General features: G+C 40.7%; 11 protein-coding genes across 13 annotated transcripts; 5 read left to right on the top strand and 6 right to left on the bottom strand.

Annotated features, from left to right (window-relative positions):
* Nucleotides 1-3969: 3969 nt before the first annotated feature.
* Nucleotides 3970-5289, top strand: LOC109406559 (uncharacterized). Its single transcript, XM_019679655.3, has 2 exons — nt 3970-4080; nt 4139-5289. Exons 1-2 carry the CDS (start codon nt 4030-4032, stop codon nt 5171-5173), a joined length of 1086 nt encoding a protein of 361 aa, XP_019535200.2. The 5' UTR covers nt 3970-4029; the 3' UTR covers nt 5174-5289.
* Nucleotides 5290-16559: 11270 nt separating this feature from the next.
* On the bottom strand, nt 16560-17877 carry LOC109398505 (uncharacterized). The gene is made up of 2 exons (XM_019670888.3): nt 17574-17877; nt 16560-17521 (listed from the first exon to the last, which is right to left on the bottom strand). Exons 1-2 carry the CDS (start codon nt 17622-17624, stop codon nt 16652-16654), a joined length of 921 nt encoding a protein of 306 aa, XP_019526433.2. The 5' UTR covers nt 17625-17877; the 3' UTR covers nt 16560-16651.
* An 11356-nt stretch (nt 17878-29233) lies between these two features.
* On the bottom strand, nt 29234-32138 carry LOC134291453 (uncharacterized). Its single transcript, XM_062859211.1, has 2 exons — nt 29358-32138; nt 29234-29304 (listed from the first exon to the last, which is right to left on the bottom strand). The coding sequence occupies exon 1, from the start codon at nt 32119-32121 to the stop codon at nt 29482-29484; it is 2640 nt and encodes an 879-aa protein (XP_062715195.1). The 5' UTR covers nt 32122-32138; the 3' UTR covers nt 29234-29304; nt 29358-29481.
* Nucleotides 32139-34742: 2604 nt separating this feature from the next.
* On the top strand, nt 34743-36206 carry LOC109406550 (uncharacterized). The gene is made up of 3 exons (XM_062859210.1): nt 34743-34786; nt 34848-35261; nt 35329-36206. The coding sequence occupies exons 2-3, from the start codon at nt 35076-35078 to the stop codon at nt 36145-36147; spliced, it is 1005 nt and encodes a 334-aa protein (XP_062715194.1). The 5' UTR covers nt 34743-34786; nt 34848-35075; the 3' UTR covers nt 36148-36206.
* A 1297-nt stretch (nt 36207-37503) lies between these two features.
* LOC109406552 (uncharacterized) lies at nt 37504-38163 on the top strand. The gene has a single exon (XM_019679647.3). The coding sequence runs from the start codon at nt 37504-37506 to the stop codon at nt 38161-38163; it is 660 nt and encodes a 219-aa protein (XP_019535192.3).
* A 12-nt stretch (nt 38164-38175) lies between these two features.
* LOC134290802 (uncharacterized protein K02A2.6-like) lies at nt 38176-47966 on the top strand. Its single transcript, XM_062858004.1, has 6 exons — nt 38176-38827; nt 39113-39311; nt 39517-39591; nt 39655-40823; nt 40877-43242; nt 47951-47966. The coding sequence occupies exons 4-6, from the start codon at nt 39672-39674 to the stop codon at nt 47964-47966; spliced, it is 3534 nt and encodes a 1177-aa protein (XP_062713988.1). The 5' UTR covers nt 38176-38827; nt 39113-39311; nt 39517-39591; nt 39655-39671.
* A 296-nt stretch (nt 47967-48262) lies between these two features.
* On the bottom strand, nt 48263-49342 carry LOC109398494 (uncharacterized). Its single transcript, XM_019670878.3, has 2 exons — nt 48818-49342; nt 48263-48755 (listed from the first exon to the last, which is right to left on the bottom strand). The coding sequence occupies exons 1-2, from the start codon at nt 49209-49211 to the stop codon at nt 48295-48297; spliced, it is 855 nt and encodes a 284-aa protein (XP_019526423.2). The 5' UTR covers nt 49212-49342; the 3' UTR covers nt 48263-48294.
* A 621-nt stretch (nt 49343-49963) lies between these two features.
* Nucleotides 49964-51005, bottom strand: LOC109406551 (uncharacterized). The gene has a single exon (XM_019679646.3). The coding sequence runs from the start codon at nt 50973-50975 to the stop codon at nt 50091-50093; it is 885 nt and encodes a 294-aa protein (XP_019535191.2). The 5' UTR covers nt 50976-51005; the 3' UTR covers nt 49964-50090.
* A 14143-nt stretch (nt 51006-65148) lies between these two features.
* On the bottom strand, nt 65149-66522 carry LOC109406555 (uncharacterized). Its single transcript, XM_019679651.3, has 2 exons — nt 66071-66522; nt 65149-66010 (listed from the first exon to the last, which is right to left on the bottom strand). The coding sequence occupies exons 1-2, from the start codon at nt 66119-66121 to the stop codon at nt 65201-65203; spliced, it is 861 nt and encodes a 286-aa protein (XP_019535196.2). The 5' UTR covers nt 66122-66522; the 3' UTR covers nt 65149-65200.
* A 16094-nt stretch (nt 66523-82616) lies between these two features.
* On the bottom strand, nt 82617-281420 carry LOC109406561 (protein gooseberry-neuro). Of its 3 annotated transcripts, none has more exons than XM_029857015.2 (7): nt 280392-281420; nt 271420-272070; nt 246421-246734; nt 220795-220872; nt 189761-189881; nt 83388-83846; nt 82617-83321 (listed from the first exon to the last, which is right to left on the bottom strand). In XM_029857015.2, exons 2-7 carry the CDS (start codon nt 271493-271495, stop codon nt 82987-82989), a joined length of 1383 nt encoding a protein of 460 aa, XP_029712875.1. In that variant the 5' UTR covers nt 271496-272070; nt 280392-281420; the 3' UTR covers nt 82617-82986. The 3 variants fall into 3 exon arrangements, with proteins under 3 accessions (XP_029712875.1, XP_029712876.1, XP_029712877.1); XM_029857016.2 differs by having other exon boundaries at nt 280406-281420; XM_029857017.2 differs by lacking the exon at nt 220795-220872 and having other exon boundaries at nt 280392-281418.
* Nucleotides 218997-220781, top strand: LOC109398512 (uncharacterized). The gene is given in 3 exon segments (XM_019670896.3): nt 218997-219632; nt 219634-219752; nt 219755-220781. Coding segments are annotated over 3 exon segments (789 nt in total). The 5' UTR covers nt 218997-219420; the 3' UTR covers nt 220213-220781.
* Nucleotides 281421-288358: the final 6938 nt, after the last annotated feature.

The following is a 288358-nucleotide window of genomic DNA, read 5'->3' as shown; positions in this document are numbered from 1 at the left end:
ATATACCGTGCATTGTAAAGTACATTAATGGTTTCAAACAATAACATGTACCGTAAATAAAGTGTTTCTCTTTTGTTATGTTGTATTGTTTTACATTAAATAAACCATATATTGTTATATTATCTTGTCATTTTGCTCCTGTTAATGGCACCTTAGGCTGCGCTTTGGGAATTCTCCAGAGCGTTTTGGATAACCCTTCATAGGATACAATCGCCCACGTCTAAGTCTGAGTAGTCTCTGATTGCATTAACAGTTGAAGCTTAGACTCCCATGCCCCACCTTTGCAAACTAAGCATTATTTGTGGAAACACTTTGAACGGCATGATGGAACTATGCCGAGCGCGCTAAGTGTTATTAGACCACTAATGTAGTTGCATGAAGTGGGTGACGAGGTACATAAGTAGCATTACAGCGTGCTTAACCGTTATTGCAATATTGAGGCACCAGCTTGACTAAAGTTTGAAATACATAACAACTCATGAGAAAACTGTCAAGTTCGATTCAAATATAAGTTAGGTTAAAAACCGAACCCGCAGACGAACCTATATTAGAAGTCATTTCAGTGTTCAGTCCAGTCCAGTCTTGTTAGAGATCACAGTCATTTACACCTTTTCGTCGATATTCGGCTGCCTTTGTCTCCGACATTCGCAACACAAGCAATCAAACTACCGTACGAAACAAAAATGTCAAACGAATGCGCTTGACCACGATTGCGTCTTCGGGAGACGGTTCGGCTTTTGTTATTCCTGTCTTCTACCACAATGAGAGCTGTGATGGCCATATGTGTGTCGTATTCAATTCAACAAACAAAAATAAACTAATATTAACCTTCATAATCGGAATTGGCTGCAATCCATGCGAAAAGCTAGAATTAGAGAAATGTCATCGTGTCAGACGACATTGATTTGGCCCTTTTCTATGTTTATTGGTCTTCGTCCTACCGCTCGTGTTGTGTATAAGAGGTAACGGTAGCGCATGAATGTAACAGAGCAAGCTGATACCCGACTGCGGCATCGAAATGAAGGTAGTAAAAAATGTCGAATGTTTACAAGACTGGTCCTGTCCATATGTTAAAGATGACTCTACGTCAAAGATAAAGTTTGTCAATCGCATTTGATTCGATTGTGGTCGAAGGCAAGTTCACATGAGAGAAGAGGAGAAAACTCCCCTCAATGCAAATACCGAAAGAATAGTGTTGAACTCATCAACTGATTTACGGTATTGCTGACTGCACCCCAAATTGGACTGACACAATAGTGTGCACAGACCTTCAAAGTGTGATTGCAGCGTAGGACCACGTCGGATCGAGTTGAGGTCTTCGGTGCACTTATTCCTTGTAAATAGAGGAATAAGTGCACCGAAGACGTCGAGACGATCCGAGGCAAATGTGCACTTTTATCACACTTTTTAGGCGTATCAAAAAAAGTGTGATAGTCCAATTTGGGATGTATTCAGCAATAATCTAACCTGCATCTTTCCGGGTTGGCCTACATTCGTATTTCTCTCATCGCACTCTACACACCTAGCCCGCCATATCTCTTGGACCGCTGCTTGGACCTGCAGTTCTTAGGACATCTGGTTTACCTCTGATTTAAACATGTTATTGACTTTAAATTGATGTTTCAACTTATTCATTTTTTTCTCTTTCCTTTCCTTTGCATCAAAAAAGTCACAAACATCAACAAAACAAAGCACGGAAGAAAATCTTAAACTGAATAAATAATTAAAAATTCACGGAAAATAATGTTTCGGAAAAGTGAATGGTTCAAACGCAAGAAAAACAGTATGATATATTGTTACATAAAAATCCAATGTAAATGTATAGTATAGCGAACCATTTCATTACAATACACTTTATTGTAGCTGGTACACTGTATGGTGCAGGAATGGTTTTCACCAAACACCCTATGGTTAGTTTTTATCCGGGATTTGTATGGGAAGTCTGTGACCCAAATGTTGAACACTTCCTTAAGCTAGCTCATCTTAATGTTGGACGATTCTCGCTAATTGTTGAACGGTTCAAGCTTTGTTCGTAATTGACGTATAACCCGACATAAACCTATCATTGACCTGTTTTATTGTGGCTACCATACCCAACATAAACCCTACGGTTATCCGAAGTGGGTCAAACATTTGATAAAACTTGACCCAACATTCGATAATTTTTCACTCTGGCGATTTTTTCCGGGGTTTTCGTGTTTTGTGGCCAGTTAGTCATTTGAGTGACAATTAATTCAAATGACAGGAAATCGCTTCAGATTTGAAGAGAGCTCTAGTGGACTGAAATCGTTTTGAACATGGCTAGATACAAAAAAGGACCGAAAAAATTTGAATAGAAGCGATAACAATTGAAGAAAAGAACGCCTTTGAAAGCCCTTGAAGCACTCCTGGATACCCATGGGACCCACTCAACCGCCTAGAACACCCATACCTCTGAAACTTCCTTGAAATCCATTGAAAACCCCTGGAACCTTCCTGAAGTTCTCTGCAACGCCCCGGGAACATCCCTGGAACGCCCTTGAAACCCCATGACATGCACGATTATGTAAAGTGGATAAAAATCAGACAGTCATGCTAACATCGTAGGTTATGCCAATGTTCAGCAATTGGAGCCTAGATGCATAATGAAATAACAGTGAAAATGTGATTTTAAACAATGTAAAACTGTTAAGGACATCCTTTCAGTTCTTGTAGCTATTGTTTGGCTTTGATATTTGTGGTCGATTTGTCAGCAAAGCCTATTTTGTAACAGCAATTTCTTAGAATAAATCTTTAAAATTGTGCAGTTTTCGTATCATCAGCGGGACAAAATATGCAATCAATATTTTTGACGTACAATATTTATTTATAAATGATTTATTTATCACGTGTTATTTTGTTAATACTTGTGAATTGATCGCGTTCAGCATTGTCTCGCGCGGAAACGCAAACTACAGATGCGTCGGTGTTTAGCATTGTGTTCTCCTTAGTTGCGAATGAACAACTTATGTAGGGTGAGTTTTGAGGCACAAAAGATCGCGTTCGTCGTCCAAGGTTTAGAAGGGTATTTCTTCGCGAGCGCATTATTAATCGCGAATCAAAACATTACACTCGTTTACCACGACAAAATCCTCAACACATCTCCATTTCCCCTGTCCAAACTCCTAGTGATTTCTCGTAGTAACGCAGAGAATTCCTCGGTTATTGGCCTAAGCGAGAATCACGTCATCACTTCCTTCCCTATCCTCAATTGACCTGCATTCGGACGCGGCCGGCGCTGGTATTGTTTATTGAAAAGTATTGGGATTCCAGCATTTACACAATGAAGAGAAAGCTAATCCCAAGCATCATCTGTTGGTTCTTTGTGTAAATGCAGTTGTCCTTGCAATAACAGAGGAGCAACCGCGGGCGGTCAATCATGCTCATGCTCATGCTCATGCTCATGCTCATGCTCAATCAATATTTTTGACGTAAAATATGTATAAGTTTGTAACTTAATTGGAGCAATATCGTGACATACATGTATACTTAGGCATCTACATCATACGTTTACGCTGAGCGAAAATTCCTTAAGTTAGATTAATAATAAAACTTTCAGAAACTATTCAACAATCAGCGAATTACCCTATATTTATTAATCAATCTCTTTTCCATTCATTGTAACATTCCATCAGTGCCATCATTCATAGTTGAAAGAGAAATTCAAGCCATCATCATCAAAACGACTCACAGCCAGCGATTGTTGTTAATTGGAAAAGCACATAAACTTACCGCGCATCATTTTAAGTCTTGTTGACCAAAAGTCAACACCGGCCAATCATCGTTCAACCAGTACCTACTGTACCTACCAATTTCCGTCACGGCATCCAACTATTCGCAAACTACATACATATTTAGGAAGAATTTTGGCGAACTTTAATCATATCGGTCAACAATCCGTCAACGAGACCGATCACTTTCATTTTTTTTTTCGATTTGAAGTTGACACACTTTTCACAGCGGTATAAAGGACAAACAATTGTCGATTGCTGATTTAGTTTGACCGGCACCATGACTCGATTAGTATCGCTTTTCACCGTTCTGGCATTTGTTCTTTGCTGGGTAAGGTTTTGCTGATTTGTAACACATTCGATTTTAATTGAAATCATTTCTTTCACAGATCTCAGCAGCAAAAGCTGATAACGCGGAATTCACCGCTGGAGTGCTTCGACCTGCCGATCCCCAAGAGTACGTCCCGGAGACCTGCAATGGAACGAAGCCTACCGTCTGCCAGTCGTGTAACGCCATCCAGGTCTGTGTAGAGGGTTCCAGTACTTTGAACCTTACTCGGACCTGCCCATCTTCGACTCCGTATTGCGTTCAATCGAGCTCGGGATCCACATGCCAATCGTCTCCGGATGCCCAGTGTACCGCGGATGCGGCAAATGGATTCGTCTGCACTAGTACCGGTTTCTTCCCGGATCCCACGTCTTGTCAGGTCTACCATTACTGCGAAAAGGAAGGCGATGTTGGTGATACCTACGACTGTCCCAGCGGATATCGTTACAACAGCCAAAGAAAGACCTGTCAGCTGTGGGGTTGGAACCGACGTTGCGAAACCGTGAAGTGCGATCCAACGAGTCAGAACGTGTTTGCGGCGTATCCCTATGACGATGAATATTACATCTACTGTCAGTACGACTACACTACCGACACCCCAACGTACCAGAAGACATACGTCCTGTCGTGCGGTAAAGGATCCAAGTTCGATGCCAAGAACCAGGTGTGCAAGTTCCAGTGCCGAAAGGTTGGGCTTTTCGTGAACACAGTGAACCCCAGCCAGTATTACTCGTGCTATCGCAATCGGTTCCAGTGGGAAGCTAAGGTGAACACCTGCTCCAAACCAAACTACATCTTCGATGAAGAGCTTATGCGGTGCAAGGAAGATCCCAATGCCACGGCAACCATGACTGAAGGAGAAGTTATGGATCAATATCAAGTGGCATCTTTATCGGATTCCTACAGTACCAATAGCGCAGAAAAGACGACTCCTGCAAGCTCAAGCTCATCGATAAGTACGGATAAACCAACGAAGGTTGAGGCTTCAAGTGGTAATCCGGTAGTGTCGGTTGTGCTTGCTGATACCGTCCCCGTAAGAAGAGATTGTCTGCAGTTTCTGAAGGATTTGATGCAAAAGAATAACATTCTTAAGTAAGGGTTTCCACGTTTGGATGAATAGTTAAATGCCTTTAGTGTATTATTTATTTATTTATTTATTCACTTATTAAATTTATTATCAACTGCCAATAAATTCAAGTCTGAATCCATCATACGAAACATCATCTCTTTTTTGTCAATCAGCGCTTTTTAAAATCCCCAACTAGTAAACTTAGATATTCACCCTCATTCTTGTTTACGAACATATCCACTGTCAGATTTTGATGGGATTCGTTCGAAAACAAAATCGAGGGTGATTGTATAACTTGAGCATAAGTCGGATTGACCGTTATTTGTTGCAAGATATTGATAACCGTTGAGGGGAGTTAAGGATGCCATCCACCAGCCCAAAACCAAAAAATAAGCTGGTAAGGATGGTATCACAGCTGAACTCATCAAGATGGGCCCAGAAAAGTTGGTCACCTGTCTGCACCAGTTAGTTGTCAGTATCTGAGAAACCGAACAGGTACCGGATGAGTGGAAGGAAGAGGTAATCTGCGCCATCCACAAGTCAGAGCGTTCACCATTTTGAATGATGCCTACAAAGTGCTATTTCAGATCATCTTCCGTCGTCTGTCACCTAAAACGAATGAGTTCGTGGGAAGTTATCAAGCCGGCTTCATCGACAGCCGGTCGACAATGGACCAGATCTTCACCGTACACCGTACATCAAGAACTGATGCCTACGAGTAACCAGATCTGACCCGCTGAAGGCAAGGGTATCATTACCGTCCAGACCCTATCATCTGTACCAGAAGGTTGCTGACAGCAGGGTCTCCACCTGTCCCGACCCTTACTGGGGACCTCTTTCCAACCGCGGGCTCGGATCCAATCCAGTAGACTGACGCCACGGCAGCAACGCTACCAGGACTTACTCTCGTCGATTTCGACCGCAGGGAACGGGTTTGACCAACGTAGCCGACTCCGAACCCTCTGGCCATCTCTTGTGCCGCATCAGAAGTAGTCATTCTCCGAATCCACGTGCCACCTCCTCTGCAGCTCCCAGACAATATGGGTAATAGCCGTTGAACGGCATTTCTGCCAAGCCAATCCCCACACATCCTCTGGACAAGGTTGTCCGGAGTTGTGTCCTCTCCATTTGTGGCAACTAAACCAGCACAAACAAAGCATTCGGTAGAACCCGCGTACCCGAAACGGTGTAGATACTGTCGGAAGCGATCATGGCCTGAAAGGACCTGTGTCAAGTGAAATGTTACTTCCCTATGGCGCCTATTAATCCAACTATCTACCCACGGTATCAACCTTAAGGTCCACCTTCATTTGGTGGAACTGTCTCACGCGCGTTGCCATTTGACCATAGATGCCGTCCTGGAAGTCCTGCGTATGCTTCTTGTGCCGCGCATTTCGAAGCACTCTATGTCCTCCCTGATAAAGATGCCGATAGGCACCATACCAGTGATGACGCAGAGCGTGTCGTGTGACACGGTACGGTACACGCTCGCAACCATCAGGCACATCAGCCGGAAAATACTTTCCAACTTTCTACGGTAGCTTTTGGTACTTAGCCGGGCTGCCAAACCTTAGTATGAACGTAGCGACACTAGCCAGAAGCTTGCGCTTACTGGCGTATACCGCAGAGCTATTGGACAGCACCCGGGACAGTGCCACAATAGCTGTCGAAGCTCTTTTACAGGCGTAATGAACGTGGCTACCGAAGGCGAGCTTATCGTCGATCACCACGCCCAAGTGTTTGACGGAGCACTTCGATGTGGTAGTGCAATCGCATACACTGATCACCGCCTGCTGCTCCGACTTCCGGTTGTTCACAATCATCACCTAAGTTTTGAAGTGAGCCAACTCCAGTTTCCTGAACCTCATTCACGCCTCCACAACTCTAATCAAGTGGTTTGTAGTCAACTCCATTTTTTCGATCGTCTAACCGTAGACTTCGAGCGTATTGTTGTCGTACGTGACATTTCATAACACTGGATCCAGGATGAAGCCTTGCGGGACTCCTGAGGTTATGTGAAAGCACTTCCGACCCACCTCTGTGTCGTAAACTAGTACTAGTTTCTGGAAGTAACTTCCAAGAATCTTGTAACAGGTACCCGGGTATTCCCAGACGCAAGAGCGCAACGGCAATAGCTGGCTAGCTGGCGTTATTAAACGTATTCCTTACATCCAGAGTCACTACTCCACAATAGTGAATCCTCCTTCTCTTACGCTCAAGTAAGAGTACGGCGGTGTATGTAACCGACAGGATAGCGTCTACGGTCGAACTCCCCCCGGAAGCTTTACTGGCAACTCGAAAGACCATTTTCACCCGCGTTTTGAGGTACAATTTCAGGTATTCACTTTCCCCGCCGCGTCGATCACGCATATCCATACTTCTGGGAAAACCCTCATCCAGGCATTTCTGCATAGCAGACCTGGGCATCTCGGGAGCCTCTGCAATAGCTACTTTTAAGGCCAGGTTCGGAATTCCGTCCGGACCTGGGGCCTTACCTACGCTAAGGGAGTTTGCTATCCCCGCAAGTTCCACATCGGTGACCCTCTCCTCTTCGCCAGCACCGGCTGTCCTACGAAAGGAGGCCAAAGACTAGGATCATGGCAAAAGCCCTTCGATGATCCACTTCAACATCTCTGGAGATTGCTCTGTAAGAGCCATTACACCTCTTGTCTTAGCCATCACAATCCTGTAGGCATCACCTCACGGGTTCGCATTGGCACTCCGACAGATACCCTCAAAACAGGCCTTTTTGCTTGTTCTTCTGCACCGCTACCAGCTCGTCGCCGTGTAAACCAAGTAAGTTTCGCTCACGGCGGAGCGCCTCCCTAAATACCCCTTCGTCGAAGTATGATGTCTTCCACTTGCTAGGGCTTTGCCTGGCCCTAGCCGCCTCTTCTTCTACCCGCTGCCTGCTGTTGTTGTAGTCGATACTGTAGCGAACCGCCAGGTGGTCGCTGTGAGTGTAGCTATCGTCTACTCTCCAGTTCGAACTACTTGTTAAGCCAGGACTACAGAAGGTCACGTCAATAATTGACTCCGCTCCGTTTCGACTATAGGTACTCTTGGTACCGACATTAGCCAAGTAGACATCTAAGATGACAAGTGTTTCTAGCAGGATCTGACCCCGCCGGTTCGTGAAACTGCTTTCCCATTCCACAGCCCAGGCATTAAAGTCACCCGCTATTACCACCGGCCTTCGCCCTGTTAGCACGGTCGTTATGCAGTCCAGCATTTGCGTGAACTGCTCGATTGGCCACCGCGGAGGCGCATAACAGCTACAGAAGAACACCCCGTTTACTTTGGCGACCACGAAGCCCTCATAGGTAGTAGACCCCAACTACTGGACGGGGTATCTACCCGTCATCCATATCGCCGCCATTTTTCTGGACCCATCCGCGACCCAGTTGCCGTTGCCGGCGGGTACTCGGTATGGGTCCGTTATGATGGCAATATCCGTCTCCCACTCAGAAACCGCCTGACAAAGCAGTTGCTGAGCCGCGTCACAGTGGTTCAGGTTCAGCTGCGTTACCTGCACTGTGATTTGTTGTTCACTGTGGGTTTCTTGAAGGCCGGGCACCTTGGACCACCCATCGGATGTCTGTTGTTCGCGGATTTCCCGGTACAGATCATGCAGATGGGCGGACTCGTGCAGCTTTGGGCCTTATGACCTTCAGCACCGTATCACCTGCACAGTTTGCGCCTGTCAGGGCCTTTGCAAAGCTCGCACCTTTGGTGGCTCGTGGAACGTCAGGTGACATACGCATCAACCCACCTTTATATTCCCTATCTTAACGGACTTTTTAACGTCCGCCACAGGTAGCTGAACCAAAGCTATCTGTGCCCCTGCTAGCCTAGCGGCTTCGGCGGCCACCCGCACATCGCACTGTTGCCGCAGTGCCGTGACGAGCTCTTCCACTTCGGTGATCTCGTCAATGTCCTTGACCTTCGCCTCATGTGTCAGAACCCTCACCTCTACACCCTCACCAAGGCCCTCTTCGGCCAGCCTCTTGTAGGCGGCGCCCTTGTGTTCCTTTTCGCGCTTCAGCTCCAGGATCATCTCGCCCGTACGAGTACGTCTAATACTGCGTACGTCGGCTTCAAGACCCTCAAGCTTGGCGTCACTTCGCATCGCCTTCAAGACGTCCGAGTACTTGGACTGTTCCGTATTGATGACGATCGCGTCGCCTTTCTCACGCTTGGCACGTACCCTCCTACACCTTGGCTTGGCGTCCTGTACTTCTATCGGCGGATTTTTCTTCTTCTTCTTCCGCTCTACCTTCGTCCAAGGAGGGTCCTCCCCTTGGTTCGCCCTACTCTGTGGCTGCTGAGGACCCACCAACGGTTGCAACCCCTTGTTCCCATCATTCCGGGACGGGCCAGCCTTTTCAGGCCCACCCTTTTCAGCTTTCCGGGAACCCTGGCTGGGGTCCGACCTTTCGGCATTGTTACCGATCCTCTCCTCTTCTTTGCGTAACGTCCTCACTGGGACAAAGCCTGCTTCTCAGCTTAGTGTTCAATGAGCACTTCCACAGTTTTTAACTGAGAGCTTCACAGTTAAAATAAAAGTGTAAATTTAAGTTTATTTTGATGCACATATTTGGAGCATCAAAATAAACGCAAAATTCCATCGCGTTTTAAATTTACACGAGTTGAGCCTGCCAATGACCATTTTGCATGTGTATATCGTGTGGCACGCACGAAGATACTCTATGCCCAAGGAAGTCAAGGAAATTTCCTTTACGAAAAGATCCTGGACCGACCGGGAATCGAACCCATCACCCTCAGCATGGCCATGCTGAATACCCGTGCGTTTACCGCCTCGGCTATATGGGCCCTTATTGTTACCGATCTTCGGGGCTAGTCTTCGGGGTAATTATGCGCCTGGCTTTGCGTGCTCCGCCAGACATCTCCTCGCCTGACGCCTGCCTCGCCCGCTTCTGCGAGTGCTTGTCCCGTTTGTCGCGAGCAGTCGCTTCCGAGTGGAGCGGACCTGCTGTGATGGTTAGAACACTTGACTATCACGCCGAGGACCTGGGATCGAATCCCACTCCCGACAAACTCACAAAATGTGGGTTTTTCTTTCGGAAGGGAAGTAAAGCGTGGGTCCCGAGATGAACTAGCCTAGGGCTAAAAATCTCGTTAATACAGATAAAAAAAAAAGTCGCGTCCCGCTTTTTTTCGGACTTCCTGCGAAGGAGAAGGCCTCCGTTTGTGTAAACTTCGGCACTTTCTCCTTTGCCGGCTCCGCCGCTGCAGCAGTCAGCAACGCGAGTACCGCGTGCTCCTGCTTGGCATTATCGATCGACACCCTAAATCAAAGCAAGGCCGTTTTCAGGTCCTTGCTTATGTGGTGGTGGACGCAAAGTCGATGATTTTGCCAAGCTGCTGCCCAGCCACCTCTATTGCGGACCGTCCTTTATTTCCTTGGCTAACGGCCCTCAGCAGCCACTCTCCGTCCACTATCTCCATCGGCTGGCTTGCCAGGAAGTGGCAGGAGCTCCTACGCTCGAGCTGCGTACGCAGATCCCAGAGCCTATCTCCTCGCTCCTCCTTGTCGGAGACCTCGTCAACCCGCTTCTTGCGAAGGGGTTGATCCCACCACTACTTCCACCTAGATTTTGATTTTATAATTTTTGCTCATTTTTTCATCCCACGAGTCGCACGGGAAATAAGGTCCATCACGCCGGAGCCCTGCATTAACGCGGTAAGGGACAGCTTACTGTGGGGGTGCCCAGGTACCCCACAGGCTCCGTTAAAGATCGATCATCTTTTTTCACCCCCTCGATCACTCATTCCTTGGTACGGGTCGCTTGACACCTTGAATTGGGGTTAGTAGTCCTATTCTTAGCCGGCGACTACGCGGCTAACTCGCAAGCGGGGGCTTCGTCAGGCCCCAGGAATATATTCCCTGCTGCCCCCGCTGCGATGTCCTGGTGGGTTCCAATCTAACACTTGTTTGCAGATTTCGTTTCCACCCCTGCGTAGAGTGTGGCCGACCCACCTCCATTTTCGCCCCCGAGTTTCTGTCGCTATCGGTTTTTGATGACATCGACGATGGAGCTCCACGTTGGAGATCCAATTGTGAGGCCACCCTGCACGAATTACATATCGCAAACATCTATTGATGAAAACCTGCAGCCGTTGCGTGTTCTCCACTGATACACACCAGGTTTCACTAGCGTATAGCAGCACAGATTTCACATTCGAGTTAAAAATTCGGATTTTCGAGCGTCGACTGATCTGGTTATTTTTCCATACATTCCTTAAACTCGCAAAAGCAGCCCTCACCTTCTTGATCCGTGCACCTATGTCGATCTTGGTGCCGCCATCGGCCGCCATTTGGCTACCAAGATATTGGAAGCTTAACACCGGAGGCACGGCAAGGGAAAACTATATCCAGCAGAGAACCAGGAAGGGGTCGTCGGCTTCGTTGGCTTTTTGCGATTGCCCCAGCACCGAGAACAGTAGTGGAGTGGTGCCGATTGCTTCATTCGCTATAGACTCACCGCTACGAGTTGCAGCCCATCAAGCATCACGTTAGTAAGCCTACCAACATTCACCCGTAAACACCCGGGACGATCTACTTTTGGTAGAAATGCAATATCTTCTTTGTTTTAAAACATTTTACCCCGGATTTTTTTTTATAGTCAAGGGGAATAGTTGTGCTAAGAAGTGCATGGTACCTCCCCCCTTTGCACCCACCCCCCTTTTGTGGGGAGGCGAAAATACGTGGTTTTTTTTGTATTTTTTATAAATTCTACATGTTTTTCTTCAAATTTCATCGTTTTGCTTATCATCAATAATTTTCACTGATCCTAGACATGCAGTGTATTACTACCCATCATAGTCTGTTGAAGTTTTGATCCCAGAGCTATTCTAAGGCCTCCAAAGTACTCCGAGGTTTGAGACACAAATCTAACATTCTCAACCAAATTTTATATATGATGAATGATTACAGAACATTGTCTACGGTACTCAAAAAGCCTCAAAGCACCCCTAGAAAATTTATGGTACATGAATTGGGTGATCTAGGTCATCCAAACTACTCTGGAAATCATTTTCTTAAGATCTAAAACATCTACCATCGTTTGTGTTTACTCTGTTCAAGAAATTTAGTCACGTTGATGTCCATTAGACCTCACAATGCTATGAGCAACTCGATATTGTGGTAGTTGGACATTCCGTGAAATGCAAAGGGCCTCCAATACACTTTGAAGTTACGATATCTATGGGTTACGATAGCTACATGCTGTATCATGCTTTAGTTTTGAAAAATTTGGAAAGTAGTCTATACTGCTGATGGAACCTCAGTGCATATCTATGATGCTTTGTTACGTTCATGGGATATTCCAGGCTTTCCAAACTATTCTGGAATTAGGAACTTCAAGATCTACAGGCTCTACTCTTGTTTTTCTTCACTCTATCGGCATAATTCTTTCACGATCGTGTCTGTTGCACCCCATTATATTACGAGTATCTGTATTTGTTGCTATTTGGGTGTCCACTGGCATACAAATGGACCACATGTATTTTGAAGTATGGGTCGCAACATCTGTAAATCTTAGGATATTTCTATTGTAGCGAATGCTTGCGGAATATAATCTACGCTACTCTTAGAATCTCAGAGTGCAATTCTGATAACTTAGCAACATTCACTTGGTGATCTAGGTCATCCAAACTATTCTGGAATTAAGACCTTCAAGCTCTACAAGCTCTACTCTTGTATATCTTCATTTTATCGATGTACTTCTTCCACGATTACCTCTGTTGTATCTCATAATTTGTTGAGTATTTGTGTTACTTGTGCATCCACTGACATACAAATGTTCTTTATGGTATTTGGAAGTGTCGGAAATTATCCAGGAATTCCTCTAGGCGTTCCTCGGTAATTTCTCCAGGAGTCCCTCAGGAATTCATCGTGTGATGCTGGAATTCCTTCAGGAGCACCTCAACAACTTTTCGAAAAATCCTGCAGGAGTTCCTCGGGAAATTTCTTCTGGGATTCCTCCAGGAAATTTTCCAGGGATTCCTCCAAGAACTTTCCTAAGAATTTCTCCAGGGATTCCTTCAGCGGTTTCTCCAGAAGTTCTTCCAGGGATTCCTGTATGGATTCCTCCATGGATTTATCCAGGAATTCATTCAGGTATTCCTCCAGGAATTCCTCCGGAGCTCCCTCAGAAGTTCTTCCAAGATTTCCTCCAGCAACTAACCCAGGGATTTCTTCAGGATTCAAGGGATTCTTCCAGAAATTTCTCCAGGGATTCCTCCAGAGTTTCCTCCAGCAATTTCCCAAGAAATTTATCCGAAAATTCCTTCAGAAGGAATTTCTCCAAGAATTCATCCAGGAATTCCTTCAAGACATCTGTCTAGAATTCTTCCAAGAATCCCTCCAGGAATTCCAAAAACTCCTACTGTACCTTCCCCAAAAATTTTACCAGAGAACCCTCTAAGATATCTATCAAGAATCACTTCAGGAATTTCGCCAGAAATTCCTCCTGGGATTTTTCAAGAAATTCCTTCAAAAATTCATTTAAAAAATCCTCCAGAAATTCCTTAATGAATACCTCCTAGATCCTTCAGGAAATCTTCAGAAATTCCTCAAGAAAATACTCCCAGGACAATTCCAGGGATTCCACCGAGAATTCTTTCAAGGAATTCTTTCAGAATTTTTTTCAAGAAGTCCAACATGAACTATAATAAGAATTTCTCCAATACCTGCTCCAATATTTATGTCAAAATTCCTCCTAGAATCCGTCCTGGAATTTGACCAGGGATTCCTTTATAAATTTCACGAGGAAGACCTCCAGAGTTTTTCAATAAATACCTTCAGAAATTCCTCCAGAAATGCCTACTGGAATATCCTCGGGAATTCCTCCAAGAATTTCTTCAGGATATCCTCCAAGAATCTCTCTAGGAATTTCTCCAGAAATTCCTTGAAGATTTTTTTTCAGGAATTCCTCCAAGAATTCCTACAAGAATACTTCCAAGAATTTCTTCAAGAATTTCTTGAAGAAATTTCTGAAGAATACCCTGGAGGAGTTCCTGGAGTACTTTCTGCAAGAATTCATGTAGTAATTTGTGAAGGAATTTTTAAAGAACTTCCCAGGGAAATTCTTAGAGGAGTTCCTTAAGGATTTCCTTGAACTGCGAGTAAATTTAGTTTTATTTTCAATTTTTTATTTCTGGAGGAATTCCTGAAGGATTTCATGAATTATTTCCAGTAAGAAGTTTTGGAGTAATTCATGCGAATAATTCCGAATTCATGTGAGGTATTTCCCGCAAGAACTAGAACTGAAGGAATTTCTGGAGAAATTCCTGGAGGAATTTCTAGAATATTTCTTGAAGGAATTCCTGGGATGTTTCCCGGAACAATTCCTATACGATTTCCTGTAGTAATTCCAGAAGAAATTCCTAGAGTCATTCCTGGAGAAATGCCTGGAGTAATTCCTGAAAGAACTCCAGGAGTATTTGCTGGAAGAATTTTTGGAATATATCCTGGAGTATATCCAGGAAGAATTCCTGGAGGAATCCCTGGAGGAATGACTGATGCAATTCCTGAAATAATTAAAGGAGGAATCTCTGTGAGCAATTCCGGGAAGAACCCTTGTTGGAATTGCTGGAGGTATACTGGGATAATTTTGTGAAGGAATTCCTGGAGGTATTCCTGGAAGAATTTCTCGAGGACATCGTCGAGGAATTTCTGAAAAAATACCTTGATGAATTCGTATATAAATTAGCAGTTATTCTTGAAGAAATTCCTGGAGGTATTCCTGGAGGAATTTCTGGAGAAATTACCCGGGAAGATTACCCGGAGAAATTCTCTGGAGGATTTTCTGGAGTATTGCCTGGAAGAATTCCTGGAGGAAACTCTGGAGGAATCCCTGGAGGAATTTCTGGAAAAATTCCTTGAATCCTGAAGAAATCCCTGGATTAGTTGTTGGAGGAAATCTTAGATGAATTCCTGAACTCCTTGATGAGTCCATGGAGGAATTCGCGCAGGAATCCCTGGGGGTATTCCTGAAGGAATCCCTTAAGGAATTCCTTGGAAGAATTTCTAGAGAAATCGTTGGTGGAATCCCTGGAGAAATTCCTAAGAAAATTCCTGAAGGAATCCCTGGAAAACTTCTTATTGGAATCCCAGGAGAAATTTCTGGAGGAATTCTTAAAAAAATTTCCTTGAGGAGTTTTAAGGGAATGCCTGGAGAAATCTTTAGAGGACTCCCGTGGAATTCACGGAGAATTTCTAGAGGAATTCCCAAAGAACTCCTGCAGGATTTTTCGAAAAGTTTATGAAGTAATTCCTGAGGAGCTCCTGAAGGAATTCCAGCATAGCTCCTGAATAAATTTTCGAGAAACTGCTGGGAAACTCCTGAAGAATTTCACGGGAAGTCCTGAGACATTCCCTACGAACTCGTAGAGATATGCCAGTGGACACCCAAATAGCAACAAATACAGATACTCGTAATATAATGGGGTGCAACAGACACGATCGTGAAAGAATTATGCCGATAGAGTGAAGAAAAACAAGAGTAGAGCCTGTAGACCTTGAAGTTCCTAATTCCAGAATAGTTTGGAAAGCCTGGAATATCCCATGAACGTAACAAAGCATCATAGATATGCACTGAGGTTCCATCAGCAGTATAGACTACTTTCCATGCAAATTTTTCAAAACTAAAGCATGATACAGCATGTAGATATCGTAACCCATAGATATCGTAACTTCAAAGTGTATTGGAGGCCCTTTGCTTTTCACGGAATGTCCAACTACCACAATATCGAGTTGCTCATAGCATTGTGAGGTCTAATGGACATCAACGTGACTAAATTTCTTGAACAGAGTAAACACAAACGATGGTAGATGTTTTAGATCTTAAGAAAATGATTTCCAGAGTAGTTTGGATGACCTAGATCACCCAATTCATGTACCATAAATTTTCTAGGGGTGCTTTGAGGCTTTTTGAGTACCGTAGACAATGTTCTGTAATCATTCATCGTGTTTCAAATTTGGTTGAGAATGTTAGATTTGTGTCACAAACTTCGGAGTATTTTGGAGGCCTTAGAATAGCTCTGGGATCAAAACTTCAACAGACTATGATGGGTAGTAATACACTGCATGTCTAGGATCAGTGAAAATTATTGATGATTAGCAAAACGATGAAATTTGAAGAAAAACATGTAGAATTTATAAAAAATACAAAAAAGCCACGTATTTTCGCCTCCCCACAAAAGGGGGGAGGGTGCAAAGGGGGGAGGTACCATGCATTTCTTAGCACAACTATTCCCCTTGACTGTAAAAAAAAATCCGGGGTAAAATGTTTTAAAACAAAGAAGATTTTGCATTTCTACCAAAAGTAGATCGTCCCGGGTGTTTACGGGTTAAACTGTGAATTTTTGTGCGTTAAAAAACACGAAATCCATGTAAAAACAGAAAGATTCCACCAAACATGTGTAAGTTTACTTTATTTTGACCTATAAACACCTGTTTCATTATTTCTTCAACATTTGTTAACCCGAAAAGTGTCGTCTTCGCACGCACGGCTCCGGTGGCGGTGATTTTGTTGTGCTCTGTTCCTCTGTTGGTGCAGGGGTAGTGGTACCGGGCACCGCCACGCAACGTCGTTCCGCTTCATCAAACACCTGATCCACTCGGCACGTGTTCGTTTTGTATCTCAATCGTCCACCCGAGCGATAACACTGGTAGTACTGCCGTGGATTAGCTGTGTTTACGAACAACCCCGTCCTGGAGCACCTGTATTCGCACGTGGCCGAGTTTTCGTTGAACGTTGAATCTTTGCCGCATGCAAAGATTTGCGCTCCCTTGTAGATGGTTGATCCGTTGTTGTAATCGTACTCACAAAACACATAATACGATTGATCCCCAGGATAGGGAACAAATATTCTTCGGTCGTTGGGATTGCATAGCTCACTTCTGGTGCAGGAGAACAGCGTTCTCTGGCAGTAGTTGGTTCTGGTGTTGTACTTGTACCCATCCGGACAGTCGTAGCTGTCCGGCTCGGAATCTTTACTCTCACAATAGTGGTAAACTTGACAAGAGTTCACATCCGGATAAAATCCAGCTCCGGTGCAGATGAATGCATTTTGGCTGACTCCAGAATTTTCACAATGGTCATCCGGCTGGGCACCACAACTCGCCCCAATCGCCGAATCCTGGGATCTGCAGAAAGGTGTAGCCGACGGGCAGCGACGCGTAGGATTAAGTGCGTTATCTGAGCTGCTGATGCATACCTTAATCGTGTCGCAAGATTCGCAAACCGTCAATTGACGGCCATCGCACTGCTCCGGGAAGAAGGCTTCGTCGGACTGCCGAAGGTTTCCAGGGAGGAATTCTCGGAGTTTTGCATTTGAGGCTGGAAGCTTTGAAAGACCGATTAGATGCAAGATTTACAATGAATGGTTGGGAAATTACCACGAGAAGTATGACTGAAAAAACAATTATCACTGCTATAAGCTGCTTCATGATTGATACTAAACTATTCCCGAAGGCTGAAATGAAACGAATTTATATTACCTGGTAGATGACCAAAATCTTCAAGAACAGTTGTTTGTTCTTTCTAGTTTTTATGATTCAAGTTTGAATGAGAGCTAGATGAGATTGTCAAATAGTATATGATGGTAACTGAATAGTGCGAAAAATAGCAGCGCATTAATTACTGACATGACATATATTTGTTACTGGAATTGTATCCATGGGAAAATGGACAATGGGAGCAATGCCCCATGCTGAACCGTTAGGTTTGAATATGCATAGATACGATTTAAGGCAATACGTTGAAGCATTTTATTACTGTGTCCGGACCAAGGCGTCTGTAGGAAAGGGCTTATACCCCCATTTATAACAGTAATATAAACATATCTTTATTCATAGCGGATGAATTGGACTTTCAACTCGGCGATTGCATATTTCCTACACTGAACGGCGGCTTGCGGTAAAAATTACTATTCTGAGGGTCAATTTAAATGCACAACACCACTAAATTTGTGCAGACTGAGTTTCGTTTTAATTCAACAGAATTATGTTTTCAATTTTACCATGGACTCGATTTTCAATTAAAAAAAGTTTCTGTTGGCAACCAGATTCGAACCAAGAATCTTGACATCACCAGGCTCGCACGCTACCACTCAGCTATCGAACCGGTTGATGTGAGAAGAAACAAAACGCACACAAGAAGCGTTGGTGGGTCGATGATCATGTTTTGCCATGGTAAATTTAAAAACATTTGTGTGCTTGTCATTACTGCAAGGCTCCTTTCAGTGTAGGCCTGCGAGATATAAACCTGCACATCGAAATTTGGACTACAAGGATAAAAGAGCCCGATTAGAGGAAAAAAGCTCAATAATATCATATTTTGATACGGAGATCAACAAGTGATATTGGTTTGGTTTGTTTGGGCAAAGTAGTGCATGTACTAAAAATAATATCTCAAATTTACTTCAGTGATGTTTTAATGGAGCTTGAAGGCATTTCAATGATTTTCAGGGGCTTTCAGGAGGGATGCAAAGGGGTTTCCGGGAGATTTAGAGGGCTTTCAAGAAAATTTCGGGACATTTTCAGAGAGGATTCTAGGCGTTTCAAGGCGTTTCAGGGTTTAACATGATATTAGAGATATATACTATGGATCTCCTTCGAAACCCTATGGAAACCATGGACTCACTCCTGAAACTTCCCTGGGATCTCTTGGAACATTCCTGGAATGCCTTTAAAAACATTAAAGATCGCTGCTGAAACCCATTGAAGCTTCCTGAAACACCCCTTAAATCCTTTGAGCCTCATTGAACAGCTCTGGAACGCCCCACTTGGAAACCCATTTAAATCTGCTGGAACCCATTGGAACAACCTTGGAACACCTCTAAATCCCCATAGAACGCTCATAAATCCAACTGAGACTTCGTGGAACGGCCTTGGAGCGCTCCTAAAACCTCCTGAAACGCCTCTGAAATGCACCATGAAACACTCCTATAACCTTTTCAGATCACCTGGAACGCCACTGGGGCACCCTGAAACCTCATGGAACACTTTTGCAACCTCTTGAAAATCCCTGAAACGCTCCTGAAACCCCCTAAAAACCGTTGGAACGCCCCTGAAACCCCATGAGGCTCCATGGAACACCCCTGGAACGCCCATGGTACGTTCTGAAACGCTCTGAAGCATCATGGGACGCCCTGAACTCCCTCCTGAAGTCCCATGAAAACCTCTGAAACACCATGGGAATTCTCCTGCTGACCCATGAAATCCCCTGAACACCATTATTAATTTCATTTATTAAGTAGGTACTACATCAAATTCAAGATAAAACTGAGACAACAATATTCCGGATCGTGGCTGCCGTTCTCCATCCTCGGTCACGCCCGAGTAACGCTTCACTTGGTCTGCCCATCGTGCTCTCTGCGGCTTCTTGTGCCAATCGGATCTGTCTCGGACACCAACTTTGCAGAGTTATTGTCTGGCATTCTTGCAACATGCACTGCCCATCGCCCATCCTTCCGGCTTTGGCCACCTTCTCCGCCACACACCGTTCTCCTGCACACCGCCGAAGATCGTCCTTAGAACGCATCGCTGGAAAAGTGCTTGCAGGTCCTCCTTGAGCATGGTTCATGTCTCGTGCCCGTAGAGGACCACCGGTCTTATTAGCGTTCTGTACATGGTGCATTTGGTGCGTGGGTGAATCTTTTTCGACCGCTGTTTCTTCTGGAGCCCGTAGTAGGCCCGACTTCCGCTGATGATGCGCCTCCGAATTTCTCGGCTCACGTTGTTGTCAGCCGTCAGTAAGGATCCGAGGTAGACGAATTCCTCCACCACCTAGAAAGTATCCCCTCCTATCGTAACATTACTACCCAGATGGATCCGGTCGTGTTCGGTTCCGCCTACCAGCATGTACTTCAGGCCAAACATGTCTAAAGGTCCTATCTGCAGAAGAGAGGCTCTCTTTGGATTCCCTCTCTTTCGTTAATATCTCAGCTGTTTTTTTGTATTATGATTGTCTCCTTGCATTGAACGATGGTCAAAACAATCGTCTTTTGATTTGTACTGCAAAAATAGTTGAAAAGTGTACCATTAAATTGCAATAGTTGAAAGAGAAAGTGAACAAAGAGAGCCTCTCAAATGCAGATAGGACCTATTGAAATGTTTGGCCTGACTTTGTTTTAGAGGCATTCACCACCAGTCCGACCTTTGCTGCTTCGCGCTTCAGGCGAGTGTACAGCTCTGCCATCGTTCCAAATGTTCTAGCGATAATGTCCATGTCGTCCGCAGAGCACACAAACTGACCGGATTTTGTGAAAATCGTTCCCTGGCTGTTGAGCCCGGCTCGTCGCATCACACCTTCCAGAGCAATGTTTAAGAGTAGGCATGAGAGTCCGTCACCTTGTCGCAGCCCCCGGCGAGATTCGAATGAACTGGATAGTTCACCCGAAACCCTGACGCAGTTTTGAACACCGTCCATCGTTGCTTTAATCAGTCTAGGGGCTGACCATAAACCACGTGGTCATTTTTTGGGAGATTCCGATACTACCCCGCGCCACAACCATTCCCCCCCCCCCTTGGTCTTTCGTTCATGCAAATAAAAATTCAATTTGTATGGACCCGTTTTCGCCCATGATTCTCCATAGCCCTGCGCGGCATATTTCGGCTCGCGGCACGAAATCGTTGCGGGATGCATTGAGCTTCTGATAGAACTTCCGTGTTTCTTGGGAACTGCACAGCAGTTCCATTTCTTCCCACTCCACTTCTTTCAGGCGGCGCTTTTTCTCTCGAAAGAGGCGGGTCTGCTGTTTCCGCTTCTGTTTGTAACGTTCCACGTTCTGTCGAGTCCCTTGCTGCAGCATTACCACCCTCGCTGCGTGTTTCTCCTCCAAAACCGTTCTGCACTCTTCGTCGAATCATTCGTTCAGTCGATTCAGTTCCACGTACCCGATGGTGCTCTCGGCTGCGTCGTTGATGGCTGCTTTCACTGTTCTCCAGCAGTCCTCTAGAGGGGCCTCATCGAGCTCGCCCTCGTCTGGCAACGCGGCCTTGAGATTCTGCGCGTATGCTGAGGCGACATCCGGTTGCTTCAGTCACTCTAAGTTGTACCAGTCGCCGGTACCGTACATTGTTGATGACGGAGAGTTTTGGGCGCAGTTTGGCCATCACCAGATAGTGGTCGGAGTCGATGTTGACGCCACGATAGGTCCTGACGGCGATAATGTCGGAGAAGTGCCGTCCGTCAATCAGAACGTGGTCAATTTGAAATTTCGTCTGCTGTGGTGATCTCCAGGTGTAACGATAAGGGAGGCTGTGATGGAAAAAGGTGCTACGTATGGCCATGTTTTTGGAGGCGGCCAAATCAATGAGTCGTAGGCCGTTTTCGTTCGTCTGCTGGTGGGCACTGAACTTACCAATCGTCGGTCTGAATTCCTCCTCCTGGCCTACCTGAGCGTTTAAATCTCCTATGATGATCTTGACGTCGTGGCTTGGGCAGCGATCGCACTCACGTTCGAGCTGCGCGTAAAATACGTCCTTGTAATCGTCAGTACTTTCGGAGTGTGGGCTGTGCTCGTTTATTATGCTGAAGTTGAAGAAGCGGCCCATAATCCTCAACCTGCACATTCTTTCGTTGATCGGTCACCAACCGATCACGCGCCTTTGCATATCCCAGCTCGCGTGTGTTGCCGCAGCTCTGGTAGATGGAATGATTACCTCTAAACGTTCGCACCATGGATCCTGTCCAACACACCTCCTGCAGCGCTACGATGCCGAACCCGCGGTCCTTCAGTAGATCGGCGAGTATGCGGGTGCTCCCAATGAAGTTGAAAGATCGGCAGTTCCACGTACCGAGTTTCCAATCGCAAGTCCTTTTTGTTCGCTGGGGTCGTTGCCGTTGGTCTCGGTTCGTATTATTCTGTTGCTGATTTTCCGTTACAATGGTTTTTTACGGCTGGCTCGTAGGGCCTGACACCAACCCCCTACTTTCCGGAGGACCATAGTGCACAGTTGAGCTTAGAGTCCTTCCCTGGCACTCGGACGTAGATCAGCCGCCCCTAACATGGGGATCAGACGCTGTTGTGAGCCGCGACTCCTGGAGTGATACTGGATACGGAGCTGACTTTCAGGCCGCATTACGATGATGTGCTTTCTAGAGCGAATAAACAGCTGGGCTTTATTTTCAAGATTGCTAATGGGTTTCGAGATCCTTTGTGCCTTAAATCTCTATACTGTGCTTTAGTGCGCTCCATCTTGGAATCGGCAGTAGTAGTTTGGTGGCCGTATAGTCAGAATTGGATTGACCGTTTTGAAGCTGTGCAACGTAATTTTTTGCGATTCCGCCATATGAGCACCGGTGTATGGGGCTGGATACTTTAGCAAAAAAGAGGTCGTCAATGCAATCAAGCTTCATAGGAAAGCTTTTGAAGGGCGAGATTGATGCTCCATCTTTACTGTCCGAGCTTCCAATATATGTTCCAGAAAGACCTCTACGACGCCGCAATTTCCTCCACTTGGACCCTCGTAACAGCCGATATGGACAGCATGATCCCATTAGGTTTATGATTGTAAACTTTAATAATGTAATTGAACAATTTGATTTTAATTGATGTGCTTCGTACGATTTTTTGTTTTATAATGTTAGCTTTAATTAATTTTTTATTCTGTAATAATATTTTATTGTACTTATTTTAACGTGTTGTTTGTGTGAAAAGATGCGGGTTTTTATGCCTGATTGAGGGTTTTCCCAGCCACACTTCATTAAGACCCGAGTAGGTCAGATGAAGATATATAATAAATAAATAAATAAATAAATAAATAAATAAATAAATAAACAGATGCTCAGGTTTGCCGAAGCAACTCCCCCCCCCTCCCTTGTTAAAAAATCAAAAAATCTAAAAGTTTTACTGTAAATTGATCAACTAGTTGTGTATCAATGGTCCAATTTTGGGAAAGATCGGGCTGTTCTACATGAAGTTAGAAAGATTATGGAAAAATTCATTATTATCCGATAGCAAACTTTGAGCTGTTATATCTCTGGATTCAATGAACCGAATGCAATGAAATTTTGAGCGATTATGACTTATATGAAGAATAGCCTGATCTTTCCCAAATTTGGACCATCGATACACAACTAGTTGATCAACTTACAGTAAATATTTTAGATTTCTTGATGCACTTGTAAACAAAGTTACAGCTATTTGACCATTTTTTGAAAAGAGAAAATTTTGCCTGTCCCGATCATTTTCTATCCCCTGTAAATTGAGTCCAAAAGGGTAATTTTCGATAGAAGGCTTCGAGGGTCGAGTCACTCGAGTCAACTCAGTTCGACAAATTAACATGATGTCTGCATGTGTGTATGTTCGTGTGCGTATGTATATCTGTGTGCAAAAACCCTAATTAATCCACCTAGCAGTGGTAGCGCCTTTTTCGTGCGGATCGAATCAGAAATCTTAGGAATTCTGGTCGCCAGACTTCATCCCCATACCATATATACCCACGTTTCATGGTTTCAGAAAATGAAACTCCATTAAACAGCCGCCATCTTTGATTCTCAACCGCCATTTTGGGTATTCTGGTGGCCATTTTAGGGTTCCGTACTCCCCATACCAAATATACCCACATTTAATTGGTTTGGAGTCTAAAACTCCATTAAATCCATTGGATATTCTGGTCGCCATGTTTGGACTCTAGATATCTTCCCTATACCAAATATAACCATATTACATAGTTTTGGAACCTTAAACACTATTAAAGAGCCGACATCTTGAGTATTAGGTCGCCATCTTGAATTTTCAGCCGACATCATGGATTTTTGGTCTCCAGTGTTGATTTCCGCACAACATTCGTCAACCATGCTAAAGGATACAAAAATCGGCACAGTTTGATGTGCTTGGGCTTGGTTCAGGTTTATATACGGCTAGTTCTACCGGTGCTGATCCGGATCACTGAAATAGTCATAACACAGGAACGCCTTGACCGATTCTGACCATTTTTAATAGGAAACAATGCAGCTAATGGGAAGTGCCTTAAAAATGAGTGAACTTTTTTTGCGCACATACATACATACATACAGATACAGACATCATCTCAATTCGTCGAACTGAGTTGATTGGTATATGTGACTTGACCCTCCGAGCCTTCTTTCGGAAATTCATTTTTTGAATGAACATATAGCCTTTCAATACACTTTAGTGTGCGAGAAAGCCAAACAAGCCGCTCACTTTCAAGGCACTTCCCATTGGCTGACATTTTCCGGATTATAGCTCAAATCGAACCGGAATTTTACCGTATTGTTTGCTATAGAAAATGACCGGATCGGTCAAGGCGTTCCGGAATTCTGGCCATTTCAGTGCTGCGGTCCAGCACCGGTAGAACTGGCCGTACCTACATAAAACTTAACCAAGCCCCATCATGCGACACATCAAACTTCGGCGATTTTTGTAACATTTAGCAGGGTTGTCGAGTTTTGTGCGGAAATCAACACTGAAGACCAGAAATTCCACGAAGTCGGTCCAGAATTCAAGATGCCATCCTAATATACAAGATGCCGGCTTCAAATTCAAGATGGCGGCTGTTTAATGGAGTTTTAGGTTCTTAAACAATTCAATGTAGGTATATCTGGTATGGGAAAAAAAGTCAGGACTCCAAAAATGGTGATCAGAATTTTCAAAATGGTGGACTTAAATCCAAAATAGCGGCTCAAAATGTAAGAGTGCGACTTTTTAATTGAGTTTTAGATTCTCAAAAAAAATGCAATATGGGTATAAGCAATGGGGAAGATGTTTGAAGTTGAAAAATGGCGACCAGAATAGAATATCCAAGATGGTGATCTAAAATCCAAGATAGCGGCTCTTTATTTGAAATGGCGTCTATTTAATGGATTATTTAGCCCTTAAACCATGCAATATGTGTATATTAGTTATAGGGCTCCACATTTAACCCTTTGGAGCCAGAGTGGTCATATATGACCCCAACATAGAAACGGCTGTATAAATTCAACCATTCGATAAAACAGAATACTGTCCTCGGCAAAGTTGTTGCAAATTGAGTCCTCTATTAGGAAAAAAAAATGGGGATATTGGCGTTTGGGACTTCATTGATAACCTAGAACATCCTGAACACCATGAAATTTGGAAAAACGAAATAATTGACATACCAGTTGTTCTGAAAACTGATTTTGAATGTGGGTTTCGTGTATATGTCTCCATTTAGCCTTTGTGAAGAATATCACAAGGTATTTTATATTCTGGGATGTTCTAGGTGTTCCAAACTGCCCTATAGTGAAGTCCTTCAAATCTACAAGAATAATTTTATGTATTTTCGCCACAATTAATAGCATTGCATAACCTACTGGGATCCGTGAAGCTCTTGACATTTACTATGTCATTTATAGACACTATAGGGATATTTCAGGTCAGCCAAACTTCCTTGGAATTCAGGACGTCAGATCTACACTCGTAACTGTTATACTGAGAAACTCTGCGTAATCAACTGCAGTTACTGGAACAATTTGAAGTCTACTAGCTTATTATAATCCTTTAGGACATCTAGGGTCGTTCAAACTGTTCTATAATAAATTCCTTCACATCTACAAGAATAACTTTATGTGTTGCCATAAATAATAATATTGCATAACCTGCTGGGATTCACGAAGCTCTTCAAATTGCAAATGTCATTTAGAGAAACTACAGAGATATTCCAGGTCAGCTAAACTACCTTGGAGTTCAGGACTTCAGGTCTACACTCGTAACAGTATCCATATCTGTTATATTGAGTAACGCTGCATAATCAACCGCTCTTACTGGAGCAATCTGAAGTCTACTTTTTTATGAACCTTTGAGACATTCACGGTCGTCCAAACTATTCTATAATGAAGTCCATCAAATCTACAAGAAACATTTTGTGTTTTCACCATTAATATTTTTTTATCTGTATTAACGAGATTTTTAGCCCTAGGCTAGTTCAGTTCATCTCGGCACCCACGCTATACTTCCCTTCCGAAGAAAGAACTCACATTTTGTGAGTTTGTCGGGAGTGGGATTCGATCCCAGGTCCTCGGCGTGATAGTCACGTGCTTTAACCATCACACCAGGTCCGCTCCTCCCATAAATAATAGCATAGCATAATCTGCTGAGATCCGTGAGCTCTTGAAATCTCCAATGTCATTAAAAGACACTACAGGGATATTCCAGGTCAGTCAAACAACCTTGGAGTTCAGGACTTCAGGTTTCCACTCGTAACAGTATCCATATCTTTTATACTGAGTAACGCTGCATTATCAACCGCAACAGGAGCAATCTGAAGTTTACTTTTTTATAATAAATCTTTGGGACATTCACGTTAGTCCAAACTGTTCTATAATGGAATCCTTCGAATCTTTAAGAAAAACTTCATGTGTTTTCACCATAAATAATAGCATAGCATAATCTGCTGAGATCCGTGAAGCTCTTGAAATCTCAAATGTCATTTAGAGACACTATGGGAATATTCCTTTCAGGTCAGCCAAACTATCTATGAGTAACTCAAGAACAGTTTGGATGACCTAGGATATGTCGACTTTTGACATTTTAACAATGATAAATGGGAAGTTAAGGATTTTTTCACTTTGATATATAGCTAGTGATTAGATCTTGTGCTCTATTGAATAAAACAGATAACAACTATGCACATGTGATAGATATTAGCTAGTGAATACTGACATCATTAGGGGCTGTCCATAAACCACGTGGTCATTTTTTGGGACTTCTCAACCCCCCCCCCCCGCGTGGTCATTTGTTCATACAAAATTTTTTTATCGTCCATACGGTCATTGGCCGAACCCCCCCCCCCCCCCCTTTAGGATCTAAACTCAAGAATAGTTTGGATGACCTAGGATATCTCGACTGATCTGATATTGTCTATTGAACTTTCAGAATATTTCCTGGACATGATAAATTACGAATCGTAGCTTTGTATAATTTAAGAAGTTAACGTTTCACCCACAGACTTTAGGATCTAAACTCAAGAACAGTTTGGATGACCTAGGATACCCCGACTGATCTGATATTGTCTATTTACCTTTCAGAAGACTTGCTGAACATGATAGATTACAAATCGAAGCTTTGTATAATGAAAGCAGTCACCGTTACACCCATAGACTTTAGGATCTAAACTCAAGAACAGTTTGGATGACCTAGGATATCTCGACTGATCTGATACTGTCTATTGAACTTTCAGAAGACGTACTGGACATGATAGATTACAAATCGTAGCTTTGTGTAATGAAAGAAGTTTCCGCTACACCCGTAGACTTTAGGATCTAAAGAAGAACAGTTTGGATGACCTCAGTGTTGAAAATTTCATTTCGTCATATCTGAATTCAATCGCCTACAACTAATTTTGGAAGCTGAACCTGAGAATATGATACATGAAAAACTTGTGCGGCTAGATCAGTTCTGCTAGAAAGTCACGGAAAAACCGATATTTTTCGAATATTTAAGGTAAATGTCACGAACTACCTTTGAAAAATGCTAAATGATATTCACCGTGAATATCATTTGGCATTTTTCAAAGGTAGTCCGTGACATTTACCTTAAATATTCGAAAAATATCGGTTTTTCCGTGACTTTCTAGCAGAACTAGTCTAGCTGCACAAGTTTTTCATATATCATATTCTCAGGTTCAGCTTCTAAAATGAGCTGTAGGTGATTGAATTTAGATATGACGAAATGAATTTTTCAGCACTGCCTAGGATACCCCGACTGATCTGATATTGTCTATTTACCTTTCAGAAGACTTGCTGAACATGATAGATTACAAATCGTAGCTTTATGTAATGAAAGAAGTTACCGTTACACCCGTAGACTTTAGGATCTAAACTCAAGAATAGTTTGGATGACCTAGGATGTCCAGAAAAAAATACTCCGCATAATATTCTTCCGTTTGTATACTATTGAATACCAAAACTACAGAAAAACGTAGATAAAACTCCAGAATAACGCTTGGAAAAATTCCGGCTTCAAAGGGTTAAGATGGCGTTCGTTTAATTCAGTTTTGGGATCTTCCCCATAGCAAATATGGGTATATTTGCTATGGGGAAGATGTCTGGAGTCCAAAAATGGTGATAAGAATATCCAAGATGGCGGTCTAAAATGCAAATTGACGCTCATAATTCAAGATGGGGACTGTTTAACGGAGCTTAAGGTTCAGAGACCTCTCAATATACGTACCTATATTTTATATGGGGAAGTAGTTCAAAAATGGCGACGAGAATATCATCAAAATTCAAGATTGCGGTTTTTAAAGAGTTTATGTCTCAAACGTCAAAAGCCAGATAAATGATATGATTTGTGGTGCCATGAAATGGATTTTTGTTAAACGTATGTAAGTGCAATATTCATCAACATATCACTTGAGTTGAGTGTTATTGAAATGGGTTTTCAAAGGCAAGAGGAAGGCACCATCACCACTGAGTGGATTATTTAGAGTTCTTTGTTTAATTTTGTATTTATGTTTTGTACAAGTTGAAATGGCTTTATTATTCACCAATACAGAATCTAAGTTTTGTTTTTACTAGCAATGAGGAATTGAGGAAATAATCGAATTTGTTTCAACATAAAACCATTACTCGAGAAAACGATACGAAATATCAAATTGGGTGCGTGCCGTCTGAAATGGCGACACCTACATAAGCGATCAGCAGAGAAGGATAACGAACAGTTAATTCCAAAACATATGCTGTATTTGATGTGTGTTATATGACCTTTCAATAAATGCATTTGATGCATTTACTTAGAAAATCTTAACAACAGATGTGAAATGAATTCAATTTGGTGTTGTATTAGAACTTATTGAACACAGTGTACGTATATTAGACGATATAAAATGCTGTCAGTGACTCACTCGTTTGGAAGTTTTCATAGACCTTTAACGAAAAGGGGCCCGTAACTGCTATATGCCTATGTTTTTCGAATAGTTTTGGCGTTTCAGTCTTTTCGGGGTCAAAAACAACTAAATGTTTTCTTCTTCCAACATTTCGATCCTTATTGGATCTTCCTCAGGGAATCTGTAATTTATTATAATCGTTTTTATAGGTTTTAACACTTTGGACTACACTTAACACATACCGAATGAAATTGTTGATTTTTCGTCCAGTGGTAGTTTTTTAAAACTTTTAACCGTCATTTGTTGTTTTTTGCTATAAAAGATTATTGTCAATTAAGGGATACCTTAATGTCACTGTCTACTTACAATTTGTCCGTTTTTTCTGTTCAGAAAAACCTTCAAATTCAAAAAGATATTTTCGTTGGTCGGAAACCGGACCGCTATCCACTACCTTTACGTACAACTTTCAAAATGACAGTTTTAGTTTGTTCTATTCGTGCGTTGTGTGTTCGGTTTCAGTCGTGTCAGTGTCGTCAGTTTGTGTCATGTTTACATTCGGTCTGTTTTGGTTGTTTGATTTTGTTCTTTTTACGTTCATGATAGAGTGGAGTAGACCAGCGTAGACTACGTTCAGATTGTCTGTGTCAGTACGTTTGTTTACCGTGTGTGGCGTGTTGTATATGTGACAACTTTCCAAGATGGGAAGATTTGATGGTTTTTGTGTGCTATCTAATATCTTCACATCGTCAAGTCTGAAAACATGGTCATTTTCTGCTGCGTGGTCTACTAGCGCTGTCTTTTCCCTAATACTAATAATCGCTGCGTCTGCATTGGTGTGTCCTGCTTCTCTCAGTGTCGTCAGTCTGCGTACGTTTGAGCGATGTCCCGATATGCGCGTTTTCAGCTTCGTCGTTGTCATCCCAATGTAGCAGCCATCACAGTTGTCGCAGTTGATTTTGTATATTATATTACTCTGTTCGTCGTTGGGTGTCTTGTCCTTAATCTGTGGTAGTAACGCGCCAACCGTGTTTGTTGTTTTGGTGGCAATTCGTGTTGGATATTCCCTTCTCAGTGTTTTGATTATCTGTTGTGAGAGTCCATCGATATTGGTGAGCGAACGAAAAACAGTTTCTCCCTCATCTGGTCTGTTTTCGTTCGCTTCCATAGCTGTGTCCACTTGTTGTCTGTGTAGTTTCACCCTATTGATTACTCGGCTGATCAACGTATTCGGATAATCGTTAACCAAGAGTTGCCGACGAATTACGCTTTCAACTTCTTCTTCTCGATGGTTCGTCGTAAACGTGTACACCCGTTTGGCGAAATTGAAAGCTACATTCATTTTTTGGTGAAACGAGTGCAGCGATCGATAGTTTAGAAACCGCCCCGACGATATAGGCTTCATATACCATTCGGTTGTTATGGTTTGGTTCTGGTTTCTTGTCATAACCATATCAAGAAACGGTAACCGATTGTTCTGCTCTCGTTCGACTGTAAACTGGAGATTTTCGTCTTGGCTGTTGAAAATTTCCTGAACCATTTCTATTTTATCCCCAGGGAGAGCTAGGAATAAATCATCCACATACTTTTTTAGGTATGGGATTGGAAATGGTACAGCTTCTACTGCCTGATCTAGAATATCTTCCATGACCAGGTCGGCTATCATCGGAGAGAGGGGGTTCCCCATAGCCGTGCCAAATTTCTGCTTATAGAAAGAGCCATTGAACGAAAAATAGCTACATTCTATGCAAAAGGCTGTAACCTCCAGAAATAGGTCGAGACAAATGTCGGTGTGTGTACCAATTTTATCCCAGTGTTTTATGATGCTCTTTCGCACTAGTGTTTGCGGAATACATGTGAACAAAGAGACGACATCAAACGATACCATGACGTGTCCCTCCGGTAGGGTAACCGTGTTCACCAACTCGCAAAACTTAAACGAGTCCGAGATGTTGTACTTACTGTGCAACGAGCGTTGTATGATCGCTCCTACGAATTTTGATAGTTCGTACGATGGAGACGTCATACACGGCACCACCGGCCGTAACGGCAGCCCGGGTTTGTGTGTTTTTGGCTGTCCGTATATTCTCGGGCACACTGCTTTGTAGGTACGCAATCGTCTCGCTGTTGCTGCATCCAGTAGACCCAAATTTTCGAGGCGCCGTACAATGCCGTTGTTCTTCGTTTGGAACGCACTGGTCGGATCTCTCTGTGTCTTCTCGTATGTGTTGGTGTCTGCTAACAGCTGATCCATCCGTGCTACGTAGTCTTGCTTGTGCATTATCACAGTTTTGTTTCCCTTATCCGCCTTCAGCACGTACAAATTCGGGTGTTGTTTTAGGAAACTTCTTGTCTCACGTTCTGCTTCTTTCAGAAATCTTTCATTCGGATGCATGGGGCCGGCATGCTGCTGTCGGTGAATGAAATTCTGAATGTTGTTCGCGACCCTGCATCTTGTTCGCTCCTGTACGTCGGCGTCTTGATGGGTTTGGATTACGGATTCAACATCAGCAAGCAGGTGGTAGAAAGGCATCTCGGCAACATTGGTGGATGGGAGCGCAAACTTTGGTCCCAGGCTGAGCAGCAATTCAACTTTTTCTGGTAGTGCAATTTCAGTGGCATTGTGGATTGCTTTTTCGTTTAGGGACGGCGATCGACTTGAACAGTGATCAATCATAGTTGCAAGTAGCCGTTCGAATTTATTGCTTGTTTTCTGTCGGTTTGATGTGGTTTGTCGTTCGAAGAAAACCTCTTGGGATGCGAAAAAGGTGGTGTATCGGCTCTCGGGTAATTCTCCGGAAAGCTTCGCGCGTAGTTGTTGTTCCATCGCCCGCAGTTGTTTGATCCTGAAGTATGTGTGTCGGATCTCCAGACTTAGGACTTTTCGCTTGAATGTTGTGATGCAGCTTTCCAGGTTTCTCAGATAGGGGCTGCGCTCCTCGAGTAGTTGGAAAACGCACTTGAATGAATTCTGGATGTGCGAGGGGAACAAACCTTCCTTTCGGCATCGTATGAGAAAATCTTTTCGTACCACCATGTTGCTCAGTCTTCGGTTGTTGTCCGCATACTCTTTTAGTGTGGCTCTTACTTCGGGTCCGAATTCGTCGTTTATGCTCTGATAAAACCCCGCCATGGTGGATATTTACTATATTGACGTCCTAAGTCCTAAGTCTGGAGATCCGACACACATACTTCAGGATCAAACAACTGCGGGCGATGGAACAACAACTACGCGCGAAGCTTTCCGGAGAATTACCCGAGAGCCGATACACCACCTTTTTCGCATCCCAAGAGGTTTTCTTCGAACGACAAACCACATCAAACCGACAGAAAACAAGCAATAAATTCGAACGGCTACTTGCAACTATGATTGATCACTGTTCAAGTCGATCGCCGTCCCTAAACGAAAAAGCAATCCACAATGCCACTGAAATTGCACTACCAGAAAAAGTTGAATTGCTGCTCAGCCTGGGACCAAAGTTTGCGCTCCCATCCACCAATGTTGCCGAGATGCCTTTCTACCACCTGCTTGCTGATGTTGAATCCGTAATCCAAACCCATCAAGACGCCGACGTACAGGAGCGAACAAGATGCAGGGTCGCGAACAACATTCAGAATTTCATTCACCGACAGCAGCATGCCGGCCCCATGCATCCGAATGAAAGATTTCTGAAAGAAGCAGAACGTGAGACAAGAAGTTTCCTAAAACAACACCCGAATTTGTACGTGCTGAAGGCGGATAAGGGAAACAAAACTGTGATAATGCACAAGCAAGACTACGTAGCACGGATGGATCAGCTGTTAGCAGACACCAACACATACGAGAAGACACAGAGAGATCCGACCAGTGCGTTCCAAACGAAGAACAACGGCATTGTACGGCGCCTCGAAAATTTGGGTCTACTGGATGCAGCAACAGCGAGACGATTGCGTACCTACAAAGCAGTGTGCCCGAGAATATACGGACAGCCAAAAACACACAAACCCGGGCTGCCGTTACGGCCGGTGGTGCCGTGTATGACGTCTCCATCGTACGAACTATCAAAATTCGTAGGAGCGATCATACAACGCTCGTTGCACAGTAAGTACAACATCTCGGACTCGTTTAAGTTTTGCGAGTTGGTGAACACGGTTACCCTACCGGAGGGACACGTCATGGTATCGTTTGATGTCGTCTCTTTGTTCACATGTATTCCGCAAACACTAGTGCGAAAGAGCATCATAAAACACTGGGATGAAATTGGTACACACACCGACATTTGTCTCGACCTATTTCTGGAGGTTACAGCCTTTTGCATAGAATGTAGCTATTTTTCGTTCAATGGCTCTTTCTATAAGCAGAAATTTGGCACGGCTATGGGGAACCCCCTCTCTCCGATGATAGCCGACCTGGTCATGGAAGATATTCTAGATCAGGCAGTAGAAGCTGTACCATTTCCAATCCCATACCTAAAAAAGTATGTGGATGATTTATTCCTAGCTCTCCCTGGGGATAAAATAGAAATGGTTCAGGAAATTTTCAACAGCCAAGACGAAAATCTCCAGTTTACAGTCGAACGAGAGCAGAACAATCGGTTACCGTTTCTTGATATGGTTATGACAAGAAACCAGAACCAAACCATAACAACCGAATGGTATATGAAGCCTATATCGTCGGGGCGGTTTCTAAACTATCGATCGCTGCACTCGTTTCACCAAAAAATGAATGTAGCTTTCAATTTCGCCAAACGGGTGTACACGTTTACGACGAACCATCGAGAAGAAGAAGTTGAAAGCGTAATTCGTCGGCAACTCTTGGTTAACGATTATCCGAATACGTTGATCAGCCGAGTAATCAATAGGGTGAAACTACACAGACAACAAGTGGACACAGCTATGGAAGCGAACGAAAACAGACCAGATGAGGGAGAAACTGTTTTTCGTTCGCTCACCAATATCGATGGACTCTCACAACAGATAATCAAAACACTGAGAAGGGAATATCCAACACGAATTGCCACCAAAACAACAAACACGGTTGGCGCGTTACTACCACAGATTAAGGACAAGACACCCAACGACGAACAGAGTAATATAATATACAAAATCAACTGCGACAACTGTGATGGCTGCTACATTGGGATGACAACGACGAAGCTGAAAACGCGCATATCGGGACATCGCTCAAACGTACGCAGACTGACGACACTGAGAGAAGCAGGACACACCAATGCAGACGCAGCGATTATTAGTATTAGGGAAAAGACAGCGCTAGTAGACCACGCAGCAGAAAATGACCATGTTTTCAGACTTGACGATGTGAAGATATTAGATAGGACACAAAAACCATCAAATCTTCCCATCTTGGAAAGTTGTCACATATACAACACGCCACACACGGTAAACAAACGTACTGACACAGACAATCTGAACGTAGTCTACGCTGGTCTACTCCACTCTATCATGAACGTAAAAAGAACAAAATCAAACAACCAAAACAGACCGAATGTAAACATGACACAAACTGACGACACTGACACGACTGAAACCGAACACACAACGCACGAATAGAACAAACTAAAACTGTCATTTTGAAAGTTGTACGTAAAGGTAGTGGATAGCGGTCCGGTTTCCGACCAACGAAAATATCTTTTTGAATTTGAAGGTTTTTCTGAACAGAAAAAACGGACAAATTGTAAGTAGACAGTGACATTAAGGTATCCCTTAATTGACAATAATCTTTTATAGCAAAAAACAACAAATGACGGTTAAAAGTTTTAAAAAACTACCACTGGACGAAAAATCAACAATTTCATTCGGTATGTGTTAAGTGTAGTCCAAAGTGTTAAAACCTATAAAAACGATTATAATAAATTACAGATTCCCTGAGGAAGATCCAATAAGGATCGAAACGTTGGAAGAAGAAAACATTTAGTTGTTTTTGACCCCGAAAAGACTGAAACGCCAAAACTATTCGAAAGTCTTCAAAACAGTCGTCGTCAATATAGTATATATGCCTATGGAATTGCTCGATTAACCTAGTGATGAGAGGAATTTTCTCACCTGGCATGTACCGCTAGACAAAACCGATGTGTCAAAATAGCACTTATGTCACCTCAAATTCTATTCAATGGTTCAACACATCTCTGTATTTATGACGTGAATTGCGTTTTTTTCGTTCTTCACAATAATCATCAAATCTATTTAAACCCTGTCCCTGATCAATTACGTATACAGTTTACTGCAACGATGTCGCCGGTTGTTCGTCAGTGTTTCGCGGTGGTGCTTATTCTGGTAATTATCGAACTATGACCGTTTTTTTTTCAAACCAGCTCTATACTAACTAGAAAACCATCCCCAGGCATACTCATCAGCCCTCAGATTTTCGGATAAATATCATTCCGGGTTGTTACGGGCGGATAATAGCACGGACACAGGAACAGAACCGGACACATTTTACGACAACAGTCCCCTTTGTGCTTCCGGTGGTCCACTAACCATCTGCATCGGGTGTCAAACGTACAAAGTGTGCACAGGTCAGCCTACCGACGACACTGATTCCAAGGAAAGATGTCCCAGCGACAAGCCGTACTGTGAAAGCACAAGTGGAACGTGTTCCGAAACCGCCGATAACTCCATCAAACAATGCTCGTCGGGATCGACGGACAACAGCACCACGCCTACGACCACATTCAAATGCACCGGAGAGGGCAAGTTTCCGGATCCCTTCAGCTGCGATAAGTTCTACTACTGCAACGAGCAGGGCGCCGATGGAGTTCCGAATGATTGCCCGCCAAACTACAGCTACAATGTCACCTCGCAACAGTGTACGCAAACGGCCGGAGCTTGCCAATTGATTGATTGCTCTTCGGAGTACGTTTTCAACGAGTATCCCACGGATCCGCAGTACTTTTACTATTGCAAAACTGGTGCATCCGGGTCGCAGTCGGAGATTTACCTGTTCTCGTGTGGATCCGGCGCCAAGTTCGATGTCTGCAGCGAGCAATGTGTATTCGAGTGTACCAGTGAGGGACTCTTCGCCAAAGCTTCCAATCCGAACAAGTACTATCAATGTTACAGCGAAAATGGATCGCTGAAGTACATCGAGAGGAGCTGCCCCGTGGAGAATCAAGTGTTCGACGAGATGGTGCAGTTTTGTGTATATCCTGTGACGAAGTGAAATGAGTTTGAGGATAATTAATAAAATTGTTGCGAAGTATTTGGTTGTCGTTCTATATTCTACCACTAAGAGAAGTATGATGATACGAACCTCCTTTGGCATTCCAGTACACAGTAGAAGAAACTTCAAATTACGAATCCAAGTACAATTGTTCAATATTATGTACTTAAATGAGCAAAAAAAACTATTTTTAAAGGTTCACCAAGTCATATTAAATTGTTCGGTGCAGCATATTAGTTAACTCTGCTGCTTTGAATGGTGTACGGCAGTGGTACAGCCACACCGTGCCTTCACGCAGCTTCCGCAGACGTTCGGCGAAAACGATCTGCCGGAACATGGAGCCGCTTCTTCGTCCTTTAACACTTCCGGGTTGACGCTGGTCACTGCTAGTGGTGGTCTATCTTCTAAGGCAGGAAGATATTATTATTATCTTTATTATCGAGACTTTCAGCCGATGGCTGGTTCATCTCCGGGCAGGAAGATACGCAGTGAGAGTCATATGCCGTTTTTCTTTTGATCCAGTTCCAACCTTCTTATTATTTTGTCGCCCTTGGAATCCATCTCCTGTTTGGAAGCATAGGGAGGCGAACACAGCTTACTCAATTTACCACAAAAGCAAGGACATTCCGTAGAGTTGTACCAAACAGTTTATTCCGTCAGAATGCCTCAAGTTAACCGCCTCAGAACTGAACAAGAATGCGATGATTCACCAACCAAGGTAATACGAAGTCGAATCAGCTTTATTCGATGTTCACTATCAATAGTATTGGAACATCTTGATGCCGATGATGGTCGATTTGGTTACAATGTCGTATTAATATGTAACCACGTGACACATCCGGTGAATACTGTGTTTCATGTTTCAATTCACAGTTAGCAATGCTACATAAACATCTAAGTTTGTTTGCTTCTTACAGACACTACGAGTAGTAAAGATTACATATCGCGGACCATACTCAAGCTGAGGATTATTTATTTTGCAACAATGATCATAAACATAATTTGAATAAATTGAAATGAGCTGTACTTCCGCATATACCGCAACCTTTTATCTAATCTCGCAATTATCACTGACCTTGAAAGTCTGTATTTTGCCAACTCTCTCCTCCATGCAGTCGTACGCAAATTTGTTCTCCCAATTTGTACATATTTAACCATTAGGATCTAGCGAGATCTTCAGTTGTCGTTTCAAAGTCGACGTTGACAGGAGATACCATGCAGTCCTGGAAGAAAATACTGTTTCTAATATTCGTGACGCAAATTCTTGTTTCCGCACAGGATGACAAAGAAACCTGTTCAGCATTGGAAGGCACAAAAATGACCAGAACATGCAGCACCACTACTGGCTGTAAAACGATGAACATCTGCGACGAGACTGGCGACGTGTTCTTTACTGTAACCTGTGCAGGAGATACTTACTGTACTGAAGATGTCGCAGGAGCAGCAACATGTGAGCTAGATCAACCAGCTGACTGTGACGACGAGGTTCCTAGTCCTCCGGAAACGACTCCAATTGAACCTCTCGTTTGCACCGCTGAAGGCTTTTTCCCAGATCCGTACGAATGCAACGTTTTCCACTATTGCAGCGGTTATGGGCTTCAATCGGATTTCCAGACATGCCCTGAGAACACCGTGTTCAATCCGGAATTCAACTCGTCATCTCCGTGCAAGGCCAAGGAGGATGACGAGTCCGACTGCTCACAGGTGGACTGCACCGAGAACTCCGTATTCAAGCATTTCGGAACAAGCGAGAAATATTTCGCATACTGTTGGGAAGATCCCGATTCGACCGCGGATCCCAAAGAAATAAAGGTGTCGATGTTTATGTGCATCGAAGGAACAAGCTTCGATGGGGTGCAGTGTGCCTTCCAGTGCAAGGAAGAGGGAAACTTTGCCAACCCACGCAGCTCGACTACCTACTACCAGTGTTACTATGCGAATGAGGTGCTTGTCGGGAGGATGTTGACGTGTCCAGGCAGCAGGCAGTTCGACGAAAACTTAAAAATATGTCGTTAATATGGTTGTGAGAACTGGGTTTCGGATAGAAAGTACAAACATGAATAAAATATACGATCTACCTCATATGGTTCACTGAGACTCCGAAAGCCTGAATCTACTTGATACTATGTTGGCTACAAAGTTACTGAACTGCAGCGCCGAGCGTATAGTATAGCACCACCTTTGTCGATCTTGAGTGCCCATTTTCCCTTAACGTTCAGAGTTCCTTGGTCTTGTTCAACCACGTGCAGCTAGAGAATTCCAGGACGCCTACGAAGTCGCATCGATGACATCGATGATGAAGCTCCTCATTGCAGATCCAATTGTAAGGCCACCATGTACGAATTATATGCCGCAGGCATCTATTGATGAAGACCTATAGCCGTTGAGTGTTCTCCACTGATACACACCAGGTTTCACTGGCGTACAGTAGCACATATTTCAGTTTGGGTGGTGTGGTGCCGAGTGCGGCCCTGCATTATCCATTTCATGTTAACACTAGATACGGGCCTGGGATAAGTGGGCATTGCATTGACAGCAGTGGAGCTGACGAGCGATGTGGGAAAGGAGTACGCAATAAAGTATCTTTGTAAATTGATTTTATTTGGTTGCTTCTAATTGTGCACAGTATTACAAACCCCCCCCTCGATTATCACATTGGCGACGAGGTGTAACTGGACAGGTAAGAATGATAAAAGTTAGTGAATCTGTGAATAAAACAAAAACATTAGGGGTACTCACTAAACAGATTAAGTTGCTGCGTAAGCCATGATTTTCTGCTTATTTGAAATGTTTCATCATTTTGCGAATGAAATAATCAAAGATTGCCTTGGTGATCGCAACGTTTAATCAGTTTATTCAGTTTACGCTGTTAAGTGAATCCCCCTATTGTTTGTTTACCTCACTGAAGATTTTGTGGGAAGATTACGCAGTAGAGGTTATGTTTACAGTAATGTTTCCATTCAAGGTGACGTCGTCGGTTCACATAGAAAATCATTGGCTGTCGGAGAGCAGCGGGGAAAAAACTCATCGCTGGAAGCGATAGGCTACATAGTAGCGACTGCCTACTTAGCAGTGTTTCGAATCTCGTCGCTGGAAGCGATAGGCTACACCGTAGAGGCTGTGACAGCAGTTTTATCGTCACCAGAGGTGATAGGCTACCTTAAGGACAAGGTATTTGGAGTACATTGCTCAAAATTTCTAGAGCACCGTTTATTAGAACCGTTGAACGGATTTGGATGAAAATGCATCACGCTAATTGTTCAGTGGTTGTCAACAGCGTGATGCATTTTAATCCAAATCCGTTCAACGGTTCTAATAAACGGTGCTCTAGAAATTTTGAGCAATGTACTCCAAATACCTTGTCCTTAAAGTAGCGGCTGTACAGCGGAAGCTAGCTACCACGATAGCTAGGGAAAATCTATCTGGAAAAACGGAAACCAGTTGGTAAGAATCGCACAAAAAAAAATGCATGATGCATAGTTATTGTTATCGGTACTGTTTTTTTAGGATCAAGCTGATTCGAAATGGAAAAATGGGAGATTCAGCCCTTCAAGTTCAAGACGTTCCCCCGCAACATGATTCGTAACGAATGGGTTAAATATAAGCGCAACTTTGATTACATAGTTGCTGCTACGGGAGAGACGGACAAAACACGCATCAAGAATCTTTTTCTCGCCAGAGCTGGACCGGATCTCCAGGAAGTGTTCACTTCCATTCCCGGTGCGGATGTGGCCGAGGATAAGGAGAACGGTGTCGATCCGTATGCGGTCGCGATACAGAAGCTTGACACTTACTTCTCGCCCAAGCAGCACGAAACGTTCGAGCGGAACGTTTTCTGGACGGTCAAGCCAAACCAAGGGGAAACATTGGAGAAGTTTATGCTGCGTTGCCAAGACCAGGCCAACAAGTGCAATTTCGGAAGCACATCCGAAGAGAGCAGGGCAATAAGCGTGATTGATAAGGTCATCTTATTTGCCCCGAGTGACCTGAAAGAGCAGCTCTTACAAAAAGATTCTCTCAACATCGATGAGGTTGCCAGGATTGTTGCTTCATATGAGTCGGTAAAACACCAAGCACAAATGATGAGTCTTTCTGGGTCGTCTGGGTACGCAGAATCTATGGACAACGAAGTAGGTGAAAGAAGCATCAACAAAATACGGAACATCCCGGTCAAAGAGTGTACAAGGTGTGGAAAACGAGATCATTTTTCGAACGATTCAAATTGTCCGGCACGCGGGAAGGAGTGCATTAAGTGCAAAAGGATCGGCCATTTCGCTTCACGCTGTCGAACACCTGCAGCAAAACGGAAGTACGCCGAAGAACCGCGCCCTGGCCCGAGCAAGGGTTTCAAGCGGCACCGTATAAATGAGATCGAATCCGACGAGGAAAGAAAGGATCGCAGCTTCATATTCAGCATCAACGATGGAGAAGAACTTCTATGGCTTAAGCTAGGCGGGGTTACATTGCAACTATTAATTGATTCCGGGTGTAAGAAGAATATTATCAACGAGAAAGCGTGGGAGTATTTAAAGAATAATGGAGTCAAGGTACGGAATCAAGAGAAGCATTGCAGTGAAGTGTTTCTGCCATATGGAAAGGATGCCAGTCCGCTGTCCGTCCTAGGAAAGTTCGATGCAAGCATCTCCGTGGAGGATAATGGGAAAATCATCGAACAGGTAATATGCAATAGAAATTTAAATGTCTGAGTATTGAAATAAGGTTCTCACAGGATGCAACGTTCTACGTCGTGGTCGGAGGTCAGCAAAGCTTGCTTGGTCGTACTACAGCCATCAGTCTGGGTGTCCTTGTGCTTGGGTTGCCGAGTACACATGGAGTCAATGCGGTACAATCCTTACCGAAGCGACCGTTCCCCAAGATAAAAGGCGTCCAGGTGGATATCCCGATTGATAAAAGTGTTGTTCCGGTCTGCCAACACCCCCGCCGTCCGCCAATCGCACTTTTGTCAAAAATAGAGGATAAATTGACTTCCTTGCTTAACAGCGACATTATCGAACCGGTTGAAGGTGGATGCCAGTGGGTTTCACCATTAGTAACGGTAGTTAAAGATAATGGAGACCTTCGACTTTGCGTCGACATGCGTCGGGCTAATGCCGCAATTTTGCGTGAGCGTCACATTATGCCCACCATAGAAGACTTTTTGCCACGATTCACGTCTGCAAAATATTTTAGCCGTTTGGATATCAAGGAGGCCTTCCACCAAGTGGAACTAAAAGAGGAAAGTCGTTACATAACGACTTTCATAACCCACATGGGTCTCTTTCGGTATAAGCGGCTAATGTATGGAATCGTTATCGCCCCAGAGCTATTCCAACGTCTCATGGAACAAATTTTGAGCCGATGCGAGAATACCGTCAGTTTTATTGACGACATCCTTGTCTTCGGCAGCGACGAAGAAGAGCACGATGCGGCTCTGAAATCGGTGCTATCTGTAATGAACGAGCACGGAATCCTTCTTAATCAGGAGAAGTGTTTGTTCAAAGTGAGCAGCTTGGACTTCCTCGGACACACTATTTCATCAGACGGTATCAAGCCTTCGGATAGCAAAATCAAAGCGCTTCAACAATTCCGTCCACCAACAACTGCTGAAGAGGTCCGAAGTTTTCTAGGGTTGGTGACCTACGTCGGCCGATTTCTCCCAAACCTTGCGACTATTACGGCTCCACTTCGCGAATTGACTCATTCCGGTGTTAAGTTCTTCTGGGGCAAGGAACAAAAAGAAGCTTTCACGCAGCTAAAGGACATGATTGGTAATGTTCAGCAGTTGTATTTTTTCGACAACAATCTCCGAACACGACTAGTTGCAGACGCATCTCCAGTAGCCCTTGGGGCTGTGCTACTTCAATTCGAGGGCCCAACCGATGAACAGCCTCGTCCGATCGCCTACGCCAGCAAAAGCTTAACAGCCACGGAGCGCAGGTATTGCCAGACTGAAAAAGAGGCTTTGGCTTTGGTATGGTCGGTCGAGCGATTTGCAATCTACTTGTACGGAAGGACTTTCGAGCTGGAAACGGACCATAAACCTCTGGAGGCTATTTTTCAACCAACTTCTCGTCCATGTGCTAGGGTTGAACGATGGGTGTTACGCCTTCAATCATTTTCTTTCGTGGTGAAATATCGTAAAGGATCAACCAACATTGCCGATCCACTTTCCCGCCTGGTTGAAAATCCGTCGTCTGAAACCTTCGATGCTGAGAGCAGGTTTATGGTTTTGGCAGTTATGGAGTCGGCTGCCATTGACATAGAAGAGCTTGAGGATGCAACTAACACAGATGGAGTGTTGGATACCGTTAAGAGATGCCTTCGATCTGGATGCTGGGATAAGGAAGAAATCAAACCGTTTTTGCCATTCAAAAATGAACTGGGGTTCGTAGGCGAATTACTCGTCCGCGGAAACAAACTCGTTGTACCGGAAGGATTGAGAGACAGGATGCTGGACATTGCCCATGAAGGACACCCGGGTGAGTCCTTAATGAAACGGCGTCTGCGTGATCGTGTATGGTGGCCGGGCATGGACAACGATGCGGTGGTTCGCGTAAAATCATGTGAGGGCTGTCGTTTGGTCGGACTACCTAGCAGACCTGAGCCGATGAGTCGCCGTCCCCTACCGATCGGACCATGGATCGACACCGCAATTGACTTTCTTGGTCCTTTGCCATGTGGTTCGTATCTATTAGTGATCATCGACTACTATAGTCGTTATAAGGAGGTGGAAATAATGTCAAAAATAACGGCCAAAGATACAATTAGCAGACTGGACAGGATTTTCACTCGTTTGGGTTACCCTCGCACCATAACATTGGATAACGCCAAACAATTTGTTAGCACGGAATTGGAGACATACAGCAAACTACATGGCATTACTTTGAACCACTCGACGCCGTACTGGCCCCAAGAAAACGGCCTTGTCGAACGACAAAACAGGTCCCTCATAAAACGTCTTCAGATTAGCGCTGCCCTGGGTAGGGATTGGAAGCAGGACCTGCATGACTATCTCGTCATGTATTATACCACGCCTCACTCGACTACTGGCAAAACACCTTCCGAGCTTATGTACGGGCACACGATTCGGTCCAAGTTAGGGGCTGTTCATAAACCACGTAGACCAGAATTTGGCCACCTCAGACCCCCCCCTCCCCCCTCGTATACTTTTGTCCATACAAAAATTTTGAAAATTGTATGGAGCGTAGACTTTGGCCAGACCCCTCCCCCCCCCTCCCCCCAAAAAGTCTACGTGGTTTATGAACCGCCCCTTACCAACGATTGAGGACGTTGAGACAGCTCCACAACTCACAGATTTCCGAGATAGAGATCAACGACTGAAGGAAAAGGGGAAAATGGCAGAGGATACACGTCGTCGAGCTAGACGTTCCTCAATCGGTTCTGGAGACACTGTACTGATGCGAAATTTGCTACCAGCTAATAAACTTTCTACGACGTTCAACCCTAAGCCGTTCACAGTGGTTTCGCGGTCTGGGCCACGTGTAACGATAGAAGACCCGGACAACGGAAAGTCATATGACAGAAATGTTGCCCATCTCAAAAAAGTTATCGAACCCGAGGAGGAACGAAACGAAGTAACTCATGACAGCCGTCAGGATCAGGAACAGTTGGCGTCGTCATCAGAAGAGGAATTCTTGGGATTCGAATTAGCGCCAGAAGCAACAGTTTTATCTCCACGACCGTTTGTACAAAGCCGTCAGCGTAGAGCAGTGAAGAAACCAACTCGATTCAATGATTATTATTTGTAAGCTTTCAAAAATTAAACCAAGGGAGATGTGGTGCCGAGTGCGGCCCTGCATTATCCATTTCATGTTAACACTAGATACGGGCCTGGGATAAGTGGGCATTGCATTGACAGCAGTGGAGCTGACGAGCGATGTGGGAAAGGAGTACGCAATAAAGTATCTTTGTAAATTGATTTTATTTGGTTGCTTCTAATTGTGCACAGTATTACAAACCCCCCCCCCCCCTCGATTATCACAGGTGGAAAACTCGGGTATTGGTGCGTTGACTAATCGACTGTTTTTCCAACATTCCATGAATTCGCGGAAGCAGCCATTGCCTTCTTGATCCGTGCACCTATGTCAATCTTGGTGCCACCATCGGCCGCCACTTGGCTACCAAGACATTGAAAGTTTTCAACATTTTCCACTGCTTACCCAGCTACCGTGAAGCTGGAAAGGTTGACCGGGTTTACATCCAACGATTTGGTCTTGTTAACGTTGATGATAAGACCTGTCGTCGAAGGGTGATCTTCAAGATCGTCGAGCTTACTCTGCATACCTTTCAGAGAGCCGTTGAGCTAAGAGACCAATGTCCTCAGCCAGTTCGAAGTCATTTAGATGCTCCGTGGTAATGGGATGCCACAGCAACCCACGATTTGGTTCACGATCAATCGCATCCACCAGGATCTCGTCGAACAACAGGAACAGTAGCAGTGATAGTTTAAATCCTTGACTTACTCCATCAACGACCCGGATGGAGTCAGACAAGACTCTGCACGAAAATGCCCCGTGCTGTGCTTGAATGAGGCAGATGATTTTCTCACACTCTTGTGTCTGAGGGCTCTATGGTACGCAACACCTTCCGTTCGAAAACTCCAAGGGCGCGTTGGTCCTCTGCACGTAGGGTCCATGTTTCGTGCCCATAGAAGACGACCGGTTTAATCAGCGTTTTGTAGATGGTTAACTTCGTGTTACGGCGAACTTTATTCGATCGTAGAGTTCTGCGGAGTCCAAAGTAAGAACGATTTCCTGCCACAATGCGCCTCTGAATTTCTCTGCTGGTGTCGTTGTCGGCGGTCACCAGTGAGCCCAAGTACACGAATTCTTCAACCGCCTCGATTTCATCACTGTCGATATAAATTCAGGGTAGCGGGCTCGGTGATTCCTCCCTGGAGCCCTTTGCCATCATGTACTTTGTAAAACAGATACTCGATCGTATACGGAGCCTGTGAGTCACCCGGGTATCTCTCGGAATAATTTGTCTTTTACCACGTTAACGCAGGAGTATGGTGTAGAGGACGTTTTTGTCCGTGCTACTCACGAGATTGCGATATCAGTTTAATCAAAAAATCAAATGCAGTTACTATTAGTATTAGTTGTTAGTTCAAGCAGAGACAGAAGGAGGCAGCTGTGCGCAAAATGCACGCCGAGAGAGATCATGGATGGAGCGTGGTTGATGAACGCCTTAAAAAATAATACGCTATCGGCCATAGAGGTGGCTGCACAACAGCTCGAACATCAGCAAAAAACTCTAACAGGACTTTTTGAGACTTCGTAAGTCGATGATGGCTACCTAGGAGGCCCTTGAGCCCAGTGTCGCGAAGCATCAGCGTACAAGTCACAAAAAAGCTGATAAACACCAAGCTTGTATCACCCTGTCTCTACGGTTTCTGATTCGCTCTCTCTACAGTCGCTAACACCAGAAAAGACAGAATCCCATCATAGCCACCCGGTCACCCTTGTTTTGCTACAATCATCCTGACTTGGATACGGCTCATGTGAGTGTCATGACTCTCTCCGTCGCCTCAAGCAGATGCACGCGCAACAGCATGTAAAACTATGCATGTATATTATCACAAGCACGGTACCTACTACGTTATAAATCCTATTCGTTTTGCATAGCTCAGTTTAAACGCACGCATTGAGCGCACCACGCAGTTCGCCCTGGCTACGGCAAACGCTCTCACTTCGCCCGTTGTGCATCGTTGCTCAGAGAGATTGATTCTCTCGCAACCCGCCTGAAGCATACCCAGCAACTGCAATCGCTGCAAAGATGCGAAGGGTGGAACCCACAATATGTTTGTCATTCCAGGCGTGACATGCTAGCTGGTTCGTATCACCTTGGGAAGGGTGACTCCAGAAAGCGGTTCAAGTGATTGTCTCGTGATGGTCGCGATTATTCGCAAGACTGCTTGAGCCTGTCCTTGAGAATGCCGAAGTCTACTTAGACTTATTCCTTTGCTTTCGCGGATAACACGAAGGGTACGCCTAACACGATCACAAGCATTCGCAGAAGTGTGGTAAAGGACAGTGATACCAGTCAATCGGACCCCGGCCGAGTGTTTCAGAAAGCTGGGGGTGGGCTTAAAAAGCGGGCTCGTTCTGGCTTGAAGAGAGCAGGTTGTGACCTTGAATAGTTCCGCAGTTTCCACAGATTAGGACGGATCAGGGGATGACGCCACCTGGATCCTAGGGCCTAGGGGACAGCCAGAAGTCTAAAAAGGAGAAGGACGGACAGGAACTTAGGGACGCTAAACCTAGAAGAGGCAGAAAGGCAGGTACCAGGAGAGAAAAAAACGATGCCTTCGTCATCAAGGCTTACGAGTCTAATTATTTAGATGGCTTTGTAAGCGACGCCAACCTCACGTATCTTAGAGCCGATATACTCAGTATTCGACTAGGTATTCGACGTGCACGTACCGGCAAGATGAGCTGGACGAAATCTCAGACGCGGAAAACTCCGTATCGGTACTGCGACAACAATGCCAAGTGCACCTGATCACCGCAGCTGTTCGGCTACGGAAAGGCTCAGTAGGGATACACCTACCTGTGGCGGACGCTACAAGTAGATAATAATGTTCACATATAAGTTCAAGGTAGGGTGGTCGAAATGTTCGCTTGCCATATATGAGCCACCGGAGGCTCGCTTCAGGTATCATAAACACAAGTCGTGGAACTGTAAAGGCCCTGACGAGAGTGAGCTTCATAAGCATAGTGAAGGTGAAGGCTATAAGGCGCAAGGATATACAATCGCTTGATTTGTTCCGAAAGATCCGCAAACAGTAAACATCCGACCGGAGGTCCAAGGTACCCGGCCTTCAAGAGACCCTCAGCTAACGAGTCATAGAGTAGGCAAGGTAGGTAAAACTGAACCACGTGATGCAGCCCTGCTGTATCAGGCAGTCGCATAGTGGGGAACGGATATCGTCATCATAACAGTTCCATACCGTACCGAGCACTCGTCGTTTACGGCAACGGGGTCACGAATGGGTCTATATCTTAGGAAGGCTTCGTGGTCACAAAGTGTTGACGAGGTATTTTTCTGTAGCTAGTTGCTGGACTGTATGACGGCTGAGCTGACAGAAAGAAGGCCGATGGTGATAGAGCGTGACTTCAATACCTGGGCCGTGGAATGGGGAAACCGTTTCATATACCAGCATGATCCTGTCGATACTAAAACTGCCTTAAGCCGAAATGGAGCGATTTCGATAACCAACGTCTCTTTTTATAGTCCTGGCCTAACAAGTGGTTCGAACTGGTGAAGAGACGATGGCTACACTCACCGATCACCTGGCAGTTCGATAAAGTATCGACTGCAGCAACAGCGGGCACCGGGTAGTGGAAGAGCCAAGTCCAAGCCCTCGAAGGTGGAAGACATCATGCTTCGAAGAAGGGGTATTTAGAGAGGTGCTCCACCGTGAGCGGAGTCTACTTGGTTGAAGCGATGACGAGCGGAGCTCTCACGTGCGTGCGATGCGAAATGGGACCTGAGGCGACGAATGTAGCGAGCACGAACTGAGGAAGAGCAAAACGAACGGGAGTGGTGTTCGTCGCTGCCAAAATCGCGTTGAAGATCTAGATAAAAGCAAGCAAAAAGGCCTAGTTTGAGGGCATCTATCAGAGTGCCAATGCGTATCTGTGGGGTGATGCCTACAGGATTGATGGCCAGGACGACAGGCGTAATAGCTTCTAAAAAGCAATATCCAGAGGGATCTGAGAGGGGATCATTGGAGGGCTTTTTCCGCGTCATGATATAAGTCCTTTTTATCCTTTCGTAGAACGGCGAGGGACTAGGGCTGTTGATGAGAAGGGTCACCGATGCAGAGCCTGTGGGGATAGCAAAGTTCCTTAGCGTAGGTAAGGCCCCGGGTCCGGGCATAGTTTTGAAACTGGTCTTAAAAGTAGCTATTGCAGCGGCTCTCGAGATGTTCAGGTTTGCTAGGCAGAAATGCCTAGACGAGGGAGTTTTCTCAGAGGTATGGAAGTGGCAGAGCCTGCTTCTGTAGCCAAAGGCGGAGACCACCCAGAAACCTGTCGACATATAGACCAATAGGTATGATCAAAAAGGCGGGGAAGATGCTTATTTTGGTGCACAAACACGAACTTTTATCTTAAATTATATTTATTTATGCTGAACAGTATGACTCGGTTTACAGATCTTCGCATTTCCATCGAAAACCATTCCCTTGGCACAAGTCTTTACTCTAAAATGCATTACAAATCCAACATAGTAGCACTCAAAATACCTTGAGTGATCCTGGGTGTCGGGGAACTTCCCTTCGGACCTGCACTTGTACTGACACTGCTGCCCATCGAACTCAGATCCATCACCACACTTGAACAGCACCACCTCTTCGAGGCCGGCCTCCGTCTGATAGCAATAGCCATAGAACTGCTTGTTGTTGTCATAGTAGACCCACACTCCGTTGGACTTGGCGCAGTCTAGGATCTTGCATTCCTGCGAAAAAAACTGCCTTTTGCAATTCTTGCTGGCCATGTCGTACACATACCCTGGCATGCAGTCATACTTGAAAGCCTTTAAATCCATATCGCACAAATAGTAGTAGTGACAGTTGTGGGGATCTGATGAACATTAGATACCATTAGAGAATTACTAATCTGAAATCTACCTACTTAGAGCTTACCTGGAAAGTAACCCTCCGACGAACACTGGAAGTCGCTGCGGCAGTCCTCGCGCTCTTCATCCGGTTTGGCCGAGCAGTGGCCGCCCATTCCATCCGAATTCACACAGTACGGTGCCTCTCGTGGACAATCCCTTGCTGGAAGCACCTTCCCCCGTAGGCACACCGAAATCTTGTTGCAATCCATGCAAATCGCTCCACTGCCCACAGTAGTGGGACACCGAGTGTCCCATTCCGCACCGGGTCCGGGGACATTCCCAGTACCACCACCGTCCATACCATCAACCGGAAACTCCTCTTCCGTGGGGTTCTGTTTTGCCATTGATGATGTCAGTCGGGAAGCGCCAGCGGCGACTGATACCGTCAGAGTCACCAGAACCAATTTTACTGTGGTCATCGTGACTGGCTGATAAGCGATTCGTGAGGGAACTGTTGGTGGCGAGTCGTTCGGATGCGAATCTTATACTATTGGGACTTCGAGGTCAACGGGTGAGTCATTCCGATACGGGCTTCGGGGCATCACGTAGAGTCCATTGAAGAAGAAGTGCACCAATTGTGAATTTGCACTTTCGGTGATAGAACAACACATTTGGTGGTTTTTGATAGGCATTAGAGCTGATATTTTTCGATAAGAACGCAACAACGTGGAATACGGTAGAACGAGATATCAGATGTGTTTCTACAAGAGGCGTTAATAGCTATCAACATGAGTTCATAATTGACAACAATATCAACCTTGCATGTAGAGTATAGGGCAATAATCTTATTTTTTCGTGAAACGTCCGAACTGGAAATGAATTTGCTTCGCGCTGTTGCATGAGCAATTCTACAGTTATACAATGTATAATATGTATACATATTTCTTCGACAGTTGACCGTTCTTGCATTCGTTTATTGAGTGGCAGGCAGGAAGATACTCTATGCCAGGGGAAATTAAGGTAATTTCTATGATTTTGGATATTCGATTTCGACAAGAATTCTCAAAATGATTTTGCAGAATAACCGCTGGATTGCCGTCATAACTAAACTGGGGTTTAGTGCTGCTTTGCCCTTCGATGATCAAGCAAATAAGAGAGTTCAATCGTCATAACAGATCTAACAACGCTGGTCTCAGTGACTTTTAAACCCAAAATGGAATAAAACAAAAGATTGTAATCGTCGATTTGGTGTTAGGTATATATTTTTAGTCTTTTTAATTTTCAATGCGATTTAAGAACATAACAGTTTATGAATGTTTTATTGATTTGCGTATTAAATTACATGTTTCAGAACAGGTTCAAATGCAGGTTTTCAAACTTTCGACGAAGTTTTTCCCCGTTGGACAGTTAACCAATTTCGACACAAGCCGTGAGCCGGAGTAATAGCACTGGTAGTAGGTCGTAGGAGCCACCGTGTTGGTAAACAATCCCTCACAGAGACAGTTGTAAACACATGTCGATCCATCGAATGTTGCTCCCTCGCTGCATTTGAACACGGAAACCTCAGATTTTGGAGATGTCGTGTAACAATAGGCATAATGCAGCTTGGAGCTTGCGAATGGCTTGAAGATCGACGTCGAAGCGCAGTCTATCCGGGTGCAGTCCGAAGCTAAGGTGATGAGCTTACAGGGGAATGTGCCGGACAGGAGTTCCGATTTATAGGCGAAGCTGTAGTTTGGAGGACACAGCTGATCCCAGGATTGCTGTCCAGCTGCAGGGCAGTAGTGATACCGATTGCAGTTGTACGGATCAGGGTAGATACCGATGCCGGTGCACAGAATGGCTGCTTCCGAGGATGAACGCGTTGTTGTGGTGATCGGAAGAGAAGTTGTAGTTGGTGCTTCTGTTGTTGTTGTTGTTGTAATTTCTACTGTTGTTGTTTCATCGGTTGTCGTCGTTATCAGTGCGGTTGTAGTTTCAGGAGGCTCGATTGTTGTGGTTCCATCTTCGCAGCCCACTGGAACAGCCGGCAAACAATCGGCCATTTCGGAGTCGGCATCATAATGGCAGTACTTTTCATTGCAGGATTCCGAATCGTAGAACGTGTTACCAAGGCACAAAACAATGTCGCGGCATCCACCACATTTAAACACTAAATCTGTTCCAGTTATATCTTCGCACAGGTTTTCAGCTACTACCGACCGATAAAAAACCCAGAGTAGCAATGAAACGTAGAGGCGCATTTTTACGACTGAACTATACGACTGCGACGCATTTGAATTACTTTCACAATCCAAGATAAGCCCAATTTCTCGGAAATAGATAATCAGAACACACTCTAAAATTGTGTTTGCACTTCTTACAGTGCTCTTGGTATCTTCATCTGTTGAGTAACTTTTTAATCTTTAATTTTCATCTTGTCAGGTGATCCTATCAGCAACGACAAAATTGGTAGTGCTGTCATCAAGATAACTCTAAGTAACCAACTCCTCAAAAAAAATTCAATATGAGATCCAATACGCTTCTGTGAAGAATGGATAACTTCTTTTATCTAAGTATAATTTTACTCAAGCATGCAGATTTTTTTTGCGCTCTCACTTAAGGCGAAACAGGAAGCATTTTCTCATTTCTTCGGTTTTTGATTTTTCATAAAATAACGAAGCAATATTTTCAAAATCGGTTTTCGTGCACATGTAGAGTATGGATCAAGGTATCTTCTGATTTTTTTTGAGTTGGAAAATGTTTTCCATTTTTGTAGAAACCATTTTTGTTGTGAAATTTTGTTCAAAAATGGTTTCTGCAAAAAGGAAAAACATTTTCCACTACAAAAAAAAAATCAGAAGATACCTTGATCCATACTCTACATGTGCACGAAAACCGATTTTGAAAATATTGCTTCGTTATTTAATAAAAAATCAAAAACCAAAAAGTGAGGTAATGCTTCCAGTTTCGCCTTAAAGGCCTGTTCATACAGTGTATCAAACAATTGTCCGTACAGCAAATTTATAGCCAAAATAATTTTTCATTCAAATGTTTATAACTTTTTTTATGCGTCAATCAAAAACGCTGAAAATTTGACCAATTATGAACCATATAATAATGCTCCATTGGTGAAATTTTGAGCGAGATCGAATAAGTTTTCTGGAAGTTATAGAACTTTTAGTAAAACTTATTAGGTTTTTGAACACATTTTTAAAACATTATATCGCAATATGTACTCAATAAATTTTCTTCAATTTGTTTGTGTTACATCTTATACCTAAAGCTTTCATGTGCAGTAGACCTGTTCACTTTTTTTGACCTACCCGTGTCACATCAAATTATCAATCCACATGCAAAAACAAGTCTTCAGTCCAAAATTGAGCCAAATTGATAAAGGTTTAGAGGTGTATCAAATCGATTTTGTGTTTTTTCGAGCATTTTCACGGAAATGTACTCCAATATCCAGAAAATGGCACCGAAAAGGTACAGAAAACACCGTTAAAATATAGTTGGAACAATACTCTACAACTTTGCCGAAGACACTACGGTGTTTAAATTGCTTATTTCAAAGTTATTCAATAATTTTCGTTAAAAAATCGCGAAAAAATATAATATTTTTACGGTTTTTCATGTAAAAGTCATGTAAATTTACATTGTATTAGGTGACTAATTTAATTAGCTTTTGCTCCTATGTGTTACGAACATTTCGTCCATACATCATTTTAGTGTAGGAATTCGTTTTCATTGACTAATTATCAAAAGTATGTCACGTTGATACTAAAAATCGCATAGAGTTTCCAGCACAAAATTAAACAAAGTTACCCATGATTGAAACGTCATTACATTTCTTTGTCGCATCTGCATCAGTTTCAATTTGGTGTAGATGGTTGAGCATGAGACTGCCGATTCGAAGATTCAAGGTTCGAGCCCTGGAATAGGATTTTTTGCGTCTCGATCCAGCTATAAGTTAATGAGACTACACTCTGCATCTCATTGCAATTTGGCATCATAGCCTTGTTTCGAAACCGTAGAGTGCATAGTAAGAATGAAGTTTCCCTTTATCGTGTAGTTTATGGCTAGATAGATGCAAGTAATCTCCACCGTTGAATGATAAATTTTGCATCCAAAAGCAGTTCCATCATCGTATTGAATTGTTTTAGCTAAATTAATCGGTATCAAACAGATGTCCAATATTTCGTCCAGCTGATCTCGTCGACACGATTTCTTGTCAACAAGTAAACTAAATATCTAGCTAGTCCTGGAATGGGCTTAATTAGCAGGTCCCGATCATCATTATTTGGGAGATTGCGTGTAAGTCATGGGCCATGGCTCATGGCAGATTCATCATTCTAACTGCTACAAAGAAAAAAAAAGTTTATTATGTATTTGAACTTGAACCTGGGACCTTCCGATCCGCAGGCTCGAGCCTTACCATCTGCGCTATTTCTGATACTTGAATCAAAGGACATTCGAATACGATGGCATGACGTCTTAATCATGGGTAACTTTGTTTTAATTCGTGCTGGCAACTCTACGCGATTTTTAGTATCAACGTGACATACTTTTGATAATTAGTCATTGAAAACGAATTCCTACACAAAAACGATGTATGGACGAAATGTTCATTACGCAAAGCAGAAATTGCTAATAAATTTAGTCACTTAAAATAATGTAAAATTACATGACTTTTATATGTAAAAACGTAAAAATATCGTGTTTTTTCGTGATTTTTCAACTAAAATTATTGAATAGCTTCGAAATAAGCAATTTAAACGCCGTAGTATCTTCGGCAAAGTTGTAGAGTATTTTACTAACTATATCCTAACGGTATTTTCGGCACCCTTTGGGAGCAATTTTCTGGATTTATGAGTAAATTTCTGTGAAAACGGTAAAAAAAACACAAAATCGATTTGATACACCTTTAAATCTTTATCAATTTGGCTCAATTTTGGACTGAAGACTTGTTTTTGCATGTGGGTTGATAATTTGATGTGTCACGGAGAATCGGAGAAAAAAAGTTTCAAAGTGAACAGGTCTAATTGTGCAGCTATGTTTGGGGTTTTATGTTCAATTCAAAAAATATGAAAAATGTGCTTATGTAGTTGATGATGTTTAAAAATTTATCATATTTTGCACATATAATCTGCCAAACTTTTTCCACCAATAAAAATGCATTAACTAAACGAAAAATTAATAGGACCTACTTTTCATATGTAGTTTATTGGGTCCTGTATAAAAATATTACATTAACCGTTATGTGGCCGGTAAACTTTTTGCTTTTTTCTACACCGTGTATTTTAAATGGGTGCTGGGTACCCGGGTACCCTGCCGGCCACATAAGGGTTAAGAGAGTTTAAAGGTGAATATATGACGAAGCCACACCTCGAATTTTCAAAAGCACAAATCTAAAGAATCGAATGTCGGTTTGAGCTGAAAAGTTGATCGATTCGTTACCCGCTGGTGATGACCAATCGATCAACTTTTCAGCTCAAACCGACATTCGGTTCTTCAGATTTGTGCTCTTGAAAATTCGAGGTGTGGCTTCGTTATATATTCACCTTAAAAAAGTTGAAAACACTTGGCATTTTTATTGATCAAAATATGATGAATTTCCAAATGACACTCTGAACATATACAGATTTTTTTATATTTTATGTAGGGAATATAACACTTTAAACGAAGCTGCATTTGAAGGCCTTAGGTATAAGCTGTAAGACAAAAAAAAATTGAAAAAGGTTCATCAAGTACATATTGAGATATAATGTTTTAAAAATGTGCTCAAAAATCTTATAAGTTTTACTAAAAGTTCTATTCGATCTCGCTCAAAACTTTACCAATGTAACTTTCATATATGGGTTATAATTGGTCAAAATTTCAGCGTTGTTGGTTAACGTATAAAAAAGTAATAAACATTTAAATGAAAAATTATTTTGACCAAAAATTGCTGTACGGACAATTGTTTGATACACTGTATGTGTAGACCCTAGACTTTGGCCAGACCTCCCTCCTCCAAATAAGTTCACGTGGCTTCTGAACGGCTTCGAATTACAATATCTTCAGAAAATTCTTCTAGATATTTATTTAGAACTTCATCCAAAGATTCCTTCGAAAATTTCTTTCAAAATTTCTTCAAACATTCTTTTACGTATTCAATCAAAAATTCTATCTCTGAATCATTCGGAAGTTTTCTTCTGGAATTCATTAGATAACACAGCGTAACAAAAAATAACTTTTGGTCTGTCTCAAGAGCAAACTTATGTGTCTCTGACAGATTTTGGGCCGCTGAATCCGAATCCGGGCTCAGATTTTGAGCTATACCTTTATTTATAGGGCAAAATATGCGATTTTGGACTTCTTTGACTGCAAGCCATTAAGCATGGGAATATTTTTTTTAAGCAATCAAAACGTTAATTGGTCAATTAACATCTAAATTAACGACTCATGCAAAATATTTCGTTTTACCAAGTCGAATTTGATAGTTTTAATCGATTTATGTTAGGCACGATATTTCCCATACAAGTCACCCTCCAAAAGTTGCATGCAAGTTTTCATACTAACATAAATCTGTGATAAAATGCTTAAATCTGTCAAATTTAATTAGGTAAAATGAAATATTTGGCATGAGCCGTTAATTTAGATGTTAATTGACCAATTAACGTTTTGATTGCTTAAAAAAAAATATTCCCATGCTTAATGGCTTGCAGTCAAAGAAGTCCAAAATCGCATATTTTGCCCTATAAATAAAGGTATAGCTCAAAATCTGAGCCCGGATTCGGATTCAGCGGCCCAAAATCCTTCGGAAACACATAAGTTTGCTCTTGAGACAAAAAAATGTTGCTCTGTGTAATCCTTCAAAATTTTCTCCAAGGTTATTCTTAGCAATCTTGTAGGATTGCTACGCAAATTTCTTCATGAATTTCAACATAAATCTTTAAAGATTCCTTCAGAAACTCATCGAGAGATTCCCCCAAAAAAATCTCGAAAGATTCATTTAGATAACAATTTATAGATAAAAAAAAAATCCTTAATTGATTTCTTTAGAAAATTCTTCAGCGGTTTCTTTGGAAATCCTTCCAGTATTCATCCATGACACCTTCAAAAAATTCTTCTGAGAATTCTATGAGATTGCCTTATGAGAATTATTATTCCAGAAAAATCCTACAGACTCATACATAAACTAATATCTAAAAAAACTTAGAACTGTTTTTCAAATCCTTTCACGGATTCCTTCCGAAATCGTATCATAGATTATTTTAGCAAATACTCCAGGGTTTTCATTCTTAAAATCTTAGACGGATCCCTTCAGAAAAATCCAAAGGAATTCTTTTATTAAATCATCTTTGCATTGCTATAAAAATTCATTGAGAGTCCCATGAGTTTCATTAAAAATAGCTTCAGGAATTTTTATTTCTCCTGAGATTATATTAGAAAATTCTTCCAGCAATTCCTTTTGAAAAACCAAAAGTTCTGAATACCTTCGGACATTTTACAAAGCATTTCCTTAGAACATCTTCCAAAGTTTTTTTCGAAAACTAGATTGGGGATTCCTTAAGATCCTGGAAGAGAATCACAAAACTATTTCGCTAAAGTTTCCTATAGAAATTTTCCATGGATTCATTCAAAAATTTTTCAAAAAGATTAATTTAGAAAATCTTCTATCGATACCTTCCAGAACTGTGCTACGAATATCATTATGAACTACTCCATTAAATCTTCATAAAATCTTTCTATCGCTCTCCAAAAATTTCTCCAGGGCTTCCTTTCAATAAGTATATCCATTAGATGTTTTGTTTTGCTTTCGGAACACCATCCAGAAATCGTTTAGGAAGTTTTCCAAGAACTCCTTGTGAAACTGCTGCTGGGATTACTTTAGAAATTTTTCTAGATTTGCCTTAAGAAATCCTATAGAATGAATCAGATTTTCAGCCAGGAATTCCTTAACACTTTTTTCCAAGGATTCAAAAAGTTTGTATTACAGACAGATCCAGAAATTGTAAGCATAACTATACAGACTAGCCATTTGAGAATTAATGCAAGAAAAAACTTTAATTTCACACATATCGTGCTCTATTATATAATATTAAATATCGGTTATCACAAGTTACATTTGACTCTTGGTTTGAAAGTGGCAGAACATTCCTTAGGGGTACCTTAAAATCGTTTTACACAAATTGCACTAATTTTTAAAAACCTTGTTTATCAGTTTTTCACAAAATAAAATTTAAAAACAAATACATTCATGAATACGAATTTATCGGACAATCAATAGGGTAAAAAATATAATTTGGACATGTATATAATTTGGACATGCACGGCGATGTATGCCTTGTTCCGGAGAGCTAATAAAAGCAGATACTTCTCAATATCAATTATTGGATCAAATAGACCCTATTCTGATGACTTACGTTGAAAATACGCTTAACAATTAAGAATTTACTTCAAAATTATCGAAAATGTAAATTATTTCACTAAAACCCATCAAATGCACAAGTATGCAAGACGACATACACTTCACAGTCACAAACAATATTTACCCCAAAATCGTTGAATTAATAACTGTAAGAAATTTGAATGCCTTATCACAATGAAAAATGTTCAATAAAGAAGCATTAAGCAGCCAATCTCTTAACATTCATCTAGAACGCTTAAAATAGGTGGTGTCCAAAATACATTACAAGTTTTCTACTGCAAATATATTTTGGTCATCTGACGAACTACATGGGGATGCACTGCGATTGCATACTTGGAGGCGTATTCTGTGGGTCTGGCGATATTTTCTCGATTCTAAAAAAAATGTAATAGTTATCAAAATAGATGCCTGTTAAGCGTGAAAATGTGAATATTTGTAAGAAAATATTTGTTAATTTATGTTGCTTCCATGATTTAGCAGTATTCATGGCTAAACATTGATATAACTGCTATGTCCAAATTATATATACCTGAGGGTGTCCAAAACATATATTCGGTGTCCAAAATGCGATTCTAACAGGCGATTGGAAATTGTGATTTTCTCAGCTTAAAATGCTTTCGTTAAGGTTTTTGTCACCTGGAACGCAAAGTACAATCATATTATAAGCGTATTAGTAACTTTGCAAAATAATCAATTGCTTTCTAAGAAAGCTAGGGGACGATTTTTCCAACGTTGTCCTCAGCCTGTCCAAAATACATGAATTACCCTAGTTTTAGTTTCAAATATAGACTTTTAGACCAGAAAATTCTGTTCAAATCCAATAATATTTTTTTCCGAAAACCATTTTTTTAAATAGTCGGAACAAGTCACACAAATTATACTAAAGGATGTTTAAAACTACAATTCATTTCAAGTATCAATAAAAGCAATGTCTAAGCTTCATGATACGTAGAGTGGAATGTTTTTATTGTCGTAGCAACATGTTTGAAAATTACAAAATCTGTGTATTCATTCGTTAAAAAATAAAAAAAAAAGTAAATTTTCAAGTTTTCTCAAAATTTTGAAGTGCCCGTGATCACGGGCAAAATGTTTTTTTTTTTCAAAAAAATTTAAACTTTAAAGTATCTCAAGAAACATGTTTTTGGAGTGATCCTGTGAAAAAAAGGGTAAACATAGTTTACAGTACATGAATTCAGCATAAATAAATAAAAAGTTTGATAAAAAGTTGAATTTTTGTAATGATCATTATGGATTATGAACTCGTTATAGATAACAAAGAATGTACTTGAAAGTAGCAAAAAGAAACATGGTTGTTTGTTGAGAAATTCGTCGTTATGCGTACGTGTGCTTAAAATATCTGGAATAATCTGTTTCGAGATTTTTCACCGATGCTGCTTCCGCTAAACTTTTTGCTGATTTCTTTAAAAGCGTATTTGAGCCCAGTCAAACTCTTCCGTCGCAGCAGTATATCGACCAGCTACCTAGTTACAACATCCGTTTGCCTCAGTCCGATTTCAGCCTGGATACTGTATACAAAGCCCTCTGTGCAGTCGATGCTTCGAAAGGACCTGGACCAGATCGTATACCGCCATCTTTCGTTAAAACCTGTGCAGCATCATTGGCCTCGCCCGTCATGTTTGTTTTCAACCGTTCGCTTAAGGAAGGTATTTTTCCAGATGCCTGGAAACTCGCGTCCATTACACCGATTTTCAAGTCTGGAAATATTCATGTGGTTGATAACTACCGCCCAATCTCGATTCTGAACTGCTTGGCCAAAGTTTTGGAAGGTCTGCTACATGACTTGGTGTACCCAGTAGTTCAACCTGCGATATCGAAATTTCAGCATGGATTCGTGAAAAAACGCTCGACCATATCGAACTTAATGGCATTCACCAGCACCGCTACCAACACCATCGAGAAGCGGCATCAAGTTGATACTATTTATGTTGACTTCTCCAAGGCTTTTGACAAGGTTCCACACGATCTCGCCGTCGCAAAGCTGAGCCGACTAGGGCTTCCTTCATGGATAGTCACCTGGATTGATTCGTATCTGTCCTCCAGAAAGGCCTTTGTCAAGATCCGCAATACCAGATCCGACGTTTTTGATATTCCTTCGGGTGTACCACAAGGAAGCCTCTTAGGGCCTCTTATTTTCATTCTATTTATAAATGACGTGTGTGACCATTTGTGGTCCTGCAAGCTGTTGTATGCTGATGACCTAAAAATTTATCGCATAGTCAAATCAGTGCTGGATTGCTGTGCTCTTCAGTCTGATATTGACAGATTGACATCGTGGTGTCGAATGAATGGAATGCAGGCAAATCCATCAAAATGCAAAGTCATCACCTACACCCGAAAGCATGAACCGATACGGTTTGAGTACTCGATGGACTCTGCGATGCTGCAGAGAGTTTACTCCATTAAGGACCTTGGAATAACTCTAGATAGCAAAATGAAGTTTAATGAGCACATTTCCAAGACCATTGCGAAGGCCAATTCAATGCTTGGCTTCTTGCGCCGTAATACCGCTGATTTCGATGACATCTACGCCCTAAAAGCATTGTATTGCTCGCTGGTTCGCAGCGGCCTTGAATATGGAGTTCAAATCTGGGCCCCGTATCGCGGTGTTCACGAACTGCGAATCGAAAATGTTCAGAAACGGTTCGTCCGATTTGCATTACGCCGACTGCCCTGGATTGATGCCCGAAACCTACCACCGTATGAACACAGGTGCGCTCTAATTGGACTGCAGACTCTAACGGAACGACAAACTTTCCTGCGGAGAATGTTTATTTTTGACATGCTGACCAACCGCATCGACTGTAGCTGCTAGCTTCAAAGAATCAGTTTCCGTGCACCCAACCGACAACTCCGCGTTGCTAGCCTTTTGTGGATTCCCGGACATAGAACTGATTATGGACGTAATAATCCTCTGGACAGGTCTTGTGAATTATTTAATACTGTTTATGACGAATTTGATTTTAATGTTAGTAGAATAGAGTTTAAAAATAGGATTAAGTATCGGTCTGTGTAGTTTTTCTAACTAAAGACGGCAAATAAATAAATAAATAAATAAATGAGATTTTAGGCTGGTTCATTTAAGATTCAGAAGCCCTTTCTAAAATTCTTCAGCCAGTTTTTTTTTTTCCTTTTGGGGCATGCTCCGGTGATTCCTTCTGGAATTCCTACAGGTATTGCTTCATGAACTCCTCCAGATATTTTTTCGGGAATTTCTCCAGGATTTCCACCAGAAATATCTGCAGGAATGTCTCAAAAAAATATCGCAGAGATTCACCCAGAAATTCAGTACGGAATTCACTAGAGATTCTTGCATTTACTTTCTGCCTATAGTAGGAATTCCTTCAAAGACTTTTGAATCTGTTAGAGATTATTTTAGGATTTCCAGTAGTATTCCTCAATACAGTATGACCCATAAAAAAAATCGAAAGTTTTCAAAGGCATCGTTCCCCTACTTCGAACTGATTAACCTTGCATGCATCTATTGGATATTATAGTAGAGCCACTAACCTGATAATGGCAAAGGAACATAGACTGATTTCATGCACATACCTTTGGAAATATAACATTGAACATATGGATGTCGAAATCGTTCCCGCGCCAGAGGCCGTTTTTTAAGGATATAATTTTCTTTCAATTGCTTTCAATCACATTCTATCAAGTTTTATTTTCAAAACAGTGCTTTTGTGGCTGGATAAGGTCTTCAGTAGTTCGTTGGTTCGTCGGACAAGAACGAAAAAAATATTAACCTATAAATTAAGAGATATTTTCTGAAAATTAAACTATTTGACAAATGATAATTTTTAGAAAATATTATGTTTTAAGCATGAAATTGTTTTTAAGTACTTAGTATTTGTATCTATCATAAAGGTAGGTATATATTCCTTCATCGACAAAAAATTGTTTTGAAAAATGTTCAAATGTTCAAAGTTTTTTATTATTTTATCATAAATACGGTTTTTAATATGTACCACCTTTTTAAGTTTTTGTTTCCTAAACATTTAAAATTATTTTTAAAATGTTTTTCAAACATGGGCGTATTAAAGAGTACATATTTTTTCATGGATTCCATATGTTGAAAAGTTTTTATCTTTGTTCATTTTGCTCTGAAAATTAGTGGAAAACTTGATTTCATTTAGAAATTGTTAACAATTATAATGTATCCCATATACGTAACCAATTAATATTTTGACAAAAAAATTAGAGATCCAGTATGATAATGACCTCCTTATTGTATCTTAATCCAAAAAAGTTTAATTCATTAGGATTATTTCATTAAAAATCATCAAATACCGCAAAAAATGGAATTTCGCATTTTTTTATGGGTCATACTGTATATCTCCCCAAAAATCCCTCCAGCATCCGTGGAAAAAAAATCTTAGAGGTATGCTGTATGATTTTTCCACGGGATTAAAAAAATCTCCAGAAATATTTCAACGGAATTACTACAGCAATACAATTGGAAATTTCTCAACAGCTTTTTCGGATTCTTCCAGTTTTTCCAGTAGATACCGCTCCTGGTACTCTATTGAAGGGATTCTTCAAGAACTCATCAAAATTCTCTTGGTAACCCAGCAAGCATTTCCCGAGAAGATTCATCTCCATGAGTTTCTCCATAAATTCCTTTTGAGGAGTTTCTACCTCCTTTCAACAATACCTTCAAGAATTTTAACAACAGTTAGACTGGAAATTTCTTTTAGAAAAGTGCTTTTGCCAGATTTTTTCCCACTTTACCTAATAGTGCATATTCTAGGGGTGTTGAAGAGGGCTTCAGGATGGTTCCAGGGGGTTTCAATGGGTTTCAAGGGCGTTCCAGAGGTGTTCCAGAGGGATTAAGGTGGTCCCAGGAGTATTTCAGGGCGTTTTAGAGGAATTTAGGGGCGATCCACGAGTTTGCAAGGGATTTCCGAGTTATTGCAGGGGTGTTCTAGGGGGTTGAGTGGGTCCCATGGGTATCCAGGAGTGTTTCAGGGGTTTTCAAAGGCGTTCTTTTCTTCAATCGTTTTCGCTTCTAGTCAAATCTTTTCCGACATTTTTTACATCTAGCCACGTTTAAAACGATTTCAGTCCACTAGAGCTCTTTTCAAATGAGAAGCAATTCCCTGCCATTTGAATAAATTGCCACTCAAATGGCTTACTGGCCACAAAACACGAAATACCCGAAAAAAATCCGCCAGGGTGAAAAATTATCGGATGTCGGGTCAAAGTCGGGTCAAATTTTTTCAAATGTTGGACCACTGTTGGACCCACATTGGATAACTGTAAGGTCTATGTTGGGTTTGGTAGCCAAAATAAAAACAGGTCAATGATAGGTTGATGCCGGGTTATACGTCATCAATTACGAACAAAGCTTGAACCGGTCAACAATTAGCGAGAATCGTCCAACATTAGGATGAGCTAGCGGAAGGAAGCGTTCAACATTTGGGTAATAGACTTCCCATACAAATGTTCTATCTTAGAAAATGAAAATTAAGGGAATTTAAATTCAATGGGAAGTATACGGAATGAGTGGATCTAAACGTTCACTGGGATTTTTTCAACTAAAGTGGAATTTTGCACGAAAAATAAACGAAAACAAAAATGCCAGTACTAACCGTTCAAAAATTGGCGAAGTACCCTGTACAGGTGTGCAAACCTAAATGTCGACAGAGGATTGGTTCAAGTCAGATTTCATCCGCTTTGCACTTCATCGCAATTGTGGTGACGGGGTAGAGTTAGGGGTAGAGTGTAGGGCTCTAACGCAGCGACTACCGATTCATTCATTTTTTTTTCCGAGTAGCATCTTAAGCAGCTTTCAAGTTCCACGAAGTTCAGATAAAGTGTGAAGTTCCAGTAAGGCTCATTGTTAGCCTCTTAAGTAGCTAGAAAGTTCTGTTCGGAACTTTATCTGAACTTCGTGGAACTTAAAAATGCATTTTGTCATGGGAAGCGTTGGGTAGCCCTGTGCTATATCGTTAAACGGGGTACCTATCATTAATCAGCGCGGTAATATTGATCTGCTTGAACCATCTTGAAAAATTATGTAACAAACATTTGCCATGGAATCGGTTTCAGCTTACGGATGGTAGGGTCTTGTACCATTTGGGCAGGTGTACCTATTTTGGGCACTTGCTGCTATAACTAAGTCACGTACAGTATCTAACTCTGTACAAAAATTCAAATCAATCGGTTTGAAATAGACTTAGTTATAGCGGCAAGTGCTCAAAATAGGTACACCTCCCCAAATGGTACAAGACCCTATTTCGTAATCAGTGAGTGTTTTCATAAACATATAATTAAATCGATTTGTTCTTAGCATGATTTTCTTTTATTATTCTTAACCACTTAACCTGATTTACAGCTCTTTTTGTCCACTAGGACACTACGTGCTCTTTAAATGTCCACGTTTCATGGAGCAAAGGTCGAGTATGCAGGAGATATGTGGTAGAGATATCACGCCTGATAACATTATTGAAAGGATGTGTGTGTACGGGGGCGGAAAAGTGGGATTCCGTTACTTCCACGGTTTCTAGAATTGAAATTCAACTGCAGAGCAGGGATGCCAAACGATTTTTTTTTAAAAATCAGTATCACTCATTTCAAAAATCTGTATTCCATACAAAATTTTGGTTAAAAATCTGTATCCCATACAAAAAGAAAAAAAAAAACCCTCAAAAATCTGTATTTCATATGAAACGATATCTGTACGGGCGCCCTGAAATCTGTATAGTACAGATAAATCTGTATATATGGCATCCCTGCTGCAGAGACTCAAGGTCTCTGTCGTATCAGGGGGTTTCAACAACATCTTTAACCCTCTAATACCCAACCCCGCCTTTAGACGGGGTATAGTTTGAGCATTTTTGTAATTTTTGTTTCATGGAATATCAAAATTTTTATATTTTGGCTGATGTTTTGGACTGTTTTGTATATCTCAAAATGGTTTTTGGTGTATTTTAAAGTGTATTTACATTTTTAAAAAATCATTGAAAAAATGATGTTTTAGTCACCTTTTAGAAGTCATTGCTTATTTTGTACTGAGTCGCTACAATTAACATATTTTAAATTTTTCCCAAATCATTCTATCCTAGTTTAATAGTTTAAGGGAATCGAATACACTCTAAAATTATTTTCCTTAAAATTACACGGAAAATAACATTTTTTATGAAAAAAATTAAAATAAAAATATTTCAACAATGAACATAAAATCTCAAAATGTTTTCATCTCAAAAAATCCGTATTCCAAATAGGTTTCCAGGAAAAATATAAAAGTGTGGAGATGTTCAAAAATAAAAATTAGAAAAATCAAAAACTGAAATTCACGAAATCGAGAATTAAAAAAGAAAATGATATTTAGATCAACATCAAAAATTTGGGTATTAGTTAAACCTCAAATAGCATTTAAATGGCGTTTCAAAGGATTTTGGGATGGAATCCCTGAAAATCCTCCTCAACTTCCTGAAACGCCTCAAAACCCTCTCGGACCACATGTGACGCACCTGAGATGCTCAAAAACTCCCTAAAACTTTTCCGTAAGGCCTTTGAATCCCGCCGAAGCTGCTCTGAAACTTCCTGAAATGCCACCAAAATCCCCTCGGACCCAATGTAGCGAATCTGAACCCCCAAACACGCCTGCCTAACGCCTCCGAATACCTCTAAGATCCACTTGCACCCCATGTAACGCACGTGAGACCCTCGGAAACCCCCGAAAACGTACCTGTAACACCTCCAAAACCCATGGAAAATCCTCCGAAACTCTCTGCAATGTTTTCGAAAACTCCCTCAGACCCCCGAAAACCCTCCTGAGATCTCCTGCTACCCCGCGGAAACCCCTTGGGACTCCCTGAAACTCCCCTGTGACTTCCATTTGCTCATCCCTATAAACACCCCCTGGCCACCGGTGCAATAGTTACCGTCATTATTAAATATTCTTATGCACAATATTGGTTGACGAAAATAACATGCATAAATTGATGTTTTAGTGTATTTAGCTTTTTAACTAAGAAATATATTCAACAACAAGCATGACATTAGAGTGTTTCTTTACCCACAATTCATCACCTCCAACCTTATCAGCTGTTACGTTCCCGTTACGCACACTTTCTTCACATCGTCAAACACCTGCGTCGGAACGGGACAGCTCAGTTCGGCGTACACCAGCCGCCGGTTCGCTCTGTAGCACTGGTAGTACTTGTTTCTATTTGACGACTTGGCAAACAGTCCCTCGCGCGGGCACCTGAAGACACACCTCGACAGGTTCTGATCGAAGCTGGCACCGTCGTCGCATGCGATCATCAGTATGCGAGGTGCAGCCGTTGGGTCGTTTGAATCGTACTCGCAGTAGTAGTAATATTTGTCATCCAACGGATAAGGTTTGAAGGTGGCGGCTGTTGGCGTACAATCCAGCTCCCCGCACAACTCCGGCTTACAGTGAGCAGGAACACGCTGGCACAATCGGGCTTTGCTGTTATATTTGTAGCCGGGAGGGCACTGATACAGGTCACCTGGGACACTTTCCCCCTCGCAGTAGTAGTAGCTGGAGCACGAATACGGATCCGGATAGAATCCTTCACCCATGCAGTAGAATAACAGTGGGGAGCTAGGTGGTGGGACGTTGGAGCAGTCGGCTTGGCTATTGTCTGGAATGAAGGAGCACGCACCGGTTTCCGAATGGCAGTAGGGTGATTCCGTTGGGCATAGCTGAGTGGGATTGTTCGGTTCGGGAAGACCCACGCAAATTTTCACCGTTCGACACCCGACGCAGAGAACTGGTCGGGTTCCATCGCATGCCGGTTCCGTTGGAAAAAGTATTTCGGTTGTCCGTGCTCGATTTAGCACGCCCGGCAGAAAGGTGTTGTTGGTGATAGATATTGATCTTGAGCCGGTAATCTTAATATAGAAGAGGAGGTGAAAAAGTGACATATGTTAACATGATGTACATTTTCTTACCAATATCTGGATGAATGTCAGTAGAGTAATCTTGTTTGCAGCCAGCATCATCTTTGTATAAACTAGAACATAAGTAAGTTAAACCACTTGAGCGAGATGCCTTTATAAACTCTAGTTTATATCTGACAAAGTGATATGGTTCGTACTCCAACTTTATGTTACCTTTGTTATCAATCCCATTTCCCAATGCAGTCTAACCTACTTAATCCACTTACTCTTGCTCTAGCTGATAGTGTCTCAAGTAAGTGCATGTCATTGTGTAAATAAACATAACTCAAATAACAAATTAAAATATCTCAAATCGCGCTAAAGTAAAATGTGTTTTAGGCGTGTTTTACAGTTCTGTCAGCTTTCCAAATGTTTTGCCGAGATTTTGTCTTCAAACAAATAAATTGTCCGTATCGGTTGAAAATCGTACATTGGCTACTACATCATCCTTTCAGAGCTTGATGCAGTCGATTATTTCACATGAAGCCTTGAAGTCAATAAACAGGTGATGCATGTGGATCTGCATTTCGGGAAGATTTTCCTTGACGCAAAGATTTAGCCCGTTGTCGAACGGCCATCGACTAAACCAGCTGATCAGCTTCCCACGAAGTCATTCGTTTTAGGTGATAGACAACGGAAGATGATCTGGGATAGTGCTTTGTAACGTAGTAATTTCTTCCGCTGCCTTCATGCTTAGTACCTGATACATTCTCTGCACCATTCGGGTGTTCGTCAAAGTGTTGCTTCCACCTTTTCAACCACTTCACGTCCATCAATCTTGAGGCGTCTAGTCTTATCCTTGTACATTTCGGCTCGTGGGATCTACTTCGGAAAACTTACTGGCGCCGTCCGCACAGTATAGTTGGTGTTTGGTTCTGCGCACCGGTCGTAAAAATAACAAGCAGTGAACAAAATTGGCGGCAACCCCAGCAAAAATAACTTGCGATTGGAAGCTCGGTATGTAAAACTGCAGATCTGTAACTTTCATCTGGAGCACCCGCCTACTAGCCGATATACTAAAGGACCACGGGATCGGTATTGTAGCACTGCAGGAGCTGTGTTAGACAGGATCAACGGTGTGAACATTTAGAGGTGATCAGAGCGGCAGCATCACACGCGAGCTGGATACAGCTTTTTTTTAGTGATGAGCAATATGCAACGGTGCGTGATCAGTTGGTGCCCGATCAACGGATAAATGTGCAAGTTGAGGGTCAAGGGTCGATTCTTCAACTACAGCATAATTAAACCTGCACATCCCACACTCCGACAACACTGATGATGACAAGAACGTATTCTACGCACTGCTCGAACGCGAGTACGATAGCTGTCCAAGACACGACGTCAAGATCACCACAGGAAACCTAAACGCTCAGATAGGCCAAGAGAAGGAAATCAGAGTGACGATTGGAAAGTTCAGCACCCACCAGCTGACGAACGAAAACGGCACACAACTGATTGATATCACCACCTCTAAAAACATAGCCTGACCATACGTAGCATCTTATAGTTTCGTAGCCTTTCTTATAGTTACACATTGAGATAACCACAGCAGATGGAATCCCAAATTGATCTAGTCCTGATTGAAGGACGACACTTTCCTGACACTTTTCGGCAAACCTGAGCGTCTGTTCTCCAGGAGGAACGGCTACCGGAGGAGTGGAAGGAAGGGGTAATCTGCCCCATTCACAAGAAAAGCGACCATTTGGAATGTGAGAACTTCAGGGCGATCACTATTTTGAATGCTGCCTACAAAGTGCTATACCAGATCATCTTCCGTCGTCTGTCACCTAAAGCTAATGAGTTCGTGGGAAGTTACCAAGCCGGTTTCATCGACGGCCGGTCGACAACGGACCAGATCTTTACCGTACGGCAAATCCTCCAGAAATGCCGTGAAAACCAGGTCCCAACGCATCACCTGTTCATCGACTTCAAAGTGGCATACGACAGTATCGACCGCGCAGAGCTATGGAGAATCATGGACGAAAACGGCTTCCTGGGAAGCTGACTAGACTGATTAAAGCAACGATGGAAGGTGAGCAAAACTGCGTAAAAGTTTCGGGTGGACTATCCAGTTCATTCGAATCTCGCCGGGGACTGCGACAGGGTGATGGACTCTCATGCCTACTCTTCAACATCGCCCTGGAAGGTGTGATGCGACTATTGATGTGTAATTCATGGGCCTTCTGCCTGAAACACATTATGTGTGTATTGCGCGCCACTTCGGTGCTGTTGTCAGTTCAGACAAAACTTTGTAAACAATCAGAGTCAGATCATTAATAATAAAAACTGTTTCGCGTTATTAAATGATATTTCACCGTATTTTCCTTCGTCCGAGTCCTTCTGCCCATTAGGTTTTGGGCCCAGGAACGGTTCCTGATCGCGGGTCGGTCGGATTGTGAGTTTTCGGTCGTTGTTTCGCGTTTCGAAGAATGGGCGACGAGAAGGAGGTCTGCCACCGCGTGGCATTGTTCGACGGGACAAATTTCCCCGCATGGAAATTTCGCATGCTAACCTTGTTGGAGGAGTTCGACTTGGTGGAGTGCATCGAGAGCGAAATTGAGGATGTGGCGGAGTTGAAAATCGAAGATGCGGACACGGCGGAAGAGCAGCTGCAAAAGCGGAAAGCCCTTGAGAAGCGGCAGAAGAAGGAAAAACACTGCAAATCGTTGATCGTATCACGGATTCACGATGACCAGCTGGAGCACTTGCAAGGGAAACGTACTCCCAAGCAAATGTGGGACGGACTTGTGAAAATCTTTGAAAGGAAGAGTGTGGCGAAGCGGATGCACCTGAACCGGCAGCTGCATGAACTGCGGTACACTTCCGGTCCGCTGCAGGACCATTTTGTTAAGTTTGACCGGATCATGCGAATGTACCGGAACGCGGGAGGACAGATCGATGACATCGACGTGGTATGTCGACTGCTGCTGTCGCTCGGTTCGCAGTACGATGCCGTGGTCACTTCGATTGAATCCCAGCCGGAGGAGCAGCTAACAATGGATTTCGTGAAGTGTAGGCTCCTCGACGAAGAAATCAAGCGGAAGGGAGCAGCATTAGACGTTCGAGAAGCGAAGCATGATTCGGCGGCGTTTTCCGGTGGCGCTAGACGGAAGCCGAAACAAACAAAGAAGGTGTTCAAATGTTTTGGCTGCCAAAAGGAAGGACATAAACTCGTCGATTGTCCCGAGAAGAAGAAGTGTGAAGCCAAATCCTCTGGTAAGTCTAGTGCTCACGTCGCTGAGGACAGGAAAAGTGGTGTGATGTTCCTCACGGATGGACACACGTCATTGTGGTATCCGACACTTTTTTTACCATTCGGCCGATCCGCCATCAGCCGAATTGTTTTTCTAAATTTTAACGCGCACGACGACGAACATCCGTCCGTCACAACAATCTTCACTAAACTGACGCATCCTCATCTATCAAGCACGAGTCAATGTATCTGACGTTTAGGGTGCGTTACGGGCGTTAGCCCGTGAGCACGTTTATAAACTTCCATTCATGCACGCTCAGATAAACGCATGCGTGTACGCTAAGAAAATGCAATACAAAATAAAACTAAGAATATATCGCTTTTTCTACTCTGTCATCTCTGGATACTACATCCGCCTTCCTCTCTACTCTAATGGCAAAAAAATCATCATTATCATCATTATCATCATCATCATCAGCACACATGCTCTGTTTGTATGTGATCATCATCACACATCCTATGTATGTCCGTAATCATTATCACACACCTCATGTATGTCCGTGATCATCATCACACATCCACTGTTTGCCTGTGATCATCATCACACATCCTTTGTTTGTCTGTGATCATCACACATCCTCTGTTTGTCTGTGATCATCAGCACAAATCCTCTGTCTGTGATCATCATCACACATCCTCTGTTTGTCTGTGATCGTGATCATAATCACAGAACTTCTGTTTTTCTATGATCATCATCACACATCCTCTGTTTGTCTGTGATCATCACACATCCTCTGTCTGTGATCATCATAACACATCGTCTATTTGTCTGTGATCATCATCACACATCCTCTGTTTGTCTGTGATCATCATCACAAATCCTCTGTCTGTGATCATCATCACACATCCTCTGTCTGTGATCATCATCACAAATCCTCTGTCTGTGGTCATCATCACACATCGTCTGTTTGTCTGTGATCATAATCACACATCCTCTGTTTGTCTGTGATCATCATCACACATCTTCTGTTTGTCTGTGATCATTATCACACATAATCTGTTTGTCTGTGATTATCATCACACATCCTCTGTTTGTCTGTGATTATCATCACACATCCTCTGTTTATCTGTGATCATCATCACACATCCTCTGTATGTCTGTGATCATCATCACACATCCTCTGTTTGTCTGTGATCATCATCACACATCCTCTGTTTGTCTGTGATCATCATCACAATTCCTCTGTATGTGATCATCATCACACATCGTCTGTATGTCTGTGATCATCATCACACATCCTCTGTTTGTCTGTGATCATCATCACACATCCTCTGTTTGTCTGTGTTCATCATCACACATCCTCTGTTTGTGTGTGATCATCAGAAAACATCCTCTGTTTGTCTGTGATCATCACCACACATCCTCTGTTTGTCTGTGATCATCATCACACATCCTCTGTTTGTCTGTGATCATCATCACACATCCTCTGTTTGTCTGTGATCATCACACCATCCTTTGTTTGTCTGTGATCATAATCACACATCCTCTGTTTGTCTGTGATCATAATCACACATCCTCTGTTTGTCTGTGATCATCGTCAAAAATCCTCTGTCTGTGATCATCATCACACATCGTCTGTTTGTCTGTGATCATCATCACACATCCTCTGTTTGTCTGTGGTCATCATCACACATCCTCTGTTTGTCTGTGATCATCATCACACATCCTCTGTTTTTTTTTTTTTTTTTTTTTCCTCCCAACCTCCCCAGCAGAGAAAACCGATTGGAAAAACTCTGCTACACCTTGATGCCTCGATCCCCCTGGTACCACTGATATGCGACTGCTTCAGGGGGGGCAATGCGCTCATGCGCTCTTCTGCTACTGTGCTCATACACTTTTTGTCGCTCCTAATCTATACTCATACACGTCTCGTATTTTGCTTACTCCGGTTGGTGTTGGCTCGCCATTAAGCGGACAACATGCTTAGTTTCAAATTTGTTATTCTACACGTTCTAATGTTAGTACCTAACATCGCCATTCAGCGACACATAGGTACAACATACACACAATTTGTTATTCTAATACCACGCAAGGCATTCGGATCCTACTAACTTGCTCCGAACGGTGTCCTCCCCGTGCCGCCGTTGCGCCATTAAGCACTCCAGCTTTCCGCGCACGACTCGTGTAGTCCCCGACGGTGGATCTACCCTACGCCGACAAAGAGTTCCCCGGCAGTGGAACATCTTCCGAAACCGTTTCTTCCCAGACAGGTGCCGAGGTCTCTCCTGCGATTCCGGTTGGAGACTGGCTTCCGGTTCACAGGCGCCCCGACGACCAAATTCCGGTGCTTCTTCGCGATAGACTCGGTCTAGTCCCCGGCGGTGGCCCTAGCCTACTCCGACGGAGAAAAACCCCGGCGGTGGAAGTTCTCCCGATTCCGATGTTTCTATCCCGACCAGTAAGGTGCCGAAGTCGGTCCGGCGATTCCGGTTGGTGGTGGACTTCCGGTTCACCGGCGCTCCGACGACCAAAAACCGGTGCCTTGTTACGGACGACTCAGTCATGTCCCCGGCGGTGGATCATGCCTACCCGGATCGCGTTCCGCCGCTCTCTGGTCTTCGCGCCACTTCCTCTGCAGCGCGGACAGCATCCTCGTTACTGCTCTGTCGACAGCGTTCCACGTGTTTTCATCGCGACACATCTCTTCGACAATGTTGTCGACTGTCACTCCGCCCAGCAAGACGCGAATTTCTTCGAACCTGGGGCATTCGAAAACGACATGTTCCGGTGACTCCTCCACGTTAACACACTCCGGGCAAAAGGGCGAAAGAGCATGCCCAAACCGGTGCAGGTACTTCCTGAAGCAGCCATGGCCGGACAGGAACTGCGTCAGATGGAAGTTCACCTCCCCATGCTTCCTATTCACCCACGCTGACACGCTAGGGATAAGCCGGTGAGTCCACCTGCCATTCGCCGAATTGTCCCACTCTTGCTGCCATTTAGCCAACGAGTTCGCTCTGACGATATCTCTTACGCTCCTGGTACTTCTGCGTTGGTAGCATTCCACGTCTTCGGCGATGGTGATGCAAATGGGCATCATTCCCGCGATAACACATACTGCCTCCGTCGAAATGGTTCTGTACGCGCTGGCGACCCGAGTGGCCATGAGTCGGAATGCGCTGTCTAGCGCTCTTCGATTCCGCTTCGTACTCAGTGCTTCAGCCCATGCTGGGGCACCATACCTGAGTATTGAGCCTGCTACGCTCGCCAGAAGACGCCTCTTACTACTTCGTGGTCCCCCGACGTTCGGCATGATCGTCGCTATAGCATTGACAGCCTTCGCTGCCTTTCCGCAGGCGTAGTCAACGTGCTCCTTGAAGTTAAGTCGATCATCGACCATCACTCCTAGATGCTTCAAAGCTCGTTTCGATGTGATAACATGCTCTCCGACTACGATCTCCATCGTTTGGACTGCTTTACAGTTGCTGACCAGAAGCACCTCCGTTTTGTGATGGGCAATCTGTAGCTTGACCCCAGTCATCCATCTTTCAACAGTGGACATTGATTCCGTCGCCAGCATTTCAACTTCTTCAAGAGTCTCTCCCATTACCGTCAACACGACGTCGTCTGCGAAGCCCACAATGACGACTCCTTTGGGAAGTTTTAACGACAGTACGCCGTTGTACATGGCATTCCAGAGTGTTGGGCCTAGTATGGACCCTTGTGGAACACCTGCCGTTACTTCTATAGACCTCTGCCCTTCGTTGGTCTCGTACACCAGTACCCTGTTCTGGAAGTAGCTCCGTAAAATCTCGCACAGATAATCGGGAACCCGCATACTGTGTAGCGCTACGGCGATAGCCTCCCAGCTGGCACTATTAAACGCATTTTTGACGTCTATCGTTACCACAGCGCAGAATCGATCACCTCTCCGTTTTTTCTTGGACGCCTTCTGGGCATTCTCGATGACTACCCGAATCGCATCCACCGTCGATTTTCCCTTACGGAATCCGAATTGCATCGCTGACAGTCCCCTCTCACTTTCGACGTGTTCTGTCAACCTGTTAAGGATGACCTTCTCTAACAGTTTTCCTAGGGTATCCAGCAGGCAGATCGGTCTATACGATCCTGGGTCCCCCGGCGGCTTTCCTGGTTTCGGTAGAAGCACCAACTTTTGAACCTTCCAACCGTTTGGGAAGTAGCCTTCATCCAGGCATTTTTGGAGCACCATCCTGATCATGTCCGGAAACGCCAATATCGCCGTTCTAACTGCTACGTTCGGGATCCCATCCGGACCGGGAGCTTTCCCGATCTTGAGCCCCTTCGCAATTACCAGCAACTCTGCATTGGATATCCGAGCACCTTCGTTGGGTTCTTCTGCATTCTCTGCGTATGGTGTGGGAGGCCAAAACGTTGGGCCATGGTGCGGAAAAAGACCTTCCACGATCCTCCTTAGTTTGTCCGGGCACATTTCCACGGGTACTGCTGGACCTTTGAGCTTCGATACCACGATTCGGTACGCGTTGCCCCAGGGGTTGGCGTCGGCTTCTCGATACAACTCTTTGTAGCAGTTCGACTTACTCAGCCTTATCTCGCGTTTAAGAGCGGCTCGAGCTCCCCGAAAAACGGTTCGCCTTGCTTCTCTCTCAGCTTCATTTCTGGCCCTCTGGAAGCGTCTCCTAGCACGGAGGCAAGCAGCACGGAGGGTACTGATCGTCGCGTTCCACCAATACGCTGGCCGTCTTCTGTTTCTGGGCTCTATCTTCCTCGGCATTGCTATGTCGCATGCCGAAACAATCGCTTCCGTTAGTTCACCTGCATCAAGGGTTGCACCGCCGTATGGCCGCAGCGCCTCGACAAAGACTTCCTTGTCGAACTCTTTTGTCTTCCACCTTCGTTCGCATGTTCGCGTTCTCCTCGTCGAAGTAGAGGCTCGCCGGCCAATACTGTAGAGGATCGCCTGGTGATCACTGTTGGAATATTCCTCGCTGACTCTCCAGTTCATGTCTTCCGTAAGCGACGGACTACAGAACGTAACATCGATGATGGATTCACGGCCGTCTCTGCGGAATGTGCTGGCCATACCATCGTTGCAAAGCCTCACATCCAGCTTCGCCAGGGCTTCCAGTAGGCTGTACCCCCTAGCATTGGTGAGCCTACTACCCCATTCCACGGCCCAGGCGTTGAAATCTCCTCCGATGACTACCGGCTTCCGCCCGACCAGCGTGTCCGTGAGTGCATCCAACATCCTGTTGTACTCTTCATCTGACCACCTTGGAGGTGCATAGCAACTGCAAACGAAGACTTCATTAATTTTGGCAACCACAAAGCCTTCGTATGAACACTCGATCACTTCTTGAATGGGGAATCTACCCATCACCTGTATGGCCGCTATCTGGGATCTGTCCGTCACCCAATTGCCGTTCTCAGGGGGCACCCGATACGGCTCTGCGATGATTGCAACATCGCACTTAGTCTCTGTTGTCGACTGCCACAACAGTTGCTGTGCGACGTCGCAGTGATTGAGGTTGATTTGGGTTATCTCAATCATTGTTGACCTGCCATCGCCTTTTTATAGGCCGGGCACTTAAAGCCTCCCGTCTTATGGTCGTTTCCGTCCTCCGGCTTACACAGCATGCACTTGGGTTGGCTCGTGCAGTCCCGAGCAACGTGGCCGTTTCCACCGCAACTCCAGCATCGTCCGGACCTGTTGGGGCCCTTGCAATTTCTCGCCTGATGACCAAATCCCATGCATTTAAAGCATCGCTCCATTTGTTTGGTGGCTCGGGGAGCCAGTCGCAACGAGCACTCCGCCCATCGAATTTTTACCTTGCCAGTTGCTACCAGCTTATTGGCAATATCCACAGGCAATCGGATTGCCGCCGTCTGAGTGCCTCCATACGACTTCCTTATCCGAATCACCATCGGTCCTTCGACGTTGCACTGCTCCTTCAATGCGCGTTTCAGATCATCTTCTGTCGTGATCTCGTCCAGATCCTTGACTTCAACCACCGCTTCCTGTGATAAGGCTCTCACATTGGCCTCGTTCTCCAGCGATTTGGCAACGAGCTCCCTGAACGCCGAGCTCTTAACCGTCGGATCCTTCTTGAGCTCGAACAGCATCTCTCCTTTTTGGGTGCGTCTGGTCTTCACTACGTTTTCGCCCAACACCTTCAACTCCGGGTCCTCCTGCAGTTTCCTAAGCAGAGCAGCGTACGTCGTCTTGTCCTTCGCCTCAACGATCAATGCATCGCCCTTCTTCCTCTCCCTAGGAGGCCGCTGGGTTTCTTTCTTCTTCTGTTCCTTCTTCTTTTCTTCCTTCTTCTTATCTTCTTTCTCCTTTCGCTTTTTCTTCTTCTTCGCCTGCTGGTTCTCCACAGTGCGCCATCCATCATCACTCCGATTGCTGGCACGCTCCCGTTCGCTTCTCTGTTTCTTCGGGACTTCCTCTTCTCCTGGCGTGTCCCTGCCTCGTTTCTCTGAGCGAGTACTCCGGTGGCTCTTCGGCGTCTCCATGTTTTCAGCCGTAGGTCTATCCGTGCCTTCCGCCAGAGACTTCTCGGCTGTTTCCACTCTCAGCTTGAGCGCCTTCTGATCGCGTTCCGCAACTGTAACGGCAGACTTGATGCTCGTCACTAGTTGCTTGATCTTCAGGTGAACGTTGTGCTTGTCTTTGACAAACTCGTACAACTCGTTCACCCTTCTCCTCACTTCGAACAAGCTCGACTCTTGAGCTGTGCCGCTGTTCGAGTTCGGTGTAAGCACTCGCTGATTCAGGAATGCTAGCTCCCGTTGGCTTCCTTGAGGCTCGCTCCGTATCGCGCTACTACTCGTTCTCGCAGCAGTTTCCAGCGGCGTCACTGGTGATCGCTGCATCATTCCACTTCTTCTGAACGCGTCCGCGTTCTCTCCAACTACTTCGGTATAATTTGATGTCTCCATTCTATTGGGTCCCCCCTCCGAGCCGCTATCTCCACCTGCTGTACGTAGTCGCTTTCGTGATCTCTTGGTTGTCTATGAATCAGGGAGGCCAAGCGAGGGTTGAACACGTACCTTCATGGGGTCCGTGTCCAGAGCCAGATCAGCGCAAGTCGGGAGTGTTACATCCGAGCCTAGTACCCATCAAAAATGATGGACAGATGAAGAACGTATCCGGAGGCCTGCCAAGGTTTTACCGGGACGGAGGCAGACGCACCATTAGCCCGCTCGCCGTTTCAAGTAGGTGTCACCCTTCCTTACTCAGGGAGCAGAATGGCACGAATGTCAGCCCATCGTCGTCATCCTATCCGTAATCCGTAGTCCGTTGTCGTTTGCGTTGACCAGTATGCCATAATCAGGATGTTACTGGCATCGATCCTGATGTGCCGGTTGGCACTCCGAGTATTTGGGCTAAGGCACTTTGGAAGCGGTACCAGGTCGCTTGTACAGAGTTGCTTGCGGATGTGTGGCTTTTTATGGAGATCCAACAGAGCCCACTGTTGAAACCCCGCCACATCCTAGGCATCCTCTGCTTGAGCTATCTGGAAACCAGAAGCTCGGTCACTCCCCGAAGGAAGAGCCAAAGGTGGTAATCCACACGGATGTGTGAACGATTTTCGCTTAGGATGAATTCCCAAGCTGCCACCCGACTCGCAGAAGGGGGGGTTCGTCAAGCCCCTGGACTCCTGTCCCTGCTGCCCGTACACATCCTCTGTTTGTCTGTGATCATCATCACACATCCTCTGTTTGTCTGTGATCATCATCACACATCCTCTGTATGTCTGTGAGCATCATCACAAATCCTCTGTGATCATCATCACACATCGTCTGTTTGTCTGTGATCATCATCACACATCCTCTGTTTGTCTGTGATCATCATCACACATCGTCTGTTTGTCTGTGATCATAATCACACATTCTCTGTTTGTCTGTGATCATCATCACAAATCCTCTGTCTGTGATCATCATCACACATCCTCTGTTTGTCTGTGATCATCATCACACATCGTCTGTTTGTCTGTGATCATCATCACACATCCTCTGTTTGTCGGTTATCATCATCACACATCCTCTGTTTGTCTGTGATCATCATCACACATCCTCTGTTTGTCTGTGATCATCATCACACATCCTCTGTTTGTCTGTGATCATAATCACACATCCTCTGTTTGTCTGTGATCATCATGACACATCCTCTGTTTGTCTGTGATCATCATCACAAATCCTCTTTCTGTGATCATCATCACACATCGTCTGTTTGTCTGTGATCATAATCACATATCCTCTGTTTGTCTGTAATCATCATCACACATCCTCTGTTTGTCTGTGGTCTTCATCACACATCCTCTGTTTGTCTGTGATCATCATCACACATCCTCTGTTTGTCTGTGATCATCATTACACATCCTCTGTTTGTCTGTGATCATCATCACCCATCCTCTGTATGTCTGTGATCATCATCACAAATCCTCTGTCTGTGATCATCATCACACATCGTCTGTTTGTCTGTGATCATCATCACACATCCTCTGTTTGTCTGTGATCTTCATCACACATCCTCTGTTTGTCTGTGATCATCATCACACATCGTCTGTTTGTCTGTGATCATCATCACAAATCCTCTGTCTGTGATCATCATCACACATCGTCTGTTTGTCTGTGATCATCATCACACATCCTCTGTTTGTCTGTGATCATCATAACACATCGTCTGTTCGTCTGTGATCATAATCACACATTCTCTGTTTGTCTGTGATCATCATCACAAATCCTGTGTCTGTGATCATCATCACACATCGTCTCTTTGTCTGTGATCATCATCTCACATCCTCTGTTTGTCTGTGATCATCATCACACATCGTCTGTTTGTCTGTGATCATAACCACACATCCTCTGTTTGTCTGTGATCATCATCACGAATCCTCTGTCTGTGATCATCATCACACATCCTCTGTTTGTCTGTGATTATCATCACAAATCCTCTGTCTGTGATCATCATCACACATCGTCTGTTTGTCTGTGATCATAATCACACATCCTCTGTTTGTCTGTGATCATAATCACACATCCTCTGTTTGTCTGTGATCATCATCACAAATCCTCTGTCTGTGATAATCATCACACATCCTCTGTTTGTCTGTGATCATACCTCCCGGGCCACTCCTCTGCCCTTTAGTCAGGGAGCCTTTCCGGGGAATCGTTTGTTCTTGCCTCCCGGGCCTACGTTACTGCCCTTCCGTCAGGAAGTCTTACCGGCGGAATATTTACTTTTTCACCTCCCGGCCCACTCCACTGATTTTCCGTCAGGGAGTCTTACCGGGGGGAATCTTTTCTTCTTACCTCCCGGCCTACTCCACAGATCTTTTGTCAGGGAGTCTTACCGGGGTATCTTTGCGTTTTCTCCTCCCGGCCTACTCCGCTGCTCTTCCTTCAGGAAGTCTTACCGGGGGAATATTTTCTTGTTCACCTCCCGGCCTACTCCACTGATTTTCCGTCAGGGAGTCTTACCGGGGGGGAATCTTTTCTTACCTCCCAGCCTACTCCCCAGATCTTTTGTCAGGGAGTCTTACCGGGGGAATCTGTTTCCTTTTCACAATAATACAAACCTATTAGAACTTTACAAAACAGTGGGAGCGCTACGGCTCCAAACCGACTGCGCCATTGTGGTATCCGACACTTTTTTTACCATTCGGCCGATCCGCCATCAGCCGAATTGTTTTTCTAAATTTTAACGCGCACGACGACGAACATCCGTCCGTCACAACAATCTTCACTAAACTGACGCATCCTCATCTATCAAGCACGAGTCAATGTATCTGACGTTTAGGGTGCGTTACGGGCGTTAGCCCGTGAGCACGTTTATAAACTTCCATTCATGCACGCTCAGATCAACGCATGCGTGTACGCTAAGAAAATGCAATACAAAATAAAACTAAGAATATATCGCTTTTTCTACTCTGTCATCTCTGGATACTACAGTCATCAAGCCGGAACAACAAAATTCGCTGGTTTGTTGATTCTGGTGCTACTGAGCACATCTGCAACGACAGGAAGCTTTTCTCGAAGATGGAGGCGTTGAAGCAACCGATGAAGATTGCCGTTGCGAAGAGCGGCGAGTGGGTGATAGCAAAATACAAAGGAGATGTTCCCGTCGCTTCGGTGGTCGGTGATCAGGTCGTCGAGGCGACCGTGACAGACGTGGTCTACATTCCGGATGCACGGTGCAACCTTTTCTCGATTAGCAAGATAGAGTCGGCTGGAATGAAGGTAGTGTTCGAGAGAGGCAAGGTGGAGATTCTGCAGGACTCGGTGGTAGTGGCCACTGGTCAAAGGCATGACAAGCTTTACGTGTTGAACTTCTACACACAAGGTGAGTGCGATTCTTTGTACTTTTCGGGGAAGATTTGCAAGGCGACTGAATTGTGGCACCGTCGATATGGCCACCTCGGCGAACGGAACTTGTCAAGCTTGATGAAGGCTGGGATGGTGACGGGAATGAAAACCTGCGATGGCGACGGCTCGATGATCACCTGTGAGCCGTGCATGGCGGCGAAGCAAACCAGAAACCCTTTCAGTCTGCGGGAGGAACGGCGTTCGAGTCGGGTGCTGGAGCTCGTGCACTCCGACGTCTGCGGGCCGGTGACTCCGACGGGTTGGGACGGCGACAAGTACTTTGCTACATTTATCGACGACTGGACGCGGTTCACTGTGGTCTTTCTGCTTCGGTCAAAAGATGAGGTTGCTGGATGTTTTAAGCAATACGAGGCGGAGATGAGCAAAGGTCGCAAAGGTGGATACGTTGAGGATGATGCTCGCAATTGCAAATCAGGAACGGATGTTGATCCATCAAATGGACGTTCGGACAGCGTTCCTTAATGGAGACGTGACCGAAGAGATCTTCATGGTTCAGCCTGAGGGTTTCGAGCGCGGAGACGGTCTAGTTTGCCGTCTGAACCGGTCACTGTATGGCCTTAAGCAGGCCTCCAAGGCGTGGAACGATCGGTTCCACTTGGTCATCACGAAACTTGGATTCAGGAGAACGAATGCTGATCAATGTCTGTATGTGCGCGGTGAAAGGAAAAGGAAGGTATTTCTGCTTCTTTACGTTGATGACGTCTTGGTGCTTGGATACGAGCAGAACGAGATTTCGGCGGTGAAGGGGTCCCTGTCGAAGGAGTTTGAAATGACGGATTCTGGAGAAGTGACAAGTTTTCTTGGGATCAGGATCGAGAGAGACATCCAAGGCAGGGTTATGAGAATTAGTCAGCGTCGATATCTGCTGGATCTGCTGGCCCGGTTTAACATGTCGGATTGTAAACCAAGTTCCGTTCCAATGGAAAATCGACTTCGACTGGAGAACGGAGAGGAGTTACAGCGTACATCAAAGCCCTACAGGGAGTTGATAGGCTACCTGATGTATGTAGCGTTGACCACCCGTCCGGACCTGTCAGCTACGGTCAATTATTTTAGCCAATTTCAGAGCTGTCCAACCGAGCAACATTGGACATTCTTGAAACGGGCACTGCGATATGTTAAGGGCTCGCTAGATGTTGGTATGGAATTCAAGGGCGATGATAGTGCACCATTGCTGGTCGCTTTTTGCGATGCCGACTGGGCAAACGATATTGTCGATCGTCGATCCGTCTCGGGATACCTGTTCAAGGTCTTCGGGTGCACTACTACATGGGCCACAAGAAAACAGCGGTCTGTGTCACTGTCATCAACCGAGGCTGAACTGGTGGCACTTTGTGAAGCGACTTGCGAAGGGATATGGATTGTGCGATTCCTCAAAGAGTTAGGCTTCCAGATCAATAGACCAGTTCCATATTTCGAGGACAATCAATCTGCCATCAAAGTGGTGGAAGGACCAAGGGATCGGAGTAAGCTGAAGCATATTGATGTCAAGCATAACTTCGTCAAGGAGTTGGTGCACAATGGAAGCATCGAACTAAAGTACGTTCCATCGGAGAAGCAGGAGGCAGATATTCTTACAAAAGGGTTAACTCCGGGACCGTTCCAGCGTCTGCGCTCGGCGATCGGCCTGGGAGCTAGCATAAATTAAGGAGGAGTATTGATGTGTAATTCATGGGCCTTCTGCCTGAAACACATTATGTGTGTATTGCGCGCCACTTCGGTGCTGTTGTCAGTTCAGACAAAACTTTGTAAACAATCAGAGTCAGATCATTAATAATAAAAACTGTTTCGCGTTATTAAATGATATTTCACCGTATTTTCCTTCGTCCGAGTCCTTCTGCCCATTAGCGACGAGCCGGGGTCAACAGCCGGGGAACAAAATCACAAAATCCGGACAAATTGTGTGCTTTGCGGACGACATGGACGTTATTGCCAGAACATTTGGAACGGTGGCAGAGCTGTACACCCGCCTGAAACGCAAAGCAGCAAAGGTCGGACTGGTGGTGAATGCCTCAAAAACAAAGTACATGCTGGTAGGCGCAACCGAACACGACAGGATCCGTCTGAGTAGTATTGTTACGATAGACGGGGATACTTTCGAGGTGGTGGAGGAATTCGTCTACCTCGGATCCTTACTGACGGCTGACAACAACGTGAGCCGTGAAATTCGGAGGCGCACCAAATGCACCATGTACAAAACACTAATAAGACCGGTGGTCCTCTACGGGCACGAGACATGGACCATGCTCGAAGAGGACCTGCAAACACTCGGAGTTTTCGAGCGACGCGTGCTTAGGGCGATCTTCGGCGGTATGCAGGAGAACGGTGTGTGGCGTAGAAGGATGAACCATGAGCTCGCTGCACTTCAAGGCGAACCCAGCATCCAGAAGGTGGCCAAAGCTGGAAGGATACGGTGGGCAGGGCATGTTGCAAGAATGCCGGACAACAACCCTGCAATGCTGGTGTTTGCTATTGATCCGGTTGGCACAAGAAGGCGTGGAGCGTAAAGAGCACGATGGGCGGACCAGGTGGAGCGTGACCCTACGAGCATTGGGCGCGACCGAGGATGGAGAGCGGCAGCCACAAACCGAGTATTGTGGCGTACTATTGTTGATTATGTCTTGTCTGTTATTGAACCACTGGCTTACTGGTCACGAATTAATAAGACAAACACTCACAATAATTGTGAGTTATGCTACTCAATACAACGTGATCCGCTTAATCGCCAGATAGGAGAAATATGTTGTAAACCAAAGATCAATTTGCAAGCACCCTCCGAGGTAAAATGTGCGGAAGGCATAGCACCACAAGCCGTTTCTCAATTCCCGGCCGGCCATATTCAAAACAACGGGCAACGAAGAAAACGCGTGACTGTTTCGAAAATGCAGCCACTCGCACGCACAGCCAGCTACGATCTGCTTTAGAGGAACATCAAGGACTTCAGCATAAATGAATCGGATTGCCATTACAACTATAATTTAAGGCATTTATTCACGTTCGTGGATCAATGGTTTTGTTTATTCACTACGCTTTGTTTGGTGGAAGGCTAAGTGAGAGTTCTATACCGTTCTAAGTTTGTGTCATGAAATTATCAGAAAATAAATATTTGATGAATATCTAACCTACAACAGCTACTTAAACTAATTGGTTTTAAAAATTTCAATGAGGGCTTAGCTTAGATTTGGGATCATCTTAATGCTATTTAGGACATGAAAAAAAACTATTGCAAAAATAGGAAACCATATCTTACAGCGATACACTAGACTAATTCAACTACTGAAAGAAAAATAAACCTTTTAAAGATCTACATTTGAAATATCAAATCATCCTTCTCCGAACTCATCATGACCAATACTTGTTGCTGTACGCTTGCTGCATCTGGTGGTACTCCATGGGAGCGGCAGTGGCCGAAGACGGACAACCAGGCCCCAAATTGGCACCGTAGCTCTGTCCCGGGTGCGGCGGATAGCTTTGACTCCAGGACGATTCCTGCGGTGCGATACTGGATGCCGCTGCGGCCGCTACCGAACTCAGTTTGGTGGCGTAGCTATCGCCTAGGGCGGCCGACGCTCCGTGGGTTGCCGTTGGACTCAGCTTGACCGACGAGGACGAGTTTTCGTGCGCCGGTTTGATGTACTCCTCGTTCATCATCTTGGTGTACTCCGGTGGGATGAAGTCTGGAAAGAGCAAAGGGACACTTAGTAATCTTGGAAGTCGGATGTAACGGTTACTGCAAAGTGTACCTTGACTGTTCTGATGGAAGCCCATGGCGTTAGGACCGAAGTTCTGTCCACCAAAGTGTCCATGCTGGAACCCAGACGAAAACGAAGCCGGATTCTGGCTAACAAAGTCATAATTGGCTGCGGCCGCCATCTGATACGACTCCTGCGACGCCACTCCCGGATGGTACTGCGCCATTGGAAGCGATCCCAACGAACCCAACGGTGTGGACATCTGCGACCCAGCATGTTTCCTCAGTCGAGCGCGGCGATTGCTGAACCACACCTGGATGCGAGCTTCCGTCAAGTTGGTGGACGATGCCAGCTCTTCCCTCGTGTAAACATCCGGATACTGCGTTCGCTGAAAAGCTTTCTCCAGCGCTTCCAGTTGTTCGCCGGTGAAGGTCGTCCGGGATCTGCGCTGTTTACGCTTCAGTAGGATCCCCGGTTCGGATTCGGTGTCACTCGTGTCGGATCCACGACCTACAATGACGATGAGAAACGGACGGACAGAGCAGAAGAGATGTCATGTAATTAGAGCGAGTATGTGAAAATGTCATGGGCCGACCGGTAATTGATTTTGATTTGGCATGAAATTGCTGCTGGGTCGTCACGTTGCTACCGCGGAGCGGTAGCTAACAGATCAAAACTTAATTTTACGCTTGATTTGTGTGAAACGGGCCGGAAATGTTAGTCGTGTGTGGGTACGCAGCTAAGTGGTGGGAAGATAGTGAAAGTGAATGTTTTACGAGTTCATGGCATCGCGAGAGTACTCAGTTGACACAGTTTGTTAGATAAACTTGAGCACCGATAAATAAAAGATGATGTAATAATGTAGGCATACGAAGTACACAAAATATTTGCTCAAGCATTTATCATTCAATAAAGACAGCAAACGGTAACGCCATAACGCGTTACAGGGGAATAATCTATGGTTGTCGCTCGCCTTTGAGCATGCAAGAGAATTACATAGAACTTGTATTCAACATTTGATGGTAACTTGAAAGGACACTTGCATGTATCTTTCGGATACGGAAGAAGCTAATCGTGATTTATCTTATTAGATTTTTTAACGGTCTTGTTGCTTCAAGTTTTTTTGACACAAATAGATTTTTATTGCGATAGGAATGCCAAATTTCCCCAATGTCCGAATATGCCGTGAATATCACATGCCCACTAGGGTAATCGACACTTATATGAAAAACAAAAAAAACATATTTTTTTTTGAATGAGTGTCAGTCTTCCTCAGTGTCAGTGTCACTGAGTGGATAACTGACACTGAGGAAGATTACAAGTGGTAGTCGAAATACGCGTATCTGTCAAAGGATAAGCAACATAGGGCGGAATTAAAAGGTACGAAACTGATTACACTCATTCAAAGAGGGTAGGGTAATTCATGTATTTTGGACAGGCTGAGGACAACGTTGGATAAATCGTCCCTTAACTTCCTTAGAGAGCAATTGATGATTTTGCAAAGTTACTAATACGCTTCTAATATGATTGTACTTTGCGTTCCTGGTGACAAAAATCTTAACGAAAACATTTTAAGTTGAGAAAATCATAATTTCCAATCGCTTGTTAGAATTGCATTTTGGACACCGAATATATGTTTTGGACACCCTCAGGTATATATAATTTGGACAGGGCAATTATCTCAATGTTTAGCCATGTGTACTACTAAATCATGGAAGTAGCATAAATTAACAAATATTTTCTTGCAAATAATTAAATTTCTCCGCTTAACAGGCATCTATTTTGATAACTATTAAAATTTTTGTTAAAATCGAGAAAACATCGCCAGACCCACAGAATACGCCTCCATGTATGCAATCGCACAGCATCCCCATGTAGTTCGACAGATGACCAAAATGTATTAACAGTAGAAAACATGCAATGTATTTTGGACACCACCTATTTGAGGCGTTCTAGCTGAATGTTAGGAGATTGGCTGCCCTATGCTTCTTTATTGAACATTTTTTATTGCAATAAGTCATTTAAATTTCTTACAATTATTATTTCAACGATTTTGGAATGAATATTGTTTGTGACTGTGAAGTGTATGTCGTCTTGCATACCTGTGCATTTGAAGGGTTTTAGTGAAACAATTTACATTTTCTATAATTTTGAAGTAAATTCGTAATTGTTACGCGTATTTTTCGCGTAAGTCATCAGAATAGGGTCTGTTTGATTCAATTATCGATATTGAGAAGTAACTACTTTAATTAACTCTCCGGAACAAGACATACATCGCCGTGCATGTCCAAATTACATACATGCCCAAATTATATTTTTTACCCTATCCTGCTTAGAGGGTTCGAAAAGTCGGTACAAGATCATAAAAAAATGCCAAGTCTTACCTCCTGAATTAGTTGCTTTGGATCCACAGAAGCTACGTTAAATATTTGAGCGAAAAGAAATCTTAAGTTTTCGATTTCTGCCGCAAGGTGGTGTTGCAAGCGTTCAATTAATAAAACCTTTGGTGTTCTTGTAGGTGACTATGCCAAATAATCTTGTCGAAGACCGCAAAGTGATCCGACGCCTGTTGAAAAAGTTACACCCTATAGGCAAAGGGAGACGGAACATTATTGTTGATTTTTCAGTATAGGGTATCGCGCCACTTGGGCGGTGGCTTCTATATTCGTCTGTTTGCCACTATAACTCAGTCAATTTTGAACAAATTGACTTGAAATGTTGTACTCGGGTAGATACTATACCTATCTACCCACATTCCAAAAGTTGTGTCAATTGGTTCAAATTTGTCTGAGTTATAGTGGAAAACAGACGAATATAGAAGCCACCGCCCAAGTAGTGCGATTCCCTACATATAAAAGAATAATGCCTATCAATATATTCACAAGCGTCGGATCACTATGACGTCTTTGACGAAATTGTTTGGCTTACAGTGCCACTTATCGGCAAACATTGAATTTTTTTTTTTTTTTTGTCGGGTATATTATCACTGCGACCATATTTGATCTTTTGTGATACACAACCCATTTTACTAATTGTACCTTGTCAAGGTGATTAATTTCTATATGTCAGAAATCATCAACGCAAGACCTAGGTATCATCCCAGCTAGGTATAATGTGCCGTATGAAACGCACTACCTTACTTGGATTTAAAAACCATACTTCAAAGGGCTGTAAAAGTCCCTTATCAAAGAAAATCGCTCTTCTGTTGAAAAGAGCAGGACAACTGCATAATAAATGCTCGGAGGTTTCACTATCCTCCTTACAAAAGCGACAAATATCGTTTTCAGCTTTGCCCATTAATTTCAGATGATATCTAACAGGGCAATGTCCTGTAATTAGCCCTGTGTACGAACACAGTTCATTTTTTGACAAGAGTAAAAGCTTTTGTGTATTCGATATATTAGGCATTATGAATTTTTTGGATTGCCGACATGCAACAGCATTCGCCCAGTTCGTAATCACCATCTTTTGTTCCCAGTTCCTGAGTTCCATATTGACAGAACATTTTGAGACTCCGCAAAATGGCTCTGGCCCTAGAAATGGTTGGTTTGATCCGATCCTGGCTAATTCATCAGCCTTTTCATTACCATCGATACCACAATGCCCTGGTACCCAGTAAATATTGACTGTATTATTGATACATAATTGTTGAAGTAAGAGAACACATTCCCATACTATCTTTGATGTACATGTAAACGATTTCAAAGCAGATAAAGCTGCTTGACTATCGGAGAATATACAAATGTTAGTATGTTTATACTTTCTTTTTAAACAAATAGAAACACATTCCAAAATTGCTTGTATTTCAGCTTGGAAGACGGTTGGCCATCTTCCCATTGAAACTGAGAGATTTACACCAGGACCTGTTACTCCTGCTCCTGTTTGGTCATTTTGTTTCGATCCGTCAGTGTAAAATATTATAGATCCAGGTCGAAGATGTGGTCCTTCCACGGTCCAAACAGTACGATCTGGTTCTATTACATTAAACATACGGTCAAAATTGAATTTTGCTTCCATCCAGTCATTGTTGACTGTAATCAATGGATTAATTTTGATATCTTTCAAAATACTTAAATGTCCTTTGATGTCACCGTCAAGGAGAGATTTGTATTGCTTAATACGAAGCGCGCTTTTGTCTGCTTCCAATTGAATGAACTGATGAAGTGGCAAAAGATTCAAAATTGCATCTAAAGCTTTCGTAGGTGTGCTGCGCATTGCACCTGTTGTACAAACAGTAGCTAGCCTTTGAAGTTTTTCTAGCTTTTTGATACTACATTTTTCTTTAGTTTTGGTCCACCATACTAAAGAAGCATAAATGATTCTAGGTCTGATAATGGCCGTATATATCCAGTGAATCAGTCCCCATTTGTTTCCGAAAGTTCGCTTACATATCCATAGGGCATTTGTTGCCCTTTCTATGATCTGTTTTAAGTGTGAATTCCAATTAAGTTTGGAATCTAATATGATTCCCAGGTATTTTACTTCATTAGAAAGTGTCATTAAAGCTCCTTTCATACGAAGACCAGAAATTTTGAACTTTTTCCTTTTTGTAAAGGGAATTATGTGCGTTTTTGAAGGATTTATATCCAACCCTTCAGATACGCACCAATGCATTGTATAATCTAAGGCTCGTTGCATTCTGTTTGTAATGACATCGTCATATTTTCCTCGGACAATTATAACAATGTCATCAGCAAACCCTATTACTTCGAAACCTTGTGACTTCCGATTTGTTAATAGTTCATCCACTACTAGTGACCATAGAAGTGGCGATAGTACGCCTCCTTGTGGACACCCTTTTACGGATTTTACGGAAACGGATGCACTACCTAGTGTAGATGTGATTTCGCGTTTTGATAACATTTCACAGATCCATCTCACGATGCATATATCAAAGCCACGCTTCAACATTGCTCTCGTCATTGATTTATGCGAAGCATTATCAAAAGCTCCTTCTATATCAAGAAAGGTTGCAAGCAAAATTTCTTTCGCTTCAAATGTTTTCTCTATTTTTGAAACGAGTGTATGTAATGCAGTTACAGTCGACTTCCCCGTTTGATAAGCGAACTGACTATTGTTTATAGGATTTTGTTTCAAATATGTTGACTTAATGTAGTAATCAATAAGTTTTTCCATAATTTTTAACATTATTGACGACAAACTTATTGGCCTGAATGATTTAGGAGAAGTTTTATCTTTCTTGTTAGCTTTCGGAATAAACACAACGCGAACTTGACGCCATGATTTAGGAATGTAACCAAGCGTCAAGCTTGCCTTGAACATATTTGAAAGACAGGAAGTAAATAATCCACCACTTTTTTGTAAAAATGCTGGATATATTCCATCCCTGCCCGGTGATTTGAATGGATTGAATGAGTTAATTGCCCATTCTACTTTGGTTTTCGTGAATATTTCATCAGCTTTTTTCCAGGCAGTACTCAAAGCTGAATGTAAATTAATATTAGAATTCTCGACAGTGGTTTCTTGTAGAGGAGTCATCCTGGATTCTTCATCACTAGTTGTGTCTCCTGCAACATTTCCATCACTTTTATAAATGAATGTGGAACAAGGAAAATGTGTCTGCATCATTACTTCTAAAGTTTCAATTCCATTAGAAGTAAGGCAGTCATTTTGCCTTTTCACAGTACCTAATCCGTTAACATGGTCGTTCGAGAGGGCTTTTTGTAGTCTTGCAACAACAGGAGTCTTTTCAATGCTTTCGCATGTACGCCTCCAGTCCATTCGTTTCGACCTTCTAACTTCTTTATTATATTCTGTCAGAGCAATTTTATACGCTTCCCACTCCATGGTTCGTTTTGCCCTGTTGAACAACTTTCTGGCCCTTTTTCTTAAAACTGCTAGGCGGTCATTCCACCAAGACACATCTCTACTAGTAGAACGTACAGAAGCTGAGCAGCTAGCTTGGAAAGCCTGCTGAATTACCTGTGATATTTGTACTGAAGCTTTTTCCAGCTCTGTAACGGAGTTAAATTTTTGATCTGAAATTTGAATTCCATTTAAAAGATTTTGATAATATAAATCCCAGTTTGTTTTCCTAGGATTCCGATATGTATTTGTGATTATTTCATTGGCTTCGTATTGAAATAAAATTTGTCTGTGATCAGACAGGGAAACTTCATTTGATACATGCCAACCCTTGATGTTTTCTGATATATGAACACTACAAAGAGTCAAATCTAAGACCTCTTTTCTGATTGAATTAATAAAGGTTGGCTCACAACCTTTATTACAAATGTCTATATTGTTAGTAATTATATATTCTAATAGATACTCACCTCTTTTATTTATGTCAGTACTACTCCATATTGTGTGGTGAGCGTTTGCATCACATCCTAAGATAAACGGTTTATTATTCCTTCTGCAATAAGAGACGAAATCTACAACCTCAGGTGGAGGATTTGCTTCCAAATCTCCAGGAAAATAAGCAGATGCCACATATATCTCTGCTCTTCCTCGAGTGGTAGGAACCTCCATTAAAATAACAACTATATCTCTTTTAATGAACTCTGTAACTGGTAAAACTTTAGTTTTAAAACTGACTAGAATAGCTGCACGAGGTGCTATTTCATTTGTATCGTAAATTAACTGACCGGCAGAGGTTGGTATCCCTAACACTCTACTGTTTAAAGCCCACGGCTCCTGAATAAGCGCGACGTCAAGATTACTATAAATAAACTTTTTATGAAGTATAGCTGTAGCTGCCTTCGCATGATGTAAGTTTATTTGAATAAATTTTATATTATTTCTACTACCGAATTGGTTATTACTGTTGATGTTGGTATGTGTGATAGGTAAAATATTGTTTTGGGTGTCATTTTGAATATTACAAGTTTTATTTACGTTAACGTTAGCCATTTTATTGATTCATTATAGTATCGCTTTCCTGAGGTGTTTTTGCACACTCTGTATTGGTTTCGCGATCACCCAAACTTTGAATGTATTTTGTAATGTATTTGTTTTTGTGAATGGGGTTTTTATTGTTAATTGGATCAGTTTTCATCTTTTGATGATCACTTGGAATATTTTTTACATTTCGTTTCGACTCCAATGCACCTTTAGATCCCGGCGATTGTTGGAGAGCACTTTTGCGTCCAAGTCCGCTGCGAGTTCCCTCAGGGATTTTCTTGGGACGTACACCGTTATTGTTTGCATCCCTAATCCCACTAGGCCCTGGCAAGCATTGGACATCAAGATTCAATGTGCTTCCAATATCACCAGTAGTCTTGAGATGTTTTGTTGGATTCGTCGTCTGTCTATTTACACCTTTAATTAGAGCAGTTTGCTGCTCATCTGGAATACTGTGGTAATTTTGGTTATCACTGGGTCCATCCAAGTCGTTGGCGCCTTGGTTTGAAGTTTTATTCTTTTGAGTGATCTTACGACGAAGTGGAGCTGTTCCGAACTTATAATCAAGAAGGAATCCACACTTCTTGATTGTGTCCAATGATGCTCCATCGACGGTAAAAATCAACTCAACATGTAATTGATTGATGATGTTTCGTTCTTTGATACGCCATTCATCCGTATTAAGCCCTTCATTTTGACTCTCCAGAAACTCTAGAATATCACTTGTACTGTCTTCTATGCTTACTGGGAAGAATCCAATAATGATCTCAGGACGTGGGATCTTTTTCTCATCTAAAACAGTGACCTCTACTTCACCAGGAGCGGATAAAGTAGAAGCTATGCTTTTCAACCAGTCAGCTGTTTCCTGGTTTTTGCAGACAAGAAGCAGATGTCCCGTCCTAAGCAAACATTGACCAAATTTAGGCTTGATTTTTTCTTTCCGTTGCTGTGCAACTTTGGTAAGAATCGCCTTTCTTAGTGAAAGAAGTTGTGGAGTTGTAAGCTCCACGTTAGGGTAGTCTTTCGGAATGATTCCTACCCTAACGTAATTGACAACATCACTATAAAGTGCCTTATTATTACTCTGTGGCGTTTCATTACGCCCAGGGCATACGTTAGAATTGATTTGGAGACGATTTTGAACCGAAAACTTTCCCACAAGAGGGCGGTTTGATCCGAGTTCAGGTTCTTTAGGTGGACAGAGATTTTGCTTTTTGCGGGGATTTTCACCACCACTAGTTGAACCACTAAGATCAGTATCGCGCGATCTTTTCTCAGTATTCGGCGTTTGCGGCGGAACCCGAGAGAGGGCATAAGCTGCTTCTGAATCAATTCCATCAGCTAACAATTTCTTATACCGCTTCCGAGCAGCGCCGCTTAATTTTGTTCTCTGCTGGTCGCCTGAAACCATAGGTTGCTTCCCTGCAGAACCATCAGTTTCAGTCCTAGCGACTGTCGTTGCACAAGAAGTGTTGGCTGTTGATGATAAGATGGTGACATTAATGCCATCCACGAAGTCGTCGTCGTCTTCGTAGCCGTCATCATCGCCGACCGGATTGTCCAAAATGGAAGAAGAGCAGGACGGTGCACCATCCACCGAACTACTATCCAAAACTTCTGCTTCGTCAATCTCCATAGATTGCTTCTCCTCAAGTTCGCTCATATTTGTAGCTGGAAACAAAAAAGTTGAAGTACAAACGTTGGGTTTTACTACCAATCGACAATTATGATGAATTCGGGGCATCGATAGCTTTGCACCCGATAAATAAACATTCATATCTGCAGAACAAATTTTGTTCCGAAGTAGAACTGAAACAAATGAGTCATCGTCATTCAACATTGAATAGATTTCGGCTTATATTTGGTCAATTGATTGATTGATTTAGCTATAATTTAGAGAGTTTCAGCTCTTGGCTGCATATGGTCAAGTTTTCCCATACAATCGTTAGCTTGTTGAGCGCCCCCTTAGACACAATCGATTTCGCTCAAATGTTGAACGTAGCTTCTGGGATACTTTACTAGGTTTAATCACCGCAAGACTACTGCATGGGAAGGAGCACCTATTTTGGGCACTTGCTGCTATAACTCAGTCAATTTTGAACCGATTGACTTGATTTTAGCCATGTATGTAGCGCAGTATTTAGCCATGTTCAAAAATTCAAGTCGTTCGGTTCGAAATTGACTGAGCTACAGCAGCAAGTGCCCAACATAGGTGCTCCTACCCAAATGGTCCCAGACCCTATGTAGAAACATTTCCCGCAATTGCAACTTTAGCTTGTACTGACATTTTGCTGTTCCTTACAGAAAAGCCGACGCACAACTGGGATGGATGTGCTGGCCCTTATACTATCGATAGCGCGAAGATACGTAAATACACACTAACTGTGTTGGATGTGGGTAATTTCATCTACCACTTTCGGACGTGTTATCCGGAAGCTGCCAACAAAAACGGTTTGTTGAAGGACGACGTAGTCCCGGAAAGCGAGCAAGGGTTATACTCAAGCGACCGGCAGCCACAGTGCGAAAACTGAAAACGGACTTGTACAGTATCATACTCCAGCAGATAGAAGAGTTCCAAAAGCAAGACCCAGGAAACAATGACGCAAGCTTCGATGAGGACAGTACCGAGAAGATGGAGGGTGACGCTGAGCTGACAAATGACCTCTCCATTGCGTTTCAAGAGCAACTCAATTTGATCAAATGCGCTGTGCATACACTTCATCTGGCCATCAACGACGTTGTCAAAAAGTCAGATGAATCAGTGAAACAGATCACATCCATGGCCAAAAAGTGTAGAGCTGTAAAGTACGCTGCCTTCTTCTAAGCCTGCATCCGCAATAATCGGAACACAGAAATACAACTGTAACTCTGAAATAGACATACTAAAACTGCTCAAATTTTGCAAGATGTGTTCATTTCACCAACAAAATTTCATGTGAATCAGTGCAGTACTTTTTGTTGTAGCAATGGAAGAGTAGAATCTGCGCCATTGAATTTTGTACAGTCCCTAGTTTTGCTTGTCAGCACTGTAACTTTTGAACTTGGCAAAGGAAATGGCTGACATTTTGAACATAAACCTCCCAATCTACATTTGTTGCATGGGCAAAATTTCAAAAAAAATCGATGCATTACCAACAATTTTATAGTCGAAACATGTATTGGGACTGCACGTGATTTTAGCCCCTCAGAGAGCAATTAGTCAGCACCCATTATTGTATCGATTGTACTATTGAAAATACTATACCAATAATCATCAAATTTTGCAGGTATAATAAACACATAATCAGCTACCTTCTGTGAAAATTTCATGAAAATTGGCAGGGGAATTGAAAAGTTATACATAGGCAAACATCGTACATGAAAAACATGAACAATTTCCACTAACACTCACCACTATCAACACCAGTAGTTTTCAAACCAATTGATCAAAGTTGATGAAATTTTGCAAGGTAGTGTCTCTATAAGTATCATAACTGCTGGCGAAATTTCATAATTATCATCACAGAACTTTGAACTGTAGCGTGAAAGAACCATCTATAATGCAATTGAAAATTGGTCATGATTGTACAAAATGCTTAAAATCACGTCTTTTGGTTTTCCATCCACAGTTAAAAGTAATGCATCGATTTTTATGAAATTTGGCACAAATAATAAATATACACCAAAGAGTTTACAATCAATTTTTTGGCCAATTTTACCGATTGATTACAGAGTTATAGCCGTACATTCGTGTCCCGATTATTGCGGATACAGGCTTTAGAACAATGATGCAACAAACCGCCGCATTCACCTGGAGGAATACCTGACGAAACTCCTGGAGAAATCCCTCATGGAACTTATGAAGAAATCCCTGATGGAACTCCTAGAGGAATTCCTGATATAGTTCCTGGAGGAATACCTGATGGAACTCCTGGAGAAGTACCTGATGGAGCTCCTGGAGGAATCTCTGATGGAACTCCTGGAGGAATCCCTGATGGAAATCCTGGAGGAATCCCTGATGGAACTCCTGTAGGAATACCTGATGGAACTCTTGGGGGAATCCCCAAAGGAGCTTCTTGAGCAATCCTTGATAGAACTCCTGGAGGAATTCCTGATGGAACTCCTGGAGGAATCACTGAAGTAGCTCCTGGAGGAATCCCTGATGGAACTCCTGGAGGAAACCCTGATGGAGCTCCTGGGGGAATCCCTGATGGAACTCCTGGAGGAATACCTGATGGAACTCCTGGAGGTATCCCTGATGGAACTCATAGAGGAATTCCTGATGGAGCTTCTGGAGGAATCCCTGATGGAACTCCTGGAGGAATCCCTAAAGGAACTACTGGAGGAATCCCTGATGGAACTGCTAGAGGAATTCCTGATATATCCCCTGGAGGAATCCCTGATGAAACTCCTGGAGAAGTACCTGTTAGAGCTCCTGGAGGAATCCCTGATGGAACTCCTGGAGGAATGCCTAATGAAACTCCTGGAGAAATCCCTTAAGGACCTCCTTCAGGAATCCCTGATGAAACTCCTGGAGAAGTACCTGATAGAGCTCCTGGAGGAATCCCTGATGGAACTCCTGGAGGAATACCTAATGAAACTCCTGGAGAAATCCCTTAAGGACCTCCTTGAGGAATCCCTGATGGAACTCCTGGAGGAAACCCTGGTGAAACTCCTAAAGTAATCCCTGATGGAACTCCTGGAGGAATACTTGATGCAACTCTTTGAGGAATCCCCAAAGGAGTTTCTTGGGGAATCCCTGATGGAACTCCTGGAGGAATCCCTGATGGAACTCCTTGAGGAATCCCTAACGGAGCTCTTGGAGGAAACCATGATGGAACTCCTAGAAGAATCCCTGATGGAGCTCCTGGAGGATTCCCTGATGGAACTCCTGGAGGAATACTTGATGGAACTCTTGGAGGAATCCCCAAAGTAGTTTCTTGAGGAATCCCTGATGGAACTCCTGGAGGAATCCCTGGTGGAACTCCTTGAGGAATCCCTGATAGAACTCCTGAAGGGACTCCTGGAGGAATTCCTGATGGAACTCCTGATGGAACTCCTGGAGGAATACCTGAAGGAATCCTTGAAAGAGCTTCTTGAGGAATCCCTGATGGAACATATGTTCCTGGAAATTCCCATTAATGTTTGCATTGTTGTATGCTTTGCAGCAGCTTGGTGACATTTCCATCACGTATTGAGGCACGGATTTTTACCTGAATCAGGTATCTCAACTGGCATACTCGTTGGCCTGTTGATACATAATTCCCCAAATAAATGAACTAGATAAAAAAAAGATACATAATTCATATTTCATTCCAAAAACTATAGTAACAAAACATGTAGGGATAGGGTACCGTAATCTGGGGGGAAGTTGATCACTTTTCTTCTATTCTTTTGAATAAAATCAAGTACAATGCACATGACTCCATGACTCCGTGCGGTAAACGCACGGGTATTCAGCATGACCATGCTGAGGGTGACGGGTTCGATTCCCGGTCGGTCCAGGATCTTTTCGTAAAGGAAATTTCCTTGACTTCCTTGGGCATAGAGTATCTTCGTGCCTGCCACACGATATACACATGCAAAATGGTCATTGGCAGAGGAAGCTCTCAGTTAAAAACTGTGGAAGTGCTCATAGAACACTAAGCTGAGAAGCAGGCTTTGTCCCAGTGAGGACGTTACGCCAAGAAGAGGAGGAGCACATGACTCCAAACAAATATTTTTAAAACATGTACTGAGTGGACCTGTTTTAAGTTTCGTAAACGAAATTCTTACATGAAATTGCTAAATTTTATAAAAATTGCTCAAATGACCAAATTTGAAAACTTTCAATCCGGGGTGAAGTTGATCAATCATTGACATAGCATTCTAAGAATGGAAAATTATTGAACAAACTAAATTTAATGACGCTGAAACTGGACAAGTTTATCAAATTCTTACAACTGGTGTATTTTTTATGTAAAAAAAAAAACAAAATTTAGTGAGTTACAGAATGACCCATATTATACGCCTAAAGGTATGCAATTTCATAAAAACTCGTCTTATTTTCGCAAAACATATGCTTTTTTAAATAAAACTTATATGTTAACATCAATTTTAACTCAAAACTATGTTCAATAAGCCTACCATGAATGAATAAAAGTGTTTTGTGAGTCATCTGATATGCAAGGTGTTGCTGGGAGGCGATTTCGGAAAGGCAGTATTTTCACCGAGTTTTAATAAACATCGAAAAAAGTCGATCTTTTTATGTAACATCTGTCACAATTACCATAAAAACCTTCAACAATTCTTCTAATATATTCACACAATTGATTTGTGTCAAAAGTTCTTCTATTGAAAAAGAATTGTGGCGTTCTCAGCGGTTGGAGGACCTGGGTCCTAAAGTGATAAACTTTACCCCGCTGATCAACCCTGCGAGTCTACGTAGTTTATGGACAGGCCCTCGTTGGTTTGTCAAATGAGAAAGTAGGCAAACGTAGTAATGAAAACGGATGATTTTGAATCACAGTCAGAAGCGAAAGCCGAACATAGCACGAAAGATCTGACCTCAAAAAGCATAAACATAGCATCGAATGGCTCAGCGGTCTACCATCTAATGCACAGCAACAGCAATGTGCTGACTAATTGTTCTACCTTCTACCCCTGTTGGTGACGGTTTATTGCTCATATCATTATTTCGAAGGACACAAAGCTAAGCTAATGAATGGAACAGGACCACCGACCGCATATGTGTGTTGTTTTCTACACGAGAATGCAAATGGCAGCATGTCGGGTTTCATTGATCCGAGCAGAAAGAATAGAGTGATTGCAGCAGCAGCAGAACTCTGGGAATTCATTGATGCTTGCTTATGGCATGTAGAACTTTGCTTGGTTCCAAACAATCACCGCACACGACAAAAGGTGTTGTGGAAATCTTCCGAACAAGTCGACCAGTCAGCTTTGTTGATGCCGTGTGTGCTTTGTGTGTTCCAATACCCGATTGGTTGAGTAATTCGCCGCTTTGTACCATTCACTCATATACACAACCCTCACAATCAAATGCAGGAAGGCCTCCGAGTTGCATACAAAGGTGAACAATTCCGGACTGGCCGGACCCCGCCACCGCATCGCAGTCGAAAAGCTCAGCGGGAGAAATATATGCAGCATGTGCCGACCGACCGACCAGGGTGATTCTGGCGGCAGCAGCATCAGCAGCAACCTCTACAAGTGCTCCTCGTAGGCCCACAGACAGAGCTCATTGTAACGAATGGTCTTGTTCCGGTCAATCGTTCCTCACTTGTTGTGGCCCTAGTTCTACATATGTAGAGACATGCTTTTTGTCGGTATTCGAGACAAACGACGAAAAAATGCGGTCACTGAACTGAACGGCAACAGAAGTGTTGTTTTGGGAGAAAACATTCACTTTACACCTAGGTATTTGGAATCACCTGGCCTCGGGGATGAGCTGAAATGGCCTAGGCGCCCCTCAGGGAGTCCGGAAGTCAAAGGTTGTTCGTTTGAATGACTTTTTGTACGTTTTTGTCCAGTGGTCTAGTAGTAGCACATGTTTGGACATTGTGTCTTGTCATTGAGAGAATTTTATTACGCATGAAAATGGATGCTTCCTGTTCGGAAGAGAAGACCAGAAACGAGCTTCAAGGATGCCCAATGTGATAGATAGATAGGATATACTTAAAGGTGCGATAGTCGATAACATTTATTCTGTACGATAGTTAGAATCATTTGTTTTAAATGATGCTCCATTAGTTGAAGATTGCACTGAGAAACTGCTTGTGGAGAAGTATCCCGCTATTTATCTGTGGAACTCTTCCTTAGACTTTTTTCCATTCAAGCTTTCGCCACAAGTCCACCCACACCGTTCAATCAGATAAACGACAAAATGACGGCTGGTTAGTAAGCGCCATCAATCGAGCAGAAAACCTCAACCTCAGCCACTCATCAAACTAACTAACCGAACAAACCACCAGTTGCTGACAGCAACGATGATTGACGTCCCACGAGCGAGAATCACTGCGCTTGCATGCGCTTATATTTTTGCATCCACATGTGTATGAAACCTTCATCCCACTGACTGTCGCCACTAAATCCATCATGAGATCATCTACAGCAGAGTGTGCAACCCCAACCTCTTCCGCTCACCCCGTCGCCATAAATTATTCGCCTTTAGCACACTGGCTGGGTTGGGCCTGCCAGTGCGGCAGAAACCACATTGATCCCTCACAGCAGTGGATGGAGCCCCAACTCATATATCCCTTCTGCAGTGTAACAACACTGGATGATGTTTGGTAGGTACGTGGTGCTGCACGACACAAGTGTCAAGCACCAGGCTAAATTAAGTCATTTTCGAACCGCAAAGATCAGCAGTCAAATATGACACGCTTGCAGCTTATTCACGTCGTTGTCGTCGTGCCGTGATGACGTTGTTGGCACGGGTGGCAGCAAAGAGTTCACAATTCGAAAGTTCTTGATCCAATACAGCACCCGAAACCATGGTTACTCTGCGGCGAACTTTTTTCTCCCTCATCCCCAAACATTGAAAAATAAAACAGTACATGGAGCAGAACTGTTTTCTGACTTTTAGTACAACGTTGACGCCACGCCTGCAAAGGGATAAGGAGAGCGTCCAGCATAGCTCTAGTCCTCACAAGTTCCTACCTCATGCTTCCACGGGTCAAGCGATGACAAAGACCGCCAGCTCAGAGTTGTGTGCTTAGCAGGTAGTGCAGCTTGTTCACTGTTGTCCTTCTGACTTCAGTTAGATTAAGGAGGTATGTCTCGAGCGTCTGTTCACCAAGTAGGTGCGGCTCAAACAGCGGCTGTTCTGGCATCTAGCGACTGAGTATGAAATTCTCCTCCACCGGAAGCTATACCTAAGGTTGCAGCCCTACCACGGTGGATAGGTGACCTTAGTCCAACAACCTACTGTTTCCGAAACCCAAAAAAACGTCACAGAAACCGAAAATGAAAGATTACTAACTGATTCAACGGCAACGGCTTTTAGCGCGAAACAACGGACAAGAATTGGAACTTGGAATGTATCAACCCTAGCCCAGCAGGGTAAACTTGCACAACTAGCGAATGAGGCATGCCGTATGAAGCTTGAGATCCTAAGACTGAGCAAAGTCCGTAGGCCGAACTTTGGAGAACACAGATTTGCGTCGGGTCAAATTCTGTTATACTGTGGCATATGAGGTGAACACGCTTCTCGCCACCGTGGAGTTAGTTTCCTGCTCAGCGCTCACGCCCCCGCAGCGCTCATGAAGTGGGAACCTATTGATGAGAGGGAAATTGTAGCCAGATTCCGAACACGGGTTCGAAACCTTGCCATGATCCAATGCTACGCGCCAATAGATGTTGCCGAATTGAGAACTTTTACAACCAACTGAATGCTGTCGTGGACAAGATTCCGAAAGGTGATATCAAGATCCTCATGGAGGACTCCAACGCAAAGGTTGGTTCCGATAACTCGGACTATGAGCACGTCATGGAACGCCATAGTCTCGAAGAAATGAGCAAAAACGGAGAGCTGTTTGCAGAGTTTTGTGGCAACAATGACATGGTGATTGGGGGATCGCTCTTTCCTCATCGACCAGTGCACACAGTGACATGGGTTTCCCGTGATGGCGTCACGGAAAATCAAATTGACCACATCTGCATCAGACGAAAATTCTGTGCGGAACAAACGTAGCGCAGACATTGCGTCCGATCATCATCTCCTAATCGGCGAGATGCGACTGCGCATTGCCAGGATCCAGCGACAGAAGGAGAAAATCGGGCGCCGGTCCAACACACACCGACTGGAAGACGCTTCGGTGAAAAGGTCCTTCGTCGAGGAGCCAGAGAACCGTGGAAAAGTACCTATGAATCCAATCTAACTCTTTATTTTTCGATAGAGGGGGTGACCCCAAACTTGTGCACGGGAGTGTATAACATAATGTGTTATAATTGAGTTATAGTATTTGAAAATCACCAAGGATATTGAACATGATTATATCACAATGAGTTATATATATCATGGTTTGTTATAATTATGTTATATTTTCGTTAGAAATTTCTAGTCGGGTCCAGCTTTACGGTAGCTGGAGATGAGTGGGTCAATGCTATTGTAGATACAGTTGAGTCTCCTATTTGACGTTACCACCCACTTTACGCCCACCACAATTTCTCAGCTGTCTTACATCCAATCCAGCTGAATTTTTCAGTGCAATTATACGGCCAATATAGGGCACGTCAGTTCTACGCGGGCACTGTATTAGCACACAAGGTGAATAAAAGTGCCACATGGTTACTTGAGGAATCAGCTTGAGTAAAACAATGCTGTGGGTAAGGAATCACTGAGAAAAGCTTGATAAAATTCGAGGTAAAATGTGAAGAGGAAACCCTGGAAGAATTGGAAAAATAACTGAGGAACTACAGGAACTATAGAACTTCCTTAAGAAATCCACTAAGTTTTTTTTTCTGTGGAAACCTCTAGAAGAGCTCCCTAATATTTTCCTTAAGTAATTTGTGAAACAATAACTATTGCAATCTCCGAAAAAATCCCTGGAGTAATTCCAAAAAGAACCAATTGGAGGAATTCCCATAGAAAATTTCCGAAGAAATCTCTGATCCCTGATTTCCGATGAAATTCCTGGAGAAAACTACGAAAGAATTCCTGAAAAAAAAAAAAATCTGTAAGAGTAACTTGAACACTTCCTGGAGGAATCCTAGCAGATATGGCTTGAGAAAATATTACTAGAGTTGGAGGTTAATTTGCTGCAAGAATTTCTAAAAGAATCTCTGCGAAAATTCCGGATGAAATCATTAGAAAACTTCCTGTAGCAACACCAAGAGATATTCCCGTTCGAAAATTCTTAGAGAAAATCATATAGGGGAAACTATGGAAGAATTCTGGAGAAATCCCCGAAAAAATCCCTGGATACTTTGTTTGGGTAATTTCTGTAGAAAGAGCTGAGGGCATCCACAGAGATTTTTTAAATAAATCCCTGAAGGGATCTCTGGAAAAATACCTGCACAATCGGTTTATCGTGCGAAGTTTTTTCTATTTTCTTTCTCACTTTTCCAAACAAACACGGGGAAGAGAAGGACGAAAGAAAGGGCAATTCCATCCTCTTTCATTTTTCTTTGTCTTATGTTTATCAAGCAAAAAGAGTGAAAAAAAAGAAAAATCTACGCAAGTTAAAGGAAACTCCGGTAGAATTTCTGGAGAAGTCCCTACAGGAACTCCTGAAGGAATCTCAAAAGGTATTCTTGAAACAATTATTTTTTTAAATTTTATTTGCTGTAAAGCAGTTTCTCGGCAACCAAGTTCTTTTCAAAATGTTAGTTCGTTTAGCAAAATTTATTGTCCGTGAAATTTAATTTTTCTTGGGAGTTTCAGATGGTGAAGATTACCTTTAACTTTTCGGGTGTCAAGCAGTCGGCAACCGCTGTGCACAATAAGTGGGCTTTCTCTTTAACTTGTTTATGCCGTTTGGCATAAAAGCCATTTGGCATAATGGTCATTCTGTATAATGGCTATTTATCATAACAAGGAATATGCACATTCTTTCCAAGAAAGCTGTTCTTCGTATTATGCCAACCGACATTATGCCAAATGGCCATTATACCAAATGGTCTTTATGCAAAATGGCCTTTATGCCAAATGGCATAATGCCAAATGGGGTAGAACCATTTTGTTATATTCAGATCAAAATTTTAACAAAATATAATATGAATATTAGTCTCAAGATTACTAGTTTCTATCAAAATTTGATATAATTTTGTAACAATTTTTTTTTTGTAAAAGTTCAAGATTGGAAACTAAATTATAATTTAACTAGCTGTTCCCCGCAAACTTTGTCTTGCCTGCCTACTGCGTTTTTTGACGTTTCAAGTCCCTAGCCACAAAGATGCAAATTATCACCTCACTTATCAATTGTATTTTTATCGCTTGCGATTGAACTGTACACTGCTCAGCGATGACCAGAAGCAAAGCAGTGGCAAAACGAACATGATGTAACTCATAAACGATTTTGCACACATCTGTCAGTGCCGCCACATGCTCACTAGTATGGGACAAACATCTAATTCTCGCTCCAGTCGACTTTTTTGATTCCATTTATGTCCCATATGATCTGTGTAAAATTTCAGCGCAATCGGTGAAACTATAATTTAGCGCAAGCGGTTCAAAGCTTTCATAGGATTTACTATGGGAAAAGTTACACTTTCAAATAAAAAAATCCCAGAGGTTGCCCCTAGTCTCGTTAATTCAAATCGATCAACGCTTCTTTTAGAAAAATCATTTATGAAACTTTCCTTCGAAGACCGCAAAACAATTGGATGCTCGTGGAAAAAGTTATTGATTTATTATCGATTAGTGATCCAACGAAAGGCTTTTTGTTTTGTTTTATTAGTAGCACTGTAGCTGTTGCCTTGGCTGCTGCTGTTTCTGGGGGTGGTGATGCCTCCCGCCACCCCATGCAACAACGGCAGCTTCAGTGCTGCTGATGAAACAAAACAAAAAGCCGTTCGTTGGATCACTAATCGATAATAAATCAATAACTTTTTCCACAAGCATCCAATTGTTTTGCGGTCTTCGAAGGAAAGTTTCATAAATGATTTTTCTACAAGAAGCGTTGATCGATTTGAATTAAGGAGACAAAATTGAAATGTTTAGTCTAAAATTATCTAATTAATGATTTTAAAGTATAGCCTAGGATATGCCGAAAAACTTTGCCGAAGACCGCAAAGTGATCCGACACTTGTGAAAAAAGTTATAACGACCAGATTTCCCGGTGGTGCTTAACATTTAACATGTAAAGGAATAACATCAATAACAAAATCTTAATTTTTGGCTTAAGTTACCAGGCAAATAACTTTTTCCACAAGCGTCGGATCCCTTTGCGGTCTTCGGCAAAGTTTTTCGGCATACCCTAGGCTGTACTTCAACGTCATTAACTACTTGGCGTTAGACAAAAGAATTCAAGTTATGAGTAAAATGCAAAAAGGACGTTTTCCCATACTAACTTCCATACAAATTTCAATCGCAATGCGGAATACGGGGACGCAACCAATCGCTCCCAAATTTTGCACAGTTGTTTTGGACGCTAATATACACTGAAAAAGCTTTGTTCCGGGTTGATACGATCATATTTAAAGTTGCTCCATGCAACTTTGACCCACTCTAATATATACAGTCATTCCATAGAAAAACGATGTAGTGCATCTCCGATTGTCGTGAAACTTGGTGGGCTTGTAGTTCTTCGGAAATAATTAGACCCGTATTTTTTTTTTTATTTCGTCATTAGGGTGACCAATTTTCATATAGGGTGGTCCAAAAAATCAAGATTTTTCAAAAATAAAATTTTTCAAAAAATCGTAACTTTTGAAATGGTTCAAAATGGTTCAAATTTTAGAGTAGCTAGTACTAAAATATATGACTCTCTATGATATGTTACGCCAAATTTCCTGAATTTTCTGATAAAAATATAAAACCAGGGTACCTTTTTAGGTCCCGAGACCATGAAAACGTGAAAAAACTAATATGTTTGCATATCCTGAAAACTACAATTCAATAACTTTCAAACAAAAAAAGAAGTTTAAAATCGGTCAAAAGGTTCAAAAGTTACGATTTTAAAAAAAAATTTAGTTTTGAAAAACCTATATGAAATTTGGTCACCCTAATGACGAAATAAAAACCAGATTAATCCACCAAGTGGTGATAGTGCCTTTCTCGTCGAATATGTGCTCAATATTTTTCCGTCGCCATAACCCGAAGTGTTCCTGAACCTGAGAATTCTGTAGAACGGCATAAACAGCAACACTACCGGAACACTACCGGTTCAGATATAGTCTGAGACTATTTTCCTACTTCCCGTTCATCAGATAATCGAAAATGCCGTGGTTTGATGGGTCGCATGCATGGGTTTGCTGCATTTTCATATCTGGCCCCTTCCGGGGGTACCGGTCCGGAACACCTAAATGGCCATAACTCCTGAATGGCTGGACCTTTTTGTACACATACACATTTCCACCGGGGGTGGAAGCTTAGGTAAAATATTATCTCCTGGGCGCCCATTAAAAACACCACCCCCGGCGAAGACTGGCGCCCTGAGCCTAGCTATTTAGCACTGTAGTTGGAGAAAATGCCAATGCAGAACCCGTAGCTTCCGGGAAGGTAAGCCCAGCTCCCTGGGTTAGTGGGTTGGTGTCAGGCCCTGCGAGCCAGCCGTAAAAAAGACTAGCACCGGAAAATCAACAAGAGGAGAATGCGAACCGATACCAATGGCGACGACCACAGCGACGAAAAGGGACTTGCGATTGGAAGCTCGGTACGTGGAACTGCAGATCTCTCAACTTCATTGGGAGCACCCGCATACTCGCCGATATACTGAAGGACCGCGGGTTCGGAATCGTAGCGCTGCAGGAGGTGTGTTGGACAGGATCTATGGTGCGAACGTTTAGAGGTAATCATACCATCTACCAGAGTTGCGGCAACACACGAGAGCTGGGAACAGCTTTTATAGTGATGGGCGACATGCAGAGGCGCGTGATCGGTTGGTGGCCGATCGACGAAAGAATGTGCAGGTTGAAGATCAAGGGCCGATTCTTCAACATTAGCAATCCCGTTCAATTCGCAGCTTGGATGTTTGTGATATGCCATCATCACGGGCTGCAAACCGGCAGCTTGACCCATCTGAGGATCGTATTTGGGCGTATTATCAGAATGTTAGGGGTCTCCGAACCAAAATTGATGATTTGTTTCTCGCCTCTTCGGATTGCGGCATGGACATAATCTTCCTAACCGAAACTGGTCTGGATAGCAGCATCGACTCTCTTCAGCTTTTCGGAGGGGACTACAACGTTTTTCGCTGTGATCGCAACGCCCTCAATAGTAACAAAGCTAGCTTTGGTGGAGTGCTTATCGCCGTGGCAAAGCGTTTTCCTAGTTCCGTTATGAACGTTGAACATGGTGATCAACTCGAACAAGTCTGCGTTTCAGCGACTATTAAAGGCAGTAGACTCTATCTGGTTTCTTTATATCTCCCGCCTGACCGTAGTCGGGACAGTAGAACCATGGAACTACATATCGCATCCATTAGAGAGTTGTGTGAAAGATCCGACAGAGTTTTGGTATGTGGTGACTACAATCAACCACGGTTGGATTGGTTGGCCGCTGATTGTTCGGTGAGCGTAGCCGAATCATCATCACTCAATGCTGCTAGTACGGTTCTTCTGGATGGAATGGATTTCCTCAATCTCTCTCAACGTAACGCAGTTCGGAACGAACTCGGCCGCACGCTGGATTTGGTATTCTACAGCGTGGAAAACGACATGGAAATCGACGAGTCTGCGGTTTCACTCTTGCCTATCGACAGTCACCATCTTTGGTTTTGTCACTGTCTTCGACTCTTGCACAACCAGCACAAATTGAGCGGAACATCGAAGTCCGGCCTCTTGACTTCCGTAAGATTGACTTCGCGATTTTCTCGCAATTCCTCTCTAACCGAGACTGGGACGATGTTCTTCAATGCACTGACGTAGACGACATGACCATGCGGTTTTGTGGGATTATCAAGGATTGGCTGGAATCGAATGTTCCACGTAAAAAGCGCCGTTTTTCTCCGGCGTGGAGTACTCCGTTGCTTCGTAGACTGAAACGAGATAGAAATTTGGCTCAGAGAAAACTAAGGAACAACAAAACAGTCGACAATAAGCGGAACTTCAAACATGCGAGTACAGTCTATTGTAGACTCAACAGTTCATTGTATAAATCGCATGTTCTCAGAGTGCAGTGGAACTTGCGGCGCAACCCAAGCAGCTTCTGGAGTTTCGTGAACAGCAAAAGGAAAAACTCTAGCACTCCTTCTAATGTGCGACTTGGTGATAGAGAGGCAACCAGTACTGCGGAAGCATGTGAGTTATTTGCAGAACACTTCGCATCAGTCTTCGAACGGAGTCGAACTAGCGACCAGGAAGCGCAGTCTGTAGCAAGTGATGTACCGCAGGACTCCATAAATCTGACTACGTTTGTGGTATCCGAAGAGATGATAATTGCTGCATCGAGGAAACTGAAAAACTCCTTCACACCTCGTCCGGATTGTATTCCTGCCGCGATACTTCAGCACTGCGCTGCTGCTTTGGCTAAACCTCTTGCGGTGATATTCACGCGGTCTTTCAACCAGGGTAAATTTCCAACATTGTGGAAGGAGTCGTATATGTTTCCCGTATTCAAATCCGGTGATCGTCGAGATGTTCATAACTATCGAGGAATAACAAGTCTTTCTGCAGCTTCTAAGCTTTTTGAGATAATCATAAGTCAAGCAGTATTAGCCTGCTCTAGAAGTTACATCTCCTCAGATCAACACGGTTTTATGCCTGGCAGATCGGTAGTTTCTAATTTGTTGGACTTTACACAAACTTGCATAACTGCAATGGAGCAAAACGTACAGGTTGATGTCATATATACTGACCTCAAAGCAGCTTTTGACAAAATTGATCACAAAATTCTCTTGTGCAAGCTCTCTCGTCTGGGAGCATCGTCGACAGTTAAAGCCTGGTTGCAGTCATACCTGTCTGATAGAACTCTACGCGTTCAACTTGATTCCTGTGTTTCGGAGCCGTTTTCCAGTACATCAGGTGTGCCTCAGGGGAGCAATTTGGGTCCCTTGCTCTTCATTCTGTTTTTCAATGATGTTGCTGCCTTATTGGGACCAAGATGTAAACTTGTGTATGCAGATGACCTGAAGCTTTATATTGTTGTATCAACTCTGGAGGATTGCCATCAATTGCAACGTTTATTGGACCTGTTCGTCGAGTGGTGTTGCCGGAACAAGCTAACCATCAGTATTTCAAAATGTGTGGTAATGACGTTTCATCGTATCAAGAACCCTATCATATTTGACTACAACATTAATGGCGTCTCGCTGCAGAGAGTTGACAGGGTCAAAGATCTGGGCGTCATCCTTGATCCAAAGCTGGACTTCCGTCTACACTATCAAGAGATAATTTCTAAAGCGAATCGACAACTTGGATTTATTTCAAAAATTGCAAAGGCTTTTACTGACCCGCATTGCTTAAAGTCGCTTTACTGCTCGCTTGTACGGCCAATACTTGAGAATGCATCTGTTATCTGGTGTCCGTATGAAGTCACGTGGATTCTTCGACTTGAACGGGTACAAAAGCGATTTCTGAGAATGGCTTTGCGAAATCTTCCCTGGCGAGATCCGATAAACTTGCCACCATATTTGGACAGATGCCTACTATTGGATTTAGATTCTTTGGAGCGTAGGAGGACGATACTGTAGTAATACAGATTGAGGAGAAAAATGTTTTTATTTTAAGCTTATCTTAAACTACCTGCATCCTGGATAAGCTGTTAATTCAAATACATTTACAGAACAAGAACAAACAAACAGAAGTAATGTATTCAGTAAAGATAAAACGTTTAATCGATTTGGTTCGGTGTATCTGAATGCGCACAGCCCTGTCAAGCTTTTCGAATTCCGAGCCCGACGTTGAGGATGACGAAGCTAAAAGCTCTCCCGCGACGAACGACGAGCAACGACGACTTCGAGCGGAGACGACACACTGCGTTGGAAAAGGAGAGCTAGCGTTCAATGAATATGTGAATGAATGAACAAGACACAATCGGCTGGACTGGAAGTTCAATCGTCAGTCTATGAACGATGTTTGGCGCGAACGGTCGGAATAGTGGCTTGTGTAGGAGTTTGAACAGGTTTTTGGACTATGAAATGATTGGGGTTTGTCCGGAGATATAAGTGGTATTGTGTGAAGGGATAATGTTGCAGTGAATAAAGAAAAAGGTAATTAATTACTCAAAGAACAAGGATTGATAAGCTTACTTTATTTCCGATAGTGTCTATATCATGGTGGTTAAAGGGATGATATTTAGTTGTGTTTTGTGCGAGGTTTTGTGTATGTTGCGGACGTTTCGTGGAGGTGCTGCTGTAACTTTATGTTGGTCATAAATAAGGTAAGATTCCTCTGAAATGGTGTAAGATTCCTCTGAAATTGTAATGGTATTATTTCTGATGGGATTATGTAGTGATAGCTGTGATGCTTTGTGAAAAAGAGGGAGGCGTCTGAAAGAAGTGTTTGGCTGTGAATGATGTATTCCTTGTTCGCAAATTCCTACGTTTCTTTACTGTTTAAAATAAAAAAAAAAAAACACTACATGGCGCAGTCGGTATGATTATTTTCGAATGTTTAGGGGTCATATTTCAATCGACCCTTAGATAAAACATATATTTTTGAATTTGGTACACAGTTAGAAAAAATCACCGACTTCAGTAAAAATTACCGAACGCGATTAACTGTGTATCTTCTTTTAGGCGGTTTTGAAATTGCAATCAGTTTTGATCTGGCAAAATTGATGCAAAAAGACCACCTGTTGGCCACTCTTGACAAAACTGGAAAGAAAGTGTAATTTTATTTTGTTATTAGGCTGACTCAAGTCAAGTATAAACTAGAATTTTTGAGGTCCAAATCAACATGGTATGAAAAGTAAGAAAAAAACCTTTGAATGTAAATAATTCATACCGTAAGTATGAAGAATGCGAGAAGAGCATTGTTTTAAGTGGGCTTCGCAACGTATGATTCATGAATGGGTTAGACTGAAAGTGAAACCGGGTAACTTTTGAAGGCTCCTCTATTTTTTTAAACCCTCAATGATATTTCCATTCATTAATTGAAGGTGGGTATGAATTGTGGTATTAATAATAATCGAGTTTGGCTTCATTAAGATCAAATGTTGAGGACTATGACGAAATGCTCATGCACATATACATATATTAGGTATTGGATGAATAGGTAATTGACACGCACATTGTTTCTAAATTTCAAGAGATCTTAAAGCTAGTGAAGTTGGTCGAAGCAATAGAACTGCTACAAGTTATGCTCAGAATCAATATGCTTATGAACATATGGGTGGTCAATAAAGTATCACAGCGTGAACACAGCATGTTTCGGAACGCTCTTGTCGTATAAAGGTATTCTAAGAGTAAACCAAGTGCGAACTGGATAACAAATACAATTTTTTATAACAAGCGTTTAAAAAAACGGGTTGAGCCGAACTCCAACGTAAAAAAAAGTATAGAGAACAGGTTTTCAATTCAAGTAAAACAATGAAAAAAGCTAGAAGGATCCCATATGTTAAAATATATAAGAAAAGAGTTAAGCAAACAGGTCTCGAAATGCAAAACCAAATAAGAAAAAGAAGCGAGCAGGTCTCTGAATGAAACCAAAATGTGGAGCGAGCAGGTCTCTTAATGCTTAAATAAAAAAAAAAAGAAGCAATTGTTCTCAAATTAAAACTAGAGTAAAAGGAGCGAGCAGGCCTCCAAATGCAAAACATATACCGTCAAGGCGCCATTCACCGTGGGGCTCCATTCACCGTGTGCCTTCGAGTATTTTTTTTCATTATTTCCATATTATGATTGAATGATATAACAATTTCCCTTCAATTTCACCAATACAACATTGTATTGGTGAAATTGAAGGGAAATTTCATATCATTCAATCATAATATGGAAATAATGAAAAAATATTCGAAGGCACACGGTGAATGGAGCCCCCACGGTGAATGGCGCCTTGACGGTATATGTGGAGCGAACAGGCAAATGCATAAGAAAAAAAATGTGGAGCGAGCAGGTCTCCAAAGGAAAAAAAAAGAAAAAAAAAAAGAGGAGCGAGCAGGTCTCCTAATGAAAAATGTGGAGCGAGCAGGTCTCCAAATGAAAAAAAGAGGAGCGAGCAGGTCTCCAAATGCTTGATTTTTTCAAAATTAAGCAAAATAAAATGAGCGAGCAGGCCTCTAAATGCCTCGCTAAATGCAAAACATATATATGTGGAGCAACCGCTGAGCTAGTCTAGTACTACTGGTCAGGTACTACTGGAGTTTTAATGAGTCAATATAGGAAGTTAGAAATGTTTATGTAGCGAAACATTCAAATGCGTTGAATGAAATTTTGTGAATACGTTTTGGTTGAGATTAATAGGATCTGCTCACACGGGTCGTGACTTGTATATATGATGGATTATTATTATTTAACATTGAATTGGTCCAAACAGTGATTGTGATAACAAATGATTGCTTTTGATGCAAGGCTCTGACAGCGTAAGAAAAAAAGTTGTAAATGTATTGAGTAGAAATGGATTAACATCGCGTTTGGGAATTGTAATTGTAACTGCACTTTATTCAAGCACAATAGCCTTCTAGTTACAAAAGATTCGCGGAATCAATGAGTGTTACATACATACATGTGTTTAGGTGTTGTAATGTTTGTGTTTTGCTCTATTTATGTTGATTTTCTTTTCAATTAACTGTCTCATTCACACAGGATAATGGAAGCTGGCTGCATTCGTTACTGTGAAAGAATGTTTAGATAGTTAATATTGTTAATGAGAGCAATGCATGGTGAAATGAGTGTAGGTGTTACCTTTTAAAATGTTTGGCTAAATTGAGCAGGTTTGTGATGTATTTCAATTTCTTAGAATTTTAACTAAACTAACTCATTCATACAGGATAATAGAAGCTGGCTGCATTCATTACTGTGTGACAGAGTATATTTAAAATATGTAAACGAGAACTATTTCACTAAAAGAGATCACTGTTGAAATAAAGTTTAAAAACATCGAAACGTGAGTCAAATTTAGCTTCAAAAACCATAAGCATTATGCGTGTTAGGTGAGATTGTGGAGCAGAATTGAGTAAGTTTGCGTTTTATTTTCGATTTCTTAGAATTTCAACTAACTCGATCATGCAAGATAATTTAAGCTGGCTGCAATGCATAATTACTATGAGAGTGAGTATTTTGGAAAGGTAATACATATTGTTATTGAGGACTTTACAATTTTATGTGAGATTGTGGAACAAAATTGAATTGCATGCTAGTAATGGTACTAACTGAAGAAAACTTCTACAAAAATAATGAGAAAACCGATGAATGTCGTCAATATGTCAGGTATGTAAATACTTAATTTCCATACTTTACAGGACAGGTATAGAGACGGAGCTACTTTTGGTATTGATTAAGGCATGGGAATGATAGCAACCTTGTACCAGTTATGCACATATTTCTAAGGAAATTAATTTAGTTGTATTACTTTTGGGAAAATTTTGAAACTTAAATGAATGCAACCATCTTTTGTGAAAGTGATCTTCCATTCCACATTGTTTAATGTCAATTTGCATCGTTAAATGTTGGTAATCAACTATGGCCAATTTGAGGTATTATAATTTGAGGTGCAATAGCCATAACTGGTAAACTGAGAGTAGGTCTGCGTCTGTCTTAGATTTTGAATAATCTTAACTCATTCATGCAGGATGATGGAAGCTGGTTGCATCTATTAGTGTAAAAAAAGGGGGTTTGAAAAACTAAATGTTACTGAGAAATATTCAACTGAAAGAGATTGATAGTTAGAACAATTCAATCAACATGTGTGACAGAATAAGCTTTGTGGTGAGATTGTGGAACTAAACTGAGAAGGGTCATGTTGCGTTTTAGATTTGTGTAACAATTTAACCAGAAATCATTAAAAAAATAGTATATTGTTATAATGAATGCTACGTAGTTTTACTAAAAGGGTTGACAGTTAAAAATACTGCTTTTCGAAATGTGTTGATTGATTGATTTGTCTTTATTAAAGAGACTTTCAGCCCTTGGCTGGTTCATCTCTTCGAAATGTGTGTTGGGATAAGCTGTTAAATTCTTAATGTTTTGGTTTGTTAGAAATGAGAGTCTAATGAAGGTGTGGAAGAGACTCTTCTTCCCCACCTGTAATATACTCTCATTGGTTTGTTAGGTGAGATTGTAAAACACAATTGAGATAATGTAAGCAGGTTGTATTGTTACTGTGAGAGAGAGAGAGAGTTTTGAGTTGGTATTTTTAATGAGAACTATGTTATTTTACCTGCAAGAATGGTGTTTGTAAAACAAGATATAAAACCGAAATATGTGGAATAATCCGAAAATTATGTTTTGAAATTATAATGTTTTGGATTGTTAGGCGAAATTGTAGAATGGAATAGAGCAGATTTGAGCTGAACAAACTGATACTCGCAGCTTCCATTACCAGCTATCTACATTCATTTCTGTGAGCGAGTGTTTTGCATAGCTGATGTATTTTAATGAGAACACTACAGTTGAATTGAAAGGGGTTCACGACAAATAATGTTTAAAAAAATACTATATGTCGAAATAAGATTATAAAATTGTAATATTTTAGTCTTATCTCCTGTAAAGCAAAGCCAAATAAAATATTTATTGACCCGAGAGTTGAAATTGATGTTCTGTTTAAGTTCAATGTATTTGTTTTTTAATCAAACAACTAGATTTTTTTAACGATAGGTGTCCTAGTAAGGAATTTACTGAACTTTTGCGGATGTTTTGCATGCAGAAATCTTAAGATTTATACGAGAAGCTTTTCACATTTTTAAGTTTGTGCTTATTCTAATATATGGCAGGTTTTCATATGCTGCCGAGTTGGCAAGAATTGAACATAGTAGATCGTTTAGTTAATTGAAACTTCAATTTGTCGGTATTGGAATAACGTGGTTTAATAATGTTTAATTCCCTGATACTACGATAAAGACTAGTTCAGTGCAGCAACTTAATGAAACTGGGAATATAAAGCTGTATTCATTTTAAGATTTTAACCGATAATGAGTGCTTGTTGAGGTTATTTGTGGTGCAGATATGATTTTTTATATATTATTGAGATTAAACTCTTTTAATTGGTATACACATTTTATTTTATTTTGTGAATTGCTTAAGAATAAGAGCTGTATAGTCGTAGCGATGAAAGCGTGCGTATTCGACGGAACCGTTCTGGAAGTGACAGGTTTGATCTCCGATCGATCAAGGATCTTTTTGCGAAAGATTAGTTTTTAAGTGGAGTATAGGCGTATCACAAAATGTACAAATACAGATGGGTAAATCGACATGGTATACCTTAGGCATCAACTTCAGTCGTCTTTGGGAAGGCTTAGTTCAGTTTAGAGAAGCAGATTCTGACTCAGTTAAGACATAATAACGAGAAGAAGGAAAAGTATAAGAACATGGTCTGAAACCTAAGAGAGGTTATATGAGGCAAGCGGAATCATTGTTAACGAGTTCATACGGCATAGAGGCATTGAATTAATTTGGTTTAAATCGAATACAATTGTTTCTATATATGTCATCGGATCTAATTGGAAACAAACATAGAACAGCCGTGATATGCTATGAAAATGCTTTAGATTCAATTTGAAGATTTGTTGAAATCCAATCTGCTATTATATTCCCTGTGTTTGAAAAGTCCTTCGTTGGGTGTCGTATATGTTGTCCGTTGTCTAGTGTAAGTTTATGTTCAGTCGGTTACATACGGTATGTAGTATATTTTTATAGGCAGTGCTTTGATTATCAAAAACACAGATTTCATGTTTTGCAAGTAAGATCATAAATTCACAAACAGTTGAAAATAATGTTGAAAGCAGCCTTTAAAATTATTTTAATGCAATTGAAAAAGCATGTTCGATTTCCAAATTTTATTCCAAATTGTAAAATCATTCAATCGTTTTTGATCTGAAATCAGTTAAAATCTTACTACAAGTGATCCTTGATGTTTTTGGACATAATTTCAATGTTTATCTACATTTGTGTATGTATATAAATATAAAATGACGCATGGCACCGCGTGGAACTCGCGTCGAGTGTATCTGATGGTGGTCATCTTTGTTCTGTTGTTAGTTTTCACAAAAAAAATCTGGGAAAATTAGTATTTTTGAAAATCACGGTATATATTTTAAGCGGGGACTTGAAATTGAAACGTCAGAAAAGCACAGTTTGCGTGAGCAGCTAGTTCAATATAAAGAAACATTTAACTTATCTGGAAAAAAGGTTCGGTGAAGTAATAGAATTTAGGTAAGGCACGCAGAAAAATCTATGGTAAAATCAAAAAAGTTTTTGAGGTAAATTCAAACAAATTGTCTATTTGTCCAGGCCACAAAAATAAAACTGTTTGAAACAAATCAGATCAGGAACAAAAGTCAGATTTGAATCCTTTTTCTTCTTCTTTATGGCCCGACGTCCTCACTGGGACTTGGCCTATTTCGCTTCAACTTAGTGTTCTTTGAGCACTTCCACAGTTATTAATTGAAGGGCTTTCTTTGCCTGCCTTTGCATGAATTTGTATATTGTGAGGCAAGTACAATGATACACTATGCCCAGGGAGTCGAGAAAATTTTCTCGACCGGAACGGGAATCGAACCCGCCGTCTCCGGATTGGCGATCCATAGCCTTAACCACTAGGCTAGCTAGAGACCCAAATGCAAATGCAATCCATGTTTGAAATAAACATGCATTTTTTATTCATTTCTGACAGGTTGTAATAAAAATGAATGTAGAAATTTTTGTTTTGTTTGGCAGGTCAGCCCTACGGAAATCTTTGTTTTCCCATTAAATTTATTAATTCTTTCCCTTTGCTGGGAAATCTCACCTCGCCCGTAGAATTTTCAATGCCAGCATTATGTAGATCTCATACTCTCCCTAAAACAACGGAATTTTATGGGAAATTTTGAGTGGATTTGACTTTTTGCAGGAAGAAATCTTCTTCAATAATGCAGCTGGAACTTGTGATTTTGTTTATATTCTCGACGCTGAAACGGGGGGGTCCTCAATGGGTATTGTAGAAATGAATATGTAATTGAGCTTGTTTTAAAAATTAAAATGTTGGTTTCAAAAATGTCATCAGTTTACCAAATGAACACGAATATTTTTGTCGAAATTTGTCTCCGTGGGCTAAGATTGGGTTATGAATTTCCAAGAATACTTAAACCGTTTAAAAATGTGCTTCAAGTCAAACATAAAAAAAATATTAAAAAAACCCGTGCATGAATAGTTGATCAGTCATTTTAATTAATCACTGTATTTTTTTAATGGTAGAAACAGAAGTCATGCTATTGTACTCTTACAATGAAAGATCGAATAATCAGCTAACACAAACTTTTTCAAAAATACAGCCTAGGAAAGAACCAAACGATATTCACTCTCTAGCTTAACCTTCAAGCTTCGTAATACATGACACATGAAATAAATAAATTAAATAAACCTCGTCCTGCGAATAATTATCGATAATTCGTAATTTTATTTAGATGTGACGTTCATTTGGTGCAAGCGTGTCGCTTATTTGTTATTATATTATGTATTGTTACACAAAATTCTGGCAAGTTCTTTTTCGATAATCATTAGTTCCTAGAAGCTTTTCATATACAAAATAAATCCACGATTGTTTCTTGCAATACACAAACGGTTTGAGTAAAAATATTGTTAATAACTTTATTATTTCAAAATACAAACTAATAATTTAGAATGGAGAAGAGGGCGTATGTAGTAATACAGATTGAGGAGAAAAATGTTTTTATTTTAAGCTTATCTTAAACTACCTGCATCCTGGATAAGCTGTTAATTCAAATACATTTACAGAACAAGAACAAACAAACAGAAGTAATGTATTCAGTAAAGATAAAACGTTTAATCGATTTGGTTCGGTGTATCTGAATGCGCACAGCCCTGTCAAGCTTTTCGAATTCCGAGCCCGACGTTGAGGATGACGAAGCTAAAAGCTCTCCCGCGACGAACGACGAGCAACGACGACTTCGAGCGGAGACGACACACTGCGTTGGAAAAGGAGAGCTAGCGTTCAATGAATATGTGAATGAATGAACAAGACACAATCGGCTGGACTGGAAGTTCAATCGTCAGTCTATGAACGATGTTTGGCGCGAACGGTCGGAATAGTGGCTTGTGTAGGAGTTTGAACAGGTTTTTGGACTATGAAATGATTGGGGTTTGTCCGGAGATATAAGTGGTATTGTGTGAAGGGATAATGTTGCAGTGAATAAAGAAAAAGGTAATTAATTACTCAAAGAACAAGGATTGATAAGCTTACTTTATTTCCGATAGTGTCTATATCATGGTGGTTAAAGGGATGATATTTAGTTGTGTTTTGTGCGAGGTTTTGTGTATGTTGCGGACGTTTCGTGGAGGTGCTGCTGTAACTTTATGTTGGTCATAAATAAGGTAAGATTCCTCTGAAATGGTGTAAGATTCCTCTGAAATTGTAATGGTATTATTTCTGATGGGATTATGTAGTGATAGCTGTGATGCTTTGTGAAAAAGAGGGAGGCGTCTGAAAGAAGTGTTTGGCTGTGAATGATGTATTCCTTGTTCGCAAATTCCTACGTTTCTTTACTGTTTAAAATAAAAAAAAAAAACACTACAGATACAACAGGCAACATTTGTAGCAAAGCTCCTGAATGGTGAAGTAGATTGCCCGAAAATACTTGCGCAATTGGACTTCCGAGTTCCTCAAAGGTGGTTACGGAATTCTTCGTTGCTGCAAATCAGGTACCATCGTACTGCCTATGGTTACCATGCGCCACTGACAGCGATGATTAGGGCGTTTTTGGAGGTAGAATCCGTGTTTGAGTTTGGAAGAAGTTCAAACCAGCTACGCAATGCTCTCCGAAGAAGAAGATGAAGATGTAATTTTTTAATTCGTTAAGTTTTATTGTATTGTTTCTTTTTTTTTTACCAACTAACTTATTCATGTAGACTTTTGTCGGATGGATTATTAACATAAATAAATAAATAAATAAATAATAAACGTGCACAGCCCTCACTCCGGAAGCACTGATGATGACAAAGACGCATTTTACGCGCAGCTCGAACGCGAGTACGACCGCTGCCCAAACCACGACGTCAAGATCATCATAGGGAATCTAAACGCTCAGGTAGGCCAGGAGGAGGAATTCAGACCGACGATTGGAAAATGGCCTACGCCACATCGATTTCGCCGCCTCCAAGAACATGGCCATTCGTAGCACCTTCTTCCAGCACAGCCTCCCGTATCGTTACACCTGGAGATCACCACAACAAACGGAATCGCAAATCGACCACGTTCTGATTGATGGACGGCACTTCTCCGACAATATCGACGTCAGGACCTATCGTGGCGCTAATATCGACTCTGATCACTACCTGGTGATGGTTAAACTGCGCCCAAAACTCTCCGTTATTAACAACGTACATTACCGGCGGCCGCCCCGGTACGATCTAGAGCGACTGAAGCAACCGGATGTCGCCACCGCATACGCGCAGAATCTCGAGGCAGCGTTGCCGGACGAGGGTATGCTCGATGTGGCCCCTCTAGAGGACTGCTGGAGTACGGTGAAAGCAGCCATCAACAACGCAGCCGAGAGCACTATCGGGTACGTAGAATGGAGTCGACGAAACGATTGGTTCGACGAGGAGTGCAGAGCGGTTCTGGAGGAGAAGGATGCAGCGCGGGCGGTAATGCTGCAGCATGGAACCCAACAGAATGTGGAGCGATACAGACAGAAGCGGAAGCAGCAGACCCGTCTCTTCCGGGAGAAAAAGCGCCGCCTGGAAGAAGCGGAGTGCGAGGAAATGGAACTGCTGTGCCGTTCACAAGAAACACGCAAGTTCTACCAGAAGCTCAACGCATCCCGCAAAGGCTACGTGCCGCAAGCCGAAATCTGCAGGGATAAGGACGGGAGCCTCCTGACGGACAAACGTGAGGTGATCGAAAGGTGGAAGCAGCACTTCGACGAGCACCTGAATGGCGAAGAGAATGTAGGCACGGAGGACCAAGGCAGCGGAGGAAATGACTATGTTGGTGCAGCAGAGGACGGGAACGAACCAACTCCCACGCTGAGGGAAGTTAAGGATGCCATCCTGTTTTCCAAAGTGCATTATTTAAGTCATAAATGATCAAAATTTCATTGCATTCGGTTCATTAAATCCGGAGACATAGCAGCTCAAAATTGGCTATCGGATAATTATACCTTTTTCTAGAACCTTTATAACTTTGTGTAGAATAGCCCGATCCTTTTCAAATTTTAACCACTGGTACACAACTAGTTGATGAGCTTACAGTAAAAATTTGAGAATATTTGATGCCCTTTTTGAAAAGTTACAGCGATTTGAACATTTTTTGAAAAGTGAAAATTTTACCTGTCCCAGTTATTTTGAGTATCCCCTGTATAGCCTTTCGGTACACCTTGGTGTACGAGAAAGGCAAAAAATACGGGTCTAATTATTTCCGAAGAACTACAAGCCCACCAAGTTTCACGACAATCGGAGATGCACTATATCGTTTTTCTATGGAATGGCTGAATATATATATCCGGGCGGAATTCAAGTACTGACGATCAAAATGTGATATTTGTTTGTTTGAGATAAGAGGTAAAAGTACTGAAAATAATAGCAAAAATTTGTTCTTGAACCATCTAACCAATAGCAAAATATGATATTTGAAGATCAATCAAATAGCTCATTGCTATTGGCTAGATCTTACCAAGAGCTAAATGTGCTATGATGATGATGTTCCAGGAGTTAATTTGAGATATTATGTTCAGTACTTTTACCTTTTTTCTCAAACATACAAATATCACTTTTTGTTCTCCATATCAAAATATGCTATTGTTGAGCTTTTTTCCTCTGCTCGGGTAGATGAGCTATCAAACAATATAAAATAATTTGATATAATTCAGTTAAAGTATTATGAAAACCCAAAGGATGTTGAATATGATTATATCGCAATGAGTTATAAATAACATGGTTTGTTAGAATTGTGTTATATTTTTGTTACAATTTTCTTGTCGGGCCTGCATTCTTAAATTGATTTCAGTCTTGTGAAATTGTTCTCTTGTTGCTGTTGAAAAATAATACAAATATCGCATACTGTGTAATAGTATTTAATTGAAGAATGTTGTGCAACTGACACTCTATGGATTGCTGGTATTTAAAATATATATGGATGATTGTGGTTGCTGTATTCAGTATAGTGGTTTCAGATGGAAGACGAGCTTTCAGGAATTTTAAAATTAGTCTCGATACTTCTGTAGGTGACATACGGTGCGACAGAACCATTAGTAAATAATGTATCGTTGTTAGAGAAAAATGTGACAAGTGATACACGTTTCCTAGATCGTAATCAAACCACAAAATATCGCCTCTTCAAAACAAAATCCCACAAGTCCTTATAAATGGTTTCACTTGTGCCATTTATCTCAGCCCGACATAATTGAATACCTCAAGCAACAAACGAGCCGCATAGCCGATACACCCGACCAATTTTGCACCATTAATCCATTGAGTTTGATTTTGGATGACCTCCCCTCTAGGGCAATAACACATTCCGCCAGAGCACAATACCACAACAAAAGCTAAAATATTTTCATTTGAAGCCATTGTTGGCCATTATCTAGCCGTCTGATGGGCGTACAATTGATTTCTTTTTCGGCACTGGCAAAATCGAAACCGAAAGGCAAACAGATACCTACACCTAGGACTAGGAGACGAACCGGCTACTCCTTCATGTTTCTTTCATCTCTTCTGCACAAGTTCTTCCTTTCTGACACCACCGAACCGACGCTGCTCTGACACTGAGACTAGAGCGCTTGACACTGGCTGAATGGTTGAGGCTCTCTAGTGTCAATGTCGGGTGGATGCCGCTAGGTTGTAGGGACGTGTGAAAGACAAGGATGATCCATTTTTCATTCCTTTTGCAAAGTTGTGGCTTCTGAAAATGAGACAGTTTCTTATGTGTGAACCTTTGTGGCTCAGTAGCAGTTTGCTTAGTGGTTTTTAAAATGGTGTGATCACCAGGGTATTTATTAATTGGGAAGGGTTAATAATGTTAAAAGAATGCATGTTTTATTACGATTGAGTAGTGCATATAGTGGGCGAGTGTTTGCATCATCATCCCTTTTTCTCCATTGATCAGCATTTTGACGTAGCAGGCACCATATTGTTGCCTGAAGATAGAAGACCACCTTCTCAGCCACCCATCTACCTTCCTCCTCGTAGACCCCCCAAGAGTCCACGTTGTCTACGATTATAGACAGTCTCTTATTTGGTGTCTACATCTCGATTTCCGGAAATGGTCATGTTATTTTGAAAATCAGCAATCCAATCCATATAGCACTTCGAGGTACGGAAAGCAATACCGCCTTCCCTTATCTGACTGTGTAAATCTCTGACAGTCGCAGTCAAGGGAGTTTCTTCTGTTTGAACATTGTTTGAAATCAAATGGTTGAATGCTCTTTGAAATTGTTCCGAAATGCCGCTGGAAGTCACTTGTTCTTGTCGTTCAAGCATTGCACTGGATGTTTCTGGTTCCCATGATTCCCACGGGGCTTCTTGAGCTTGCTATTCAGAAATAGATGGAACTCATCTTTTCACCTGTTTCACCCGAAATAGTTGGAAAATTAATCCAACGAAAAAAAAAATCCATTTAAAAAAAAACTCTCGTCATCTTACCGAAATTAGAGCATTCCGATTCCAGGCGCTATTTTTCACAGTTATGCTTTTGGAACCCGCCGCGACCGGCGCAACATGCACCCCAAAAACCCAGGAAATCGTCGGCTCATCCTGTAAATGATTGCGCACATGATCTTCCGCAACATTCCAGAAAAAGGGCGAGCATCCCAATCAACAAATTCAATTCATTACGAAACGAAAAAAACGTCATTATTCTCTTCCGCATCTCGGTTTCAGGTTCAGGAGTGATCCAGTTCCGACAGCCAGCAAAGCGGTTTCTATAGAGGTGCAACGATTTATTCCGTTTTGGCGCGCTTTTATTCGATTGAAGTTAATCCCATCAAAGAGAAACCGGGTTCCGACTCGTTCCGATCGGCCGGCCGGTACCTTGTTTCGGCAAAAAGCGCAATCGCTCCTGTCGATTAGTTGGGTTTCGGTTGATTCTTTTTCTTTTGAGCAATGGAGGTGGATTATTATTTGGCTTTGACAGGGTCTTTGATTGAATCAATAGGAAAGGTGGAACAGTTAGATTCATGACATCGGCAGATTGCGTAATAGGGAATGCAGAAGTTTAATTTGCAGAACAAGTTTCTTACATCCTTGATATTTTTTATTTCAATGAAAAAATACTATCAAGCGAATTTGAGAAATCTTTGAAGAAAATCCTTGAGGAGTTCCTTGAAGAAATTTTTGAAGAACTTTCAAGGGCACTCCCCGTGGAGTTTCTACAGTATGCGGCAGGAAAATATGCGATAGTGTTTTTCAAATTCAAACCCCATTTTCGTCCATTTGATGTTAACCAATCTATGTTTCAACGTTCTATGATCTTAAATAGGCTAGTTTTCTGAAAAGTCAATTAAAAATTTTCCCATTTTGGTCACTAACCTTTACAGGGCGGCGGTGCCTGAAGCTGAAGACAATCAGAATTTTCAAACCTTAGAAAAGTACACAGGTCGCTGAATTTCGTATCTGATAAAACAAAATTTTTATGTTTCTCTACAATATCATCAAATATATGTACTTATTTCATCTAGTATGTGAAACTACATGGCTCTGGATCAGTATGGTCTGGTTTTTCCTCGAATTCAAGCTAATTTGTTTACTGTTATAGTCATTTTATTTAATGACCATTGGGCGAGAAGTTTATTGATACCCGCTTATAAGGCTTGCATTATCACATGTTAAACATTAAATATGTTCATTTTTGTTTTGCAGTGCAAGAATATAGACATTGACTGATACACTGTCTTGAAAAAATAGCCATATATATCCCATATTTGGCGTGTAATAGTGCCTTGAACTTTTCGCATTTTTTTCCTGCCGCACCCTGTACAGCTCGTCCTTTTTTACTTCCACCGTTTTCAGAGTTGAAAAAATGTCCAACACCAAGCCTTTACACATTTTTATATTTTTTTGAAACATCTCCAGTATTTGTATAATTTTACAAAATTCTAAAAATATTCAGTTTGCTCGTTATCTTGGCGATAGATACTTTTCTCGCTCAGCCAATAATGGACGTGAAGCGAGGATGAGAAGTAGATAAATTCTTTGACGAGGAACAGGAATTCATTGAAAGATAATAATTTCCATGGGGATTTTTTGAATACATACATTATTTTGAGAATTTACAGAATATTCCATCATAGATTTCCTTGTAAAATTTCTCAAGTTTTTTCCCATTATTTAAGAAATTTCAGAAAGAATGTTTGATTTTTTTTAAAAGCTACTTCACTACTTGTGCACATTTCAAGGTTTTTTTTTAAGAATGTCTGGAGTAGTCCTTGAGAAATTTCCGAATGAGCTGGATGAGCTGGCGCAGCAAAAATTGGGTTGGTTGGTTTGAAACCTGTTTCTGAGTTGATTGCAGCATTTCCCTCTAGATTGTTGATTTTCTTCCCAGCCCATCTATCATATTTTTCTATTTCTGTAACAATAACAAAAAAACACATGCTTATTGGTTCATCCGTACGTGAATGACGTTGTGTCTAACAGAATTCAAACCCACTTTTATGTTTAGAGAAAAAGATATTCCTTGTGTTTTTTTTTTTTCATATATTTCCGAGGAATTTGCCCAAATATATCCATTATAAATTTCCAGTATTTTTTTTTAATTTTTCAATGATATTCAAAGAATAATTGAAGGATGCCTTTGAGAAATTTCTACCGATTTTATTATGGCATTTCTTAGGATTTTTTAACAGAAATTTCGCCGATTGCTTCTTGCAAAGCTTTTGTAGGATTCCTTTGAGGATTAATTAAGGAAATCCTTGGGAAAGTTCCAGCGAAAAACGTTGACAAATTTCTGAAGGAATACTCCAAGAATTAAAGGGAATCCCTCTAGAAGTTTCTTGAACTAACCCTTAAGAAATCTCTGAATAATTTAAGAAATTATAATTTCAAAGTAATTTCCGAGAAACATCTGCAGAAACTTCTTGAAAAAAAATCTGAAGTGCAGTGAGCTATTTTTGAATGATTTCCTTTAGGAAATTAGAGGAAAAATTATAGAAAATTTCTCCTTGGGTAATTTTTGAATAATTTCAGTTCGAGACGTATTCCTAAGGAAATTTTCAAGCCGATTGGCTTTTTTAGCGGTTTTGAGATAATCCCATATTCTGAATCTGCATGCCAAACTGAGCCGAAATCCAAATTTTCATGAATTTTGGAGCCCGGAAACACCGGAAGTTTGTATTGGAGCGATTTGCCGAATCACCCTTCGTCGCATTTTGTACTGGTTGGAGCTGTCAAGCAGTTGTCCAGCTGTCAAAAAGTGATTTTTAAAAATCTCTTTGAAATTGATTTTAGGTACCAAAACCAAGGTTGCAACCATTCATTTGCAAAAATTTGCATTCATTTGCTATTATCTCAGTTCAGAAGCATGCTATCGAAAAACAATGTATGGATGAATTTAACCTTCTAGTTTTATCTGAAAGTTTGCCGAATAACATTGGGGTCGCACAAGCATTCCAAAGTCATGAGCGAGCTGTGAAGGCAACTTTCCACAGCGTGAATGAAATTTATATTCACCGCGTGGAGAGTTGCCTTCACAGCTCGCTCACGACTTTGGTATACGTTTGCGACCCCAATGTTATTCAGCAAACTTTCAGATAAAACTACAAGGTTAAATTCATCCATACATTGTTTTTCGATAGCATGCTTCTGAACTGAGATAATAGCAAATGAATGTAAATCTTTGCAAATGAATGGTCGCAACCTTGACCAAAACAAAGTTCTAAAAATCTGAAAAAATCATAGTGACTGGCTCAGAAAAAGGTGTTCTTTCGTATTAAAATAATAAATCGATACATTTTTGAAAATTTAAAACCTAATTATTTGTAGATCATTTGAAAAATACCTGATAAAATTTCTGTATATTTTTTTGAAGAATATTCAAAGAATTGCCATGAGTAAATTCTGAAAGATGCATTTGAAAATTTCTTACTGAATTTCTTTCCTATAGAAAGAATTTTTCAAGAACTTTTTGAGAATTTTTGGAGTTGTATTGGGGAGTTTCTGAAGAATTTGCTTGGGAGCTTTTTAAAAGGTTTGTTAACCTTCCGTAACTCGCGCGGTTGGCCACCCCCGTCAGCACCCTGATAATGCTGAGTACAGAAAGCGAGATTTTTTCAACGTGTTGTATAAAATACAACAGCACGATCGCTCGAGGGTTAAGGAATTCAGAAAGGACACCTTCGAAAAATTGTTGAAGAAATTTCGGGAAAAAAACTTTGACCAATTCATGGAGGAATAAATGAAATATTTCTTACACATTTCTGCACAAATTCCTTGATGAATTTTTAACTGAATCCCTTGATGAATTCGTCGAGATATTCTTTGAAAAATGTCTGATTGCCTTGGGGAATTTTGAATATTCCTTTAAAGATTTATAAAAAAAAATTGAAAAATTTCTGAAAAAAATCCTTTTGGTAATTTCTGGCATTCCTTATGGTATTTTTCATGGAATTTAAAGAGAATTTTCTAAGAATTCTATGTTTGAAGAAGTGTATTAATAAATTTCTGGAGCAGTTCATTGAAGAATATCCGAAGGTTTTCCTTGAACAATTTTTGAGACACTCCTAGAAGATTTTATTGGGAAATTAAGGATGCCCTTGAGAAATTTTTCTGAAATTTGTTGAGGAATTTCTAAAGAATTTTTGTCAAAATTTAAAGAGAAATTAATGCAAAACTTCTGAAGGAGTTTTCCGAGAAAATTCTGGAAAAGATCATAGAGGAAATTCCAAAGAAATGCCTCGAAAAGTTTCTGGTTTAATTTCTCAACGAACTTTCGAATGATTTCCTTAGTGAAATTCTGAAAAAATCATTGTGTAGTTGCTGTGAGAATTCTGTAGGAAATTTTAAGAGATTTTCATGATTGTGCGATATTTGCCAGAAAACCGTTCGCCAGAAAACCATTCGCCAGAATGACAAACGCCAGAAAACCATTTGCCAGAATGTACCATTTGCCAAAATACTATTTGCCCGAAAGTACCATTTGCCAGAATGTACCAATCCCCAGAATTTAATATTATATATTAAATTCTGGGGATTGGTGCATTTTGGCAAATGGTACTTTCGGGCAAATAGAAATTTTCTTCACTTCCTAAGAATTTATTTCAGTCCATTAACAAAAAAAAATGTCGTCAGTTTCAATCTTTTACAATAATTTGATATGTTCACTGCTAGGATGATCTCTTGGTTTGTTTCGATAAAGGACGACTAGGGCTAGAACAACGAAAACAACTGGAAATGATTCACCGGTAGTTATTGAGCAAAGAGAAAATCGATGAAAAGAAATCGATCATTACAGATATGACGGGCTTGGTGGTCTAGTGGCTACCGCTTCTGATTCGTATGCAGAAGGTCATGGGTTCAATCCCTGGCCCGTCCTTTTCATCCTACTTTGTATCTTTCTATCCACTTTCTCTCGCTCTCTCTTCTCTACATATACAACTCATGTATATTCATATGTTCATAGCCATCGCTAGAACCAGAAACGAATTGAAAAAAGTCGTTTCCCTCCCTTCCAACTTCCACTCACAGCACAGTGTATATATAACGCCTATAAGTTATGCAACCAAAGCGTGCTGTGCCGCTTGACCTTATTCACCTTATTCACCACACAATCATCACGAACACTATAAATAACCCTATCCATGGATCGCATCACCGACCCAACGGTGACTCCCAGATCTCCCATCCTTTCCGTCTAACAAATACCCCAGTCCGTGCGGGTTGTGGGGACGCAGAGTGCTCTCGGTCTCTAGTAGCAACAACCAGTACACTCTAACATTCCTTTCCCTTCCCAGCTGACTATAAGGACTTGGCCGGCGCCGTTATTGATCAAATATGCATGAGCTGCTAAAATTGCACTTTGAGAATAAGTGGAGTGTCCCAGCCCTTATTCATTTGGATCTCAGTGCAATTGGTACCAGCTCAGATCAATCACGGAGGAGCAACCATTGACATGTATAGTCAGAATTGATCGTTGATCGTTATCGAAAAGAAATCGATCATTACAGATACGCCTGTATGATACTAAGCGCGAGACTTCGATGTAACTAGGCTATGAGCCATTTTACGAGACGTTTTGGATCAGATGATCACCCATTTCATGAATGGAAATTTGATAGGAGGTCGCGTCCAAGCCCGTGAGTGTGCCCGAGCAGAAGAGAATAACAACAGCATAACAAAATGCGTTATTTTGGCAAAATAACTGCATAACGGAATTAGTAATTTTCATGTTATTAACATAACATATTGAGTTATAAACTTGGCTGTCATAAGCGGCAAAATAACAAGTCACATAACAAAAATTTGTTCCTGAAAAATCAATTTAATAACATGTTTTGTTAGTGGCAATAACAACTTAATAACAGTGAATTTGGGAAATATTTCAATAACAAATTTTGATATTAAAGAGTTATTGATAACATTCCGAAAGTAAAATTAGGGTAAAAACTAACTTTTTTACTCATTTTTGGGTAATTATTTTAAGTGTGTTATTCTATTTTTAGAAAATAATAGGACACATAAAAAAAAAATTCGAATTCATTATAAAACTTACAAACATGGACGGGATTTGAACTTCCAATCCTGCTATCGTAAATTTTCAGTCGCCTTTACCAATGAGGCTATCACAGCACTTGCAGTGAGGGACGATAGAAGCTTTACTGGTTCTACGTATTGCCAGTTTCCCCATTCCCCTATTTCATGTTTGCCAGTCGCAGGACAAAAATAGACAGAGATTTGAATGCAAGATCAACCAATGAACCTCTCTCTCTTACCAGCAGCGCTATCGCGGTGCGCAGACATGCGCACTGAAACACTAATAACAGTGGTGGCGTTCGCATGGCCCGTCGTCGGCTATTTCCAAAGCAAAGAGAACGACGAAAAAGTTGCTAGTCGACTATTTATGATTGAGCGTCGTCATCGGGTGCATTTTGGCGGCGACAAAGATTTTTTCCAGACGGAGATGATTTTTTTTATTTTTTGTTTTGTTCGCGTTGTGAGAACGGCGATTATACACGTACCTACGTGAGCGAAGGTAAAAGGTAATTATATCATATGCCGATATGATTACTTCTGCAGATGCTGTTTAGTTTTATTCTGTTTTAGATTATTTTTAGTAATGAAAAAAGATATTTATGACATAATGTCAAACAATATATGATCGAATAATAATAGACCGAAAGAAAAAAGTTAGAATAGCAGTAGAATAGCAGTACTGTTAAAATGACATATAAATTCAACTAAGTTTACTCAATTTTGAGATAAAAAAAAATTCATTTGCAGATGTATCACTTTTTGAAGCTAAAATTTTACTTAACCTATAAGAATTGGGAATCGTAGAAAAGTGATAGGAATTTGGCACCGTAACGGGACTGGGATATTGAAAGAAGGGAATTAATACAAAGATAAACATATCAATAGCTATGATGCTATATTTACCCAAAACTCAAATTATAGCAATGAATAAAATAAAAAATACGGAAGAGTCTGATGAAATTTCTAGAAGTTGCAATGCCTTTATTTTTTACTTCATAATATGAAACAGCAGACAATAAAATAAAGAAGGTAAACTATGTAATGGTTATATCTGCGATAAATTTTCTCCGATTTTGACAATATTGATCTCATTTGATCCAGATTTATTTTTTCCATCAAAAACAAATCCAACTGAACCGATCTGGTCATCGTGAGTTAAGAAAAAACCCGAATTGCCATACACGTGGAATTTTCCATAGACCAGCTGCAATTGGCTTCTTTAGTGGTGTTGAGATAATTCCATATTCACAATCTATACATGCCAAACTGAGCCGAAATCCAAATTTTCATGAACTTTTGGTGCCCGGGAACCTATTTAAAAATTTAAAGTGGTATGGCCTCCACTTTAGCATCCCATTCTACATCATATAAGACTTCGTGATGGCTGAGAATTCTATATATTCAGACCAACATGTGAGAATGCGAACTTCAGTTTCTCTCTTCCCTAATAGGTGTATTTTCAACTATTCATGTACCTATCTTTCAAATAGGTAGATCCGACTTCATCCTCTGGAACGACAGGGAAAACATGTGAAATACAAAATATTTCTGAAAAATCCCATTCAAAACCATCTACAATTTTGGATTATTAGCTTCGTTCAAACAAGTTTACTCCATAAGTTTGACATTTTTATCATTGAAATTCACATGTCAAAGGCGGAATCTGGAACGTCCCTTTGAAAACCTTAAAAACCTTCAATATCGTCTGCTATGTTCTCGTTTAGATGTATGCAGGGTACTGCGCCACTTGGGCAGTGGCTGGTATTTTGGGTACTTTTCAGCTACAACTCAGTCAATTTCAGAAATTTAGCAAAACCTCGCGCCGCCCAGCAGGGACTTTGTTTTGTACACATTACAGCACCTCCATGTCACGTAATATACCACACCTCTTATCAAATGTGATACCGTAAGCGTACCATACTTTGCGCACCTAGGGCCTAACTTTGCGCACTTTTCAAAAAAATCGTTAAACAGTTTTCTGGTGCATTATGCAAACTTTTTCCCACGGAATACTAGCTAGTGATATGGGGCATGCACTTTGTCTCAGTTTGGATGTTATGATAAATGGAAGAGGAAGACAAATTGATGAGTGAATATGCAGTTGCTTTCCCTCAAATGCTGCAAATAACGTTGTAGAATGACGTAGGTTTTGTTTCAAAATTTGTTTTAGTTTAGATAGCAATACCATAAAGTATTTGTGCACTCTCAATAATACAATAATAACCAAACTTGTTCCACAACAGAATGTAATATTGAAATGTTATTTAAGGGCTGCATAGCAATTGCTTGGTCATAACAAAATAAGATTGTCCAACAAAACATGTTATGGAAACGTAATGCCTTGATAATTCAATAATAACAAAACAAGATATAAAAACAGGTTTTGTGATTTCGTAGTTATTAATTTGATATTCCCCTCTGCTCGGGTGAATATCAATATCAACATTGTTGTCGTTCCGTAAAATAGACTATAAGTGCATAGGTCCACAAACATCTGGTATGGTGAAAATACTGCTGACCGAAGTACATTAGGCCGATTGCTCAATGGATAGAATGGTGATCACGAATCGCTATTCAGTGATTATGGAACAGGAATCGGGACGGTTTCTTAAATTTTGTTCGGTTTTCCAATAATTAGCTGATACTTCTACAATATTAATATTTCCGTATTGTTTTACCGCAATCAACAATTAATGTCAAAATCTAGTCTTACTAACTAAGAAGAACAGCCTATGTTTAAAAGAAGGCAAAATTCACTAGTTGAACATCAACGGTTTCGATGCAAAAAAACTATTTTTCTACAACTAAACCAGTGAGAGGCCTGAGGCCTGAGGCTATTTTTTTCAAATGCTAGTACTGTACCTCCTAGATCCATTTGTGAAACGTTAAACACGTTATTCTATATTATTTTGGAAGTAGAACAACCTCCTTAAGAAACATTGCAAGAAATTATACGGAAACATAGAGAACTCGACATCACGTGCGGCCCGCGGGCCGCACTATGGTGACCACTGAACTAAACTATTCTCTCCCCAAGTAATCATGAAGCCTTTTTGCGTGCAGATATACACAACTTTAAGGTTGATTTGAAGTGGAAATGGTCAATTATAGAATCAAATTAAGATTTCATTGATATAATCTTAGTTCAGTCGCATAATTGCCATTTCCAATTTAAATCAACCTTAAATGTTCTTAATGATTGTTATGAATACACCGTATATCTGCATGTAATAAAGCTTCAACACCGTAGTTACTGGGCTAGTTCAAATAGTGAATTTTTCCTTCTTCTAAACACAGGCTGTTCTTTCTAGTTTTATTGTAAGACTAGTTTTTTGCATAAATTGTTGATTATGTTAGAACCATTAAGCAAAATTGGTATTGCGGGACTAATAGTTTAATTATTGAAAACAAAAAAATTACAGATCTTAAACCCATTTATTGTTCCTATATTAAAAAGAAGGAAAGATTCATGGTAAAAATACAGTAGCTCCAACTTCAACAGTTATTTTAACAGCATAAAAGGAGAAAACGAAAAAAATATGGCCATTCTGCACTTTTTGACCAAATGACATTCGACCCAACGGCCTTCAGTCGAATGCCCTAACACCATGGATACTAAGATTCTACAACAGTAGCCGGAGCCATTAGCCATAATACCAAAGCCCAAATATGTTAAGCTCACATGTTACAATTACCTTACCGTGATAAGGGAATGTATTGGTTAGAATTGGCGCAAATAAACTAAGAAGTTCATCCAAAAAGAACAGCAGATGATTAAAAGAAGGAAAAAAACTCTGCTTGAATTATTAGAATTAATTTCCTCAAAAACAAGCTTTTTAAAGCATTTGACCAAGTGATATTCGGCCTAATGGTAATGGCTTTCGGGCGGTGACAGCCAGGCTAATGGTATAGGTAAAACCGTCACTTGAGTTATTATTTCTGTGTATTTTACTCGTTGCTTCCAATAGGTTTTTGTTTATGGTATTCGATTGATTTAAGTGTGTGATCAACAATTCCGGATAATTTTGCTGTTTGGCACAAAAATTATTATTTAAAGAGATCATGTTATTGTTATTGTAAAAAAAAGCTTAAAAATTACTTTCAATTGAAAGCAGGGAATCTTTGAAAAATATAAGTAAAGCCAAAAATTCCATATCAGTAAAAGCTGGGAAGAACATCCTATGTGTTGAAGAAATGAAAATCTTTGATGAGTATTGATCAAATTCCGTCAAAATAATATTTGATCAATTGGATCCACATCATGATCAACTTGTCCACAAGACAAATTTGTGGAAATGTTCTAATTGAAAAAATAAGCTGTTGTGCGCAATAAAATATTTGAATAACATCGAAGATTCAATGTATTGTGAAGTTTGAAAGGTTTAAGTTCACATCATTTTTTGTTTCACAGTGATTTTCCTTTCTTCAAACTATAGGCTTTTCTTTAAAAGTTACTCTAAAATCATTTCTTGCTTGCTCTTACATCAGTTTCGGTAATTTATTTAACTTTTGCATACATATTATAAATCTGAACAAAAATTAAATTTTACATTTTTGCAATCGTTATTGTGGGCTAATCGATCCCAAACAAATAAAAAAAAGGAATTTTTTAAATTATCATTAGATTGGGAACACTTCTGGATTGAGAACTATGGAAAATTTCTGGGAAATGGTACTTTCTGGGGAATGGTACATTCTGGCAAATGGTTTTCTGGGAAATGGTTCTTTCTGGCAAACGGTTTTCTGGGAAATGGTATTTTCTGGCAAATGTCTTTCTGGTGAATGGCATTCTGGCGAATGGTTTTCTGGCAAATATCGCACAATCGATTTTCATGTATGAACTTCTGAAAAAAAAAATCCTGAAAAATTTCCCATGTTATACTAGCGCATTTTTGTAAGGAAATTTTGAGGATAAATTACTTATTAAATTATGGATGGTTTATTCAGCGATTTCTGGGAGAATTCCTTGAATTTCTAAATAATGTCATAGATAAATTGCCGGCAAGTTTAGTTTTTTTTTTATTTCAATATGTTTAAGGATTTTCCTTTGATTTTTTACATTTTCTTCGTGCATTTGCTGGCACTCATTTCAAAATTTCAAGGAAATGCCTCCAGAAATTTTTTTTATAGAATTCCATGTGATTTTTTTTATATTTAATTTTTTTGAGTGCCATGAGGATTTTTTTTAAATGATTTGTTAAGAAATCTTTGTGGAGTGGACCTGGTGTGATGGTTAGAACACTCAACCTGGGATCGCATCCCACTCTCGACAAACTCACACAATGTGGGTTCTTCCTTCGGAAGGGAAGTATAGCGTGGGTGCCGAGATGAACTAGCCTAGGGCTAAAAACCTCGTTAATACAGATACAAAAAATAAATTTCCGGAGATATTCTGCTTAGAGTCAAACTGAATTTCAGACAACTAAAAATCACTTCGTTGATGTAGTACACGCTTAGCGTGCATGTCTGAATAATGATGACGCAAATATACTACCAGGGTTAAAGGCATTTTGAAGTCAAAATTTTCAAAAAAAAAAACTGGAGAAATCTATTTTGGAGTTTTTAAAACAGCCCTCGAAGTGCGAAGAAATTTCTAACAAATTTCATTGAAAGTTTTTATAAGAATTCCTCGAGATATTGCCACCAGAGTAATCTAGGAAATTGCTGTAAGATTTTCTAAGGGATCTTTGTGTCAAATTTTGGATGATTTCCTAAGGGAGTTGCTTATGAAATTCCTTGAATCATTTCAAAGCTATTTCCTTGAATAAATAACTTTTGCAGATCGTTCAGAGTATTTTCGGAATTATTTCTTCGAGAACTTGCTGAAGGTACCGTTTGAGCCATTTTTGGGAGTTTGGGGATATTTTTTCTTTGAAATTTCTATGAGAATACATTGAAGAACTTTTGGCTAAATTGCTTGACAAAGTTTTGCATAAGTTCTTTGTGAAGCAATTGAGTAGTTCCTAAAATAATTAGTTGGAGTTTTTCTGAGTTCATTTCTAGAAAGAAATTCTGTAGGAAATTCCGGATGACTTCTGATGGATTTCCATGAGATATTCCTGAAAAATTCACTTAAAGAGTTGCTGACAGATTTTCTGGAAAATTCATGCGATTTTTTTGAGAAAATACCTTCTTGTAATGCACTTTATAAAAAGGTTGGACGATTACCTCGAAGATTTTTTTAATGGATCCCAGAAATCCCCAAACACCTTTTTTGGAAGACACTTTTGATGGTAACGATGGCACGTGAACAACACAAATAAAATATCGAAAAAATTGTTTTTCTTAGTGACCTATAGCCTTTCAGTACACTTTGGTGTACGAAAAAGCAGAAACTCTAAATATCATTTTTTTTTAATTGCTTCCTGATTGCTTCCAACTCACAAACCTAAAGTTTTTATCGTTTCCTTTGTGGGAGAGAGTAGAAGAAATGATTAGATTTTTTTTAATTTACAAATTTTCGACATTATTTTTGCCATTTTGGCCAAATGCACGATATCAAAAAAGGAAAGATGTATCATGGAGCTTTACAGGTTGTGCAGCTGTTGCTTCTTAGTGTTATATACATCTAAGAAGTCATATAGCATAAAACACCATTTCGTAAAAGCACCGCTTCTATAGAGATTGGCTCGACGGATCTTCGTAGAATTTGTTTCTTTTTTTGAAATCGTGCATTTAGCCGATCTGGCGAGTGAATAACATCGAAATTTTGTGACTTTCAATCATTTCACATCAATGCGGCAAGCTCAGTTACTCCTGGTGGCGCAATTTCAACAAAAAAAGCGAAAGAAGTTCGACAGGAATTTGAAGTACGTACATGTTAAGACAAACATGTGGGCGGACAAAATCCCAGGATGGAGATCTCTCACTTAGATGATCAGGACTGAAAATAGGAAGTAGTATTTCAAGAAATAATGCTGTAAATATGATAGACTTTAATCTTGATTTTTGCAGTAATTCTTCCGTGAGCTATTTCCATTTTTATCAAAGCTGCTCTGGGTCAAACTAGAATTAATTTTTTTAAGGAAAGATTTTTTCAGAAATTTCTCGCGAATTTCATCCAGAAAAAATCCAGGAATTCCTCCAGAAAATCTGTCAGAACCTCCCAAAGTAATTCCGTCTCTGATTTCTCTCGGAAATTCTTGCAAAAATTCTTCTAGAAATTATCTTAGAAATTTTTCAAGAAATTCTTTCAGCAACTACTCAATTGCTCCTAGTAGAAGTTGCAAAGCTTTGTCAACTAATTTGATAAATTTTCTGAATGTTTTCTGAATATTTCGAAGAATTTTAGAAGTTCCTCATTATATTTTTGGAGCAACTCCTGAATCATGCTATGTGAAATTTCGAAAAGATACCAACAGAATCTCAGCGCCTAAAGGAAGCCCTGGTAAAAATAATGGAAGAATTGCTGGAAGAATTACTTGATGGAGATTCTGGAAGAATTCACAAATAAAATCCCCGAGATATCCCTAAAAATCGTGGAGCGATCCAGGAATTTCCCCGGATTAAGATTCTGAGCATGAGCATGAGCATGAGCATGAGCATGAGCATGATGAGCATAAGCATGATTGACCGCCCGCGGTTGCTCCTCTGTTATTGCAAGGACAACTGCAATCCCAATACTTTCCAATAAGCAATACCAGCGCCGGCCGCGTCTGAATGCAGGTCAATTGAGGATAGGGAAGGAAGTGATGACATGATTCTCGCTTGGGCCAATAACCGAGGAATTCTCTGCGTTACTACGAGAAATCACTAGGAGTTTGGACAGGGGAAATGGAGATGTGTTGAGGATTTCGTCGTGATAAACGAATGTAATGTTTTGATTCGCGATTAATAATGCGCTCGCAAAGAAATACCCTTCTAAGCCTTGGATGACGAACGCGATCTATTGTGCTTCAAAGCTCACCCTACATAAGTATTCATTCGCAACTAAGGAGAACACAAAGCTAAGCACCGACGCATCTGTAGTTTGCATTTCCGCGCGAGACAATGCTGAACGCGATCGATTCACAAGTATAAATTTCCCCGGATTAAGATTCTTGAGAAAATCTTTAAATAGTTTATTGAATAATTCTAAGAGAGTTTATGGAGGAGTGGATTCTTTTAAGATATCTCTTTATTTTTTCATAAAGTTTCAGAATCCTCACCAGAGATTCATCAAACGCAGAGTATCTAAATTTCAAGTCAACAACACCGATTTAAAATCTATAAAGTGTGCTGAGTTTTTCAAAACAAATAAATATTGCAGTGAAAATCATTCTGTTTCACTTGACTACAATTTTCCAAATTAAACTTTTTTCTTTTCATAATTCATAGTTCCATCACAGGTGGAGCGGACCTGATGTGATGGTTAGAACACTTGACTATCACGCCGAGGACCTGGGATCGAATCCCACTCCCAACAAACTCACAAAATGTGAGTTCTTCCTTCGGAAGGGAAGTAAAGCGTGGGTCCCGAGATGAACTAGCCAAGGGCTAAAAATCTCGTTAATACAGATAAAAAAAAAGTTCCATCACACACAGCATGACATTTTAAAGGAGGTATCCTTACGTTACACAACTACACATAAATAAATAAATATACCCACTTGTTCGGAACATCACGGAATGCAGAGATACCCATGGGTTTTCATTTACCGTTCCCTAAAAAAGTAACCTAATGACCCGAGTGCCAACAAAAAGCGCTAAACTACACAAGCCCAACGCCCGACAATCGACAACAATTAGAAGGTTGTTGTACAACATTATTTCTTCCTACCGGGTGGTAGTTTCCCAGCGCACCCGAACGTGGAAGCCCTCACAAAGCGAAATGCCGCCTTCGTTGGATTCCTTCCTGAATCAATGTAAGAAAAGTATCAATGCGCGCCCTCCGACGACGACGATGACTATACGTGTAAATGTCCCATCGCACAAAGATTTGAAAGCGATGCCGCATGGCCGCCGCCTTTGAAGGAGTTTGTTATCCTTGATGATGGTGACAAATCCTAGGCGAGCGGGCCTTCCGTGTGCGGCCTAGTTCAGTCGATCGGTCGGTTGAGTCGGTCGGTAGGCTTGAAATAGGAAACCTTCGTTAAGTATGGTTTTATGGTTTTGTGTTCGGGAATGATTAATGGTGGGTGGAGGGGTTTCACATGATGATTATCCCCTGGGAAATTGCGTTTGAGTGTGCGCGCGCAAGAAGTTAATTAGGTAGATCAAGTGTAGTGAATATGAGGCGTCAAAATAGTTGGAGGTTTGGTGATTCACAGTGACGATGGTGGTCTTCTTTCGGTAGGAAGTTTTGTAACAGATGTGGTGACATATTGGAAGTTGGAATCTGTTGAAATTTCAAATGCTCCCTGCACTGCTTTTTTGCGACTTTGCGGCGAGATTGTTTTAGCACGGATCAAGGCACAGATAAATAGGCCTTTTAGCCGGGCCCGTAGCTCAGTTGTTCAGATGTTCATTTCATTACCAGATGATCGTGAGTTTGATTCCTGGGCCCGGTCTTGCAATTTTTCGTCAGTTATTCTCCTCTGAGATCGGTTGATACTGGCCTTCTTCTGAGCCCATAGCTCTACCGGATCCGGATACTTGTGAATCAGCGAACAGCAACTCATTTCGTTTGCATCTATTTCAGCACCAAATTCATGATAACACTGAATCAACAATTTGGTCTGCCCATCGTGCTCTCTGCGCTTCACGCCTTCTTGTGCCAACCGAAGGTTAGAAAACACCAACTTTGCAGAGTTATTGTCCGGCATTTTTGCAACACGCCTTGCCGTCCGTATCCGTCCAGCTTTAGCCACTTTCTGGATGTTGGGTTCACCGTAGAGTGAAGGGAGCTGTCCATAAACCACGTGGTCATTTTTTTGGGACTTCTCAAACCCCCCCCCCCCCCCATGTCCACGTGGTTTATGGACAGCCCCAAGTGAGCTAGTGGTTCGAACTTCGCCGCCACACACCGTTCTCCTGCACGCCGCCGAAGATCATCCTTAGCGCGCGTTGCTCGAAAACTCCGAGTGCTTGCAGGTCCTCCTCGAACATCATCCATCTCTCGTGTCCGTAGAGTACCACCGGTCTTATTGGCGTCTTGTATATGGCACATTTGGTGCAGGGGTGAATCTTTTTTGACCTCAGTTTCTTATGGATGTAGAAGGCACGACTACCACTGATGATGCGCCTTCGTATTTCATGGCTCACGTTATTGTCAACCGTTAGCAAGGCACCGAGGTAGACTAATTCTTCTACCATCTTCAAAGTAAGCCCGTCAATTGTAACATTGCTGCCAAGGCTTGTCTTGTCTCGCTCAGTCCCACCTACCAGCATGTACTTTGTTTTAGCCGCATTCACCACCAGTTCGGCCTTTGCTGCTTCTCTTTTCAGCCGGTGTATAGTTCTGCCACTGTTCCAAATGTTCTAGCAATAATACCCATGTCATCCGCAAAACAGACAAATTGCCGAATTTCATACAGATCGTGTCCCGGCTGTTGAGCCCGACTCGTCGCATAACATCAAATCCCAGGGCGATGTTGAATGGTAGGCAGGAAAGTTCATCACCTTGTCGTAGTCCCCGTCGAGATTAAAATGAACTGAATATTTACTTACTTAGTTTCAGTTCTGGGCAACCACGGAGGTGCAGAAGGCCGAATTGAAAGATTTCCATCCTGGGCGATTGCCAGGTCTGTCGACTTGCTTGATTTCGTTGTTGAGGCTGTGCCACCATGAGCCTCTGGGTCTGCCTCTGTTACGATGTTCTGCTAGGTTCCAGTCTAACGCTTGTTTGCAGATTTTTTTTTCCGCCCCTGCGTAGAGTGTGGCCGACGCACCTCCACTTCCGCTCCCGAATTTCTGTCGCTATCGGCTCCACGTTTTAGATCCAATTTTGAGGCCACCAAGCACGAATTATATATATACCGCAGGCATCTATTGATGAAGACCTGCAGCCATTGAGCGTTCTGCACTGATACACACCAGGTTTCACTGGCGTATAGAAACATATTTCAGGTTCGAGTTGAAAGTTCGGATTTTGATGCGTCGACTAATCTGGTTGATTTTCCATGAATTTCTTAAACTCGCAAAAGTAGCCCTCGCCTTCTTGATCCGTGCACCAATGTCGATCTTGGTGCCGCCATTGGCTGTCATTTGGCTTCCAAGATATTGGAAGCTTTCAACATTCTCCACTGATTGCCCGCACACACCTGACCAAGTCCTTGCAAGCGTATTTATGTTTAGGGGCGATTTTTTAACCCCTGCTTAGGAATTAAACCTGGTTTAACTAAGTATATGGGTAAAACAGGTTTACGAGTTGAGAGGAGATGAAGAAATCGCCACTAAATCATATCATCAACTTAGAAACCGTCCAGAACTGAACTTCCTACATAAATGTTATAAAAAGGTGTCAAAAACATCCATCCGTAATGACAGGAAAATCATTTTCGTCATTTTTGGAGTCCTTCTATACCCCAATGCGTTTCAGGAAAATTTCTACAGAAATATTGCAAATTTTGTTTTGGACACCTTGGAGCCAAAGTTTTCCCAAAGACAAAGAAATTGCCAATGTGGCTTTTTCATATGTTTGCATACTCATGAATTTTAGAAAAAACTGACCATGTGGATTCACAATATTTCAAGTTTTTACGTACAAAACTCATTTATGGCATTGGGAATGTTTCTTCCTTTTCCGTGTGCGTAAGAAAATCGCCTGTTTGATTGATATTTTTGCATACACGAGGGAAAAACTCCCTTTTTGATATTTTCTCTTTTTATTTAAGCTACGCTCTTATTTGGGTAAAAAAAACTTATTTGTGATATTAAGCGGAGGAATTTCTTGTGTATAAAAATGCACTTGAGATTTTTTATCGAAATTTTGAGTGCCCTAATAAATTTAAGGAAAGTTACCGAGTTTTTACCAATTTTCCTAGATTTTTTTAGACATTTCATGAGAAATTTCTTCAGCAATCCCTTCGAAAATTTATTTAAGGATTCCACCATACGTTTTTCAAATATCGAGCAAGGAATCATTCAGAAATATGCTGCGAAAATTCCATCCGTTATTTCATCAAAAAAATTCGAAGGTTTACTTTAGAAAATTTTTCTGGTTTGGTTAAGAAATTCATCCATTAATTTCAGGAATTCCTTCTTAAATTCCTCGAGAGATTTCTTCCAAAAATTTCCCGATGAGTTCATTTAGAAAATCATTTACAATTAATTTCAAAAATTCCTACGTACTCTATATATTTTTTTAGAAAGTCTTCTATAAAATTGTAACGAGCGGATGGTTTCTTTAACTGCTGCAACTTCAGCGCCACTTCCAGAAGGGAAGGTTGCAGCCGCACGTTTCGAATCCGGCCAGAGACTCTTGCCAAAGGGCGGGTGTTAGGCTAGGCTCAAACGCTAGGAAACACTCAGCGGATTTCCCCAGAGTGAAAACCGAAAACAACAATGCAAACAAAGTAGAAATTTTGACAACAAAACCTTTTGAATAATATAGTAAAAAGAGTAAAAGGTAATAATACGGCCCGAACCTCTTGAATTCGTACTGCTTTCACCTTCGAACGAAAAAACTCGCTATCGGTTTCATACAATCAATCCAAATGTTATATTCGAGGGTAATGACCTCCTACCTACTAAGTCCCGGGACGAGAAACTTGGTTTTTCCCTATATTCAAAATACAGTGCGTTACTTATAACTAGCTAACCTGCTCGCACACTCGCAAGGTGCGGGGATGTAGATCTGCGGCGGGCGGGTTTGACGAAGTGCAGGTAGCATTCGCTCGCTCGAGAAACTGCTGTAGACTCGGCTCTGAGTAGCCGACGGGGTTGAGAGTCGTCGGGTCATCGACGAGAGGTAACGGTGGTAACCGCCACACCACCCCGAGGCCAGTCAATGTTCCGCAAGGTGCGGGTTGTATACCGGCGGCGGACGAGTTGAACGTAGTTCAGGTAGCCTTCGTCCGATCGAGGAATTTCCGAAGACTCGGCTCTTCGCAGCCGACGGGTTAGAGAGTAGTCGGGTCGACGTCTAGAGGTAACGGTGGTCACCGCAACACCACCACGAGGCCAGTTACTGTCGGTCTCACCAGACCCCAAAGAGAGAGCTCAGAGCAGCACGCTTTCGACGACGAGCAATCCTCTGACGGACTAGTCAGGATGCTCTTTTCCTTGGAGAGGCTCTCTACCTGAGGGGGTGGGTTTTCCTCAGACGGATCCTCGCACGGTTACTACCCAGCACGCACCTGGGAAATGTAGTAGCGTTCGTGCCGCGTCTCTGACGTCACTGATGAGCCCAAACAGAAACCCACGTCGACGCGGGTTTCACACCTGATTGACGTGACGGATTAAGTCTCGAGTTGAAATTAAGATTAATGTCTTTCGTTACCTGATTATTCGCAAGATCAAGCGCGCGAATTGTTGGGCGCGTTTTCGGGAAACTATGCTAAGAAGGACAGCTCTAAAACATAACAATTTTTGATTAACTATGGCCGCCATCATTTCACTAATGCCACGTGTAATCTACCTGTGGGGTCTATCTTCCACCACGCGGGCTTTCCTTGGAAGACCCTTGGAAGAGAGCACTAATTTCCGCCGTAGCACAATTTCGGTTCAATTTGCTTTTAGTCCAGTCTTAGCTTATAAGTCTTTCTATCTTCTTAGTGGCACAGGCTTAACTTTTTCTTCGGCTCACAAATTTAGCTACTAACCAACGTTCTGAAGGCTTTAGTGGTCCAAACTCAAGTGGCATATCGATCGGAACAATTGCGGCTTTTCTGATCGGAACAATTGCGTAATCGCGTGATCTACTACGAAGCCCAGGTTTTATTGTCTTCATCTATTCATTTAACTTCCTCCCGCATTCCTCCGCGGAAAGCCAAAGCTATCTTAGCGATGCGGGCAGGAGATTTTTCAGTTCTCATCTTGAAGAGAAAAGAGCGAGAAATTTTGGAGCGGAGCCACATTTACAAATGCGACCCGTGAGTGCTGCAGTTCCCTTTTTCACAGGTAGGCAGCGCTTATCGCATGCTGGCAGTTTATTTGGGTTTAAAAGGGGACTAAAGGGTAGGAGTATCGTTACAAAATCTTCAAAAAATTACTTAAGAGTAATACAGGTTAGCTCTTTGAGAGATTTTTGACCAAGTGTATCATATTAAATATCTCAGCCATCTGTCAACCGATTCGGGTTCTCTAAGCATGAAATGAAAGCTACAAAAGCCTTGTAGAATGCCCTGAAATTTTATTTCGATTGGATATTTGGTTACTGAGATATCCTTCGAAGAGTATTCCAATAATTTTTTTTTTATATTATTATATTCGCTTGTCATCCTACATGAGCTTCTGGCCAGTCTAGGAAAAAATATTTTTTAATAAATAATGCTTCCTTGACCTCATTTAATGCGTATACTAGCAGACTATTGTTTTTAATAAAATTATAAATAACAAACTACAAATGAATAGGAATTCTATGAAAGCTAACAATATGTTAAAGGAAAGCTTTGAATCTATGTATTGTGGGAAAATGCACGAACCGGACAGAAATATTTTAAATGAACCATACAGATTTAAGTTACAATAGCTAAAATAACTAGCTAATGCCAAAACTGATAAACATATTAGATACCGTAAAATGGGGTGTTAAGAACTCATGGGGTGCTAAGGGATTCATCTTCATACACTACTTTGAAAAATCACCAAACCGTATAAAAAATTATTTACTTATTCTAAATTTGCTTAAAATATGTGTTGGAAATAAAGGCATACTCTAAGGATTATCACTCATAAAAATACGTTTTTAACTGAACACTAGACATCAAAAATAGAACGGCATTGCTTTTTCATAATTTCGCTACCATTGAAGCATTCATTTGTGAGGTCAGAAATATTAATAGGAAAAATATGTGCGTAATCGTAAGGTGTTCTACAACTAATTTCAAACAAAACTAGGGTAAAATATTTGATGTTACTAAGGTGGTTTTCGAACACCGACATTTTTTGTGAAAAAAGTCTAGTTTCATAAACTGGTGGGGTGTTAGGGGATTAAATTTATCATATAACTTTTTTATTTGTATTCTGAAGTTTTGAGGCGATTGATTCATTATATAACAGTTACTATTCTGAATGACGTATTACGGATTTTATTTTGGGTCATAGACATCCCAACAGTTGCTATGTATGATAAATCCAACTAATACAATATAGATCTTTAGAAATAAGTGTTAGATTGATACATGTAATTAGAAAATTGGCCAAATATTTATTACTCAATGCCGCAGTAGTTCACTCTGTGCAGAAGTTTGTGTTCTTTAGGTGTTTTGTTATGTTTTAACGAAGTCGTATTCTTAAAAATAGATTTTTCATCTGTTTTCTTATTTAAATATTATTTATGATTGGCGCTAAAACGTGACAGCTTTTTGAAAATGTGGAAATGTCAATAATATGTTTTTAAAAAATTAAAGCCACTCAGGTACAATTGACGGTATTTTTTCAGATTTCGAGGCTTTAACAAAAAAAACTCATATACAAAATAAGATGTCAATGAAACTGTCCCTGCACCTTCAGAACTATGATAATCTTTTACGGCGATGTTCAAGAAATATTACAGTCACTGTTTACCATTAATAATTTTTTATCTTTCTAAGAACTTTTACATTCATTTCCTTAAGTTCCTTAACACCCCATTTTCATATTTTCCAATAATTCCCACATTTTGTTAAATATCTTCTATTTCTCAAAATAATCTTCAATTTTTTTTTATCTATATGCGTAGCAGGCAGCAAGACAATTATCGGACTGCTTCTCCTGAATGTTTTAAGAAATAGAACCCATGAATTAATGGCGTCGAAATTTTTTTCCTTCCCTTAACACCCCATTTTACGGTATATCAGTTTTGTCCTTTTTACACTATAACCAAGTACTTCGTAGCTAATTTAATCGACTGATTAAGAGATATTAGACAAAGTGTATCTCGATGATTTTCTTATCAATTTGTTAATCGATTCAAAATCTTTTGGCCGTTAATGAAATATACAATACTCCAGAATATGCGAGTTATTTTTAAAGAATTCCATTCAAGATTCTAGGAGATGCCTGGCATTTCTGGCAGTTTAGTCCATGGTCCATGATGCTATATTGGAAACCAATCGACTAGATGCCAAATCCACAATATTTTCTTGAATGACTAAAAGGCACAATCACACAAAACAAATATGTTAAATACGAATAATAAAACAATAATTTTAATAGCTGTTAGAAGGGCTCTGTTCACTATAGGTTGATTAAATCTGATTTTTTTATTAACCTTTATTTTTTATTACTTTATTACTAGTACTGTAGAGTTAGTACCCAAGGATTTCTTTTAAAATACCTTCAGAGAATTCAATAGCAATTAGACTGGAGATTCAAAAAACCCTTCAGGGATTATTTTACAAATTCCTCAATGGATTTCTTCTGAAATTTCTTAAGGCCTTGTTCATAAATATCTCCAGGTAATCTTTCAGAGTTTAAAATATTTATTTAAAAAATATCAAGGAATTTCTTCAAATGTTCTTTCGCGGATTTATTTTTCTCATAAAACTCCCCTTTCAAAACTCCTATAGAAATTCCCTTCAGAAATTCCTTAAGACATTCCTCCGGACATTCCGCTGCTGGCGCCAACTGGAAGCAATCAATTGAAAAGTAAACAGCTTTCACCCTATTCCCGCCCGGACCACCATTCCAAGACCATTCTTTTGACCTGGTCTTCCGATTAGTGAGCCTGCTCGCAGGGAAGTCAACGCACGTTTCCGTGAAGACGTTGACCTATGCGGTCATCTGGAACTGCCACGGGATCGAGGAAAACACGGATCCAAGGTAAGTAAAAGGAAGGTAATCCAATATGATAGATCACACAATCCGCCATGTTGGAATTGAGAATGACAGCTGGCCAGTTTGTTTTGATTTAGATCTTTATGCAAGCCATGTCCCAAATGTATTAAAACCACGATTAGTACCTAGAAGCGATTACAGGTGTGCATTTTTTCACCACTTTCTATTCGAAAGATTTTTATGTGATAAGTTTCGACATCCGTCTCGTGATTATATCAAGCAGTGTTTGCCGGACAGAGTACCAGAAACTCGTTCACCTGCCGCGCCGGTTATCCCGATTGTTTCCCGCCTTGTTATATAAGCTTGTATATAAGAAGCTTGCTGATCTTTAGGATTTCCTTAGAATTTTAAGCATTAAAAATTCTACATGCTTTGTTGCTGCATGAAAATATTCCACCCAAATCACTCAAATAATAAAGCGTTTGTTGATCGTGAGTATTTTGTTAAATAGGTTCCCGTACTCCAAAAACTTTTCCTCGTTGATATGCCCTGAGACTCGGAATCGAAAAGAGGCCTTGAGAGCCAACCCCGGAGGCTGCCGCTGGGTTAAGACCAGCAGCCTGGATGGGGTTTTCCTCCGGTTCCCCTCTGGCTCTGGGATCGAACTTTGATATTGTGGGGTCCAAAAGAGGTCTTATAAGGCCGATGTCCGAATGGTGAAAATTACAACCAAATATCAAATACCGACACATCTCGGATGTCTTTGATGTGAGGACTTTAAGAGTACCACACACTGACTATGATTTTCATCTTATTTTTCGGAACACCTTGCATAAGAACAAGGCATGGGCGTAGCCAGCGGGGGGCGGGGGGGGGGGGGCGTTGCCCCTCCTGGCCGACAGATTTTTTTTTTCTAATTCGAGCCAACTTAAAGATTATCAATAATGCAGAGTTCCAGAAAAAAAAACTATTCTAAAAATTAAAGTTTTTATCCACAATTATCGAACCTTTTCACTCTAGTTCATTTATTTATGGCTCAATCGCGTGTAACGCTTTACGGAGCCGAAATTCATTCTTTGTATTCAGTTACATACAATTTTCTGACTTTCTTAGGTACTCAAGGTTAGTACTGGGAGGAGGCCAGGGTACTCGTGGCTGCTCGAGGTTAGCGGGTCACAAAATTTCAAGGAAAGGCATGGTGAGGATAAGGTTTAAGGGTTCTCTGTAGCACATCCGGGAGGTATCTTGGCTTTTGGCGTCGCCTCTGGTGTTGGCATGGGCTTGTCACGGGTTTTCGTCTGCCGGATGGCCAGGAACATATAACACAAAAAAGACACACACAAAGAAAAAAAAACTGAAGCGAAAAAAAAACAGAAGATTATACCTTTATACAACACATGCGAAGAAACTCATAAATGGACCGCATATAGATTAGATCGCGGGTTCCCAACACATCTCTTACTGGAACAAAGGGTTGTCTACCTCGGGCCTCAAGGGTATCCAATAGTAGCGCTCTGGAGGCGTCATTATCCGGGCATTGCCAAACTACGTGGTCGATGTCATCATAACCGGAACCGCATTTAGTACAAAGCTTGTCGAGCGCGAGGTTTATTCTATGCAAATGCGCGCCTAGCGAGTAATGGTTGGACATGAGTCTTGACATCACGCGTATGAAGTCTCGACCTACGTCCAAACCGTAATGCCACGCTCGCAAAGAAACATTAGGAATAATAGAATGTAACCACCGTCCCAGTTGGCCATCTCGCCAATCACGTTGCCAACTTTGAAGAGAACTCAGACGAACTAAATGGAAAAATTCATCGTGTGAAATTCTTCTTTCATAGATCTCACCTTCCTGTGCGCCCACCTTTGCGAGAGAATCCGCCTTCTCATTGCCATAAATTGAGCAATGTGAGGGGACCCATACAAAGGTAATCTTGTATGATCTTTCGACCAGTGCACCCATCTGCTCCCTTATTTTTGTAAGAAAGTAAGATGAATGCTTTACAGGTTTCATCGACCGGAGTGCCTCAATAGAACTAAGACTATCCGAGAAGATGAAGAAATGGTCTGCGGGCATGTTTGAGATCATCCCCAAGGCGAAGTCGATTGCTGCCAGCTCAGCAACATAAACCGAACAAGGTTCCTGAAGTTTGCGGAAGGCGGTGGAGTTTTCATTGAAGACACCGAAACCAGTGGATCCATTTATGCGAGACCCATCAGTGAAAAATCTCTTCCAGGAATTGACATTTTGGTACTTTTCGTTAAAAATGCGAGGAATAGATATACATCGAAGTTGATCTGGTATTCCCTGAACAGCTTGTTTCATGGACAGATCGTATTTAACAGAGGAACTGTCATTGGTGAAGTGTACACGAGGAGGATTATAACCTGGGAGGCTTATATCAGATGACATGTAGAAAAGATAGATTCTCATGAATTTTGACTGAGTGTTCAGACTGAGCATTTCTTCGAAGTTTCCAATAACAAGTGTGTTGCTCACTCCACACTTGATAAGTAACCTTAGCGAGAGCTCCCAGAAGCGATTCTGGAGAGGTTTCACCCCTGCCAGGACCTCTAGGCTCGCATTATGCGTTGAGTGCATACAGCCGAGGGCAATACGCAAACAACGGTATTGAATTCGTTCCAGTTTTATTAGGTGACAGTTTGCTGCTGAGTGGAAGCAGAAAGAGCCATACTCAATAACAGAAAGAATGGTCGTTTTGTAAAGTTTTATGAGGTCTTCCGGGTGAGCACCCCACCATGTTCCGGTAATTGTGCGTAGAAAATTGATCCTTTGTTGACATTTTTGCACCAAATACTTGATTTGGGTACCCCAAGTGCCTTTTGAATCAAACCAGACCCCAAGGTATTTCGAAGTCAAAGATTGGTCGATTTCTATTCCCAAAAGATTGAGTTTCAGTTGGGCTGGGTTCCGCTTTCTGGAAAACACAACCAATTGAGTTTTTTGCGGAGCAAACTCGATCCCCAAATCTCTTGCCCAAATGGACAGATTGTTTAAGGAACTTTGCAATGGTCTTTGCAACATTTCTGCATGTGGGCCTTTTAGAGAAACCACAGCATCATCTGCAAGTTGTCTTAGTGTGCATTGTCCTTCCAGACAGCTATCAATGTCTTTCACATAAAAATTATAAAGCAAGGGACTTAAACATGAGCCTTGGGGTAGGCCCATGTAGCTAATTCTGGAAGTTGCCAGTTGTCCGAGATTGAAGCTCATATGTTTTTCTGACAACAAATTATACAAGAAATTATTTAAAATTCCTGGAAGTCCACTATTGTGCAGTTTTTCTGACAATATTCCTATGGAAACTGAATCAAAGGCGCCCTTAATATCCAAGAAAACTGAAGCCAGTTGCTCCTTTTCCGCAAAGGCCAGTTGAATATCTGTTGAAAGCAACGCTAGACAATCGTTTGTTCCTTTGCCCTTGCGAAACCCGAACTGTGTATTTGAAAGCAAATTATTCGATTCAACCCAATGGTCGAGTCGCGATAGGATCATTTTTTCTAACAATTTCCTTAAACATGATAACATAGCAATTGGGCGGTATGAATTATGATCAGACGCTGGTTTACCAGGCTTTTGAATAGCTATTACTTTGACCTGTCTCCATTCTGGCGGAACGATGTTGTTCTCCATGAATGAGTTGAACAGGTCCAGTAATCGTCTTTTCGCGATATCTGGGAGATTTTTAAGAAGATTGAACTTGATCATATCGCGTCCCGGAGCGGAATTGTTTGATGAAAGAAGAGCCATAGAAAATTCCAGCATAGTGAAGGGTCTGTCCAGAGAACCGTCTCTTGGGGATGTTTCCCAAGAAATCGGTTGTGCTGGGACTGAGTCTGGGCAGACCTTTTTCGCGAAGCTGAATATCCAACGGTTGGAGTATTCGTCACTCTCATTAGAAAAAGAGCGGTTTCGCATGTTGCGAGCCACTCTCCAAAGCGTTGTCATTGAAGTTTCTCTTGAGAGGCCCTCAATGAAGTGTCGCCAATAACTACGCTTTTTCGCTTTCAGCAGGTTCTTCAGCTGTTTTTCGAGCTTAGCATACTCTTGATAAAGATCTGAAGTACCATGCCTACGAAAAGCTTTGAAAGCATCAGATTTTTTAAGATACAACTGGGTGCAATCATCATCCCAGCCTAGTGTGGCTGGTCTTCTTTTGAAGGTTGCACTTGGAACACGTCGTTTTTGTGATTCTAATGCACTCTTGTATATCAGTTCTGACAGGAATCGATATTCATCCAAAGGTGGGAGGGGATTGAATGATTCGATGCCAAAAGATACCGCTTCTGCATATTTTTGCCAATCGATATTCCTTGTGAGGTCAAAAGGAACCTGAATTGGTTGGTCTGACCTTTCACTATTATGCTTTATGGTGGTTATTATGGGCAAGTGATCACTACCATGAGGATCCTCGATTGCCTTCCACAAGCAATCGAATGATAGTGAACTTGATCCCAGTGATAGGTCGAGACGGCTTTCTTTGCCGTCAGATGCAATACGTGTCACTTCACCTGTATTTAAAATGTTCAAATTGAAATCGTCGCACAAATCATAGAAAATGGCCGCTCTATTATCGTCATATGGTTCGCCCCACCCTGTACCATGTGCGTTCATATCACCCAGAATTAAAACTGGATGTGATAGTGCAGAAACCGCATTCCAAAGATGACGGCGGTTAATTGAAATTCTTGGAGGAATGTAAACGGAAGCTACGCAAAGATCTTTACCCTTTACGTTTATTTGGCAAGCGACGATTTCTACGCCAGGATGAGTTGGGATTGGAATTTTATAAAATGAGTAACTTTTTTTGATCCCCAAAAGTACTCCTCCGTAATGGTCATCTCGGTCCTGGCGAATAATGTTGAAGTCGTGGAAGTTGAGTTCGTCTTCAGAAGAAAGCCATGTTTCACAAAGTGCAAATATATCACAATCAGAGTTGTGAACCAAAAATTTAAACAGGTCCAATTTAGGTTTTAAACTATGACAGTTCCACTGTAGCACAGTGATCATATCTTGAACCTCGGTTGATGAATTATCCATCAAAAGATATGATCGAAGCAAGGAGGGGCCATGATTGTGTCAAATTCCGAAGATACTCTTCTACTGCTTGGAGAAAAATGTCTAGTATGCCTCTGAAGGAGTCGGAAAGTCCGAGAGCATCATATACGCGATCCACAAGGGCCCTAAAAGTGAACAGTCCTCGTTTGGGCTTGATAGTTTTTGCTGAAGTTCGAGGAGCTTGTGTGGCTTTTTTCTTGCCACCTTGTCGAGTATTTCTTTTTGAAGTATACTTAACAGTTGGAGGCGGAGCTTCTAGGTCCTTGCTGCAGCAAGGAACTGCACCATCAGAGACCTGCTTCTTCGGAGTTTTTAAATTCCCTCCGCCTCCTTTAGTAGTTGTCAAACTTTTGAGGGAAGACTTTAAGAAAACCTTTCGGCGCAATCCCGGGGAAGATGGTGACTTCCTTTTTCCGGATGCGTGTACCTCCGAAAAGGATCCACCCTCATCAGTTTCGCCATCATCCTGATCATCGGAAGACAACTCCTGATAGGGATTTTCAACTGGGACAGCTGACTCAGACATATTAGCGGGCGAATTAAATGATTTCACCATTTCCGCATAAGTCTTCTTGGAGCGCTTAATGATTGAGCGACTCTCATTTTGAATACGCTTTTTGTATGCCGGGCATTTTTGCAACTCATGTAGTTCTTTACCACAGTAGCTACATTTTTCAGCTTCCTGTGTGCAAGACTCGTCGAGATGAGCTTGGTTGCATTTGCCACAACGGGGTTTGTTGTCGCAAAAGCTAGCACTGTGACCAAACTGCTTGCAATTGGTACAGTTAAAAACCTTCGGCCTAAAAAGACGTACTGTGTAAAAAGCATTATCAATTACAACAAATTCCGGGAGGACGGAGCCTGGGAATGTCACTCGAAAAGCCCCTGACGGTGAGTAAACTTTCTTGTCACCTTCCATGGATGCCTTTTGAAGAGGTTTGCAATCAAGAATACTCACATCAGCGATCGACCTATTCTCGAACCGGCCTACACCGGTCTTGATGGCGTCGCAGGTCAGCATTTCGTCGAGGATCTTCCCCTCCACCTCCACTTCTCGTGCATTTATGTATAGGGCGTATTCACATGAAAACAACTCGTGCTGGACAATTTCATTTGCTGCTTTGTAACTAGGTGCGGTTACACGCAGCTTGGACTGTTTCACTTGGTGAACAACAGTCCCGGGATACTTACGCGTCAGCTCTCGAGAAATTGAGAGCACATTCAAAGGTTTGCATTTGCGCCGGAAATAGACAACCCAAGGACCAGGCGAAGATGGCTGGTAAAACCGCGTTCGAGCAATAATATCTTTAGGAGGCGATTCGCCTCCATTGGACTCCCCCATAAGGGATCAAATTCAATCTACAAAAAGTAACCAAAAATAATACACACCAAAAGTAAAAAAAAAGAAAAAAAAAGAAACGGTTTTAATTCAGCTCAAAAATTAATTTCAATTTTGACGCACAGTTTGTGGAGCGTCATAGGAAAATGCAAAAAAAAATCTCAAATTACTTTCATTTCAAACCGTACCCCCTTGTACGGGGCACACCGGGAGAGAGACAGAAGTGGAGCAAAAACAACTTGGTTCGGCGGAGCAAAATAAATTATCACAATGCAGTGGGGAATAGGTAGGAACAAAACAATGCTACTTAGCCTTCAATCCTCGACTGCAGCTGTAAGCCGTCCGCACTGTAGGTAGGTATATAGTCGTCCGTGTGTCCTACTGCTTTGCTGCTACACAGATGCGGGAGATCGTTCACTGATGGCTGCTAGTGACGACGATGATATTGTGGCACGATATTAGTCTGATTGAATCAGCTAATTCGCTTCCTTCACGAAGCGCAAAAATCACCTTGGACACTTCTTTGCACTACTTGGTAACTGTAAAAACTACTTGACCAAAAACCCACTCTGGTGGTGGGGGAAAAAGATCCAAAACACCGTTGCAAAAGTGCCACGTGATGAGACCGGGACTCTGTTAACCGACTCGTTCAAGCGCTCAGTAAGGAATGAACCTTTTCACTCGAGAACCACAGGAAATTTCACCAAGTATTTCTCTAAATCTTATCTTATAATTTTGCCAAATAATTTTTATATGCTGCTATAGAGTGCAGCGCAGTTATATGCTACTGCTACACGAATTTTCACTAGTATTCTATTCAAACAAACGTCATGCTAAGGACACCTTCAAAAATTCCTTTAGGTATTTATTCAGCAACTTCTTCAGGGATTCTTTCAGAAATTTTTCAAGGCACTTCACCGGGAGTTTCTGAATTCTTCCATGGGCATCTTTCTGGGTTCCGACAGTGATTGTTTCAGGGCTTGTCCCAAGAAATGCTTCAAGAATACCTCCCATGATTCCTTCAGAAATTTTAATAGATACTTCTGCAAGAATGCATCGACGAATTCCTCCAGAATCCTTCCATCACTGATTTCATCATGGATTGCTTCAGAGAATTTTTCAAGAATTCCTCTATGGGTTTCGCCAGACATTCCTCTGGGAATTTCTCCTGGGCAGTGAAGAGAATTATCAGACAAAAGAGGCACAAAACAAGCAACAAAGAAGGTGCGACGATTACTCTTTATCCCTACTGGTAACAGATAATGACATGATCTCGAATTTTTTTGTTGCAGACAAAACGGAAGCTGAATTTGTTGCGTACTTTTCAACTCGTGAATAATCAATTATTGCTAACCCAAAGTCGAAACTGTTTGATGATTGAGCTTCACCAGAGTTGCAGTGTTTACCGACTCGAAGTTACCGTTCGAAAATCGCAACGCAAGGCTTAAAAATCTCTTAACTCGTGGTGTACGATGTTAATCCCATTATTTTCAAGTTGGGACAAACTTATGTCGCATGGGTTTGTTTGTCGCAACAAATACAGGTTGCGACATTGTCATTATTGTTGCGCGATGGTTGAATTTTGATTCACTGCTCCTGGGATATATTTAGAAGTTCCTCCAGTGTTTTTTTTTTTTCAGGATTCCTCCAGGGATTTTCAAAGGAATGTCAACAGAATTTCATTTAAGTTTTCTGTTCTCTCAGAGATTTTTTCAGGGATTTCTTCATATATTTATTCAATAATTTCACTAGAGATTGCTCCAATAATTCAATCTGGAACAATTCGAAGCATTTCAGCAGGAATATCTTCCTGAAACCTCTTATACAGGAAATTTTACCAGAGATTAGCTAAAAACTAATCTAGAAGTTCCTTAAAAGACTGTACAAAATTTTATTCTAGGAGTCCATACAAAGATTCCAACAATAATCCACCCAAAAATTATTGCAGACATGGATTACTCCTAGGATAGGGCCCATATAGCCGAGGCGGTAAACGCACGGGTATTCAGCATGACCATGCTGAGGGTGACGGGTTCGATTCCCGGTTGGTCCAGGATCTTTTCGTAAAGGAAATTTCCTTGACTTCCTTGGGCATAGAGTATCATCGTGACTGCCACACGATATACGCATGCAAAATGGTCATTGGCAGAGGAAGCTCTCAGTTAATAACTGTGGAAGTGCTCATAGAACACTAAGCTGAGAAGCAGGCTTTGTCCCAATGAAGACGTTACGCCAAGAAGAGAGAGAGAGAGAGGATAACTCCATATCTTTTTTACAGAAATTTTTCCAGGATTTTGCTAAGAACGCTTTCCTGTTTTTATTTGGGCATCAGAACTCCTCCAGGTTTTCCTTCAAGAATTTATCCATAGGGGAAATTCTTCTCTGATTCTTTCAGAAAGAACTCCAGAGATTATTTTAAATTTTCCAAGGATTCCCCCAGAAACACTTTTAAAACTCCTTCAAGAAGTTGGAATTCGTTCAGGAACTCCTCCAGTAATTAATCCAGTACTTCCCACAGGAGCTGTTTAGGGACTCACTTAGGAATTCCACTTAAAATTGCTTCGGGGAGTCCTTCTAAAGTTTCTTCAAAAACTCTTCTTAGGAATGCTTCAGAATTTCTCCAAGAATTCCATCTCCGATTTCTTCCAAAATTATTCCTGGTATTCCTCTACTTATTCCTTAAGAAATTCATCCAAGAATTTCTCCAGGAATTTCTCTGGGATTTTTCCAGGGATTCCACAATGAATTCCTGCAGGAATTTATCTAAAAATTCTCCAGGAATTCATCTAGAGATTCCTTCAGAAATTCTGCCAGAAATTCCACTAGAGATTTCTCCAGGAGTTCCTCTGGAGATTCCTTCAGGAATTCCTACATGCATTCCTCTAGGATATCCTCCTGAGATCCCTCCAAGAATTGATACAAGATTTTTTTCAGAGATTCCAAGAAATCCTCCAGGGTTTCCTCAGTGTATTCAGGACTTCAGGACTTCCTCCAGCGATTCCTCCAGAGATTCCTCCAGTAATTGCTTCCGGGATTCTTCCAAGAATTCCACCAGACTTTCCTACAGAAATTTAGCCAGGAATTCTTCAAGGGATTCCTCCAAGGATTTTTTCCCAGAAACTCTTACAGGAATTCCTCCAAATATTTCTCCAGTAATTACTTCCTCTAAGAATTCCACCAAGAACTCTCCTAGGCATTCTCCCAATGGTACTTCCCAAGTAACACCTGCAACTAAAATAGAAATGATCATCGTTGCAAACATGTTGCAACTGAGTTTTCATGAAACAACGGATGTTTTCATGAGGATTCAGAAAATAAAAACATGTGAAACAAAATTAAAACCTATAAAAATCCAGTTGTTAAAGCCAAACTGAGGTATAACATATTTATAACAACTAGCGAAATGTAAATAAACGTCATCTTTAGTCGAAACTTGCGAAACAAATTTGTAACTGAGGTATAATCTGATTGTTTCAACGAATCTTAGTTACGACCGTTTACAAACCAGAACAACAAAAACATTGATACTGATTGTTATAAACATGTTTACTTGGAACTAATTTAGAACATACCGAAAAATTTTGACAGAAGGGATGGAAGCTGCAAAATGTGCGACAAAAGGTTTTTGAAATCATAAAAATAATAAAATGCACTATAAAAACATAAATGTTTCCAAATAAACGAAGTCATGTACAAATAAAATGTATCATTTTCTGCATCAATTTTTCAACATATTCTTTAATTTTATTAAATTAAAGTGGTTAAAAAATTAATTGGAGGTAAAACATATTTGTTCCATTGAAAAAATGCAAGTTTATTTGCATATTTAAACAATTGAATAGTTGCTCCATTTTAAAATGAGATAACATCATGAACATCAGTAAATTGCTCAATAAAGAATTCAAACATTATACCATTCCTTCTTTAAACCAAGAAGAATATACAAGCACAGGTAAATGCTTCATTTGTTGCTAAATTCTGCACTATTTACGTAGTACAGACCGACTGGTACCACTGGAAGGGTCGGACAGTGGTGTTCTGAAGTTTCCTAAAAATATCTGGCGAAAAGATGCATAAATTTTGACATTTTTTCGAACCAACTTTGATCCTTAATCAGGCAAAATGTCAGACACAGCATTCCGTTTTTGAATATATGATACGGAAGTTTTATCATGTTCTTTTGATTATTAAAATGAAACAGGAGCTCTACAAGCACTTCCACAGTTACTAGCAGAATACTTAGATAAACTTAAAAATAGTCATAAGGTATTTGGGGGCTATCCATAAATTACGTAATAGTATGAGGTGAGAGGGGGATTGAGAAATCTTATGCTCCGTACTAAAATATTTGGTGTTTCTTACGAAAAAATAAAAATAAAACAGGGGAAGGGAGGTTCAAAAAATGATCAAATTCCTTTATGTAATAAATGGACATCCCCTTGATTGTCGACGAGAAGTAAACGTCCAAGTGTTAACATTTTTTTAATTGTGTATGTCCTACCTTGTGATGCAATGTTGTCCTAGATATGATTTAGCAAGCAAAAATTCTAAACTAATTGTCAGCATTTTACGGGTGCATTAAATAAGCTGCTGAAATGAACTCAGTCAAAGCAATATGGCGCGTACCTTTTTACTACAAATGTCTAAATTTTCACTCGCAAAATGATAAGTAGACTGAGGCGCGTTGGAAATACTGAGCCAGAATGCATGATTTACCAATAAATCAGGAGCGGCACAAAAATTGACGCTCTCGTTCACCCTGTTTTGCGGTAAATATTACCCACACAATTATTAATCACATTGATGAAACATTGACGCATAGTCACTGGCAGTGACGAATGTGATGACTAGCTGACTAGTTGTCGAATCGGTCACAATTTGTAAGTCGACCATGAGTTGTATCTCGGTTGTAAATCGATTGCGAATTAAAACCGTTTATAACACGAATGGATGTTTTATATTGGCTCCACCTCTTGCGCTTTTTTCGTTGCAATTTAGTCGTTAATAAGACGATTGGTACAAAGGTCACAACATTCAATGTAGTTGCATTTAAATTATAGGAACTTATTAATGTCCACGTGTGTTACTTGGGTTCCTTGGATTCTTGCAGAGATTTCTCCAGGAATTGTTTCAGCGATTCCTCCAGGAATTCTACCAGATATTCCTCCAGAAATTACTTTAGGGAGTCCTCCAGAAATTCCTCCCGAAATTTCCCAGTAGTTCTTCCAGAAGTTTCTCCTGGGATTGTTTCAGCAATTCTTTCTGGGATTCCTCCAGAAATGCATGCAGGCATTCCTTCAGGATTTAATCCAGGGTCTTTTCTAGAAACTCCTCCAGAAATTACTTCAGGAATTTCTTCAGAGACTCCTTCAGGAACATTACCAGGAATTAATCAAGGAATTCCTTCATATATTATGTCAGCAATTCACCCAGAAATTTCCCCAGGAAATCCTTCAAGGATTGCTTTAGAAATTCTTCCAGGATTTTCTCTAGGAATACCTTATGGATTTTCCTGGAGTTCCTCTTAGAATTCTTCCAGATTTTCCTCCAGGAATTCCGCTCAAATTCATCCAGGAACTTCACTAGGGATTTTCCAGGGATTTCTCCTCAAATTTCTCCAAGGATTCCCTCTGGGACTCCTTCAGAAGTTCCTTCGAGGATTTCTCCAGAAATTGCTCTAGAAATTCCTCCAGGAATTTCTTAGGGTTTTTTTTTTCTCCCATTAGATTCCCCCAGAAATTCATCCAGTAATTTTTGCAAGAATTCCTCCAGAGATTCCTCCAGCCTCAGCAATTCCCAAAGGAAAATCTCAAGGAATTCCTTCAGGCATACCTCCAGAATTTTATGCAGGAACTCCTACAGGAAATTCTCTAGGAACTACCCCCAAATTTCTTCAGGAATTCCTCCTGTAATTTCTCTAGAAATTGCTCCTGAACATGTTTCAGTTATAATATCAACAATTTGTCCAGGAATTTTTCCAAAAAAATCTTCCGGGGATTTTTTTAGAAATTCCTCTTGGAATACTCTCAGGATTTTTTTCAAATTCCTCCAGGCATTTCTCCAGGAATTTCTTCTGAGAATTCTTAATGAATTGCTTCAGGGGTTCCTCCACGAATTTCTCCAGGGACTACTCCAGGAAATCTTTCGAAAATTTCTCCAGGAAATCCTCCAGAAGTTCCTCTAAGGATTCTTCCAGCAAATCCTCTAGTGATTTTTTTCAGAAATTCTTCCAGGAAGTTCCTGAAGAAATTTCTCTACGGATTCCTCCAGGGATTTCTTCACAAATTTCTTCAAGGATTCTCCCAGGGATTCATTCAGAATTTTTTTGCGAGGATTTATCGAGGAATTCCTCCAGAAATTCCACTAGAAATTCTTCCAAGATTTTCTCAAGGGGTTTTTCTGCAATAGAAAAATAATAGAAATAGAAATATGAATCTCCCAGAAATCTTCTGTAGTTTTGTCAAGAAATTCATCTAGTAATTGTTTCAAAAATTCCTCTAGAGATTTCTCCAGCAATTTCATCATGGATTACTCTAGCACAGGAATGCTTCTAACAAATTTCTACAAGATTTTATCAAGGAATTTATCCAGGAACCCCTCCAGGAATTCCTTCAGGAATTACCCCAGGAATTTCTTCACGAACTCCTCCAGGATTTGGTCCTGGACATCCATCAGAAATAATGTCAGCAATTCCTCTAGAGATTCCTACAGGCATTTCTCCAGAGATTTCATCAGGAATTGCTTCAGGGATTCCTCTAGAGATTTTCCCATGAATTTTTCAAGGATTTTCCCAGGGATTCCTCCAGAAAATCCTTCGAAGATTCCTTCAGGAAATCCTCCAGAAGTTTCTCCAAGGATTTCTCCAGGATATCCTCCTGGGGGTTTCTTCAAAAATTCTTCCAGGAAATTCTCCAGGAATTTTTCAGGGATTCCTCCAGGTATTCCTCCAGGAGTTCCTCCAGAGATTTTTTCAGGGATTTCTCCACAAATTTCTTCAAGAATTTCCTCAGGGATTCCATCAGGAATTCCTTCGAGGACTTATCCAGGAATTCCTCCATAAATTCCGCTAGAAATTCCTCAAGGATTTTAGGGATTTTTCAAAAATGGCAAAAATAATATATATAGAAACCCCCAAGAATTCCTCTGGAGATTCCTCTAGAAACTCATCCAGTAATTCTTTCAAGAATTCCTCTGAAGCCAAGGGCTGAAAATCTCTTTAATAAAGACAAATCAATCAAATTAATCAAGAATTCCTCTAGAGATTCCTGCAGCAATTCCTACAGGAAAACCTCTAGGAATTCGTCCAGGCATTCCTCCAGGAATTTATCCAGGAATTTCTCCAGGAACTTCACCAGGAATCCATTCCTCCAGGAAATACCCCAGGAATTTCTTCAGTAATTCATCCAGGAATTGCTCCTGGACATCCTTCAGAAATTATGTCAGCAATTCCTCTAGCAAATCCTCTAGGGATTTCTTCATAGATTCTTTCCGGAATTTTACACGGATTCTCCAGGAATTCATCCAGAGATTTCCAGGGATTTCTCCACGAATTTCTCCAGGGATATTCCAAGAAAATCCACCAGAAAATCATCTAGAAATTCCTCAAAGATTCTTCCAGAAAATGCTTCTGGAATTTCTTTAAGGTTTTTTTTTCAGAAAATTCTCCAGCAATTCCTCACAGAATTCCTTTGGAGATTTCACCAAGAATTCCTCCAGAAGTTCTTCCAGGGGTTCCTCCAAGAATTCATCTAAGAATTTCTCTAGGTATAATGCCAGGAATTTGTTCAGAAATTTCTCCAAGCATTCCTCCAGGATTCTCTCTAGAGATTTTCCCAGAAATTTATTTAGGGGGTTTCTCCAAGAATTCCTCCCGAAATTTCTCTAAGATTTACTCTAGGAATTCCTTCCTTCTGATTTTTTCTAGGAATCTCTCCTGAATTTTCTCCTAGGAATCCTCCAGAAATTTCTTTAGGTATTCCTCCCATAACTCATCCAGGCATTCCTCCAGGTATACTTTCAGTAATTCTTCCAGGGACTCCTCTGGGAATTCCTCCAGGGATTCTACTAGGCTTACTCCAGGGATTGATCCAGATATTTCTTCAAGGATTTAGCCAGGAAGTCTTTTAGGGATTGGTCCGGGAATTCTTTAGAAATTCCTCTCAGGTTCTCTCCAAAAATTTATTCAGGAGTTCCGTTGGAAATTTCAGAAATCCTTCAATCATCCTTTCATAGATGTATGTTCCCAAGAACTTCTCCAGGATTACCTGATGATTTTTGTTTTGAAATACATCGAGAATTTTAGGAGAAATTCCTCCAGTGAATAAAATATTGCCAGATAATTAAAAAAGAATGCGTACAGGAACCAGGAAATTCTAGGTGAATCCTCAAAAGCGATCGTAATTTTCAAAATAGTTCAGCTTTAATTTCTTATTTATGTTTAACAAAAAAAAAAACTATTGCAAAATAATTCACGAGTGAATAAAAATTCTTGATCATCCAGAAATTGCCCGCAAAAACGATAATCATGAGATGTGCTTACCCACCCATTCGGGATACAATTTGAACAGTATGCTGTACTCTCACTTCAAGTAGTATTCATATCACCGAAAAAAGCCAATTAAAATTAATTATGTTAAAGTCATGTGGTGATTAAACCTAGTAAATATAGTATACTGTATTGTTGAACCGTCTACAGTACGGTCCATGTATGGTGTTCGTTTATTAGGGTGGTCATCGCTACCAGCACCACGTTGATTTGTGTAGATCAGGCGAGCTTTTACAACGTATTGTACAAAATACAACAGCATGACTGCAGAAAGGTTATATAATGCTTTTAGAATATAATGTTAATAAATTCAATTTCATCGTTTTGCGTATAAATTTGCTAAGGATTCTTGCCCCCCTCTGACCGAAAAGCTGGCTACGCCCTTGGAACAAGGCATGATGCGTTTGATGCACATGGTTTCACAAGCGATGTTATCACACATATCAGATCCGCAATGCGCCTTTTAAAAGGTTCAAACGAAAAATTTCTAAAATAATACCCTCATCAATGCAGAGGAAGATGCACGCACGCTCTCTCATATTGCCCCAAAGTACAATACACGCCAAGAAAGCAATATGTTTCTCTTATCGACATGTTGTTCTGCTGCATGCTTTTCGACGATTTGATGACTAAAGCTCACCCAGACAGCTCGGCGGCGGCAGCGGCAGTGGCAGCAACATCCGTATGATGAGAAAATCCTCAACAACAGCATAATTCCATCATTCGGTCATCCATCTCATCCGTCCGTCCGTCCATCCAGCACAGAAATCGCCCCAAAGGGACACAATCGTTGCCACTCGCTTTGGCGCGCTCCCTTTTCATAAGAGGGGCATCAAAGCGTTCCGACAAAAGTTTACCTCGGTTCCGTAGTCAAGTAATATCCATGGCCGTGCGTCGTCGTTGGATGGTCATCATCAGTTCCGATGAGCTTGGATGGGATGGGTGGCATATGGCAGGGAAGGTCGTGTTGGTGTCCGTCCGAAGATGATTTTTGTTTTGTTTCCAATGTTCTTTGCCGGAGGGTTTTGCATGTCAAATGTGGAATACCAATTCGCGTTCAATATGGTAGAGAAGCCGTGGGTGGGAAGCAGAATCACGTTAAATACAAAACGTACTTCATGGTAGAATGTTTGAACCCTTGGAAACTAGCAGCAACAAATTGCAAACAGGAATTGAATCATGTATGAAATATATCAAGTAAGCAAAGCTTCTGGTAGCACAATGATCTCCCATTCAAATCTGATAAAAAAAATCATGTTGAAATTTGGCACTTGGTATGAAGTTTCATATAAAAATTTTGGAGGAATTTCCCGAAGATAAAATTTTAGAGCTCTTTATACTCGTGAAAACTAACAACCACTTGCTCATCACCCACAAAGCAGCATATCACATCGGGCTAAGCCCTATCTCCCGCCTTCCGCGTTCCGGTTTGTTGCGCTTCGAGAGCGCTGCTTTGACTAGAAAACCGACAAACCAAAGTCAACCCGGCTCCTGGCATGCCTTGCCTACTATCCGCCGCCACACATGCACATATGGAAAACATAAAAGTTCATTGCGGTCACACAATTACGGTCGTTAAACTCGACACTCGTCACAGATCCCGACCAGGGACCGGCAGTTCCCAGTTTAAATTTCTTTGCCTTTCAAATGGAAACAGCGATTTGAACATGAGGACGAAGCCTAATCAGCTCCTTCGGGGCCTCATCAACCGCCTACTATCGCCTTGAGCTGAGTAGGTACGGTTCGTTTCGCGTGGATTACGGTGAATTGTGGGACCCTTGTGGGCCTGGCTAGGCAGGCGCTTTGGTGAGTCGAGGAGTCGATAGTCGGCGGTGGCAGTGTCGTGTGCGGCACAAAGCGGCACGATCTGTGGAAGTGTCCTTTTACGCGGCTCTTTTTGGTTCAATACTCTATAGCAATTTGGTGTCATGTAACTTTTTGGGAAAAGAAATAAAGCGTTATCGATACCTACATGATGCTCAAAGGGAATTGAGCTAGTTATTGGGTTCATGTTGTCTGGAATTATTATGTACTAACTTCAAATTGGAAGCTGTCAAGTAGGTAATAATAATAAAATGTATAAATTCATCGTTTCTCTATAAAAAAAGAGACAGATAAGCAGCAAAAACGGAAAACCACAACAAATTCAAATAAGGTTTCATTGCATTTGCACATAAGAAGAGACCCCAATTTTGTTGCACCAAGACAAAAAATTAAATGAATGTATGAATCATATTCTCCAGAAGGGTAGCTCACCGTAACTCACACTGAGCTTGTTGGGGCCTACTGCTGAGAATTCTAATTCACAAGCCACGAAAGAATAGGACCAGAAAGATACTGGCACGAGTTAGCTAAGAAGGAGAGTTGGGTGGAATGCTTTTGATGTTTTGCCGCTTCTTTTGCTTTGTCAGCCAAGCACAACATTTCTTCCATCCAGAAGCTAATCGAAATCTAGGATTACGGTTTTTTTGAACGATTTGCGATTTGTTGTTGTGAAGCAAAAAACAAAAACAGTATGCAAGTGTATCGAGAAATAATTTTAATTTATTACGCATGTTTCAAAGATAATGGACAAAAACCAATTAAATACACTATTTTTAGCTATTTTGCTCTAGAAAACTTAGTTATTTAACTAAACCAATCGATTCAAAGATGCCATTTGATGGAAAATTCAATAGTCTTTCGAATAAGGGTAAAAAAACTTCGATATGTTTGACGATTTTCAAGTTATTGCCTGTTAAGGCAATAAGAGTAAAAAACATGGGAAGTTCAATAACTACGTAACGGTTGAGATTTGACCATATGTGTAGAACAATTTTTTTCACCATTTATTGTCCTCTATCACCCTTTAAAAAGTTTGCGCTCAGGAACCTAACACCCAGTATTTTAAGGGTATAATGGGCCATCGTTACTGCTATGGAGCTTAGTTGATAAAAACAACCACTGTAACATGAGATGATTTCGTTTTAAATAGTAACATTACAGTACCAAATAGGATCCTTGAATCTCTTAACTCTCAAGGGTCACTTCATGATAGATTTGTGATAATTTAGGTCATCCAATCTGTCATGGAGTGCACAGCTTTATATCTACACTTGCAATGCTAAGGACTGTTCAATTTATAAAACGGACAACTTGCTTGTGCGATATCTTGTTTATTTTTCAATAAAATCATTATCAGTTTTTTGCATAACTTTCTATAGCTATTCTCAAATGTAGGAAAAATATAACATTAAGCAAAATGTTCTTTATTGTGTAATTGAAGCGATTTTCGTAAAACATGATGATGATGATGATGATGATTGTGTACCCACCATCAGCGCAAGGATTACCTATGGCTGCAGAGTCATACCGGAACGGAATGATCTACCTGATGGTTTGTTGTAGCAGGGTAAGCTAAATTCACTGGAGACCTTCGGAAAACAACATGATAATTGTTATCTCGTGACAAAGTCTGGCCACCCCACGAACATTTGCCCGGAAACCAGTTCATTTAACTTCCTTTGGCTACCCCTCCGAAATCCCCATATATGTCATGTTCAAATATAAAAAGTAAGTATAAGGAACGAACTCACCGGGTAATCCTGACCAGCTGGTTTTCTATGTTTGGCTTTGGTCTCAGCATGCAAACGGTCCAACCATATTAAATGTGCACTCGTTCACACCACTCGCTGATTCTCCGATCGTCCATCGAAGAATCCGAAAAAAAATACATAAGCGAGAATACCCGACGCACTGAAAAACAATCTCTTGGATACTAGCATTTCCGAACTCGGAATAACGACGAACACGAGCACCACGATGCGGGCAATGTGGTCTCTTGCCACCGAGCCATCGTCGATCGTTTACACAAAGTGCGAACAAAAAACACAAAGGTGAAGCGATTTTCGTAAAACATCAATAAAAACCCATTTCTCAAAATTCGACATAACTTTCCACATACTAAACATGCATATTTTCATGAAGTTTTTGATGTACTGGAATCTTGTACTTTTCTACTAAAGGTAAAGTTCAATAGTTGGTTAGTAATAATGCACCAAGCCAGCCTTCAGCTTGATAAAGTGAGTTGCCTTGTTTACAAAGAAATTATTAAAAAATATTTATTTAAGTCCTGAATGTTCCTGAAGGGATGTACACTATCGAGTAAACAGTGAAAGTGTCTGAGTTTGTTTGGCAAATTTTCCCCTGATACACATCAGTTAAAACCGCTATCTATCTACAAAACCATCAGAAAAACTGTGCTTTCGCAAGTGATCATAAAGAAATAGCAGCTTTTCCGCACGAAGGACGATTTTTCATCAAGAAAATACGACCAGCATCGCGCATCGTGAAGCCCTTCAGAAATCTATCGCGAGCACTATAGTGTCTATTGTGACGTGCCTTGACAATTGCGACTGTTTATATACAACGATGCAGAACAAACCAATCACTCGCTCTGTGTCTACATCGTCAATGAATTGTGATGGCAATACATCCAAACGACTTAGGGACGACTTTCCTCATCCCTCTTGTGTGGAACACGATTGCAGCGATCTGCTGTCCAGAATTCAACGAATGTTCGAAGACTCCAACGCTAAAATCGAAGGGAAAATTGATAGCAGCATCTCCAGGGTGGAGCACAGAATCTCTGATGTCGAGAAGCAGCTCTCTACCTTTCAATCAGAATGTACGGGAAACATCAACAAACTATTTTCGGCGGTTACGGAGGTTCGTGTTGGGCTATCGTCTACATCGCAGCGGTTGGATCGGATCGAGAAGCGCAACGATCTGCTTATCTCTGGGGTTCCTTATGTCGGCAATGAAAATTTGCAGCAGTTGTTCCGAAATCTTGCTACAAGCCTCAAATTTAACGCCTCTGACACGCCTCTAGTGGACCTCAAACGATTGATGCGGCCACCCATTGCGATTGGATCAACTCCACTGATCGTATGTCAGTTTGCGTTTAAAAATGCCAGGGACGAATTTTATTCGCGTTACCTTAAAACGAGGAGCTTGTCCCTCCGTAATGTTGGGTTTGATAGCGATGCGAGAGTGTATCTAAACGAAAATCTCACACCACAAGCCAGGACAATCCGCTCGGAAGCCATCAAGATGAAAAAGAAAGGGATGCTTTTGAAGGTGTTCACACGCAACGGGGTTGTCTACGTCCAGCGTGGGCTAGAAACTGGAGCCGAGCCGATCAACGAAGCCGATCAACTGAAAATTCGTTCATCCTGCAACCTTTCCTCATAGTTTTCTCTTTTCCTTTCATGTTTCTCCCATGCGTCCTTCCTTTTTATATTCCATGATTCTATTCGTTCCTAAAAGTTACTTACGCAAATTAGAGCGCAATTAAACCTTTCCACTTAGCTTTTCTTCTCCTACCTAAGATCATCCGTGTATCCATCCTAAACTACTCCATGAATCCCTCCCCTCCTGAAAGTCATCTGCTGTTAACTTTTGGAAATCTTCTGTTCTGCTGTTGTTGCTGCTGTTGCTGTGGGCGTGGTCATCGAGTGTGGAGTTGCTGTTGCTGCTGTTGATTTGTTGTGGGTGGTGAATTAGGCTGTAGCATTTTTATATTAATCGTTACTATTTTCTAAAAATTAGCTGACAGTACGTAGTCATTTTTCTTCTTTTTATATCAATTGCCAAATGAACTTTAGATGGATTAAAAGAAAATAATTGAAGGATTAGTATTTAGTAAGTTAGTTTCCTTTGACTTAAGTTCTGCATGCTGTTTGGGTTCAATGGGTAGATCTATTCTGAAACCTGAATTTTTCATCACTTTTGTCAATGGATAACTTTTCGATTGGGAATGCCTCTCCAAACAATGCTATACCGCGAATTGTTATGAATGCCGCATTGACAAATGAATTTCTGAATATTTGTCACGTGAATGTTCAAAGTCTAATTGCTCGAAACTTCACGAAATTTCATGAACTGAAGCAAACTTTTGTTGACAGTAAAATTGGCATTATCTGTTTTACTGAAACATGGCTGAATAGCACAATTAGTGATAGAATGATCAGTATTGATGGTTATAAACTTGTTCGTAATGATAGGAATAGACAGGGTGGCGGTGTTTGTATGTATGTGAGAAATAATTTGTCTTATAACGTTGTGTCCATGTCATCGAGTTCTTCGAACGATTTCAGTGGTACCGAATACCTGAATGTTGAAATTAAAGTTGGTTATGATAAAGTGTTACTAGGTGTAGTTTACAATCCACCGAACACAGATTGCACCGATGTTTTGAATGACATCTTAGAAAATTCTACAATCAATTATCAATGTTCCTTTTTTGTGGGCGATTTTAATACGGACTTACTTAGATCTTCAAGACGATCACGCAGATTCAGTGAAATGCTAGATGCTATGTCCTACACGTGTATTAACTCTCAGCCAACTTTTTTCCATCAAACTGGATGCTCTCTGCTCGATCTTCTCATAACGGATGCACCTGATGTTGTTGTTAAACAGGACCAAGTTTCAATGTCCGGTGTGTCAAACCATGATTTAGTTTTTTGTTCTCTTCGTCTCTCGTTTAATAAAACTGACAATAATGTTAGATATCGCGACTACGTAAATTTTGATTCCGGTGCTTTACTGGAAGGTTTTTATAATGTCGATTGGAATGTTTTCTTCCAGATGGATGACCCGAACGATATGCTAAACTTTATTAATTATCACTTTCTCATGCTTCACGATGAATTTATCCCATTACGTCGCAAAAAGAAACAAAGAACTCCTTGGTTTAACAATGATATTTCTTATGCTATCATTAATAGAAATCTAGCTTATGGAAAATGGAAAAGATCTAAATCTGAGAATGACAAAATTTCCTACAAGCGACTTCGCAACATTGCTAATGAGTTGATAAAGCAAGCGAAAATTCATTACGATAAGCAAAAATTCAATGTTGACTTACCCAGTAAGAAATTGTGGAATAACATTAAACAATTGGGGATTACAAAGAGCTCCAATTTTCTTGATCATGATGGCTTAAATGCAAATGAAATAAATGAATATTTTACTTCCAATTTTGTTAATGACCCTTCGTCTTTCGCGGTACCATTATCTTCGAACGGTTTTAAATTTGATGTAGTCCATGACCATGAAATCGTTAATTGTATCTTTTCAATTAAGTCTAATGCCATTGGATTGGATAATATTCCCATAAGGTTCATTAAAATACTGCTCCCTGTTGCGTTACCAATTTATAAGTTTTTGTTTGATGCTATAATTAAATCGTCAGTTTTCCCAAAGGCGTGGAAAAATTCTAAAGTGATTCCCATCAAAAAGAAGGGCAACAGCTCATCTCTTTCAAATTTACGTCCAATCAGTATTCTAAGCTCTTTATCCAAAGTATTCGAAAAATTATTGAAAATCCAAATAACTAAGTTCATAGCTGACCACGATCTCCTACATCCTCATCAATCTGGTTTTCGTAGAGGTCATAGTACAAATTCTGCTTTGATCAAAGTTCACGATGATATTGCTCGTTCTATAGACCGTAGAGGAGTTGCTATTTTGCTATTAATTGATTTTGCTAAGGCATTCGATCGGGTTTCGCACTTCAAGTTAGTTAAAAAGTTGTCCACTAAATTCAGTTTTTCTCAAAATGCTGTTAAATTAATTCAGTCTTATTTGAGCGAACGTCAGCAAACCGTTTTTCACAATGGTGTTTTCTCTAATTTTAATTACATAAAATCTGGTGTACCCCAAGGTTCCGTCTTGGGGCCACTGTTATTCTCTTTATTTATAAATGATTTACCATCAAACCTGGAGTATTGCTCAGTTCACATGTTTGCTGACGATGTGCAAGTGTATTTGTGTGCCTCCGGTGAAGTTGACATTGATGATATGGCAAGGAAAATTAACCATGACCTAAATAATATATTACGATGGTCCCAGACCAATCTTTTAGCTGTTAACCCATCGAAAACAAAAGCAATGCTTTTTTGTAAGCTTAAAACCTGCCCTCGACCTCCTTCAATATATTTTGATGGAGAAAGAGTACAGTTTTACGAGAAATTGGAAAATTTAGGGGTAATTTTCTCTTCAAATTTATGTTGGGATGCTTTTGCAAATGCCCAATGCGGTAAGGTTTATGGTACTTTGAAAAAACTTAACTTAGTTACCAAACATCTAGACACTACAATGAAAATCAAACTTTTCAAATCTCTAATACTTCCACATTTCATGTATGGAGATTTTTTTTTTTTAAACAGACACGGACACGTTCAATGCTTCCAGTGAGCTTTTCGCTCTTTGAAGGAAACACGACACTAGACAACGGACTAGCATGCAACGCCCAGTGGCACAGCCGAAAACTTTTCCTGACGGCTGCGGCGGGAATCGAACCCGCGCTCCTCAGCACGATGCGACTAAGAGCTTGGTGACCCTAGCCACACGACCACGGAGCCACACCATTTATAGCAATGCGTCAGTTTCATCGCTTAACAGACTACGAGTAGCACTAAACTCATGTGTTAGATACGTTTTCAATCTTTCTAGATACTCACATGTATCTCACCTACAAAAAGTTTTATTGGGATGTTCTTTTTCAAAGTTTTATAGCTATAGAGCATGCTTACATATTTATGCCATAATTAATAATAAGTCACCTCAATATCTTTACAGTAAACTTCAGTTCATGAGAAATTCGAGAACTTTGAGCCTAATAATACCTCAACATTTTTCTGCATACTACGGTCATTCCTTGTTTGTGAGTGGCATAAGCAATTGGAATCGTTTATCTACGACACTTAAGTCATCTGCTACTTTATGTGGTTTCAGAAAGGGTCTGCTTGGGGAACTTGAACGCGTGCAGTAGAAGTCAAGGAATCAGAAAATTCAGGAACTTAGACAGTAAGAGTCAAAATGTTTGTCAAATATGAATTCACCACAGTGTAACATTTTAAGAAGGTTTTCCTTACGTTACATGATTTTCAATAAACAAATAATAACAATAATAATAATAAGTCATGTGATGCAATAGCACAACGGATTCGGCTAAATATTTGTCCAGAGTAGTAGAATATTGTTTTCTGAATGACGCAGAAGAAAAAAAAATACTTTAATTGCATTCTTCATAAAAAAAATAATCCATAAAGATGGTCATTGTAAAAAATTGCATTCTTTTTGCTCCATTGATGCAAATTTTCGACTCTAGCGAATCTTGTTATTATTTATTTTCAAAAAAGTTGATCCTATGTTATTGTACACCTTATTTAATAACAATCGGATGTAAAAAAAAAATATTTCCAACATCAATGTTATGTAAAATTTGCATAAGGTTGCATTGTTATTTGGAAGAACCTTCAAAGAACGAAACTGTTTTGTTTACTGTGCATGTAATGGCGCACAGTAACCAAATCAGCAATGCTATTGAGAAGCAGTTTTCTGCATTTGAAACCACATCCTTCCTACTTTCGACTGGATGCATGAAAAAATGTTTATTGAATATTTTCATGTCCTTTTTGCTTTACAATTGAATTTTAATCAAAAAATCGAATCTCACTTGAGACTTTAATATTTCAACAACTAATTTTTCAATTGAGTTTAAACTTCACCAGAATGTTTATTACTCATGCTATATGCGATATACCATATGTGAACAGTAATTTTATATATATTTTCAAATTTCAGCAATCGTAAAATTCACCTCATTTAACACCTGGCCGATTTTCTTATAATTAAAACTATTTTTATTCGATTCAAAAATCACTACTATAATGAAAGATGATGTACTGAACAACGAAGCAAGGGTGGTTAAATTTGAACTACGCGTCTTCTTTTTATAGCCTTGTAAAGTTGTCCGTTTTATAAATTGAACAGTCCTTAGCCTGCTACACTAAATAATGATACATAATGAACCACATTTTCTATTATTCTACAAAGACAAATAGGGGTTGTTTTGTACCTTTTAAACAATGAAGGTTATTCAAATATTTATGAAAACCCTTTTTTTTTAACCTGCATTCGTTGTAGTCTTTATTAAAAAGTTACGTAACCTAGTCTAACCCATCCAGATCCGTAAACTTCTGTGAAACTCAGAGCCATTCTAAAATACCTTTGAGATATTTCAGGTAAACTAAACTTCCCTACAACTAATAACGTCCAGCTAAGGTGAAGATATGACGAATCCACATCTCGAGCCAAAATCAGATGGCAAATGTGGGACACGGCCGAGATGGACTACAGCCATGAACCGAGTATTGTGATGAAGAATTGTTTAATTATAAATTTTAACATCAGAATTATTTGGGTGACATTCAGAAAATTTACTAGATATGATAGATTACATATTGTAGCTTTGTACAATGAAAGAAGTTACCGTTACACGCGTAGACTTTAAGATCAAAACTCAAGAACAATTTGTATGACCTAGGATATCCTGACCAGGGATGGCATTCACCATTTGCAAAGAGTTACATTCACTTGCTACTATCTCAGTTCATAAGCATGCTATCAAAAAACAATGTATGGATGACTTTTACCTTGTAGTTTTATCTGAAAGTTTGCCGAATATCATAAGGGTCGCACACGCATGCTTAACTCGTAAGCGAGCTGTGAATGCTACTCTCCACGCCGTGAATGTAATTTGCATTCACGGCGTGGAGAGTTGCATGATAGAATACAATCCAGGATTCCAGGAAACGAAATATGCATCATATTCTTCCCTTTTCATGCTCTCGAGCAACAAAACTACAGAAATACGTAGACAAAAGTCTATAACAATGCTTGGAAAAATTGCGGCTTCAAAGGGTTTACAAAACCTTAGTCGCATATCTAAAGAAATTTCTTAAAGATCTTCTTATGTTGCCAACAACACCTCAACCGTCACAACTTTCTTTTGATATTATTCTAGAAATTTCTCCACGGATTTCTTTGTAAAACCTTCCATAGATTTCGTCCTTTGATTCCTTCGAAAAACACCATCATGAATCCTTCTGGATCATCATCCACGTATTTATTGATCTATTTTTTCTTGGGGTAAAGCCTGCTTCTCAGCTTAGTGTATCCACAGTACATACATCCTCTAAACCCCTTCAGAGATTCTTTCAAAAAATCGTCTAGGGATTCTTTACGAAAACCAAGCAGGGGTATCTTCAAAAATTAGTTTAGAGATGCCTCCAGAAAGCCCTTCTAGAAGTCCTTTAGAAGATATTAAATACACTAGAACCTCTTTTTATGCACATTGCTGGGACTGCATAAATTAAAAATGTGCATAAATTAAAAAAGGCATAAAAAGAGGGAAATTTATGCATAAATAAAGTTTGGGCTTTAATCCATCCAAGAATCCAGTTCGCAAGAACAGGTCTTGCTCCTGGTCAGTTGAGGTGGGGCTAAGGGGGTTTCCAGAAAGTTCCCAGAGAGCCCAAAAAAGGGGTTCCAAGGGGCTTCAGGGATGTTTTAAGGGGTTATTTTGGGGGATTTGAGGAGCCTTTTAAGGGTGTTCTGTCAGGATTTTTTGGTATTTCATGGGATTACCGGGAAATCTGGGGTATTTCAATAGTATTAAGTGGGTTTCAGAGGCGTTCCAAGGGACTTAAGGGGCAATTCAAGGGATCTCTGGAGCCTTTAAAGGGCGTTTCAAGAGGTTTGAGGGGCGTTTTAAGGTATTTTAGAGTCTGCTCTGAAAGTTCCTGAAATGCCCCATGTAACGCACCTAAGAGGCTTCTAAACCCCTGAGAACTCCTCCGTAACGCTTCCGTAACGCCTCTGAATCCAGCTCTGAAAGGTCCTGAAATGCCTCCAAAATCCCCCTTAGACCCCCTCGGACCCCATGTAACGCACCTAAGGGGATCCAAACCCCACGAAAACTCCTCCGTAACGCTTTCGTAACGCCTCTTCATTCCGCAGAAAATGCTCTGAAATGTCCTGAAATGCCTTTAAAATCCCCCTTAAACTCCCTCGGACCCCATGTAACGCACCTGAGAGGCCCCAAACCTCCCGAAAATTCCTCCGTAACGCTTTCGTTACGCTTCCTAATCACGCCGAAAATGGTCTTAAATATTCTGAAATGCCTCCAATATTCCTCTTAAACCCCCTCGAACCCCATGTAACGCACCTGAGGGGATCAAACCCCCGAAACTCCTCCGTAACGCTTTCGTAACGCCTCTGAATCTCACAGAAAATGCTCTAAAACGTCGTAAAATGCCTTCAAAATCCCCCTTAAACCCCCTCGGACCCCACGTAACGCTCCTGAGACGCTCCGAACCCAACGAAAACTCTTCATAACGCTTAAGTAACGCATCTGCATTCCGCCGAAAATGCTCTGAAAGGTCTTGAAATGCCTCCAAAATTCCACTTAATTCCCATCGGACCCCATGTAACGCACCTGACAAGCTCCGAACACCCCGAAAACTCCTCCGTAACGCTTCTGTAACGCCTCTGAACCATGCCGAAAATGGTCTGAAACATCCTGAAATGCCTCAAAAAATCCTCCTAAGCTAAAACCCCTAAAACGCCTCCGTAACGCCTCTGAAACCAGCCTAAAATGATCTGAGACTTTCTGAAATGACTCCGAAACCCCCTTAAGACCCACTCGGACCCCATGTAACGCACATGACACCTTCGGAAACACCCAAAAACGAATTTGAAATGCTAGATTAGCAAAGAAAATAATAAACATTTGTTGAAAACTTCAAAAATTCGTATGCGCAATATCACTCACGAATCGCATCACCGCTCGATCGCTTGCGATACGAATGTGGACGAATGTTTCAATTCCATGTGTGGCTTCCCACCGTTCGCCGGAGTTTGCTGTTGTCGCTGACAAGCAAACACACAAACTAAAGTGATAACCGCTTGTGTTGACTGTATTCGAATGTGGAAGAAGATAAAAAATGGAAATCAGGAACCCTGTGCACAATACATACAGACCAAAAGGCCAAAATATATACATACACGCGCTTTCTACATAAATTCGTTGAGACAATTTTCAATAGCTTGAAACATTATTTTTATTTAATGAAAAAAAATCAGCACACTTTTATGATGCATCGATACATCCATTCAATTGTTACACTGACATGAGCTACCAAATTTTTTATTCGATTCCAAGGGCTTTCCAGTTCCAGGTGTATTCCAAATGATCTCCAAGAGCTTCAAGGAGTTTCAGGTGCATTCCAGTGGTTTCAAAGGTGTCCCAGGGGAGATCTCAGAGGCGTTACAAAGATTTTAACGGAGTTCGTTCCATGGGCTCTTCAGAGACGTTCCAGGGATTTTTATTGAGTTTCAGTGGCGTTATAGGTATTTTCATCGAATTTGAAGGGTGATCTCGGGGGTTCAGGGGCGTTACATAGGGTTTCAGAGGCATTGTTGGGGATTTCAGCGGCGTTGCAAAAGCTTTATGGGTTTCAGGGGAGTTTCAGAGCTATTCACGGGATTTCAGAGACAATCCAGGGGCTTAAGAGATGTTTCAGGGGGTTTTAGGGGCGTTCAAGTAATTTCGGTGGATCTACAGGTATCTCAGGAATGTTCCAGGTGGTTTCCTGGACATTCCGGGGGTTCTCAAGGAGTTTCGAGTTCGTTCCAAGAGATTTATAGGGTTTTCAGGGACTTTCAATGGGTTGCTATAGTGTTCCAGGAGCTTTCAGGGGCGTTACAAGGGTGTTTCTGTTGCTTTTACGAGCATTCTATAGGTCGTCAAGGGGTTTCAGGGTTGGTTCTTGGAATTTTAAAGTGTTCCGGAATGAAACACTTGATCCTTCTGAAAGTCTGGGAGGTTCAGAAAGGTCAAGGACGTTCCAAAGGGATTAAAGCGCTTTCAGAAGAGTATCAAAAACGTTTTGGGGGCGTTTCGTGGAAGTTCTAGGTGTCTCAGGGGGTTGCAGAAGCGTGCAGGGCATGTCAAAAGCGAAAATGTTTATATTCAATGATGAGTGTAATGAATGACTGGACCTAGACAATCACTGGGTATTTCTCTACCAAGTACCGTAAAAATATGTACGGGTATGTCAGAATGTTCACGCGGTGTAAAAATGCAATTTAATTCATATCTACTTCACGTCGATCGAAAAATAAATTTCCTATTTTGAGATGGATTTTACTAAGTGGCTCTACTAAAGCTTTCATCCTGCTTCCATTGCAACGTTATCCGATGCAGACAACCAAAATTGCTCATGTAGCTAAACTACCAGAGCCCACCATGAATGGTTACCATATCTGAGAAATGGTGGCAACACACTTCCAAATGATACATTATCAGCACATCATCGTTTGAGTTCACATATTTCGGCCGAATATCCTCCAATAATGTGAATGATTTCGCATCGTCGAACTCAGTCAATTGCAGCCACAACCACTGGCGTGCATGGTTGATATGGATGTTAATCCCAAAAGTAAATCAGGTGCTTCAGCGTCATCGTACGGGCTGCCAGTACGAGGATAATGAACATGCGACTGTCAGCGAGTACGATATAAGCTCTTGCATGACGTTCGACGTTGTCGTCCATCGTATCAGTCGTTGCCAGTCTGATTTATGCACTTTTGTTTCATACATATTCCTCCTTCTTCCGTTATTATTGATTTTGACTCGATTGGTGCGACCGAAACATTGTGATTGATCAAGCTGGAACCTGGCAGGAGCGTGCTCAATATCGTTTGATTTATGTGGGAAGTTCAGTGAAAGGTAGATGCTTGAAAATATGTAATTTTGCGTTCGCAATTTAGTTGCCAAGTTCTTCGAGGCTGCCAGTAATAATATTCATAAGTCGAATGACAATAAATTCAAGACCACACAATCCCAACTTTTAAATTTATGACACCGTAGAACAGCTTCCGAGAGCAGCCCACCATCAACTGTGTGGGGCGACCCGAATGGAAAATATGAGCGAATGCCGAACAAAACGGGGAAAATCAATCCCAAGAACCCCGAGAAAAAAAACACCGACAGCGACGACGACGACAGCGGCGAACCCATTATTAAAGTTATTAAATTATGTAACAGTCATAAAAATTTAATCAACTGCTACCATTTCTGACACGTTTCGTTTGAGATCCGACCGAACCGCAGCCAGCCCGTCGAGCCCGCCAAAGCACACGATCATTAAACATTTTTCTCCTCCATTTGAATGGGAATCGGAGGGAGATCGGTTTTTTGTCGGTGCGGTGCTCGTTTTTTTTCCTCCTGTGTGATATTGTGACGAGATTTAGTTTTCGGTTTTGGTTTCCCAGCTATGAGCATTAGAAGTTGCCGCGCACAGATGACGGACGTCGCCTTTGTCCGACCCGCCCGTTCTTGCCAGCAGCCAGCAGCGCAGTGATAGTTTCAACTTGTCGGTGTCACATCTATGAATGACACCCGCCGCTCAACCGCAGGCACTAAGCTACGACGTGGACGAGACGATGACGATTGTGTGGAAGCGCAAAATGAGATGCTTTTCGGCGTTATTATTATGTTGATTCGGTGATAATCTTGTTCTCTTTTTTATTCATTCCATTCAACCGTTCGGTTGCTCATTCTGTTTTTATCGTTTTGTCAAGTTGTTTAGTGTCGCAGGTTGATTGGAGAGATTGATCCGTCTCATTGTTCCGCCGGGACGGGCTTTGAACAGTGGTTGATGAAGTTAAATGAGATTTGATTGGTTAGTGCTTACATAGCAATTAAACTACATATGTACTGCAACAATGGCATACTGAAATAAGTAATTGTCTTTCTTTCATTGATTCATTACGTGTTGCTGTAGTGCTGATTGCACTCCGCACATAAAAGCTAATATTTTGGACTGAAAAACGGTGCAGTGTCTACCAAGTGGGTAAGACTGATGTAGCCTTAGCTCACGAACGTGGACACCAGCACCAGCTCGACCTTCGAGAAGGGAGTCATCAGTGTAACATACGATGCCGTCTGAAATACTTCTCTCAAGATAACCAGATGTGCACTCTTCTCGGAATGGAATTTCGTGGAAAACATTCTATATGGACAATTACAAGCAATTGTAAGATCACTTGGAGCACGGACAACTTTGTCCCAATTCACCAAAAGTAGAAACAACGAGGTGTGTGTTGATTTGCGGTTCACAGGAGTTTCCTCAAGTAAACCGAGTACCCGTAACCGGTAAGTGCAAGAAAGTGCTTCTTGTCTAAGATGAATGTGCAGTGGGGCAACGTCAAAGAGAACTTCGAGCGCTGCCGTGGGAGTTGAAGAGAACGCTCCAGACATCGCCATTAAGCACATCCTTTGGAGATGGCCTAACTTTGATTGGACCGTTCTCACTTCGCCCTTTTGCCACCACACAAGACATCCATAAGCCAATATTGGCCGAACAACAGTTGTGTAGATCCATTTGATATACTTGGGTTTTAGACCCCAAGTTGTACCAAAGGTTCGCCGGCATTGCCCGAAGGCCATAAAAGCTTGATTCTTGATTCTGAACTCAATGTGAGGTGTCCAGGAAAGCTTGGAATCAAGAATTACTCCAACGTACTTTACCTGTTCAGTCACATCGATTTCAGAATCAAAGAGACGCAAAGGTCGAACGCCATTACGGTTTCGCCTTTTCGTAGAAAGAACAATAGATGTTTTTCTCGGATTAACCGATAGGCCATATTGGCGACACCAACCCTCAACTACCTGAAGGGCACTTTGCATCAGGTCGAAAAGGGTGCTGATACACATACCAACTAAAAATGCTAGGTAGTCGTCGGCAAAACCATAAGTAGGTAAACCGCTATTATTGAGTTGCCTCATTAGCGTATCTGCTACGAGATTCCACAAAAGCGGCCACAAGACTTCCCTTGGGGGCATCCACAAACACTCAATTTCCTAATCCCTGCTAGACGCAATGTCGAGAAGAGATATCGGTTTTTGAGCATTCGATGAATCCAATTGGAAATCATTGGAGATATACCATGACTCCGTGCGGCTTCCAATATGGCATCGAAAGGCACCCTCGATATCTAAGAAAACACCCAAGCAAGATTGCTTTTGAGCGAATGCTTTCTCGATATCGTAAACAACCTTGTGTAAAAGAGTCACGAATGTGATGACCCACAATGCGTTCTAAGCAAGGTTCTAAGCATTTCAGAAGAAAAGAGGTCAAACTGATAGGTCTGAAACTCTTTGCTACTTTATACGACGCACGACCCAGTTTTGGAATGAACTTCACGGTAATATCCCGCCTAAATTTGGGAATATACCCTGTAGCAAAACTGCAAACAAGTAGTTTTTTTTTCAAAACAATCTCTTAGAAAAAATCATGAAAATTTAAGTTCACTCGGATGCACATAAAAGGAGCGGCCCGTTTGACACAAATTCACGTCTTCTATCACAAATAAAGTCGAGCTAGCAATCGCTAGAGTCGAAGCGAGAACTGGATTCGAGGTCTGGTCCGCTGATTGAGAGGCACGTTGTATCACCGAGTTGTAAGACAAACGATATACGTTAAACTGTTTCTACCTATCTGTTCAGATAGGTTTGTTGAGATCTTACATGATGGATGTGAAATTCAGTCAAATTTGCCATTCAGTCATGAAATGTTTAAGTACGTTGATGGTTTACGTCACGTGCAAATTCCTATTTTTTAACAGTGTAAGACATCAGGTTCATCTGAAGATGTAATATCCACACAACCGGGTAAGTGTGTACTGAATAAGCATTCCAGAACCTCCTCGTCAGAGGAAGTCAGATCGCGATTTGGCAAACAAAGTTCGTTCACTCAGAAATCTTTAGATTTCGCAAGGATTTTGTTTAACCAGTTAACTTCACTCAAACTGGAAACATTTGTACAAAGGGTTTTCCAGCCGAATCGTACTGCAGGCCGGACAGCTTTCTTGTAGGTCTTGCGAGCCGACCTGAAAGCCTCTGAGCCAGCCGAACGACGTCTGTACCAACTCTTTCTACATTGTTTCCAGAGTTTCGCCAGATCAGAGTTCCACCAAGGGGTTCCTTTTGTGATCTTCACAGACCGAAGAGGGCATGCTTCTTCAAAAGCTTCCATGATGAAGGTCGTTGTAGTATCAACGGCATCATCTAAATCACTTGGAGTGTCAATGGATGGTGAGTATCCATGAAATTTGGCCGCAACCAAATCAGTAAGAAGATCCCAGTTTGTTGACCGGGGATTCCTGAAACGCAATGTTTTCGATGTAACATTTAAATGTTCAAAAAAGATGTAGCGATGGTCAGATAAAGATTCTTCATCTGACACATGCCAATTGGTCAGCTCGTGACTAATTCTACTACAGCAAAACGTTATGTCTAACACTTCTCTCTAGCAGATTCCATGAAGGTTGGGCGGTTGCCTATGTTAAGTAATCCAAGATCTGTACTACTTAAGTACTCGATCAAACTGGAGACTCTCAAATTAATGTCTGAGGTGCCCCAGATTATATGGTGAGCATTAGCATCACTACCAATAATTAGCGGAAGTGCAGTATGCGATGACTTGCTTGAAAGCCTCCGTAGGGGATGGTTCATTATGCGGTAAATAAACCGAACAATAAACGTATTTCCTGTTGAGGATTCCAACAGATCCATCGATTGTAAAAGCACATACATCTCTTCTAGTGGTTTGTTCAGGGCTGAGTGTGGCAACACATGCTCGAGGCATGACATGCGAGTTTGCCATATTATTGTTACTGAAAGTAGCAAACACCGGATTCACAAGGTTTCCTAGATATAAAATCCTCCTTCGAAAGTAAGGTTCATGGATCAAGCCCAAGTAACCAAAAGTTCAGATAAAAAGGTACTTTATAAGCTAAGCAGCTCATTCGAGGTTTTTTTTTTTACTTAATCATTTATTTAAGGCTCATGCGCCAACAGGCATAACGGAGCCGAATCCATATAAAACTATTTACAATTTCATGTTTTTGTCTTATAAACTATGTTAGTTTTGGGAAACCGAAAAACTCGCGGTTTGGTCGAGGTTAGGGGGAACAAAAATATTTAAGGAAAGGATAGGGTGATGGGGCTTTTCATTGACACGTGGCAGCTTGGTGTGGCGTATTGCTGCTGGTCAAACGTAGAGTGGACATACAACCTGTAACGATACATACAGACGATTTTCGAAGGGATACGAGGTGGACAAGTGGAGCAACAAGACTGAGATATCAAATAAAGACACGAGGTGGACAAGTGGAACAACAAGACGGGGATATCAGACGAAGACTTCAGCTTGCTTCAAGAAGTCGTACACAAGCTTCATATACTCAAGATCAAGTTTACCCAACACATCTCTAATGTCTTCCTTTTCTGGTTTCCCTCGGGCCCTGAGGGATGCACATAAATCGGATCTGGCAATACCGTATTCGGGACATTCCCACACAACATGGTTGATATCTTGATAGCCTGCACCACAGCTACAACGATTGCTATCTGTGAGCCCTATTCGATAGAAATGCGAGCCCAGAGAGTAGTGATTGGACATAAGTCGACACATTATCTTGATAAAATCTCGACCCATATCCAACCCCTTGAACCACGCCGTCTTCGATACCTGTGGGAGAATTGAGTGTAACCACCTGCCCAACTCTCCTGCATCCCATTTTTGTTGCCAACTAACCAAGGCATGCTGACGAGCAATCGAAAAAAATTCATTGAAAGCGATATGACGGTCATAAATATCGCCTTCCATAGCGCCCACTTTGGCGAGTGAGTCCGCTTTCTCATTGCCCGGGATCGAGCAATGTGAAGGGACCCAAACCAAAGTGATGTTATATGCTTGATGCGATAAAGCACTCAGAATTGATCGAATTTCGCTCAGGAAATACGGGGAGTGCTTCACCGGCCTCATTGAGCGAATAGCCTCAATTGAGCTGAGACTATCCGTAAAAATGAAATATTGATCAGAGGGAAGAGAGGCAATTCGCTCTAATGCGTAGTGTATAGCCGCCAATTCTGCGATGTATACTGAGCAAGGACTTTGAAGTTTATGGGCGGCGCTATGAAGCTCATTAAATACACCAAATCCAGTGGAATCATTTGTTTTTGACCCGTCAGTGAAAAACCTTCTGTCGCAACTGACTTGGCCAAACTTGTTTGCAAAAATTTTTGGGATGTGCTCCGATCGGAGCGGATCTGGAATTCCACGGATTTCTTGCAACATGGACAGATCAAAAACTATAGTGGAATTGGAGAAGTCTGGGAAGCAATCACGGTTGAGAACATTCGAAGAAGGATGAACCTCCAGAGTCATGTACGAGTAGTACACTGTCATAAACTTTGTTTGATGAATTCGTTCGATCAGCTTCTCAAAGTTTTCAATTACCAATGGATTTTGCACCTCACAGCGGATGAGGAACCTTAACGACAGTTCCACGAAACGATCTGATAAAGGGAGTACTGCTGCTAGTACCTCCAAACTCATTGTGTGCGTCGAGTTCATGCAGCCTAACGCGATCCGAAGACAGCGATACTGGATACGCTCTAGCTTCAGTATGTGTGTTTTCGCGGCGGACTGAAAGCAAAAGCTACCGTATTCGAGAACCGACAGTATCGTTGTACGATAAAGCTTTATCAGATCTTCCGGGTGGGCTCCCCACCATGTTCCGGTAAGAGTACGCATGAAGTTGATTCGTTGTTGGCACTTCTGATACAGATAATTAATGTGCTTTCCCCAGGTGCCTTTAGAGTCGAACCAGACCCCCAGATACATATGTGAAAGACTTTGAGTGAGTTCCCTACCCAAAAATTGAAGCTCTAGATCTGCTGGATCACGCTTCCTAGAAAAGACAACTAACTCAGTTTTCTCCGGAGAGAATTCGATACCCAGCTTTACAGCCCAAGCAGACAAATTGTCTAAGGTATCTTGCAGTGGTCCTTGCAGATCTTCCGCCTCTGGTCCGGTGATAGAGACCACGGTGTCGTCCGCAAGCTGTCGTAGCGTGCAATTTTCCACGAGACATTCGTCGATATCTCTGACGTAAAAATTGTAAAGAAGGGGGCTTGAGCATGAGCCCTGGGGGAGACCCATGTAACTAATTCGTGAAGTTGCCGAGGTTCCATGAGAGAAAAACATGTGCTTCTCAGACAACAAGTTGTACAAATAGTTGTTTAAAATCGGAGAAAGCCCACACTCGTGGAGTTTGTCTGAAAGGACATCAACGCAAACGGCATCAAAAGCCCCCTTAATATCCAAAAATACTGAGCCCATTTGCTCTTTTTGAGCGTAGGCCAGTTGAATTTCTGTAGAAAGCAGCGCCAGACAATCGCTCGTTCCCTTGCCTCTGCGGAAACCGAATTGAGTATCTGAAAGAAGGCCATTCGATTCAACCCATTTGTCAAGCCGATGGAGAATCATCTTCTCTAGCAGCTTCCGTAAGCACGACAACATCGCAATTGGACGGTACGAGTTGTGATCCGACGCGGGCTTCCCGGGCTTTTGAATGGCAATAACCCTCACTCGTCTCCAGTCATCCGGAACAGTGTTGCTCTCCAAGAATAGATTGAATAAATTCAACAAGCGCCTCTTTACGACGTCTGGGAGGTTTTTAAGCAAGTTGAACTTAATTCTATCCATTCCTGGGGCAGAGTTGTTACATGACAGAAGCGCGAGTGAGAATTCTAGCATCGAAAAGGGTGAATCCATTGCATTCCTTTCGGGTGGATAACGACGAAAATTCGCTTGAACTTGGACCGAATCCGGACAGACTTTCTTTGCGAAATCGAAAATCCATCGAGGCGAGCTTTCTCGATCCTCATTAACCGATACCGCGTTGCGCATTCTCCTTCCGACCGTCCAGAGAGTTCGCATTGACGTCTCCCGCGATAAACCGTTGACGAAATTCCTCCAATAACCACGTTTCTTCGCCTTCACGAGGTTCGCGAACTTATGGTCAAGAGAGGAATACCACTCGTAGTTCTCCCGTGTACCTCGCTTCCGATATGTTTTATACGCGGCGGATCTTTCGCGATAGGCTCCGGTACATTCCTCATCCCACCACAATGTGGGGGTTCTTCGCGAGGTTGCTCATTACCCTTCTAAGCAGCTTCATTTTTAAGTAATTTTGGAACTTGAAAGTTCACATAAGCACGCTCGATAGCCTTCTTAGTAGCTTCTCAATCAGGTTCGTGTGTAAACTTTCTCTGAACTTGAAATACTCTGCGAGACAAACTTTTTGAAGCCGAAAGTTCGGAAGAAGTTTACGTGGAACTTTTTGTGAACTTACACAGTTTGACATTTTCAGTTTGTTTTGGTCCGCAGTTTAGGCAAGTGCAAAGCAATAAATTAGTGCCAGTGTCGCTAATTTTAAAAAGATTATAAGTTTTCAGTGACTACGATCGCGTCGATCACCACGGGATGGAAAACATCAGGCAAAACTGGAAGACTTTCGCCGTAGCCGAAAAAAACTCCGGCGGAACACTGGGTGGAGCAGTTGCTCGCTGAGAGGGCAGCCTTTGAGCCACACAATACGGATTCTTTGCGTGGATTTCAAGTAAGTACGTTGAAATATAATAGTGAAACAAAGTGTACTTGTGAAATTAACACAAGCTGTGGCTGCTGAGCTCGATTGCCGATTGATTTAATTGAATGTGAACTTCTCCCGAGCTCCGCTGTCTCCGAAGTTCATGTGAAGTTCACTTTTGGTACGGTTAATATTTATCAGAACTTTGAGTAGTAAGTTCAAAACAAGTTCAAACAAGTTCGGAACGGAACATTTCAAGTTGTTTTTATATGTCCATGTGAACTGTATCTAAACTTTAGTGGCACGCAAACGTTCAACATGAGTTCGGTAAAAATTTGATTGAACTCTGCCTTAAAGTTCAAAGTAAGTTTTTTTCCGAACCTTTTTTCGACTTCAATGTCGTTTTGACGAGAAGTCAAAAGCTTGTATATGTACTTCCATGTTCATAAACAATACATGAGTAACTTTTTGGAGAATCAAGTTCAACGAAATCGAAATTGAACCAAATTTGAACTTCTGAGTTTGTTCTTCAAGTGGAATCCGAACTTTTGGTTACTTGGGTGGGTGCTCACGCAGCGACTATCGGTTCGAATCCGATGGGAGTCAATTTTTTTTTTGCTCAAGCGTAGTATTCATTGATTTGATAAATTCATATTTGTCTTTTATTCGTGTGTGCTTAAACAATTGTTTTTGTAAAAGAAATAAATTTAATCTCCATTGAAACACAATGCTACTGAACTGAACTTTTATGAACTTGAAAGATCCGACAAAGTTCCGAGTAGCATCTTGAGCAGCTTTTAAGTTCAGCGAAGTTCAGTAAAAGTTCCGAATGGAACTTTCTGGCTGCTTAAGAGGCTAACAATGAGCCTTGCCGGAACTTGTAACTGAAGTTCCAGCAAGGCTCATCGTTAGCCTCTTAAGCAGCCAGAAAGTTCCAGTTGGAACTTTATCTGAACTTCGCAGAACTTAAAAGTGCATTTTGTCATGAGAAGCGGAACTTTTGGTATGCTTGGGAGGCCACTTGGGCTGTACCATTTTGCATATGTCTGCAAAGATTGATCTGAGCCATCCTAACCGTAGCCACTACCCAAACTAGGCAAGATTAAATTCTTAACAATCACAGCACAATAAACGAACATCAGCAATAAAACCAGGTCGGTTTCAATTGGAAAACGTCAAAGGCGAGGATACACAGAATACACTGTGTAAATCGCATAATGCGAAACCATATTGATTAAAATTTAAACTAATTAACAACATCTTCATAACCATGCCCTTATTAAGTCTCATGTGAGACTTAAGAAGGGCAGCTGAGCTCGGAGAAACATGCGGTCCTCTGCACCATTGCTCCGGTTAGCGGTACTCCACAGGCTCCGTTAGCGGTGATGTTTTCATTAGACCCCCTAACCATTCATTCCTAGGAACGGTAAGCATATAGCCGCCTCACACCATTAATTAGGGATCACCTGTTGAGTGGGCTCTTATCACCGGAACAGGAGGTCGGTATTGTTATTTTTAGCCAGTTGAACCAACCGGTACCGACATTTCACAGCTATCTAGGCTGAAGGTATTATGGAGGAATCCCTAAAAAAAACCAAGAGATCCCTGAAGATACTCCGAAAGAAACCTTTGACGGATTTTCCAGAGGGATTGACGGTGTCGGTGGCAGAAAAATATCATAAAAAAATAACCACACTCAGAATATTCTTTCGTAAAACCTCAACGAATATGTTTCGTAAAACTAGTTTTCGTAAATTGAAAGCAATTTGCGTATAATGTACGGTCCATTCGTACCACCATGATCAAACAATACAAATGGAGTAGTATCATGTACGAAATCACGAATCCGACACGCGGTCAACTTGCTCATTCGTAGATTTTAGCTCCAGCTGTGTAGAATAAAACAAAACATACAAATGTCATACGTTTTTTACTAACCATGCGTAAAAAGAAAATTTTGCTTCGTAAAATGCAACAAAGTTTTGCAGTCCTCACTGACGCTTGGTTGGATCGCAGAGAAAACAAAGCAACCTGTTTTCATGAGCATATGCCGGTGCGTGTGCGAGAAGAGGAAAGGAAATATGCTCTCGGTTGGAAGTAAAGGTTATTTATAAACAGAACCAAAGTGGAAAGCGTTCTGGTTGTTTTTGAATGGTTTCAACAAGCGCCCACAGATGGGTGGTTAGCACTGGTAGGTATCAATCAGAAGATACGTGATTCGAGGCCTGTGGTATCCAAGTGGACGAACGTGTGGTATTTTTTAAGCATGTTTAATATCATTCCGACAAAAAAAGAGACAGAAAAATGTGTCGGAGCAATTTTGTACGAAAAGAACTCATTCACATTACGAAGCTTTTCGTTGCAGAAAACAACGAATGGCATTTGTAAACATGACGAGTGATTTCGTACAATGAAACAAAATATATTTTCAGTGCAGTATCGCTAAATCACCCACCAAATGAAATCTAAGGGTCTATTATTCTATTTAAAGCTAAGAGTGAAATCTTCTACCTTTTTCCATACAAAATTTTGGTAAAAATACCTATCTTTCGGAAATTTATTCTAGAAATCACGAAAAATATAACAAAATTGTTCTAGTCAAAGCAATAGAACATTTGTCTCTTAGCACCAAATAAAAGAGGAGACACTTAGCTTTAATTTGGAGATGATTTAGAGGAAATTTCTCCAGCTATTTCAGGAGAAAACCATGTAGAAAATCCAGAAGGTAGGTAAAGTAGTTTCTGGAAAAATCTCTCAAGAAATTACAGGAAAAAATTCTCCAGCAACTTCAGCAGAAATCTTTCAAGAAATTTCAAGAAAAAATTCTAAAGGATTCAAAAAAAAAAATCCTAGGAATCTCTGGAGAAAAAATCCTGGATAGCACTTCCTAATGATTTTTTTTGAAACTCCTGGAGTACTGCCTCAATTAACAAGAAAAAAAATCTTTTAGGAACTCCAGGCAAAGTTCCTTGAAAAATTTCAGGAGGAATTTCTGAAGGAATTGGATGAATTTGAGTAGAAATCCCTGAAGCAGTTCCTGAGGAAATCTACCCAATAAATGAAATGCTTCCAAGAATTCTAGGAATAATATTTAATAAAAATCTGGAGGAATCTTCGCGAAATTTCTGAAACTATTCCTGCAGAAATCACCAGAGGAGTTTCTGGAGAAATTCTCGAAATCGTTTATGAAGGAATCTTACAAGGAATTCCAGGAAAAATACCATAAAGAATAGGAAGAATCCCTGGAGGAGTCCCTGGAGAAATCTCTGAAGGAGTTTCTGGAGAAATCCCTAAAAAAATCATAAGAAATCCTAAGAGTAATTCCAATAGAAATTCCCCAAAAAAACTCAGATGCAATCTCTGACAAAAGTCATTGATAATTTCCTGGAGGAATCCCTGAAAAAAAAATCTCGGAGTATTCCCTGCAAAAAATGTTGCAGGAATACCTGAAAAAATCCTGGAGAAAACCTAGATGAACTTAATGGATGAGTAGTACCTTGATGAATTTTTGGAATAATTCAAGAAAAAAATCCCGGAGGAATATCTAGAGGACCTTCTACAGGAATCCTTGAATGAACTCCAGGAGAATCCCAGACAAAACTTCTACACGAATCTCTGAAGAAATTTATAGATGAATCCCTAAATAAATTCCTGGAGAAGTTGCCCTGAATAAGTTCTGGAGGAACCCTCCAAGAAAACTCCTAAAAATCCCTGAAATACGCGAAATCCCTGAAGGATTCCTAGGAGGAGTCCTTCAAAAAGTTCCTATATAAATCAATGAAGAAGTTCGTGGAGAAATCCCTGAAGGAATTCGAGCAAAAATTCCTGAATGAGTTCTTGGAGGAATTCTCAAAGGAGAAATCCCTTAAACAATTTTTGAAAGAATTCCAAGAAAAATCTCGAAAAAAAAAAAACACGGAAAAATTCGTAGAGGAATCTCTGGTTTTTAGAGAAATCCGTGGAGAAGTTCCTGGATCAATCTCTGAAAGAAGTTCATGGATCAATCCTATAAAGAATGCCTTGAGAAATAGCTCCAGCAATCCCAGGAGATGTCTGTCGATGATTTCCAGGAAAATCCCCGAATAAATTCCAGGAGGAATTTAGGAAGGTATTCCTACAGGAATCTTCAAAGAATCCTCAGAAAAATCACTGAAAGAGTTCTCGGAATAATTATTGAAGTAGTTCATGGAAAAATCTTTGAAAAAAAAATCCAGGAAAGATCCCACAAAGATTTTTTGGATAAATCCCTGCGGGAAGGCCTGGAGGGTTGCTGGACAATCCCTGGTAAAATCTCTAAAGAAGTTCCTGCACTAGACGAATTTCGCGCCAACTCGACCAACGGTTGGCAGCACCCTCTCAGAATCGAACGAAACTTTGTGGGCATAAACAATAGGTCTTTCTAAGCAACTTTGCATATTTTGTTTTTCTAAATTTTTCAAGAGTAACATTTGAAGAGGGCCTAATTTTTTTTCATAGATTTTTTTCAAATCGATGTAACTCAAAAATGACAAGTCCTACAAAAAAGTGTTGTATGGCAGACTATCGTGAAATTCCATGAAGTTTTTTATAAAAATATCCAAAAAATACAAGATTAACTCCTACACTGAAAAATAAAGGTTTTAAAAATTTAAATCGATATAACAAAAAACCCTATGTTTTTAAATCGATGATTTTTTTTCTGGCGAAAGGTATTTCAATTACCTACATTTTCTCCAAGCAATGTTGCTATGACAAATTTAAGGGAAAAAAGTTTTTCAAACAAAAACTTTTTTCATGTCTACATTGAGTGAATATTTTTCATCGTGTTTCGTGCCAACATGGCCATATATAAGTTCAGCAGCCTCTCATCAACAAATGAAACTTTATGGAAGTTCAAAAAAATGTTTCAGAGGCAACTTTGCATAATCCAATATTTATCTAGACTAACATTTAAAAAGGGCGTATTGGAGTGACCCACATTTATATGAAAAACATAAAATTCAAAAAATGCCAAGCCTTACCTCCTGCATCAGTTGTTATGGATTCCCAGCAGCTACGTTCAGCATTTGAGCGAAATCGGTTTAGTCTAAGGGGTGATACACAAATTATGTCACGCAAAATTCGACCTTCTTCAACCCCACTCTCCTCTCTGTCACGCTTTGTGTATGGAACCTCACGATTGTTTGTATGGGTCGTCACGTTATGCAAAACCCCCCTCCCCTCCTAAAGCGTGACGTAATTTGTGCATGGCCCCTAATGGGGCGCTCAACGAGCATGAAGTTTGTATGGGAAAACTTGGCCAAATGTATGCAGAAATCTTAAGCTTTTGATTTTTGCCGCTAGGAGGTGCTGCAAGTGTTCAATTAATAAAAAAAATAATTAAAAACCATAGCTATTCTTGTAGGTGACGATATGCCAAACAACTTTATCAAAGACCGCAAAGTGATCCGAAGCCTGTTAAAAATTTATACTCTAGGTAAAGTTAGGTGAAACATTATTGTCGTTTTTCCAATACACGTAAAGGAATATCAATAATGAAATTCCAATGCTTCGCCTCACTGACGGATCACTTACGGATCTTCAACAAAGTTGTTTGGCATATTGTCACCTACATGGTGTTCAATAAGTTCGGATACACAGTTAAATTGAATTTATTTCTCATCTGTAATTCAGATTAGCAAAGTGAATGTATTTATTGAAAGCTCACATAATACTGATCAAATACAGTATATGTTTTGAAATAAACTGTCCTTTATCCTATTGTAATAATTGCAAATGTGTCTCAAGTTCCTTCCGGCCGGCACGCACGTCTGTCATTGGTATTTCGTCTAGTTTTTATTGAGTAATGGTGTTAAGTTAAATCAAATTAGGTTGTTGTCCTCAGCATTAGTGGTAGCAACTATGGCCATTCGAAATAATCTAAAAGATTCAGATTGGGTGAAGTACGGACTCATTTTATTTTGATCTCTAAAATTGCTAAAATTGCCGCTGTACCTGTTTTATTGATTTTTGTTTTGTCAAAAAGAAAGGCTGCGTTTTATCTCAGTTTTATCCATAATTATCTTTTCCCAAACGTGATTATATCCCTACTGTGGCAAATTTTAATCAAAATTGGCCTTATTTATGCCTTTTTCATAGATTTAAGCACATTTTGACTAAACTTGCAAATTTATCACCATATCATTACTGAAATAGCAGTGTAAAGCTTTTGTCTATTAATTTAGTTATTTTAATTTAGTATAGTGAGATGTAAACTCAAAAATAAACGTTTTATACTTCTGTAGCTTGAGCAACTTATCGAAAATGATTCCAGCGTGCCGGAGCTAACAAACTTTAGATACATCTAAGGCTTATAAAAAAAGGTAGAAAAGACTTTATTCAAAACCATATGATATCTTTGATCAGTGTTATATGACCTTTCAATAAATACATTTACTTTGAAAATCTGAATTTCAGATGTGAAATTAATTCAAGTTATATGGTGTATCCGAACTTATTGAACACCGTGTACAAAAATACAGCGCCACCTAGCGTCAAAAATCAAAAGCTTAAGATTTCAGCATACATTTGGCCAAGTTTTCCCATACAAACTTCAAGCTCGTTAAGCGCCCCATTAGGGGTCATGCACAAATTATGTCACGCTTTAGAAGGGGAGGGGGCGAGGTTTTCCAGAACGTGACGACCCATACAAATAGTGGTGAGGTCCCATATAAAAAGCGTGACACAGAGGGGAGGGGAGGGGGGTTGAAAAAGGACGTATTTTGTGTGACATAATTTGTGTATCACCCCTTAGACTAACTCGTTTTCGCTCAAATGCTGAACGTAGCTCCTGGGAGTCCAAAACAATCGATACAGGAGGTAAGACTTGTCATTCTTCGAATTTTATGTTTTTCATATAAGTGTGGGCCACCCTAATACGCCCTTTTCAAATGGTAGTCTAGATAAATGTTAGATTATGCAAAATTGCTTCTTCAACAATTTTTTTAAACATCCATAAAGTTTCATTGGTTAATGAGAGGCTACTGAACCTATAGGTAAATCCAACGGAAGCTAACGATCCCTCCGCATCTGGTGGCAGGAATGGGAAACCTATGAAAAGAGGGGCTCCGCTAAAATTTTCCATGGCGCAGCATAGGAAAAGTGCACTTTTTTCACTTTTTCGTATCGAATTCCGCATCGTAGAGAAGCAAACGAGCACTTTTCGGAAAGAAAATTTGATTCTCTTTCAGATGCGCTTAGATCCGGTAGGTACTTACGAACAATTTATGTGATTAATTTGAGGAGCTCTTGCTATGCCTCCGGCGGGCGATCTCCCGGATTTTTTGTTAGCTGGCCAATCCGGTGTCTGTCGGCGTGGGCATCAAGAATGATGATAACGGAAGCCATTACCAATGGAAAATAGCAACTTCTAGAGCAAATAATGAGTAAAATTTGACGACAAAAAATTGACTTTTTTATGTAAACAAACGATTTTCTCCGTATCTCACCAAGCGCCTCTACAATGGGGGGTCATCTGAATTCACCTATATATGGCCATGTTGGCACGAAACACGATGAAAATTATTCACTCAATGTGGACATGAAAAAAGTTTTTGTTAGAAAAACTTTTTTCCCTTAAATATGTCACAGCAACATTGTTTGGAGAAAATGTAGGTAATTGAAATACCTTTCGCCAGAAAAAAAATCATCGACTTAAAAACAAAGGGTTTTTTTGTTATATCGATTTAAATTTTAAAAACCTTTTTTTTTCAGTGTAGGAATAAGTTTTGTATTTTTTGGATATTTTTTTAAAAAAACTTCATGGAATTTCACGATAGTCCGCCATACAACACTTTTTTGTAGGTCTTGCCATTTTTGAGTTACATCGATTTGAAAAAAATCTATGAAAAAAATTAGGCCTTCTTCAAATGTTACTCTTGAAAAATTTCGAAAAACAAAATATGCAAAGTTGCTTAGAAAGACCTATTGTTTATGCCCACAAAGTTTCGTTCGATTTTGAGAAGGTGCTGCCAGCCCCATAGAAGGGTTGGCGCGAAATTCGTCACTAGTCTCTGATGAAGTTCGTTCAGAAATCCTTGAAGAAGTTTCTGGAGAAATTCCTGAAGGTATTCTTTGAGATATCCCTGAAGAAATTTAAGAAATAAATCCTGGAGGAGATCCTGGAGAAATCTCTGTAGCAATTCAAAGATGAAAGCTTTAAAGATTTTCAGAAAAATCCCTTAACCAATTTCTGGAGGAATTAGAGAAGAAATGATTAATGGAATCCTAGAAAAATCTTCGGAGAAGAAATTCCGGGAAAAATCTGGGAGACATTCCTGATAGATCGATGGTTGCGATGGGTGATGCGGCAGAGCGGAAAACACCCTAAACAAATTCCTGATATCAGTGATATGTATAAATTATTCATACAACAGCGCAATCTATTGACACAATGTTCAACTGGATTTTGCGATCAATCTAGATCGTGTTCCCTGGTGATTTATTTCACGCATCCGCTAATACAACTTGTTATCAGTATCCAACAGAAACGAGGGGCCCATATTGCTCAGCCGATAAACGGAACTGTTCAGCAAGAACATGCTGCATAATCAGACGATACACGTATGTAAAACTGATGGTTAATATAGTCATTTGATGTCATTTGCTTTCAATTAGCTAATTATAAAAAGGCTTGTAGAACACTAAGCTGAGAATCAGGTTCTATCAAAATGGGACCAACATCGGAAAAGAAGATTTTTGTAGAAATATTCACTAAACTGGCTATCGCAAAATCCATCGCAATATTCCGTCGATCAAACTTATAATGAAGTATGAATAAAAGAAAAGATGTTTTGATAGGCTTATTCTCGTCGTCGTGCAGCGTTGACAACAAAGCAATAGATAATTAGCAAAACTTTTGGTCGTTCTACAAGACCTTTCTAAACCGGTCGTACCGTCATTATGAGCCTGATATAAAAAATAGATCCTAGCTTTCACTTGGTAATTAATCATCTTCCGATTCTTCTGACATACACGACCCGGTTTCATTCTGCTTGCTCCCAAAAGTCCCTAATCTCTTCCCACCCACCACCCAAGCAAACGACCTAGGCCAATTCCGGCCCGGAAGCTGAAAAACAAAGAAATAAGAGAGACGACCGCACTTACCGCCCAAAATCCCATGGATGCTGTAATCCTTCCGCCCGTCGTCGTCCTTTCGTCCGTCCGGTGGTCCTCCCCGCAGCAGCCGGCTGATGGACGATACACTCGGTGGGTCCGTAACGCCTTCCTGCAATTGAGCGATAAAAGAAGAGACACACACACTTGTACAATGTACCTCTCTACAGTCTACATACAAAGTTGGTTCAATTAATGGCTGTGACGTGACGTCGGGAATGGGTCAATTTTTGTGGGACCATCTATCGACGGGGAGGGTGGGATTTTCCAACGTTTCTAGATTGGAAGCTATTACGGGGCAATCCTCCCGTCACGTCGGTGCAGTTGGGCACCGTTGGGATTGAGGATCATGGCTAGGATGCACATAGGAATAATTCGGCGAGAGTTTTGGCCAAAAGTTTGCGCCACTTAGTGAGACATGTTTGAATTAAGTTGTCCACCATTTACGAAGTATAGATCATATGAACATCTTCTCCGAAGACAATATGTTGAAATATTGTGCAGCTACTATTAAAACATCGATCCCGTCTTGAAACATAGTCAGCAGTTTTAGCCATTACACATGTTCTTTTACGCTTTGTGCAGCTTTTGCAAGAGAAAAGCAATTAGCTACGGCTGTCGGTATTTGTTGCTACCTTAGGGACATCCACTCGCTGAAGACTTGTGATTGTAGGGAAATATTTGCTGAGGAATGACGGTGAAATTGCGCTCCTGTTTGAGCGCCCAATCCCAGTATGAAGCTGTTTAATTTTATACACTCCACGACAACGGCGAGCAAATCGATTTCTTTCGGTAGCATTAGCATCGCTCAAATATAACAATAACCAAAATCTCTTTGCACAATGTGGATGCTATTTTCTTTGTTTGAATCTCATTAGAGCCGGAAATTTGAACCGACGACGCGACCCGAACGAAGATTCCAACCACCGCCACCCCCAAAGACAAAGCCTGGACTTCTTTTTCTCCGTTGACCACCGCCGGCCGCCAACAACCGAAAAAGTGTGAACCCTTTCACAGCTTCTAATTAAATTTTCTCACCTTTCAGTTGCGCCTCTTTCGTGCGTGTTTACCGACCTGTTTACCGTGGCAATTATGATTTTACACCGCCCTCGTTCCGCGCGCGTTTCCGCTGAACTAAAACCAGTCGGGCTGGATCGCTACCAAGCGAGTGGTTTCCGCCTTTGTTTTTTTTTGCCTCATGTGTTCTAGAATGGACCCTTGATTCAGGGTCTTCGCGGGACCCCGGCTGGCGGACCGGTAGTAATCGAGTGCTCGCTAGCTCGCTCATAGACAACAACGAAAAAGTGGGAATGACGAAGGGAGATGGACGCGCCACCCGGTCGCCGCCCGCTGCTTCTATGCTTCTATACCTACCTATCAAAAACTATAATGATGATAGGAGAAACAGTTTTATGATGTTTGAGAAAATTATACCGCTTTAACACCTCTGCCGAAACGAAGCGGTGCGCAAACATTCGGCTTTTTGGAGGTGTTGATTCTCGTATGGGCGTTCATTCAGGGAGTTGGTAGTTGAGGTGGTTTCTAGTAGCCAGAGTAGTTGATTATCAGAAATATTTTTGAGAGTTGAATAGGGATTTTAATTCCGGCCTTAGATTCTCATAGTTGCAATCGATGTTTCAGAAAACAATCGTACTACCTATGGCACATTCTACGGGCCCCGTATCATAAATACTCATTTTTCAAAGTTGGAAATTGGCATATTTCAAATTTTTATAACATTCTACATTACTCTTGTCGTCCAAAAATGTATTCAACGTGTTATTATTGTAACAATAAATATTTATTAAACGACGGTTAAGATTACAATAAAATCGTGATTTTAAGGTATTAGGGCACACTATTTATCAAAGCTGCCACCTTTTTAACACCATCGCACTGATTTTTCAAAAGTCTTTCATAATTAACAGATAAATGTATGTAGATTTTTAAGCATACAATGAATTTTAATTGCAATACTTTACAACTCTGAAGTATGGTTGGTCACAATATAGGTTTTTTAAGCGTTGTAACGTCACAGAAAAGCAACCTTCAAGAACTTTTTTCAAATTCGGAACAAGTTTCAAATATGAAATTTTGTATGGTCTTTATACTCTAAAATATCTATCAAATAAGACTAAAAGAAAGTAAATCAGCTCATTAATGCCTGAGTTTCACCTGGTTGAAGTTTGCGTTGTAAGTTCACGAAAAAAAATTTCTGTGGAAAAGACCAAATTTCTCTGGCTTGAACGGCTCCTACAGTGGACAAAGGTACAGGGGGTGGCCAAAATGTTTGGGATAGGCAACTTTTTTTTCTCACAATAAAGTTCAACATGCTGTAAATTTTCATAGAGTGCATCAAAAAATCTCAAATTTTGACTGTTTGTCAACCTATGTGTGCATCATTGGTACAAATTTGTGCTCGATTGATTAATCTTTCACAAAGTTAGAACCGTTCGGGTAAAACACTATTTTTTAGACAACTTATTTTTTAGGTGTCATATCTCGGAAACCAGTGAACCGAATTGAATGAAATTTTGAACGTGCACTAAGACTATGTAAGTACTTCACAAACTATTAAAACAAAGGTACTTTTTAAACGTTGAAAAAAGTTATCATGGATTGACACTTTTTGGATTTTTCTCGAGAAAATGTATTTTTTTACGTCAATGTCAATAAATTTCAGTGTTGATGTCCAAACATTTTCCACTTATGTTCTCAAGTTATCTTTAATCAGATATATTTGAGCCTATTTAGATTAAAGGAAGAAGACATTTTGTATTTTTTGTGTGGTATTGTAAATTTGACTTATTTTCCTCTGTATGGGTAAAAATTTCAACCCGTTATAACTTATTTCGTGAGAAAATATTACATTTTATAACGTTGTATTAAGTATCAATATATTGTTGATAAACGTTTAAAAATCATTCAACTCGGTTGACTGGTTTCCGAGATATGACAGTTAAAAAATTAGTTGTCTGAAAAATAGTGTTTTACCCGAACGGTTCTAACTTCACGAAAAATTATTCAATCGAGTTCAAATTTGTACCAATGATGCACATATAATAAGTTGACAAACAGCCAAAATTTGAGATTTTTCGATGCACTCCATGAAAAGTTACAGTATGTTGAATTATTTTTTTGGGAGAAAAAAAGTTGCCTATCCCAAACATTTTGGCCATCCCTGTAGTTCTATATTCTAAACTTTCTTTTCTTTCTCGTTGTGTAGTGTATGAGCCCTTTCTCAAGGTATCATTTACAAATTGCGTACCATTAGGGCCCGTTAAAAAACTACGTACCTAGACTCTTGAGGGACGGGGGAGGTGATGTTCAAATCTACGCTCTATACAAATTCCAAAATTTGTGTTAACTATAATTGTACTGCGATCTTGTTAAAATTTTAAATCGTAAGCAAATGCCATTCAAACTGATAATTCCTATGATATCAGAGCCAAACAGACGAAACACTGACAAAATTAGCATCTCATATATCTCAGGGTCCCAAGTAACACAGAAAACATCTTTGGCAATCAGAATGTCAAAGGATGTATTACAACAGTAATATAAGTGAATCAGGAAACATGTTCTGTTTTAATTATGCTCTAATTGTATTAGCTGATGGACTATTGACGACATACAACTAAAAAAATTACTTGAGTATCTCAAGTCTAAAATACGTATATAATACAAAAATATAACATTACTAGAGCATCACGAACGAAGCACAACTTTGTTTACATTAAAGCACCAGAGGTTTTATTTCATATTATAACATTATCGCAATGCATTTAGCAGCAGGTTTGAATTTTCTGAATGTTCATAACTGCGGCTAAAAAATAAACACAGATTGCTGCGCAGTCGTAATGGCTCATAGTTTGCTCCGAAAGATCTCCGATGAGCAAGATTATGTCGAAGTGGAGTGACGTCAACTGTTGCAGAGCGCGAAAGATGGCGGCTGTAAAAAAGAATCAATGCGGACAAGTTGGTGATGAATTTGGTGGCATAACTCGTAGGATTATTGATGTTGAAGGAGTAGATGCACGGCGGCATAGTAGTTGCTCACTAATATTCTTGGGCGTCACCAAGCTTTTATTATGGCCCTCTCATCACCAGCAAATCGGATAATAATTAATCCCCTTTATGCCCAAGATCGATTGTCCACCAGTAAAAAACTGAAATTGGATTCCGAACCTACAACACAACGAAGAGTACTTTTGCTTACTTACTGCAATGTTTACTTTTTTATTTTGACAGATGATCATTTTGATATAATGTCTTCTAAACTAAGCTGTAATTTAGTTATTTAAACGTTGCAAATATGATCACAAGCTCTGCAATATGTTTGTTGAAAATGTGTTATTTAAACGTATTATAGTCGTAGGAACAACCACTTCCATAAATTTACTGTAAGGTTGTTCTGCGGATGTATTATTAGCGTAATTTAAACATACTTCTGCATTCCAGCGCAGAGTCGGTTGACGTGGAGTTTAGAGGAATAATCCAAATTACAGTACATGGCAAAAATATGTATACTAAATTTAAAAAATGCGGAAAGTTAATGTTTTTATTTACGTTGTTTTGTCTAAAATTCTTAAGTAAACTATTTTTTTTTTCAGTAAAAAATGCTCTACTCTAACGTGAGCTAAAAAGTAGAAATAAATACCAGGTCTAAAAAATATGTATTCTTAATTCCGGTACTTGTTTAAATTTTCTGTACGGCACTGTAAGAATCGTTTGATATCTGCCATATTGTTTTTTCGGGTGGATTCCAGAAAAGGATGCAAAAACATCCGATTTTGGTTGACTTATGTTATTATTGTTAATTGATATAAGCAGCGCTTAAAATATTAATGAGCAAAATGAGAAGTTTCACCATAAATCTGGAAGCGCATGCCATATAGCGCTACTATTATTGAGAGTAGACCATTTTCTGAAGAGTTCTCCGAATATTTTACAATCATTGTCTCAATATATCCATGTTGCATGTTTAAGTCGTCGACGAGGCCAAAATTTTGTTTATACATAAAATTTATTTCGTTTGTTTTTTTTTTTGTTTAGTCTCATTCTAGATACTACAAGTACTTATAATTTTGTATTATAAAAGCTTTGTATTGGTTATACAACTTCGAAACAGCTTAATTCCAACCAATGCAAATGGTATGTTGTACAAAAGTTTTTTGCAAGTTATACCACTGAGAAAATATTTTATTAAAACTAGTAAATGTGATAGCATTATATGTGTTTTTTTTTTCAAGTTATATCATCGATAAATATCTTGATATAAGAAAGGGAGTTGAATGGTTTGTAGTTTGATGGAAATGTTTAGTACTATAAGTGTTTTAGGATACATCTTGTATAACATGTAAGATGTTTTATAAGCCGCCATTTTTTGCGCTGTTTTGACTTAAGTGTTCAAAAACGAGTAAATAATTCAAGAAAAATACACCACACTTGGTATGAATGGTGAAATTTAAACTGTTATATAACATGTCGTGTTACTTGGGGTATTGATAACTACGAGAGGTGGTGTTTTCAGCAAAGTTGTTCGGTTGGTCAAAAACTTACAGTTCATGGATAGTTTGGTACATAATTTCACGAAAAAGCGGTGCTAGAGAACTTACAAATTTAAAATTTCATATATCTCAGAACCCAGATTACTTAGAAAGATGGTTCCTTCGGCAAAATGGATTGGTAAGTCAAGGGCTTGCGGTGCCAAAAGTATTCTACAAGATGGAACTTTTTTCACTTTGAATATATTGTTTTCATATCAAATGGTAATCAAAGACCAATATAATAATCCTAAATGTTCAAAAATTGATTTGATTTTATTCACTTGGTCCCAAGATATAAGAGTTAATATAACGGCAAATTTGTAGCAATTACACAAGTTTACAAAATAAAACGAAAGTCGTGAACTTCTGTCAACGACCAAAATTTTTGAAGCACAATTTAGTGCTGATTTCGAAACCGATCTTCAAAAAATTTTAAGTAGAACAGTTTTTGAGTTTTAGCTCAATATTGAGTTTTGCAACTTTTAAAATATGTAATTTACTAAAATTCAAATATATTGCGTTTTGTTCAACCAATTTCAAATCTTTTTCCATAAATTAAAAGCTGAATACAATACCATTCGATCATCTGAATACAGGTTTGGCGTCCGATTGATGCAATTCAAGATATTGGCGAGTTTTAGGGAGGATCTTCTTTAATTTTAGCAAAATTTCCAATTTTTTTTGAAGAAATGTATTTTTTTCAATAAGAAAAAAACAACTTAAAAATTCGCTCTCAACGTTTATTTGACATATCATATGTAGGCGAGTTACAGTAAAATTTTCAGCTCAATCGGAGCATTGATTGCAAAGAATGAGATGTTTGAAGTGAGCGACTTTGCTTAAAAATAGAACAAAAATCGATTTCAAATCAACAACCTTGTATGGAAAGTCGAAAAAATTTCCGCTCTACTGTAATTTTTTTCCTTCGCGTTTTCGAACTCAGGGCATGATTCCACACCAAAAACGATCATCAGCTTACCGAGTTCAAAAATGCTGTAAACTAGTGTTACAGATAACAAGCTGAGGAACAATCTGTCAAAATCTTAGAACTTTTGATAAAATTTCTACATTTGATAAAATTCTACGGCTTGTTGAATGTTTTCAAGATAAATTATAAAATTGGTATGCTTTTGAAAATTTGCAACTTGCGCCACGGTGCGGCAGAAATTGAAACCAAACTGCTATTAAACTGAAAGTTCTTGATCTATACATATCACAAGAATTACCGACTCATATATCTCAGGACCCTGATTACTTAGAGAGTTGTTGAACTTTTCAAGGATCTACTGTTTAAAAGTCGTTCGGTTTAGAGTTCCACTTGCCAAGTGGTAGTTGAAATTTTGAAAAATCATGCGTATTATATTTATTCAGAAAAAATGTAACTTTTTAAAAAGTGCCCAAAAATTTCAAATTTTTTCTTCTAGTTTTTCAATTATTCAGAATTTGTAGGAGACTTTTTGAGAAAATCTAACAATTTGCAAAGCATTATAAACTTTTAATTACACTAGTTTACAGCATTTTTGAACTCGGTAAGCTGATGATCATTTTTGGTGTAGAATCATGCCCTGAGTTCGAAAACGCGAAGGAAAAAAATTACAGTAGAGCGGAAAATTTTTCGACTTTCCATACAAGGTTGATGATTTGAAATCAGTTTTGTTCTATTTTTAAGCAAAGCCGCTCACTTCAAACATCTCATTCTCCGTAATCAATGCTCCGATTGAGCTGAAATTTTTACTGTAACTCGCCTACATATGATATGTCAAATAAACGTCGAGAAAAAATTTTTAGGTTGTTTTTTTCTTATTGAAAAAAATACATTTCTTCAAAAAATTTTGGGAATTTTGCTAAAATTTAAGAAGATCGTCCCTAAAACTCGCCAATATCTTGAATTTCATCAATCTGACGCAAAACCTGTATTCAGATGATCGAATGGTATTGTATTCAGCTTTCAATTTATGGAAAAAGATTTAAAATTGGTTGAACAAAACGCAATATATTTGAATTTTAGTAAATTACATATTTTGAAAAGTTACAAAACTCGATATTGAGCTAAAACTCAAAAACTGTTCTACTTTAAATTTTTTGAAGGTCGGTTTCGAAATCAGCACTAAATTGTACTTCAAAAATTTTGGTCGTTGACAGAAGTTCACGACTTTCGTTTTATTTTGTAAACTTGTGTTAGCGTCGCCTAGTGGCGAAATCTCACGTCCAATGGTGAATCAGCTGTAAGTCTTTGACTTATCGAACAACTTTGCCAAAGACACCAACTCTCTAAGTAATTAAGATAATTTTTTATCACTGTTAGGCCGGGGTTCTGCTAAACCGAACTAAGCGCCAAAAAGATAATTCCGAGATAATTAAGCTTAAAGTTCAACCACTCACAAATAAACAACAGCGGAGATTATTTGAAACTTTTCCGCACACATGTAACTTACAAGCCTTTATAAACCATCAGAAATGAAGAATACACGTAAATTATTTGGAATCATTGATATAATTACATTTTATTTCTTGGTACTTTGCACTCAGTTCACTCTGGCTGATCAAAAACATTAGAAAATGGTTAATAGTTCAGTTTGGCTGAATGTGTTTTTTTGTTTCAGATAAAACCAGTTGGGTAGTGAAAAAAAATCTCGATTTTTTATCGCCTATCAAGTTGAAATCGATATCACTCACAATCCTTTACATGAATCAAAGAGGACGCGTATAGTATGGTAGCACGAAGGTCTCAAAATAGTTTGAAATATGAACGGCGGAAGCCCTCCCAGCTCAACCCTTCCCACCCATGCTTTTTCTCCATAAGTGGTGCATGTGCAGGCACAGAGCAAGAGTGATTATGTCCTATCATGCCCTGAGATGTCAATTTGGAGCAATTTGTGTACTTAAAACTTATGCTGGTCGAAGAAAACCATGAAAATGTTCTGCCAAAGTGCACTAAGTGCAAAAAAGTTTTCAATAATATGAAAGAGATTCGAACTTGAATCATCTGAGTGATAACCAAGCGTGACACCTCTAGGTCATATTACCTTGCTGAAGGTCAGTCGTTAAGTCTGAATCAAGTTCTAAACATTCTTCTCAAGGATGGTTTTCGTAAAAACGCCATTTTTCGATCAGCCAAAGCGAACCAAGTGTTTGATTTTTTTTTTCAAGCTTTATTATTCTAATTAGGCTTGTTGTTCAATGACGGCTCCTGTGTTAAATTACCAGTATGAGCTGTATCGACATAACGCTAATATTTAAAACAAGTTGGCTTTTGTATTGTTGAGAATAAAATGATTCTTAAATGCTGTGGACTTGGTTCGGTCTGGCTGAATGTGATTTGGAAAAATGGCGATCAGCGCCATCGAAACATAATTGACTCCTCCAATACTCATATTTCTAACAACGTGTTCATTTCTCTCACAGATTGTTTCTATTAGTCGGTTAGAAGTTTGAAATCTGACGGGGATGAGGGGAACTTGAAATGTTCATCACCTGGATCATAATTAAAATATTTCGCTGTTTCTATCGAATGGTTTACAGTTCACTCTGGTTAGATTCACAATAATGTTTTGTATGTTCTGCCAAACAGAAATTTTAAATTTACTCCACGAAGAGCTGTCAGAATTACTGGATTTTTACAAGGAAGGAAGATCATCATTTTTTTCACCCAATGGCTAAGTTAACTCAATTTTTCAAAAAATGGTCTTTGGTTCGGTTTAGCAGAACCCCGACCTTCCCAAGGAGATCACAGAAGTTGATCTTAGGTTCCTAAGTGGTATACAGATCTTCTGGTATGCCTTTGGTTCAATAAATTCTCGCACACATCTTAAAGCGTTTTTACTTGAATTGTTGACATTACAAAGATTATTCAAGAAATGTTTATCTCGACGGTAATGGGTCTCAGTGGTCTAGTTTTTGTGAAAAAATTAGAAAAATATGGGTGGTACTAAGCCAAAGATGGGTGACGGAATCATTAACCTTCATACTGCTGATAGCAATAACTTGGCCCTCCGAGCCATTTATCAAAAAACGGATTTTCAATAGAATAAAGTTCCCCTTGAAACATTGATGATAATGCAATAACATATTCACAAACTCGGGCAAATTTGGCTGATTATTCTGATTTTAATATGATGTGTATTTTCGTGACGTTACAACGCGTGCAAAATCCTGTTTGAAACTGAACGGGCGTTGTAACGTCACGAAATGTAAAAGTCAATTATCCAAAAACAAATCCAAAATTTATATGTTTTATTTCATTGAATTGACGAACAAACCAATAAATTTCAATGGTGGAAAAAAAATCAGAATGACATAAAAACCCGAGCAGATTTTTTAAAATGTTGGTAGTGCTAGAGAGGGTCGGATTCTAGCACGTTGTAACGTCACGCTACAAATATGCATTTTAAACATGTTTTTCTAATGAAAACTAAATGTTCAATAGGTCAAATATATCAGAAATTTTACAAGGAATCCGAATATGAAAAAATATTTTGAGGTTTACAATCGTTTTCATGAGTTATAGTGGAAAATCTGACTACAAATGCGTCAAAACGTTGTAACGTCACGGTAGAATGTGTCATCAATATTTTTATAAATATCGTCGTGGTTGAAACTTATTTTTTATGAGAATGAGATATAGGATCAAGAGGTTTTTTGTGATGCATTTAATTTGGGAAGTTGGTTATTATGAAATACTTATTAAAAGTACGATCAGCAACTGGGGAGTTTTTTATATGATTTCCATTGGCGTAGCTAGGGGGAGGGAGGTTTCCAGGGGTGCCTGGCACCCCATACAATAACTTTGGCACCCCCTATAATTTTTCCTTGACAGACACCTAAAATTTAAAACTTCACACAATAATTCCAATATTTATTAATGGCACTTTTGAACAAAACTTAAGCACACCTGGAATTACTTATATACCTGCTGTACGTTTTGGCGTTTTGGATATTGGTGAAAACAATGAACAGACTTCTCCATGGATTCCTCCAGAAATACCCCTATCTATTTATACAGTGATTTCTCTAAGCCTAAATTATGGATTCCTCCCGATATTTCTACGATAAACTTCCCTTAGTATTCTGCTTCCTGATGGGGTTGCACATATGTACAAGAAATTTCTGCAGAGACTGATCCAGCGATTTCTCCGGTGCTTCTTCTGGGAACTCCTTCAGAGATTTTATTCAGAGATTCTTCCCCAAATTTCTCATGGAATTCCTCCAGGAGGTTATATTGACCTTCCTCCGGGAATAGTGGCAAGAATTCCTCAAGCAAAACTCCTGTTGAGATTCCTGCAGCAATTTCTCTTAGAACTCCTCCAAAAAATATCTCTCTGGTCAATCACGAAACGCGCAGCCTACGGGACAATGTCCGACTGATTGCGTTGTTCCAAGTTTGGAGAGAGAGAATGCTACTACTGCTGCTGCTGGTGGTTCGTGTCGACGAGATCGAATAGACTCGACATGATGGGCACGGAGAAAAAACATTAGTAAATACAACCAAATCTTAGGTAATTTTAACCAGTATTTCAGATTGAAATTTGCACAAACAAAATATTAGTTTAACTGAAGCATTCGCCTTGGTTACAACAAACTAAAGAACGAGGTTAAAATTTTCGGGCGATGGTAGTTAAGCTCAACAAAGCATTAGTTAAAAACAACCAATTTTTTAATTCTTCCTTTTGACAGCTGTGCAATGAATCTGGATTTTAAGTTGAAACAACCAAATCAGATTATATTGGAGCAACCAAAAACTGGTTTCTTGTTACAAAAATACTAGTTTGAAAAGAGAAACCGGCTATTCCACCTTCTTATTCTTTTTATTTTTTTTCCAAAACAAATTAGTTTAATAAATTTCAATCATAAAAATAAGTTTATCTGTTATTTATTGATCATTGAACGGATTGTGGTACATATATTACGATTGTATTACTTTAAACTTGACTTATCCTAAGTGATGCCTTCTGCGGAAATTGACCGTTCTGGTCATTTTCGGATCAGTCCCGGACAAATTTCAATCCACACCTGGGGAGAGCCGGAACCATCCGTATTGTCAGAGTTTCTGTAAACAATTAATAATTGCACTGGTTTCGAAAATGTAAAGTTTTTCATCATTCTTACCAGACCCGGGACATGAATCAGGAATGAATTTAGGAACTCCGGTTGTATTGAAAACTAAAATGTAATTAATATAAGAGCTTATTTTATTGTTAATTACAGATTTTATTTTCACTAACCTAATGTTTCGGGATAATCCGTTAATTATTCGGGAATCATTTAAATTATGAATAAATACTTCGCAGCTTTTCTCAAAGATATATATTATAAATTACTGCGCCACACAAAAATCAAAAGGCAGGAATAGTAAACAAAGCAACGAAGCAAATAATAACCTAATAATTTAGTTTGATGATAACGTTATTCTTGTTTACTTTCGCTACAAGCAAATATTAGTTTGGTAACATGTCCGCTTGGCTTAATCAACCTAATATATTAGGTTGAATATTCAGCTCCACATCGATTTTAATCAACCTAACTTTTGGTAAAAACAAACTATATGATTGTTAAGAACAATAAATAACTTAGTTGATAACAACCAAAAACAAGGTTGTTTCCTAATATTGTCCTTAGGTAGGAACAACCAAGTGACATATTCACTTACAACAAAAAATGTGACTTTGAAATTATAAAATACAGTTTTTGAACAACCATTTTATTAGTTTGAAAAACAACCAAGATTTTATTTGTTCCAAACTACATAGATTTTTCTTCGTGGGAGGATCGTCTTCATTCATCAGCGGTTTTGGGCATTGCTGATAAACATTGACTCTCATGCGTTTAAGTGGGAAGCTTTCCTCACAGTTTTTACGAGCTTCGCACTTCCCCAATCACTCTGGTACCTACAGGAATTCTACTAGGGAAGTTCGTCTGGATATTCTTGCGAAAAATCTCTCTGGGATTTATCTAAAAATCACTTAGGTTATTCGTCCAGAGATTTCTTTAAGTATTTTCCCTCTAGAATTTCCACAGAATATTTCTCCAAGAACTTCTATTGACCTTTCTCCATGAATTCCAGCTGGAATTCTTCAAGCAATTCCCTATAGAACTCTTTCGGAAATACTTGTCGGGATTTCTCCTGGCATTCCTCCTGTGATTCCTTCAGAAATTCCTCTTGCGATTCCATTAGAGATTCCTCCAGTATACTTCTACCGATTATTTCAAGGAGAACTGTAGGTATTCCTCCAGGCATTTGTTAGAGGAACTTCTCTTAGGATAACCCCGACATTCCTGATTCAAGGATCTCCAGATATTCCAGCTGGGATTCCTCAAGCAATTCCTGTGGTTATTAATTTTTGTGGGTTGGCTCTTTTCGGTGACATCTTTTATGTCACCGAAAAGAACCAACCCACATAAATTAGTAAAATTCCACGGTGATCAATCCCGATCAGTAATTCCTGCGATTCTTCCAGCTATTTTTTCTCCAGAAACTCTAACTGTGGTACTTCAGAAATTATGCTACGGATTCTTCTAGAGCTTTCTCCTGGCTTTTTTGCTGGGATCTTACTAGGTAATCATCCTGGAATTCTTGCAGAAATTCTTTTTTGATTGTTCTACCAGGGATTTTTCCAAGGACTCATCCAGAAATTCCTCTAGAGATTTTATTCAAAGATTCCTCCAGAAATTCCTCATGGAATTCCTTCAGAAACTCCTTTTGGCCTTCCTCCAAGAATACCTCAAACAACTCCTCCTGCGGTACTTCCAGCAAGTCCTCCAGAAGTTCTTAATGATATGTCCAGAAATTCTTCAAGTGATTCCTATATGAATTTATCCTAGCATACATAAAGACTGGAATCCTTCCGAGAAATCTTCCTGAGATTCCTTCAGAAATTCCTCCTACGGTTCCTTCAGGGCCTTCTTTATAATTATTCCAGAATACCTCTACCGGTTCTTGCAGGGACTTCGCTGGGTATTCCAAGGATTTTTTTTCTTTAGATTCCCCCAGGTATTCCTGATGGGGTTTCTCAAGAAATTCCTGTATAATTTACTCCAGCAAAGGATTTCTGATGAGATTCCTACAATGATACATTCCAGAATCCTTCTAAGAATATATCCCCAGATTTTTCTGTGATTTCTTCAGAAGTTCTTCGGTAATCCCTCCAGGAATTTTTATCCAAGATATTTTATTCCAAGGATTCTCTCATAATTTTCTCATGGATTTTCTCCAGGAACTCCTCTTTGCCTTTCTCCAGGAATTTAAGTTGGATTTCTCAAGCTATTTCTGCTGTAATTCTTCCAGCAATTCGTCCTAGGACTCCTCTAGAAATTCTTACTATAGTACAATTTTTCTAAGAATTTCTCCAGGGATTCCTTCAAAAACTTGCTGGGATTATTCAAGGAAATCTTCCTAGGAGCCTTGCAGAAGTACCTTCGGTGTTTCCTCCTAGAAATCCTAAAGGGTTTTTTTTCCTGGGATTTCTCCAAATATTTTTCATTGGATTCCTCCAGGAACTTCTTTTGACTTTCGTCCAGGAACTCCTCCTGGGATTCCATAAGCGATTTCTGCTGCTTCTAATGTTTCAGGCATGCCTCCTTGGTCTCCTCCAGAAATTCTTGCTGTGACACCTGCAGGAATCCCTCGAGGGATTTCTCCAGGCGTTCTTGCTGGGATTCTTCTAGAAAGTTTTCCTAGGATACTTCCAGAAATGCCTTCGATTGTTTTAACCGTTTTTGTCCCTGTCCCATGCGACCTTTCTTAGGGGAGGTGACATGCTCTTGAAGATATCTTGGAAAGAGTGCCTGAAAGAACCTCAGAGAAGACCTTGGACTAATCCCGCAAGAATTTATTAGAGGAATCACGAAAGGTTTTCCTGACGGAATTCCAAGAAGAATTCCTGTAGATTTCAAAGAAGAAACTCCTGGAGAATGTTTGACTGAAAATCCTGGAAGAATCTCAGAAAAAAATACTGGAGAAAACTCTAAGGCAACTCATGAAGCGCTCCCAGATAGAACACTTTCTGAGATCCTTGGAGGATCTCCTGGAGGGATCCCACATGGAAGTTCTGGATGATCTAGAATAATCATCCTGGCGAAATCTCAGACGGAACTTCTGGAAGAAACCTAGAAGAAACTTCTGGTATTTCTTCTGCTCAGGATGCTTTAAGGAGCTTCTTCCAGGAATACTCTATTAACTTCTGATGGGATTCCTCCAGGAGTACCTTCAACCGTTCCCCCATTAGTTCCTTTTGGGATTCTTGCAGGTTTTCCCACGAGCACTTTCTGCGATTCTTTTAGAGTTTCATTTTGTAATTGCTCGAGAAATTTCTTTCGGAACTCTTCGAGAAATTCCTTTGGAGGTTCCTCAGTTGAATACTGTTACCCCTAGACAAACGAAAAGATCGTGGTTGCGATCTGTTTAATGTTGTTCGACTTTGATTTCAATTCTTTCGATCTGTGGCACTTGTTCATAGATTTGATGAACGAGAGGACATTAGTTATATCATTTTCGCGCTTCGTCTCATATGCTCTTTATATGCAGATTAGTATTATCAGCAAGCATCATGACCCAAGCAACACGACTTGTTTCAAAGCCAGTACTAGCAACATCAGTGCAATTTATTCACTGTTTGTATTAAGGACAACAGAACATAATTGCTTCTCCTTTGAAAAGCAAAAAGCGCAAATTCTAAATCGTTATGCAACTTGAGCTGAGGGGATTGATAAAAAAAGAAAAATATTGTCCAGACTCGAACCATGGACACCAGGAGTATTAACAACTCACCTAACATACTAAACCAGAAGCTCTGTGAGAGATTTGCTGCTCAACGCACCATAAAAGCTACTGAAGTAACGCGTAACTTCATTGTATCTTCTTTGTCACAAGTTAGAAAGCTGTCAAAATGAAAAGACGCGCAAGTTTTCTGTAACACATTGGGAACCTAATCTGAACAAACAAACCACAGTAAGATGTTTCATTGTGTTACATAGCACATTTAATGCAAGCTGACTGTATTGCCACTTGTGAAGAATATGTTAGCTCCGCCTCCATAAATCGATGTCAAATACGATGTTTTTTGTAATTCCTATGAAACAAAGCTGCAACTTATTTAACGATATTTGGAGTTTAAATGCAACTCAACTGACAAGATTGAAGTTGCGTGTGCTTTTATTGCAACTCTTTTAGACCAAAGCAGAAAGCCACATTTTGGATGATGTTTCAGGTGCTGCTTGGGGACGGGGTGTTCAGTGTTATGCCGCATCGAGAAGCCCAGGAGATTCATCAGGAATTCCTCTAGAATATTATTAGCGATACCACCAAAAATTTCGCCAGGGATTGGTCTCAGGAATTCCTTCAGGAGTTTCTCCAGATAATCTTTCAGGATTATGAAATGCCTACTGGAGATCCATCAGTGGCTCTTCAAGAACATTCTTCAGGGATTATAATGGGAGGACTTTCACATATCCCTCCAGGAGCACCTTCAGGCATTCCTATAGAATTCCAATCAGGGATATTTCCTGGCATTCCTTAAGGGATCTCTCTAAGAATTCCTTCAGGTATTGTTCCATGAGATACTTCTGGGATCACTCCGAGACTGCCCTGTGCAGCATAGTTATCCCATTTTTAATGGGAAAAAATGAGCCAACTATGCTGCACACGGCAGTGGAGCTTAATGAACTGTTCCTACAAGATTTCCTTCTGGGATCCCTTCTGGAATCTCTTCAAAGATACCTCCTGGAATTCTCTCAGAGATTCCTCCTGGAATGCCGTCAGGGAATACCCCAGATATTCCTTCAGTAATTTCTGCAGAAGTTCCTTCACGGTTTTTTTTTGCTTCCATACGCGCTAGAGTGGGCCAAGCTTGGGTTTATTACGTACATTGTAAGAGAAATCAGTTTTTTTCGGTCGGTTCTTTTTACTAGTGTTCTTCCGTATCGAAAACATTATCTTTGCGCTAATGTGTGTGAGTATAAGCGTGATCTCTACACAAAGATCCGATTAAATGAAGTGTGCTGGGGTTGTTGCGTCCTGTTCTTGCTCGTGGATTGGAGAGAAAAGCGGCGTCTTGAGTTTCTATTTCAGATTTCTATTTCAGATTTGTAATCGAACAACCCAACAAGGATCAAGATGGAAACGGAACCAGGCAGCTGCTTCAACACAATCAAAAATATGCTGTGCACCTGAATGTTTACCAAACGTATCCTTTAAACTGTACCTTTCCACACCCAAATTCCCGTGACGCCTAGGCCAGAAAGAATGTAGAGGTCTCTATGTACTTTCTTAGGTGTCCAACTAATCTTCCTTAACCCCATCCTTCAGCTGTCGCAAGGACGTGGCCAGGACAGCATCGTTGGAGAATTGCGTCAATCTTGTCTAAGAGCCAGAGATTAGTCCCTAATCTTTGTGCTTTGGTAACGGACGGGAATGAGGCAACCCTCATAACAGCGGTCCAGGACTTACCACCTACGAATTTGTGCTACTTGCTTAAAAATAATGCTTATGCTAATGCTAAGTTCCTTCAAGGTTTTTTTTTCAGTAATTTCAGAAATATCCCCTGGAGCTTCCTCTGGGATCCTACGTGGAGTTTGTATTAGGATCTCTCCGGGTATTTCTTCGTGGATACCCCTTGGAATGCTTTTGAGATGCCTCATAGTGATTATTCAGAGATTTTTCCAGAAGTTCTTTTAGGGATTTCTCTAGTAGTTCCTTCAGGTATTCCTACAGAAGTTCCTCCAGGGATTGAGCCAGCAGTTATTTCGAGAGTTCTTGCAGTAAAGTAGTTCTTTCAGGGATTGTTCCAGAAGTACCTTTAGTGATCTCTCCAGGAGTTCCTTCAGGGATCTTCCAAGGAGTTGTAGGAAGATTCAGGGATGCCTCCAGGTGTTTCATAGGGGATCCCTCCAGAAGTTCCCTCAGTTATTCCAACAGCAGTTCCCTCAGGTATTCTTCTAGAAGTTCTTTGAGAGATTCTTTCAGGAGGATTCAGAGATAGCTCCACGAGGATTCAGGGTTTCTCCTAGAAGTTTCGTCAGAGATTCCTATAGAAGTTCATTCAGGGATTATTTAGTCCAGGAGTCCCTTCAAAAAAGGCACACATTTTTCAAATGGAGAAGAACGTACCTCTGAAGTCGACCTACTGATATCTTTCAAAGATTCCTCCAGGAGTTCTTTAGGGTAGAGAAGTTCTTCTATAGATTCTTCTGGGAGTTCTTCCAGGGATTGCACTTGAAATTCTTTCGGAGATTTTTTTTAAAGAGGATTCGAGCATGCCTTCAGGAGTTACATTACTGATTTTTCCAGAAGTTTCTTCAAAAATTCCTACAAGTTCTGCTTCAGGGATACTTCAAGTAGTTTCTTAGGACTAGAATCAGGCATTACTCTAGGACTTCTGTGAAGTATCTCTCATGGAGTTCGAATAGGAACCCATTCGGGATTTCTTTCAGGGAATCCTTCATGATTTCCTACTGATTTTTTTTTCCAGTAATTCTTTCGGGATTCCTCCAGAAAATCATTCAGGAAATCCTCCTGGAAATCCTTCAAAGATTCCTCCTGAACATCGTCCCCCATACCTGGAAAGATATTCTTTTTGAAAATCCTTCATGGATTCCTACTGGAATTCCTTGGGGGATTGCATCGGTGATTTCTCTTAAACATATTTCGGTTTTGCCACCTGGAAAACCTTCGAAGATTATTCCTGGACTTACTTCGGAAATTCCTAATAGACTTCCTTCGGGGATCCAAATTTCAATTAGGGATTTGTTTTAGAACTTTCTGCAGGGATATATATATATATAAAAGAGATTCTTTAACCACCGCGCATAAGTTCTTTAAGGGCTTTGTACAGCAGTTCCTGCAGGAGTGAGTACAGGAGCTCTTTCAGGTATTCTTCTACAAGTTCTCCAGGAGTTTCTTCACGGATTTCTTCAAAGTTCCTCCTGCAATCCTTTCATGAATTCCTATTGGAATTTATTTGTGGATTCCACCTGGAAATTCTTCGGTACTCCTGCGACCTTATCATCAAATTGGAAAACTCAGACTAGACAGTCTAGCTAGACTGTTGTTGATGGGATGCGATATTTTGACAGACAATCTTTCATCCGAATAAAATCGAATAATCACATCATTGATTTACGACAAAAGTTCTTCCATTGAATCTAAATTTTAACATACTCAGCGATTGAAGCACGTGGATCTTATAGTGAATAATTTTACCCCGCTGATCACTTTCCCCTCAGATTACGGCATCACTTAAGAAGTGAGACTTGCTTGATGGTGATGCATTAATTCTGAAACAACTGATGCTGAATGCTTTCTGCATGGCTGTCAAACACATTTCACAATAGTACAGTAAACAGTCAGTGTAAGATTTTGAATTATATGTTGTCAGTACAGGTTCATTTGACGCTTTTGACAATTGTTCATAAGATTTCCTTATAAAAACAACTTTCTAATGCTCGATGTATGAAACCCAGAAACAAGAAAAACTGTTCTACAGTGATCAACCACGACCTCATGTTGTTATGATCGCTGAACCAGCCAATCATATGAGTAATATTCATAAAGAGTCAGTCGTGGCATACGCGCACCAAACCGTTTCGCCCCCAAGGATGAACGCTTTCCACGACCCACGATCAACGCACGCGGGAACAAAAGTAAAACCACCGAAGAAAGCAAAATCTGCATAACATGCCTGTAACTTCAATATCAAAAGTCGGATCAAGATCAATCTTGAGATTATATTTGCCTTGGCTTCAGTCATCAGCGAGTTCTCCCGAACCTTCTACCCTTCCCCGTAGGTAGATGATCACCGATCGACGGTTTCAGAAAAAAATTCTTCGTGCAGAACGTGTGCCTGCCTACACCACGTCGGAACACAAGAAGAAGAACTCTTATGATTCCGAAGTCGTTGTTTTCGTTGTGTTATGTGATGGTTACACCCGATGAGTGCCGGCTCCTTTGGTTGGCACCTCTTCCTTCGGGGCACTTCGCTGGCTGTGCGGTTCAGAAGGAATGCCGAACAAAAAGCGGAAGAAGAAAATATTTTAATAATTTTTTAAAACAAGTCACTTATGAACTGGACCTTACCCGACTGGCACACTGACTGCATTGGCGGCGGTCGAAAACCTTGTCGATATTGAATTGTCTGCTGGGAATATCACACCGTCGCGTCACGTTGTCCGGTCGTCGTGGCCGAGTGAACTCGACGACGACGACGTCGAACCGGAGTGCGTTTTTGAAGCGATAATGGGCGGAACAGTTTCGGTCATCAGGCTTTTCACGCCGCACAGCCCAATGACCACGCGTTTCCCGTCGCCTCGTAGAGGTTCCTACGTTTGGATAGGCTTTACCCGCCACAATGTGTATAATGATTATGATGATGATGTGGTGTCAATTTCCAGGAAGAGAGTCACACACACCCATGCCCAGGCCCACATGTGGAAGTGAGAGCTGTGGAAGTACGGCGGAGAAAATTGATCACCTGTTTTATAGTTGGTCGGGCGTAGTTTGTAGCTAATGAAATGATTACGGGGTCACATTTTCAACACGTCAATCACTGCCGTTCGTTGGGGTGCCGATGATGCCACAAAGGTATCATTATCCTTTTAGGAAGTCATTATGACCTGAGTGGAGGGATTAGCTTGGATAAGTGAGGCGGCAGATGTTTGAAGCAATATTTAGTGACCGACTTCAGATGAATTAGTCCAAGAGAAGTGAGGTCTGTAAACAATCATGTTGTTCGCAAATTATACGATTTAAAACAAATTGAAAGAAAATAAAGATTGATATAAAATATTTTGAAATTAATTTGGATCGGATTTGTATATGTTAGAGCATCGAATGCCCTTCTGTTTAAACCACCAACTGAACTTGATATATCCCAAAGTCACCCGTCTTTCATCAAAATCGTTCTACAGCACGTCTTCCAACCAGCGAAATCAAAACTGAAAATCATCATCCTGTAGGAGGCGATGTCTGTGAGTTAATTAAATGATTACCTTGATAACACCTTGCATTCGTTGCGCCGCCATCGCCACTGGCTGCAGTCGATTGCCTGCGTCCAATTTCTTATAGGTTGTTGTTCTTAGGTCTATCCTTTTCCGTCCGACGGTGATCACCGTTGAACAAAAAGCACAAAAGCCGAACCCTGATCGATTTCGATTTGATTGATGAAATCAACAACGGCAACAACTAGGGCTGGCAGGTTGACTGACTGGGTTTGGGCTCATACAAACGTTCAAAAAGCCAAAAAACCCGAATCAAGAGAAAAAGAGCCGTTTCCCCGTACGAGTTCTCATCTACCTGTGCGCCGAAGACGTAAGGTCTTTTGATTTGATGCCGACACCATCACGCGAGAGATAAAGAGAGGGACAGGAAAGGATCGATCTCAACGGAACACAAGTTTGACGGCCCAGTTGAGGTGTTGAAGCGATTTGTTTGTTGAAGTTTATTATAGGAATTTAATATTGCCTCAGGTGTTTTTGGTGTTCTTTTTAATGGATGTGTGTGCAGCGCGATTAGTCGGATGCTCTCATTGCCACGTCATGCCATGGAGATGCTTGTAATCGAATGCTCAGCCTTTCCCAGACATTTGACAAATAAGACACTTGAACTGGTCATATGAATCTAGGAGCAAAGTATTGAATCCGTGTAATAATTCAGTAGTTGATACTCTAGGCTATCAATACGAACCATCCCAAGTAATCAAAAGTTCCGCTTTACATAACAAAATACGTTCCTAGAGGTTCATGCAAGGTTCATAACGAAAATGTTTAACTGCTCAGCAGTTAGGGTAATTTTCCAATTGTTGCACAGCTAAAAACTCGCCTATTGTTGCACACTCAATGTTATTCTTATGAGGTGTGCAACAATTGGAAAATTTTTAGCCGTGCAACAATTGGAAAATTACCCTACCGGCTATATGAAAGTCTTTCTAACAGTTTTCAGGCTGCTTAGGAGGCTTTCATGGGCATTGACATCGATGTCTCCAAAGGACCAGGTACCGACAAACTTCCACCAATGTTTCTGAAACAATGTTCTGAATCTTTGCGAACGCCCCAGTGCAGCATTTTTATCATATCACTTCGTGATAGAATATTCCCGGAGCTGTGGAAAACCGCATCAATGCATCTGAATTCCATATCCGGTTCTAGTCATAGGGTAGGAAATCAAAAGTAGTCCAAATTGCAGCTTTCCGAAGTAGCGCAAATTTTGAGTGATTTTTTCTCCCACATGGAAATCATTTACTACGGCAAAATTTTATGTACATGAAAACCACGGGTATAAGCTTTCTGTTAAGTGGTAAAAAGTTTGTAATTGCACCGAATTTCATTGAAAAATTCGATTATTCGTCAACAATGATTTTAATCTTAATTTGAACCATCGTAATCATAACTTGAACCAATTTTAATCTTAATTTGAACTACTGGCGGCAGCAGCTCGAGCATCTTCCACAACAGCCAATTTCGTGCTGAACAATAGAAAATCACATGGATCTGCTAATTCCCATAACTATTTTTCATTAGGCAGTGGAATTTCAACTAAGAATGTTTTAAACACTTCAGGAACTTGGAAACTAATTTGGAATTTCCATCCCCCTGTTGGCCAACACTGGAAGCTCGCCCCAGTTTACTAGTTCAAATTGAGATTACAATGAATTTCGAAATGGTTCAAATTAAGATTACAATTTGACTAGTTCAAAGTTTGATTTCTTACCCTACCATTGAAAACTACTGCACCGAAAATTTCTACTCATTGAGTTGGCCTTGGGTTGGGGCAATGGGTGGACCCAATTTTAACGGAAACTGAGTAAGAAAACAAAGGATTTTTCGATTTCTGAGTAAGACCAACTCAGCCCCTGAGTAGAAATTTTTCCCTGTGTGTGTCATTTCCATCCTATGCAGAAAACGGAATGGAACTCAACACCAAAAAATGCAAATGGATCGACTCCACCGTGATGTGTTTCAAGCATTCCCTAAGTAACAATGATTTCTGAACAGTGGGAGTATTTGTTTTATTCTTCAATCACTTAGCCTAACTTACAGCTCTTTTGTCCACTTGGCCTCTGCGTGAGCGATTCCAATTGAAAGTTGTACTCAAACTTTGTACAGCGCCTAAATGTATTCTATTCTAATTCTACTATATCGAAATGGTTGCTGTTGCGCTGCTTTCACTTTCTACCCTATTATGGTAGAATGATGAGCACGAGAATGTTGATGTGTGGCTGTTGATTGTTCTTTTTTCCAGTCTGATCGGGGGTTCATTATAAGTTGCCGTTCATCGTTGTCCAAGTATCCGGGTCCATTTGAGCCATGGGCTCAAAAGATGGTCAGTGTCAGCTGCTCTCTGGGGGAAGAGCAACCGACGAAAGTGCCGGGTCTGGGATGGAACCCATGACCATCTGCTTGTGAACAGTGGGAGTATTAACTGAACATCGTTTGATTAATGGTGAATATTAGTCTGAAACAAGGCTTCTTCAACCTTCGTGTTAAGCGAAACATAAAATGTTGATTATCAGGCTGAACAATACTTAATTATACTTTGTGGACAGGTTTTGTTCAGCCTACTTTAGCAACGCCTACTTCACTTCAGGACCTTTGCTTTGAACCATCGTTCGGCACAGTAGAAACCAACTTTTACTATTTGCGAGTTGTTGGAAACCAAGAGGAAAAAAATGCTGTCCTAAGAAATAAACCAAAACAAGTTTTGACAGCTTACCACCTAGGTAACAATTTGGTGCTATACAAATGTCTTTCCAACTATTTAAAAGCAGCCTTCATTTGAACAAAAGTTGAGTGCAAGAGGTACAATCATTTATTCAGCTCTCCTTCTCTCTCTTCTTGGCGTAACGTCCTCACTGGGACAAAACCTGCTTCTCAGCCTAGTGTTCTATGAGCGCTTCCACACCCAGGTAACCACTAAGCATTTGAATAAGCCGTACAGTAGACCGTAATAAGCATTTCAACTGCTTCCTGCCCTACAAAATCAGTTCGAATGCATAGCTGCCTTGAATCAGCATAAGCTGTGCTACTTAAAAGCTTTTGGCCGCTAATTAGCATTTCAACTGCTTGAGGTGTTTTTGCTCGGAAGCATTCAGAATGCCTTTCAACTGCTCTTCAAATGCTAAGAGCAAAGAGTATGGGAGATATGTTATGTGTTTGACAGCTCATGCTGTCTCTCTTTTACAGGGTTTATGCCTCTGTTGACAAGTTAGCACATATGAGCTGCTTATTCGTTTTCCCAGACTCACTCAAAGGCTCAGCAGAAAACATTGCTGCAGCTGGTTTGGTTTGGGAACATGGCCAACATCATTTCTCATTTCGTCGGAACATACGTACCGAATTGGTGGATGCTTTGGCGGGTCATAAGATTATTCGCAAGAGGAAATCATATGCTATAGATCGGAGAGGGAACGAAAGTGCTGTTTACAAAATGGAATATCTAATTGTTTGAAAACATGTTTTGGGTGTTGGAACTGAAGCTATTTTCAGTTTCAGATCATTCTTTATATTGGGGATAAAATCAGCGCACGACATCGGAACAGCGGTAGCATATCCTGGAGCGTGGAGCAGAAATTTGAGCAGCAAACATGATTGAGTATTCTCCGGATCGTAAGTTCAAACCTCAATAACTGCTAAAACATGCAAAAAAGTACCACCTAACATCAGCTGGAGTGTGCAAGGACGAGGAAGCGGGAACGCTGAGAGAGCGAGAAGCAGACGTAAATCTATTTTTGTTTTGTTTTGCTCGACGAGGCGTTACGCTTTTTTGACATTTTGATACGACGTTCCTGAAGGTGTTGCACTCAGACAGCCCGTTATTTTGCCAAAACCTGCTGTGGGGTAGCACTATAGGCGCATATACGGTCAATTAGCATTAAATGCCTTGGCCTAAGGACTACTATAATGCTGAAGGAATGCTATTTTAAATGCTTACTGGTTACTTGGGCAGTTATTAACTGAGAGCTTCCTCTGCCAATGACCATGTGTATGTGTATATCGTATGGCAGGCACTAAAATACTCTATGTTCAAGGAAGTCAAGCAAATTTCCTTTACGAAAAGATCCTGGACCGACCGGGAATCGAACCCGTCACCCTCAGCATGGTCATGCTGAATACCCGTGGGTTTACCGCCTCGGCTTATTCAGCTCCTAAACATCTAATTTTAGTGATTTTATTCAACCCTTGTGTTAAATATACACTTTCGTAAGCTTATTTTTTACCATTTGTGGCTTTCTATTTCATAAGAAATATTTGGGAATGTATAGATTAATGTACGAGAAAACTGAGAATTTAACTCGGACCTCCTTATTTATAGTCACCTACCTTGGCACCAAAACCACACATAATTGTACACAATTTCTCAAAAATAATAGCATTACTTGTTGTGTCTGAATAATCAAGAACATAAGATGAACAAAGCTTGTATTGAGGCTGAAGAAGCTATGTGGACTCTACGAAAGCTTGCTTGGGTCAGCTGTCAAAAAATATTTGATAGAAGCAATGATGCAAATGATCACCTCACTAGTGCTCATCACAACTCATCAACTGTATATTTATCGCGTGCGATTGAACTGTGCACTGATCAGCGATGACCAGCAGCAAAGAGGTGGCAAAACGAACATGATGTAAATCACAAACGATTTTGCACACATCTGACTGGGCCGTCACACGCTCGCCCGAACAGCCGAACCATACCGAATAGGTTGATTTGCGAAGCTACGGCATGAACGCTCGACACGCACACAGAAGCAACATTCGCATGTACCGATACCATACTAATAAAGCTTCCAGCCAACGATGCTTCGCGATAAGCTGTCGAAAAGCATCGAAAGTGATGAAAAGAGATGCTTGGCTAGGACGCAACGGCTCAGCGGCAAAAAGGAAGAGTCAACTATGCTGATCAGTGTTGAGTCCGTTCGTGTGCTACTCGTATGGGAGGTTGATTGAATAAAGCGAGGATGGGTGAAAACGTATTCGTTGTCGAAAGCAAATCGCATCATTTCGCGAATGTTTTCATCAAATAGCAAGCTTGGATAGAAGTTTAATCAACGATCACGATCATCAAACGATCAAATCTGACTATACATATCAATGGTTGCTACTCCGTGATTGATCTGAGCTGGTACCAATTGCACTGAGATCCAAATGAATAAGGGCTGGGACACTCCACTTATTCTCAAAGTGCAATTCTAGCAGCTCATACATTTTGGATCAATAACGGCGCCGGCCACGTCCTTATAGTCAGTTGGGAAGCTTGGATAGAAGTTTAATCAACAGATGATTAACTCTGCATATTGGGGTATCATTTAAACCTAATTACACAAATGAGCAATGCTCTTTTTAACTTGATATTCAACTATCTATGTAATGCCGAATAAAGAGGTTGAATAAGTCGTATTTCAGACCAGTGTTCAGCCCCTGGCTCCATTTACCAGCCAATGTTTAGCTAATACTCTCACTGTTGAGCATTCATTGTTACTTGGGCAAAGCATCTATCGCTTCATCAATCTCAGTAAAGCCTCTATCTAAAAATAGTCGTGCATTACCCAACTAACAATCACTCATTTAACAGGCACCATAATGACGATATAATTCAGCATAATGTTGAATAGCATTTGAATTATTTTCACGTACAACCTATGTTCGGGTTTTGTTCACACAAATTTGGAGAAGTTATAAAAGCATCATGTTGTGCACCAACTTATTTTGTTGTTGTTAAAAGTGTTTTATAAATATACAGGAAAGCTTTTATTAAGCTTTGACAAACATGACTGAAAAAAATATTAAATGTAAAGCTTTTGAACCCTCACGAGAGTAATTTATTCGCTCTCATTTTAAGAACATCTATTATAAAATAAGAATTACATATAAAATTACCTAAATCCGGATTAGAACTCGAGATCTGTTGATTGCCACCTGCATTTCTTCCTATCTGCGCCATCCTAGAGATGGTGAGATGCAGCACCCAAAGCAAAACATAATCTTAAAATATTCAGTAAACACTACAGCACTGAACTGTCAAATGCATCGATCCAAGCGTCTCGTACAATCGAACTGCTGCGGAATATAAAAAAAAATAACAAAAACAAGGTACAAGATATATTGTTACAGACTAATAATAATAAATGAATGCCTCATTTTTACGTTGATTACGTCTCATGGCACTCTATGTTGAGCTACATAATTCTATTTAATTTTATGTGCATAATGTGATTTGTTTAAAATGTTGGTTCTTTAATATCTTAATTGTCTAAAAAGACACTACACCGTCTTCAGCCAGAGGCTGCACAGACTGAACATTACACATACACGAGGCAACGGACAACACATATAACACCCAGTGGCCCAATGGAGAATTTTCCGTTTGACGAAAAGTTTTCCCCGACTGGAGCGGGAATCGAACCCGCACTCCGAGGCTTACGAAACGCCTAGACGACTGACGCCGCTAACCGCACGGCCACGGAGCTCACGTTTAGCCATGATTTATTCCATTATCCGAATAAAGTTCCGAGTCAAACAATGACGGATTGAAGGCGTTTATTTGACAAGTGGAAAGCACATTGTTCAGGAACATATGCTTATCGATACATTAGCTTAAAGAGATGCAGACAAATGTTTTGTAAAACTCTTTTATAAAGGAATCAATACTTGCCGAAGAAATTTCTTGTTAAACTTTTAAAAAGTGTTTTAATTTATCATTGGTAATACCGATGAGGAAAGTCGAACATTGACTACTTTCTCAATTAAAAATCATTTAAACAGTAATGCGTAGAGCATAATTATAGTTCAGCTATCATAACCATTATCAAGCAACAATTCAGCAAGTTTGCTTGTTTGTGACTTGTAATTGTTAGTTGGGTAGTCAGCTCTGCTAAAAAGTTCATCTCAAGGTTCATCTACTGTTTTCGTTGGCGCGTATTTAATCACAGTTGACGCAGATGGTAACGAGAGTTACGACAAATCAGAGAATTCTAGTTTACTTTTGGCCTTACTGACCACTCATTTTTTTATTTTTTGCTAGCGATAGAACATAATGACTGCTTCCTATTTCTGAGACTTTCAACTGAAGATTCTCAACTTTAATTTATTACAGACTTTTTGATCCTCATACATACGCGCCAAGCTGTGACGTAGTTTGCGGGGCAAGGCCCAATTAAATTCGTATAAAACTGACGCAGCTCAATTTGGCCTACTACCGTGAAAAGTTTTTGTATTTGGCTGAAAAAAGTTGAAATGTATCTAAATTTGAAGAGCTTCCGTTTTTTCACCTATTGCTCATGAAGTTATTTTACACAAGAGTGTCATGTTTGAAAATATTTCCCGATTTTTCAACTTATTTATTACTTCCACCCCAATTTTCATAACAATATATGTATTTGTGTGGAGTTATTCCAAAAAATTTGAAACAGTGTTGAAAAATAAATGGTTTTTTCATTTCTATTAAGGAGCAGGGATGCCATATATACAGATTTATCTGTATTATACAACATTTTGAGCATCCGTACAGATTTCGTTTTATATGAAATACAGATTTTAGAGTTAGAGGGGCTATTTTTTATCTGTATTAACGAGATTTTTAGCGCTAGGGTAGTTTATCTCGGGACCCCGAAAGAAGAACTCACATTTTTTATGAGTTTATCGGGAGTTTGATTCGATCCCAGGTCCTCGGCGTGATAGTCAAGTGTTGTAACCATCACACCAGGTCCGCTCCACAGCGGTGTTTACCTGATGTACATACGGCACATACGATTAATTCTACATCAGGTAAAAATTGGTTGGTTGGCCGCAATTAGTTGAAACCATTTTTTTCATTCAGAAAAATAGTATCTTAGGGGAAAATGAGGCAAAATGGGCACTTTCTTTCAATGACACAAATCAAGGTGTGTCCCATAGAATGCACCTGTAAATTCTACATCAAGAACAAATGGTTGTTTAGTCGCAATTAGTTGAAACCATTATTTTATTCAGAAAAACAGTGTTTTTTAGGGGAAAATGGGGCAAATGGGACACTTACACTCAATTCCGGTGAATGAAACTATCACCTTTCCTTGGCATTTTTCCATTCGGAAAAGATGGGCTTCAAAGATCGCAATCAGCCGCAATAATTAGGTGCCTTGTTGGGTCGGTTTTTTTCCCACTGTGCGATCTAAGGCATGTGCAAAAAGTTATTGATTGAAGACCGAGACATGCCAACGCTGTTTAACATCTAAGGAATAACAATAAATAATAAAATCTCGTCATTTTATCGATCGGGTAAGCCTTAATAACTTTTTCCACGAATGTCGCATCGCTTTGCGGTCTTCTGAGGTCTGATTCCCCGCCAAGTTATCTACAGAAATCATTTAACGATTTATGTTTAGGAATCAATGGGTGACCTCAAGCGATTTTTCTTTGAAGAAGCAAATTTTCCCCATAGTAAATCGTATGAAAAACTAAGAATGGCGGGCGCTAAAATATAGTTTCTTCGATCGATCTGAAATTTTGCACAGTTGATATGGTACCAAAATGGAACTCAAAAAGTATACAGGAGTTGGAGTTTTTCCATTTTTTATATTTTTCCATATAAACCATGTACCAGGCTAATAATCACGCCAAAAGGACGCTGGCCGTTCGGGGTATCTGTCGTACAAATTTTTAGCCCTAGTGAATAACTACAGGTTAGCATTTTGAATTTAAACATCCTCCATATCATGCAACCACAGACAAACAGACGTAACATTTCGAGCATTTTTCGCTTCAAATCTAAGTCACGGAAACATATTCGCCCAATGCTAAAAGGATTAAGTTTGACCAATCATCAACTAGGTGGCGGTAGTGAGCAAACGTCAAACTCGAAAAAAAACGATGCGAACGCCACTGGTAAATAGTTGGCCAACTATCAAATTTTTAAACATCAGTTTTGAATCAGTGTACGATGAGAATTATCAGAGTGTTACGTCTGTTTGTCTGTGATGCAACACTACAGTTCTAAGTCACAAAATACTTATCACACACCTCATTTTAATCGCCCACTTCTAGGGGTTATGCAAATTCAGGTGTCTAGGGGTTATGCAAATTCAGGTGTCGTAACGAAACATATAAAAGTTGCTCTAGCTCGTCAGTGTTCCTCAGTCAAGTACGACGATGGATTATCTACAACTGTCAGTAATTATCTGTTCACTGATCAAATTTTCAGCAGCCGGTACGGAACTGCCAGGGCAGTTACTTTCAAGCCCATCACTAAGAAATTCTCCAGCGAAAAGAGAAGCAGCTACAGAGCCAACCTGTGATGGAGTCAGCGTGTATTCCACGTGCACCGACTGCAACAATATTCTGGTTTGCTTGGGATCTACACAGCTTGAGTTGCAATACATCTTCGCAGTCGGCCGCTTTCTGTGTAAACGGAACCTGTTCTACAATTCCTGACACAGTGGAAGGATGTTTCCCTCCACCAGTAATCTGTACCGATGTTGGATTTTCCCGGATCCAACCATATGCCAGATTTACCATTACTGCGAAGGAGCCGATCAGGAATCTTCGGTTTACGAATGTCCACCAAATTACGTGTACGACGCGGAAAATACTCTCTGCAATACAAAGGACTCCATCGAGGACTGCGTAACGGTGAAATGTGATCAGGACAAGATTTTTGTAAGCTATGGAACTAGCAAGAAATATTTCGCTTTCTGCCTCTTTGAAGAAAACGCTGTTTCTAGCATGCAAGTGTTCAAATGTCCTGATAACTACCAATTCCATGAAGTGAGCTGCCTGTTCGAGTGTCCAGAGGCCGGTAATTATGCGCACATGGATGCAACTAAGTATTTTCAGTGTTATCACTCCGGAGCGCAACTAGTATTTACGGTTCAAAACTGCCCCTCCGGGAAGACTTTCGACCAAAGCCAACAAGTTTGTGTCACATCGGAGGGAAATGATTGATTTCTAGAACTTCTTGGGAAAGTTTATTTGTGAATAAATTACATGTATAGAAGACGATAAGTTTGAAATAGAAAGTAAGTGAATAGGTATTCTTAATATAAAGACCAATAGGGTTGTCAGAAATGCATACTGTTCAGCAAGATTCTTTCAATTTTGGGATTAAAACGAAAAATTGCAAATGTAGGGATGTTTTTTTGTTTTATACATATTTTTGCATTTTGTTTGTTATGTGATCTAAGTAAGACACCCGTTCATCTCCGAAGCTTTCGTGAAAGTTTGTATGGATCCTGGACTTGGGCCATCCCTTTAAAGTTCTACGTGAGTAATATGTGGCTCTTTAAACATTTATTTAAAATTTTGAATCTAATTAAAACTAGAGGTGACCCGAGATAGTCTAGGTTGTTTAAAATACAACATCAAATCTGAAAATTTGAAGAATGCCAATGTTAATCAGACAAATTCAGAAATGAAAGTTCCATTCACAAGCACTTTGTCTTGCCCTGGACCCTGAAGAGACGGGGAAGGAGATTGAGATGGAACCGCAGGAGGTACACAGAAGGAAATAATCATCAAAAAATTTACCTCACGACATCGGTAATCTGCGCCTGGCTGTCTGTGGAGGCCGCCGTCCGCGCTGCTATAGCCCGCGCTCGGATCGGTCTAGAACAAGATAACAAAAGGGAGAGAGAAAGAGATAGAGACGTGGTTTGGTATAAGGACAAGTGAGCAATAATCTGTTCCAAAGCTGAAGTTTCTTGATTTTTATTATTTTCTTCAATTCATCAACATCAAGCCGGTCGGTCGGTGTGCGTCACACCGACTGCGGTCTGAACGCTGGACGCCGCCAACCGACTGAGCAGTGGCAAAGAGTGACACTTGGACGGTGATGGACACACGTCGCTTACGATTTATTTATATCCCATGTCTCCCCCGATGCAAAGCCCAAAGGGTGAGTGTGATTTGTAGTTAGTTACTTATGAAAACCACGTTGGTTGCCGCCACAGACAGCAGCCGCCGTGAGATGTTTGATGTTATGATACCAGCCACAAACTAGCACTTAATAGCAAACAAATATTTAATCGGATTAATTTCCTCCCGTCCGTCGGATTTTGGCGGCTGCCGATGTGGATGGAATGTTATTTGACGGCGGCGATCTTTCATTCATTGATAGATTCTCCGATATATTGGAATTTGGAGCCCCCGACTTCGACCCATGGGTTGGGGCGTTCGAGAGTCGGGAGCTTGAAATCGATCCAAATTTCAAGCAAATCATGCCGGATCATGCTACCTGATTGGAAGCTGCTATTGTGGCCGGCTTTTTTTTTTATGAATCAAACTGTTTCGAAACACGTTTGGAAGCTCTGGGGTGCGCGGTAACGTGGCGTGGCGAGAGATTCATCAACTCTAAACCGTTCAGCGAAGGGGATCAACAACGCAACGGTGTTGCTGGCTGCCGGATAGGCCCGACGGTACCCACACAGCGAAAGGCCAAAAAATCAGCCGCAGCGCAGAGATCATTAACCAAACAATTGAATGTGTACATTTTGAACAATCCGTGACTAAAATGGCTGCTAGGCTACTGGAATTTTCTCCATACATTCAGCGGACGCCCGGCCCCGGGGGCAATCGAATATCACTGCACAGAAACAGAGTTGATCAAGTGTGGGGATTGATCCACACAGATGCTCGTGATCAACTGCAGGCCGGATGGTTCGGAAAACTATTTCATACTAGGGTGTAGAACCATGTCATTATGGCATAATTGGCATCACCCAAAAATATTTTGAGAAAAGGCCGGTACAGGACCCGTGGCATTTGGGAAGGTAAGCCAAGTTCCTTTGTGTCAGGCCCTGTGAGCCAGCCGAAAAACGACAAGCATCGAAAAGTCAACAACAGAAGAATAGCGACGAACGCAGCAACGAAAAGGGACACAGGCCTCTTAAATTCATCGAGATCACCCGCACGCTGCCGATCTCCTGAAGCTGAAGTTGCGCGGGTTCGGAAGAGTAGTCATCCATAATGTCTGTATCTATAATGCGGACGTTTGGAAGCAATCATAACATCTACTAGCACGGTGCCCCCACAGACCGTTATTATAAAATAAAAATGTCCATCAAAACTAAGATCAGGGATCGAATCCTGGTGCCATTCTGCACATCTGGGCAAATTTTTAAAATAATCCTTAGGAGGAATCTCGAGAAATCTCGATTTGATGTTTTATACTAAGAAATTTCAAAGAAATCCTTGTTCAGATTCAACAATATCGCTTAAATACCTACAAAAAATGTCCCCAAAGTGTTTGAAGTTGTTTCAAACCAGTATATATTTACCAACGCAACTTTTATTATACATATTTACTACTCACCCAACTCAATTAACTGACTAAACTGACATAAGTCTGTTTTTCCAAGCCATGCATCGGTTTTAACGTAAGCATTAAAAAGCGATTTTTCCCCATTGTTTTATGAACATATTACACATCCCAGTGTTATACATTAAAATTTTCCCTAATTCTGCAACATGTTTACACTTAACACTTTAGGGAAAGTTTGTGTAGATATTTAAGCGATATTGTCCAATCTGAACATAGATTTCTTTGAAATTTCTTAGTATAAAACATCAAATCGAGATTTCTCGAGATTCCTCCTAAGGATTATTTTAAAAATTTGCCCAGAGGTGCAGAATGGCACCAGGATTCGATCCCTGATCTTAGTTTTGATGGACATTTTTATTTTATAATAACGGTCTGTGGGGGCACCGTGACTAGAGTTGCGGCAAAACACGCGACGTGCGAACGGTTTTTATCTTGTTGGGACTGCTGGAGTACAATCTGGGTAGGCATCAACACCACAGCCTATCAGAAACGTGCAACGGAATCGACGGAACGATAGGTTTGACGCGGAGCGCAGGTCGGTTTTGAAGGAGAAATATGCAGCGTGAGCGGTAATGCTGCAGCATGGGGCCCAACAGAATGTGTAGCTGTACAGAAGCGGAAGCAACAGACCGGCCTGGATAAGGTGGAGTGCGAGGAAATGAAACCACTGTGCCTTTCTCAAAATACACGGAAGTTCTACCAGATGCCCAATGCATTCTGCAAAAGCTTCGTGCCGCAAGCCGAGTTGTACAAGGTCTGACTGACAAACACGATATGATCGAAAGGTGAAAGTGGAGTTACGACGAGTACCTGAATTGCGAAGAGAATATATGCAAGGGAACGACGGGATATCCTGGTAGTGGAGGAAATTACTACGCCAGTAAAACAGGCTGGGAACGATCCAACTCCCACGCAGAGGGAAGTTAAGAATGCACTCTTAAAAATACAGAAATTTACACGTGACGTAAAACATCAACGCACGTAGACATTACATGACTGAATGGCAAATTGGACTCAATTTTACATCCATCAATTGATTGCACAAAATTTCAACAAACTCATCCCACCAGATACGCAGACACAGTTCAACATTAATCATCAGTCTTTCAACTCGGTGCAATAGCCGGAAGGTAGAGTGTGTACTTTTCAATCAGCAGACCAGCGTTCGAACTCATGTCAATATTTTATTTTTTTATGGCTACCTTGTCGATTTGATCTAGCGATTGATAAACCGATTGTTGTTTTCAAGGAGATGTAAATTTGAGAGTAGAATAACTAGCCACAGAAGTCCAATGTCGCGACTATTCGTGTGACTAACATCTAGTTTGCCACGCCCTTACAGCGTCAGCAGCGGTACTAGAAGTGTCAAGTTAATTTTGTTTACCATAACAAAAGGTTCTCTACAAGATGGACACTTTAAAATGGTCAATTATTGCAATTAAAGATATTAAAATAATTAAATAGGAAAACTGACTACAGCTCCATTGGAGTTCTAGTGTATTTCTATTAATTTGAGTCAAACGGGCCGTTCCTTTTATGTACATCCAAGTGAACTTAAATTTACATGTTTTTTTTTCTAAGAGGATGCCATCCATCAGCTCAGGACCTGGTAAGGATGGTATCGCAGTTGAACTCATCAAGATAGGCCTGGAAAGGTCGACCACCTGTCTGCACCGGCTAGTAGTTAAGATCTGTGAAACCGAACAGCTACCGGAGGAATGAAAGGAAGGGGTCATCTATCCCATTCGCAAGAAAAGCGACCATTTGGAATGTGAGCGCCTCAGAGCGATCACCATTTTGAATGCTACCTGTAAAGTGCTATCCCAGATCATATTCAGCCGTCTGTCACTTAAAACATTAGAATAACTAGCCACAGAAGTCCAATGTCGCGACTGTTCATCTGACCAACATCTAGTTTGCCACGCCCTTACAGCGTCAGTAGCGGTACTAGAAGTGTCAAATCAATTTTGTTTACCAAAACAAAAGATCGTCTACAAGCTAAACACTTAAAAACAATCATTTAGGCTGACACAAATTTCGATTTTCTCTAATGTCACCCCCCCCCCCTTGGAAATTTTTTGTCGGGATTCGACATTTTGAGGGGGGATACAAATAAATTATCCAAGAAATTTAAAAATTTTAAAGTGAAATCAGAGTCGTCGAGAAAATTTCTTAACAAATCCGATGAGTTTGACGATTTTGCCTAATTGTTTGGGTAATTTTTCATCAAATACATTTATTATTTATCATCCACCCCCTTGACGAGTCAATGACCAAAGTGACAAAAGAAGAAAATGAGATTTGTTCCGGCCTTATTACAAATTAAGTTATTAATTTAATTAAATAGGGAAAGTGACTACAGCGCCATTAGAATTCCAGTGTGTTTCTATTCTTAAAACAAATGAGGCAGTGGGAAGTTATCAAGCCAATTTCAACGATGGCCGATCGACAACGGACTAGATCTACACCGTACGGCAAATCCTTTAGAAATGCCGTAAATACTATGTCCCAACGAATCTTCTGTTCATCGAACTCATCAATGCAGCATTCCAAGCAACACACATATCATATAAGACTTACGGCAGCGCTAGCTTTAGTTACATATGAGTCACTGTGATATTGTGTTAGAATTACGTCACAGTAGCTTATGTACAACCAAAATTTGCGCTCAATTAATTCTCATATGACAAGTGTGTTTCTGCAACGGTGGATGGTGTGCAAAACTGTGTAAGGGTTTCGAGTGAACTATCCACTTCTGTTCACGGATAGTTGTCCAACGTTGAAAAAATAGGAACTGAGAAAAACGCGATTGAAGTTTCAAAATGGTTTTGCTTTCTTTTGGCTAAATTGTTTAACAAAATGCATTTGAGTTTTCATAGTATGGAGATAAATCACATATCTTCATGCCTGAAGTATCTTTTCACTAAACAACATTTAGTAGGCATAACAGCCTATAAATATGGTCCTGTCACGCAAAATCAATCACTCACTCACTCACTCACTCACTCGCGCATATCAATCCTACACAAATTACTTGTCTCTTTTCGAGTTTTTGTTCACAGAAATTTCTATTCTCTCTGGGGTCAAAACACGCACCCCTCGGAAAATTTTGGTTAGAATTGAACATTTAGAAGGGGGACACAATTCAGGAAATTTCAAAAATATAAGGTAGAATTAGAATCGCCCAGAAAATTGCTTAAAAATCCAGCGAGTTCAACGATTTTTCCATATTACCTATTTGGGTATTTTTCATCAAGTCCATTTATTATTCATCAAGGGGGGGGGGGAGCCCTTTACGAGTCAACAAGCACTGTGACAAAACAAAAGAAGAAAACGAGATTTGTTCCGGCCGAACAAACTTTGTTAGCTGCTCTAATAACATTAGAAAACTTTCATGCATAACGCTCGAATGTCTTGAGACAAAACGGAGCCGAAATACAACAAACGAGTGGCTTCACAATAAAGCAATAGAGTGGGTCATAAAGGACGATTTTTCAGATCATGTTTTTTTTTTTGGTTTCATTAAGGGTCCTGAACGACTGTACAAAATTTGAACGCGATTAGTTATGCATACAGTTTGCACATTGCGATTGTGTGATTTGTGTGGGAAATATATGAGAAACTCACCTTTTCTATTAAATAAAAAAAAAAAAAACTTTGCCGAAGACCGCAAAGCGATCCGTGTCTTGTGACTAAAATTATAACCTATTAAACGTCTGAAGATGCTTAACATTTAACATGTAAAGGAATAACATCAATAATAAAATCTTACTTTTTGGCAGATATTGCCAAGGGTCGCATCGAATCGCTTTGCGGTCTTCAACAAAAATATGAAAAATATAGAAAAGTATATAAAAAGAAAATCGCGTTAAGTACTGTTCCTCAAGTCGAGTCAAGTACAAGACACTGAAGACGACCTTACAGTTGAGGTCGAAATAAGTATCTGTCAAAGGATGCAAATTCTTAGTGGAATTCAAAGGAACAGTACTTAACGCGATTTTCTTTTTATTTACAGATACTCCCCTAACAAGCCCAAGTTAATCATCATAGAAAAGTATGTTTTTGCCATGTAAAATCCCATTAGAACTTCAATCACGATGCCCATAATGTAGGCTAAACCAATCATGCCCAAATTTTGCAAAGTTGTTTGGGACCTCAAATGGCACCCAAAAAAACTTTGATCTGATTGAATCTGATCAATTTTTAATTGATTGGATGTTACATCTGTCCCGTAGTTTGAGTATTATAATATGACAATTAATGATTTGATGAGTAAGTGTATTTGAGTTAGTGAGATAGTGAGTGAGACAATGAGTTAGTGAGTGTAATAGGCAGGCCTTAGTATACAAGTTACATCTATGTAGGCATTGGATTAGACTAATGAGAGAACTGCCGGCTATTCTGAAATAAACCTTGGAGAAGATAACACCGTTGTTTGATTGTATTCTACAACATCATAAGTGGGATCGCCAACGGTCTTCAGAGTCAATTATGTCCTGGAGAATGTAGTGAAGATAAATCGAAAAAGTGGAATCCAATCTGGGGGTTGGAAATCTCGCACGATACGATGGAGCTGCAAGAATTCTCGCGAAGCCTGAGGAACGAAAAGTTTTCAAGCCTATTCAAATCTGCGGATTCCATTCTAGGGGATGGAATTCTCGCCCATGAAGAAGCTTTTGAGAACAATGCACTGAAGAGAAGGTCAAGCGTTTGAAAAAAAAAAAACAATAAGTCATTGCTAAAGAAGGTGGAGCTGAAAGTTTCTCAATCTTGGAACCGTTAACACAGAGGAAGTTTCAAGCAAATTTCGGTAACATCGCTATTTTCTCAAGAGGACGTCGACCATTTCTTGAAAAATCAACGAATAAAAACTCAAAATTCATGACTGTCTCGATGAGAACATCGAGATTGTCAGGATGGCCGAGCTGTAATAGGCAGGCCTTAGTATATAAGTTACATCTATGTAAGCATTGGATTAGACTAAATAATGAGAGAACTGCCGGATATTCTGAAATAAACCTTGGAGAAGATAACACCGTTGTTTGATTGTATTCTACAGTGAGTTACTGAATTAATGAGTGTGTGGGATCTGTACTGTGGCAATAAGTTAGTAACTGTATTCATGATTGAATTACATAGTAAGATAGCCAGTAAGTGAATAATCGAGCGCATTAGTGAATGAGTGGGTTTGTGAGTTAGTCTGTGAATAAATGAGTGAAAGAGTTAATAAATCTATGAATGAGAGAGTTAATGAGTTCGTGAGTGAGCGAGAGAGTGTGTGGGAGAAAATGAATGAGCTAGTAAACTAGTGAATAAGTGAGTAAATGAGTGAGTTAGCTAGAAAGTCAGTTTGAGAGTTAGTGATTCAGTAAGTTGGTGTGTCAAAAAGCTAGTGAGAAATTTAGTGAGTTAGTGATTGGAGTAGTGCTTCACTAGTTAATGAGTTAATGAGTGAGAGAGCTAGTAAGCTAATGAGTGAGTTAGTTAATTTGTAAACTAGTGAGTGAGTGAGCCTGTAAGTGAGTGAATTTATGAGTAAATAAGTGAGTCAGTGAACAAGTGGAAAGGCCTGTTAGTGAGTGAGTGAGTTAGAGCCTGTAAGCAAATAAATGAGTAAGCGAGGTGTAAAGTGGGTCAGTGAGTGATATAGCGAGTTAGTAAGTGACTAATTTGAATAGTGGATTATGTATTATATTAGCAAGTTAATGAGTAGGTGAATTTGTTAATGAGTGGGTTTTTTACTTAGTGATAGTACCAAACATGGGGCCTGAAGCTGAAATGATCTATTGGATTTATACGGAAATTGTGAGATCCAGATTTATCTACGCGTCACTGGTTTATTAATGGTCAAAAACTGATGAAATATTAGCTTAAAGGCTCACTTTAGTATTCAAAAAACAATTATTATTAACTTACTAGTCACAAACAAAGGTGATTGGATGAGAAGACGATAAAACTTTCAGCGCTCTTTGCAAGTGATCAATCCCGAGCGAAATATGTGGCATAATGGGGGTCCACAGCTACAACCACGATCGATCGTATTTTACACGGATGGTTTCAAGCAGCTCTAAATACTTTGAAACCAGCATCATGCGCTTCCAAACATATTTGGGAGTGCGTCCAAACGCTTCGTCAACAATTATCTTGTCGTAATGAAGCAAAGCTTTTTTGGGTCCCAAGACATTGTGGAAACGAGCAAGCCGATATGCTAGCAAGACTTGAATCGTCTCATCAACTCATAGGTCCTGTAACACATCCGGATGTACTCTCAGAATGGAGTTTAAATCTCGAGAACAAGAAAACATAAAATCCATTTCGGAAAACACTACAATTGTGAGGCAGTCCAAGCGTTCTATAAAACCAAACGTTGCAAACACTCACAAAACTCTGGAACTGTCTATAAAAGATCTCAATACTATAACTGAACTCTTCACTGGACATTGTCCGAGCCGGTATTATCTGAAGCTTATTGGGAATGATGTATGTCGCAATTGTCGTTGTCCAGCAATTATGACTAAAAGAATTACGTTCTTCGACAATGGGCTAATAGAACCCTTTGATGTCTGGAGATCAAACAAAAATACGGCGATTCAATTCATTCGAAGTGTGACACCGTGTTAGGATATGGCTTTTAGTCAAAGTAGTTACCAATACCAATCTGCAAAGCTATATAAAAATATGTCATATAAAATAAATAAAAATATGGCATATGTCACTATAGATCTATCAACTGTTCGCAGTGACTTAAATACCCGACAAGAAATGAAAAAAAAAATAAATAAAGTGAGATAATTTGTTCATTACTGAATATATGAATAGATAATATGCATGTGAGTGAATATTTTAATGATTAAGTGAGTTAATGAGTTAGTGATGTAGAGGGCCCATATAGCCGAGCGGTAAACGCACGGGTATTCAGCATGACCATGCTGAGGGTGACGGGTTCGATTCCCGGTCGGTCCAGGATCTTTTCGTAAAGGAAATTTCCTTGACTTCCTTGGGCATAGAGTATCTTCGTGCCTGCCACACGATATACGCATGCAAAATGGTCATTGGCAGAGGAAGCTCTCAGTTAATAACTGTGGAAGTGCTCATAGAACACTAAGCTGAGAAGCCGGCTTTGTCCCAATGAGGACGTAACGCCAAGAAGAGAAAGAGAGATGTAGAGAGCTAGCAGTGCGTTGATTTGTCCGTTAGTGAACGAGTTGATAAATGACTGAGCAGGTGAACGAGTGAACGATGAAGCTAGTGAGCGAGTTAGTGAATAGGTGAGTGAGTGCAAGAAATCCACGTACTCCATTGAGACTCGAACTCACGACTTCTCATGATGTTCATCTAATCCCATGCGAAGGAGATTTGGATTGTGAAAAGAAGCAAACCATGAGTGACTGTGGAATCGAGTTCAGTTCTGCGCCTACTGGCGACGGAGATAGTCAAGTGACTCCGTAGCTTGAACGAATAAAAGCGTCCGTCTAGCGAATTGGGAGTCGTGAATTCGAGTCTCACCGAAGTACGTGGATTTCTTTTCATAATTCAAATCTCAATTTGTTCGTCGAGCACATGTTTCTGTTGTGTACATGGATATCAAAGCATTTTCAACATCTAGGAGCTTTCTTAAAAACTGAGCTTTAATGTAAGGTCTCGGCGCTTGTTATTCGATTTGCAATTTTCGGAAATGTCGTTTTCCGTGAGGCAAGTGAGTGAGTGAATGGATGAGTAAAAATCAATCCACTCATTCATCAACTCACGACGTTTTTCTTACGAAAAATTTGGCATTCCTCCTGAGGGGATAGGTACCGGAATCTGTAGATAATACCTAAAACTGAAACGAACTGTTATTGGGCCTTCCTTAGTTAGTGCTAACCGGAGGAATCTGCATTTGTCCGTTGATTCACGTCTCAAACTGCTACTAATCGAGCAGCTAGTAGACGCGGTTGATGACCGATTACAGCGGTTGGATGGATGCGGATTTTTCCGGTTAGTAAAATAAGTATCATTCCCCCTGGTTCAGACCCCCTCCACACACAGTTTGTTTTAAATTTGGTTTTAACTGAAAGCTGCAAGCTAAATAATAAAATTTTAACATTTTATCTATTCGATAATGTTTTTTTTTTCTGCAAAAGTCTTATGGCTTTTGTAGTCTTTAGGGGTCTTTAGGTCTTGTGAAGTTTACTGCTTTATTCAAGCACCGACTTTTTTTTTGTGATCAAGGGGTGCTGGTGCGGAAAAACGTAAAATAAGGCAGTTGCTGTGAAATAGGAAAAATCGGCTTTCCCGCATTTTTGTATGGCTTTTAGGATAACAAAAGCAGATTAGATTATTTCGCACAGACCATAAGCGTTTTGAATCATGCCAATACAAGAAAATTGACTGAAATATAAGTGTTACATGTGATTGATAAACTGACCAATCTCTAAAAAATGTTCCAAACAGGGTTGTAAAATGTCACGGAAAGGTCATGAAAAACATGTCATGACATTTTCCAATTCTACCATTTCTAATGCAAATTTCCATCTGTAAACACTAACCTTAAATAATGTTGATTAATAATAGTGAAATAACGATATTTCTTGCTGGTGCCAAGAAGTGAAATAGGTTAATAACCAAATTACATTTTTTTTTGACATTCTACAACCCTGGTTCCATAGTTGTACCCGATGAATTGCTGTGAACCGTTTAATAAGTGATTGTCTCCGAAACTGACCAACACAGAACCGGTCCCCAGACAGACGCTGGAATATGCGTGAACAAGGGGTGACCCCTGACGATTTTTCTTTGAAAAAGTAATTTTCGCTATAGTATATAGTATGAAAAATACGGATTGCGGGCGCTAAAATATAGTTCCTCTGATCGAGGTGAAATTTTGCAGGGACCGAAATGGAGCTCAATAAGTATACAGGAACGAGATTTTTTTTTCATTTTATTTTATATTTTTTATTTTTCTCATATAACCGTGTCCCAGACTCAACGCGTTGTAGCCCAGTTTAGTAATGTGTTCACAAAAAGTCCAACTGAACTGGTAGGCGTAAAATGAATCGAACACAAATTATTAAATTGTCTCAAAATTAGTTTCGTCCTTGAATTTTCCTCGGAAAAATGATCCACTTCACAGATAAAAATAATGATATTTACACGTCATGTAAACTTCATTTTAGTCATGTAAACTTAGTGTTTTGGTGGTTTACATGATATATCATGTAAATTTGTGTTATATGTCATGTAAATACTCAGAGTCTTGCTGAATTACATGACATATAATGTAAGTTTACATGATATTTTATTACTTTTATATTATATGTCATGTAAACTTCTGTGATATCCCACGCTCCAATGATGTGCATCATATACCACAGAATTTTACACTCTTTTTTCGATCTGTGTTTCTCTAAGCTTTTAAGTTGAAATTATCGTTTTCAGCGCAGAACGCAAACCAAAACGTACCCATAACCTTCAAAATGGCTGCGTTTTTTATTTGCCCCTCCCGCAGGTCAGGAGAAAACCAAATGATTCAGCAAATGTGGTAGCACCGAATGCTCGTTCGAGGGGAATAAGATTGATTGAATCAGGCGGATGAGTGCCAACCGAGGAAAGATCGTCTATTGATCGATCGACACAGATGTTGGTGTTTTGTTTTGATACAGTAGTGTTACGACGACTGGCCCAAAATTTAACCATCTTTCGGCGATATTTTGCTTGCCATGGCCAAAACTGGTAGCCACAAATAGCCCTCTTCTTCGCAGAAGTTATTTATCATCCTTGAGTCATTAACGATCGCGGCTTTTTGGGGCTTTGAAGCGATCGTTTGATTCGAATCTCCTGAGCTTCTGGATGTGTGCTGTTTGAATCAAGTGCAGAAAAAAAAAATCTAAATGGGTAAACTTGATAAAAGTAACTTTTTCTCGAGACATTTACTAACGCAAAAGTGTTGTATACCTATGAGCCAGTGTTTTCAGAGTTTACGGAAAGATAATAATGCCAGGCTGCACTACCAGCTAAGCATACAACTTTTTACTGGTGTCTAAGTTGAATCAAATCACGTTTTACATTGCCAATCTATTAAAACATTGTATTACTGTATAATATATTTTCATCTACCTTCTTTCGAAATTCTGAAAGAAAGTTAAAAGAAAGACTCATTAAACAGCCAAAATCAGAAGCCTTATATAAGTCCTCAAAGTAACAAGTAAACATTTTCCAAAAAATCACCCTTCCAATTCCATCCCGGTGCCCGGAGGTTCATCGAAAATTTGCCAAAGTCACTCCGTTTGATCGTTTGTTGATGAAGTTTATTAAACAGCTTCCAAAGCATCAACCCCAGCCGGGCGGAGTGAAAAAACCGGGAGCCAAAACCACTTTTTCACACTCTATTCAAAACGATCCCCGAAATAAAAAAGAAAAAGAACGGCCTTACAAATCCAGCAAACAAAGGCCCTCTTGGAACCGTGGAGATGTGGCGGCCATCATCATCATCACCATCATCAGCAATAACAGCGGCACAATTGCCGGGTAAAGCCGGGTAGCGCAAAAAAAACTAAACCCAAATAAAATCGTGAATAATCATAAAACTGAAACACATCTTCACCTCGGCTGCGGCAGCGGCACCACACTGAATCGACTGGTGTGATCGAAGGACTGACGCGGCAGTTCCTCATGATCGCCACACCACCGGCTGATGATGGTAGCAGCGACTGCATCACACACCGGAGACCAAGGGTAAGTGTGCGTAAATCTGGTTTAAAAATAAATTTTCATCAATGATTGAAGTCGGCGTTGAAATTTGGGAATGGAAACCAGTTTTTGATTGGCAAGAAAAATGGTAAGATGTTCAATGCGGCCGTAAAATACACTGAAGCAGCTTTTCCATAGAAAAGACTAAGATTGTGCCATATCTCTAGTTGTATATTTTCGAGCTTTGTTTTAGAAGAATTTAAGCTTTTTTGAGGCGATCCGGTCCGATCAGGTCCGTACTTATGATCCTCCTGCAAACCCCTAAAAGCGCCTCAGACCCTCTGGAAACCTCTGAAACTTCCGCGAACCTCACGAAACGCAACTTGCATCCCCAGGAACACCCTTGAAAACCCCTGAGGACTCCCAGAGCCCCGTGAAGCTTGCTGGAACCTGAAACGTCCTTGAGACCTCCTAAAACTCCCCTGAGACTCCGTGGAACGCCACTTGGACCCCCTCGAACTCCACTGAGTCACTTTGAAGTGCCCTGAGACCCCCTGAAACCCTCATGAAATCTCTTATGACCGAAACGTCTCTGAGATCTCTTAAAATCCCCTGAGTCATTCTGGCACTCCCTGAGGCCCCCTGAAATACCCCAGAGGCCCTTTGAGAGCCTCCCCGGAACCCCCTGAAACTCCAGAGACTCCTCGAAATGCCCCTGTGAGCTCCTGGTACCCTCTAAAACGTCCCTGAAACCCTCCGGGACGTCTCTAAGACCACATGAAACAGCTCGCAGTCCTGAAGCACCGCTGAGAACATCTGGAGTGTGTGGGAGCCCTTTGGGTCCCCCGGAAACGCCTTGAAAACTCCCATTGCTCTCCCAATGGCCGCCGTTGCCATAGTTATGGTCATTTTTACATTTTCGTGTGCACAATATTGGCCCTGAACTTCTTTTTTTATGCAGGGCATCAAAAAAGATTTATAAATTAAAGGTTGCAGGTAGCCTAACAGAAAAAAAACATGATGTTGTTTTCCAAAGATTTTCAGTGAATTTGGCCAACCCTGCTTCAACAAACCATCAATTAGATCATTCCGATCCTGTATGGCAGGGCTGTCATAAAGTATCGTTGCGCTAAAGGTGGGTTCAGAAACATCATCATCATTTTCACGAAACTTGTTTCATTAACATTGAAATAAAACGATTTTTCAAAACTTTATTTCTTAACGCAATTAGAAACATTTTCAAACATTCATGGTTGGTATGAATACTATATACAATTGATGTTCGAAATCGCAGAATTACCTCATAATGGTAGCCCACCGACGAATTTCATACACAAAACAAAGTGCTCCTTTTTTATAAATACATACGATTTATTTAAAGCAGTCCTTGACGTGTGTGACGACTCAAAAAGGCCCAAATCCAAAACTGAAACAAAAAATAAATTTAAAAACATGATTACTAAGAAGTAAGAACGGTTCCGGGTATCTCGCCGGAAGTGGCCACACATAAAAGTGAACTAAACCCATGCATGCGACATATCAAACCGCAGCTATTTCAATAACGTGATGAACAGTTAGCTGGAAAACATTCTCAGACCATATCTGAAACGGTAGTGTTCCGGAACCGGTTCCAAATGTCCCACCGGAGGAGGCCAAGCATAAAAGTTAACCAAACCCATGCATGTGACACAGGCCCGTGCACAGAAGTGTCGCCAAGGGAGGGGTTTTTGCCAATTTCGGCAAAAGGCGGAGGGGCGCCTAGTGTATGGAGCGTCGGTAATGGGGAGGGTTTAACACCCAAAACCCCCCCCCTTGTGCACGGGCTTGATGTGACATATCAAATAGTGTCATTTTATATCCTGATGAACTGTAAGCAGGAAAGAATTCTCAGACCATATCGGAACCGGTTCCAGATGTCCCGCTGGAGGTGGCCAAGTATAAAAGTTAATCAAACCCATGCATGCGACATATCAAATAGTAGCTTTTTTGATATCATGAAGAACAGTAAGCAGGAAAACATTCTCAGACCATATCTGAACCGGTTCCGGGTGTCCCGCTGGAAGTGGCCAAATATAAAATTGAACTAAAACCATGCAGGCGACATATCAAACCGCAGCTTTTTCGATAACCTGATGAACAGTAAGCAGGAAAATATCTCAGTACACAGTTAGAACAAATCACCGACTTCGGTAATGTTTCGCCGAAATCTCAACCGTTAAGTTTGTTTTACAGGAAAAAATCGGTAAAGGTAGCAACTTTTACCGAAGTTCGTTTGAGTTTGACAGATAAACGATAACATTTTATCGAAATTTGGTAGTTTTTTACAGAATTTTGTTAAAAATCCATTACCGAACGCTCAGCGGTTGAGATTTCGGTAAAAATTACCGAACATGATTAGCTGCCCGACCAGAAGCACCTAACAAGATAATAACAAAATTATAACAACCGTTGTTAGAAATAACAGAATTTGATATAATTTTGCTGTAAGGATTCTTATATATGAATGACCATAACAAAATTGTAACAAAATTTGTTATTATTTTAGAAACAAAACTATAACAAATCTTGTATTATTTATTCAAACAGGTACATAACAAAATTTGTTACATTATGCATATTAAAATATTTGCCTATAACATTATTATTATTATTAGCTTTATTAGGGAGATTTTCAGCCCGAGGCTTGTTCATCTCCATCTATAACATGATTTCGTAACAGATTTTTTATAATATTTGCTATGATTTTTGCAACAAAATAATTTCAAAATTTGTTAAATTTTTGTATCGACGCGAAAAAGTTGGATCATTTTTGTAATATTACAGCCAAAAGATTAAAAACAAAACGTATAACATGGGTAGCATTCATTCATAACGCAACGCAACGCTAAAATCGTCATGTTTTAACTCCCAGCTTCTCTTCCGGTACACTTTAGAGTATGAAAGTCCGAAAGTTTTTGTATTGACCGTATCGCTCGATTGTACTTCACCCTCTCCTCTGAGCGATACGTAATTTGTGGACGGCGTCACATTTCTTATGAAAAAAGTAACAGAACTTGTTATCATTTAGTTTTAATCTACCAAATTCACATACAAGTAGTGTTTTGAAGCTATCGTTATGCGATATCATTATAGCTAGAAGCTGTAGTAAAAAAAAACTCTTGGGATATCAACATGGCTATTTATCAAAATAAACTGTAAGCTGGATATATAGCTGCAAATGAAATGATTCACAGGTATCTGTTTTCTAATTTTTTGGGATTTTTTTTATTGCACTCTTATCTAAATCCGGAATAGTTGCTGGATGATATGCTAATCGTATAAGAATCCAAACAACAAAACCGTTGCTTTTATACAGTCAGTTTATTTTGCAATGTAGCAGCTTTTGTAGCGTTTTCTAGTAGAAATTGGAGGGCCGGTGGAGAAAAAGGCTAACAGGGAAGAAAAATCTTCGCTAATGAACTTCGCGTAACTTCGAAACTAAGGAAAAGCAGCGTAGAGAAGGTCGTGTAGAAGTGAATCCACTATATAGCAAATCTGCGCGAAATCGGTAAACGACCAAACTTTAATACCTCTGTTTCAGGCGAAACGTAGCTAACGTATTCAGCAATAACAGTATAAGTGATTTTACGTGAGAAAAGATCGTTTGGTTTCGAGAGTAACTATTGAGAAAATAAATGTTTTTGACATGAATGTTCTTGAAAAACTGTTATACGGAAACCATTCGTATTAGAGAAAAAGTGTCTGAACAAATATGATAAGGAAACAAATGGACTTTGTAAAAAAATAAACACAGAAAAAACTTGTTTGCCTTATAAAAAACATATTTTAGCACAACAGCATGCTGCAGCAAACATTATTAAAAAAAAAGCTTTTCTAATAGCAGTTTTGATGAGTTTTTTGAAAAATCTCTTTCGGTTAACTCTAAGTAAGAACAAAGAAATATAGCTTTGGAAGAACTGGATTCTCAGTTTGATAATCAGCTATACGTTTCATGGGTTTAAACAAGCGTAAGTTTTTCTGCGTGCGCAAGTTTAAGGTAATGCGGCCGACAAAACCCTTATGACGAAAAAAACAAACCTGCTGATGATACCCAAAGTCACCCTGTCTAAAACGATGGATGCATGTGCTGCAATTTAATGCGCATCCTGAAGGGTTAAGTACGTCACGCTAAAATTGGAAATTTTCAACCCTCCCTGTCTCCTCTAAACGTGACGATATACTTAATGGACGACCACTTATGTGATGGATTTCATTTCATTGCTTAAAACAAAATAAAATTTTGAATATAACTAAATTATATCTAAAGTTGTTACCATATCTGCCTATGATATTATTGTGATCGATTAAAACAAGATCTCTATCGACAAATCAAATCTATTATGTGTCAACGAGCTCAATGTGACGTCATACTACCCCTCTCGTGTACGTCTAACAAACACGGATTTGAATGACGGAGCTGGCAATACGTAGAACCAGTAAAGCTTTTATCACCGCTCTCCTCAAGAGCCGTGCTGGCCTCATTGACAGAGGCGCCAGATTTCTACCGATGGTAGGTGTCTTGGTTCAAATCCCGTTCGGACCGAAAAATTTTATAACGTTCTGGAAACTATTTTTTATGTTACTTACTTTTTTCTAAAAATAGAATAACAGCCTTAAAAATATTTACACAAAAAAAGAGTATAAAAATTAGTGTTTACCCTAATTGGTGTCAAAAGAATTATAACACAATTTGTAATAATTTTGTTATATTCTATCATATTTCATGAAACAAGTTTTGTAATATTTTTGTTATGATCATAACACAAGTTATTACATTTTTGTTCTTTTCAGTGGGGATTTTGTTTGAATTTTTGTTATTTTAACTACTAACGGTACATGTTTTATAACAACCCTTGTTATAAAAATTTATTGTAACAAAATAACACAACTTATTATAATTTTGTAATGTCCATCGGTAGTAATCCAGTTCCGGGTGTCCCGCCGGAAATGGCCGAATATAAAAGTTAACTAAACCCATGCATGCGACACATCAAATCGCGCAATTTTAGGGGTTCTTAATTTGACAAAAAAAAATTCCAGTCATATTGGGGACAACCGGTAGTGTTCCGGAACCGATTACAGTTGCCCCATCGGAAGTGGTCAAATGTAAAGGAGAACCAAATCCATAAATTAAATGACTTTTTAGGTAACCTGATGAACAGTAAGCAGGAAAGCATTCACAATTTTTGGACAAGTTCTTCGAGAAATTTAAAGGATAATTCTGTAGAAATCCCTACTCAAAAATCGGAAGGAGATCCTTTGTGAATTTCTGAATGAATTCTGAGATAATTCCTAAAACCATCGTTGAAATTTCCTTAATTCCTGGAGAAATCCCTGGACGAATTCCGGAAGGAATTTATGGAGGATTTCCTGGAGGAATTCTAGGAGAAATCCCTGGAGAATTTTTGGAGAAATCCCTTGGAAATTCCTGGAGGAATTCCTATAAACATTTCTGGAGGTATTCCTAGAATAATTTTTGGAGGCATTCTTGAATGACTAAAATATTAACGCGCACTGAAACGGCAAAAACTAGCAATAGCCCATATCTCATAAAAACTTTGATGAAAATTTCCCTAGTCTTCGATAACAGAGAGATGTTCCTTCTTTTTATCATCTGCACGAAAAACTACTGAAAAATATTCATAGAATTTCCAGTAATTCAACAAAAACCTGGATTTTTATTGCTTCGCCCATACAAAGTGTTAGGCGATTTTGATCTAATTTATTGCTAATTTCTGATTTTTAATTGCGCGATAATATCCCAAGTAACCCGTAAGCATTTAAAATAGCATTCCTTCAGCATTATAGTAGCCTTTACGACAAGGCGTTTAATGCTAATTAGCCGTACATGCGCCTATAGTGCTACCTCACAGCAGGTTTTGGCAAAATAACGGGCTGTCCTAGTGCTATCCCTTCAGGAACGTCGTGACGAAATGTAAAAGAAGCGTAGCGCCTCGTAGAGCAAAAAAAACAAAAATAGATTGACGTCTGCTTCTCGTTCTCTCAGCCTGCTTCCCCGCTTCATCGTCCTTCCATATTCCAGCCGGTGCTAGGTGGTACTTTTTTGCTGATGTAGGTTTGAACTTACGATCCGGAGATTGATTAATCATATCTGCTTCGGATTCTGTTGCTCCTGATCCAAGATGCTAAAGCTGTCCCGGTGGCGTGCGTTGATTTAATCGCTAATATAAAGAATCATTCGATAACAGCTTCAGATTCAACATCCAAAACTTGTTTTCATTGAGATATTTCATTGTGGTAGAGCATTACGATCCCTTCTTTTAAATATCTGTGGAATATGATTTCTTCCCTCTTTCAAACAATCCTATGATCCACCAAAGCATCCACCTATTCGGCACATGTTTTCAGACGAAATGATAAATAATTGGTGATTTTTTGATGGACAAGTTCCCAATCTAATCCAGCTGCAGTAATGTTTTCTTTGGTGCTTTTGGATGAGTAGGGGAAAATGAAGAAACAAATAAGATGCACAAATTTGTAAACAGAAGCATAGGCTCTGTAAGAGAGAGACAAAATGTGTTGCCAAATGCGTAACATATCTCCCAACCTTTTTGCTCCTAGCATTTAAAGAGCAATTGAAAAGCATTCTGTATGCTCCCAAGTGAAACCATTTCAAGCAGTTGAAATGTTAATTACACTAGTTTACAGCATTTTTGAACTCGGTAAGCTGATGATCGTTTTTGGTGTAGAATCATGCCCTGAGCTCGAAAACGCGAAGGAAAAAAATTACAGTAGAGCGGAAATTTTTTCGACTTTCCATACAAGGTTGATGATTTGAAATCGATTTTTGTTCTATTTTTAAGCAAAGACGCTCACTTCACACATCTCATTCTCCGTAATCAATGCTCCGATTGAGCTGAATTTTTTACTGTAACTCACCTACATATGATATGTCAAATAAACGTCGAGAAAGAATTTTCAAATTGTTTTTTTCTTATTGAAAAAAATATATTTCTTCATATTTTTTTGGAAATTTTGCTTAAATTTAAGGAGATCGTCCCCAAAACTCGCCAATATCTTGATTTTGATCAACCTGACGCAAAACCTGCATTCAGATGATCGAAGGGTATTATATTCAGCTTTTAATTTATGGAAAAAGATTTAAAATTGGTTGAACAAAACGCAAGATATTTCAATTTTATTAAATTCCATATTTTAAAAAGTTGTAAAACTCGATATTGAGTTAAAACTCAAAAACTGGTCTACTTTAATTTTTTTGAAGCACGGTTTCGAAATCAGCGCTAAATTATGCTTCAAAAATTTTGGTCGTTGATAGAAGTTCATGACTTTTGTTTTATTTTGTAAACTAGTGTTAACAGCCGAAAGCTTTTGAGCAGCACAGCTTATGCTAACTCAAGGCAGCTATGCATTCGAACTGCTTATGTAGGGCAGCAAGCAGTTTAAATGCGTAATACGGGCTGATACACGGCTTATTCAAATGCTTAGTGGTTACCTGGGTATAGCTGCCATTCTTGAATCATTGGTGTCTTTTTTAGAGAACTTCCTGGTGGAATCCTTGAAAGAATGCCTGAAAGAAGTCCTGGAGGAACTCCTGGAGAAAATTCTGAAGAAACCTCTTGAGTAATTTTTGGAGGAATGTCTGAAGGAATCCCGGAAGGATTTCTTGGAGAAACCTTTGAAGCAATTCCTGGAGGAATATCTGAAGGAAATCCTGGAGGAAATCCTGGAGAAATCCTTAGAGGAATTCTTGGTAGACTACCTGGAGGAATTTCTGAAAGAATACCCCAAAGAAACTCCTCGAGGAATCCCTGGCGGAATTCCTGGAGGAATTCCTGGAGAATTCCCTGAAGAAGTTCCGGGATAAATCCCTGGAGTAATTCTGGGAAGAATCATTGGAGAAATTTCTCAAGAAATAACTTGAGAATCCTCCTGGGGAAATTCCTGGAGAAAGCCTGGGAGGAACCCCTGGAGAAACTTCTGAAGGAACCTCTTAAGGAATACCAGGAGGAAGTTCTGAAGAAATGCCTGGAGGAATTCTTGGAAAAATCTTTGAAGCAATTCCTGTAGGAATATCGGGAACACATCTTGGCGGAATCCCTGTTGAAATTCCTGGAGGAATCTATGGATGAATTCCTGGAGGATCCCCTAGAGTAATTGTGAGAGGAATCCAACGAGAATCCCAGGATAAATTCCTGCACGAACCCATAGAGGAAATCCAGAATAAATTTCTGTTGGAATTCTTGAAGCAATTCCTTATGAAATATTTGAAGGAATCTCTGAGGAAGTCCTGGAGGAATGTCAGGAAGAATTCCTGAAGGAATGCATGGAACAATTCCTGGAAAAAACCCTAGAGGAATATTTAGAGGAGTTCCTGGAGGAATTCTAGGCGAAACTCGAAAATCCGAGAGGAGTTCCTGGATAAATTCCTGGAGGAATACCTAGAGGAATCCTTGGAAGAATCCTAGAGGAATTCCTAGGGAACATGGTGGAGAAATTTCTTGGGAAATTTCTGGAGGAAACCCTGTAGGAATCTTTGGATGAATTCCTGGTGGAACTCCTGGATAAATTCGTGGAGAAATTTATACGGAAATTCCTGGAGGAATTCCTGAAGGAATGTATGGAGAAATATTTGGAGAAATTTCTGGAGGAATTCCTAGAGGAATCCCTAGAGGAGTCCTTCGAGGAATCCAAGGCAAAATCTTTAGAAGAATCCTTAGAGGCATTCCCGAAGGAATTTCTAAAAAAATATTGTAAAAATTTATTAAAGAATACCTGGAGGATTTTTGAAGAAATTCTTGGAGGAATTGCTGAAAATGTTTAGAAAGAATTCCAGGAGGAATTCTCAAATGAATTACTAGAGAAATTCCTGGAGGAACCCCTGGAAAAATTCCTGGATTAATCTTGGAGAAATATCATGATGAATTCATGGAGAAATTCTTGGAAGAATGCCTAGAAAAATTCCTTGAAAAATTTCTAGAGGAATCCCAGGAGGAATTATTGGAGAAATTCTTGCAGGAATCCCTGGAGGAATTCCTGGAGGAATTCCTGGAAAAGTTTGTGGAGGTCAGCCTGGAGGAATTCCTGGAGAAATTTCTATTTTTCTTAAGAAAAAATTTCTGAAGGAATCCCTGGAGCAATCCTAGGAAGAGTTGAAGGAATCCCAGAAGGAATTTCAGAGGGAATTCCAGAGGAATTTTCTGAATAAAAATCTAGGAAGTGTTTAAGAAATCGTAGACAGACATGATGAAGAAATCCTGAAGGAATCCTAAGAAGAGTTCGTAGAAGAACTCCTGGAGGAATCCCGGAAGCAATTCCAAGGGAAACTCCTTAACCTTTCAGCGCGCGCCGTAGTAAAAAGTACTACACTACCAAAAAACCTCGCTCATCGTATGCAGCGCGAGCGCGGTGCAGTTTAAGCTGCTTGATGGCGCGTGTCCTGAAAGGTTAAGGAAGCCCTGAACAGTTTCTGGATAAATGGACTCTTCTGGGCAGTTCCTGGAGAGATGGACTCTTTGAAGATTGTTTGTTCAAAATGTTTAAGGAATTTCTATGTTATTTTTTTATTAATATCCGGTAACATTTTTAGAAAGAATTCCTGGAAGAAATTCCTGCATAAATACGAATAATTACAGAAAAAAATGATTGGAGCAATCTTTAGCATAATTTTTGAAGAAATATATTAAGAATACCTGCAGAAATAGGATTCCTGATGCAATTGCTTTGAGGATTCTTGGAAAAATTCCCAACGAAATCGTCGAAGGAATTTTTGAAACAATCACTGGAGGAAGTTCTTCAGATATCCTAGGACAAATTTCCGGAGGAATGTCTGGTGACATCCCTAGAGGAATGTTTGAAGGAATCTCTTGAAGAATCCATACTGAAATCACTGAAAAAAGCTATGGGAAAATTCCTGGAGAAATTTGTCGATACTTTCTTGTAGAAGAATCCGTAAAAAATTCTGAAGGAATTCTGGGAGGAATTGCTGAAGCATTTTTTGGAACAAGATCTGAAACAATCACTATCGAAACCTCGCAAGACGTTCATGGAGAAATTCACGAGGGAATCCTGGAAAAGTTACTTCAGGAATCGCAGAAGATCCCTAAGAAATACCTGGAGGAATTTCTGAAGGTGTTCCTGGAGGATTATACAGTAGTGGAAACCCGTGGATGTTGAGCAAAGATAAGATTGAAGTGGTGCTCGTAAAGAAAAAGTTTGCGAGTTTTCTTATGGTTTTCGTTTTTCTGGAACCTGATTCAAATTTGTTTGAATTAAAAGAAAAAAATAATGCGGCCAGAAAGAGGAATACACCCCCTCTGTCAACATCTGGCTACGCCCATAATAAAAATCGTTTTTGATTCGAAGGCTGAGAAAACCATTCGCCCTTTTCGTTGACTATATGATAGTTGGAATTTATTGTCTTTATATCAAATGTATGTTTTCAAGAACTTGGTGGCTTGAAGATTCGAAGCAAGTTCAAACCAAGGAAATGGCATCCTTATCCCACCAATTCATTGTTTTCGTAGCCAACATAACAGTCAGTGGCTCAAGCGTAGGGCTCAAGCTGACAACCAGTCTTTCAACACAGCAGCATAATTTAAATGTGGGGTAAGAAAAAACACCATGGTTCAAACTGACAAATCTGTATACAGGTAGTCGTGACTGGAAAATGTTTTCCACAAAATATTCTACAGTTGAGAAAATGTGTAGAGACAAGCCGGAAAAACTATTCCTGAACTCGTGGAAAATTTTCAAATATATATTTTTAAGAAGGTTATTTCATAAGCTTTAATCGCTGAAATTTTTGGAATGCAGTTTTTTTTCGTTTTTGAGTTATGGTCAATTTTGTTGAATAATGTCCAGATGTATCTTTTCTTTGAAAAAATATAATTCAAGAACGAAGCATCATAGAAACAAAGTTTTTTAATGATAATAAAGGCAAATTTTCTTAGGAATAAAAAAAAAAATTAAAGTGGGAAAACTTTTCCACAAAATTTTTCACCATTGAGAAAATTCAAAAAGAAAAGCCGAAACAACTATTACCGAACTCGCGGAAAATTAAAAAAAAAATATTTTTGAGAAGGTAATTTCATAAGCTTTGATCGCTGAAATTTTTGGAATGGACTTTTTTTTTCTTTCTTGAGTTATGGTCAATTTTGTGAAAAATAAACATGTACGCATATATTATATGATCATTTTTTACATAATTGGCCATAACTCAAGAACGAAATCAAGTGCATTCCAAAAATTTCAGCCATAAAGCTTATAAAACTACCTCCTCAAAAATATTTTTTTGAAAATTTCCCGCAAGTTCGGGCAAAATTTTTCTGGCTTTTCTTTATGAATTTCCTCAACGGTTTAAAACTTTTTCCTTTTCCATATTTTTTTTGAATTCCTGAGAAAATCTGCTTGCGTTTTCATTTGAAAACTTTGTCGCTGCGATGCTTCGTTCTTGAGTTATGATTTTTCGAAGAAACGGCTTATATGACACATTTGGACATTTTTCAACGAAATTGGCCATAACTCAAAAACGAAAAAAAAAGTTCCTTCCAAAAATTTCAGCGAATAAAGCTTATGAAATAACCTTCTCAAAAATATGTTGTCTGATATTTTTTACGAGTTCGGGCATTCTTTTTCCGGCTTTTCTTTACAAAATTTCTCAACTGTGAAAAATTTTGTGGAAAATATTTTTAGTTCATGTTTTTTTTTTTGGATTTCAGAGAAAATTGGCTTTCATTTTCTAAAAAAAAAACTTTGTTTCTATGATGCTTCGTTCTTGAGTTATGATTTTTCAAGGCAAGTAGTGTCAGGGGAAAACAAATAATTTCCATCTGAGTTTTCCGGGAAAATAGGCGACCCTGAATTTTTATCAATTTTTTTTTGTTCATATATCCATGTGCCCTGCCTGTGGAAAAAGTTTCATGAAAATCTGGGACCCTTCGGCCCAATCCCGTACGGTAATAAAAAAATGCCCATAAGGAACATTTTCGAATTGCACGCCTGTCACTAACCGGCTATTGTTCGTTTTTATGATCAATTTTAAAGAAAATGCATTGATTTCCAATGTCGCTATTTGTTTTTTCATGAACTGCTTATACCTTCGAATTGTTGGAAATATCTTTTGTCCGTGAAAACATCGCTCTTGCCTATAAAAGCAATGAAACTAAGATGAGAAAGAGACCGGGATCCAGCAGCTTCATTCATTGACTAAATGTTTTACCTCGCACTAGGATCCGTGACGGGGTAGAAGTGCTGCCGGCCGGCACAGGCAGGGAGCGGCAGTTACAGTTTTCCACCAGAGAATGAAATCAGCGCAAATGGCCTCCGGCAAGTCTTTCGACGATGATGATGGTTGTTGGCTAGAGCGTCGTCTAAAGTCTCTGTTTGATCGAAAGTGTGCATAATGGCTGGCACACCGCACCGCAGCGCACAGTTTGGTGATTGCGATGACTACGACGACGAACGTTCCGTTCCGATGATGGTGGTGAATGAAACCCAAGGCAACAAGAAACGTTAAGAATAAAGCTCGATGTAATTACGTCAGAATGACTGTCGAGATAGCTGGCAGTAATGAAACGATGACAATTACGTGGGGCTACACCGTCCGCGATGATAGTCTGTTGAACGGGTATTCTTCAACGAAATTAAGCTTTTTCGGAGCATTGCTACCGTATTTAAGTCGCAATAATCGAGCGAAAGTTGCGGAATCATAATTGCGTTCGATCGAGCTATGTGCCACTTCTTCATTTTGCGCTAAGAAAGCTATACCGACATCTTTGATAACGGCATAAGGAATGTAGAATCTTGTTTGACGTACATAAAAAAATCTGCTAGCAATTTCAAATTTCTGTTAGGAGTTCATTTACTTTCAATGCACATCAATGCAGCAGATTGAGAAAAAAATAAAAATTTTCATCAAACTTCAAAACTTGGCAAACAATAATTCGTTTGCTGAATGACTCATTCAGTAGTTTTCCCCAAATTCAAGCCACTTCCATACCCAGAAATCATTGCCACAACTATCTGTTTTCTTTGTACACATCCTTCGCCAGTAGTTAAAGTAATCACCCCTCGGTTGGAGATTTTTCTTCCGTCTGCCTATTATCAATCTTCCCTCTCCTCCCCTCCTCAACCCCACAAAAACTCACCTTAATCAGCTTGTCGCGTATCTCCCAGCTGAAGATCGTCGGATTCATCTTTTTCATCTCCTCGATGCGGGATTCCACTTCCGGTGTGGCCACCTTCGGCTTGGAGCCCCCGATCACACCGGGACGAATCGAACCGGTCTCCTGGTAGCGGTTCAGTATCTTCGAGACGCACCCATGGGAAACGCGCAGCTGGCGGGAGATGACGCACGGCCGAATGCCGGCGGCGGCCATCTCGACGATTTTCAGACGGATGTGGTTCGGCAGCGGGCGCCCGTTGATGAACACGCCGCCGAGCTGGTTGACGCGGCCTTGACCTGGGTAGAAAGGGACGGGGAGACGTGAAAATTCAATTAGTGAGGTGCTGATAAGGTTGATGACTTTTTCGGTGACCGGCGGCTGGGGTGACGTACGTAGGCTTGTTTTTATGGCATTTGTAATTTCCGGTGATAGTGCTAATAATGTGCGGTGAAGAGGTAACTATAAGATGAAGTTATCGTGGCGAACTCGCTTGAGACGAACGGAAGAAGTTTAAGTTGGGTTAAGAAAGCTATTAAATGTCTTATTTTGAATAACTCCACCTTCATCTTTTGATAAGGGATTTTTAAATGAGTGGCAACACTCTATTCGAAAATAAATATAATTTTAATATTTGTTTCAGCTTGTTTCAGATATTCTCCATTTATTTAGAACACCTAGTTCATGTCACAAGTGATGCGAATACAAATGATGGAATTTTAAAGCAATGACGATCAGATTTGATATAACACATTGACATCATTTTTCATGGGCTGCAAAACGGTGAGTCGATAAGGAGAGCATCCAACGTAGCTCTGTTGCTCACTAGTTCCTACGTCATGATCCCATGGGTCAATCGATGACAAAGACTGCCAGCTAAGAGTTGTGTGCTTAGCTGGTAGTGCAGCCTGGGCACTGTTGTCCTTCTGACTTCAGCTAGATTGAGGAGGTACGACCCGAGCGTCTGTTCACCAAGGAGGTGCGGCTCAAACAGCGTCTGTTCTGGCATCTAGCGGCTGAATATGAAACGCTATATCACGTCAGCTATACCTAAGGTGGCAGCGCCACCAACGCGGTGTAGGCATCGCGACCCCGGTAAGGTAGCCTGTCGAAACCTTTCACCACCACGAAAAATGAAGATAATAGAAGAAAATGCGAACGATACTCTCGGAAACCGACCCGGCAACGAAATACTGTGACTATGATTGGAAACTCGGTACCTGGAACTTCAGGACCTTAAATGAACCTGAACGAGTGAACCTTTTGGCTCGCGAATGGCAGAAAGTTGGTATGTGTGTTGCTGCTATTCAGGAAGTGCAGTGGCCCAAATCTGGTGAACGTGAATTCAGGGCGGTGGATCCCGTCGTCAACACATCATTCAAATATAACATCTACCACAGCGGCTGCGATAAGGCAGAACATGGGGTCGGTTTCATAGTGGTCGGGAAACAGATGAAGCAAGTCATGAGGTGGAAGCCGATCAACGAGCGGATCTACGTATTGAGGATTCGTAGCAAATTCTTCAACTACAGCCTGATCAATGTCTATGCGCCGACCAACGACAAAACCGATGACATAAAGGATGCGTTTTACGAATGCCTTGACAAGACCTATGCGGAATGCCCGAACATGATGTTAAGATTGTCATCGGTGACGCCAACGCGTAGGTCTGAAGAGAGGACTTTTTCCGTCCAATCATCGGTACGAAGAGCCTTCACTCCGTCACAAACGACAACGGCCTGTGGAGCGGACCTGGTGTGATGGTTAGAACACTTGACTATCACGCCGAGGACCTGGGATCTCGAATCCCACTCCCGACAAACTCACAAAATGTGGGTTCTTCCTTCGGAAAAGGAAGGCTAAAAATCTCGTTAATACAGATAAAAAAAACCGCCTGAGATTAGTTAACTTTGCTTCTGTCAGGGGGCCACCTACTTTGCACGCAAGAATATCCACAAGCACACCTGGAGACACCCAAATGGCGAAGTTTGCAACCAAATCGACCATATGCTGGTAGATGGCCGACACTTCTCGGACGTCATTGATGTTAGAAAAACATAGACTCAGATCACTACCTCGTAGTTAGTAAGATTCGAGCTCGGTTATCAACCGTGTCGGACTCTAAGAACCGGTGATCAAACATCTATGTGGTGTTTGCGTTTAAACATCCATGTGGAGAGAGCACTTCGAGGAGTTGTTGAATAGTGGGAATGAAAGAGCGACAGACAGAATTCGACTCGACGACGATGGACATGCTAGACGAGGTCAAGACAGCCATTAGAGGACTGAAGAACAATAAGGCTGTTGGGAAGGACGAACTCTCGGTCAAGCTTCTCAAGCACGGTAGTAAGCAGCTGTATCAACTCTTACACCGTGTATATAGCAAGAGGAAGAACTGTCTGCTAGTTTGTTGGATGGTCTCATTTGCCATCTATACAAAAAAAGGGGCGAATTACAGAGGCATAACACTTCTCAATTCAGTGTACAAAATTTTGTCCGGAATTCTGTTTAACAGGCTGAGGCTGATTGGGGAGTCCTTCGTCGGTGAATATCAGACGGGTTTTCGTGAGGGCCGATTAACGACGGATCAAATGTTCACCCTGCGGCTGATTTTCGATAAATTTCGGGAGTACAACTTCCACAACCATCATCTGTTTATTGATTTCAAGGCGGCGTACGATTCAGTGAAGAGAAACGAGATATGGCAGATTATGATCAAACATGGTTTTCCGGCGAAGCTGATTAAACTGATTCGTGCGACGCTTGATGGTTCGAAATCAAGTGTACGGGTTGCGGATAAAATTTCGTCACCATTCGTAGCCTTAGAAGGGCTCTTTCGAACTTACTGTTCAACGTCGCACTGGAAGGAGCGATAAGGAGAGCTGGTGTGCAAACCCGAGCAGGAGAAAATAGCTGAAGAATAACTAACTCAGGTATGGAAAACCGAATAACTACAACCTGAATGAGGTATTAAGTAGCCCTGCATAAGAGGTAAAATAACTCAAATAATAACTGGTGTGTATTTTGTGCATAACGCGTGAATAATGACATCAGGTATGACAATACCTAAATAATAATCGGCGATTTTTCCATACAAATTTAAATAGTGATTTTTCCATAATTGAACAATACCTCAAGCAGTCCTCAACACCAAACCAATAACTCGTTGAGGTATTTCATCAATACCTACAAAATACCAAAATAAGTGATTTTCAATACCTGGATAACCGACCAATACCTTGTCTTGGTATGATACCTGACTTTGCTATGTTCCAGTTATGTGGCAGTTATTCATTTCTGCTCGGGTCGGGTAGTGATTTTTCCATAATTGAATAATACCTCAAGCAGTGCTCAACACCAAACCAATAACTCGCTGAGGTATTTTATCAATACCGTAAACTGGGGTGTAGTTGATCAGTGGGGTGAACTTGATCACTCAATTACCCACCGATATCGACTTTCAAGGAAGTTAGCATTCCATTTTGATGTTACGTCGTTGGATTGCGAAAGGTTAAAATATAATTTTTGCTTCCTCAATAGTCGACATCCGCGAATAATTGAGTGATCAAGTTCACCCCACCGATCAACTACACCCCAGTTTGCGGTACCTACAAAAAAACAAAAATAAGTTATTTTCAATACCTGGGTAACCGACAAATGCCTTGTCTAGGTATGATATCTGATTTGTTTATGCTGCAGTTATGTGTTAGTTATTTGTTCCTGCTCGGGTTTCCATACCTGAGTTTGTTATTCTTCAGCTATTTTCTCCTGCTCGGGAAGCCTTCACTCCGTCACAAAAGACAACGGCCTGAGTTAGTTAACTTTGCTTCTGCCAGGGGGGGCACCTACTTTGCACGCAAGAATATCCACAAGCACACCTGGAGACACCGAAATGGCGAAGTTTACAACCAAATCGACCATGTGCTGGTAGATGGCCGACACTTCTCGGACGTCATTGATGTTAGAACAACATCGACTCAGATCACTACCTCGTAGTTAGTAAGATTCGAGCTCGGTTATCAACCGTGTCGGACTCTAAGAACCGGTGATCGTTGCGTTTCAACATCCAGGTGGAGAGAGCACTTCGAGGAGTTGTTGAACAGTGGGAATGGAAGAGCGACAGACAGAATTCGACTCGACGACGATGGACAAGCTGTGAAACCCCCAACGCTAGATGAGGTCAAGACAGCCATTAGAGTGCTGAAGAACAATAAGGCTGCTGGGAAGGACGAACTCCCGGTCAAGCTTCTCAAGCACGGTAGTGAGCAGCTGTATCAACTCTTACACCGTACTATATTGAATATATGGGAAGAGGCTGCTAGTTGGTTAGATGGTCCCATTAGCCCTGTATACAAAAAAGGGCATCGACTGGAGTGCGCGAATTACAAAGGAATAACACTTCTCAATTCAGTGTACAACATTTTGTCTGGAATTCTGTTTTACAAGCTCAGGCCGATTGAGGAGTCGTTCGTCGACGAATATCTGGCGGGTTTTCGTGAGGGCCGATCAACGACGGATCAGATGTTCACCCTGCGGCGGATTTTCAATACCCATCATCTGTTTATTGATTTCAAGGCGGCGTACGATTCAGTGAAGAGAAACGAGATATGGCAGATTATGATCAAGCATGGTTTTCCGGCGAAGCTGATTAGACTGATTCGTGCGACGCTTGACGGTTCGTAATCAAGTGTACGGGTTGCGGATGAATTTTTGTCATCGTTCGTAACCTTAGACGGGCTGTAGCAGGGCGATGCTCTTTTGAACTTACTGTTCAACATAGCGCTGGAAGTTGCAATAAGGAGAGCTGGTGTACAAAGGAGCGGAACCATTATCACGAGGTCGCATATGTTCTTGGCTTCCCGGATTATATCGACATCATCGGGGTCGACCGTCGGGCCGTGGAAGAGGCGTTCATAACTTTTAAAAGGGAGACTGCGAGGATTGGACTAACGATTAACACCACAAAGACCAAGTACACGATTGCTGGTGGTCAACGTCGGTACGTCCGTGGTAGTGGTGCTAGGTGGTGAAAAGTTTGATGTTGTGGACGAATTTGTCTATCTTGGTACTCCAGTGACGTGCGATAATGATGTTACCCGCGAGGTGAAAAGACGGATTGCAGCTGCGAATCGGGCCTTTTTCGGTCTGAAGTCCCGTAGGCTGCAAAGACGACGACAAAATTCGCGTTGTACAAGACTTTTATTCGGCAAAAGGTTATTGCAACCATAACAAATTTCAAATGCTCCATAGAAAATCAAAAAGCGCTCCATAAAGAATGAACATATGTTCCATGAAAATGTGCAATGTTACCCATAAATAATTGAAAACGTTCCATACTTCATAAATAATGTACCGGTAAAACATAAAATTTTCTCATTAAAAGTGATATTTTGCACCAATAAATAATACTGAAATGCTCCATAATAAAAAAAAAAACAAATGCTCCATAGAAAAATGCAAACGCTCCATGAAAAATTAAAATTGTACCCATAGAAAATTGAATATTGCTCCATAGAAAAATTAAATTGCACCATAAAAAATTGAAACTGCACCAAAGAAAATAGTCAAATGCTCCATAAGTATTATCAAACAGCACCACATAAAATACAATTTGCTCCATAAAAAAAAATTAAAATTCTCCATAACTTCAAACATTTGCACCACAAAAGCAATGGGTAATTCTCGCTGAGACCGGCCCACTATTTACACCTTGTCTTCAAAAATGTTTAAGGTGCCGATTTTCTGAAAGCCTTCGCTAAAAAAGTAAGAAAAATGCATTTGGTTACTCAAATTGATGGACCCCCCGTTAGTTGGAGCAACAACAATTTTTGCAGACCCCTCGATTTTGGTCAAATGGTGGCTCATTTAAACCGTTATAACTCGAAAGTTTCTCAGAAAACCACCTCAAAACGAATTGTTGTTGAAAAGAGGAAAGATAGAGCTACTACTCACAATAATAAAAAGTTGGGCCGGCCATATTGATTTTGGCCGCCATCTTGGATTTTTATACCAAAACATTTATTTCACCATGAGGGCAACCACCGATTTTCAAAATTTTTGCATCATTTGAAAGCTGAGACATTTATACATAACATATAAAAAAAATTAGAGATGTCTTTTTCTTCTTTCAAAAGTTATCTGCCGTTTTGTAAATCCTGCCACTGGGCCCGGTGCCAGCCATTTTCATAAATGCAGCGTTATTTCGCAATTTTCACGAACACGAATTTAAATTCTGAGTTCACTAATGGAAAGCTGAAGGTTTAAGCTTTTCAAAACACTATAAAAGTTAAACAGTCAAAAACGGAAACGAACCTCCGATTTGGCTAAATTTTGCGGCACGCGCCTTTGTGTATACATGCAGGCGTAAACTCGGATGCTGTTGCATGTCGTTGCCGGTGCGCATGGAAATGTATGGAGAAAACGTGGCTTAATTTACAAAACTGCACATAACTTTTGATAGGAAAAAAAGACATCTCTAATTTTTTGATATGTTATGTATAAATGCCTCAGCTTTCAATTGATACAAAAATTTTGAAAATCGGTGGTTGCCCTCATGGTGAAAAAAATGTTTTGGTATAAAAATCCAAGATGGCGGCCAAAATCAATATGGCCGACCCAACTTTTTATTATTTTAAATTTATTTATTTATTTATTTATTTATTATAAAGTGTACATTCATCGGACTAATTGTCCTAGTGAATATTTCTAAAACTATATGTAACATGAGGGCAAAAAAGGACTAACGTGTGTGTAAGGCCATTATCTTGTTCTTAAAACTAGTCGTCGAAGCGTTAAAATTAAAGAATTGCTGAACACGACAGAACTCGGTAATCATAGCTGGAATAGGAGCATTAATACCGTAGTTTGTTCTATGAAGCCCGACACGCAAAAGTGTTTGATTGCGTAAAATTCTCAAAGGAATGTGGAAAGGTAGTTGAGAAAGTAGAGAAGGAGAGTCGATTTCGCCTTTTAAAAGCTTCGCAACGAATACAGCCTTATTCACCCGTCTTCGGTGTTCAAGTGTGTCCATGTTCAGCAGTCGGCAGCGATCCTGATATGGCGGTAGATTTTCGGGATCCCTCCATGCTAAGTTTGCAAGCGCAAAGCGAAGAAATCGTTTCTGAACTCGTTCGATTCTTTCGATCCATGTGGTCTGGTATGGTGCCCACACAACATCCGCTGATTCTAGCATCGAACGTACGAGAGAGCAGTATAATGCTTTTAAGCAATACGGGTCGGTGAACTCACGCGAAATCTTGGTTATAAAGCCGAGTTGACGGTTGGCCTTATCGATAACGGAGCTAGTATGTTCGTTAAACGTAAGGCTGCTGTCCAATATAACGCCCAAATCTTTAACGACGGATACTCTTTCAAGTGATGTTCCATTGATGTTGTAGTCAAAAATGATAGGCGTCGATTTTCTGTTGAATGAAATCACACAACACTTTAAGATGCTCAAGGTCATATGATTCCGTGAACACCAGTCTGAAAAATCATTGATTGCGGATTGTAACAGTATGCAATCTTCCTCATCCCGAACGATGAAATAGATTTTGAGGTCGTCTGCGTATAATAATCTGCAACCCTTAGGAAGGATGCTGGTGACATCGTTAAAAAACAGAGAGAACAACAAAGGTCCAAGGTTGCTCCCTTGGGGAACGCCAGACTTGCATTCGAACTCGCGAGAATAATTTGCTCCTATTTTGACTCGTAATTTCCGACCCGTGAGATAGCTTCTCAACCAGTTAACCAAACGATCAGATGCTCCAATTTTCTTGATTTTTTTCCACTAGAATGTTGTGACTGATACGGTCGAAGGCCGCGGTCAGGTCAGTATAGATGGTATCCACCTGCAAACCTTTTTCGATGCTCGAGAGACATGTCGTGGTGAAGTCAACTAAGTTAGTAGTCACTGATCTTCCGGGAAAGAAACCATGTTGATCGGCTGAGATATAATTCTTCGTATGAAAGAACAGGAAGTCGTTCACGATGATCTCGAAGAGTTTTGATCCGGCACTGAGAGATGTTATCCCACGGTAATTTGCAATGTCACGTTTTGATCCTTTTTTGAACACTGGGAACATTACAGAGTTCTTCCAGACCTCAGGAAATTTTTGTTGACTCAGTGAAAGGTTGAATACAGTGTGTAGTGGAGCAAGGAGCGATTTTATACACTTTTTGTAAACAACAGCAGGAATGCCGTCAGGACCAGGTTTGAACGAGGTTTTCAGCTTACTTGCAGCGCGTAGGATCATGGAGTCAGAAACTTCAAAAATGTCGACGTCAACAGAATCGGCAGCAATATCGGAGACAGAACTTCTCACGTCAGTATCAGAACAGGCATCGTTATTGAATACGCTTGAGAAACGGTCGGCAAATAGCGAACATTTATCTGAAGAAGAAGCACAGTGCTTGTCGCCAAAAAACATGTTTACAGGCAGTCCGTTGTCCTTTCGCTTGCTGTTAACAAATGACCAGAAGGATTTCGGGTTACGACGAAGATTACTCTGCATGCGACGAACATAATTACGGTAGCAGGACGAGTTCATCGTAATATACGCTCTACTGGACCGTTGGAACTCAATTTTAAAAGTTGGACAGCTGTTCCTACGCATTTTACGCAGGGACGCATTCTTTTTGCGCTTGAGTGTACGAAGTTCCTGAGTTTCCCAAGGTGGATATCGTGGTTTGCGCTTTTCAGGAACATGCCTCACCAACCAAGCATTTATCACACCGATAAGATGACAGACAGATGAATCCACGTCCGAACAATTATTCAAGAGCGACCAATCCGTAAGATGGAGATATTCATTCAGTGCATCGAAGTTTGTCTTTTTGAAGTCAAGTTGTCGATCATTGTCATCGGTGTTTATTTCTACGTCGAATCCAGGAATCAAAAGCTCCAGAGGCGGGTGATGAGATTCAGCCGCAATAAGCAAATCTTTGGCTTCAGTTACGGAGTGGTCAGTGGAATTGCAAAATACCAAATCAAGAGTACGGCCATTATGATTACGAGTAGCATTCAGTTGGTGAAGATTGTGGAAGGCAGCACCGTCGATTATCGAGTAGCATGTGTTATTGAGAACGGAGTTTTGATAGTCCATAGTTACGCTACCATCCGTATCATTCGACCATTGGATCCCAGGGAGGTTATAGTCGCCAAAAATCAAGATTGTATCTTCAGGTGAACTAGAAGTGTCGATTGCACGAATAGATTTCAGGTGCGATTCAATGACTTGCTGATCGTTCGTCTTATCCGGAGGAAGATAAAACGATGAAATATACAGAGCCTTACTATTGACATCAACTTTTACCCACACTTGTTCCAGACAACTGTCACAAACATGCATCTGTACAGAAGAGAAAGTTTTCTTCACCGCAACAAGTACTCCACCACCAGAGCGCTTGGTACTGTTGTTTCTATTGCGATCGCATCTATACACATCGTACAGAGGTCCAAAAAGTTGAACACAGTAGATGCGATTGTCCAACCACGTTTCGGAGAGAACAATAACGTCGTAATCACAGCCAGTGACAGCAAGAAGAAAATTGTCAACCTTCGTGCGGAGACCGTTCACATTCTGGTAGTAGATTCGTAGGGCAGCGGTGGATGCAGAATCCGGGTTGGTGCTTGATTGTTGCTCGATTGATGAAGGTTGTCCAGGTACAGATCCGGTCGAATTGTAACAAGCCGATTGTTGGTTGTAGCTGGAATTTGACTTGTGGTGAACAAGCAACGAATGTTCAGAAATCGAAATGTACTTGCCTGAGAAGGCATCTTGGAAGCCCCTTTCCGTATTTCCGACGACAGAGACCTCAGGACGACTTGTATGACGAGAAAGAACACGTGGTGTGACTGGGTCGGAGAGGTCAGGGGCTTCCAAAGTGCTTTCTAATGTGCGTCCTGAGGTGCCCGTGTTGATATCCATTTCAGATGGGATGTTGGCAGGGCTGCAACCTTCCAGTAGAGCAGTCGACAAAGATGGTTCAGCAGAGGCGTTGTGAGTGGCTCGGTTTCCCGATGGACGATTGCTGTGAGAATTTGATACATGACCAAGCGACGAATGTTCGTGAAACGAAGTGTACTTGCCTGAGAAGGCATTTTGGAAGCCCTCTTCCATACCCCCGACGGCAGAGGTGCCAGGACGACTTTTTAGGCAGCAAACATCACGACGTGGAATTGTAGTGTCGGGGAGGTCAAGGGCTTCCAAAGTGCTTATTTCTGTGCGTCCTGGATAATCCGTGGTCGATGAGAACGAAACTACGATGGAGTCGGTCGAAGGGCAGGAGGACCATTTTTTGGAGTATGGTCGAAAGCACGAACAGTGACACCATCTGGCCAGTACCAAGGGTCTCCGATGACATCCGACAGAGTTTTATCGACCGAAACTTTGAATGATATGAACGACAAATCCTCCAAGGCCTTTCCACGGGGAACGAGTTTAACGACTTTTATGGCAGAGGGATCGGCATTCGTTATTTCCTGAATATACAGCTTAACATCTTCTTCTTTTTGGTCCGGAGTAAACGGCGTGACGTAGAATTCCATTACATCGGTAGAAGCCTGACCAATCTTAGCAACACTCAAAGGACCCGATGTAGGCCTAGGGATATTGCTGGGGTGCACGTTCACGGATTCGCGATTACGATTCAAATCATTGTTTGAGGCACTGGGGCTTGGACTAATCGGTTTTTGAACTGGTATGCCAGGTGTAGATGCTCGATTATGATTGGCAGTATCTTTTGAAGTAGACGGTGGTCGTTGGCTAGGTATAATCTGAACTCGTTTATTAGCACCGATGATAAACTTTTCCGTTGGTTGGCTCATAGTAGCATTTATGTCATCAAGAACTTCGAAAAATGAAGTTTCATTGCATGATCTAGAACGAGTTACAGAGTCGTCGACATCAGTATCATCAAGACTAAGCATATCAATTTTTCGCTGAAAACTCGTTTGGTCGAGCGAAACATTTGTCTGCGGTGTCGGTGCCCGATGTTGTTGACCATAAAGCGTTTTGTTGATTTGCCGCAGATTATCTCCAAAGTTCCCCAAACGTGTATCCATGCAGTCAGTTCGTATAAGCAACTCGCGTAGTGCTCTCATAATCGTTTTCTCTCGATCATAAACGATGGGGTTAAAGTTTAGTCGACAGGATGCGCAAAACCAGTTGAGTCCAACATTGGCAGTCCATGACGAGTAATGCGACTTAGCTAACCCGACGCAGGAATAATGGAAACAATGGCCGCAACTTCCACTACACGTAATCTTTTCGGAATTTATTCCGTTTGAACACACTCTGCACGTATCCATATTAAGTGAATGGAAGTGGAACCAAAATAGTGCACTTCGTGAAAACTGCAAAACTTAACGGTAGTTTTGAACAGTAAAGAGCGCCTACGGGTATGTGATTGTAGCAGCTTCGATCAAACGTTGTCAACTGTGGCAAACGAGTTCAGATAACACGACAGCGGGTGGTGGTATGTAAAATAACAACAACAAACGATGATAAAAATCACGGTGACGATGCACTAAAAACACTGAAAATCACGGAAATTCTCGCACAAATTGCAATAAATTCATCGGACAACAAAAAAGAAGTTCGTTCAAAACATACAGAATACACGAGAGCGAATTTATAATACAATAACACCGATATAAATAGAGGAATAGTACGCGGCACTTATCTTACGTCGCAGGTACAGTAGTTCCCAAGTAGTTATGTTATGTTAAATAGAAGCTTTATCTTTCCTCTTTTCAACAACAATTTGTTTTGAGGTGGTTTTCTGAGAAACTTTCGAGTTATAACGGTATAAGTGAGCCACCATTTGACCAAAATCGAGGGGTCTACAAAAATTGTTGTTGCTACAACTAACGGGGGGTCCATCAATTTGAGTAACCAAATGCATTTTTCTTACTTTTTTAGTGAGGGCTTTCAGAAAATCGGCACTTTAAACATTTTTGAAGACAAGGTGTAAATAGTGGGCCGGTCTCAGCGAGAATTACCCAATGCATTGTAAAGCAATTCAGCCCTGTCGAATTTAATTATGAGAATATGCTATCTATGGAACATTTTCAGTTTTTCATGGTGCAATTCATATTTCCTATGGTACAGTTTGATAATACTTATGGAGAATTCATCTATTTTCTTTGGTGCAATTTATATTTTTATGGTGCAATTTAATTTTTCTATGGAGCAATATTCAATTTTCTATGGGTACAATTTTAATTGTTTATGGAGCATTTGCATTTTTCTATGGAGCATTTGTATTTTATTATGGAGCATTTCAGTATTATTTATTGGTGCAAAATATCACTTTTAATGAGAAAATTTTATGTTTTACCGGTACATTTTTTATAAAGTATGGAACGTTTTCAATTATTTATGGATAACATTACACATTTTCATGGAACATATGTTCATTCTTTATGGAGCGCTTTTTGATTTTCTATGGAGCGTTTATATTTGTTTATGAGTGCAATAAATAGGCTGCCCTTTTATTCTTCCGGTGGCTTTATACGACCATGAATCGTGGACGTTGAGAGAAGCTGATCGCAGAGCTTTTGGAGTCTTCGAACGTAAAGTGCTGCGAACAATACTCGGCGATAAACTGAAGGACGACATCTGGCGGCGTCGCATGAACCAGTAATTGTACCAAGTATATAAGGAGATGGATATAGTGAAGCGAATAGATAACGACAGGCTGCGGTGAGCCGGGTACGTAGCTCGTATACTGGAGGAACGACAAGCTAAAACCATATTCAACAGAGAACCAGGAAGGGGCCGTCGGCTTCGTGAATTCGACTGTGAACAGGCAAAATTAAAATTTGAAAATGTTCCCCTAAACGCCTGAAGGTAGACAATTTTGGTGTAGCGTTTCAGGGGGTTTCACAGGGGTTTTATGGGGCTTCAGAAACTCTCAGGTAAATTTCACTGAGGTTTTTATAGGAAAACGCCTCAGTTTCAATGCGTTTCAGGGTGTTTCAGGAGGTTCAGTTGGCCTTAAAGGGGCTTCAGAGGCTCGTAGGTGAATTCCACGGAGGTTTCATGAGGGTTCCAGAGGCGTATCAAATTGTTTCAAGGCGTTTCAGGGCGTTTCGTGGTATTTCAGGAGGTTTCACAGAGGTTTTAGGGGCCTGCAGACGCTCTCAGGTGAATTTCACGGTTCTAAGGGGTTTTATAGACGTTTCAAAACGTTTCAATGTGTGTCAAGACGTTTTAGGAGGTATATGGAGGGCTTCAGAGGATCTTAGGTAAATTTACGGAGGTTTTATAGTGATTTCAGAAGCGTTTCAAAGCGTTTCAAGGCGTTTCAATGCGTTACAGGAGGTTTCACACAAGTGTTAGGGAACTTCAGTGGCTCTCATCTGACTTTTACGGAGATTTTAAAGGAGTTTTAAAGCTTTTCCAGGCGTTTCAAGGCGTTTCAGGGCGATTTTATGCATTTAAGGACGTTTTAAGAGGTTAAGGGGGCCTGAAAGGGGCTTCAGAGGCTCGAAGGTGAATATTACAGAGGGTTTATGGGGGTTTCATAGGCGTTTCAAAGCGTTTCAAGGCATTTCAATGCGTTTCAGGGGGTTTTGGGGCATTTCAGAAGGTTTCCGGTGAGATTGAGGGAGCGTAAAAGGCTATAAAAGGTGAATTCCACGAAGAATTTATGAGGGTCTCAGAGGCGTATCAAAGTGTTTCAAGGCGTTTCAATGCGTTTTAGGGCATTTCAGGATATTTCAGGAGGTTTCACAGGGGATGTTTCACTCAAGGAAGTTCTTAGAGATCGATAAGCTGACGACGAACTCATCATTTGACAACATATAGCAACATGATGTGCAAGTATAAACAGATAGCAACAACTGTGTAAGCATAAATTTCGTTCATAACCATGTAATAGATCACTGTTTACGCTGATCAGCTAGCTTAAACTCCAGTGAGTTCTCGGTTATGCTATAGAATCATAGAACCCACCACTTGATGAAATATATATGCTTGAGAACTTGGGGATATAAACCACATTCTTAATGCACTTGGATATAACTAGTAGCCCTCGTAGATTTAATGATCTATAGTCAAGGGAGTTCTTGGAAGCCCATAAAGAAACTTCGAATTCATAACTTGATAGATCATAGTTACCTAAGGTTGTGTGAGTATGAACCTTAGTCGTAAATCTCTTAGAGACAAGCAAATACGTTAGTAGATCCGATGACCTGTACTAGAGATACTCAAACTGACAACGAGCTCACCTCTTGACAGCACAGTTGCGTGAGGCTACGCAAGCATAAATTTCATTCATAATACTCCAATAGATCAATGAATACGCTTGTAGATCAGATGGCCTTAATTGTAGGGAATTCTCGGATATGCTATAGAATCATAGAACCCACCACTTGATAGAACATAGATGCCTGTGAACATAGAACATACGGGCTGTGTGAAAAAGAATCATTGGTAGATCCGACGACCCATACGCAAAGAAGTTTTTGGAGATCATCAAACTGACAACAAACTTATCACTTGACAACACACAACAACACGAGGCTGTGTAAGCAGAAATTTCATTCATAATGCTCCAATAGATCGCTGATTCGCTTGTACAGGGGATAGACAAAATTTTCACTTTTCAAAAAATGTTCAACTAGCTGTAACTTTTTGAAAAGTGCATCAAATATTCCCAAATTTTTACTATAAGTGCATCAACTAGATGTGTATCAGAGGTCCAAAATTAGAAGAGATCGGGCCATTCTTTACGAAGTTATATAGATTATAGAAAAAGGTAAAATTATCCGACAGCCAACCTTGAGCTGTTATATCTCCGGATTCAATGAACCAATTGAAATGAAATTTTGACCATTTATGACATACATAATAAGCTATGAAAAACTATTGGCTTAACTTAATATTTTTAACACGGAAGAAAATTATAACGATTAGATTATTTTTCTAATAAAACGTCAAATTTTCCAAAATATCAACACCGTTTCAAAATTCAAGATGCAAATTATAGTTCATTTAATTTCCCTCTAATTGACTTATATATAAATGTGTTTTGAAGGAAAGTAACAACATAGCCACCAATAAATTGAAAAAGTTATAGAATGCATATTAAAAAAGGGCCAATTTACTAAAAATCGCGAAAAAAACAAAATCGCTAAAATTTTATCTCTTTTGTAAAAATTTCAGGTTAAATCAAATGTTTTCCAGAGTTCATTATATATGTCATAAATGGTCAAAATTTCATTTCAATCGGTTCATTGAATCCGGAGATATAACAGCTCAAAGTTGGCTATCGGAAATTTGATATTTTTCAAGCATCTTTATTACTTCGTGGAGAATGGCCCGATCTTTTTCAAATTTGAACCACTGATGGACAACTAGTTGATGCACTCACAGTAAAATTTTGAGAATATTTGATGCACTTTTCGAAAAGTTACAGCTAGTTGAACATTTTTTGAAAAGTGAAAATTTTGCTTGTCTCGATCATTTTGTCTATCCCCTGTAGATCAGATGGCATTAACTCCAGGAAGTTCTCGGATACTCTTAAACTTTTAACTCTTAAACACGCCGTAAACGTTCCTTAACTCTTAATTCTGCTTTTTCCCGTAAACCAACTTTATCTGTAATCTTGAGTATTCCAACTGCTCTGAACATATTCAAATTTCCTCCTAAATGGAGGGACCTAAATAGATTTTACCTTAATGGATCCTACCTAAATGAAGGTTTCAGTGTTATGAGGTGGTAAAACTTTAGCCAACAATATTACATTATTGTAATAATATTATTGAATATTATTATTATTAAACATGACAGCTCTGTGAGAACAATTCGGCTCGGCTTTTTTTGCTACTGAATGTGAAGTTAGTAGAGAGCAGCTTAATGAAAGAGCTTAAATAAAGCTGGTTCACCCAGAATCGTGCCAAAGCAAAATAACTTCCATCTCTTAAAACAAGCCTGTCAAGCTTATCTAATTGCTTCCCGCACAGCCATAATCGACTTCCTTCATCAGACGACAAGACAGAATTTCAGACCCGAGTGATTAGCAGTCCGAAGAAAAGCTACATTTTCCAGCTGTTTCACGCTGCTAACGTTTTCCTTTATCTCGGGCTGATGACGGAAGAAAACGATGCCACAGCCAAAGTGTGTCTTCGTGTTCGGCGTCGAACGATGCCAATCAGCAGCAGCAATTGATGCAACTGTCCGCCGCCCGTCGAAAATTCTTCTAAGCAACGTTAGAAGCAGCCAAACATCTGGCTCTAGGCGTGAAAAATTCCGATTTTCCGGGGGTTCCATTTCGGTTTCGACGTTCGATCGCTTTGGCTATTAAAAATTTATTCATCGGAATCCAGGTATGGCTAATTTCGGGCATATGGTCTCGGGGTCCGGATCCGTGCGCCGTCGACGGTTGTCTTTGCAGAAGCTTCGAGAGTTCGACGACGATGACGGCGACTTTGGATGTCGATGGCGATGGTAGGTGGTGTTGGTGTCTAAAGGACGTCTCCCTTTCAGGACGAATTCTCCTCGCTTATCGGCTGGTCTTTCTTGTGGTACCGTTCTCTGATACGGTTAATTTGCTGGCACCCCGACACAGCCAATCTGGAGACTGAAGACTTGGTACCTACCAGCAAGCAGCAAATGTGTTTCACTTTTCTTCCTTTCGCTGGACGACGGACCGGTGGAGGAGTAAGTAGTGGATGGGGTGCAAATGTGTGGGCTGCCAGAGCTTTACATTCCGGAATGCTCAAGTCCAGTCAATGTCAGGAACTTACAACTTATACGATGGGTAAAACATGCCGACCTACATGGGATGTTGGTGGAACAAAGGAATCCTGCATTCTATTCCTGTATGAACTACATATGTAAAGGTATGCAGGCTGAAATATTCAACCGGGTTGGTCTAGCCATGGGCTACCTTTGTTTCCAGGATGTTGCTGTTGAAAAATTGCTAATTTATTGTATGCATAGTAAATGACTGCACACGACGATGGTCCATTCTATTGTGAGCGATAACAGGCGTGGAGGTGTTACTACGCCAGTTATTTCAAATGATTAGTATCTTCGTTGTAATATTTTTTTGTAGCATTTACCCCATTTCCACTCAAATTATGTACATATAGTATGAACATATAGCCGAGGCGGTAAACGCACGGGTATTCAGCATGACCATGCTGAGGGTGACGGGTTCGATTCCCGGTCGGTCCAGGATCTTTTCGTAAAGGAAATTTCCTTGACTTCCTTGGGCATAGAGTATCTTCGTGCCTGCCACACGATATACACATGCAAAATGGTCATTGGCAGAGGAAGCTCTCAGTTAATAACTGTGGAAGTGCTCATAGAACACTAAGCTGAGAAGCAGGCTTTGTCCCAGTGAGGACGTTACGCCAAGAAGAGGAAGAGGAGAGAGGAGAGTATGAACATTAAACATACATTTTGGGGTAACATCGTTGACTTTGGTATACCTGCATACATGTTAAAGCAAGCCCGTCACAAGAAAGGGGCTTTGGGGTTAAACCCCTCCCATTACCGATGCTCCAATGCTTCATACACTAGGCCCTTTGTATCAAACCTTCCCTTCTTCCTGTTCTATGCACGGGCCTGTGTCAGGATAAATATGCGACCACAAACAGGGTCACGGTCCCATTAGTAATCTAACGCTCTGTTATCTCTGTTATAACGGGTGGTTTGTACATTGGTTATTTGTAGTCAATTCAGTAGAAGCAGCTTCATCCTAAGTGTTAGCACTAGTCCATCAATTGCATAAGATATTCCTACATATCCTTCTGCAATAAAAATCTAAAAGCGGTACTATTGTCAGCCATTAGTAGATGGATTATTGTATCACTTCGACACTATCTCCTTATATCACGGGCTGTGAGATTCACGGCATTTCTAAAGTGTTAGTTAGATAATGAAGGATGATCTTGGATAGCATATAGGGATGGGCGATATGCAAAGGCGCGTGATACCGGTTGGTGCCCGATCGACTAATAATGTGCTAGTTGAGTGTCAAGGGCTGGTTCTTCAACTTCAGCATAATCAACGTGCACAGCCCTCACTCCGGCAGCAATGATGATGATAAGAACGCATTCTACGCGCAGCTCTAAACGCGAGTACGACCGCTGTCCATGTCATGACGTGTGCGCCGCCGTCGCCGACGATTTTTTCACGCCGCCGGTGCCCACGGTGCTCCATTTACCGTTATTATAAAATAAAATATACCATCAAAACCTGAAACGCCATTCTCTTTATTTATCTATCCTACACCTCTGGGCAAATTTTTAAAATCATCGTTGGGCGAAATTTTGAGTTACGCCCTTTTAAAGGGCCTAACTTCTAAAAAATCGTGTTTTCTATAGAATAATACCACATTTCATAACAGAATCATGAATTAAAGGCATAAATAACAAAAATTAACATGAATAATATTGAAATTTGGTAGTATGCATCCATATAAATATTAGTGGAGTGCATTTTCTATCAACATTGGTCATTACGTCAATATACGGTAGGTGTTCTTAGGGCCTATAGAAAACAATCATTTCATCGGTGTAACAATTCAAATAAAAGTATATTGTATTGTGATTCCATATGTCTATAGATGTGCATATTACTCTCAGTCAAGGCGATAGTATTCACATGCATCCAGCACCAACATTTCAAAAGGACGTAACTGATCTTCAACACAATATCTTCTCTCATAGCTGTAGATCATATCTCATCTTTCCCAGGACATCAACAACCACTATCGGAAAGAATTGCATTTTCCCCGTCCAGTAGTGATTGTACATTGCGTCGGAGAGATAAAGGTGTGGTTTCAGTAAGCAGTTTCGCCTTTTTGAAATGTTATTGAGTTTAAATTATTAAATAAGGGCGAAAATAACATGATCGATTTCTCTTCATCGACTCTCTCTTCTGCAAATTAAAGTGACAAGATGCAAATTTGAACGATTTTTTTTCACACTTAGACGCACTTAGACTATCGATTTTTGACCAAAAAGTGTAACCATACTTGCATCTTGTCACTTTAAGGTGAAGATATGACGAATCCACACCTCGAATTTTCAAAAGCACAAATTTGAAGAACCAAACGACGGATTGCACTGAAAAGTTGATCGATTGGTCACCACCAGCGGCTGATCAATCGATCAACTTTTCAGCACTTTGCGATATTTGGTTCTTCAGATTTGTGCTTTTGATAATTCAAGGTGTGGCTTCGTGCTATATTCACCTTAATTTGAAGAAGAGAGATCGATGAAGAGAACTCGCGCATGTTACTTTCGCCCTTATTTAACCCGGGGGCGGTCGCGTCGTGTACTGAGTACATGCACCATGAAAAATGCACGCTTGTGATACACAGTGCGAACGTAGTGCCGTTGTAGGTTGTAGGTAGTTGAAGACGCGACTGCTCGAGGTGCAATATTTTCTTTCGATTTTTTTTCATTTCTACGTTTTGCCTTCTCAGCCGCAGCATTTCAACAGGGCGTAACAACTTTCCAAAACAATACCTATTTTCAAAGCTGTGGCATGGCACTTCTAAACGAAAAGAATGTTCCACATTTGATGGCTTACGTTAGAGGGGTGACATGCAATCCACATCCATAAAAGAAGGTGACGTATCAAAAAGCAGTTACGCCCTCTGAAATGCTGAAGCTGTTGAAGACAAAACGTGCAAATGAAAAGAAATACAAACGGTAGAATAAAAGTAAATTCAGAAGGGACAAAAGGTCTTACCTACATATTTTGAAAGAAGAGAAAAATTTCACCCTGCAAATTATGCTTGATTATTTGTTGCCTGTTCCGACTTTTTGCCTTTTGGCCTTTCCATATTTTGGTTTTCTTTTCTTAAAATTTAAGATATTTGGCACACAGACATATCTTTTTGTTTAATTTATGGTTGCCCATATTTTTGACTATTGTTTTTAAAGCAGATTTGCTGTATAGAGTACGCTCTTAATATATCGGTGCTAACATTTCAAAAAGGCGAAAATACTTGCTGAAACCAAACCATTATCTCTCCGACGCAATGTACAACCACTACTGGACGGAGAAAATTCAATTCTTTCCGATAGTGGTTGTTGGTGTCCTGGGAAAGATAAGATACGATCTACAGCTATGGGAGAAGATATTGTGTTAAAGGTCAGTTACGTCCTTTTGAAATGTTGATGCTGTATGCATGTGAATACTATCGCCTTGACTGGGAGTAATATGAACATCTATAGACATATGGAATCACAATACAATATACTTTTAATTGAATTACACCGATGTTACACCGTTGAAATGTTTGTTTTCTATAGGCCCTAAGAACACCTACCGTATATTGACGTAATGACCAATTTTGATAGAAAATGCACTCCACTAATATTTATATGGATGCATACTACCAAATTTCAATATTATTCATGTTAATTTTTGTTATTTATGCCTTTAATTCATGATTCTGTTATGAAATGTGGTGTTATTCTATAGAAAACACGATTTTTTAGAGGTTAGGCCCTTTAAAAGGGCGTAACTCAAAATTTCGCCCAACGATGATTTAAAAAATTTGCCCAGAGGTGTAGAATAGATAAATAAAGAGAATGGCGTTTCAGGTTTTGATGGTATATTTTATTTTATAATAACGGTAAATGGAGCACCGTGCGTGCCAGTTAAATTGACCCGGCGCGCCGCTGTTCATAATTTTCCACGCCGCCGAACAAAATTTCCCACGCCGATGAGAAAACGACATTTTTTCTCGCTAACACTTAACGAACCACATATTTAAATCTGATAGCAATAAAAGGGGTAATTTTTAAACAGTTTCTATTGTTTTTTCTTATGCATGTTAGATGCATTTTCTGAAGTTCTTCTTGTAAATCTTTTGTAACATTTTTATGTGATTTATTTTAGCGATTTCTTACAGCAATACTTTGAAGATCCTCACTAATTCTATTTTGAGAACTAAGCAAGTATCTTTTGTAAACCATAGGGAATTATCAACAAAATTCTTGACGTTGTTCTAATTAGGTTTACAAAAAATATCCCCCTACATATTATTTGTATATCTCTTGGAAGATTTTCATTGCAATTTACGAAAGACATTCTAGAAGGCATGCAATCTTGAAAAATTCCTAGAGAAAACCCTCAAGAAATTTCATCATGAATTCTTCTGAAAAAACTTCATGCTCAATAAACTTCTCCATGGATTATTTCAGAAATTTTTTCAAGGATTCTTAAAAAATCCGAATGTTCCTACAGAAATATACTTTAGAGATGTTTTAAGTTCCTCTATAATTTATCCAAATAATTTAAATGCAGAACCACTGAAATAGCTCCATTGATTTACTAAAAATTCCATAAATAAGGTCACGTAAAATGTCCATTCCAACTCCCCTTCCATCTGTGGTACATGATTTTGTTTAGTAATTCCAGTAGATATTCGTTCAGTGAATTCTGAAACAAAAATCGTATAGTGCATGATTTCCTCCGGGTTTTCCTCCACGTATTTCACCTGTTATTCCACCTGAAATTCTTCCATGGATACCATTAGGATTTTTTCCTTCGGATTCTTTAAAATAAATAAACATATTTTCAGTAACAATTCCTAGAAAGTTTATCATATATTGGAACCTTTGAAAATTTATTGGAACCTTTACAAAAGTTATAGTATTTCTCCAGACAGTCCTTCAGAGATTCCTTTAAAAATGTTCATGAATTCCATCGGGAATTCTTTCCGGACATCCTTCATGGATTTTGGTAAAAGATTTCTCTTGGAATTTTTCTAGAAACTTTTTAATAAATCTTTGTAGGAATTTATCTCTCTACAATTGGCTTTTCGGTCCGGAAAATTATGAGCGGGGTGATTCTATTACATCCGACGTTTCGGCCCTTGGTTTGGGCCTTCTTCAGGGAGATTATAGGGGTAGGAATTTCACCAAGGGTTTCTGAGGGAGGGTTTCCATAAATTTCTTTAGCAGCTCTTCTAGAATTATTTCAGAAAATTCCTTGGGACTCTTTCACATAATCTTCAGGAATTAGATAAACAATTTATTCAAAAATTCCCCCATGGGTTCTTTCAGAAATTTTTCCATGGATTTCAGTTAAAGCTTACTAAAAAATTCCTTCTGAAATTTAATTAAAAACTCTTTTAGTAGTTGGAGGATTTTTCATGAATGTTAGTAAGAGATTATCTCAACCATTTTTCCATATTTTTTTCATTTTCAGAATTTTCAGCAATTCCTTCGGAAATTCCTCCAAGGAATCCCTTGGAAAATATCGTAGGGATTACCGAAGAAATGCCTAGAAGGTTTCTCTCTAGAATTCCTCCTGTGGTTCTTTCATAAATATTTCCAGGGGTTCCTTTAGAGATTCCTCCGGAAATTCTTTGAGATATTACTCCACAGATATTAACAGTAGTATTTTATGAAATTACATAAAACATGTTGGAGTTATTCTTCGAGGGCTATCTGAAAGAATTTCCAAAGAAATGTTTAAAAAATTCCTGGGGAGATTTAATTTCATTGAAACAATCATTGGAGGAGCTCCTGAAAAATTCCCGGGGGGGTTCCTGTCCTGAGAGTCACCACAAAAGCTCAGTTAATTGGATGCAGGGGTTTAATTTCTCCAACAGAGGGGTGCAAAAAAAAACCTCCTGAGATGGCTTTGGAGGAATTTGAAGCAGAAATTTATGGGATTTTTTTAGAAAATTTATGGAAAAAATCTTAGAGAAGTTACTGATAAAATCCGAGAAGGCATTTTTAAAGTACATCCTTGGGGAATTTCTGAATTAAATCATGATGAAGTTTCTGAAGTAATCCTTTAAACAATTAGAATTTTTGAGATATTCATGGAGAACGTCAAGAAATAAACCCTGAAGTGATTTTTAAAGGAACTCTTGAAAAAATCTTCGGAGGTATTTTTAAGGGGTCACCGAAAAAAAAAATCTGAAAGAATCCCTGAAGGAAGGTTTCTATGAATATCTAGAGAAGTTTGCGATCCAATCCGTGGAGGAACTTCCAGAAGAATCTATTGAGAATTCCTGGAGGAATGCCTGCAGAAACGCATGAATGAATCCCTCGAGGAATTCCTGAAAAGAACCCTAACAGAACCCCAAAAAAATCAGATTTTACCATGACCGCACTGGTCTTAAATGAGTTTAGAAAAGAATATCCTTAGAAAAGACGTGCGATGTTGTGAATTTATATTGAGAGGAATCCTTTATAAATTACCAGGTAAACGTCCTCAAGGATTCTATCTAAAATTTATAGCATAATTTTTGCATGGATTTTTGCACCTTTCACACAAAATAGATGAAAATTGTCCTTAAGTACAGGAAACAAATTATTCTGTAATGACGTTTTTTAGCATTTCACTGAAAAAAAGTCACTACGATTACGCCGCCACCGCTGCCGCCGAATACGGCAAACGGTGAGGCGCCGGCGTCGCCGCCGCCGCTGCCTCAAACTACTATAGACGCCGCCGCTGGTGAAAACTGCTTCGGCGCACACGTCTACATCATGGGAGACCTAGACGTTCAGGTAGGCCCGGAAAAGGAATTTAGACCTACGATTGGAAAGTTTGGCGCTTACAAGCTTCAAACGAAAATGGATTACGACTGATAGGTTTTGCCGCCTCTTAAAAGATTGCCATACGTAGCAACTTCTTCCACCATAGCTTATCTTACGAAGAAATATTGTTGATTCATTTTTATCTTGAATTTCATGTAATACTAAATAAATGAATTAAACTCAGAGGCTTGGGCCAGCCAGCTGAATTGCTCGGCTATTTCTCGGATATTGTCAGTTATGGCATCGGAGTTGCGATGGATATCTCGGTCGCTTTGCATTGTTCGGCGGAAAAAGCGAAAAGTGACGCGTGTTTGGGGCAGTTTAGATCTCAGTCGGGTTGCATTGCTCGGTGGAAAAAGTGATGTGAGTTTGGGACTTCCTCGTGAAGAAGGCCGACTCCAGAGGCACGTTATCCTCCATTTGAGACATTTGTGCCATCCTCGTAAAGTGATGAAAATAGATGCACACTTGGTAGCCAACGGTATTGCAGAAAATTGAAGGTGTCAAGCAGTAGTTGCAGTCATCCGACGACATGCAACTGGGTGAGATCATTCCGATTTTTCTTTTCATACTAGAGGGAATTGGGGTATTTTTTTTTTTTAAACACGGACACGTTTAGTACTTCCAGTGAGCTGTTCGCTCTTTGAAGGAAGCACGACACTAGACAACGGACTAGCATGCAACGCCCAGTGGCACAGCCGAAAACTTTTCCTGACAGCTGCGACGGGAATCGAACCCGCGCTCCTCAGCACGATGCGACTAAGTGCTTGGTGACACTAGCCGCACGACCACGAAGCCACACGATTTCGCCAACGCTTTTTCACGAGCACTGCTGGAGTCTGGTAATTTCTGCGAATTTATCATGTAGCTCTAATGCTGTCCTAATATTGAAGCGATAAAGAGTTGGAAAAAAGTATTTGCAACTCACAATAGTCATTGAGAAAATTAAAAATAATTGACTAAACTACCTCAACGGCCACCGATCACGGGTAACATATGGGACTAGTCTCAGTAAAATACATAATTCGTAAATAGCTATCTAAGCTTGAAAGTTTATTTTCTGTTAACTCTACGTTCAAAACTGTGAGAAGCGCGTGACTATTTTCGTAGGTCGATCGGTTCTCTCGGTATGGAGATGGGGATGCGATTGTTGAATGCGGAATCACGGTTAAGTAAACGATCAATACGCTGATGCGTTTAATATTGAACGACCATTGACGTATGTTCATTACATTTACTATTGTGTGGGGTGATCATCGCGACCAAATAAATGATAATTTTGATGAAACCCGTGACGTGTATTTGTTATATAACTAGTGGATCATATCACCTACCAAAGGGGGCTCCAAGATCCACGCCTTACCCATCCCTACTAACAAATACTCCTCCCCGAGACAACTGTGGGGATGCTGTGGATATAGATATTAAGCTTTTATATAATTCATATTTACCTTGGAAAGGATATCCACTGAACAACGGCCGCATGTTGAGCGAGTTCGCCCCAGACATGGTCCCGGACATATCCATCTTTGTACGGCTAAAAATCACAGACGAATCACACACTTTTCCACCCGCAACAATGTAATGCACTTCGAAATCACTTAATATTCACCACCAGAGTAATCTACTTCATCAAACCGGGCACATTGTTCACACCTTCCAATTTTATTGCGTGTTAATAAACCACCGATTTTCCTGCGAAGGGGGTTGCACTCGCGTTCAGCGCTTTTTCAAGTCTTCGGTTCCGCTCCGAAAATTTATTCAATGCTCTTCCTTGCAATTACGGTTCACCATCGCGGGCATCGCCATCGGTCGGTATCTTCACAAACACCCCACCACTAGCACCAGTCAGACAGTCGTCGGGGGCTGAGCCGCGCTAATGAAATAATTATTTAATTTACAACCATTTGTGCTTCGCGCGCGCATTCATATTAGCACCGCGACTGTCACTCTCGATGCGATGGATGGTGGTTGTGGCATTCTTTCATCGATGTAACACTTCTTCTACTTCTTGGGTTCACTTGTTTTTTTTTTCACGCCTCCACGATCTGCTGACTTTTCAACGGGGTTCCGAAAGATTTCACAAATGTTAACAGCTGCGCCTGCCAGAAGAATGTTACGGTAAGGTGATTGTTCGAAGAATCGAAAGGACCAAGCGTTACAATTTAAAGTCACTTTTGGGTAATGTGATGCCTTGTGTTGAGATGCGATAAATTTATTTTTGCAATGATAAATTTGATTGGGCTGCAAAACGGTGAGTCGATAAGGAGAGCGTCCATCATAGCTCTGGTCCTCACAAGTTCCTATCTCATGCTTCCACGGGTCAAGCGGTGACAAAGACCGCCAGCTAAGAGTTGTGTGCTTAGTTGGTAGCGCAGTCTGGGCACTGTTGTCCTTCTGACTTCAGCTAGATTGAGGAGACACGTCTCGAGCGTCTGTTCACCAAGGAGGTGCGGCTCAAACAGCGTCGGTTCTGGCATCCAGCGGCTGAGTATGAAATGCTCCTCCACCGGAAGGTCTACATGATGGCAGCTCCACCACGGTGAATTGGGAACCATAGGTCAATAACCAACGATCAACGATCAACGATTTTTAGCGCGAAACAACGGGCATGAATTGGAACTTGGAATGTATTAACCCTAGACAAGCAGGATAAACAGGAACAACTAGCCAATGAGGCATGCTGTATGAAGCTTGAGATCTTAGGACTGAGCGAAGCCCGTTGGCCGAACTTTGGAGAACACAGATTGGCGTCGGGTAAAATTCTGCTATACTCTGGTTTACGAGGTGATCACGCTCCTCGCCACCGTGTAGTTGGTTTCTTGCTCAGCGCTCATGCCCACGCTGCGCTCATGAAGTGGGAACATATTAATGAGAGGATAATTGTAGCCAGATTCAGAACACGGGTTCGAAACCTTACCATGATCCAATGTTACGCGCCAACCGATGCTGCCGAATTGCAAGATAAAGAGAACTTTTACAGACAACAATATGATGTCATGGACAAGATTCCGAAAGGTGATATTAAGATCTTCATGGGCGACTTCAACACGATTGTTGGTTCCGATAACTCGGACTATGAGCACGTCAAGGGACGCCAGAGAAATGAGCGAGATTGAAGAGCTGTTTGCAGAGTTTTGTGGCAACAATGATGTGGTGATTGGGAGATCGCTCTTTCCTCATCGACCAGTGCACAAAGTGACATGGGTGTCCCGTGATGGCGTCACGGAAAATCAAATCGACCACATTTGTATCAGCCGAAAATGGAGACGGAGCCTTCTTGATGTGCGGAACAAATGTAGCACCGACAGATTCCGAAGATTCCGGAGATTCCGAAACCCCCCTCCCTCGCTGTATGGACCGTGGTCTTTGCCCGAACATCTCCCCCCCCCCCCCCCCCTAACATGACCACGTGGTTTATGGATGGCCCCTTCCAGCTTTACGATAGCTGGACAATCAGTGGAGAATGTTGAAAGCTTCCAATATCTTGATAATCGGCCGATGGCGGCACCAAGATTGACATAGGTGCACGGATCAAGAAGGCGAGGGCTGCTTCTGCGAGTTTAAGAAATGTATGGAAAAACAACCAGATCAGTCGACGCATCAAACTTCGAATTTTCAACTCAAACGTGAAATCAATGCTCCTGTACGCCAGTGAAACCTGGTGTGTATCAGTGAATAACACTCAACGACTGTAGATCTTCATCAATAGATTCGTATGGTATATAATTCGTGCATGGTGGCTAATGTGATGAAAATATATCACATTGCATGGTGGCCTCACCATTGCACAGTGGGAAAAATATGTATAAAACGCGAATAAATTCAATATCTCAGCTCGGAGTGGATGGATTCGAATGAATTTTTGACACCAACTGTAAAAATCTCTAAAGTTTAAGATAAGGAGGGTGTCATTCGCCGCACGAATCTGGACATCAGTATAATGAGCTCCTTTTACCCTACTCTCTCCTTCTCACACATTTTTTTAGAAAATCCTCATCTATTACCACCTGGCGTTCAAAATAAATGCCTTATTTAACTCGTATTTATGTAAAAACATCCACAGTATCGGCAATTTGACATAGGATTGGTCCTGCTCTTATGGTTTGCGTTCACTTCGGGCGGAGATTCATGTGAAATTTAAAAGAAAAAGGGGATGTCGGGATGATTTGATAATATTTCAATTTTTAAAGTCGTGCGGTGAGCCGAACCAGCTCCATTCGATTCCGTAATCCGGGGTCAAATTGATCACTTTAAAACAACTTTTGCGGATAACATCAGTGGCAATTAAAATATAGGCAAAAGGATTTCTGTAAAACCAGTACCCAGTGGATCTCCATGGAACCATGTGACAAAGTTTTGTTCAACAAATTTATACTTTAAGTTAAATAACTCCAAATATCAAAAAAATGGAAATGCCACTTTGGGGCGAAATTGATCAGTATACAATTAAGCATCGGTTGGAAAGGAAAATTTCTTTCTCTGCTTAATTTAGCTCTTCTAAAACCGAATAAGGCGTTTAAAATCTTACAACTAGTGAATTTAATACTTTAAATGCAAAATTAAATTTTGAAATTTCCTCTTAAACGCCTAAAGGTAGGCAATTTCATTTGAAATAAGTGATTTCTATCACAATAAACGACTATTTAATCATAAAATGAACTTTTTTTTAACTATGGCATGTTCTGATTAGCTACATAACTTCCCAACCAAGGCTCCACAAAAATGTTAAAACAGAGAATTTACCGAAAGTCCTATAAGCAATCGATTGTTTAGTAGAAATGATTTCAGCTAAATGAGAAATATATAGCAAATTCCTTGAAAAATAAGACAAAACTAACTTTTTTCTAAAAAACTAAAAGTCCACACTCATCTTTAGATATTTACGAACCAGATGATGTAAAAAGTTTAAGATCATTACTACGCTTAAGAGATCCTAGTATGGAATTACAATGTAGTACCCGAATGATCAATTTGACCGCGGTTTACGGTACTACGGAAGTTTTTACACAAATACAAATTAAATATATCATTTATTTTGCACTCCAGGATTTTTCCAAACAGGTGAAAAAGAGGGAGAATGGGGTGAAACGGGCCCGATACACTGATTTTCAGCAAAGTGCGGCGAATGACACCCTCCTTATCTGAAACTGTAGAGATTTTTGCAGTTTGTGTCAAAAAATCATTCGAATCCATCCACTCCGAGCTGAGATATAGAATTTATTTGCGTTTTATACACATATTTTCCCACTGTGCATTGGATCTCTAACGTGGAGCTCCATCGTCGATGTCATCAAAAGCCGATAGCGACAGAAATTCGGGAGCGAAATTACGGGTGGGTCGGCCACACTCTACGCAGGAGCGGAAATGAAATCTGCAAACAAGCGTTAGACTGGAACCCAGCAGTTCATAGCAGCAGAGGCAGACCCAGAGGCTCATGGCGGCGCAGCCTCAACAACGAAATCAAGCAAGTTGACAGAAATGTGAACTTGCCACAGGTCAAGGCGATGGCTGACAATCGCCCCGGATGGAAATCTTTCAATTCGGCCCTCTGCACCACCGTGGGTGCCCATGACTGAAACAACACAACTGTAGAATTTGAACCCCTAAACATGGTTTAAACAGCATTTCTAGTAGGCATTTATTGCAGATTATACATAGCAACAATGTCTCGTCGCGTAGATTTTCAAAGAAACTGTTCGAATATTGCAAGACTCTTCATTCTCGGTCTCTTCCAGTTAGTACAACGTTAATATTTTTTATTCAGTCTATATCAATAAGCAATAATGTACTCATATGGTTCTTGCACAATTGTTTGAGTAATTTCTGGACCAACAACTAAAGCAATTCATACATATTTTTTTTAAGAAATAACCAAGAACAGATCATCGGAGAAATCCCTGGATGATTCCTAGGGAGAATTTCTGGATGGATTCAAAGAAGAATTTCTGAAAGAATCCCTAGATAAATAACTGGACTGCTAAAATTCTACAAAGTGACGTAGACGATATTGTTAATTTCGCCACAGTTTTGGTCACAATGCATTAAATACTCCAGCATTCTCCAGTTAGCCTAATGATTAAGGTTATGGATCGCCAATCCGGAGACGGCGGGTTCGATTCCCATTCCTGGGAAATGTTCTGCAGGTATTCCAGCAAGAATTTCTGGTGGAATTCGAGCCGGAGTTTCTGAAAGAAAGTTAAGGAAAACTTCTGGAGGTATCACAAGAGGAATGCTTGATATAAAAAATCTTACGACATCTTAGAATATCTGCAGATTCTTATAAAAATCCCCGGGAGAATTCCTGGAGGGACGCCAGTGTAAGTTTCTGGAAGAATCGTAACAAGAATTTCTGAAAAATCTCACCACGCATCTTTAAGGGTTTCCAATATTGATTATTATGGAATCTCTGAGGTAACTCAGCATAAATTCCTGCAATAATCCCAATTAAGATCCGGTCTCAAGCCTCATACACCAAATTTTGGTCATCTCAGATTTCTCTTCTCCATGAAGCGTACACATCGGTCAGACATCCTTAGATTTTCGCAGTTTATGAATAACCTCCAAATATTTCTGGAGACATCCCTACAGGCATCTATGAAAACAATTATCAAAGAAACTGATTTCTTACTCAGCGTCACATATTTGGGGATGCTTGATGAACAACCACATCAACAGGCAACGTTTGACGTTTCTTGTGTTCTTAAGGTAACTTAGAAGAAGAGCCTTTCAACAATTTGAAACGGTAATGGTTTAAAAGGTTGGACAGGGTTAGTCCACGTTAAGCGCTAAAGGAACAGAAATGTGTCAATTTGCAAACATATTTGGCCGTTTTCAAAATATATATGGCGCCAAAAGACATCTGAATCAATATTCACAAAATTGGGTCAAACAGCTGGCAAAATCGGGGGTTTACTAAATCAAGTTAACCCTGTGTTTTAGAATGTTCTATTTCTACAATCCCACCTAGGAAACTACAGTTACTCGAACATGTTGTTCAACGGTTCTCCACAATAACTAGTGTGAGTGTACTGGAAATATCAACTCTGATACTGGTTGTGATGTGACATAAGGATCTGGTTTCAAGACGGGCTTGGTGGTCTAGTGGCTACCGCTTCTGATTCGTATGCAGAAGGTCCTGGGTTCAATCCCTGGCTCGTCCCTTTCCTCCTACTTTGTATCTTTCTCCCTACATATATTAACATGTTCATAGCCATCGCTAGAACAGAAACGGATTGTTTCTGGAATAAAATAATGCAAAATGAATCCTTGCCTAATTTGTTCCTGTTCGAGCAAATCTTTGAGTGACTCCCAACAAACATTTTTGCTGAACAAGAGTGGAATAAACCACTCTTAAGCAAACTTTAGCTTAAGAAACTGTTGTTCAACTAGTTCTGTATCTTGGGCTGTGTAATTTTCTCCATTTGTTGTCTCTTTAACAACACAGTTTTCGAAAGTTTTGCTCAAACAGCATTAAATTAGGCAAGGAATCATAATACCCACGCTTTTGCATCATTTTATTGCAGAAATGGAGAATTTACCTTCTCACCACACAAAAATTCAGTTCATTACCTCAATTCTAGTACTTCACCGATCGGGCCCCATAGGAAGCAATCAGTGAAGTAAGGTACCCCGGGGCAAGTGGGACCTAAAAAAATGCTAGTTTGGTTTTGTCAAGCCAAAAAATTCAAAACATAAATAATTTTATAATTCCAATGGTTCTAAAAGATATTGTTGGTATATTTCTTCTTATTAACGGGCATTAAAACTGTTTCAAAAATTTTAAATTGTGTATATTATGCATATACTGAAAAGTTTACATTTACACCGTATTACGGGGCAAGTGGGTATGTAAGGTAGCATAAATTATTAATATCTTAGGCGAATAACTATGTTTAGCGATTTATGTTGGAAAAGTTTTGTGGTATCGTGCATAAATTACGTAACACATATAATAACGAATCACTAAGAAAAAAAAATGATTTTACTCTAGCAGCCTGTGCAAAACAAATTGATTTATTTATACAAAAAGCACCTAAGGTTAAATGCCGAATGATTTCCAAACTTACTTTTCATATAACGTAGTTGATGAGTCTCGCCAAAAGATTTTTCAACATTTACAGATGTTATGTTTTCCATTAAATAAATTAACGATCATTAAATAAAGATTTTTAAATCGTGAACTTCGAATAAGTCGTTTTCCATTTTTTTCATTCTGTATGACCGGTTCCTTAACATTCAGGAAAACTCATTATGCAGCGAAAAACGAAAAAATAATAGAATTTGCTTGAACGAAAATATGAAAAATATATGTTTTCGAAAAAAATGTGTTCTATCAAAGACTTTACCATTTTGAACAATAGCTTCATCATCAGAATAGAAGTAATTAATTATAATTGAACGATTGATTACTCAAGGCGCCGAATTTTACTTCACTTTTGTGTAAATTTCGCTTAGGCTGAAGAAAGCGAGATCAAACTATGTAATTGTGTTTGTTTACTCTCTTAGGTCTCACTTGCCCCAGATGCTGAAATGCACTGGGGCAAGTGAGAGCAGTTAACAAAAGGTAATAAATGAAAATAAACTACAGCTTTTTTGCTTGAAATAATTTGCAACAACTTCAAAGATTATCCTGAAACCGAAAAAACTTTACTTTATTTGTTCTTCTGTTTTTAAACGACGAATGTAGAGGAGTACGTTAATTTCACTTAGTGAATTGAAAATTACATATGAACAACAATAACATATATGGTCTCTTTATGGTGAGAACAATAACAATTTTTGAATTCAAAGTATCCGTTGGTGTGACACCTATGTTTTCTATGAAGAATGTTTGCTCTAAAACTAACAAATAAACAAAATTATAGCTGTAGGTCTCACTTGCCCCGGATTCTCACTTGCCCCGGGGTACCTTACCAAATTGACAGTAATGAGCTGGATTTTTGTATGGTGAGATGATTATTTTTCCGTTTCTGCAATGAAATGGTGCAACCAGCGTGGGTATTATGATTTCTTGACTAATTAGATGCTGTTTGAGCAAAAGTTTGGGTAACTGTGTAGTTGTACTATTTATTTCTTACAACTTCAATAACACAGTTACCCAAACTTTTGATCAAACAGCATCTAATTAGTCAAGAAATCATAATACCCACGCTGGTTGCACCATTTCATTGCAGAAACGGAAAATTGATCATCTCACCATACAAAAATCCAGCTCACTACTTTCAATCTTGAGATTCACCGATTGCTTCCTATTAAAAGATACCCAAACGACAACATTTGGTTGAAACTACCAATGTTCAGTTTTGTTGTGAAAACTGTCAAAAGTAAACAACATATAAAATAGCAAAATTTCCCTATAAAGATCGCATTATAGGATAGGTCTTGTGAAAAGCTGCGCTCATCAACCTCGTAATGAGTACTCACGCAATCATCACGAAAAACTTTTCAATTAAAAATGCCGACGGGGAGGGTTGTCTGAGACTAACAAATATTATGAAATGATACAGACGAACAGGCAGAAAACTGATACATGTTGTGGCAGCCTTGCCAGTGATTAATGATTATTTGTCACTTTAGTGAGGAACGACTATCAAAGAATTTTTCGTTTATGGACAGCATCATATTCAGCTTACCAACATTACGATTTGACTAAGTCCTCGTGGTCTTAAAAATTACAAATCATGGATACATCTCTCCTCTAGTCTCTATCTAAATAAATCATTAGATAAAAAGCCAAGACATAAACAAGCTGAGCAACTGATACTGTCGATTAAGTAGAAGAAGAATCTGCATCGTAGCTGTTAGTACAGTAGTAACAGGAGTTGGTCTGGCTCTGTACTTATAATAATGCATCAGTAATGAGTTAAGTGACCTACAGAACAACTGTTATTTTTTTTATTCGTGAATTTCAACTTAGGCTAATTCTTCACACACTAAGTGTTAATAAGGATAAGTAAATCTGCTTGAATAAAAATGGAATGGTGACTGCATGTCGCTAATGTATTGGAAAAATACATGTGGGGTCTCTAGTTAGCCCAGTGGTGAGGCTTTGGATCGGCAATCCGGAAACGGTGGGTTCGATTCCCATTCCAGTCGGTAGCTTTTATTGTCCTCCCTGGACATAGTGTATCGTGGTCTAGATCGTGGTACTTGCCTCACAATATACAAATTCATGCAATGTGGTAGGCAAAAAAATCCCTTCAAGTAATAACTGTGGAAGTCCTCAAAGAACACTAAGTTGAGGAGAGGCAAGCAAAGTTCTCATTGGAGCGTCGAGCCAGAAAGAAGAAGAAGAAGAAGAAGACATCGTGTTAACATTACAAATGCAGTTTTTCAAAGTATTTTTCAGTTTTGATGTCAATACGCTTTCTCAACAAAAGGCACCAGTAACAACTTGAGATTGCTTTTCGATCACACGAACCGTTTACACTTTACCGATGTACGTTCCTATTCCAATGTTGTTAGGATGATCTCGTTCCGTCCAACTATGCCCACCGATCAATATTAATTGTGCTGACGCCAACGATGATGATAGGTTTTTCTTCGATTGAATTAATTTTATTATCACAAACAACCACAATTGCTATCCATCAGCACTGCCATTAAGTTTAATTATCACGCGCGCATTCATTAGAGCTCCTTTCGTGAGCATCACCACTGTCGTCCGATCGATCTATTTCCAGCCTCGCACGAATTCACCGACGATCCCAACAGCTTCTCCCGCGACACACGCACCCATTCCTTATCAAGGACCCACGAGGATCCTTCCGCACGGCGAACACCACACAGGATCTCTGCCCGTGTACCGCCAAAATCTCGCGATCGCGATCAACTGTCGCACTGTTTTTCGCCGCAATAATCCGCGACGGCGCGTCGTAATCGTCGTCGTCGTCGTCCGTTTGCCGAAACTCGTTCCACGGAACTACATCGGGAGCAAAACAAAAAGCATAATTTCAATCCACATCTCGCGTTTCACAGCTTCAGCGCTTCAGAGCGAGCGCGCGGGCGCTGAATCGAAGGCGACGGCGACGACGGCAATGGGTTGCAACGTGTACCTACGGTCGATCGGTCCATGTGCAATAAAGCAGCGTCGATTCCGTCGTCAACCACCGCACCGGTTGTTGATGGTAAACGCGAACGAAAGAGCTAGAGAGAAGAACTGCCGCGCGCTCCGATGACTGACGCGCTGCTCGACTCGGCTCGGTGGGTTGGAATCGGAAAACCCCTTATTTGCTGCCAGCCAGCCAGCCAGCCGGTCGTGTGGACACCACCCCACAGCAGGAGGGTCGACCCGACCAACGACGACGACGACGACGCAAGTCGACGGCAGCGACGGCGGCGAGAGATTCAGAGTTTGATCGATCGCGTGTGTGTGAGGCACCTCGATTAAGCCGCGCATTCATGTTCTTCGCCGGGCTGGTTCGGAAGGTATGCTCAATGCTCACACGTTTTGGTTGAATCGAGGTGCACACTGGAGAGAGGGACGCTCGTTTCTTTTTGGGTAGGTTCGGTGTTGTTCGATGGTTGATTATACGGGGAGTTTGGGTGTGCCTTACTGAACTATGGCGACCAGTTTCCAATTCAGAAATTTTATTTCAGAAGATTATGGCTGAGTAGATTCTATCAGGAATTTACTTTGAAATTCTTCTAGTACCTTTCGAAAATAATTTCTTCCGGGATGTTTGCCGATTTTTTTCCTAAGTTTTCACTCACTCAGAGGCCGTTCAGAACAAGAAGACCAATTTTTGGACATCTTAGAATCTGTCTTCCCCTAGGTCTTCCCCCTCTGTTCGTTGGATTTCGTTCATTCCAAAATTTGTAAAGAGCGTAGACTTTGTAGAGACCCGCTGTTGCTAGTCTTTGAGATATATGCACGGAACCACATGATTTTTCGTGAGAAGCCCAACGTAATTATTCTCGGGATTTATGCCGTAGATCATTTCTGAATTCCTCGCATATTTTTCCGCAGAATTTAACTACGTATCACTTCCTCAAAATAAAGCTCAGCAATCCTAACGAATACCCCAGAAAGGTATGCTTCCGGGAGGAATCCTGGCAGGAATCTCAGGTTAAATGTTCGGAAATAAAATCCCGAAAACAATCCTGAAATTCCAAAATAAACTTAACCCTTTTTCCTATATCTTTCATTTTAGGATATTGGATGTAATTTTTCTTCCAAAGGAAAAAAGTACTTACAGCCAGAGTTTAAAATTTTCTTTTTCAATGAGTGAAATTCAACGTGAATTTTGAAGATTCTCAACTGAGGGATCAAAATAAAATTCATTTTGGTGAATGAATTTTTTCACCTATTCATTAATTTTTCTGTCACTGACAATTTTCACTGAGAAATGAAACTGGGCCGTAACTCCCGATTATACTTCCAATTAGACCTGTGCGCCGCCGCGCCACGCCGCCGCCGCCGACACTTTTTGTCTCACGCCGACGCCGACCGAGGTATCGGCGGCGCGCCATACGCCGCTGTTTGTCACGCCGCCGATTTTCATTTTTCACGCCGGTGATCAGTGCACGAACAAAATTAAGTTTACATAAAGTTGAGATAAAACAAATCCCACGATCACTATCATAAAAGTTTGATTACAATAACTGATTTCTCAACTCTTAGAACACACATTCACATCTCTCCAGTAGTTTTTTCTTCCAAAAGGATTCAGTGATGCCTTCAGGCAGAGATGTCCATATCCTCAGTGAGGGAAAGAGAAATAGAAAATACACCACTCACGCTGTGCATCTGAACAGGAGCTCTTCTCCTATATGTGGAGCCACCACTGCGATTCGGATGCGCGCAAGCTTGGTGAGTAGAAATAAATCTCCGTGGAGCGGACCTGGTGTGATGGTTAGAACACTTGACTATCACGCCGAGGACCTGGGATCGAATCCCACTCCCGACAAAACTCACAACATGTGGGTTCTTCCTTCGGAAGGGAAGTAAAGCGTGGGTCCCGAGATGAACTAGCCTAAGGCTAAAAATCTCGTTAATACAGATATAAAAAAAAAAAAAAAAGAAATAAATCTCTTAGCTCCCTGAGCACTAGGCCACACAACGCAACAGTGCGGCGAGAGCGATTTAAAATTCTCTTCGGTGAAAGTGTAAAAAATCACCCGGGCGCGCGCTCCAGTGAGGTTTTTGCGCCAGAGTGCGCGCTGCGGTGAAACACCGAATAGTTCTCGCCCCGGCGACACCATGGTGATAATTCGGTACTGCTGGGTGAAAACACGGGAGAGCGCCGGAGAGCGATGCGCGCTTAAGAGTGAGCCACACTCGTTCCAAGGCGGACGAGCAAGAGCACGCACCAGCGCTTGGTCTACCTACCACCCAAAACAAGAGAAACTGGCTTCTTGGTGTGGTGAAAAATGTTCCTATCCCCAGTGTGGTCGATAAACTGACGCCGCAGTGAATCGCTACGGTGAAATGCCATCTCTGCCTTCAGGAGATCCTCCTAGGATTCCTCCAGAAAATTCTACAGAGATGCCTCTAGGATAATTTTTTTAGAAGATCTTTCAGGAAGATCTCGACAGAAGTAACTTCAGAAATTCATTTAGAGAATACAAAGATGCCTCCCAGAGATATATCAGAAATTCATCCAGAAGAAGATCCTTTAGTGATTCTCATAGGAGGTCCTTCAGAGATTAGTCTGAGAGTTCCTTTATCGATTCCTTCAGAAGTTCCTTCAGGAGTACCTACAGGAGTTTTTTTTGGGAACTAGTCCAGGAGTTTCCTCAAAGATTCCTCCAAGAGATCCTTCAGAAATTCCTGGAATTTGTTCAAGAATCCCTCCTGAAATTTCTTCGGAGATTCCTCGTGGAAATACTTCGGGATGCCTAGAGATTTTTTTTCAGAGATTCTTTCAGGAGTTCTTTTAAGGATTGCTCTACAAGTTCCTTCGGTGATCTCTCAGGGATCTCGCTAATAGCTCCAGGAGGATTCAGGGATGCCGCCAGGTGTTTATTAGGAATTACTTCAGAAGTCCTCTAAGCTATTTTAACGGGAGTTCGTTCATGTATCCTTCCGGAAGTCCCTTTAAAGATTCTTCTAGGAGGATTCATGAATGCCACTTGGAGATCCATCAAGATTCCCGTGAGAAGTTTCTTCATTAGTTCCTGCAGGAGGTCTTTAGAAATTAGTTTAGGAGTTCCTGCCGAGATTCCTTCTGAAGTACCTTTAGAAATACCAACAGGAGTTCTTTCCAGAAATTACATCAGAGATTTCTCCCGGAGTTTCAGGGGTTCTTGCAGATGTTTCTTCAGTGATCCCTCCTGAATTTCTTCAGGAATTCCTACAGATGTTCCTTCAGAAAATCTTATACGAAGATCCAAGGATACCTCCAGGGAAACTCAGGGATTACCCCAGAAGTTTATTCAGGGATTCCTATATAAGAGTTCCTTCCAAGATTCCTCTAGGATTCCTTAGGGGATTTAACGACAAATTCCTTTAGGAATTCTTCCAGAAATCGCTCCTGGGGTTCCTTCAGATGGTAGGTTGAGATTGAGATTTTCTAGGAATCACGCATGCCTCCAGGAATTACATCAGAGATTTCTCCAGAAGCTCAATCAGAAATTCCTGCAGGAGTTGCCTCTGGGAATCTTATATGAGTTTCTTCAAAAATTCTCTTAGGGTTATAACTAGGCATATCTCCAGGACATTCTTGAGGGATCTTTCATGGAGTTTCCACAAGAATTCCTCAAGGATTTCCTTCTGGAAATCTTTAGAGGAATTCTTTAGAGAATAACTCCTGTAAATCCTTCCCCCTACCCGAAAAGATCCGCTGAAAATCCTTCGAGGATTCCGCCTGGGAATCCTTTGGATATTCCTACCGGAATACTTTCGAGCATTCTCCTAAAATCCCGGCAAGGATTTCTCCTGCAATTTTTTTGGGGATTCCTCCTAGACTTCCCTCAGTGGTTCCTCTGGACTTCCTTCGAGGATTCCACCTGGTCTTTTTCCTGGAATTCTTTCGGGGATTCCTCTTGGAATTCTTCCGGAAATTCTTCCTATACTTTCTTTCGGGGTTTCCTCCTAGACTTCCTTCGTGGATTTCTCCTGCAATTCTTTCGGGGATTTCTTCTAATATTCCGTCAAATTTCTTTGGTGATTCCTCTTAGAATTCCTTCGGAGATTCCAGCTGGATTCCTTATGGAGTTCCTCCAGGGATTTTCCTGCATTTCATTTAGGGATTCCTCTTGGACTTCTATCGGGGAATCCTCCTAGAATTCATTCTGGAATGTCTCCTGGAATTCCTTCGGGTATTTCTCCTGGATATCCTTCATGGATTCCTCCTGAAATTTCTTCGGGGTTTCCTCCTGGAATTTCTTTGATGGTTTCTCTTAGAATTCCTTTGAAGATTCCTTCTGGATTGGTTCAGGTATTCCTCATGGAAATCCTTGAGAAGCCTTTCTGAAATTCCTTAGGGGTTTTCTTCTGGAAATGCTTTATTGATTTCTCCTAGAATTCCTTCGGGGATTCCTCCTGGACTTCCTATGGGATTCCTCCTGGAAATCCTTCGAGTATTCCGCTTGGAAATGCTTCGGAAATTCCTCCCAGATTTTCTGCAGGCGCTCCTCCTGGGATTTCTGCAGGGATTTATCCTGTAATTTCTTTGGGGATTTCTGCTGGAATTCCTTCAGGAATTCTTCCAGGGATTCCTTCGGGTTTTCCTGCTAGACTTCCTTCAGTGATTTCTCCTGGGCTTCCCTCGGGGACTCCTCCTGAAATTCCTTCAGGTATTCCTCATGGATTTCATTCGAAGATTCCTCCTTAAAACCTTTCGGGGATTCCTCCTACAGTTCCTTCGAGGATTTCTCCTGGAATTTCTACAGGGATTCCTCCTAATATTCTGTCGGGGATTCCTCCTGAAATTTCTACGAGAATTTCTCTTAGAATTTCTTCGGAGGTTATTCCTGGAATTCTTTCGGTTTTTCTCCTTGGAATTCCTGCGGGAACTCCTCCTAGAATTATATCAGGGTTTTCTCATGGAATGCCTATGAGGGTTCCTACGAGAATTCCACCTGGATATATTTTGATGATTCCTCCTAGAAATACTTCGAGGATTTCTTCTCGGTTAAAAAAAATCTGGAATTTTTTTGGGGATTCTTCCTGGACTTCCTTCATCAAATCCTTCTTGGATTTTTCGGGGATTCCTCTTGGTATTCCGTCGTGGATTCCTCCCTGAATTCCTCCCTGAATTTCTCCGTTGTTTCCTTCTGGAATTCCTTTGGTGATTCCTCTTTGATTTCCTTCGGAGATTCTTCCTGAAATTCCTTCAAAAATTCCTCATGGAATTACTCCAGGATTCCTCCTGGAATTCTTTCTGTATTCCCTTCTTCAATTTCTTCGGTGATTTCTCCTGAATTTTTCCTGGTATTCCACGATTCTTCTTTCTTGAATTTCTTTGGAGATTCCTCCTGGACTTCCTATGGGGATTCTTCTTAGAATTCTTCCGGGGTTCCACTTTGAAGAATGCGCTTGAAATTCCTCCGAAGATTCCTCCCGGAATTTCTTCGGAGGTGCCCACTCGGATTCCTGCAAGGATTTCTCCTGTAATTTCTTCGGGGATTCTTTCTAGACTTCCTTCGATGGTTCCTCCTAAAATTTATTGCAAGGTTTCCTCCTGGAATTCCTTCGGTGATTCTTCCTAGAATTCCTTCGAGATGTTCTCCTGAAATTCTGTCGGGAATTTCTCTTGGATTTTTTTTTGGAGATTCCTCCTATAGTAATTTCGGGGATTCCTCTTAAAATTCCTTCAGGGGTTTCTCATGAGAGGATCTTCCTTCGAGGATTCTTCTTAAAATTCCTTAGGAATTCCCTCTTGGGATTCCTTTGGTGATTCCTCTTTGAATTTCTTCGGAGATTCCTCCTGGAATTCTTTCGGGGATCCTGATTCGGAAATTCTCTCAGAAATTTCTCCTGGAATTCCTTCTTGCTATTTTTCGTTGATTCCTCCTAGAAATCCGTTGGGGATTCCTCTCGAATTTCTTTTGAGTTTCTTTCAGGCTCCTCCTAGGATTCCATCTGAGATTCCTCCCTGAAATCATTAGGGGATTCCTTAGTGTAAATAGTGTGACCTTATTATTAAGTTTGATTGCTTCTGATGGTTCTTAGACAACCAAACAAAAAAACTCTAGCAAAATCAATATTTTATTGCCCTTCATTTGCGTTGGAATAATGCAACATGCATTACATTTAGGATACCGGTAATATTTCAATATTCCTTTCCAATTATAAATATTTGTTTTCCCTAACCTCGAAACAGCCGCGAGTACTTCGGCTCCCCAAACTATTAATATTATGGCTGTTGACAATTTGCAAAATGTAAACAACGTAAAAACAAAAATGTATAATTAATTTCGGCTCTGTTATGTTCATGTGGCGCCCGAGCCTTCCAAATAAACGAATTAGTAAAAAAAAAAGTGTCTCAGTAGGTCTAATGGCAGTTATGGACCCGAACAGAAATAAGAAAAAAGGTATTCATTCTAACGTAATAGTAAATGTCATCAATAATGTTTATGTTCTTTGCTTTGCCTATGTTGAAATATGGTCAAATTTTGGTCACGCCGATTCACGCCGCCGCCGCCGCCGCCGCCGAAAGATGCCACCGGCGTGACGCCGATGACGCTGCCGCCGCCGGCCAAAAATTGCCCTCACGCCGCCGCCGAGCAAAATATAGTCGGCGCACAGGTCTACTTCCAATAACCTCAAAACTTGTGTATAGTAGTTAATTAGAATATTATTTATGTTCTCTATTTGTCCATTAAGTCGGATTGTGCGGCTGTTAACAGAAATTGGACATTTTACGACGTGCGCAAAAATATTCGTGACAGAGAATTGAATGAAAAAAGAGAGGCATTCAGCTGACAATGAGTGTGGCCAAACACGAATGAAAAAATGAGAATGCCAATCTTCACTTTCAATCTTCGAATTTTTTACTCTCTGCTTACAGCCATTGCACAATTATGTCGCAATTATTAGTCAGTTCGATTCTAACATGATAATCAAATGGAAATGACCCATAATTGTGGGTGACCCATGATTTTGCTATGACTGTAAATTCTGTAAGACTGTCGGAAGACCAATCGCAAGTTCTCAGCTTGGAAAGCATGAGAAATACAAATAGATATTCCGGAAAGCAATCCCGAGAAAATTTCTCACATTCCAGTATAAATCTCAGAAAATAATCTAGAAGTAAACCCAGGGTAAAAAAAACGGGAGGAGTCCTGAGAAGAAACTCGAAAGGAATCCTCAACCGAATTTCTAGAGAAATAACTGGACAAAACCAGTACTTTTGGATGAATCTGCAGACATTAAATTGATATCTAAATAGTGCCTTCAAATGATCGATTTCCATACTTGTGTCGCCTTCGCTTAAAGAATAT

Source organism: Aedes albopictus, chromosome 3 (genome assembly GCF_035046485.1).
Source record: "Aedes albopictus strain Foshan chromosome 3, AalbF5, whole genome shotgun sequence".
Taxonomy (NCBI): Eukaryota; Metazoa; Arthropoda; class Insecta; order Diptera; family Culicidae; genus Aedes; species Aedes albopictus.
The sequence above is the reverse complement of the archived record's forward strand: the minus strand, read 5'-3'. Positions and strand labels throughout refer to the sequence as shown.

Bases quoted from the DNA above. Each gene is read 5' to 3' on its own strand.
- LOC134291453 (XM_062859211.1), bottom strand. From the start codon at position 32,121: ATGGCGGGGTTTTATCAGAGCATAAACGACGAATTCGGACCCGAAGTA.
- LOC109406550 (XM_062859210.1), top strand. From the start codon at position 35,076: ATGTCACCTCAAATTCTATTCAATGGTTCAACACATCTCTGTATTTAT. The intron at 35,262-35,328 runs GTAATTATCGAA...AACCATCCCCAG, and splicing joins TCGCGGTGGTGCTTATTCTG to GCATACTCATCAGCCCTCAG.
- LOC109406555 (XM_019679651.3), bottom strand. From the start codon at position 66,121: ATGATGCTGGCTGCAAACAAGATTACTCTACTGACATTCATCCAGATA. The intron at 66,011-66,070 runs GTAAGAAAATGT...TTCTATATTAAG, and splicing joins TGACATTCATCCAGATATTG to ATTACCGGCTCAAGATCAAT.
- LOC109398494 (XM_019670878.3), bottom strand. From the start codon at position 49,211: ATGACCACAGTAAAATTGGTTCTGGTGACTCTGACGGTATCAGTCGCC. The intron at 48,756-48,817 runs GTAAGCTCTAAG...AATGTTCATCAG, and splicing joins GTCGGAGGGTTACTTTCCAG to ATCCCCACAACTGTCACTAC.
- LOC109406551 (XM_019679646.3), bottom strand. From the start codon at position 50,975: ATGCGCCTCTACGTTTCATTGCTACTCTGGGTTTTTTATCGGTCGGTA.
- LOC109406552 (XM_019679647.3), top strand. From the start codon at position 37,504: ATGAACATCTGCGACGAGACTGGCGACGTGTTCTTTACTGTAACCTGT.
- LOC134290802 (XM_062858004.1), top strand. From the start codon at position 39,672: ATGGAAAAATGGGAGATTCAGCCCTTCAAGTTCAAGACGTTCCCCCGC. The intron at 40,824-40,876 runs GTAATATGCAAT...AGGTTCTCACAG, and splicing joins ATGGGAAAATCATCGAACAG to GATGCAACGTTCTACGTCGT.
- LOC109406559 (XM_019679655.3), top strand. From the start codon at position 4,030: ATGACTCGATTAGTATCGCTTTTCACCGTTCTGGCATTTGTTCTTTGC. The intron at 4,081-4,138 runs GTAAGGTTTTGC...TTTCTTTCACAG, and splicing joins TGGCATTTGTTCTTTGCTGG to ATCTCAGCAGCAAAAGCTGA.
- LOC109398505 (XM_019670888.3), bottom strand. From the start codon at position 17,624: ATGAAGCAGCTTATAGCAGTGATAATTGTTTTTTCAGTCATACTTCTC. The intron at 17,522-17,573 runs GTAATTTCCCAA...GGTCTTTCAAAG, and splicing joins TTTCAGTCATACTTCTCGTG to CTTCCAGCCTCAAATGCAAA.
- LOC109406561 (XM_029857015.2), bottom strand. From the start codon at position 271,495: ATGGATATGTCCGGGACCATGTCTGGGGCGAACTCGCTCAACATGCGG. The intron at 220,873-246,420 runs GTGAGTTTTTGT...ATCTTGTTCTAG, and splicing joins TACGCGACAAGCTGATTAAG to ACCGATCCGAGCGCGGGCTA. The intron at 189,882-220,794 runs GTAAATTTTTTG...GCTCAATTGCAG, and splicing joins CAGATTACCGATGTCGTGAG to GAAGGCGTTACGGACCCACC.